We start from the raw sequence: 288358 nt of genomic DNA, 5'->3' as shown, positions 1-288358 counted from the left end.
GGAAGCATTCTCCTTGAAAGGGCATCCAGCTCACTGTGCGCCAGTAAGATTTTCATCGTAATCAAAGCATGTTTTATATAAAAGTTTCATTCACTTTAAATGAATAACCAATTGTTAGATATTGGGTTAAATTCGGAGGGAGTATTCAAAGCAGCTTAAAAAACACAATCTAGTTAGGGCACCAAAAATCTCTTTGTGAACCTCTGCTCAAATGTTGGTAGTTATGGCTCAAACAGAAGGCAAACACCTCAAAGAAATGTGGTCTACATTCAAGCAGTAACAGACAACACTACCATTCAAAACGTGATACAATAACATTCACAATCAATTTAGGAAAATAGAGAACATTTTAATAAGCAAAAAGGAAAATGGTTTAAAACTGTTATGAGGAACTGGAGATATGGTTCATTAAAATATTATGGCAAAAAGAGCCAACAAAGTACTGTGCACCGGAGTCAATATTCACAATTGACTCAAATTGACTGATTTAATCAGTGCAACAGCACAATGGTTGGATGTGAGGCGGCACCTAAACCTGACACGAAGATACCTGTTTCCCGGGGGTATCCTCCTAACGAGCGTCCGCCATGAGTAAACAGGGGGAACCGCCTACGACCCCGGTAACCCCACCCCCGTGTCATGTGTTCCCCCAGGAGCTAATCGCCAAGAGTGGGACAGTGGAAGTCGTCACGAGTGACCCCGGAACAGAAAACACCCGGGTAAAGAAAACACGGAGTGAAACCCAGGAAGACGTCGAGACGGCGGGAGAGGAGACGGAGGAAAGTGCACAGGTGAACAGGAGCGAGAGAGAAGCAGAGGAAGAAGGCGACCGAGAGGAGGACGCGGACAAGGCTGAAGCTGACGAAGAGTGGAGCGAGGATTGGTGGAGCCCACCGGAGGACGCTGGAGAGCGGCCGCTTCCCTGGAGGGTTGCGGCGGAGTGGGTGAGTCCAACTGTTCCGGGGACTGGGAAGGAACGGACCGCGGGTGGTGCTATTCTACCGGGAGTGGGGTAGGAAGGGAGATAGTCCTGTAACCCCCTCCCCACCCCTGACCATATATCTCTTGGGGATTTCCTTCTATTAGGAATCTCAGAACCACCTATTCTCCAGCACTTGACGATTGCTAGACCTGATACCCCTAAACCCTAATACCCCATTCTTTTTGTAGTGTTTTCATTTTTCCTTGACACATACCCTTTTCGTTTGTGCACCAAATAGGTGAGGTGGCTGGTAACAAGAAACGGTACAGAACATATCTGACGACTCCTCTTCTTCTCTCTTCTCTGCCTGAACCTCCGGAAAGCCCACCCACGGAGAAAAAGAGCGCTGTAAAGGAGAAGATTACCCTCGTGACGACCATCCCTGAAGAGGAAGAGCAAAGAGAGAAAGGAATAAAGAGAGGAGACTACTGTAGATAAAACAACCCTGACGCTGTTGACTTGAATAAACGCATAAGATTGCCCACTACATCCGGCCTCCGTGTCTGTCTATCCGGCCTGCCCTTCCCACACACTCACAGGTGGTGTCAGAAGTGGGATCCGCCGGAGACATGGAGGCTGTGATCAGGCAAATGGCGGACAGTCAGGAAAGCCTAGGAAAAGCCATGGAGAGGTTTCTCACGGTCATCGAAGAGGACCGGGACCGACTGCAACAGACGATAGCCGGCCAGGGACAGACTCAAGAAACGGCTCTCGGGAAACTCGCCGACGCCATCAGTCAACAGAGGGGCACCACTGCGCTTCCCTCCCTGGTTCTCCAGAAATACGTGAGTGGAGAAGACCCAGACTATTTCTTCAACAATTTTGAAAGGATGGCCCTGGCGGCAGCATGGCCCGCAGATAAGTGGGGACAATATCTCGGACCCCTCCTCTCAGGAGACCTACAAGCCGCCTATCAGGCCGCCAATATACAAGGCCTCACCCCGTATGCGGACATAAAACGCTGTATCCTGGAACGTTTAGGGGTAGATGAAGAAACATACCGCGTGAGACTGCGACAGACAAAAGAAGGCCCACAGGAAACCCCAAGGGCATTGTATTTCCGAGTGCGTGATTTAACCGACCATTGGCTCAAACCGGCCACCTCCACCAAAGAAGAAATTATGTTAAAAATATATCTCGAACAATATCTTGCTTCCTTACATCCCCCCATTCAGAGATGGGTACGCCAACATGCTCACCTCACGTTGGAGACCGCGGTTGAAATCGCCAGCGCCTTTAGTCGTGCGCACGAGCTACAAAAAGGGCGTGATGACAACATCAGGAAACCCGGAGTCAGCGGTACCCACCGTCCATCTCGTGGCCCAGCACCTGTATTCCGGAGAACAGAGCCTATCCCTATAGTGCCGGGACCTCCACCCTTTAGAGCCCCTGCACCAAGACCTCAATGTTACCACTGTGGAGGCCTTGGACTCATAGCCCGGTTCTGTCCTCAGAAAGAGGAGCCTATGGAAGTTGGCTTCACCCGAAACCTATACTGCGTCCAACAAGGAAGTCCACTACCTCCCTATCGGTGTAAGGTACAGGTTAATGGAGAAACTTTAACAGCCTTGGCCGATACTGGGTGTTTACAGAGTGTATTACGACCCCAAGACCTCAAACAAGCAGTCGGCAGCATTGACGGGTCTGTCGCTATCAAGTGCGTCCATGGGGATACCAAGCACTATCCAACTACACAAGTTCGTATCCAACAACCAACGGACTCGGGCTCTTCCCTGAAAGCAGGTCTCATACCCCGCCTACCCGAACAGCTCATTCTCGGGAATGATTATTCCTTGTTGGATACTTTGATTAACGAAACAACCCCTAAAACAAAGGACTGGTGGAGTGAAGCCCCCTTTTCCCAGGAGGAGAATCCCGGATGACCCCCTACCAAAGAGAAGAAGAGTCGTAAACAAAAGAGAAAAGGAAAAGGAGTCTTCCCGATACAGATAGAGGAACATCCCTGGGAGACAGACAGAGACTTCTATGCCACCCAAAGGGACGACCCTGTTTTACAAGAGGCCTGGAACAAAGCCCTATAAAGCGAAGACTCCCTCCAAGTAGGTCCCTTCTTCTTTAAGAAAAACGGCCTGTTGTATAGAAAAGGGGGTCCTTCTCAACCGGCACAATTATTGGTTCCCGGTCCCTTTCAAGAAAAGGTACTCTACCTCGCCCACAGCCACCTATTAGGTGGTCATTTCAGTGAGAAAAAAAACGAACAGGCTGTTCTAGAAAAGTTCTATTGGCCGGGCATATATCAACAGGTCCATACGTACTGTCAGAGTTGCCCCATATGTCAGAAGAACAGTAGATATAAACCTTCCCGTGTTCCCCTACGACCCCTTCCTATTATTGATGAAACGTTCCATAGAATAGGGATGGACATAATAGGGCCATTATTGCCGTCTAAAAGCGGGTGCCGCTATGTCCTTGTCTTAGTGGACTACGCCACCCGTTTTCCCGAGGCTATTCCCCTACGACAGCCAGACGCCCCTAACATAGCCAAAGCAATGATCAATGTGTTTGCCCGAGTGGGGTTCCCCAAAGAGGTCCTCACAGACCAAGTGACCCCTTTCGTATCAAAGCTCATGAAACAGGTGTGTAAGCAGTTGGGCATAAAACAAATATGTACTGCAGCGTACCATCCCCAGACAGACGGGCTAGTCGAGCGGTACAACGCAATCCTTAAAATGACATTGAAGAAGCTCCTCTCCCTAGAAACACGGAAGTGGGAGGACATGTTGCCCCTCGCCCTGTTCGCCATTAGGTGCAAGGTCCAACAGAGCACGGGGTATTCACCGTTTGAGCTCTTATATGGTCATCAGCCACGGTCCTTTCTAGATATGGCCAAAGAGGCCTGGGAAACCGAGACACATCATGCGAAACTCCTACTCGAATACGTAAACAAACTGAGAACCCACTTGGGTCAGATCCGGGCGATAGTCCGCCAAAATATGGACGATGCCCAGACAGCCCAGAAAAAACATTATGATAAAGGCACCAAAGAAAGGTCCTTCTTAGTCGGTGATTTAGTTCTTCTAATGATGCCCTCCTCAGACCATAAAATGTTGGGCCAATGGCAGGGCCCCTATCCCATACTCAAGAAAGTGACCCCGGTCACTTACAGACTAGAATTAGATCCAACCCGGGGTACCACACAAATATATCATGTAAATCTATTAAAGAAATGGATAGGGCCTCTCGCCATATTGAGCGGTCATGAGCATATGAATCCCTCCCTGATGAAACAGTGTATTGATCCAAATCTATCTGTCGAGTTGAAAGAGGACCTCCTAAATACTCTCTGGCCCCTCCGAGAGGTCTTCTCTCTGGTCCCGGGGAGGACCACGGTCGTAGAACATACCATGAACACCCCACCCGGAAAGAAAGTTCGACTACGACCATACCGAATACCTGAGGCATGCAGGGCCACAATCAGAGAGGAAGTTACTCAAATGTTGCAAATGATGATAATTGAGCCCTCCAAAAGTGACTGGAACTCCCCGATCGTCCTAGTACCCAAACCTGACGGCTCGGTCCGTTTTTGTATAGACTTTCGCGAAGTCAATAAAATCTCGGACTTCGATTCCTATCCCCTTCCAAGGGTTGACGAGATGATAGAGCGCATAGGGAAAGCCACATACATCAGCACCCTTGACCTATGTAAAGGGTACTGGCAAATCCCTTTAAAGGAACAAGACAAAGAAAAAACGTCTTTTTCCACTCCTGACGGGTTGTACCATTTCACAGTATTGCCCTTTGGGTTACATGGTGCCCCCGCGACTTTCCAGCGGGCATGAACCTGGTGTTACAACCTCATGAGAAGTATGCGGGGGCCTACCTAGATGATATCATCATTTACAGTGATACATGGGAACAACACCTCATACACCTCCAGAAAGTGATTCACGCCTTAGGGGCTCAGAATCTTAAGATCAATCCACTCAAAAGCCATCTGGGAGCCCAAACTGTGAAATATCTGGGATTCCTTTTGGGGGAGGGTGTCATAAGGCCACAGAGCAAGAAGATAGAAGCCATTACCCAGGTTCCATTTCCCCAAACAAAGAAAGACCTCCGTGCTTTTCTTGGCTTATTGGGTTACTATCGGAGGTTCATCCCTGATTTTTCCCAAGTCGCTGCTCCCCTCACAGACTTATTACAGAAAAACGTACACACCGAAGCCCGACTCAGACATCCCACCTCTAGCTTACTAACAGCCTTCGACACCCTGAAAACCACGTTAACAACCGACACGGTACTCACCAGTCCAGACTACTCTCTCCCCTTTCTACTACAAACAGATGCGTCAGACTACGGTCTAGGTGCTGTCCTCTCCCAGTGCACGCCTCAGGGTGAGGAGAAACCCATCCTATACATCAGTAGGAAACTGTATCCACGAGAGAAAAACTATGCAGTCATTGGAAAAGAGGCGCTCGCGATCAAATGGGCCATCGAGTCCCTCCGATATTATCTAGAGGGACGAGAATTTACCCTATTCACCGACCATGCCCCATTGGAATGGTTAGCACGCAACAAAGGCCACAATGAAAGGGTGCTACGGTGGTTCTTGTCTCTACAACCCTATAGGTTTAAGACAAAACACCGAAAGGGCACAGAACAAACAAATGTAGATTTCTTGTCTCGCTACCCTATGGACATCTCCCCTACAAGAAAGACAGCTAGGGAAAAGGGATCTGAGGCGGCACCTAAACCTGACACGAAGATACCTGTATCCCGGGGGTATCCTCCTAACGAGCGTCCGCACGCCATGAGTAAACAGGGGGAACCGCCTTCGACCCCGGTAACCCCACCCCCGTGTCATGTGTTCCCCCAGGAGCCAATCGCCAAGAGTGGGACAGTGGAAGTCGTCACGAGTGACCCCGGAACAGAAAACACCCGGGTAAAGAAAACACGGAGTGAAACCCAGGAATACGTCGAGACGGCGGGAGAGGAGACGGAGGAAAGTGCACAGGTGAACAGGAGCGAGAGAGAAGCAGAGGAAGAAGACGACCGAGAGGAGGACGCAGACAAGGCTGAAGCTGACGACGAGTGGAGCGAGGATTGGTGGAGCCCACCGGAGGACGCTGGAGAGCGGCCGCTTCCCTGGAGGGTTGCGGCGGAGCGGGTGAGTCCAACTGTCCCGGGGACTGGGAAGGAACGGACCGCTGGTGGTGCTATTCTATTGGGAGTGGGGTAGGAAGGGAGATAGTCCTGTAACCCCCTCCCCACCCCTGACCATATATCTCTTGGGGATTTCCTTCTATTAGGAATCCCAGAACCACCTATTCTCCAGCACTTGACGATTGCTAGACCTGATACCCCTAAACCCTAATACCCCATTCTTTTTGTAGTGTTTTCATTTTTCCTTGACACATACCCTTTTCGTTTGTGCACCAACTGGGTGAGGTGGCTGGTAACAAGAAACGGTACAGAACATATCTGACGACTCCTCTTCTTCTCTCTTCTCTGCCTGAACCTCTGGAAAGCCCACCCACGGAGAAAAAGAGCGCTGTAAAGGAGAAGATTACTCTCGTGACGACCATCCCTGAAGAGGAAGAGCAAAGAGAGAAAGGAAAGAAGAGAGGAGACTACTGTAGATAAAACAACCCTGACACTGTTGACTTGAATAAACGCAAAAGATTGCCCACTACATCCGGCCTCTGTGTCTGTCTATCCGGCCTGCCCTTCCCACACGCTCACATTGGACTTTTATTTTCTTCACCATTCTAGTAATGCTGGTTCCCCTGTTTTGTTTCCTTCTATTTATCATTGCTGTGCACGTATTTTATAGAAGAGTCCAGTCGCTTCAATAAATATTTGAAATGCCAATCTGTGTACATCTTGTATCTCCCTATGGTCATGCCTGAATTACTAACAAAAGGGTAAGATCGGTCTCCACGGTTTCCTTGGGGGAATGAATTCAGAACTACCACAATTGACTGGGGATCAGGTTAGCAAAGCTGGTCAGACCCGTTAAAGGCAGTGCTTAATTTGAGCCAGTGGTTGTCGGTGCTCGGCATCGGCACTGAATTGTCAGCACCAGCACTTATGACAGTCTGCCACATGGTGAGCTGTTTGTCTGATTTAGAGTGAGCACAACAACAGTTGTTTACTCAATGACTATTACCTGCAGCCCATGCTAATCTTATAGCTTTGGGGGCCTGGAACAGTCTGAATTGTCACACTTGTAGGAGTGTGATGGTTAATAGCTGGTTTGGGACTGTCATTGTTAGCGCTAGCAGGGGAAATGGGTGGTGTAGGCTGCAGTGGCTTCTTGATGAGAGTCCTGGCACTTTATTTTTCACAAATTAAACACTGGTTAAAAGTATTGCTTCTGGTCTTTTTTTACTTTTCTAGTTCTCAAAATCCTTCAGCGGGGAAAGGCAAGGTGTTTACTTTGATAACAGATCTCTTGAAGTTTTCTACATCATCAAGCCCTCACAAAAGCCTTTGGTTGTAGTGTCAAAAGCTCAGAGTGGGTCAAAGTTGGATTTTAGAGTCACCAAGGGCATTACACACCTTGGACACATTCCTTGCCTCAACCCTGTTCCAAGTCCCACGTTCAGACTTCGAACCTGATTACGATCTTGGCGGACAGGGTTACTCTGTCACAAACATGATGGATATCCCGTACTCCAAATTAAGATCCCATTATATCCTATGGAACTTGCAATATGGCGGGCAGGATATCCGTCACATTTGTGACGGAGTATCTCATCCATCATGATCGTAATCAGGCCCTTAGTTGCCTTGCTTTTCTTCAATAGGGTAATGCAGGAAACTGTTGCCAATGTAGGCTGTGTGGGCTTGGAAACACTTCTTTCAGTCTCATGGTAGCCTCAATCTTCAGGTGAATAACCTCCAAGCAGGACAAACGAGGAATCTGTAGCCATCTAGATTGTATCATGCTTAGGTAGCTTTGGATCCTTGGCCTCTGGAGTCAGAAAAATTAAAAAGTCCAAAAAGCGTCTTGAACCTGGAAAAGTCCCTCTTGGTCACTCCTACAGTCCAAATCTTCAGGACATGCCTCTTGGCTCCAGGTCTCTCTCCAGCTGGTACTCATTGAAGGTTCATTGCAGCTGGAAGGCTTGCCCTTATTTAGACTAAGGAGCCTTTCTGTTTTTTGCGTGCTTGTTAGCTGGTGGTCAGGGAGATGTCACATGGAAAGCAATTCCAGTACCTGTACACATAAGATCAGAAGGCCTTTGATATTCTTTTCCCAACAGTCAGGCAGAGTTTTCTTCTTTCCTGTGGTGTGCTTCAAGGTACAGGAATTTTCTAATGGTGGTGGTGTTGGTGGCCTATGCACTAGGCAATGACATTTACCCTACCCACTCCTGGAAAGTTTCCCACGGAAATCAAACCTCCTTTTCACCACTTCCTCTTTTTCTTTACCGTAAACCCAGAGTTTCATGATCATTCAAGATGCCCCTGGCCACCTTCTCCTTGTAGGACCCATGTATTGCCATTCAGGACTACACATATGGAAATGAGGGAGCAACCTTTTCCTTGTACCAGTTCCCCCTCCTCCCAACCAACTCCATATTCAGCAAAAGATGTAGTGCAAGGAACACTGTGATTCTTTCAGGGTGCTCTCTGCTTGAAGGCCTCCCTCACTGCAAGAAGTCCGTCTGAGCCTGAATGTGCAACATAGACAAATGTCAGAAGGGACTGTTGGACTGACGAGAATTATTTAGCCTGAATCCCCATTCGAGATTCTTACCTGAAAGAGGAGGCTGATGTGGCAGTTCTGTGAATGCCAGGAGAAGGCTGTGATGGCAATTCCGATTGTGCTATTTGCCTCTATACCGACCAGGTTGACCCATGCCTGTTACGTGGTAAGTGTATATGCCAACTCAGCCATCCTTCTAAGAGGCTACACAGTCTCAAAGGAGGCCAGCTGTTCAAGCCTAATTAGGATGGCAACTAGTTACTGGAGAGAAGACAGGCAGTCAAACTGGTTTTAAATTAAGTTTAATCTGGGGCAGCACAAAATAAAGTTAAGTTTCCACTGCACTTATCAAAACAACACTTTCAACATTGTATTACCTTTTTGGTGAAAAGAGAAAAAAACCATAGAATTATGTTTCTACCATTTTCTCAATAAAAGCTATAACAATAGCCTTATTTGTAACCACACCGGTTCAGGGGAAAATTAAACTTTGCATACAAGATAGGCACACAGCTTTTGGACATGTTTCACATTGGGGACATGCATTTATTTAATATTTAACATGTGTATGAAATTGGCTTATTGGTTGAGAGGAGTGTTAGCCACACTCCGGCACCAGCCACAATCCTGGTCAGGGTGAACCACAAAAGTAACTAAATTAACCTGTGTCTAACCATGCGGTAGATTGGCACAAGAAGTCACGCTTAACTTAGAGGTAATGTATAAAGTATTCATGCAGGGCTCCAATAATAATAAAGTGAAAACACTACACATGGAAAATCCTAGACCAATTAAAAAACAAATAGAGTACATTTTAATAAATAAAATGACACCAAAACTAACAAAGTCCATCAGTCCCACCAAAGTTATGACTTCTAAAGTGTTAAGTATAAGTCCTGCCAAAAAACACAGAGTCAACAGTGGTTATCTGGTCATGCCTGACCAGGACCAAGTCACAAATTCAGGCTGACCGTGATGGATCGCATGCCGGGTACAGGACCGAGTTCAGCCGATTGGAAGGTGTACCTGGTTGTATTTGTGGCTGAGATTAAAGTACTTGCGATGAGTTGTGTCACATTGCATCGTTTCTGATAAGGCTGCAGATCAAGAGCTGCGATGCGAGGTCCTGCGCCGAGTTGCGTCATACCTGTTCAGTGGAGGCCACTGATCAGAAGCTGCAAGGTGTGGTGATGCAGTGTCCTGTGGCAGGTTGTGTCATGCTGCATCGGTTCCGATGAGGCTGCCGATGTAGAGCTGCAAGGTGCAGGATGTGAGGTCCTACATCGAATTGCGTCATGCTACGTCGGTTCCGATAAGGGCGCCAATCAGGAGCTGTGAGGGGCTGCGATGCAAGGTACAGCGTTGAGTAACGTCGGTTTTGAGACATGGACACTCTGATGCCAGCCAGGGATTCAGGATATGGTGGGCACATCTTGGGAATCAGGACTCACTCCAGAAAAGGCCAGGTGCAGGGCACAGGCAGGTCCAGTTGGATCTGGTCAGCTGGACATTTGCAAGACTGGCCTCTGGCGCTTGCTGTGCCCCTGTAGCTCACACAAGAGGCCAGCCAGTCCTTGGAGTCACTATGTTGTTCCTGAGTTCAAGGAGCAAGTCCAGTCTTCCTTCCTCAGGCAGCAGGGCAGTCCTTCCAGAAACAAGGCAGCAAAGCAGTCTTTCTACTGACTCTTCCACTGTTCTAGAAATTATATGATGAGTGGCTCATGAGATTCAATATTTATACCTGGTGCCATTCTTTGAAGTGGGGGATTCTCTACATTACCTCCCCATCTGGTTCTGGAAAATTATTCACTTCCCCTGTCAAGGCTCCAAGATGTTTGGAGTGGGGGGAGCTAGAGAGCCCACGGCAAGATAGGCGCACCATAGTGCAGCTCGGCCAGCCGTGAGCAAACATCCGACGCAATCCTGACTCCAGCCAATGCAAAATAGCAGCAAACACAGATCATCTGGTGTGGAACGCAAGAGGAATTAAAGCGAGTTCAAATCGCCATGGTCCAGCTAAGTAAGCACTGAAAACTATAACTTCAGGCAAGGTCAGGCATAATGGCGGCGCCAGGCGTGCAAAAATAAACTACATCGGCCAGCGGACAGGGCCAGAGGCACGGAGAGCTGTGAAGAGCCGAGTGCTCGGAATGCGGTCCTAAAGTGCTGTAGATAGCCACCACAAACGCACGCTGGGACCAAAGACATACCTCGACCCCGTTGAACAGGCAACCCAGTGAGACCAAGCCACGCGGCGGGCCCACCTGGCTGCGCTGCCTGGGGGCCATGTGGTGTGCTGCGGCTGGGACTGCCGAGGCCTAGACGCCGGTCTCTCGGGCAGAGACGCTGGTGGGGCGATTGCTGCTGCGTCGGCTGCTGCATCGAGGGCGGGCGGCGAGCCTGCGCAACACGGTGCCGTGCCCATAAAAGAGGGACAGACAAGGTGGCAACGGCAGGCGAAGAACAGGGGGGGAGGCCGACGCACACCCCCGGAGGCCGTATTACTCACAGCGGTGGGTCCTGGTGTAACGGTTGAATGCGTCTGTGCATCAAAGGACGGTAAAAAGCCCAATTAAGCAAGTGTCCAAAGTAACAGCAGCAGCAAGGCGGCGATCCTCGTGCAGAATAGCAGGCAGTATGCAGAATAGGCCGCATGATAAGGCCTATCAGAACATAACGCTAAGAGTGGAGCAGAGAGGTATGGTGACATAGAGGCCCATACCATATAGGATTTCACACAAGTGGAATTCAGAGAGTGGCTGCTGGAGAGGCACCGGTTCTCCAAGGCCCGTGCAAGAGATCCCAGATAAGACGCTCACTAGAGAGTCAGTGGCAATATAAAATAGAACCCAGACAGCGTCCCAGAAGTGACTCTCAGACAAGTGTTAGACAGGCAATCGACCACGAAGCATATAAACGGGACACAGAGAGTGTCACTCCGTGAACAGGCCTCTTGAAAAGCAAACTGTAGCATTCACGGGATAAAAGAGCAAGGAGTGCCAAAGGCAGGGCCACAAACAGGGCAAGACCAACAGCAAGCCGCGGAGGTCGGTACAAGCAACAAAACCTAGCCTGCAAAAGCACCACCACAGGACATAAAAGTTGCATGCAAGAAGGTGCAGTGCGGAATACAAGGGGTGCATAAATCAAACAAAAAAGAGTCCACATGGCCTCCGTGGAACTCAGGTGGGGGAACAAAGATAAAGCTCAGCCTGAAATCACATATGAATCACGAAAAAGCACAAAAGCGACCAATGAAACAGCGGTCAGTATGGAGGAGCAGGGGAACTCGGCAGATAAACTAGCATCCACCTTGGCAGCAATGCAGAAGAGTCTGCAATCGATCGATGGCAAAATAGACCATCTAAACTCATGTATGGACCACTACCAAAATGAAGCAACAAACAAGTAGAATGAACGAAATGGAAAACAGAATATCAGCTGCCGAAGACACCACACAAGAACCAAGCACCAAAAGTCTGAATATGGAAAAAGTATTATCAGTCATCCAAGCGAAAAATGAAGACTTGGAAGCGCGATCACGGCACAATAATATAAGAATAGTCGGAGTGCCTGAATCTACTAAAACTGGACGCATGGAGCACTATGTCGAGAACCTATTAAAGGAAATATTTGGAGCAGAGGCGCTCTCTTCTATGCTCGTCGAGAGGGCACATCGCTCGCTGGCGCCTCAGCCACCGCCAGGTGCACAACCACGTCCAATTGTGGCCAGACTACTAAACTATAGGAATAGACACACGGTACTCAAACTGGCCAGAGACAAGAGAGATACTCACCATCAAGGGAGCACATTTCTATTTTTCCCATACTTAACAATGGCGGTACAGTCGGCTCGGAAAGAGTATCTACAGGTCAAAAAACGCCTGCAGAAAGCAGATATCTCTTACGCTATGTTCTATGCGGCACGACTAAAGATAACACACAAAGGGAATGAAAACGTTTTCCACACACCAAAAGCAGCAATGGAATACACAGATACACTGCTGGCAAGCAACAAGCAAAAAAGGCAACAAACAGAAGAGGATTGACAACGGTGAAAGTAGCTGCCATAATAGGGAGAAGCGACTACAGGTGGACAGACAGAATGCGACAGAACGACCAGCAAAGCCGGAAACAAAACAAGGCGGTGGGAAATCAACCAAGAAGTAAAAAAAAAGGGGAGGAGAAGTGACATAATAAAACTAAGAAGCTGCACAACGGCAGAACCACTGGACTACTAATTAGAACTTGATGGCTGATGACAAAACTCTAAGCTCATGGCCCGTCCCTTCCCAAGAGGGGGCGAGAGTTGGGACTCTGGCGCGCCACCACAGTGGGTTAGCCCCAAACGGTTGTATGTAAGTGTCACTGCTTGTTAAAAATCAGTGCTTTTAGACTACTCAGAGTGGTCTCAAGGTTAGTTATAACTCCTTTATTTAGTCGTATACAACTGTTTTATTTGTATTTTGAGTACACTCCTTGTTTAAGTCTTTCACTCGGCTTCTTCTCATCCAGGTCAACCGGAGGCCCTCTCCGCCAGCACCCTCGACAAAAACAAAGAAGCAGGTAAGTGTCTGCCCTTGTTTTATAGAGTTAGTGCTTATTTGGGTTATTTTGGGAGACGGTGCACATTCAATGTCTAAAGCAATGTGGGTTATCGTATAACAATATTGTCTAGGTAGCCCAAATAAGCGGTGCAATTCTGTATATCCCTTTCTTTTCCTTTTATAAGAGGAATATTACTGTCCTCTTCACTTTTCTTCCTTCCACGTTAGGCTCTTTATTACCCACCCTTCTCTGTTTCGGGTCTTCTCTTTTTAGCCCCTTCTTTACAAATTTCTCTTCTCCCCTTTTCTGTTTCTCTGTATGCCCTGTCCCCGCCTTCTTTTTCTTAGTTTGCCCCTTTTACTGGTGGTGCTCCTTCCCGCATTTCTTACTGGGGGTCTTCTTCTGCTTGGGTTTCTCCCTCCTCTCGGGTCTCAGTCTTCTGTTGTGTTGTCGCGGCGCAATCTCCCAGCTTTTTGAGGTTCCGGGTCTGGCGTGGTGACGTAGCTCCTCCCCGATGCCTGACTTCCGGGCCAAGCAAAGAAGAATGGGCTGACAGTGGCGTTGCCGTCGCTAGGCTGGCGACAGTAAGTAATGGGTAAATGTTCTTGTGTTTAAAAGGGAATTCTCCAGCATGTTTGATGCGGGAGTGGGGGGGATTGTTGTATCAGTTCAGCAAAAGTTAACCCACACAGAAAATACAGCATAGATATACACATTACGACATCACGACACATAACCACAACTATATCGTCCCTAAGTATATAAATGAATGACTAGAAGTGCAAAACAACGATTAAATGGATAATGGGGAACATGCGGGCCTAAATGACCCTAGGAAATAAGGCAAGTGCTGGCATATCTTGATAGACACCAAATAGAAATCGTAATGTTGCATAAAAAGCACCTCAATGCTCAGACGGATAAAGAGGTAAGTAGACGGAGGGCAGAATTAGCGGTAGCCTCCTCGTACTCATCCTCAAGAGGGGTGATAACCATACTAAAGAAAGTAGTAAAATTTAAGGAGGATAAGGTTATCAAGGATGACCAAGGTCGGTATGTAATATTGACTGGCGTACTATGGGGCACCAGGATAGGCATGATTAACACATATGGGTCAAACACCGAGGACCTGGGATTTTTTAGGTCAATATTGGATAAACTGCGTGAACTGCCACAGATGGAAATACTATGGGGAGGGGACCTTAACGTTGCCCTGGATGAGGCGGTCGACAGTTCGCCCGCAGCTGAAGAGCATCATAAACAAGCTGCACAAGTGATCTTAGACAGCTTGGAAGAATTCCAGATGGTAGATGCGTGGTGCCTTAGGAACCCTAGAAAGCAAGAGGGCACATACACATCCATTGTTCACTCGAGCTGGTCTAGGTTAGAATACTGGCTCACAACAGTGGGTGCCAGTAGCTGGGTGACAGACATATGCCACCTCCCAAGAACGCTCTCAGACCACAGGCCAGTCCAGTTGTCACTAGACATACCAACATATGCGCCACCACTATACATATGGTGGTTTAACGCAAAATCGCTGCTTGACCCAGTATACCACGCAGCAATATATAAGGCTATAGAGGAATATTTCCAGTTGAACGTAGGCTCAGTAGATGACCCGAGCATAATATGGGAGGCCTTTAAGGCTACTATCGGGGGGGGCCTGCAAAGGGACAAGTGCGGGCATCTTGAAAGATATACATACACAATTGCAGAAAACAGAAGTGTAAATGAAAGCGCTAGAAAAGGAGTATGATCATATATGCACTGCTGCAGTGCTAGGCTCTGTAAGAGAACAACTGTCAATATACGATGAATATGCAGAAGATAAAGTTAAATATAAGTTCAAGAGGCAAAGAGTGAAAGCATATAGAGGGGGCACGATCAGGCCACATACTCGCCCAAAACATACAAAGCAAAGGCATGCAACAGACGATCATCCAGATAACTGATGATAATGGCGTAACACACTACAATGTTAAAGGTATTTCTCACACCTTTGCAGAGACATACAGTAAAATGTACGCTACTGAAGACACTGCAGACGCAAGGGAAATAGTAGACTATCTGGAGGATATTGCACTAGCCTGGTGGTCAGATGGCCAACGAGAGTACCTAGCTCAGCCTATTACAGAAGCAGATGTTAAGGAGGTCATCAAGACGCTACCGAATGGCAAGGCACCCGGGCCCGATGGGCTAACGGGCGAGTTTTATTAAGAATTTACTGAGCTGCTCAGCCCGCACCTAGTGTGCATGTATGAAGATGCAGATGCTAGAAGTCTGTTGCCACCCACCATCAGAGAAGCCATGATAGTAGCGTTGATTAAGCCTGTCAAACCACAAGACAGCTGGGACTCCTACAGACGATTGTCGCTAATCAACACCGACGCTAAAATACTAGCTAAGATCATTGCTACTAGATTAACGCCATTAATGCAAAAAATAGCATTGCCAGATCAATCTGGGTTTATACCAGATTGATCAACATCACACAATATCCGCACTATATTTACGCTGCAGCATTAACTTAATCCAGAGTTGGAGGCAGAGGCTGTATTGCTGGATGCAGCCAAAGCCTTTGACTCTATAGAATGGGTCTATCTGTTTACTATCCTGCAGAGAATGGGTATGTCAGCGACATTAATACAATTGATACAGCTATTATATACGGATCCGGTGACATGCATTAGGGTAAAGGGGCAGGTATCAGATCTGATACACATTCCCGTGGCACGAGACAAGGGTGTCCGCTCTCTCCACTATTATTCACAATAGCACTCGAACCGCTGGCATGTAAAGTAAGAGAGACGTATGCACACACGGCGTTGAGGTTCCATCAGCGTCCAATAGGCATATCACTATATGCGAACGATATGGTACTTTACGTCTACGACCCCCAAAATAACCTGTCACCCCTGCTAAGACAGTATATCAAGTTTGGTAGGTAATCTGGAATCAGCATAAACTGGAGTATATCCACCATAATCCCACTCACCAAAGGCACTTACGCATGCCCACTGGACTTTCCTCTTGCATGGCAGAGCGACCCGATGAAATACTTAGGTATATGGACTCATAAGGATCCAACGGAAGTGATTCAGAAAAATTATGGGACTGCCATAAATCATTTAGACATGCAGGTGAAGAAATGGACCCAGCTCCGATTGACACTCGCGGACAGGATATCCATAGTTAAAATGGTTATACTGCCTACATTTTTATATTTATTCACCAACATCCCAATACTGCTACCCTCATCTGTTTTTAAAGCATTATAAACAAGAATAGTCAGACTAATATGGGCAGGGAAACAGCCAAGGTTGAACTGGAAGACACTGACCCTACCGTACGAACCAGAGGGATTCACGGCACCGGACATGTTCCTATATTACCTGTGCGTGCAAGCAAAATACGCACACTATTGGTACCATCTGGTACGGTACTTACCTCACAGCAGTAGAAGAGGGCGATGCGCATCCTATCCAACTATGCAATAGATTAACTCACGAACACATAGCACAGAAATACAGCGTAAAAAAATAAACACAGTACTGGCCACAGCAGAAGCATGGTGCAGAATGGGTCAGATGGCGCAGAAACTGCCGTTACAGGCGCAAGCACTATCGCTAGCAAATCACCCATCAATATCTGTAGCACAGGACAAAGGCAGTATAGATATGTTATGGCAGGTAGGGGTGAGCACTATGGGGACCTATATACGGACGAGAAATTTATAGAGATTGCTGATCTAAATTACATAAGCAACCATATGCTACTATTCCGATTCACATACCACCGGTTAAAAGCAGCAATTAAGGTACTGTATCCAAACTTTCCAACAGAGCCACGCATGCTGACACCATTACAGATGATAATCAGTGACGCCACAAATAAGCATATGGTTGCCAGGCTGTACTGAGCAATGCAAACAGAGATGGCGCAGGACACTATTAAAGCGCAAGAGCGATGGAACCAAGTGCTAGATACACCTTTAGAGGAGGCTGAATGGCAATTTTGCTGAACGCTCACAAAAATGCTAACTCCGAACGGAAATCTGCGTATAATACATTATAAAAACAACGGTCACGGGACTACGGGACCTCTACATGTGGGAAGCTAGTGCCCTTGGTATCTGTAAGCGTCACAAGCACATGAAAGTAGATATGCGCTTTGCCTCCTTAGTTCTCATCTTGGCCAAACGGTGCATAACTATGCACTGGAAGGCACCAGAAGGGCCCCCCTGGCGGTCTGGGTGGTGTCGTAAATAAAGTATTACGCACTCATAATTTCTATAGGTATCAATAGGATCATGCATAAAGCAAGAGGCTGAGTCCGTGGTATCAGGTTCAAAAGGGCTTTATTCCAATAACTCGAGTTATAGGGAGAATAGTTCCATCACCACAAGGGATCAGGAAGGGTCTTCTGCCACTTTATTCACAGAGTACAGTATATATACATTCAATATTATACGTAAGCAGGAGCGCTTCAGGCAGAGCAAGAGAGAATGAGATAAGAGCATGTGGGCGTGTAAGTAGGCGTGAAGGTGGGCGTCCATGTGGGCGTCCACTTGATGAGTCATAGGTGAGTGTCATAGGTGGGTGGGTACCTGGAGGGGGTTGCGTGATCAGCTGGAACTTTACTGGAACTTTGCCTTACTTGTGCTCAACTCGAGCATGACGTGTAACTGACGTGTAACTGGGGGAAGGCTGGTATGCAGTCGGGGAGTCTGGAAGAGAGGCCTTCAGTGTCAGGACGACCAGCACATCTTGTATTATCTGATATCTAAAGTCCGGAGCAGGAACTGATCTGTGACATGGGTTGCCCATCACCAAGAGCCGATGTGGCTTCTATTTCTTTATTCACTGCGTGGGCCTTACATGGGGGCTATGGGCTTTTTACTGACGTGAGCTTTGCAATCACACAAAAGGAGACAGAAAGGCTAGGCTCTATCCTTTGCAGACGGGTTTTGTTTATTCCTCCTTTTCCAGGCAGGAATGTGATTCAGTAGGAGTAAGCATATAACCATGCTCAATACTGTCTCGGCACCTCGGACTGGGCCCCTTTGGCTGAGGCCCAAGCGTGCGAGGCCAAGGATACGCAGCTGCAGCTCTCAGAGCGTCTGAGGCCTGAAACCTCTTTTCGGGCTCCGGCTGAGCCACAAAAATGGGCTTTCATGAAAATGACACGAGTGCAGGAAAACATGATGCAAAACGTGTAGGCCTCAGTGCAGATTTGTCGTTTCTCTCATGGGAGACTTGATGGCAGGCCACGTTATAGCATAGGCATCATGGTTGACAGGCCATGGAGGGAAAATGCATGGCGTACATGCATGAAACGTTGGGGAACACATAGGGGACACATAGGCCTTGTCATAATCTTTATTTTCTCATTCCCTCCTTGTCCCCTAGTGGACCCTTCATGTCACATCCATTCTCATGAGACAGTCGATCTGTTCTTGCAGCATTATTTTTCCATTTTCAATGCTTTGTATATGGGGACGTGGAACACATGCAGTAGCAAACAGGCCGCAAATGGCCGGGCCACACTGCAGACATAGACAACAACTGAATACCATTAGTAGTATTAACCCACAGACGGTCAACACTTTCCATCCCCATGCCGATATCACTCCCCAGAGCCAACTAGACCAAGTCCACGTGCCTGGGTCTTGATGTATGCTTTGGGCAATCTTGTGGAGCCTTGTTATTGCTTTGTATACAGATGGTGCGTTATTAGGAATAAAAACGCAACAGCTGGAGCCGATGATTCTACAAGCCCCGCCCCTATCCGCCAGGATGACGTCAAGAACAAGTGGGTTCTGAAGAACAACCATTCTCATAGCCGACTGTTCCTGGGTCAAGTTCCCCAGGGCTGATGCAGTCTCTTTTACAACTGTTTCTAGAATCCTTGTTAGCCTGCGGATAAGTTTACTATTCTGGACGGGACCTATGAAGAAAAAGAATCCTTTGTTGAAATCTGTATATTGCTCCCAAGCTGTCTCGGTCTGGTCAATGCCGGAGGCATCGAGCCCTCGTCTGTGTCTGATAAGTGCTAGTTGGGGATCTTGATGATAGTTCGATGGGGCCAAGAAAATGGGTGGTAAAAGAAATGATATGTAGCACGTCCCACCCCAGTCTAAGGACAGCTGTACATAGGCTGTCTGGCCACAAATAAAGTAGGTGTGTCGTGATGCTCTGAAATAGGACTTTCCTTTGTCTTTAAACTCTATTATAGTATTACACTCGCTGTGCCCCAAATGTACTGAGCCTTCTTTTCTGACACACAAGTCCCCTCTCACTGGCAGGACTGTGATTGAGGATGGACCTACATTGTGTATGGGCTTGACATTCAACATTATAAAGTCGAGGGTCGCATTTCCTTGCAGATACTCTTCATTTTCTAGATCTGTACCTTTTCTTTGGGGAAGACCTTCTTCGTCTGGGAAACATGCTTCATTCATGACTTTATTCAAGTTACCCCATACCCAGTCACCCCTACACTCCTTATCTTGACATTCTTTGGCATCACCGTTGATGGATGTCATTAAGGCAAACCATGCTCCGCAAGAACCATTATGGGAGAACGGAAAAGGGAAAAGAGGCAACACTCCCTTCACCTTCTGATACGGGGGAAGTCGGCCACAGACCCAGCAGTCTGTAGCATTGCTAGTCTGATGTGAATGGTGCAGCATCTGAATAAAGGTATTGTTGCGTAGGGCAAGTCGATAGGATAGCTCATAGGATGGCAGATCACTAAATGTGTGCTTTATGGTATTATTAGTGGAGGAGTGTAAGAGTGAGGCAATAGGAGGAAAAATAGCATGTAGTATTAAGCTGATACATATTATCGTGATGCACAGAAGAGATAGAAAAATCAAAGTCACTATACATCTACTACGTAATATTTTACAGTATTTGCTTTTCATCTTGCTCTTTTTATCATTATTATTGTTCGAGATCTTATGCAAGCCAGAATACATGTTCAACCGATTCACCACCTAGTGGACTTAATTGATCAAACGGGGTCTGACTTTCTAGATCTGAGTTTAACTTTGTACTCCTGCTGAGGAGTCTCTTCTAGTAAAGGGGGCTCAAAGTCTGAAAAGTTTGTTTCCTTTTTAAAAGAGTCGTTATTCCCAAAGTAGCGTTTGCAATGGTGTATGTGCAGCCATCCTTTCCGTCCTTCGACTTTAACGGCTGTCCTTGTGGTCAATAGCACTAACTTCGGCGCCTTCCACCTCGGCTCAAGAGGGCTCGTCCTGTCAAAGTTCCTTATTAAAATATAATCCCCAGGAGCGATGCAGTGTTCCTTGACCTGGGTGTTGTCAGGGAAGGCGGCGGCAACCTGCGAACGACAAGAGAGTAGTGCAGACATCAAGGAAGCCAGATAATCTGTCAGCATGTTACTATCAACATCAGTAATCTTTTTAGGCATCGGAGTGCCCCACATATTCGGTGGTCTACCGAAGACCACTTCGTAAGGAGATAAGCCTGTTCTAGAATGGGCTACCATTCGCATGTAAAAAAGGGCAACCGGCAGGGCTACCATCCAATCTACACCTTTTTCTGCACAAATCTTTGCTAGTTTTGTCTTTAAGGTCTGATTGTGCCTTTCTACAAGGCCTGCTGCTTCAGGATGTCGCACACAATGAAACTTCCAGGTATACCCTAACAGAAGGGACACCTGCTTCATGAGTTCAGAGGCGAAAGGCTGACCGTTGTCGGAATATACGACACGCGGTAATCCATACCGTGGGAAAAACTCTCGCACCAATTGTCTGGCGGTAGTTACAGCAGTATAATCAGGGACTGGGAAAGCTTCTGTCCATCTTGTGAGTGCACATACGACTACCAGGACATATTTGTAACCTCTACATCTGTTCATTTGGATATAATCCATTTGGAGGACTTCAAAAGGATGGTCAGGTGGATGGAATCCACCTTGTTCCATCGGAATGCCTTTACCTGGATTGAATTGGCAACAGATCATACATGTTCTGACTTTTTGTTTCGCTGCTGCACGCAGGTGTTTGTTGAACCAGATATTCTGTAAGCTGTCTATCATTGCTTTCTCTCCTAAGTGTGCAGGACTATGTGCGGTATTTATGATCACCTGTACCATCGAATCAGGAAGAAACCATGTTGCTTTGCCCTTAGTCATCCAACCCTGATCAGTCAGTACCCCTCCTTGTTCTGACCATTTCTTTAATTCATCTAGAGTAGCATGTGTCTGTATGTCTTGTACATCCCTGGAAGGATCCCTCACTGTCATGGCTTTGGTCATTGATGGTATCTGTGAGTTCGTCATGTCTAGTGGGGTCTGAGCTGTCTGTTTAGCAGTTTGGTCAGCCAGATCATTGCCTTGAGAAATGGTATCTGTGGCTTTAGTATGTGCTTTGCATTTCAGGATAGCTATGGCTGTCGGTAAATGTATCGCTTCCAGAAGGGCTTGTATAAGGGGGCCATGCTGTATCTTGGCCCCGTGAGAGGTCAAGAAACCTCTTTCTCTCCATAGTACTCCGAAATCGTGAACTACCCCAAATGCGTATTGTGAATCGGTGTAAATGTTTACTCTCAAGTGCTTAGCTCTTATGCATGCTTGTGTCAGAGCGATGAGCTCTGCTGCTTGTGCTGACAGTATGTCTATTCTTTTAGTCACTATGATTTCAGTAGCAGTGGTCACTGCATATGCTGCCACTAATTCTCCCGCCCCCGTCCTCATGCATGAGCCGTCAACATAGAGTGTTAGGTCAGGGTCTGGAAGTGCAACATCTGTCAAGTCTTGTCTTGGTTTAGTCACGGTATGTATCACTTCAACACAGTCATGTGGTGGAACGTTTTCTGTACTAGAGGGCAAAAGAGTAGCAGGATTCAGTATGTTGCATCGTCTGATCTCTATGTGTGGTTGAAATAACGTCAGCTCATAACCTGTCAGTCTCGCTACAGTCAGGTGTTGGGTTTGTGTCCGGTTCAACAGAATCTCCACTGCGTGCGGTACTTGTACTGTCAGGGGGTGGCCCAGCACTATCGAGTCACTTTGTCTTATGGCTAAGGCCGTTGCTGCAACAGATTTTAGGCACGCAGGCAAAGCCTGGGCTACTGGGTCCAATGTACTAGAAAAATAAGCACAGGGCTTGTGTTTTCCTGCATGATCTTGTGTGAGGACAGATAGTGCTGTTCCATCCTGCTCTGTCACAAAAAGCATAAAAGATTTGTTGTAATCAGGGGTCGCTAAAACTGGTGCTTGACATAAAGCTCTTTTTAATTCTTCAAATGCCACAGTGTGTTCTTGTGTCCAAGGGAGGACATTAGTAGAAGCTGCCTCCTGTGTCGTCAACTGTATTAGGGGCTTGGCTATGTAAGCATACTGGGGAATCCACTGCCTGCAATATGAAGTGAGGCCAATGAATGCACGTACCTCCTTTTGTGTCTTGGGCTGTGAAAGGCCAGAAATCAATTGAATACGTTCCGGTGTTAGTCGCCTTCCCTCCTTGGATAGCAAGTGCCCAAGGTACGCCACTTGCTGTTCACAGAATTGTAACTTCGAAGGGGACACTTTGTGCCCCTTGTCCGCCAGAAAGTGTAAAACCGTCAGTGATGCATCTTCGCAGTCAGTTTCTGATCTTGTAGTGATGAGAATGTCATCTACGTACTGTATCAGTGCTGTAGTGGTAGGCATATGAATACTGTCTAGTTGTCGTTTGAGTGCCTGACTGTAGATGCTAGGACTCTCTGTGAAGCCCTGTGGTGCTCTTGTGAATCTGAAGCTGCGGCCTTTTAAACTGAAGCCAAAAAGATATTGGCTGTCTGGATGTATTGGGATACTGAAAAATGCGTTCTTCAGATCGATAACTGTAAAGAACGTAGCCTCTGCGTCAATAGCAGTCAATAATGAAGAAATGTCCGGGACCACCGGGTACTGTGGGACTTCACATTTGTTCAATTCTCGCAGGTCCACAACTAATCTATAGACAGGTGGTGCTTTGGGATCAGTTCGCTTAAGAATAGGAAGAACAGGTGAGTTACATATGTTTGAATCAGTCTCCACCACCACCCCTTGTGTAATGAGTTCGTCGATTATTTTCAGTAACCCTACCTCAGCCTCAGGTGGGATCTTGTATTGTCGTATCCGTGGCAGCACTACTCCTGCTTTGAGGGTGACCTGGTGTGGTGTAATGTTCATGAAACCTACGTCAGTCGGACCTTGTGCCCATAGGTGCTGTGGTACATATTGGAGCCTGATGTCAAAATCTTTCATTACAAAATGTCCCTTGAAATCACGTAAATACAGTCGCACTCCTTCTGGCGAGCAACAGATAATTGCTCCCAGTTCCTTTAATGTCTTTATACCAAGTAAGTTTTCTGGACATGATTTAGTAAGCAGTAAGTCTGTTGTATGTATCAGTGGACCAACTCCTAAAGAGACTGGTTCCGAAACCTCATTAATAATTGGCTTTCCTGAAAAACCCAGGGATATGCTTTTTGAGCCCGAGAGGGGTGCCCCTGGAACCTCGGAATGACTGATGGTAGTTCTACTCTCCCCAGTGGCAATCAAAAACTTTTTATCCTGTCCCAGTAAACGTGCATGTACATAGGGACCCTCTTGGTCCACAGGAACTGGAATAAGGGGCAAGTCGAATTCCCTCTCTAGGCTGCTTCATGAATATGCTTGGTATTCAGGATAGTTAGTTTGAGCGTGCTGATACATTTGTGCTGTAGCGTGGGTGGGTGCAGGTGCATGGACAGGTGGTGGCGGCGGTGGAAACGTATCCGATGTCTGATGAGTGTTATTTTCCTTGGGCGGATATGGACGTGGCTTTGTTTTACCTATAGCTATATTGTGTTTCAGTACTGCACATTCATTTACGTAGTGGCCTGGCTTCTTGCAATAATTACAGTTCCCTTTAACTGGTGTCTTGCTACTTTTGTTCGTGTTTGTGTTTGTGTTTGCCGGTGTCGATTGGGCCACCAGCATCTTCATCTTTGTGTCTTTCATGCGTCTCTTTTCCTGGTCGTGTTCTTCTCTAATTCTGTTCTGGTGATATTGTAACATTTGTAACATTTGGGAAGGGCTGTTTGCTTGCCAAGTACTCTCAACCTTCAGTACCCTATACTTAATCTCGGGTAGGGAATTTTCTACTAGTTTGCTTACGAAAAGATGGGGATATGATTCGCTACCGGGCTTAAGGCCACTATTGATAGTGAAACATTTCTCAAACCTAGAGTAAAAATCGCTTGTGTCCTCGTCTGCTTTCTGCTTACAGGCTGAAATAGCATCCCAGTCTTCCTTTTTAGTAACTAATAATCTAGGCAAAACTTGTACAAGGAGTTCAGGTAATTCTTGAGCTCGGGGACCCAGACCAACCCCCGCGGCTCTGGCTGCATCCTCTCTTTCCAACACATCCCAGCTAATCTTTTTCTCTCCCACCTCCCAGTCCTTTTCTTTAAGCTTCTCGTAAATACCAGCAGGCAATAGTACTTTTAATAACTTTAGAATGTCAGCATATGTATACTCTCCTAAGCGGAGAATGTCTTTTAGTTCTCGGTGAAAACCCCCCGGGTCTTTATCATGGGAGGGCAACATCTTTTTCATTTCCAGTATCTCTAATTTTGACAAGGGGGTGTAGACATACACCCGTTGTAGCACATTGTTTGTATCCTTTACCGGATGAACCTCTCGTAGGGGGTTCAGCTTGTCGTATAACTGTCGCCTATCTTGGGGTGGAGCGGGAAGCAGGGACCTAGTCACGAATTCTATATATTTGTGTCGCTGATCTAGGATGACATTAATCAATTCAGTACCCATGTTCGTCCACCTGTCTAGTACTATGTCGTCCAGCAACTTATACAATGGACCGGGATCAGAATATTGACTCTCATACAACGTAATCAAATGTTGGACCATGTAAACACCAGCTATGCGCTGTTCGTTCGGTGGGAGGCTCAAGAACGTTTGGGCTACTATATCATTATTATATGTATCATATTGGGACACCCACAGGGTGGCTGACCGTGCTAATTCTTTTTCGGTCGGGGTGAGGGACTGGTCGTTACCTATCCATTTATTCAGGGCCTTTTCTGTAGTTTGGAATAAACTTTCAAGGGAATATCTTTCTTTTATAGCCGTTCCCTGTTTATGGTAATTGAGGCCCTTGGGCCTCTCGAACCGTCGGGCATGGCCCACGTATAGTACTTTGTCTTTGTCCCCGGCTTCGTCATCAGAGGATGACTCAGCCTTTCCGTCCGGTCCTGCTTTGTGTGAGGCTATTATTGCCTTTCGGATTTTGGTCAACATGCTGTCTGTCTGTCCTGATTTATCATGCTGACCGGCATCTATATGATCACTCCAACCTATATAACGAGGATGTACGTCCCCGTCACCTTCGTCTTTTTCCCTGATCAGACAGTTAATTAGGAAACGAAGGATATAGTTCTTAATAATTACTTTTCTGTTTTGTGTGGCCTCTGCTATGCACTCAGGACCCTCCCCTGTTCTTATGAATTTGTACATTTTCTTTAGGTCTTTATCCATATCTGGTAATTTTTCCAAATATGCGACTGCTCGTCTAAGTCTTAGTGAAATCACGAGCATATTGCCCTTTCCTGGATCTGGATCGTATATACATTCGGAGATGTCAACTTTTACAGTTGGCCCCCCTCCTGATGCTGTTCCGGATCCCTCCCCGCCGTCCTCGAGCTCCTGGAGCTGGGCCTGTGTTGGGGGTGCAGGGAAAGATCCGTCTAGGTATGCTGGTGGGGATTCCTCTAGGTAGGTGTTAATAAACGCTTCGGATGCTGTTGGTCTTATTTTTCGCGGTACTTGCGGTGGCACTCTAACGGGTCTTTCTACTGGGGCCACTCTTGCTAATTCCTCTGAAAGGACGGGATAAATACCAGCAACGTCAGTATTTCTTTCTCTTTCAGCCTGTTCTCTTTTGACCCGCTCCCCTTCCTCCTGTAACTTCTTTTCTTTGGCTTTTTCAGACTCCTGTCTACTTCTCTCTGCTTTGTGGAACTCTTTCTCTGTTCTTCTATGTGACTCCTTGCGCCAAAACTCAATGGCATCCTTCTGAGCAGGTCTACATTTTCTCTTCCATAGCTCTTCCTCTACCTTCATAATGCATTCCGCATCCCACGTTCCCGTGATAGGCCATCTATACTGTGTCTCTAAATCCTTCGTGTAATCCACCCATAGCTCTAAACACAACACGGCATCTAAACCATGTTTACAGTACATGAAATGTCCAGGTGTGTCTCTAGGCGGAATGTTAACTGTTTCCTCTAGTACACCTTTCCTGGTACATATTTTACGCAGTTTCGAAAACAACGGCATGTTGAAATGTAACCAAAAACAAAAATCACAATGAAACAATCTTACATACAAACCTGACACATTCAAACCTAACTGAACATGACTAAGACAACAACATTCATACAGTTGAATCGGTGCACCTGAATACTTGAATACTTGAATACTTAAATGACTTTATGCATGCACTTGAATACTTGAATACTTGAAAACTTTATGCACTGGAATACAGCACAACCATACCGGTCTCACAAGTGAGACACGTCTTTACCGTGTTCATTAAATGAACCCGTCTTTATGCAACCCCCATGAAACTCACCGGGAAGCAGAACTTGAAGGCCTCGGACACTCGACGCTGCGCGGGAATGGCGTATCTTTGGTGGATCTCTAGAAACCTCGGACACAGCTCTCTCGCAGGGTGGGCTCTGGGTCGGGACGATCCGCAATCCTCACCGCCTCGTATGGATGCCTGGTCGCAGTCCGTCTCCTTCGTTGGCCTGAGGGAGTTGGCGGGAAAACCCGCGACGTGTACACTTGAAGTCCGTCACGGCTGTAGAAGGGGGCAAAACTGGACCTTCATCTCCGGCGCGTGGGGAAGGGGATTCGTCCCTATTCGGGCGCCATTAAATGTCGTAAATAAAGTATTACGCACTCATAATTTCTATAGGTATCAATAGGATCATGCATAAAGCAAGAGGCTGAGTCCGTGGTATCAGGTTCAAAAGGGCTTTATTCCAATAACTCGAGTTATAGGGAGAATAGTTCCATCACTACAAGGGATCAGGAAGGGTCTTCTGCCACTTTATTCACAGAGTACAGTATATATACATTCAATATTATACGTAAGCAGGAGCGCTTCAGGCAGAGCAAGAGATAATGAGATAAGAGCATGTGGGCGTGTAAGTAGGCGTGAAGGTGGGCGTCCATGTGGGCGTCCACTTGATGAGTCATAGGTGAGTGTCATAGGTGGGTGGGTACCTGGAGGGGGTTGCGTGATCAGCTGGAACTTTACTGGAACTTTGCCTTACTTGTGCTCAACTCGAGCATGACGTGTAACTGACGTGTAACTGGGGGAAGGCTGCTGTGCAGTCGGGGAGTCTGGAAGAGAGGCCTTCAGTGTCAGGACGACCAGCACATCTTGTATTATCTGATATCTAAAGTCCGGAGCAGGAACTGATCTGTGACATGGGTTGCCCATCACCAAGAGCCGATGTGGCTTCTATTTCTTTATTCACTGCGTGGGCCTTACATGGGGGCTATGGGCTTTTTACTGACGTGAGCTTTGCAATCACACAAAAGGAGACAGAAAGGCTAGGCTCTATCCTTTGCAGACGGGTTTTGTTTATTCCTCCTTTTCCAGGCAGGAATGTGATTCAGTAGGAGTAAGCAGATAACCATGCTCAATACTGTCTCGGCACCTCGGACTGGGCCCCTTTGGCTGAGGCCCAAGCGTGCGAGGCCAAGGATACGCAGCTGCAGCTCTCAGAGCGTCTGAGGCCTGAAACCTCATTTCGGGCTCCGGCTGAGCCGCAAAAATGGGCTTTCATGAAAATGACACGAGTGCAGGAAAACATGATGCAAAACGTGTAGGCCTCAGTGCAGATTTGTCGTTTCTCTCATGGGAGACTTGATGGCAGGCCACGTTATAGCATAGGCATCATGGTTGACAGGCCATGGAGGGAAAATGCATGGCGTACATGCATGTACACGAAACGTTGGGGAACACATAGGGGACACATAGGCCTTGTCATAATCTTTATTTTCTCAGTGGGTGCAGTCAAGAAATGGGGCGCAGCGGAGGAGGGGATACTACGAGGGGAGGAAGTCCAGGGCATACGCAAACATCCAGTCTCCCTGCCGTGGGCCATGCTACTTCACTCCTTTACACAAGAATTGGCGACAGTGGCGGAAACACGGTGGGGGGCTCCCCCAGGGCCCTCATAGCCCCGGAGGACGCTCGGGAGGGTATACAGCAGGCCCAACCATCCAGCGGGCCAGACCTGCTGGCTGCCAACAACCCATCACCACACCCTCATGCAGACAGCTCTTAGCGTTATCCCTCCCCCATCCCCCCCATCCGCTTCGGCTCAACTACAATATGATGTCCACCACAGTGCAGTTCTCAGGCGTCCACATACAAGTAATCACAACACAAGACACAGTGCATCCCAGTTGCTTCTACCCCAAGTTTGTTCACGGTTCAAATATGGCTGATATTTAAAAGCCCCTGCGCGGGGAGACAAGGCACATCACACCCCCAGCGCGAGGCGGCGCATGACATGCGCGAAGGCTACCTGTCTAGGGACACAGACCCATGAGGGTCATCGCCAGTTAGCAGACAAAGCGTAGGGGCTCCAGAACCTCCACGCCCCATGCTCATATGTCACAGTATTAAGTCCTCATGCGGGATCACTTGTACGTCAACGCCATTGATACCATAAGATGTGATGTATGTAATCATTTAAAATGCCAATAAAAAAGTTTTACAAAAAAAATAATACATTTTAAAAACCTACACCAAGTATACCACATGCCTGGAAATTATATAGATTTGGCCTGAGGGTGGATGCTAACTGCCGTAGATGTGGTACAAGTGATGCTGATTTTGTGCATCTAGCACAGAGATTACTGGGAGCAAGTTGTGAAAATACTACGGAATATTATGAAATGTGATCTAGTATGCTCAGTTAATGTGTGTTAGGTTTAATAGACAAAATACCACCTACGAACAGAAAACTGGTGGCAATAGCTTTATTACTTGCTAAACGTAGAGTATCAATAACCTGGGACAGCAAACTAAAACCTACATGCCAGAAATGGATAAAAGACATGGTGTATTGTAAAGACACTCTGAAGGTATATGAAGAAGAGTTGCCTGCAAGATCACGGGCAAAAGATTTTTGGGAGCCACTAACTGCATTTCTGCTTGAAAACCCGAATGTTGCGAATCCAAATGAAGTGCAGCCAGTCGCAAGCCGCGAGAGAGATGATGTAATACAGATGTCAGAAGGGACTTAATTAAAGAAACTGTACACATGTGATGTACACTGGGGTGAAGAGATGTGATATGACTCTGTAATGTTACTATTTGTAATACTGAAAATCTAATAAAAATTAAAAAAAGATGTTTGGAGTGACAAAAGACTAGTGTCAGGTTCCTTTTGTCAGTGCTAGAGGCAGGTCCCTTTGAAGTGTAAGTAAGACATGGCAAAGTTCCGTCCCAGCCATCCTGGCAGGATGGCCCATCCTTCCCACATCTAGTCCCCATTTGTCTCACTGTCTGGGAGGAATACAGACTCCCCAACAGCAGAGCTGTTCACAGTCATGTGACCCAGGATACTGGCAGAAGGCACAAATCTTTCCCAACAGTGGAATCTGGGAGATTAAAAAATTGAGGTTACATCTGAAAACAAATACCTCTGTCTGCTAATTGACAGACAGGGCTCCTTTAAACAGCACGTGGAACAAATGTAGCCTTCCAACGCCATAAATGAATCAATTATTTAATATAGCATTTATGGAGTGCACTGTCACTCAAAAGAGAGCATCCTGTCGCTAATTAGGTCACCATCTAAACCTATACTTCGTACAACAAGGGAAAGCCCAAAGGACCCAGCAAAACGACGCAAACAAAAGGGAAGGTAGGGGATTCCACCCAACCAGATTAATGAATAACAAAGAGTATCTGCTCCAAAAAAAAGACAAGTCTTCAGACTCTTTTTATATCTGGCTTCATTATCTACAATCTGAAGCGGATCTGGTAGTTGATTCCATGCTTTAGCACCTAAAAGTAACAATTGCTACATAAAAATATTCACCCATGCTGAAGATTATACAGGCTAAACTAGTTCTTGCCATAGCCTATGGTAGCAGAGCGCTAAGAGGCAGAGACTCCACCAATCTGGGCAGGGTTATAGTCAGGCTTTCTAAGTCAGTCTTCCAACTTTCCTGTCACTAGCCCAGCTGAGACTGGAATTTGGCTGCACTAAACAACCCTGGTAAGTCAAGGGCATTTATTAAATGTTGTTCTAAACTAAAAAATGCTGCCCCTGGAACACTGAATTACCATCTCTGGAAAAAAATTGCCAGTAGGGACCATTGCCCATCTAGGAGTTACCTTCTCACAGCCTAAACATCTCTTGGCATAAATCTCACAGCCTCAATACCTCTTGGCATAAATCAACTATGGAACCTAGCTGGCAGCAAATCCCAAATACACCATTGTAAACGAGGCAATCAAGTGCTCCTCCCTACTGGCCGACAAAGAGGTATTTTCGAAACGATGGCACGCCTACCTTGAGCCCTAAGTTTTGACTTCCAGCTGCTAAGAGCTCCAGGTTAAATGAGCCACAAGCGAACTTCTTAGAGCCTACAACAGACCATGTAGTGTTCGACTACATCTTACAACTGCTACTTAGCACAAACTGTCTAGTAACATCTGCAGTGACTCCTAGATGCCAAAGTCTCATCGCCAGAGGTACTGTGAACACATTTTTAAGGGGACTGAAATTCATTACATTGTTGCAAATTATATTTTAGTGCTGTTTATTTCGCACACGCAGTTCGTCTCTTGAATGTTATCCTTTTAATGAAAGTATTAGGTTCACTGATTGTTGCAACAGTTTTAATTAACTATGCACATAATAAAATAAATAATTTTAACCATCCTGCCCATATCCAATTCCCATTTGTCTCACTGTCAAACGGCGACTAATGATCGAATGGTGTAATTTTAGCATGCTATGCAAGTTATATGTCATTCAATATCCTGTGTCATTATCAAAATCAATAAAATCTGTTTAAAAAAAAAAAGTAAGGTAGGTCTCGTTGGGTGCTGTGATGAGGTTGTGAGGATGCAGAGCTAAAGCTGAACTACTTTGCCTCAGATCAATCAATCAATCAATATGAACTTTATTCGGATAAAAACAGCATATCCATAAAAGTGCAGTTAAAATACAAGTAATTACATCACATCGGTCAATAAAATCAATCTGGTTACATAGTTTTGCGAATTCGTACAGCCATTTTTAAAAAGGATCCAACTCGGAAACATAATTCATCGTTGCTGATAGCTAGCACCATCCCGTAAGCTACCTTATAGTCAGTGACACATCTTGACTTAAAATACGGAATTAAATGTTTTTTCGTTGGGACTGAGTAATAAGAACAGAAAAAAAGAAAATGTAGCATTGATTGTTTTAGGGTACTGTTACATGGGCAGGGGTAGAGGTCAAGGTTGACCGTGTAGCCGGTAGGAAATGACAGCAGATATTTCATTGTGTCTGTCCTTAGCCTGAACAGTAGGCCCCTCTCCCAGTAACCCACAGGTTTTAAGAGATAATTAGGCAAAGCCGATGTTACATGCTTAATTTGCATATATCTGGCAACTGAAGTTTTATTACATTCAGTTGCTAGTCTTATTTCTTTGTAGAGAGCGTAAAGAGATTTTTCCACAATTTTAATACTGGTGGAGCTACAATCTAAAGGGTTTGAAAAAAGATGTCCTTGATTTAGGCTATTTAGACTTTTGCGGACTCCTGCCAGCCACGGTATATCCATCCCTCTGTCACATTTTAAACAGTCAAAAATTATCTCCCTGGTCAATTGTGCTGCCGGATTCTTCCAAACCCTTAGCCAAAACAAAGTAGGGCGTGCTTTAATAAAGTCTTCTACATAAGGTAGATGAAGCTCATTATGGCTAGCATATGTGGAGGAAAAGAATGGGGCTCCCAGGGTTTTGCGACAAAATCTATTCTCTTCGCATTGAATGGGTATGCTAGTAGTAATCCCCCATACCTCAGCCCCATATGTGGCGGTTGGTATGCATTGTAGTCTGTAAATTTTAATAATAGGAGGAACTACCTCTATATTTTTGGGCTTAGGTAGCTAAGAATTGTGTTAATAGAGTTAGTAAATTTCCTATTACAGTGAGCAATATGGTCATTCCATAGGCCACTAGATGCAAATACCAATCCGAGATACGGGAAAGTGCGAGTGCTTAGCAATTTATTGGAGTTTGAAACAATTGAAAGATTTGAATATTTCTTGGACCCACACGACATTAAAAACGATTTTTTAAAATTTGTACATAGGTCCAAAGTTGCCATGAATTCCACGAAGCCGTGTACCAGAGCGCGCAAGGCTTTAGGGGTGCGCCCCATTAACACAGCGTCATCAGCGTAAAGCAACGCAGGGATCTTATTTCCACTAATGTTTGGGACGTCTTCAGTTAAAATTAGGAGAGATTTGGTTAAATCGTTAATATATAGTATGAATAGAAGCGGGGCCAGAACGCAACCCTGTCTGACCCCCCTACCAATTTCAATAGCGTTTGAAATCTCACCATTCCTGCCTATACGCACCCTGGCTTTTAGGTCTCTGTGGAGATATGCCAAGAAGGAGACTAATTGGGCATCTAGGCCCAAGTTTAAAAGAGTTTGCCACAGCCGTGATCTGTTTACGAAATCAAATGCAGATGGTAAATCCATGAATGCCAGGTACACTGGTGTTTTCTTAGCTATAGTGTATTTGCTAATAATCAAGTGGAGATTAAGGCACTGTTCTACAGTGCCAACCTTATTCCTAAATCCCAGCTGAGATGGATGTAAAACCTGGCTTTCCTCTGCCCACGAGTTGATTCTGTTGAAAATTACCCTGCCCAGAATTTTCAAGGTGTTATCAATCAGTGAGATTGGCCTGTAGCAACTCGGGTTTGACCGATCCCCCTTCTTGAAAATTGGGACTATAGTGCTATATGACCATGTGTCGGGAATAGATGAATCAGTCAATTTATTAAAAACGTTGGTTAAAAGTGGTGCCCAAAAGTCGGGTTTGCTTTTGATAAGGTCGATCGGGAGGCCGTCTGGTCCGGGGGCTTTACCACCCAAGCTTTGAGTTATAGCTTCCTCAACCACATATAATTCGATCTGTATTCCAATTGTATAGACATCTTCTTTTTCCGATTCATTTGATGTTGGAGAAGCATAAATCTTACTGAAGTGAGTCTCCCAGGATTCACTGGAGATATTACAGCTAATCGGTGAGGAAATATTGCCCACAGATTTCATATCTTTAACGGCCTTCCAAAAATTCTTACCGTTTTTCAAAATGTTAGCCTGCATAAGATTCGACCAATGATCATTGATAAGCTCCTCCTTCCTACGTATAATGGCTTTCTTGTAGCTGCTCCTAAGTGATGATATAAGAGAACTTACTCTAGGTTTACTTGCAAGAGCTTTTCTTAGGTCGCTGTTTGCCGCAGAGCAATCCGCGTTAAACCACCCAGGATCATGTTTTGACGCCCGAGTCGGTTTAGATAATATTTTTTTAATCCCAGAGCACAATCCTGAAAAAGCTTCTACAACCTTTATATTGCATGCACTGGGTGCCAGACAGGTGTTAACCAAACTCAAATGAGATTTTATCATTGTTTCAAATAGGACGTTAATGTCAATGTTACGCCAAACAATTCTAAGTTTGTCGGTAAATGCCATTAAATCGCGTGCCCCAGGCGTGCAGTCATACGCCAGACGGCGTGAGAAGCTTAAGATGGTACTAACAGGATTGTGGTCCCGTTGTATTGTTGGGATTACCTCAGCCCTTAGCACATGACCTTCTAAGGGAGTAGTCACAAAAATATAGTCAATAGTGGAGGTGGAGCCTCGGCTTCTATAGGTTGGGACTTTGCCTCAGATGCTCCGGAGGTCGCCGCCATTTTGCGAAGTCTGGCTGAGTCTGGCTGGATAGTGTACCCGATCTTGAATTACCACCTTCCCGAGCTGGTTGAATTACAAAAGTCGATCACATAATGTTCCTCATGCTACCACGAGGAAAAGTCAGGTCTACGCTGCAATGCTATAGTCATTTATCTCCTGATTATCGCCAGCAATACTCCTCTGTTCTGCCGAACGACGGGTCTAGGCAGCCATAACCGCTGCCGTCCAAGCCACGCCCCCCATGGAAAACCCCTATTAGACGTATGTGGGACACTCTTGATCTCTATTTTAACTCACACAGACCACCATGAATTATAACAGACCAGATAACCTGAGCTCCCCACATCATTCGTGTTTCACACCGTTATCCGAGTCGTTCTAGTCCCTGAGATAAGATACCACTTGATGATGATTATGTAGTCACATTACGCGAAACTGTTACTCTACTTAGTAGCTGGTTAATACTAGCCAAGCATATCTGTGTAAAAAATGGTTATTCAGACACACCTACCTGATTACTTAATGCTTTTATGTTTTGCTTTATTACTTTGCTTAGTTTATCTTTTTTCGCTTGTCTAGCCCTTATGTCCTCTTATTTGATGTACTGTACATATTGCTTTCTTTTGAAACAACCAATAAAATATTTTGAAAGAATTTTTTTTTAAAAGTAAGGTTTTCACCTGGCAAAAGGTTAATTTTGCCAGTGCGAAATGGCGGTTTAAAACTGCACTTCAGGGCGCAATGGCAGGTAGAGACCTGTTTTACAAGGCTACTTTAGAGGGTGGTACAATGAGTGCTGCAGGCCCAGAAACAGCATTTAATTTACAAGCCCTGGGTACATGTAGTACCATTTACTAGGGACATACAAGTAAATTAAATGTGCAAATTAGGTGTAGGCCAATTGTACCATGTTTTAGGGTGAGAGCACGGGCACTTAAGCACTGCTTTGCAGAAGTAAAGTGCACAGAGTTCTAAAGCCAACAAAAACAATTCAGCAAACCAGGAGGGGTGAAGGACAAGCTTTTGGGGGATTACCATCTAAAGGTGTCCGGTTTAACATTATGCCCACCTTTACCAATGATATAAAAAACGAGGAAAACCCTTTATGCCCATGTGGACTAGGGCCAATACATATTACATAAACAATTGTCCCATTGTCGTGTAGTTACCACTAATCAGCAGGAACTGTACATTTGTGGACGACAAACTTAGGAAGGTACCAGACTGATTCCATGCACCCCAGCAAGCTATGTTGTCCCTTGGACGAGCTAGCTCACAGTGCCACTGTTAGCCCCCCCAAACCTAGACATGGAGCGAACAGTTCCGGCAACTACTGAAAATGACAACTCTGTTCCCTCAGGAACTGTGGTGACAGACCTAGAACCTTTCGCTCACACTTTAATGCTCTCTTTCGCTCAAAGAAATATACAAAGAATACACGAAGGACGTTTTCAATATATATTGAACCAAAGTTATTCTTGTCTAGAAAACTTGTGCTGAAATGATCAATAGAAACTGACAAAAGTTACTAGGGGGCTGAATCGGTTGGAACACTCAGACACCCACACCTGGGTACCTTCGTACCCAGGATGCCTCGCTTATTGGTCTGGGGGGAGGCGGGTTGGAGAGAGGGAGGAAGAGAGAGGGGGGGGAGCGGGAACTCACGCAAAGGGCAGGAGAGCAGGACTTTATACTTTCTTAATGATTATAGTCAACACATAGAGATCATTAAAAAAAAAAAAAAAAGGGGGAATTTTTTTTTTTTTTATCCGGGCGTCCCGAGAGATGGAAAAACTGTAATGGCTAGACTCAACATAGTATCAATGAATGTTTGCGGCCTGAACGATATAAAGAAAAGACAGAAAGTTTCAGAGGGTCTTAAAGCTATCGGGGCTGCAGTGGTATGCCTTCAAGAGACACACATCGAAGGGGCTCAGCAATATTTACTTAAAACTTTAGGATATCGAATTATCGCCGTCACAACACAGGGGACTCGTACCAAAGGGGTCACTATTTTAGCTAAGGGTGGGGGGATACAATTCCCGCGTGCTATAGCAGACACACTTGGACGATTTGTAATAGTTGAATGTCATTTTAACAATGGGGAAGGGAAACTAACTATATGTACAGTATATGGTAACACCAGTGACGATCCAGAGGTATTGATCCAGATTTCTAATGAATTAACGCATTGGCCTCTACCTATGATTATTTGTGGAGATCTAAACATCCATTTACCTAATGGTTGGCTTACGGATCAAAAGTTTATCTATCAGGGTAGGAAATGTAAAGTTTTTAATGCTTTAAAAGAAATGTGCATGCTTCACGGTTTAATTGATGGATGGTCTACAAAATATCCTGCAGATCCTGGCTATACTTTTTTTTCATACCCTCACTCTAAACAGGTAAGGCTCGATTATATGCTTATGTCCAACTCAATGAGATCAAATTATCAAATCGACAGACTACCTAGAGTACTGTCAGATCACAATCCTCTAAAGCTCAGTATAACGATTTTTTCAATGAGACCTAAAATTAATACATGGACATTTGAAAGAGCGTTACTCTATAATGATGCTTATTACCAACATATGAGTGCTTGGATCCCGGACTTTCTAGAAGATAATATTGGATCTACTACAATAGACATAGTATGGGATACATTGAAAGCTTGTATTAGGCGCGAAACTCTGAAATTTTCTTTTAAACACAATAAAATGGAAAAACAAAATATGGCATTGTTAGAACAAGATCTACGAAGAGCCGAAGAGAATTTAACTAAAGCAATACAGGAAGACAGGGCGATTGATAATGAGATGGGCAAAGTGGCAGTAGCTAAAAATCATATTTCCGAAATACTAGTTGGAAAAGCTGTTGTTCGGGCCCGCGCCAACAGGCAAAAAATATACGAGTTCAGTGAAACAGTGGGGCACCAACTAGCTGTTAGAACACGAGAAGAAATTTCATCTGCACTAATTAAAGAAATCAGAGATCCAGATCTGGGTCTAAGATCCGAACCTGTTGAAATAAGAACGGCTTTTCAGAAGTTTTATAGTAAACTATACCAGGAAGATGATAATGAAGATGAAAATGATAATAGAGATCCTCAAACATATTTAGATCTGTCGATCCCAGAATGTTTGAGATTAGATGATCAGGAACTTTTAGATAGTCCAATCTCCTGGGAGGAAATATTAATAGCAATTAAGGGTTTGTCCAATGGAAAAGCATCGGGTATGGATGGAATCCCTACTGAATTCTATGTAAAATTTGCCCCACAATTAGAGATTATTTTAACATTACTTTTTCAACATATCTTTCAGGGAGGTAATCCACCGAAATCTTGGTCATATGCTAAAATTATCGTGTTCCCGAAGAAAAACAAAGACGTTAAAGAAAGGGGCTCCTATCGTCCGATTACTTTGATTAATGGGGATTCAAAAATTTATTCTAAAATTTTAGCGGCTCGATTGGCACCAATTATTCATAAAGTTGTGTCGGAAGAACAACACGGTTTCATTCCCGGGAGATCCACAACTGATCATATACAAAGAGTTATCTCTCTTTTTGATTATACAAATGTGTCAGGAGACCCTATGTCGCTTATACTGTTAGATGCTGAAAAAGCTTTTGACAGGGTCTCCTGGAAATTCTTATGGGCTGCCATGGCAAATTGCGGGATAGGAGAAAAATATATACAGGCAATAAAACAACTCTACATAAATCCCACTGCCCGAGTCTTAATTAATGGGATCTTGTTAGATAGCTTCACCATCCATAGGGGTACAAGACAGGGATGCCCTTGTTCACCCCTTTTGTTTGCCATTTACATCGATGTATTTATACAAAGATTAAAACTTAAAACCTCAATCCCTCCCATTAAAATACGAGATCTAGAAACTAAATGCTTATGCTATGCAGACGATATTGCTATTGTTACAGGTGACCCCATTGAAGCAATAAAACATAAAGAGCAAGAAGCACTGGATTTTGGTCGAATTTCCGGGTACAAATTGAATTCTAGCAAAACTCAGATAGTCGTAAATAATAAAATTTTTATGAATGATATGAGGATTGTTGATAAAGCAATATATTTAGGGGTAAGTATTAGTGCAAAAATTGAAAACATCGTGGATAATAATATTCAGCCCCTGTTAACTCAGACTAAAAAAGAACTATCTCGGCTGCACAATCTGCATCTAACTATTGGTGGAAGATCCAATGCGGTGAAAATGTTATTCTTTCCTAAATTTTTATATTTTTTTAGAACTATTTGCCTTGAATTTTCCCCATTAATTTTCAAAAATACCGATTCTATGTTTTCACATTTTATCTGGGGATACAACAAATCACGTAGAGCACTTAGATGGATTACTTTACCTAGGGAACGTGGGGGATGGTCACTACCAAATTGTAAATTATATTATTGGGCCACAGTACTACAGTATAGCAATAGTCTCTTAATGGAGATTTCAATGGGTCACAATACACCCACCCCTCAAGAACTTATTCTGGGTGAGGACAGTATTGGTTGCCTATGGCGACATATGAACGATGATTATTTTAAAAAAGTAAAATTTAAAACTATTTCTAGTATTTTCAAAGTATGGAGTAGTATAAAAAAACTAGTCGGCTTAGGCCGATATTCATATTATACCCCTGTACTTCAGAATGTGGATCTCCCAGAAATATTTCATGATATTTATATACAGAGATGGGCTGGACTAGGCGTTAAACGACTTGGATGTTTTTTTTCTGGTAGTGGAATAAAATCATTTGATGAATTAAAAATAGAGTTTCATCTGACAAATCGGGATTTCTTTAAATTTCTTCAGGTGAGGGATTTCTTAACTAAGAAAACAGGTGGCCGCATTAAATTTCACCCTTGTGATATTATAGATAAAGTGAGATCAGCTAAAACCCCGAGAATCGGGGAGATATATGCAGGACTAAATGCTTTACTACCCGATGATATGAATAAACATGTGATGACATGGCAGACCAGGTTGGGTGTTACACCCCAAATCCCTTGTGACACATATGATATGTCATTAACTTATTTAATGTCTATGAAACTTCAAGCTCAATTTTTTAAAACATTTTTTTCACTTTACTACACTCCTGAAAAAATAGCTAAATGGGGGACGGGGAATGGAACGATGTGTCCTCGGTGTGCTCTTCCAGCAACAGATATAACACATATGTTTGCTTCATGCCCTGGCTTAACCAAAGTCCTTTCTGAAATATCCCACTTTTTAACAAGGATTTCACATTGTAAGGTTAGTATCACGAAGACAGAAGTATTGTTGGGTGTATCTGATAACATTCGATCTAGTGAATTACAGGGGTTGATTTTTGTTGGTATGGCCATTTTCAGGATGAGCATCGCTTCGGCATGGATAGATCCGATACCCCCTTCATTTTTTGAATGGAGAACTCGGTTATTGGCTACCTGCAGTCTGGAGGTTGCCATTTATAAGGATAAAGGGAGGAATAAGAGGAAGAGGGGTATGAAGATCTGGGCACCATTGATTGCTTGGACACAAGAAATGTAATTGTGACAATTGGATATTGACATGTATACGATAAACCTTTTATTTGCTTTTTTACGTTGTTTTTGTACAAATAAGCTCTCTATGGTAAAAAATAAATGTCAGATACCTGCTCTCCGGGAGAGGGAGGGGGGTGGGATGGGGGGGCAATGTGATGTATTAGAAAACTAATAAAAACATTTAAAAAAAAAAAAAGAAACTGACAAAAGTTATAAGTGTCAAGACAGTGAATAAAATGAAGAGTTCCACCATCTTGGTGAGACAACTTATATATACAGACATATACAATGTTATAACAATCTAGAGCACTCCTACTATGAAAACCATAACGTACTTGTCTAGGGTGTGAACGTATTTTCTGCCAAGAAACCCCCTTCTGGATGATCTAAACCGGTTACCTGGTGGGTAAGAGTGTAGGACCCCGTCTTAATCACAATCTGGACACCCCTCATGGAGATGTCAGTCAGCTGCTGGGCGAAGGCTTCAGCATGCGGAGACCCCTCGAAATCAACAGAAGTGTCTCCTCAATTTATACTTGGGAACCAAAGTTATATATAGAAAAAGGCATCCTTGCCTTGGGCCAAGATTGTGATCAGGCTGCCATTGTTTGTATTCAACAGAAAGCTGTGTCACCATATGGATGAAGTAACAAACACATTTGTATAACGCGTGTGAGAGCCTTGTACAAATGCCAAGACAGTGTGACAGTGTTCTCACAAAGTTCTCCATGTTAGCAAGGTCGGTGTTTCCATGAAGCGAACCCAAGTGTCAGAAATGCAAATGTGTGTCAAAAAGTCCATGTGACAAAGTGGAGGCACCTTTAGGAAAGAATCGTGTACATGAAAAAATGCCATTATTTCCTACCAGGCCTAGCTTGGTCACATTAGACCAACTCCTCGTACATTGTTGGCTAAGAAGCTATCCAAAGCAAACTAATTCTTTCTTTTAAAAATGCATCAGCATATATAAAGGAAAATACTAACATTTATACGATGGAAGGATGATAAAATCGCTTTACAATCAGGCACTTATGCAATTTGGAGGCCCAAAGCATAACGGAAGCTGATACCTGTTAAAAATATAAAAACTATCAAATGTAAGGCAATTTAAAACAAATTTGTAAGTTAAAAACCAGGTTGAATCAAAAGTTCCCACCACATGGAAAGCCAAATGTTTACATGTTCCGATTAGTACACGAAACATTCCTGTTCCCAGGGTCAACAGACAACGATCTCAGAGGCACACCTCGGAGTAAATTGATAGAGCAGGTATGTCCCCATACAACCCCCACAGCAGCTGCTGAGGGAGCAAAGTTTGCCACTCGATGTTCCGTTGAAACAGAGCCTAGATCAAAACCACCAGGTGTGGAGGCAACCCAGGGAAGCTCATAGAATGCGTCCAGGAGCAATGGAATCCGCAAGGGACAGCTGGGCAGCTGGGCCATCAGCGGGTCCATTAGTGCTTGTATGTCCAAAGGTTTAACCAATTGCGACCCCAAGCACAAGTCCAGGGCACAATTGTAAGTGCACAAGAGGCGGCGGAACACAGGCTGTACGCAATTAAGCTAAACAGGCCGAAATGGCAGGAACCAATGCTTATCCAGTTCTCAAAGCAAAGGAATGCCAAAGAAATGCACCATGCTTTCAAGGCACAACAGGAAATGAGTCAGTGCCAGCTCCATTTGATCTTGAACTGGGACATCCATTGTGGAGCACAAATATTATAAGCAATATCCCTGCAACTCGGAACAGCAGAAGACCTCCAAAGATGCTTCCAAGGACTGAGTGGATAAAGGATGGAATAACTCCAAACACCGTCTGAAAGGTGCTGACTAACCCGATACTCCTGAAAAACCCTACATTCCCAGTCGTATTAGACATGTTAAAAATATGATGGATCAGCTCCCCAAACTGTCATGGAAAGTTGGTATGGAGAAGCACCTGTACCTCCCAAGAGGAACGTGCCACCTGAAGATCAAATGTCTCTTTGGCCGAAGTTAAGGCCACATGTTTTTGAAACAATAAGGCTTTCAGTTTGCTCAGGGCGGAAGCAGGACTGGTGTACAGCATGTAACAATGGGAGATACAGTCACAAACTAGGCCACTCTCGGCTTCAACCCACAGCAGCCTTGACTGTTCAACATCAGGTAACTCCCATTTGAGAGTAATCTGAAAGTAAGATGTATCACGGCAGTCAAAGACCCTTTCAAGTAGCAAGACAGGTTTGATTCACTCGCACTGCATGTTCGGTGCAATGAAACGTCCTTGCATACTAGGGACCCACTTAAAATATTCTAGCAGTCCGAGCGGCTGAGAAAAATCCCAGTATTCTTATTCCGCCACCAGAACATGAAAGGGCGCTCCCGTTGTTTGTGCATAAACCCCTCACCTAACGCTTCATATCTGCCCACTTGATGGTGCAGCAGACAGTACTGAAAGTGAATATTTGAGATTGGCAGTGTAATATATCCATGGATTATCCAATCCGAGGATGCTATCTCAGCAGTGGTAAAAAGTAATTTCTCTAGCCTTTCAATGTTTAACATTGTGAATTTGCATCTTTTCGTGCCATGGCTACCTGTGGTTCTGAAAGATGGTACGGTGAAAACAGATTTTTGATGTTTATGTTTCGCCATGGCACGTGGCCAGAACGTAGTTTCTGTAGAGTCCAGCTTAACAATAGAATTGACCTAAGTTGGGACTGCCCATGTTGTAATGCAGTAAAATCTTGCTGAAGCACATCTATTGTGGATGAGACAATGTTACCTAGAGAATACTTTCTTGATGATAAAGTAGTCATAACATTGTCCACTACTGCAAGAGCCTGTTTTAAGTTGGCCTTATCAATCTGACGCAGCCTTTCAGCAGCTTCTTGGTGAGATATTTTCCATATCTCGTTACAGACCATGTACAGGAATCCTTTTTGATGTGGTTTTGAGGACCCAACAAGAAGTCTCATAATTTCAGGTCATCAGATAAAAAAGGCGAGGGGGCGTGGCTTGACTGGGGAAGATGGTGGACGCTTGAGTAGGAAACTCAGCATCAGCCAATCACTTCTCCTCTAAAATCGCACAGCGGGGGCCGCTTTGAGCATCCCTAATACCAGCTGGGTGCTTAGTTTGCTGAGGAGAGGGCTCGGACCGACTTTGGAAATTATCGGAGCCGTGCTTTGGGAGCTGCGACATCCGACAAGGCCTGAGGTACAGCAACTGCACAGACGGACGGCTGAGGCGGCCACGGCCGAAATCCACGCCGCGGCTGGAGCACTACGTGAAGGCCAGAGGATTGACTGACACCGTTCCCCGGGGCCTATTGGAGGTAGTGGCGATCAGGAACAATGAGGAAAAAGACTGACACTGCTCGAGATCTGTCGGCAGTACTGCGAGCATAGACGGCTTTGAATCGGAGGCTGGAAGGCAGAGAACTGAGCGGCCTGGCACCCCTACCACACATGCGTCACTGGTGTAGCGGAGACACCGCTGCAGAAGGTACCGGGATAGAGGTTTGATTGGGGGAAACTACTGTGGATCAGGGCCCCCTGGAACGGATACGTAGCGCCCGGTGTCCACGGAGCGGGGAGCGCTTCCTGGGCTTGATGGCAGAACTTGGGGAAAGTGCGTAGCGCAGCCTTGCGACGAGCAGAGTTCTAGCCGGTGTGGACTCAGGCCCTTGCGGGTCATTGCTGCGTCCGCCTGGGCTCCTGGAGGAGGTGGCACTTTGCAAGGGACGGCTCGGAGCCGCATGCCCGGGACCAGCTGAGGTCAGATAAGAGGCTGTTCACGACCAGACAGGGCATCAGGACTTGGGCCTAGTGCGTGATAGTGGAGTTTGCCCACGAGCAGAAAACAGGACGTGTCATCACAGTGAGACCAGGCGAGGCGGCATACTGAGCAGCCTGAGATTGAATCACAATTTGGGAGATTGCCCAGGTGGAGAGCGGTGATTAAACCGAAGAGTACATAATACCCATATCACGGGATAGAGTCCCCCTCCCCTATTGTGTGCATTCGCATTGTTGGCTGAGGGTATGTAAGAGGGGGTTGAGGGGACACCCTTCCCCGGAACGTAAGGACCAGGATACAGCAGTAAGGTAAGACTTTTATTAAACGGGGTTCCAGTTTAAGGAAAGAATCAGACCACCAATGCAACAGTCTAGGAGGAAGACGGAGTACTCGGGAATGTCTCAATAGTCCTGTCGGGTCGTTCTTGGTCACAGCTCGGTACTCTTCTGGCTTGAGGCTGACAAGGGCCCAGAGGTGTCTCTCGGATAGAAAGAAAACAAAACCCTGGGTTATATCCAATGCCGGGATTCCCGATGGTGAAAAGAGGGGGAGGGGAAGTGACGGGATCACCAGGGAACCTTTACCGTGCAACAATATGGTTGTGCAGGGGAGGTGTGCTCTTTTGACAAGGTGAAAAGCCCACCCAAGCGCCCTCTGACTACCGTCACCCACCCCTACCGGTTCCCCCCCTGTGAGAAAACGAGTCCCCTTAATCGGGCTCGTACCTTGTGGTGCCACACTTCTCCAGAAGTGTGGCGGGGCGGAGCGTGGTCTCGTTGGCCTCCTGGCTTTTTCGTCTCCTGGGACGCCAACGTCTCCGAATCGTCTCTCCTCGCCTGCTCCGACGGCTCTGCTCCGAATACCTTCGTCTCCTGGTTCACGAACACTCCTGCAACTGCTTCGTCCGGCTTCTCCTCTCGGGGCTGTGTCGCCTCGTGTTCGTCCTGACGTCGTTCTTTCAATGGCAACAGGACATATGATTGGTGGACGGCCGGTGAGGTCAGAGGCGGCGTCTCCTCCTCCGAGAATGGTCTGTCCTTCTTAAAGGGACCACGGCTGTCCTGCAAGCGGGGCGGAAACGAACAGGAATGAAAGTCCTCCCCCGGCTCGTGGCAGGCAGGGACCCCCTGACACATCCCTCCCCCGAGATTTCCCCGATCGGGGGAAAAGGGGAATCGAGACAAATAATCCGCATTCCCCTGCTCCAGTCCTTTCCGATGCCGAACCTCGATCTGAAAGGGTTGCAGAGCCAAGAACCATCGAAGAATGCGATCATTGTGACCCCGGTTCCTTTGTAGCCAGGTTAACGGGGCATGGTCCGTATACAAAATAAACGGTCGTCCCTCCAGGTAATACCTGAGTTTGTCCACTCCCCAGTGAACTGCCAAGCACTCTTTTTCGATAGTGGAGTAAGCCACTTCCCTGGGGAATAGTTTACGACTGATGAAGAGTATCGGCCTTTCCGATCCCTCTGAATCCTCCTGGGATAGGACCGCCCCAATACCCACCCCTGAGGCATCCGCCTGTAGGATAAAGGGTTTCGAGAAATCAGGGGAGATCAACACGGGTGCAGTGGTGAGGATGGTTTTTAATGCCTCAAATGCACGAGTCTCTCTGGGAGTAGGAGCAGGTAGTCTAGGTGACGACTGAGTTTTCTTTAAAAGGTCTGTAAGCCAAGTCAGCAAATTGAGCAATAAACCTCCTATAATAGCCCACTAGGCCCAGAAAAGCTCGGAGGTCTCTTTTGGTCTTGGGATAGGGAACTTCAAGGATAGCCTTGACTTTTTCGAGCTGTGGTTCTATCCTACCATTTCCCAAGACGTATCCTAGATACTTCACCTTTCTGAAGGCTACTCTAGTTTTTTTAGCATTTATGTGAAAGCCTGTTGTTCTTAAACTGCTGAGTATGTTTGTCAGATGTGTTATATGGTCCTTCCACGTTTTACTGTAGACAACAATATCGTCTAAGTACGCAGAAGAATAGGGAGTATGGGACGACAATACCGTATCCATGGCTCTTTGAAACGTTGCCGGAGCACCGTGCAGTCCAAACGGTAGGACTGTGAACTGATAATGGCCAGAGGGGGTAGAGAAAGCGGTTTTCTCTTGATCCGCAGGGTTAAGGGGAATCTGCCAATACCCCTTGGTGAGGTCTATAGTGGTGATATAACGAGCCTCCCCAAGGCGTTCTAGCAATTCGTCTACCCTAGGAAGGGGGTATGCATCTTGTTTGGACACCCTATTCACTGCTCTGAAGTCGATACAAAATCGAATACTGCCGTCCGGTTTGGGGACGAGGACAACTGGAGAACACCAGTTGCTGCGGGAGGGTACTATCACACCAGAGCGTAACATTTGATTCACCTCTTCTTGGAAGGCCTGCCTCCTAGCTTCGGGGACACGGTAGGGCTTTTGTTTGACCACCGTCCCCGGAGACGTAGGGATGGAGTGCATTGCTATGTTGGTTTTCCCTGGCTGATCAGAAAAGACGTCTGCATACTGGAGAAGAAGGGCTAGTATTTCTTCCCGTTGGTCTAGGGATAGGTCAGAGTCGATAGGGGTGTCGTACACGGTATGTTCGGCTAAGGTAAGAGAATTGACCGCTTGAGGAGGTGTTCCCAGCCATTTTTTCAACAAGTTTATATGGCACATTTGTGTTTTGTTACCTTGGACTTGTAAGATGTATGTGGTTTTACCGATTTTCCTAACAATTTTAAAAGGGCCCTTCCACTCTTTCCTCATTTTATGTGTTGACGAGGGCAGCAGAACCAAGGCCCACTCCCCAACATCCATCTCTCTCCACTTCTTGCCTCTGTCATAAAACGTTTTTTGTTTTGTCTGGGCTATGGCTAGGTGCTCATGTGCCATAGTCCTCAGTTTGTGTAACCGGGTTTGGAGCTGTCGGGTGTAATCTAGCAAGGCTTCTGCTTCTTGTACCCCTTTCTTTTCCCAGCTTTCTTTTGTTATTTCCAATAGGGTTCTTGGGGTTCTGCCAAACAACAACTCGAAAGGAGATGTGCCTAAGCTGGCTTGTTTTTGGCTCCTAAGGACAAAAAGAGCCAATGGTAACAGTTGGTCCCAATTTTTACCATCCCCAGAGAGGAGCTTCTTCAGGGTGAGTTTTAAGCTACCATTATACCTTTCGACCAAACCATCCGTCTGGGGATGGTAAACAGATGTTTTTATGTGAGTTATTTGGAGTTGTTTACAGACCTGTGTCATTAAGCGGGAGACAAAAGGCGTTCCTTGGTCAGTAATGATTTCGCGAGGAAAACCCATCCTAGCGAACACCTCAACGAGTTTTTGGGCGATGGCTGTTGATGTAGCCGCCCGGAGTGGAAAAGCCTCGGGGTAGCGAGTGGCATAGTCTACTAAGACCAGGGCATACTGGTGGCCCCTAGCCGACTTAGGTAAGGGACCGATAAGGTCCATGCCTATTCTATCAAACGGGTTGCCTACGATCAGTAACGGGTTCAAAGGTACCGGAGGTGGAACATAGGGGTTTCTACGTTGGCATATCTGACACTCTTGACAGTATCGTTGTATTTGTGCGTATATCCCTGGCCAAAAGAAGTGTTGCAAAATGGCCTGCCCGGTTTTTTCCACCCCTGAGTGTCCTGCCAGTAAGTGTGCATGTGCAAAGAATAAAATCTGGTCCCTAAAGGCAACCGGTACCAGGAGTTGGGGCACTGCATCTGACTTGGCCAGCCGATATAACAACCCATTTTTTTCAATGAAGGTGGGATACGTAAGTGTTACAGGATCCTGACCTGAACGGGCGATGTGCCAAGCATTAGTAAGGGAGGAGTCATTTAGTTGGGCTGTTCGAAAATGGGTATCCCTGGCCCATGGTTCAGAAGCAAGAAGAGTGGGGCGGGGAGTGTTTTGCAAAGCCTCAGACATGAGAGCGACGAAACCCGGATTGTCGGTACCTATGATCACAGGTTCTGGTAAAGTAGGCAAAACCCCAACGACTACTTCTGTTCTGGTGCCTGAGGCCGTGCAAACGATGATTTTGGCTATGGGATACTCCCTGACATCACCATGTACGCATTTTATGTGTACCCGTTTCCCTTGTATGAGGCATGAGGGGGGGACCAGTTCTTTTCTAACCACCGAGTGCCTGTATCCCGAGTCAAGTAAGGCGCGAACCACTTTCCCATACACAGTTACACTCACATAGAAGACCTGGCCTGTTTCCTGGGCGTACAGAAGTGAGTAGGGAGCATAGCTCACATCCATAGGTTCTTCTTCCTTTTCCTTTCGTTTTCGGCAATACCGGGAGATGTGTCCCCACTCCCCACAGTCATAACATTGTGGACCGGAGTTGGGTTGAAAGTCTGGTTATAGGGGTCGTGGTCGGTAAGGCTCTGCAGGGGGCTATGTAAGTTTTTTTTCGGGTTTGCCCGGGATGGCCTTATTGGTTTTCTCTATTTCTCTTATAGGGGGTCGTCCCTGGGCCCTCGCATAAGACGTAGCCATCTCAACAGCATGGTCAAGGGTTAAGCCTGCATGTTGTTTCAGCCACCGTTGTGTCCCATACGGTAATGCTTCCAAAAACTGTTCAAGATATATTTTCTCCATTACTTCTTCCATATTACCTTCCTGGGGTTTGAGCCAGAGGTCGGCGGCTGCCTTCAACTTGAAGAACAAAGTCTTTGGAAGGTCTCCTGGGGAGCCGCGTTCTTGGCGAAACTTGAGGCGATGGGTCTCTTCATCCACCCCTAGCCGGTCGAGTATATACTGTTTTACCAAAGCGTACCCGGAAGTACCATCCTTATTTACTATCTGATAAGCGGCTTGCGCCTCCCCTGTTAAAAGAGGGGCAAGATAAAAAGGCCACCTCTCACCGGGCCAAGCGCTGGCCCTAGCGGCCCTTTCGAAATTCAAAAATAAAGCCAAAGGATCGTCCCCTTGAGTGTACTTTTGTAACGGGACTACTGTTCCTGGGAGAGGGGCACTGGTTCTCCCTTGTCCTAGCGCTGCCACAAGTTGGTTTTGACCCTCTGCCAGCTTCAAAAGGCTAGCAACCTGTGTCTGTATGGCAGAAGTAAACGCTGTGCGGTCGGCTTCCGCTTGAGTGGCTGTTTGTCCGATTGCCCATTCGAGTTTTTCCTGTCCTTCCTTCATTTGTTGGATAATGGTTTCCATCTTGTATCAGAGGACGGTCTTAACCTCCTATCTGGCTCGCCACTTGTAAGAGGGGGTTGAGGGGACACCCTTCCCCGGAACGTAAGGACCAGGATACAGCAGTAAGGTAAGACTTTTATTAAACGGGGTTCCAGTTTAAGGAAAGAATCAGACCACCAATGCAACAGTCTAGGAGGAAGACGGAGTACTCGGGAATGTCTCAATAGTCCTGTTGGGTCGTTCTTGGTCACAGCTCGGTACTCTTCTGGCTTGAGGCTGACAAGGGCCCAGAGGTGTCTCTCGGATAGAAAGAAAACAAAACCCGGGGTTATATCCAATGCCGGGATTCCCGATGGTGAAAGGAGGGGGAGGGGAAGTGACGGGATCACCAGGGAACCTTTACCGTGCAACAATATGGTTGTGCAGGGGAGGTGTGCTCTTTTGACAAGGTGAAAAGCCCACCCAAGCGCCCTCTGACTACCGTCACCCACCCCTACCGGTTCCCCCCCTGTGAGAAAACGAGTCCCCTTAATCGGGCTCGTACCTTGTGGTGCCACACTTCTCCAGAAGTGTGGCGGGGCGGAGCGTGGTCTCGTTGGCCTCCTGGCTTTTTCGTCTCCTGGGACGCCAACGTCTCCGGATCGTCTCTCCTCGCCTGCTCCGACGGCTCTGCTCCGAATACCTTTGTCTCCTGGTTCACGAACACTCCTGCAACTGCTTCGTCCGGCTTCTCCTCTCGGGGCTGTGTCGCCTCGTGTTCGTCCTGACGTCGTTCTTTCAATGGCAACAGGACATCTGATTGTTGGACGGCCGGTGAGGTCAGAGGCGGCGTCTCCTCCTCCGAGAATGGTCTGTCCTTCTTAAAGGGACCACGGCTGTCCTGCAAGCGGGGCGGAAACGAACAGGAATGAAAGTCCTCCCCCGGCTCGTGGCAGGCAGGGACCCCCTGACAGGGTACTTCCGCAGGAGCCTATAAGCGGGGCCACTGGGTGTAGACTCACGTGAAAGGGGGGGCGCTGGTCTTGGTCGGTGGCAGGACGCCTACGCGCTGAGGGGGACTACCCAGCGGGCGCTGCACTGGGACTCGCAGAAAACGCGGCGTGACCAGAGCTTTCCTCGCTGCGCACTAGGGCGCCATTATAGGTAAACCCAGGAATAAGCCAACCGGGATTCCACCGGATCCAGAAGATAGTGCAAGTGAGCAGTCAGAGACAAAGTCAGAGGACCGGGTACAGCAGCAACTTAAACAAATACTTGACGCCATAGCTGACACGAAAGCCACCCTTCATCAGGATATCAGCACAGTGGCGGTTGGGCTGGGACTACTACGTGAGGAGCACAAGAAACTCTCGGAGAGGGTTAAGAACACGGAGACAAGTGTTGCAGGATTAATTTCGGCGCAAAAGGCCACGGAACAGCCGATGGGAGCCCTCGCGGACAGAGTGAGCATATTAGAGCAAAGGGCTGAAGTCGCGGAGGGGTGCAATCAGAGGAACAATGTCAGAGTAGTGGGACTGCCGAAGGGCACAGAAGGGAGCGACATGGTGTCCTTCCTAGAGAACTGGTTTAAGACTGTAGTGGCTCCGGAGGGTCTGTCCACCTTCTATACTGAGAAGTGTGCCCATAGGGTCCCTGCAAGACCGTTGGCTTCAGGGAGGCCCCCCGAGGCCGGTGGTGGCTCATCTGCTCCACTTTCGAGATAGGGACTTACTACTCCAGAGAGCAAGAGCTGAGGGCCCCTTCACTGTGGACAAAAGCAGAGTCACCCTGTTCCCGGTTTATACACTGGAGGTTCAGAGGCAGCGGGCCTCCTATGCGAAGGTCAAGAAGGCGCTGAGGGAAGAGGCCCTTTAATACTTCCGGATGTTTCCAGCCCGATTGCACATTGCTCTCGAGGAAACCGCTCACTACTTGGACTCTCCCACGGAGGGGTGGGACTGGTTGGAAGTTTACAAGGGCGGAACGCCGAGTGGTGTGTACCGGGAGAGGGCGAGGCTGAAGACCACGTTCCCTGGGACACGCATGTACCGCAGATCACGAAGGAAGACACCAAAGAAACCATCCTCCTCTCAAACAACGAAGGAACGAGCCAAGGCCGTACAGGCGGTGGTGGCACTGTCACAGAATAGGAGCCCTGCCCCAGCAGACGAAGAGGCTGAATCTACCAAAGAATCGGCTGATGATGACTCCGACACATCTCAAAGTAACAGTGTGACAGCTCAAAGTGTTGACGATATTGTTTGATCAGCTATGGTAAGCTAGAATTATTAACGTGATCTGAGAGACATTGAACTCAAAGTGACTAATAAAGACGCCGAGCTAGCTAACTTTGTTTAATTGTCGCTGATGCACTGTGACCTGGGCACAGCCTCAAGACAGCTGCACTCCCTTGTACCTCTGTACTTGTCAGAGGATTATCTATACTTTAACACAGTTTGGATGGGAGATCGTTTGATAGTAACTGTCCTGGGGAGGGGGGAGTTGGGGGTTTGGGGTTTTTAAAAGAGTTGTTGGGATAAGGCATTTCGCTAGGGCAGATCTATTCAGGGCAGTTAGAAAAGTGGCGATGGGTACAACTAATGACTTAAAATGTAGATCAAGAAATGTATGGGGAATGCAATCAATGTGGAGGTGGCACAAAATTCATGGATATTTGATTTGTAGGGGGGTTCAGAGTGCACTACTACAGGAGACCCATTTACAGGCAAAGGAGGGAGCAGCACTACAACGCCGTTGGCGTGGCCAAGTGTTTTATATTACCTTTTCAGCATTTGTCAGGGAGTGCTGATCTGGGTTAGAGCTGGTGTTTCAATGCATGAACACAATTATTGATCCAGAAGGTCGTTATGTTGTGATTACTGGGAAACTAGATGGTCAGGATGTGGTCTTGGGGAATGTTTATGCTCCAAATACGGAACAGCCTGCCTTCTTCTCACAACTGTCCAGGAAACTGGCGGCTTTCCTTACCGGGTCAGTGCTGATTGGGGGAGACTTCAATTGCATCTTTGTCGTGAATTTAGACCACTCACATCCTCTGCTCCCTGGTGCGCCCATTCATAAAATAGCAGAGTCAAGGCACAACTGGCAAGAAAGGTGGGGACTGATTGATACCTGGAGAGCCCAACACCTTGGGGACCGTGATTATTCCTATTTCTCTGCATTACATGCACTACATGTTTGACTAGATGCATTTTTATCCTCTTCGGATGTACATGTGGGGTTCAAAGTAGCGAGTATCTTGCAAGAACACTATCTGATCAGAACCCCATTTTAATCCGCTTACAATGGTCCCACACACGAGCCAAGATACCTACATGGCGCATGAGCCCTGAAACATTAGAGGACCAGGTATTTAGGGAAACACACCGCATCACAATACTCCAATATTTTCAAGACAATGCTGGAATGGCGGCGTCTACCTTAGTAGAGTGGGAAGCTTTTAAAGCCGTTATCAGGGGTCGCAGCATTGCGGAAGTAGTGGGGATACGCAAGGTGCTACTGAGAGAGGTGCAGGACGCAGAACATCGACTGCGGGAGGTGGAAAGATATTGCCCAGAGAGGCCGGACAAACAGGGGGAGCTTCTAGAAGCAAAGGAAAAGGTAGCGGAACTAGTGGAGCGCTTACTCGGTTTTGATTATAAAGCCTATATAGTGTGTGCTCATGCAGAGAGAAACAAAAGTGGGGCCCTGTTGGCATGGCTGGCTAACCCAAATCGAAGGGGTTCCTCGATTCTAGAGTTCAGAGACCGGCAGCGAGAAGCCTGCTGCACTCAACAGGGTATAAATTAGCTATTTCTCGAGTACTATACAGATCTATACGAAAGTAAATCAAACCTGACAGCGGATGCCTTGAACAAGTTCATGCAGGCAGCCAGGCTGCCGTGTTTAGAGAGAGAGCAGGCGGAAGCATTGGGGTGGGATATTGAACTTGGGGAAGTAAAAGGGGCTGTTAAGCACATGGCACAGAACAAGACGCCGGGGACGGATGGGCTCCCAATAGAATTTTATCGAACTTATATCGACCAGCTGGCGCCCAGATTGGTTACGCTCTATAACGAGGCGAAGCAGATAGGCCAACTACCCGTTACGATACGAGAAGCAGTCATTATACCACTCCTTAAACCTGGGAAACCCCCATGGGACAAATCTGCCTACCGCCCTCCATCCATGCTCAATACGGATTATAAGATATTGAGCCGTATCCTAGCCACTCGTCTCCTCCCTTATATCATGACTCTAGTGCATAGGGATCAATCGAGGTTTATCCAGATAAGGAACACGGCTGTGAATGTCCATCGCTTATTGCAGATCTTGGAGGCCGATTCATATTCAAAAGACGAGGCCACAATCTTTGCGGTTGACATTGAAAAAGCCTTTGATAGCCTTGAATGGCCTTACTTATTCTATGTCATGCATACCTTCGGACTGGGGGACAAGTTTGTACAATGGACAGCCCTCTTATATAAACATTCCACCGCATGGGTTAAAACGGGAGGGCGGATATCTGACACCTGTGAGGTCACTAGAAGTATGAGGCAAGGATGCCCGTTATCCCTTCTTTTATTTGCCCCGGCGGTGGAACCACTGACGGCTAAAGCCAGGACTGACAGTCATTATTGGGGCATACGCGTACATGGGAGGATCCATCATATTGCCCTGTATGCCGATAACATGCTAATGTTCCTGGTAAACTCGAGGGAAGCGCTTCAGGGAGTGAAGGCACTGCTGCGTGAACTTGGAACGGTTGCAGGACTTCGAGTAAACTGGGCAAAGTCCTATTTATTTCCAGCCAAGGGGGAGACAGTTGGCCCACTAGATACTGCAGGAGTGAAGTGGGAGTACAGATGTCTGACATACCTGGGCACGAGGATATATCATAAACAGGGGGATTTATTAGAGGGCAACATCGGTAGGTCAATAAGAGGACTGAACGGTAATTTTGAGTTTTGGGGGACGCTCCCGCTATCAGTCGCAGGGAGGGTGGCCTTACTTAAAATGGTGGCCCTCCCAAGACTTTTGTGATTATTTTGGGACCCTGTCGATCTGGATCCCGGCGCGTTACTTCAAACAACTCAAGACCATGATCACGGGGTTTCTGTGGGGGACCAGTAGACGGAGAGTAGCACTAGCAGTCCTGATGCAACCCCGATCAGAGGGGGGATGGGCAGTACCTGATTTCAAGACCTATTATCTAGCAGCCCAGTTACAATGGCTCACCCAAACCATAGCGGCAAGGTTAAGAGGGACGGAGGAACTGAGGGACGGAACACCGGAGCTGGGGGTGCTCTCTCGGGTTGCGTTAGACCTCCCAATTTGTATCAGAGAGCTTCCCGGGGACCTCAGAGCAGCAAGACAGTGTTGGAAAAGGAGCTTGAAGAGAACGAAGAGTGTTGGTCCATATGCACCGGATGTCCCACTGTCCAAGTGCAAGGTGCTACTTCATGGTGGCACTAGGGGAGGCCTGGAGCAGTGGAAAGAAAATGGCCTGGCCACAATAGGGGATTTGTATGAGGGCGGGGCTATGATTCCCTTTAATGATCTGCAGGAGAGGTATGATTTACTAGGGGGGAGACTTCCTTTTGCACGCTGCACTTACAGCGGCTATCCGTCAGCATTGGAAGGAGGGCCTTAGTGAACCTAAACGTCTCTAGGCTGTCAGTATCTGGTAACAGTGGCAGGAATCTTCAAAGCGGTTACATGCTTGAATAGACGACTGACGCAGGAGATGCTGGTACCGCTGCCTTTGCTGCGTTCAAGATGGGAGGATGATCTGGGTATGGAGATTCCAGTCAAAGCCTGGGCTGATATAGTGGAAAAGGCGAGGAAGGGCACTAGAAACGCCCGATTCCAATTAGTACACTTGTACATTTTACATACGGCCTGCCTCACCCCAGTGAAACTTAACAAATACTTTGATACAGGCTCGGACACTTGCCGCGGTGTCACAGAGAGAGAGCTTATTTTTGTCACATGTTTTGGGGATGCTAGCTCTTGGATGCTTAATAGCCCGAAGTGGTGGCTCTTCTTAATACAATTACGGACAGGGAATTGGAACCGGCCATGGGGCCATGTGCACTACATTGGTTCCCTCACACGGCCAAAAATAAAGTCACTAGCAAGTTTATAGACTTGGGTCTCCTATTGGCCAAAAAAAAAAAAGAGATCACTAAGAATTGGAAAACGCAAAAGGGCCCCGACATAGAGCGCTGGAAGAAAGAGTTCATTAAGTGGGCTGAATGTGAAGGTTTAGTCAGGGAGCCGTTCGTGAAGGAGTTTGTTGTCCATTGAGCTTACCTGCTCACACCCGCAACTGAAGCACGCCTTTGACCTGTGACTGCCCTGCTGTTTCCTGGTAGCGGGAGGACTTTGCGGACGGGACTGCGAGGACCAGCAGCCCCGTCATTCTCACCAGCTGTGTCCTCTTCCCGCCCCTTGCCGTCGGAGGCTACATTACTCCTCACGCCTTCCGCTTCGCGGGAGCCGTTCGTGAAGGAGTTTGTTGTCCATTGAGCTTACCTGCTCACACTCGCAACTGAAGCACGCCTTTGACCTGTGACTGCCCTGCTGTTTCCTGGTAGCGGGAGGACTTTGCGGACGGGACTGCGAGGACCAGCAGCCCCGTCATTCTCACCAGCTGTGTCCTCTTCCCGCCCCTTGTCGCTGGAGTCTGGTATGTAATCAATTGCTTTCTCCGCTGCGCGGTCGCGCGCCGGGAGAAGCCCGGGACAAGGGCGGGACCGTCTGTGGCCGTCAGGGGCCGGAGGAGGCCGGGCTGGGCCACCACTCTTGGTTCTCCCTTAAATTAGTAGTGCTAAACGCAGCATAAATTTGTTGTTACGATTGTATTGTACGCTTGTAGGTGGTGATAGAAAATATGGGTAAAAACACTCCCATGCATACTCGTTCATCCTCGAGACAGAAAAAAGATGTTACCACTCCACTCCCCAGCCTGACTGCAATCGATAGGATGTTGCAGAAGACTATAGGGGTAGTAGCTACTGCAATTGAGAATACTGAGAGACGTCTCTCACTCCCTCCAACTATGTGTTTTCCAACTCAACAGATAAATACATCTACAACAACGGCATATTCTTGTGATTCTATCCTTATGGATTCCTATGCAGACTTTCCAGGAAAAGATGGTAACTGTGCTGCCCGGTTAGAACAAAATCCATCTAATGATCTTTCATGTCGTGCGAGTAGACCTTCTATTACACCGATGATGCGGTCACCACAGCTAAGCCAGGAATCATCTCTCCTTATTAACGATTTAGAAATTGTAGAGGATAAGGATGCCTGTTCTATTGTTGATTCCAATCTAATAGACACGGCAAACAATGAGAGCCTCCCACAAATATCTAGAGGGCGGAAACATAAAGGTAAAGGAAAAAAATTAACTAGCAAGAAAGAACAGCCTGTAAATAAATCTAGGGGGAAAGCTAAAGGTGATTGCAAGAAAATAGTACACAATCCATCGGCAAAAAAAGGGGATAAAAGTGAAGCCCAGCCAGTCATTGTTGAAGGACAGATTAACGAAGAGAGATGTAGTGTCCAACCAGATATTTTACCACCAAACCCAGTGGGTTTTATGATCCATCTAGAGCAGCTAATAAAATCTTTAACTTTACCGCTGCTAGGAAGAATAAAGGACCTAGCAGAGAAAATAGGGAACCTAGAAAAGCTGGTTATAACAAATACAGATCTATTGAAACAACTTGAAACCTATGATAGACCCGCTGTTAAACCCAGTTCCGGTTCAGCTGTAAGTATAGCCAGGGATGCTCAAAAACAACCTCTTAATCTAGGTATACTAGAGAAAAAGAGTGATAATTGCCAGGCTCAACATATTTTATCTGTAGAGACTAATGCACAGGTTCATAAAAGTCCTGGGCGTAAGGGGGCTGAAAGGGAGACGGTAAAAGAGACGATAGGGAAGGAACGGACCAGGCATCTTAGTAAAAGAAACCCAGAAAAGAATAGCTGTGATTTTGAGCGGGCCAACTATCCCTGTATTGATCTTCCTCCACAGTCTACCCCTTATACTGTGGCGTTGACGGGGGTGCCAGAGTTAACAGTAGATAGAGGGGAATCTTATTCGGAACTAAAGAACAAGGTTTTATTTTTGTTAAATACCAACAGACCCTTACCAGGGCATGTGCAAGTGGAAATTGTACATGTCCGTAGAGTTAGTTGGATAGGATCTACAAAAAAAGATCTCCCTGGGGACTGTATAATTGTCAACTTCAGAGATAGTCATGCAGTAAGATTCATATGTGGTTGGAATAATCATTGCAGGAATAGTGGGATCCAAACTTTGAACTTGTCTAAATTTTATCCTCCCACGAATCTTATGATGACTAAATTTAACTTATATATCGCTAAGGATCCTACCTTTGAACTCCAAGGTCATCTTTTTGAGATACTTGACAAAAGCCATGCCCAGGGATTCCTGGGCCCAAAAGAATACAACTATCTTCGAAATAAACATCCAAGAACCCCAGTGTTCTATATTCTCCCGAAAGTTCACAAAAATGAGACCTCTCCTCCAGGGAGACCGATTGTCTCGGGCTGTGATTCACTTAATGAACCAATTTCAAAATATGATGACCATTTTTTAAAACCTTTTATGGTCAACGTTCAGTCTTATCTCCAAGACACCACAGACTTCATAAATAAACTACAGGATGTCAGCTTTATAGCAGATAAGGACCTCATGGTCACATTAGATGTTTGCTCGTTATACACTCAGATCCCACAGGACGATGCCCTAGCTGTCTTCTCACACTTCTTGGACGAAAGGCCCAGACCGTTCAGGGTACCAACGGATTTCATCGTGGAATTGGCAAGCTTTGCCCTCAAAAAGAATTTCTTTTCTTTTGGCAGTGAATTCTTTTTTCAGATAAAAGGCGTAGCTATGGGCTGTCCCTTTGCACCAGAATTGGCGGTTTTATACATGTCGATGTACGAACAAAAATTAATCTATAATGATAATCCATTTAAACATTGGATAACATCCTGGCTACGGTATATAGACGATGTCTTTATGACATGGTCTGGCAATTCTAACCAACTGATGCAAGTTTTTGAGTGGCTCAACCAGAGATCCCCGGACATCAAGTTCAGCATCAATTCTTCTAAACTGAAGATACCATTCCTGGATGTAGAAGTGTTTCCCACTGAGGGACACTTAGTGACCTCTTTGTACACCAAGCCAACGGATAGGAATAAGGCTCTGCTATTTTCAAGCAACCACCCTAGAAGCCTCAAAGAAAACCTTCCGTACGGGCAATTTCTCAGAATAAGAAGGAATTGTTTTTTTAAAGAAGATTACAATGTCCATGCCAATAATCTCTTCGAAAAACTCAGAGACCGGGGTTACCCAAAAAAACTGGTTAAGACTGCCATGAAGAGAGCATGGTGGACACCGAGGGAAACACTACTAATGAAGAAAGAGAAATTGCCAATGAAACGCCAAGTTTTCGTGACCACCTTTTGCCCAAATTCTAACCAACTAAAAAAAGCAATTTATCAAAATTGGCATCTCATTCAAAATCTAGATCCATCTCTAGAAATTTCTCCTTTGTTCGCTTTCAAAAGAGAAAGGAACGTAGCTAACCATATAGTCAGGGCATCTTTGAAAACCGCAATAAAACCAACCCTACGAGAAATGATGGGTTTGACACCCCTAAAAGGTCACCATAAATGTGGGACATGTTCATGCTGCAACCAAACGGTCGAGGGCTCATTGTTTTCCCACAAAGGAAGTTTTTGGAAACATGACACGTTCTCCAACTGTAAAACAAAATACGTGATTTATGGAATTATGTGCCCGTGTGCATTATTGTACATCGGAAAAACCAACCAAGAGATCAGACAAAGAATAATACAACATAAATCCCGGATCAGAAAAAATGTAGAAACCGCACCCCTGGTCAATCATTGGCGGAAAATGTTGCATGGAGAACAAGATCTCCGTTGGACAGTATTTTCCAAAGTGGAACATGACCCGAGAGGCGGAGACATGGAACTCAGGCTCGCTCAACGCGAAGCAATGTTAATTGTGAAGTTCAATACTGCAATTTCGGGCCTTAATGAATTATCAGAGATCTTCAGGCTATAAATACTTTTTACTTACGTTTCCTTTGTGAGACACCGGACCTGTTCCTAGCGCCAATGTTTCTATGTGCCTCTTGGCCTTTTCAGAAATTTAAAGACCTAGGCTTAGCATATGGACCACTTCCATGAATTTGACCCTCCACATTCGCCCCCAAGTCATCGCCTCAACCAGCGTACGTTTTTTACCGGTCATTCTCTCAAGTTCTTTGATTGTCGAGGCAACACGGGACTACAATTCCCAGAATTCCTGCAGCCTGCCAGAATGCGATTTAGCGCGGAACAGGAAGAGCGGTCAGTGAAGTTGTTTTCCGGGACAATTCTGAGGACGTCGGTTCACAGCCACGATTAAGGTAATTGTCCTCTCCCGACGGCATGACTAATACTCCTCCAGCATTGGTAGATCCAGCGGGTAGTTAAGTCACACGATTCATACCGAGTTTTATCCCCTTACAGTTTCGCCACCTGAGGCCCGCAACATTTATTGCTGCACGCCCACTCCGTCTACTTCACTTGGATGATTAGCCTACGTTAAAACAAGGTATGCCCAGTTCAGCAAAATGGACCGCATTAGGCGCCATCTAACTTTGTTTCCCTTTTTATTTTACTATTTCGCATTGAATCACTTCTTCTCCCTTCCAGTGCGGATTGTCCCGTCTTTACTGGATTTGATTACGACAGTTTGTACTCCCTTTGGGAGCCGGATTCCTTGGCTCTGCCCCTGTGTCTCAAGTACGTGCAAGGTAATGGCTGCCTTTATTTTCTCGTTGCCTTTCAGCCTCTATCAACTTACTGTTTTTTCATGCTCCTGCCTGCAGCATTAACGGTAGACCTTCTATCTTGCTTTACTTACAGTGTATCACACATTGAAAATCTCAAAGGGCACCTCTAAACCACTTCTTGTAGGTAAGTGTAGTCACACTGAGTTGGCGTCTTGCGTGGCTTGCACTCTCATACTCTCCAGATTTATATCCACTTTTTACTTTTATTCTCATTGCAGTGTCTTGGTCCTGAAGAGAACCCCAACATCTAAATCCAACGGGGTTCGAAACGCGTAGACCTTCTTTCTGTTCTCTCCATTCATTTGTATTTCTAGTCCGCTTGGGTGCTTTACTTTATGTAATTATAAAATGTTGACAAATTGAATACATCTTTTGTACACCCCCTCAGCGGTATTATCTCTAAAGTTTTTTTGTTTGGAGATCCCTTTGGTTTTCTCAGATTCTTATTAATCATAACCAAAGGCACATTGATTCTAGTTGTTTGTATGAATGTTTGGGTGAATGAGGAGTGGTGTATGATTGATTAATAGAATTGTTTCTCTGCCAAGTGGGCAGTAGAGCCTTAGTGTGTATTTTACTGTTGCGAATATATTAATTGTCATTTGTTTATACAATCTTCCCTTTTCTTTGTTTACTATTTTAATCTTTATTGTTTGTCCAGACCAGTATATTCTTAGAAAATTATTCATTTGTATGATAAAAAATAGATCAAGTCTGAATAAAACACTATTAATTAGTACAGACGTAGTTGTTTTATTTTTCTTCTACAGTCAATCAGTTTAAACAATTGTCAGCATTGGCATTTTTCTTTAGCTTTACATAAATTTAACTTATGGCATCAAGGGGAGTTCAGGGTTAGAAATAGAGATAACTATGATATACCAATATCAAATCGATATCACATTTTGCAGGGTTTAGAGGACATTGACTGACTCAATACAGATACCCGGTCCACTAATTTTATAAAGCCTATGATATTTTGTGGACATCGGACAGCCACTGATGAAAGAGGTATGGACATGATTAATGTAACGGATGATATAGGTACGGCGGGTAAGATGAGTAAAGAACAGATGTTTATGAATGATAATACCCCACTTGATAAGTCATACTTAGGGGTGATTCCGGAGCTTACTGGTAATACGGACGCTCTGGTTAGACAAACAAGCAAGGGAACATGGTCTTTTATGAGCTGGAATATTGCAGGGTTAAGGTCAAAACTGGATAATGAAAACTGGGTAAACTGGTTGAAGAATTATGATGTTGTCAGTCTTCAAGAAACCTGGACATTGGATCCAGATCATGTGAATGGTTTTAGAACTTATTTTTCCCCTGCAATCAGTTCGGCCCATGGTAGGGCCAAAGGAGGTTTATGCACCTATGTTTCTAACATGCTGTTCTGTACTAAAGTGGAAATGGTATTTAGCAATATGTTTTATCATGTTATTAGGATTACAATTAACAATACGTTTTGTTTAGTTTTGGTGAATTTTTATAATAATGTGCCGGGAGGGGACGTGGATAAAGTTTTTAAATTATTAGGGGGTAATATTAAATCCATGTTGGAAGGAAGACTAAGAGAGGTCTATGTTATATGGTTAGGAGATTTCAACTGCCCTATATGTATGAAAGGAGAAAGAGGAACATGTGGGGTAATGCTGGATAAAGATAACCGTTTTAGTCCCTTTGAACACACTAAAACTGGGGATTACCTAAATGAAATTATATTTGGCTGTGATATGAATTTTGTTAACCGAATGACTAGCACTGAGATTCCATTTCTCCCCACTTTTAATGGAAGGGGAGCGAATACAACAATTGATTTTGTAATTATGACTTCTAGACACGGGGGAATGATCCAGGAATTTACCATTCTTGATAACTCATTGAGCGACCATTTTCCCCTCAGTTTAGTTTTACAAAGTAGACTAAAGGTGATAAGTGGAAAGGATATGCCCAATATATTAGCAGATAAAATGTTTATGGCCAGGAAAAACGGTTATTCTTTAAAGTGGACAAAACTTGTCCCGGAAGACTTTTTGCAAAAATTAGTAAAAAGTACTGTGCCTCAATTTTATGCTTGCACAGATGCGAATACTGATGATCCTGACATTATTAAGAACTTCATAACGATTATTGCAGAAGTCAAAAAATTACTATGGGTCGAAACAAAAGGTGGTAATAAGGCCCAAAAGGGGTGGTTTGATACGGCCTGTACTAAGGCCTATTCAAAATTAAAATATGCTTTAAACGCCCCAGTGAGAGATACTATCTTAATTAGAGAGTGTAGAAACACCTATAAGCAAACCATAAAAAGGAGGCAGGTGATTTTAAAGAAAGAAGCTTGGGATGCCCTGTGTGCAGCGTCATTAAGTAAAGATACTGCATCATTTTGGAAAGTTGTTAATTCCCCTTTCCTGAATTATAACAACACTGCTACAATAGAAGTTGCAATACCTGAGAAAGAGTGGGTGAAACACTTTTCAGAATTGTATTCTGCAAAGACCCAGGAAGAGGATTGTACAATAGAGAAAGATCCAGTGCGCAATTGTTCTTATTTAAAGAATAAATTAGTCCCTGACATTACTGTAGCAGAAGTAAATGCATGTATCGATGCAAGTCTGGGGGGCAAGGCAACGGGCCCTGATGGGGTTCCGGTGGACCTATATAAAAATAATAGAGAACTTTGGGCCCCGATTCTCACACGACTTTTTAATGTCACATTTCAAAACGGCCTTCTTCCTTCTTGGTGTGAATCATTGATAGTTCCTATATTTAAAAAGGGTGATAGAGCGAGTTGTCAATGCTATCGCCCAATATCCCTTTTGGATTCAACCATTAAGGTTTTTGGTCGGGTAATTTTAAATAGACTTCATACCTGGGCAGAGGAGAATATGAAACTTAGTGACTTGCAGAATGGTTTCAGAAAAGGGCTTGGCACGACTGACCAATGTTTGAATTTGCACCTTCTAATAGAGAAATATACAAAAGCAAAGGAGGGTCGAATGTTTTTAACTTTTATAGACTTAACTTCTGCATTCGACTGTGTTTCGCATAGTAAACTTTGGCTGGTTATGGACAAAATGGGAGTAGATCCTACAATTATTAACTTCCTTCGGGAACTCTATTTGGGTGCATCAGCCAGAGTTAGATATGGGAGAAATGGCGAATGTACAGAATCCTTTGAAATTGCAAGGGGAGTACGTCAAGGCTGTGTCCTTGCCCCGTTTCTTTTCACACTATACATTAATGATGTAGAGAACATCTTATTGAACGAGTGCAGGGATATGCCAATGGTGGGGGAAAGATCAGTCCCAATCTTGCTGTACGCCGATGACGCTGTCCTGATAGCCAGAACCCCCCAGGCTATGCAAAGGTTAGTCACCTCCTTTGCAAATTTCATGGAAGGGCTAGATCCGAGTATTAACTTTTACTATAAATTGTGGTTTGGGTGCACATAAAAAGGGAAAGATAGTTTTGATTGGTTCATCCCCAGTTGATTCTACTTCAAGCTTTTCCTATTTAGGGGTTTTATTTGATCATACAGGTTTTTGGAATAACACAATTAATACTAGGAAATTACTGTATTGTAAATCAATTATGGCATTAAAAATTTTTAGCCATAAAGTAGGCAGGAAACCAATCGTGGAAATGTTAACTGTGTATAAAGCTACTTGTGTAGCAATTGCAACATATGGTGCGGGTTTGTGGGGCCATGCGAACGTGTCATCTTTACAGGTGGAGGAAAACCTCTTTATGAAATATCTTCTAGCCGTCCCAAAAAGTGTATCCACATATGTCTAGCATGTAGAACTTGGGGAACCATATCTGGAAGATATTATAAAGACTGCTCCAGTACTACTATGGCACAGAGTCTGGACGACTGATGAATGTGGATTAAATCGCTTGATTATGAATAATGTGATTGGGCGAGAAAAGAGTGGTAAAATAAGATGGTTGTGTTACGTGAGGAAATTCCTCACGGATCTGGGTATGGGGAATTATTTTTCTGAACCATCTTCTCTTTGTAATATTTCAAGAAAGTTTTTGAAGGAAAAGTGCATGACCTACCTACATGTTCGCAGAACATCAATTGAAATGAAGAAAACGACGGTGGCGGCCCATGAACAAATAGTGATTCTTAAAAAAATGCAGCCATATGTTAAATTACAAATGAGTGATCATGAGAAGTTTTTATTAACCCGATTTAGATTTAACTTATTGTATAGGTTATTCAGTTTTCCTGTTATGAATGATTGGTCTAAAAGTCTGATTAAGTGCCCCTGTGATGATATGTCAGATCAATCAGATATACATATACTATTTTTCTGTAAATTTTATACAATGCCGAGACGATGGTGGGTTGTTCCCTTACTGAAGACCATGGAAATCAATCGTTGTCGCCCTGCCTTTTTAGCTGTACAAAAGTTGGATAACATTTTACCTATTGTATATATTTCTTCATTCTTAAAAAATGTTTTTAAATTTCGTAAATCAATTGTATCCTGAACTATGATGATTTGATCTTGGTGTACTTGATGAAATTAATTGTGATATTTATATGTACTTTTATGGTTATTCTGTTTTAATAACCGAATAAAGAAAGAATTGATTGCTAGTTAGGATGCGGATGGCAAAGAAGGTGGAGAGCGAGATGGCACTGGATGCGGCATAGGTCTTGGAAACTCTGGTAGTACTCCTAAAGAGCCCGGATAGTGACAGTGACGCAGAGCCTGGGACACCTGCCTCTGAGGCGAGCGACCAAGTATAGTGTCTCTGAGGTCGACCAATGGAGGGGGACCCAAGGATGTTGCACACTATGAATCCATTTTGGTTAGGCAGTACCCTGATACAGTTGACATACAACAAAGGTACACCGTTGCTGCCACACACTGCAAGTTAAACAAAGGACCAGAAGTGACATGCCTGAGGGGGAGGGAAGGGAGGGGGGATAGGTTTGGAAAGTTAGTGTAGAGTTAATTTTTGTTAAAGGCTGGATCAAATGCACGGAGACTGATTTACAATGCAGAACTAAGGCTATAATCTATGCATGCTCTCGATCTGGAGGGTGAATTGTTAATGTACAAAGAATCTCCCGAATGATTGCAACTTACAGGTTGCCTCTGCATTCTCCTGCTCGAAAGTATCTTATTGTAGGAATTAACAGGACGTATGTTTGTACAAGCTTGTAAACCACAATAAAACTTGTTTAAAAAAAAAAATCAGATATAAAGGCAAGTGCTGTTTTACCTGGGACAGAGTTGAGGTTTTTAGCCAATCAAGGCACAGCTTCCCAGCACCTCGTTGCTACCACCCCGAATGTTCACTCTGCACATATCGCATGTCAGGCTTATTGGCTGTAAATCCCTTGCTGTTACCTACAAATCTATTCTGACATTTGTCAGTGTCTAGTGGCCAGCCTAACCAACCCTTCCAATTGGGATCTGATGAGTTATGTTTACTCTTATGCAGCATGTTATCAAGAGTGTTTTCATTGTATGATGCTAATTTCCTCCAGTTGTCAAATCGTGTAAGAGTTGGAACCCGTTGTATGTGCAAATCTTTAATCTTGGCTAAGCCGACACATTGTTTGTTGCACAGTTTTGTTCAGAAAAATGATCTGTTGTGGTATTAGGCAGGCCTTAAATAAAGCCTCAGTCCCCCGAACCTGCCAATCTTTAGTCCCCAAGATAGATTTTACATCTACTGTGTCCTTTCAAAAGTCAAAACCTTGCACAGAGAGCTAGGAAAGGAAAGAAGCAGAGTAAATCAGCTTGGTGTCAGTTAACAGTTTTCTTTGTAGGTGATGGTGCAAGCCTATAATAAAACGAGGCTGGGTCATATGTGTCATACCCAGAAAAATAGTCAAACTTCTTTGCAAATGCTTTTGAACTATCCCTTGGTGGTGTAGGGCAGTGTTTCCATTGTGTAAAGTTAAAAACCTCACAAGGTGTACTAGCCTTGAGTAGAAAATGATGACTGTAATGTTGAAAACAGAACATCTCATCAAAATGAACCGAACCATCATATAACTCATCAGAAGAAAACACAGTTGAAGGTGCTATATCTTCTAACATTTCATATATTACATCACTGTCCCAATCATCAGAAATGGTACTGGGGGCAATAATGTAATTCAAAGACATTTTAAACAAATATGGAATTTGTAAAAGTTCAGTGGCACCATACACATCAAATGACACCTTATGCCATACAATTGCATCTGGAACTGGAACAGCTGAAATGTTCACCAAGTACCAGTCTCTCCGTTCACGGTGTGATGATGCGTGTGGTTACAGAATCACATTTACTATGTGTACTGCAGGACATTCTGGGGCAAAAATGTCTGTTCAAGAAAAGGAAGAAAACAGTCACAAAACCAATCCAAAGGACTAGAAATAGTAATGCAATTGTAATCCAAAGGTGTAACCATGGAGAAACAAAGTATGCTCTTTTCAGCCAAAGATAGATGACACACACCTTCAGATCAAAGGTCAGGGGCGATGGGGGCGGTGGTGCTTCCGATGCTGTGGAAGAGTAGTTATCAAAGTAGATGAAGTATCCAGGAGCTGTCCAGTCTATCTTGGGCAGCTCAGCAAGCTGGTTTGAATTAGATGAAGACTCGATCTGCAATACATCAACTTAGACCTTGTTCTTTTCAGGATCCCAAATTAAAATCTGTTTCTTTACTTGCTGGCTGCACAATTGTCGTTATTTTCTAAACAGGTAGAAGAAATACTTCATTGTTGTTTATCGTTGTCTTTTGTTGAAGAGAGAAGTCTTCATTTGTAATTAAAGATTTCATCTGGACCTCATGTATGGCAACAAGAGAAGATTGGTAGCAGTCCAGGAGTCTATGTGGCTTACGGTTGAGAATCGGCCACATAGTGTGGTTTGATCAGATCAACAGAGACAAACCTTTTGTCTCAGCATCCGGCAAGGGGGTGGTAGCAGCACAGTTTGTGTACCTTCAAGAGAGGTGCTCTGTAAGAATACACAAATTCTTTCTTGTCCATAATCTTTTCTCGGACCAGATCCTAAATTTTCGGGATCCAGGCGGATCTTGCCGGAACTACTTTCACTTCTCCAGTTGCAGTGCGTTTTACTTGGACGTTGCTTTGTCGGTCTTGGAAATAATTCAATTCCTGTAAAACAGCTAAATGTGCATTGATGTCAAATGGTGTTTCCACCGCCACTGTGCTGGCATTTAAATGTCTGGGACCCACATCTTAACCACAAAAAGAAATTCAAAATTAGTCCGACCACCCAGGGATTTCCTTGGCATATTGTGCAAAGCCCTCTGGACCCCATATAGGTGATTGACCCAACTGTGTCCAGAGCCTAATAACCTTGCTGTTAAAGACTTCTTTAAGTCCGGGTTTTTCCTCTCCACAACCCTGTTTCCTTTGGGATGGGATGGAGACGAGTAACGCAGGGTCACAGTCAAACTTCCTATGGCCTCTTTGTAAGCTCGAGAGCTAAATACCGAACCCTGATCAGAATGTAGTGTGCTGACTGCTTATGTCCCGATAACGACTCGCAAATCCTTTATAATAAAGGCACCCTGTTTTCTGTTTTTACTGATTTTTACAGATAAATACAGACAGAAAAACATTTGTTTCCTTGTCTGTATTTATCTCTAAATGGGGATAAAAACGGAAATTGGGTTGCTTTTGGGTGATTCTAAATACTCTCTGCCACGACTGCCTGCCCAATAGCTCTGAGGATTGATAGGTAAAGCGTTAATAAAGAAAGGAATTTTAGTAAAGAGGTTTAAACAGCAGTAGACATGCACAAGGTTGATACCGAAATTTGCATATTTTCACACTGGCGCATTGATTTATCTTTGCTCGGATGTTCATATCTCTGAAACCTGGCAGGCATTCAAGCACGAGTTCATATTTATCGGTAAATAAATGTGGAAATATACCAGTTTCAGCCTCATTGTTTTCACAAAACCCAAAATAAATATGGATAAATACAGATAAAATGACCCCATAAATATATGGATAAATACAGATGGAAATGTCAAAAAAATACATACCATAAAACCGGGAGCCCTATTTATTATAGTTTGGGAGTCAGACAATCTCTGTGGCCATACCCACAGGAATCGAGAGCAGGAATCCAAATAAACATAAGCCAATGGCTTGTTGGAAATCCGGTGTCTGGAGTGGACGTGCCACAGTGGACCCCTTCATCTGCGGACAGATGTCACATCTCAGGACAAAGTCCTTGGTCTGTTTGTAAAGACCTGGCCACCAACAGCATTGATGCAATAGTGAAATTGTAGCTGCTGTAGAAGCCAGACCCTAATGTGCAGCCAGTGTTAATCCTAGTATGCGATCACGGTTTGGTATTATTGTCGCCTACTCTATGAATCTGTGCATACGGTGTGTTTTGTGCATCAAGCATGTAAGAGTACTTGAGCAGAAAACCTTTCGGCTGCAGTGTGTCATTTCATGCAGCACTGACGGCCACCATGAGGTCTCTGTCTATTCTCGTACTCAAATGAGTTATGGCAGCAACCCCGGCGGGAAGGAACCGTCACCTTTGCTGCTTCATTATCCATAGAATTCCCTGCAACGTGAACACCAACACATTAATGACACAATGTATGAATGACATGAGCCTGTGGCAAGCATTTATTCAGCTGTGGCCAAAGCAACTTTTGCTTCACTGTGCAGCCCTTTGAATCCCTGAATACACTTTGGCTTAAATAATAAAGGTAGTCATTATATTACTGCACACAATAATACGAATCACAAACTAGAAGTGTGGAGAATCCAGCATCCGTATTCTGTACTGTCAGTACTAGAGCCTTTAGTTCTGCCAGGTGTGCCGTGCAATCACTTTGTGACTGCATGAATGTTTTTTCAGGATGAAAGGTTCCATCATGAATACGGCCTTTTACGACTGCGCATGCGGCTAAGTATTGGTGTTTAGCCCCTATAGCAGGCTAAGCAGAACCGTGGGTGTAAATGATGTAGCCATAGCGATCTAGAAGTATAATTTCATTAGTCAGAGGATATTCTTACTGTACGGGAGAAATGCGTGCGTCTGTAATGTCTACATTTGTTGCAGTGAGAGTTTGCCCATTGTATCCTTCTCGGATGTAGAGCTTTAGCATTCAGAACGCTTCCTCTGTTAACCGCCTCCATACTCAGTACGGGGGTCACGGCAATAATTAGTTGCCCTTGAGCTAGGGCACGCTCTCTCACTCCAGCAGCCTGGACTGCTGTCAGTATGTTTCAGTGCGTGCAAAATACACTTCTGCATTGGTATAGAGATGCGATTTATATGCAACCAGTACTGTCACTTTCATTGAATGTGAACCTGATGTAACCGCAATTACACGGACCACCAGGTTTGTAGTATTTACACGTGTGTTTAAGTATTTGGAAGCTATCGTGTCAGCTTGAACAGAATGTAAGATGTCCGTTTGTTCCTGTGACTAATTTGTGCTTGAAAAATCTGGACGTATTAAGTCTTAGAATGGTTTTACCTGTAATCAGGACTGTATGTTCTGCCAAAATGTAGGAACCCTAATATGGATTGTTATCTTTTCAGTCGTTGAAGCAATGCACATTTTTTTTTTTTTAAATGGGTCAACAGGCTTTTGCCCTCACTTGACAACTTGTATTCCAAAAATAGGACACTGAGATGGGCGATCTTCGATTTTTTAAAATGTAGTCTGTAGCCCATGTGAGCAAAACCCGGAATTGTGCAGTCTACTCTAGTCAAGTGTTCCATCAGGTCATCATTTGCTAAATATATGTCACCGACATATGACAATGCCTGGTATTCAACATTTTCAAGTAATTCTATAACTCTGGCTGAGAACAGCCCGGGCTATTCTTATACCCTGTGGTAAACTGCAAAATTGATTTTGAAAACCTAGCATGGCGAAGGCAGTCAAATATCTGCTTTCAGGCGCTATATTTTGGCAGAAGAATATATTCAGGATATCTAGTGTTGTTTTGTATTTTTTTCACACAATGTTATTCATTAGTGCAGCTCTAGGTGTACTGGAAATGCGTGAGTAGCTGAGTTTAAGTCTCTGTAATCTAAAACTAGACAATATGATTGATCTGGTTTTATTACCAGAAACAAAGGATTGTTCATTGAAGAGATGCAACTCTCAATCACACCTTGGTATTCAAGTTGTTCTATGACTTCACTAACCTGCTGTGTTGCTTCATTTTTGATTGGGTACGGTCTTTGAAGTTGTGGGCTTGTCCTCAATGGTATGTCATGATAAGATGAACAGTCATCCCACCCCACAGGGTTGTGGTATAACACAGGAGCTAGCGCTAAAGCCCACTCCTTGGCATGAAGGTTTGATTGATTCTGGAACAAGGTCGGAAAAGGCCATAATTTCAACGTTTCCCCATTTGGTCAATCCATTACGAGTTCATCTCAAAAGAGAACATTAATAAACCTGGACACGCCCCCCTTCAACCATAGTTGGCCTTCGTATTAACGATGTGAAACGCTTATCCTGGTATCCGGTGTTTCCACCGTGATATACTCACTCAGCATAACTCCCATCAGACAATCCATCAGGTTCTGGGGAACTATTGTGACTTCTGCTGCTCTATCTAGCATTGTCAATGCCCACTCCCCATTCAGAAGCAGGGTCCTCAAAATCTGGAGCATGTCTGACCTTAAGTCCGGCTACCATCTTTTTCAATTGAAGTTTTGATGTTTTAGTCTGCTCTTCCTGTTTAATTATGTAGTCAGACGAGTGTTGTGAGTCCTTTCTTGGTTTCACGTGCTCTTCTGATCTCCACTCTGATCATCCTTCTCTCTCCGAATATTTATCGGATGAATCCTGGAAGGAACGAGAGGAATGTGTTTCAGTATCCTGATACTTATCAGGCGGTTTAACACTATCACGGTTACGCAAGTTGTAAAGTTTTTCGATAGATTCCTGTGTAGGAGTCCCACCCAGTGATTTTATTTTATCCTTATTTTTTGTTTTATTGTCCAGACTTTATTTTATCCTTGTTTTTTGTTTTATTGTCCCACTTCTTCTTCGTTGAAGAGTGTGGTGCATGCTTGAAGGTATCCTTTCCAGAATTACTCAATTGTGGTTTCTTGGTCTGGCTCCCAAATTATCTCTACCCAGCGTAGCATAGGTTTCTTAGATAATTTTAGGTAATTCACACTCCTGCTGTGCAGGAGGCAACTCCCTTAGGTGTTGGTGTATAGCTAACGCTGATGCTTCCCCTTTAATGTTACTCAACATTATGGTGGGTACTGCAGCTAAGTTGCCCATCAGTTTCACTCCTAAATCCAAGGCTGGTGCTGCCCCGTGCTCATTCTGTACCCGTTTTAATAACTCAGGTAGTACCGCCAAAGAAGGGGCACCATGTGTTCTGGTATATACTGCAGCAAAGACCGTACACCAAGTGGCACAATCCTCTACCGGGAGAGACATCCCCATTGGCAAGCAAATAGTTAGTATCATGTGCTTTACCTGTGAGCCCCGATGGGGAAATACTGCTTCAAGCCGGTTTGTTTTTTGTGTGGTCCAAAATGGAATTCTTGCCTTTTGGTGGGAACTTTTCCCATTACTGCATTTAATTTTGTGGGCTAATGCCTGGTGTATCTAGTTGTGGTGCTACTGCTTGAACAGTCCGCACAGGGTCTACTGTTAATGTTCATATCACAAATGGTGTAAGACTTCTGTATATTGTTACTAGATTACTATATAATCCCGCATCTGGCCTGTGTTCAAGTTTTTGATACCGGGATGCAGTGTGTAACCAGCTAGGACAGGCCATATTGCCTCTTCATTGCTGAGTAGGCCCAGTCTCACTTTTTGTATGCTATGGGAGAGGACACCTTTAAACCAATTAGCATGTTCTTGGTAGGTTAGAGGTACTTCTATCTCCTCATACGGAGTGGATTCCCCTGCTATTTCGCCCAACTTTATATTCATGAAATACCTTTGCAGCATCATCTGCAACAGGGAATTTAACACAGAAGTAAAATACTTCTCTCCTAAATGCTTTGTGTGCTTCTACCACAGAGGTAACATCTCCATCTAGCGTGAGGCCATGCTGTAGTAATTTTTGAATGACTGCATGTCTGCAATCTTCAGAAATGTTTTGTGCCATGATAAGAAAAAATGGATTACAGAATTTGGCTAACACAGTGGGAATTAGATCCTTCCAAGCTTGAATTTACCAACAGCCAATACATAGGATATACCTAATCAGATGTACCGAAGTGATTCTTGTATAGAAAACATGTGCTGCAATGGTCAATAGACAGAAGCAGGCAAAAGTTACAATAAGTGTCAAGACAGTGAATAAAACAAAGAGTTCCAACATCTAGCTGAGACTACTTATATATGCAGGCATGTACAATATTATAACAATTTAGCGTACTCCTACAGTGCAAACCCTAACCTACGTGTCTAAGGTGTGAATGTGTATTCTGCCAAGAAACCCCCTTCTGGATGATCTAACCCCATTACGTGGCGGGTAAGAGTGTAGGACCCCCGTCTTGGTCACAAACTGGACACCCCTCACGGAGATGTCAGTCAGCTGCTGGGCAATAGCTTCAGCATGCAGGGACCCCTCGGAATCAGGAGAAGTGTCTCTTCTGATTATACTTGGGAACCAAAAGCTTATATATCGAAAAAGGAATCCTTGCCTTAGGCCTAGATTGTGATCAGGCTGCCATCATTTTTTGTATTCCACAGATAGGTGTGTCACCATATGGACATAACAAACAAATTTGTACAACACACATGAGGCCTTGTACACAAAGAAGTTCTCAGTCTCAGCAAGGTTGATGTTTCTAAGAATCTAACCTAAGTGTCACAAATGCAAATGGGTGTCATCAGTCGATGTGACAAAGTGGGGGCAACTTTAGGAAAGAATCGTGTACATGTAAAAATGCCACTGTTTCCTACAGGTCTAGCTCGGGCACATGACACTATGGAACTCCTTCAAAATTCAGACACCTCTCAGGGATTTCGAGGGATAGACCATTTTATGCACCATTTAAATACACATCACTTGATGTATGTTGAAAACAAGAGACACTGGGTTGCTTGTGGCTTTTATTAAATAAATACATACACAGCCAATTTGTTTGCAATGGTGTGTGAAAAAGTGATTTTAGTGCAGACGACACAGCGCTCAAAAAGTGAATATATAGTTATAACACATAGAAGACACTACAATCCCAGTTTTTTATTTTTTTAACAATAATCATTCCCAATAGAGTAGTGTCAATTGGTCTACTATCTCTAGAAATATTACTTTATTTCATAAACCGAGAGAGAGGGGTTGTCGACGTTTCAGCATATCTTCACATTTGAACAAAGCATCAATTAGTCCCTTACATTACATCAAGATTTTGGGGCAAACTAAGCCCTATGCTTTACTACAACAACAACAACACGACTACCACCATCATCAAGCATCAGGCTGTAATGAGCTATTGCATGAAAACATAATTTCTGTCTGTCTGTTAGCATGTGTTGTAATATTAATTCAAGACCTATTTGCTACTGCTGGTTTTCATGTTGGTATCGTGAATGCCATGCTGCAGTGTTTGTGGCTGTAATGAAGCCTACGTGGAGAACAGCAAAGTGCGCATGAATGTTTGGCTGATTTGAGACGGCCGGCCAAGCATTCATGCACACTTGGAGAGGGCTAACCACTCCTCCCCTGCCCTGCTCTGAGAGCAGAGCAGCCCACCCGACAGTAGAGCTGCCACAGCAGAGAAACATAAAATGATAATAACAACCAGCTATTATCATTTTAGGGTTCCTTTATTTATACTGCTAAAAAGCAGTGGGGCGACGCCTCTATGCCTTAGTGAAGTAGCCGCTACTGGTTTTATGCTATACTCAAAGGAAGCATTAATCTCAGGATTATTGCAATGTGAAAAAATATGGGGAATAAAGCAAACATTGAAAAGGAGATTCTGCAAATGAATGAGTGGATATCTTCTGATGAGAATCCGCACGTTTGGCTCACAGTATTACTTACGAAGTAAAGTGGGGTCCATTTTGACAATCTCAGTTTAGCATATTACAAGATGGAGGGTGAGGATAGCTTAAGCTGATAGAGGGAAGTGTGTGGACTCCATTTCTGTGGCTGTAGGGTGGAGAGCCCAGGCACTGAGGTCAGAAGAATCGTTTCCAGGCTCCTTTTAGAAATTCAATTAAGGCTTTGATAGCAAGGGGCTGCGGATGAGACTTTGTGGTGCACGGCCTTTTGATAAATAGTAGTGTTGAGTGGTGAGACTTCAGATTCTGTTTGCAAGGTGAAGGGGGCCCTTTAGATGAGGCTCAGCCTTTTGTCTTCCTTCTTTACACTTTCATTCGGACTGTTGACAACCAAGCATAGAAACTTCTCACCCCTTTGTGCCTCTGTTGTGGGTACTCCAAGCCATAGACCAACCAATGAGGGGCATCACTAAAGAAAGGCAGTGCCTAGAGAGCAGCGTGCAAAAGACATTTGAAAAGAGAACAAATCTAAACCAGTTCTGCAGCAGAAGACAAAAGATGCACTTGCAAGAGAGTCCAGTAAGAATTCTGCTTTTTTAGGTCTCACTTAGACAGCGCTTGGGCAGTCTCTTCAAGACATGTTGTATTCAGAATATGGGATTGAAGCTCTGCCCATGCCCCACCGATCTTCTGCACATATTTTTAATTGACTCTTTCGACTGCCTTTTGGAAATGCTTTTTTTCCTTTGGTAAATTTTTTTAGTAGTCCCTCCTTAGTCCTTCACTTTCTACTGTTGTAACCTCCTGTGAGGACTGCCCGTTACATGTGACCTTACTTAGTACTTTTTCTTTGCGAATTCTGACCACTCTTTTGTTAGTTACTTTTTCATGGCAGGTGGCGTTGAAAACACAACAGCTACATGCTTCCTCCTTAGTGTGCTGCTCAATAAGAGTGCCTATGTGAAAACCTTCTATATTTATTTTTGCAGCACAGCACAGCACACCGTGCTTAATCTTTAACATGGCAGCCTCGCGTATTGTTTTTATATGTGCAGCTCGGCCAAATCAACTATTCTAACACTCTTTTTAAAAATTTTGGCAGCGTGCCATGCCTCGCTTTAACTTTAATAATGGCGGCCCCATGCCTTTCTTTGGTTCTTTACGGCTTGCGTCAGCACAAATGGAACGTGGAGCCAGCGCTCCCGCTGAGCACAAGCAGGAAATCCTATCCGCTTCCATGCAACAGTTGGTATCTGATGACAGCTGCACACTCCCCCCAGTGCTGCACACCAAGCTTCATCTGGTGGCATTTTTTGTTTTTTTTCTGCGTAGTTCGTCCAACTTAACTTTTCTAATATTCTTTTTTCAATTTTTGGCACGTGCCATGCTGCGCTTTCACTTTCATAATAACAGCCACACGCATTGCTTTTGTGCACACTGCGCGTCATCTTTAAAATGACGTCTGCACTTTTGTTCTCTTCTGCGCAGCTCACCCAACTCAAATTTTCTAACATTTTTGTAATTTTTAGCAGCTCACTATACCGCACATTCACTTTAAATAATAGCGGCCACGCGCCTTGCTTTTGTTGTGAAACGTGGAGCCAGCACTCCCGCTGAGCACCAGCTGGAAAGCCTATCCACTCCCACGCAACAGTCAGTACTAATTCCCATATTTTTACCTCTTCCGGTCCTCTAAGTTGTGTTTAACTGCTTTCACGACTAGAGCTGTGCACCCTTATGATTTGTCTAGCAGCTGGTTTATGAGGAGTATTTTAGCGATACAAATACTTGATTGCAATGTAACTAGATGTTACCATGCATGATATATGCCCTCCCCTTACAAAGCCACGGAGAAGCTTCTTCTTTCTTCAGGGGCCTCTCTAGGTTATTTTTTTTTTCTGGAGTTTTATATAGCGCGAACTTGACCCAAAGGCATCAGAGAGCTTTACATGAGCACCAGTTGCGTTACAGACGGACACATTCATTTTTTGTTAGGCACTGGGAGATTAAGTGATTTGCCCAGAATCACAGGATGTTGAGCGTCCCTGTTGAGACTTGAATCTGGTTTCCCAGCGTTGAGGTCGACCGCTCTAGCCGTAAGGCCACATCCTCTCCCCAGGTTACTCTCGGTTATCGGTTTTAAAATCTCTGAACTGTTAGTCCCATTACCTACCCGAACAAGTGATGCTCAGCTGATTTGTGACCTTTAGTTGTGGGTCTTATGACCCCTCCTGTTAAAATTCCCTCCAATTGCTGTCCCATTTTTAAAGTTGTGAGTAGAATAACCATTTGCCACCTCAGGTTAAGGGTACTTAAACAGTTTCAAGTTGTGTGGCCTGTTGGTAGTTTTTGACAGATCCAACAAATAATTCTGCTTCACAATTTACCCTGGAACAACGCATATAAAGCATGTATGCAGAGTAAACACACACATCAATCTCGACATTGTGCTGGCATTCGGAAAATGTAATACAGTAGTCTTTTCCTGTTTTGAATTCAAGAATAATGTTCTGCCTGAATAGGCAAAGGAGAAATTCTACTCCGCCATTGCAAACAAAAAATAAGTTTAAAAAAACACTATCATTTACAACGCCAATAGTTCTAACTTTAACAAATGTGAGACTGATTGCATTGCAAATGCTAGTATTTTTTATAAGCACCACATTCATTGTTCCTCCCTAAGTTTTGTGGTTTCACTTTAGGGTTTATAACCGATTTTACATTTTCGTTTCAAAGTTCTGAGGTGCCACCAAGGCGCTTTTGGTAGCATGAACGGTTCTAACTAACCATGCGAAGAGTGTGGCTAATATCTGTCGCACCAGGGGTAACAAATGAGTCGCCTCACAATCCCACAACCACTGCTTTCTGTTTCCAGAATGTGTGTACACTGCGGGTTCCGACGAGTTATAGAATAAACAGACACTAGTTTCAGACTCAAATATCAACAATGGCCAGGGGTGCACAGTACAGCTAATTCAGAGGCTGGGCAATCAAAAATCAGAGCTTAGGAAGCACACAGAGTGAAACACTGCTTTGCTTACACGATGATGAATTAAAGGGGCATACAAATAAATTCAAACATTGTCATTTTCAAAATAGACCAAGCTTGTGGGAATAAGGAATACAAATAATTAAGTTAATCTGTTTGAAATTATGGGTAGTACAGCCGCTTACAACATGCCAATGAAACACGCTGAATATTCAGAAACACAGTCAAAAGCTGAAGAGAGCTCTGAAGCTACCGAGTATAAGCAAAAGTTACCTGCGCATTCTACCAGCTGCGGAGGACGAAACCAGAATCCCCTGTCCAATTGGAAGCAGTTAATGTAGCCTCAATGGGCTGAAGAGATGAGCTGCGGGCAGGAATTATGATAAGATAAATATTGCCTATGAGATGTGCTGACAAACACCTTTAGTGCTGGCCCACACAGGAACACAATATCACAAAACAGAGGCTATGTAGACTGTGAACAGCCCCAGACTTTCCCCGGAAAAGCAGGGTACCTGTAGTATGCTGCTCAGCCAGGATGTGTGTGTGTGTAGAATGTTGAAGTTAGAATGTTGGAATGGTTTGAGTCAGTTGGTCTATGGGCTGAGCAGCATACAGGCTGCTCCTGGTGGGGCTCGCTATTTATATACTTTAATACCTGTAACTTCAATCTTCAATAAATACACTTGAAGTTACCAACAACGAAAGGACTATTTTCTGTTTATTACAATTGGCGACGATTGGAAAGAACCTGTGTTTCAACCCTCAAGAAACTTCAAGATAAAGAACTTCAAGATAAAGGAAATCCTCGAAAAGCAGCTTAAACTTACTTGCACCGAGAGCCCCACCAGAGACCTCCCACCGGTCGCCCACAACACCAGAGTGCAAGTCCCTGCTTGGTTTTCCTTTCTGCTGCCAGTTCCTACGACATCCTTCGCCATTATTTTGTGTTTCCTGCTCAGATTACAGAGCAGCTTTCACAGAGCCCAGATCGAGGGAGAGGTAATCTGAACCAGTGTTTTCAATGCCAGCTGGGGAGATCTGATACCAAGTAAGAAAAATATTTTACATGACTGAAGGCCATTTGACAAACCCAGGAGTCAGCTGCATTGTCAATTTCGCTTCGACAATTTAAGCTGCACTTTAATTTCCTTGGTTTTAAAAAAAAAAACGGAACTGTGTAGTTATCTGCTGCCATCTACTGGAGGTTACCGGGAATCTTATTTGCCTGCAATTTCGTTGTTGAAAGGAAATGTTCCGTTCTCTTTCACTTCGGTAATTAGTGTCATGCGACAATTGAACACGGCGCAGGTACTGTATTGGTGTACTTGTGTGAGACTGCCTAATTTCTTTTTAGTCAAGGCCACATTGTAATTTTCGGGCTGATTTAATACTTTAAGCTATCTTGCCATTTTACTTCGTTTTACTATTGGCAGTTTAAACGCTCATTCGTTTTGAAAACATTTTTTAAAAAAATCTGCCACGAGCACATACAGAGCGCGCAGCCTACCTCTCCTCAGCCTTACATCCTGCTGCCTCGTGAATCCATTCGTCACTCCACTGTGACGTCTTCAGTTTGTTCAGACATATTAAGCTGATTTGGTGCACGGAGATGCCGGGAGCCATCCGGCGTGGCGTCGCCGTGCGTGCCGCCATTTTAAATTTACCACAACATCCTACTATACAGTCTGCTTTTGCCAAGCATGTTTGCTTTCGCCAACCACGTCTGTTCGCTATGCGGGACGATAAAGTTATTACAAGTTCGTTTTCATGCTGCCTCAAGTCGTTTCTTCAACCCATTATTTCAGGGTCTCCAGAATGCCAGTTGTCAATTTTAATGTTTATTTCAACAACATGGATTTTGAGACAAGCCCTCTCCTTTGGGAAATTTCAAGCGTAATCGAAGTACTGTACTTTCACTTTTTAACCCCTTCCCCGCTCATGACGGAACCGTTCCGTCATGAGCCACGGTTGCCGTGTGCTCATGACGGAACCGTTCCGTCATGACACGACCGTTGGCGGCCGCTCCGCCTACGCGGCGCTGTTTCCCCGCCTGTGCGGGGGGACAACGCAAATGGGCGGAGTCATGACGGAACCGTTCCGTCATGAGCACAGCTCAACCGTGGCTCATGACGGAGCGGCTCCGTCATGAGCACAGGCCCACCGCGCTGCCCCCCTGCCCCCCCCAGCGCTGCAGCGGAATGTCCGCAGCAGCGAAGGGGTTAAACAGTGCCACCTAGCTGTTATCCTTTTATCACTGCACCTCAACAAGGAAAATATAAATCCATGCGATTTAGACACTGAAAATGCAGGTCTTCGAGAGTTCCTTCCGATCCATTAATTCAACTTCTCTTCGTGGAACTCACTCCGCCTGAAGTTTCTAGAAAGTGTTCTTTCCTTGCCTGCATCGGCATCAGTTTTCTACTTCGTAGTGTGCTGTGTACTTGTCATTCATGATACCTTTATGTAAATTTTTTTTTTTTTTTTTTTTACATAAGTACTTCACGATATATGTTGGCAGTCAAATTTAAAATAAGTACTTCATGATATCCTTACAGTTATGTTTAAAATAAGTACTGACAGTTTTATTTAAAGTAAGGATTTTGCGATATATTTTGCCTTGTTTCATGTGGTACTACCACATCTCGTAAACATTTTTACAAATTGCATTTACTTTGTTGCATGTGGTACTACCACATCTCGTGCACATTTTTACAATTTGCATTTACCTTGTTGCATGTGGTACTACCACATCTCGTGCACATTTTGACGAATTGCATTTACCTTGTTACATGTGGTACTACCACATCTAGTGCGCTTTTTCATAAACTGCTTTTGCCTTGTTTCATGTGGTACTACCGCATTTTGTGCACATTTTTAGAGATTGCAGTTACCTTACTTAACATGTTCTACTGTTTTATGTGGTGTGTCCCCACATCTATTTTATGTGGTGTGTCCCCATATCCATTTAATGTGGTTCATCCACATCTTATGCACATGTTCTACTGTTTTATGTGGTGCGTCCCCACATCTGTTTTGTGTGGTGTGTCCCCATATCTATTTAATGTGGTACATCCACATCTTATGCACATGTTCTACTGTTTTATGTGGTGCGTCCCCACATCTATTTTATGTGGTGTGTCCCCATATCTATTTAATGTGGTACATCCACATCTTATGCACACGTTCTACTGTTTTATGGGGTGCGTCCCCACATCTTGTGCGCAAATTATTGTATTGTGTCATGTGGCGTTCCCACATCTACTTTTTACTTACCTTGTTTAATGTGGTACATCCACATCTTATGCACACGTTCTACTGTGTTATGTGGTGTGTCCCCACATCTTTTTATTGTGGTCATCTCACATCTGTACTCGTAAATTGTTTTCTTTGCGTCACGTTGTGCGTTTTGCTCGCCTTGTTTTCTTCTTCACGCTCTTGATCGTACTCTTGTACTTCCTTCGTGTCGGCCCGGCCAGCTTTCATGATCTTTGTACCTGAGTCACTTATTGTTTTTGTTGTGGGGGTGTATCGTTTGTTTTCATGGGAGAAAGGGAGATGGGTGGTTGAGTCGTCTTTCGTGCCTCCTGTGATCCTTTTTGTTCCTTCCCACTCACTATTTTCTCATTGTTTTTGTTGTGGGTGTGTATCGGTTGTTTTCATGGGAGAAAGGGAGATGGGTGGTTGAGTCGTCTTTCGTGCCTCCTGTGATCCTTATTGTTCCTTCCCACTCACTATTTTCTCTTGGCGTTTTCTTTCAATTTTCATATCTTGCCATGTTTTCGCTTAATTCTTTTACCGTGACTTTTGTTATACCTTTTTAGAGTTTCTCCCTTCTCATTGTAAAGAAGGGAGATGTTGTAGTATGCTGCTCAGCCAGGATGTGTGTGTGTGTAGAATGTTGAAGTTAGAATGTTGGAATGGTTTGAGTCAGTTGGTCTATGGGCTGAGCAGCATACAGGCTGCTCCTGGTGGGGCTCGCTATTTATATACTTTAATACCTGTAACTTCAATCTTCAATAAATACACTTGAAGTTACCAACAACGAAAGGACTATTTTCTGTTTATTACAGTACCCTTTAAGAAAAAAAAAAATCACCCGACTGTCCGGTACCTCTGGAAGTGTGTTCAGCTGTTCGCATCTAGAGCTAAGGGGATAAGGAGCCGACTCAACAGTTGATGCCTCTGACACGCTGGTAGGGCGGCGGAAGATTACATAACATGTCAATCTAGGGAGGTGTTGCACTCACAGCGTCTCGGCTGCCTGGGTGTCCAAGAACCGCGGTACCTTACATGGCTCCACGGTTCCTGGGTTTCAGGAAATGCAGCATGAAACCCCGAGCGGCAGGCTGTGGGTTTCACTCACCTGGGGCTGCTTCCCTCGCGCTCTTCGGCTGCTGCTCCTCGAGCTGCCTGAGGGGCTGCAGCTGCCTTTTAACGTTACTTCGTACGTAGCCCGGTTCAGATTTTGGTTCCCTGATACTTCCGCGATTCCTTTCAGGGTGTCCTTATTCAAAGTTTCCTTTTGATGCGATTGTTGATGCAATTTCCTTTGCCAGTTATTTTACTATATAAATGCTTCAGTCTGGTTGAGCATACCTCATAACAAGTCTTCAGTTCCATTCCAGCCACTGCAGCTCTGTCCCAGCCTCGATTTCGGGGCCTCCAGAATGTATATGGACTGGAGTTGTGCTCAGGGACACCAAACTCCAGTCGGGAAGAAGTCTTCCCCCAGATCATGTACAAACTATCGATAGATCCAGTGTCGTGAGCTGTAGTGATCTTCATCACGATTCCTGTGTTAGAGTCGTTAGGCAATCATATATAGATGGTTGCCTTTGATCTAATAATGTCTCCGACTATGCTATTGTGTTTGAGATACCCTGGCTGAAACTACATAATGCCTACATCAATCGGGAGAACACGGTTTTCTTGATTTCCTCTCAGTTTTGTAGAGACAATTGTTATTCAGATAGGTGCTATTGGGATCTAGTGGTATGGTAACTTTCTGAAGATCAGTCCATTCCTATGACTTATCAAGACTTCTTGAGGTCTGTCAGAAGCCTAATTCTGTATCACTCCCTCCAAACAGGGATTTGGATTGTGCCATCTCAACCATACCCCCAAGCCATTATTTAATATGACAGAATAAACTCTGTGCTCCAGCATAAGAATGAGGGATCTTCAGAACGGCTAGATTGTCCAGTCGAAATCACCCACTAACGCTGCTCTCTTTCAAGTCCCAAGTGCCTAGGCCTTGCCCAGATTATCTTGCATTGAACAAAGTCACCATAAAGGACCGTTACCTGCTTCCACTCATCAAGAACACTCTTGATTCCATTTAGGGTGCCAAATATTTCACTAAGGTAGGCTTCCATGGAGCTTTCATCTGTTCCAGCTAAAGAAGGGTGATGATTGGAAGACAGCCTTTTGGACGTCTTTTGAGCACTATGAATATCGGATCATGCCCTTTGGGCTTACCAATGCACCAGCAGTTTCCCAGAGATTCATTAATAGCATCTCCTCTGACGTACTGACCAGTTTCTTGTGGTTTATCTGGACAACCTTTTCATCTCTCTGCTTCCCTTCCTAAACATCAAGTCCTTGTTTGTTCTGTTCTTCTACGTGTCAGGGAAAACCACTGATCTTGTAAAGAGAAGAATTGCAAGTTTGAAAGAATAGAAGTGGACTATTTAGAGTATCGCCTCTCAGAGTGGATTATCTACAAGGTTCTCTTAAAATCTATGCCACCTTGGTCTGGCTGACTTCTAAGTCCATCAAGGAAACCCAGAGTTTCTCAGGACTGGCTATCTTTAATAGGTAGTTCATAAAGAACTTTGCTGCCATGAGTTCTTGAAGCCCAGGTGACCTTTGTCAATCTCAAGAAGAGTCACCCCCAAGAATCTAATGCAGGCACTTAGACCCACCCAGGACATTTATTGTGGTTATTGGTATTCGGTTCTGGAACAGGAGCTCATGGCCCTCAAGCATGCTTGAATGGAATGATGGCACCCATTAATAGGTCGAAGATTTTGCCATTTGGATGGACCATCAAACCTCCAGTTTCTGCAAAGCATGCTATGAAAAAACAATGCAGACAAACACCTTGGGACTATTTCATTTCCCAATATGATTTATATTTTACTTATATCCCTGGCACACAGAACATTATTGCTGATGCTTTGTCTAGCCAGAACATTTTGGTTGAAGATTCAGAGTCTCCTATCATTTTGCTTCCTGACAAAGTTGGCTAGCAAGGTCCTTTTTTACAGCGTGAGAGATGCTCACACTGATATCTCTCTGGAAGAAATTAATGCTCTGCCGTCAAGTACCCTTGGCCTAGCACCAAAATCTATATTTTTCAGCAGGCATTGTGGATCCCTACTAAGGCCCTTCCAACTGAGGTTCTGAACTGTGTCACAACACTGCAGTAGCAAGTCATAACACAGGTAAGTCAACCTTAGAACTAACTCTACATTATTTTTGGTGGCCTACTGTTTGCAAGGATGTAGAGCTTTATCTCAAATCCATTTCCTATTTGTCACAATCCAAGGCAGCCCATGATGAGCATTTTAACTTTCTACAGCCTTTGCATGTCCCTCCTCATCTATGGCACACAATTTCTACCAACTTTATTGTGGACTTACTCACTTCGGCAAGAAAATTAGTGATCATGGTCAGTATAGACATCTTTTCTAAAATGGCTCTTTTCTTTTTTTCTGGGAGCTTCTATCTTCCTGCATGATGGCAAGGAAATATCTGACTGAAATATTCCAGCTGCATTTGATACCCGACAATGTAATGTCAAACAGAGGCTCTCTCAGTATATTTCTAGGTTCTTGTGTTCAATTTGCTCTACCATAGGCATCTATCAAGCCCTGTTCTCAGGTTCCCATTTGTAATCTATTGGACAGCCTGAGAGGGTCAACCAGAGTCTTGAAAGGCATCTGAGGTGTTTCTGCAATGCCAATCAAAACAACTGGGCAGAATTCTTACACTTAGCAGAGATCTTGTATAACAAATCTGCTACTTAGGTTTCTCTGTTCAATTGTATCCAAGGGCTCCATCATCTTTCCTTCCCATGTTCTCCATTGCCCGCTCTTCTTGGTCCTGCTGCAGCTGATTACCTAGAGAGACTTGACAGAACAAATAGTGATTGCCCGGAATTTACACAATTATGAACCTGCAAGAAGGCTAGCACCAATAGATTAAGAAAGCCGGTCCAAAACTTTAAATGGGAGAGGAGGGTTGGCTGTCTTTTAAGTTCTCGCCCACTCAAAAATTGCCAGTTTGGTTCTGTACTCTATTTCGCTTGGTCCCTTTGTCATAACCAAACAAATAAATCCTGTTACCTTTAGGCTCCATCTTCCCAAGCCTTCTTAAGTCTTGAAAGATTCTTTCTACTTTTCGTATCTTCGAGATTTTGTGGCCGATACTTTTTGTCAGAGGGCTTACTCCACTCCAGTTATTGTAGATGGAAAACCAGAGTACAAACTAAGTGAGATCTGTGATTCCTGGATTTTCAGAGGCTGCTTACATTTCTTCACTCACTATAAGGGCTACCTAGCTAGTGAGCGTTCTTTGGTTTATGCCTCTTCAGTCCATGTCTCTAGATTGGTTCGGCAGGTTTTTTTTCTGGCCTTTCCTGTCAAGTCTGTGGCCTCAGGAGTAGGGTATTCTGTTGCAACCACAGTGTCTATTGTGTGATGTTTGATGTAATTTCCTTTTACTATATAAAGGCTTCAGTCTAGTTTGAGAGATTGTCGCAACAAAGCTGTATTTCTTCGCTTCTTTTCTCGTGCCCAGCACTTGCTGATCCAGACTTCTCCTTCCTGAAGACTTCCACCATAGGATTCTGGATTCCCGTTTTCTTCAAAACTCTGAAGTCTTTGTCCAGTAAGGTGGTGTTCAACACCTTTGGCTGTTTCCAACTGAGAAGGTCACTATTCTCGAGGGTACTTGCCTACCATATATTACAGTGTGTGGTGACATCATAGTTTACGGAAACAATCACCCATGCATGGTAAGACCCAGACTGGAATACGTCTGGAACACACCTGAACACGGAAGTGCTGCACGCAGAAAAGATCCTCTGCAAGGTTTTAGAAAGCAAATGGAGACCTTTCTATCATTCAGAAAATAAGCTCTGTGGAGCAGCTACCAAACAATACCATAAGCAGATTTGTGATGCAGGTTGCTGCTATTTCATTTATAAAATAGTTTGAGTGGACATCTCTGGGCAGGAAATTTTTAACATTGCCAACACCTTTTTAAAACTCGCTGATGTTTCTCAGCCTAATATTCCTACACAAGTACTGTGCAACAATCTTTTCTCTTATCTTCAGTATAAAATTGATAACATTTGTAGTAACTTTCCTCTAATGCGAGGGTGCTGGCTCATCTGCCCCAGTGGTGTTTCTCTGCCTGCTTGTGTTTCTCTCTTAACAAGAGGGAGAAAATCTAATCTGTTACAATTTTATCTAGTTCTCTGCTAGAACCTTGTTTTTCCTAAGACAACCCAATAACTCACTTATTTGGTTGCTTTTTACTGGTTGACTGCAGTAGCCTTTCATTCTCTTCGTATGTTTGTCCCTCACCTGTAGCAGGAATGCATTATGCGTCCTACCGCTGCAAATTTATTTAGCCACTACTTTTTTCTGTGATTTTAAGCACACTACCATTATGTCTTTTCAGCTGTACTTTTCTCCCCTCTAGATTATTCCCACCTGCCGACCTCCACTGTCTGTTGTGTTGCCCCCACCACCTGCCATCCCTCTGTTGTCAATGTATGACCCTAACAGCCCCCCGTTCGTTGTCCATGTTGCCCATACATTGTTCGTGTTGCCCACACTAACTGTCCTCCATCTGTTGTCTATGTTGACCCTCACACCCACCCTTCCCACCTCTATTGCCTGCTTTGCCCCTGCCGTCACTCCCCTGTCAGTGCTGCCTCGCAACCTTCATAAAAAAATAAATACAAAATGGGTGACGCAGATAGTGCTCGTCTCATCAGTGTTTTTCTCCCCACACACTGCATTGTCCATGATGCTCCCCCATCTCCTCCCTCCCACCGCATTGCCTCCCACCCCGCTGTCCCACCTGCATTAAAAAAACAGCTATGACGCAGCCAGCAATAACTGCATCATATTGTTTCAAAAATAAAAACTTTCAACCTTGCTGCTGTGAGATATTGCTAAAAACATCAACAAAAAAAGCCAATACCTTGGGTAGGCACAACATATTGCCTTGTTTCTCTTGCTGCAAAGCCTATGAAGGCCCTGCTCACCCAGACAACTTTGTGCAATGCCTCCACTAAAGTTGGGTCTGTTCTGCTTATCTGGAACCACAAGCTAGAATTCTTCCTCTATTTAAAAAAAATCAGCAGACCTAAAGCTCATGGCCAGTTAATGTCCAATCCCATTACTCATGCTGCTTGCGAAACTACTGGAAAATGGCTTCAATATTTTATATAGGTCCATATATAAAATATATTTATGTATATCTAATTCTATGCTTAACATGTATATAGGTCACTGCATAACATTCATATAAGGTATTTGATTAGATGCTTATGGGTCTCCGTTTTACTTATGACAATATGTTAATATCAAAAATATGTTATCGACAAGTGCTTCTCCATTGAAATATTGAGTAAAATATAAAACTTTAACAAAACAAAAATAAAAATAAATAAATAAAAGTCATAAAAATACACAAATGCATTCAAGTACACCTACACTTGAAAGCCTGAGTATATACAACCTTAAATCTCGATATACTATCTTCCTTATACATGTATACACTTTTTATGTAGTTATGTATCTAGATATGTATTACTTTACTCCTACTGTAGAAGAAGAAAAAAACCTTTGACTCTCTAAATGCACTATTCTATGTCTCACCCTATGCCTCTCTCAATATATCCTCTCCCAGACTCATCCAAACCTCATTCTACTACTATGATCTCCAAAATAACACTTTCTAGACTTTTGCCTCCTCTATCCCTCCTTGACTCACCCCAATCCTCATTTTACTACTATAATCTCTCTAACAACCCTTTCTAAATTCTTCCTCGGTGTATCCCTCCTTAAACTGTTCCCAAACCTCATCTTACTACTATGATCTCCCAAATAACACTTTCTAGACTCTTACCTCTTCTATCCCTAAATTATCCTATTCAATCAAACTAACAGACTCGCATATCCACCACTCAAATTAACTCATATTTCCTTATACCAATCCACCACTAATCCATTTTGGGTTCCGGAGCAGCGTGTTGCTTGCCGAAAAAAATGTGTTGATGCTTTGCATGGGGTAGTAAGGACTATACAAATACAATGTCATCACCTGGCCAAGGGATGAGTAATTGACTTCCTAGTGATGCTACGGTTATTATTGTTAGTGATTTGAATATGGGACTGCTTAAAACATTCTCTTTCGGTTGGCAATAATCAAATTCTACACTTTCTACAAAACCTACTAATTATGCAACCCAAAGCAACATCCTTCTAATCCTTCCACACACCTCTGCACCAACTCAGCCCTTTCCCCCTCCATCACATATGCCTATTGCTTGACTCCCAAACAGAGTCTCTCACAAGCTCACTGCTCACCCCAATCCTCACCCACCAAGGGATGCAGCACCAGAGAGGAGCCTCACTGCATAAAGAACTAATGCAGCTGTGTGTAAGGAGTCCAAAGCATCCTGTAAAGAACAGCACCACCAGGCTAAAGGCAGCTGAGTTTAACTGGGTCAGAAAAGCACCAGATGGGATACACAGAGCAGGAAGTCCTGACAAGGACATGCTTCAGTTTAATTCTCTCCCTCACTGACATACTCCACTATTCTCATAATCGGGGACCACACCATCCAATCCCCACAAAGAAGACAAATACTATCAGGCAACTCTCTAAAAGAGAGCGGTCTAAGCCCAGAAGCGCCAAGCCTCCCTGATCAAAACACAGCTAAAAATCAAGCAATTAGAGAAATTGAGCAAGCCTACAAGGAAATATAGGTAAACAAGCACTGGCATAGCCAATAGGTCTCACCTTTGGGTCACGTTGACCAGGGCTGCTTGTGGGGTACAGAAGACTGACAGAATGGTCAGGAAAGTGTTTGTCATTGCAAAAGCCTGGGAGAAGGGACATTGTGACTAGAGTTGTGCTGTATAGTTAGAGAGGGGCAAATAGACCAAATGTGCTGTACGGGGGACTGGCCTGCTCGATACAAGAAGGAAGATTGGCCAGTGCCCTCTACAAGGGGCTGATGGTTGAGGGCTCTATTTATACAGAAGGCAACACAGTGAGCAGGGCTGTGCGTCAGAGGCAGAGAGATCTAAACAGTGCTATAAAGGAGAGACACAACGACCATGTCTGGGGCATGCGAGAATAGAAGATCCGACTCTGGCTGTGGTGTTAAGTGAGTGGCCATGGCTGTGCTGTACTGCAGGGGAATAGTGATCAGGGCAGTGCTGCTGAAAGGTGAGGCGTCCAGTGCAGTTCTGTACAGAAGGAAATTGGCCATGGGTGTACCTTACAGGAGGGATGTGTCCAGGGGTGTGCTGCAAGACACCAGCGCAAGTGACCAGATGTGTGTTGTACAAGAATGGCCAGCGACTGTTCTATACAGCAAGGGGTTAAGTGACAAAGGCTGTGCCCTACAAGGGGTGCAGTGGCCTGGAGTGTATAGAAGGAACAGAGTGACCAAGGGTTTGCTGTGCATAAGGAAGAGAGAGTGATGAGCCTGGTTGCACGGAAGAGGTCAGTGGGGACTCAGGTGACCAGGGCGGTGCTAATTAGAATGGCAGAGTTACCAGGGCAGTGAGAGTCAAGGGAGTCTGAGTGGAGCGTAAAGAACACTGTTTGAATTTAGTGTTAAGGCGGAGAGGCTTCCGTAGGCACACAATAACAAAGCAAACGAAACAGCCGGCACACAGTGAAGGGAGGGGGGAAAACAAAGCTGCATGCGGCGGCAGTGACTACAGCTCTTACCTCCTGGCCGCTGTGGGGGCTGCGACTGATGCTGGGCACGAGCACTTTGTCCTGCGCCGCTGACAGTCCGGCACTGGGCTGCCGGGATACTGGAGGAGCAAGGAACTGGCAAGGAAGCGGCTCTGACGTCTGAAGAAAGATGGCGGGAAGAGGGGGCTGAAGACGATGGTCCACTGTACACAAATCAGTAGTGCCGGCCTTGTCAGAGCTAGCACTGCACCAACAGGATGTCAGGAAGAGTTCATAGCACACAGTGGAATTGCACAATAAAGCTCCACACAGTGCTACCCCCCCGCCGGTCATTTCTACCAGGAGGATAGCTTTTTCATTTCAATAGTGTCTTGTGCAAGAGCAAGGGCTGTTTTCCTGAAACGCTGCCAAATCCTCCCCAATTCTTTTGTAAACTTGTTTTTGTTTTCCAGTCATTTTATGATGTACTGTCAGGGTGCAGTATACTTAATACAGTATACTTTAACTAAGTGCAAATCAGGCAAATCTGGGACGCAGTAAGGGTCCATATGGAATATGCTACTTACCAGTATGCATCTGTTCTTGGCATGTAGAGCTGCAGATCTACACACTTGTGCATAGATCGCCATCTGGTGTTGGGCCCGGATGTTTGCAGTTTTTCATCTTGGGAAGTCTTTGGAAGTCACGAGGTCGGTGACTCCTCCTTTGGATCGTATTGCGCATGGGCTTCGGCTCCATCCTCAGATTGTTTTTCGCCAGCAGGGAAAGATGGAGTGTAGTAATAACAGTGAAGATGCCCATGTGTGTTGTATCTAAATGAGATAAACTGGAACAGATAAAGGTAGCCGGGAAGGCGGGTGGGCGTGTGTAGATCTGCAGCTCTCCATGCCAAGAACAGATGCATATTGGTAAGTAGCATATTCCGTTCGAGGCATATGAGCTGCAGATTACACACATGTGCATAGATTATATAGCAGTACCCATCCTTAGCGGCGACCACCCGTATCTGTTGCAGTGGTTTGAAATAATGTTTTGAGTACAGCCTGGCCCACACTAGCCTGTTGCTTAGTTGGCACATCTACACAATAGTGTTTGGTGACAGTGTGCGGTGTTGACAATGTAGCTGCTCTGCAGATATCATCTAATGGGATGTTCCCTAAAAATGCCATTGAGGCCCCTATTTTACGTGTAGAGTGGGCTTTAGGAGGAACGGATAGCGTTCGTCTTGCTTTGTGGTAGCAAATCTGATTGCATTTGACAATCCACCAGGCTATCCCTGACTTGGAGATGGGGTTGCCTTTGTCTGGTGGTGAGAAAGAGACAAACAGTTGTTTGGTCTTACGGAAGGGTTGTGTTCTCTCTATGTAGTAGAGTAAGGCTCGTTTGCCATCTAATGTGTGAAAAGCTCTTTCTGCAACGGTCTGTGGTTGCGAGAAGAATACTGGTAGTTCTACAGATTGGTTTAGATGAAAGGGAGAAATGACTTTAGGGAGGAATTTTGGGTTGGTACGTAGAACAACCTTGTTATGGTGCATTTGTAGATAAGGTTCTTGAATGGTAAGTGCTTGAATCTCACTGACCTTTCTGAGGGAAGTGATGGCTACAAGAAAAGCGGTTTTCCATGTTAGGAATTGAAGTTCACACTTGTGTAGTGGTTCGAAGGGAGGCCCCATTAGTCTGGTGAGAACGATATTTAGGTTTCACACAGGTGAGGGTGGCACTCTGGGGGGAATTATTCTTTTAAGGCTTTCCAAGAAGGCTTTAATGGCAGGTACTCTAAAGAGTGATAGATGTTGCCTGTTTTGTAGATAAGCTGCTATGGCTGCAAGGTGCAGTCTAATGGACGTGTAGGCTAGATTGCATCTTTGTAGGTGCGGTAAATAGCCTATGATGTGTTGAATGGACACATCTAGGGGATTGATGGTATTGTTGTGACAATAGACAACAAAACGTTTCCACTAGGCGGCGTAGCACGCTCTAGTGGTGGGTCGCCTAGCTTCTTTGATGACGTTCATGCAGTCAGGGGGAAGATTTAGGTAACCGAATTCTAGGATTTCAGGAGCCAGATCGCAAGGTTATGCTGAGCTGGGTCCGGGTGCCTGATCTCTCCATGGTTCTGGGTTAAGAGGTGTGGAGAGAGGTATAACTTTTGGTGTGGTACTACAGAGAGTTCTAGCAGTGTGGTGTACCACGGTTGTCTGGCCCAAGTTGGAGCTACTAGGATTAGTGTGAGGGAGTGTTGTTGTAGTTTGCGCACCACTAATGTAATGAGTGGGAGAGGCGGAAAAGCATATGCAAATCTGCCTGACCAGTTCATCCATATCGCATTGCCTTTGGACAGTGGGTGTGGATATCTGGCGGCGAAGCTTGGGCATTTGGTGTTTTTATGGGTGGCAAAGAGGTCTATCTGTGGATGCCCCCACATTTGAAAGTACGGTTGAAGAACTTGTGGGTGGGGTTCCCACTCGTGGAGTTGTTGTGTCTGTCTGCTGAGCAGATCTGCCACAGTGTTCTGGACTCCTGGGACATGTTGGGCTAGAAGAAAGATTTTCTGGGGTATGGCCCATCTCCATATGCTCTGTGCTAGCTGAGAGAGCTGTGGAGAGTGTGTGCCGCCTTGTTTTTGTATATAGTACATGGCTGTCATGTTGTCTGTGCGGACTAGGACTGCCTTGCCTGAAATCTGTGTTTGAATAGATTTTAGGGCTAAGAAGATGGCTAGTAACTCCAGATGGTTGATTTGGAGTAACTTTTGTTGAGGTGTCCACCTGCCCTGCATGGTGTGATGTAATAGGTGAGCTCCCCAGCCGGAGAGCGATGCGTCCGTCGTCAGTACTATCTGAGGAACCAGGTCCAGGAGCGGTCGCCCTTTGGAAAGGTTTTTGGTGGTCCACCACAGCAGAGAGCGATGGGTACGACCGTCTACCAACACCAGATCTGTTAATTGACCCTGGGCCTTGTTCCATTGGCACGCTAAGCACTCTTGGAGAGGAGGCATCTGGAGTCTTGTGTGAGGTACTATGAATATGCAAGAGGCCATCATCCTGATTAGTTGCATAAACACTCGAGCTGGAAGGGAGTGTTGAGCCATACATTTTGCGCGTAGAGCCTGATGCTTGTGATCCTGGCCGGACTGGGGTAGGCTAGCGCTCTTGAGGTGTCTATGGTGGCACTGAGGTATTGTTTTACGTGGGACGGTTGCAGATGGGACTTCATGTGGATTATTGTGAAGCCCAGTTGGTGAAGGAGCTGGATAGTGGCGTGCGTGTGTTGTACACACTGGTTTTATGAGTTGGCTTTTATCAGCCAGTCGTCTAGGTATGGGAAGACATGGATGTGTTGTCTCCGCAGGTGTGCGGCCACTACTGCTAGGAACTTAATGAATACTTGTGGTGCTGTTGTGACTCCAAATTGGAGTACTTTGAATTGGTAGTGTTGGCCGTCCACTACAAATCTGAGGAACTTCCTGTGAGCGTTGTGTACAGGAATGAGGAAATAGGCGTCTTTTAGGTCTAAAGTGGTCCGGAAATCGTTGTGGGAAAGCAGTGGGAGTACCTGCTGAAGTGTTACCATGTGAAAATGGTCTGAATGTATGTATTTGTTTAGGGGCCTGAGGTCTAGGATGGGCCATAGAGTCTCGTCCCTTTTTGGTATGAGAAAATATAGGGAGTAGACCCCCATATTTTGTTGGTTGGTAGGAACCTGTTCTATCGCCCCTTGTTGTAGGAGGGAGATTACCTCCTGCTGTAGTAGTGTTAGATGTTCCTGTGACATTGGCCGTTGTCTGGGTGGAATGTTTGGGGGGGTAGATATTAGTTCTAGGCAGTAGCCTGACCGAATTATTTGTGTTACCTATTTGTCTGAGGTGATGGTAGTCCAGACAGAAAAGAAATTTTGGAGTCTGCCCCCGACTGGAGTGGGATGGTCTGGGGGGAGTGGAGGGGAGTCATTGGGCAGGTGCGGAGGCAGAGCGGGTGGTGTTTGTCTTGCCTCTGCCTTTATTATTGTTGCCTCTGTATCCGCCTCTTTGGTAACCCCTGGTAAAGGTGGATTGGGTTGGGGCCTTATATGCAGTGGAAGCAGTGTCAGAGGAGTAGCCGCTGGATGTGCTCCGAAAGGAAGAGCGGCAAAAGGAGCGCCTGGGAGGGTGTGATTGTAAGGCTCACATAGACTTCGCCGTATCGGTGTCTTTTTTCATCTTTTCTAGGGCCTCATCCACTTTTGGGCCGAACAGATGTTCCTGGTCAAAGGGGTGGTTCAGGATGGAAGCTTGTACTTCTGGTTTAAAACCTGAGATCCTTAGCCAGGCATGGCGACGGAGGAGGATGCTGGTATTAATGGCTCTGGAGGCGGTGTCAGCTGCATCTAGGGCACAACGGATGGAGGTATTGGTGATAGTTTTGCCCTCCTGAATTAACTTGTTTGCCCTATTCTTATATTTGTCAGGGAGGTGTTGCATTATGGCTTCTAGTTCGTCATAATGGGCCCTGTCGTATCTTGCTAGTGGCGCTTGTGTATTAGCGATACTCCATATGTTGGCAGCTTGTGATGCAGTGCGCTTGCCGGATGCATCTACTAGTTTTAACTCTTTGTCAGGTGGTGGTGCTTCGCCTGACGCTTGGGAGTTGGCTCTCTTACGTGCTGTAGACACTACCAGTTTATCTAGTGGTGCGGGCCCTCTGATGTAGGAGGGATCTGTAGGGGCGGCTTTATATTTTTTGTCAGTTCGCGGGTTAACGACCCTGGCTCTCACTGGGTCTTTAAAGATTTCTGGCGCGTGTTTAATAACTCCTTTGAGCATGGGCAGTATGGAGGTGGCCCTATGCGTAGTGTCAAATGTATCGAGAAGGAAGTCCTCCACCACGGGGTCGGTATGGAGATCCACTCCGTGATAGTGCGCAGCCCTCTGTAGTAAGTGGTTGAACCCTAAGGAGTCTTCTGGTGGGGATGGTCTCGAAGGGTAGAGATCATCTTGTGGGACGTTAGGAATGTCAGGGATGTTGTAGTCGTCCCATGGGTCTGGGGAGCCTGTGGGAGTGGGGTCCCCTGTAGGTAGGTCATGGGGCACGTCCCCTATGTCATCATAGACATTATCATTATCATCATCATCCGGAGAGGGTGTTGGGGAATTATGAGGCGGGGCGGAGAAGGAGAAGGTGGAGGAGGTGGTGAAGGCATTCTGAAAGGGGAGGTGGCAGAGTCCTTCCTCTTTGGAGGTGGTGCTGGGGCAGGTTTTTCCAGCTATCTCTTTTTGATGCTGAGCACTAAATTTCCGGTTTTGGGGTCCTTGATCAATGTCTTTTGCAATGGATCAGGTGTAAAGAGTTCTTCGGAGGGTGGTTTGTTCGTCGGCGCCGAAGGCATCGGGGCCGGTGGTTTGGTTTTAGAGTCTGCTAGTCCGCTGTTTGGGACTATGCGGTCTGGAAAGGGGCTGTCTGTTTATTCGGTGCGGAGATGGTTTTCGGCTTCGAGATATCGGTGTCGGTGGCCTTGTGTTTTTTGCTCGGTTCCGGGGATGGTGTCGGTACCGAGGAGGTGGAGCTGGTTTTCGGCGCCGAGTGTTTCGGTATGGAGCTCGGTGCCGAGGAGGAGGCCATTTTCTTTTTCGGCGTCGGTGCGGAGGAGTGTTTCTCGGCACCGACGGTGGGCTGGCTCGAGCCCGAGCCGCCGGAAGGCTTAATCAGCTTCTTTACCGGTCCCGAAGGTGCGGTGTGGGAAGCAATGTCTTTGGTCTTACCTAGGCCCGGAGGCGAAGGCATGACCAAAGCCTTTTTCGGTGCCGTTGAGGGTGTTGGGGGGTGGGGGGGTAGTTCGGTACTCACGATCCTCTGTGCCGGAGTGATGTCCTCCACATCTGAATCGTCGGCTTCGGAGGCGCTGACAAGGCCCTCGTCGGTGTGGTGTTCTTCTGGAGCATCGACGCCTTCCCCGAAGGTGTCATCTGGAATCGCCGTCGACAAATGTGTGCCATAGTTCTCCATGCCCTTCGGTCCCGAATGGTTTTCTTGGACCGGAAGGACTTGCACGCCCGACAGTCTCGAGCCTCGTGTTCAGGGGAGAGGCAAAGATTACATACTTCGTGGAGATCGGTGTGGGGGAATTTGGACCCACATCGAGGGCACTTCTTGAAGGGGGTTCTTTCCATTAGCCAGGACCGGAGATTGGCTCGTCGACGACTGGAATCGAAGGTTCTTGATCGATGAGAGCCGTGTCGAGTGTGGGGATCGCGATCGAAACAAAACCGCGAATTAGGGTGAGGATTGCGCGTCGATAGAATAACTGGAACTGTTCGGAACCGGAGCGCGAAGATCACATCCGAGCCCGATGGCGGAAAAAAACTATCTGAGGATGGAGCCGAAGCCCATGCGCAATATGATCCAAAGGAGGAGTCACCTCGTGACTTCCAAAGACTTTCCAAGAGGTAAAACAACTGCAATCATCCGGGCCCAACACCAGATGGCGATCTATGCACAAGTGTGTAATCTGCAGCTCATATGCCTCGAACATATTTATAAAAATGAGCAAGCACAAGCAGAAACATTTAAAGACACGGATAAACAAGCCCGCGAGTGGTGCGCATGCTCGCGCTGCAAGGAATGTAAGGAATGCAGCTGCCATCGTGCCTGCAGCTGCCCGCAAAAGTGAAAGCGACCGCGCTAATTGGAAACCTGATCCACAACAGATGGCACCCTGTGCACCGCTGCTCGATCCCACAAGCTGTAGGCCGTGGGAGTAAACATTTACTGAAAAAGGTAGGGCATGCACCCGCCTTTAGCCAATTGCGTGCTTTCATTTTTGAAAGCCACATGCAAAGGCCAATACAATGCGTGGAAAATCTAAAGCCACAAGCACAAGTTTTCTGAAAGTCTGGAGTGATTCCAAGAGGCCCTCTCCTAGCGCAGCGCGTGCGCGCTGCGCTAGGCTCGACCTAAAAAGGCAGGGTAAATCGCCTGTATACAAAAAGATTTTATGTTGATTTGATTGGAACCCTAGAGACATCTCAATACAAATAATGCACATTGTCGGTGGCCATCTTGTTCATGAAGGTCATGTATTACACACCTTGCTGCAACTCAATCTCTCTGGGGTAGCCAGATCTCTTTGGAACACCTTATCTTAATAGTTCTAGCGATACATGGACTATCTTAAGTTCTGTTAAAAATTTAAAATCCCACCTGTTTATGTTTTACCATGATCTAAGAAAACGCTCTTCTATTTCTTCCTTTGTCTTCCATTTCCATCTCGTCCTTTACTCTCTCTCAGTTGCATATCTCTTGTCTTTTCTGGTTACCTGATGCCGCTCATTCCCATGTGTCCGATTATCATCTTCTGTTACTCACCTTTGACCTTGCCTCTCCTGTTCATTGCCCCTTTGTTCTTTATACTCTTCTTCACTCATCTCTAACCTCTTCCTTTATTCTTCTACTATGATACTGCTCGATCATCCCTCCAGTGTTTTAATTGTAAAACACACTTCCACGCGGTGCGTGGTGAATTATGCCATATAAAAAATGTAAAATATACTAATAAAGACAAATGCTTACACATCAAGAATTATAGTATACACCATAGTTTAGTACAAACAACAAATATTGAAGTTTGGGTGCAATGCCTGAAGGCATCCGGTAGCAGCCAAAGTTAAACCCCTATAGTCGGATATTTCATAATATGTGTAGCTGCGCACCAAAACCATTAGCTCATTCTCACTAAGCCTAAAATTGGCTATTGTTATAGAAGTATGATAACAGGGATAAAAGGTTCTTGTTTTTGTTCTAATGTATTTCTTTTCTTGATTTCCAAGTGTGACCCTCTATGAACAAACAACTAACTTCCCTTCGGTAGCGCCATATCCGATAGACACTATCTATCCACAGATTTCTTAGCTGAAAATATTCCCCATGCGTGACTAAGCTAGGATCTTTTTTTTGTGAACAGTACACCTGCGCGCCGGTAGGTTGCATCATTTGATTCCACGTGGCTTTGTCTGCGCCAGAAATGATATTCGCTGTGCCTATATAGGACCACCCAGATGTGCTGTCAGTTACTTTATGCAAATTTCCATGCCAGAAGCGAAGAGTCACAAAGTACACGGACCATTGGTGTGGAAATCTACAGCCCTGAAAGGGTACTGCCCTGTCTCTAGAAACCTGTTCGCAGAGACTGCAAGATGGGTGGGTCAGTAAAGAATTTGCGATTATACAGAGCCTCTACCAGTTAAGGCGTTACCGAAGGTAAGTAACTTGTTCATCTGATAGAGACATCTAGCCGCTGACTCCTGAAATTAGAATTGATACCTAAACAATACCTCCCCAGAGGTGGGTCTGCAAACCAATTTTAAAAACGAGGAAGTCCAGCAGGACCGAACAGGCAAAATGCCCTTCTCTACGGATCTGATTGTTCAGACACTAATGTTTGGTGAACATGTGGAAGGAGGTCCACGTTGCTGCCTGGCAGATATCCAAGACTGGAACTCCGCGAGCTAAGGCAGTTACTGGAGCTTCAGCTTTGGTGGACTGAACATGCAAACCCTCAGGGGGTTGCTTCTTGGCCAGTGTATAGCAGATTTTGATGCAGAGCACCATCCATCCGAAGATGGTCAGCTTCTGCCCGGCACGTCCTTTCTATGCTCAGACGAAGAGTTGGTTGTCCACCCGGAACTCTCTTGTGCGGGCACGGTAGAACAACAACGCTCTTTTTGGGCCTAGATGGTGAAGTCGCTGCTCTTCCTTGGAGGGATGAGCATAAAGACACAGGCAGTGATGGTTTGGCCTACGCGAAATAGAGTGACCACTTTTGGAAGAAAGGGAGCTCTCGTACGAAGCAACAGTTTTTGTCTGGGTAGATGTTAAGATAAGGAGGCTTGGGTGGCAAGGACTGAAGCTCAGTGACCCCCCAGGCAGATGTTATCACCACGAGAAAGGCTGTCTTGATGGTAAGGAGTCTAAGTGGACAATTGTGTAGAGGCTCAAAGGGAGCACACATAAGGAAGGTGAGGACGAGATCCCACTGGGGCATAACAAAGGGTGGGAGAGGGAACATATGTTGCAAACCTTTCAAAAACCTATGTACAATAGAGGACTGGAAAAGGGAAGGTTGGTCAGACAACCGAAGAAAAGCATAAATAGTAGTTAGATATCCCTTAACAATGCCCAGAGCACTCCTGGGCAAAGGAAATAATTAACAGGAGAACCTGAGAAAGGGGGGCAGAAAGGAGCTCAATGTGTCTTTCTGAACACCGTGCCACAAATTTAGCCCAATGGCAGGCATAAACTGCATCGGCAGACGGACATCTGGCTGCCAAAACAACGTTACAGACTTCAGGCAGAAGGTTGAAAGCTGTCACTGTCGCCACTCAATCACCACGCAGGAAGGCAGAGCGTTGACCGGTCCGGGAGGAGAACCCTCCCCTACTGCTGTGACAGAAGATCCTCCCGAAGGGGCAGCCTAATCAGAGGATCAATGGACATGTTCAACAGCTCGGGATACCAGACTCTTCATGCCCAGTCCAGAGCCACAGGGATGACTTGGGCCTGGTAGTTCCTGATCTTCTTGAGAACTCCGGGTAGGAGTGGTATGGGCAGAAAGGCTTACAGAAGGCCTGAGCTCCGCCTAAGACAAATAGCACCTCTGAGCAAGAGCCACCTTGGTAACTCCAGCATGCAGAACTGCTGATATTGCCCATTGTCGTGGTGGTGAACAGATCAAACCAAGGCTGAAAGAGACCTTGCATCCCTTCCAGATGGAGACACCATCTGTGATCCGCTAGGCACGTTTGGCTGAGTTTGAGTGAAAACCAGCCAAATGTTGAACCACCAGGGATATGCCCTGCTGTCCAGAGACAAAAGGTCTACAACTGCTTGTTACAGTGCTATATAGTGGAGTTTTTCATGAATACCTTCCCTGGGTAGAGGGTAAAAAGGCTGTCAATGCCAATCGGATCGCTCAGAGCTCCAACAGGTTGATGTCGAATCCGGATTCTGCTGGAGGCCGCAGTTCTCTGATCTCCACCTCTCCCAGATGGCCACCCCATCCCAGGAGTGATGCATCTGTCACCACTGTGAGATCTGGTTGGGAGAGGGGTCTGTCGCTGACCCATTCGTGGTTTGGAGCCACCACTGCAGGTCTTTGCAGTTCCCTCTGAGATCTGGACCATGCCGGAGAGATTCTCCTGATGCTGCGACCACTGCAATGTCAGGTCCCACTGCAGAGCCTTCATGCCTACGGGCATGCTTCACAAGCAGGATGCAGGAGATCATGATGCCCAGCAGCCTCAGCAAAATCCAGGATAGAGGATGAAACACTGGTATCATAGCCTGAATATCCTGGACTCTCCGTTCAAAAGTATAGGCCCAAAACTCAGTGTCCAGAACTGCTCAGATAAAAGGGAGCGCCTGAAAGAGGGTCAGGTGTTACTTCAGCACGTTGATAGTGAATGCATGAGGTCCGTCGTAGTCTGAAGTTGGGAGACAACAGCCTGGGACAAGCTCACTTTCAACAGCCAGTCGGAGAGATAGGGGAAGACTGGCACCCCAGATCCACGGAGATGATCTGCAACCACCACCAACACCTTGGTGAACAACTGAGGGGCGCTGGTGAGGCCCAAAGGCAGCACAGCAAACTGGAAATGCTTGTGGCCCACAGTAAACCGCAGGTAGTGCCTCTGGGCAGGCAGGATGGGAATGTGACAATAGGTGTCCTGGAAGTACAACAATGGCATCCAGTCTCCAGGTTCCAGGGCAGACAGGACCTGAGCCAGAGTGAGCATCCTGAATTTCTCCTTCTTGAGGAAGAAATTGAGAGAGCGTAGGTCGAGGTTAGGAAAAGGCCTCCATCCTTCTTTGGCACCAGAAAGTAGCAGGAATAGCAATCATGAACTACTTCTGGTACCTTCACTCACTCCATGGCTCCTTTGGCCAAACTAGCAGTCACTTCCTAGCGGAGAAGAGATAGGTGGTCCTCTGTCAGCCTGTCGTAAGCAATGTTCCCTCTAATTTTTTTCCTCTGTGTGCGGCAGTGTAAGGTCTATGTGCGCTGCAACCAAGGCTGTGTGCGCCAGTAACCAGGTGTGCGTGTGGGTGCAGCGCTAAAAATCACTCCAAACTTTTGCTTAAAAAGTGAAAAGACGGTGCATTTCCTCACATACAGATCCACGTGAACGGTGTTAAGGCAGGTTTGAAACCATCCCGGATAGCAATTTGAAACCTTAGCAGCTATGTTGCTGCATTTCTTTTCTTAATAGAGCTGGGCTGCGGGGTGATTGTGTGCATTTGTTCAAGTTTTCATGTTGATTTCAGCTCATGATGGGCGCTGCGATTAACATGAAAACTTTAACAAATGCTCTCTTTGAGCAGGAAAAATACAATTATAATAACGTTATTATAATTGTAGTTTTTGCAGTTTCAGGGTTTCAGTTTCAGTTAGGGTAGGGCCGCATCAGGCTTTTGACTGACACATTTTAATGCCAGTGTCCGTATCACCGCATTAAAATGCATTAGTCACGTATTCTAGCGCCCCTCTGACAATACTGCAATTGAGGCACACTGCCAATGAGGCAGCACCAGCATGCTAAAATTGTCTAACATATGAGAGCATGCAATTGCGCCTTCAAATTTAAAATGCTATGCGTCAGAGATATAATATTCATGAACAGCGCTGAGCAGGCGGGCCAGAATTTACCAGATCAATTAGCTGTGCCCCAACCAGCCTTCCTGTGAGTCTACTTCTTTAATTTGATAGATTCCATTCCCCTGCTTTTTTATTTTAAACATGTGTCCCAGGATGGCAGAAATAGCCAAGGCCCACAGATAAGGCTCGGCGTTCGGGGCAGGGCGGGTAGAGAAGGAAAAGGACACTTGTCTCTTCCTTCTTGCCCAGAGAAGACCAGGACAGTGTCCACTTCTGCTCTGCCGCTGGCAAAAGCACTCACTGATATCTGAATGATTAATGTAAAAGCGTCAAGGTAACCATGTTGTTCCTGCTTGCATTTCACATGCTTTACTTAAACTTGCATTCCCTATGAGTATTTGCTTTCTCCATGATTTTGTAACTTTTTTTAGGCAGCATATTACTCTTGTCTAATGCGTAATTTGAATTGTGTCGCATCCAGGAGTTTATAGCGGGCCACAATTGGGTGGTAGCTGAAGCCAGTGCAAGTTTCTCTCAGTGGGGCAGTATGGTGTTCAGTGGAGGAGAGGATGTGGCACTATGGTCAGAGCTGCCGAGTTTGGAACTTGGGAACCAGGTTCAGCCTTCATGACCAGTCCACCGGACCACTCTCCTGAGGGAGCACATTCCCTTGCTATACCTTAGAAGACCTGGTGTCTTTGCACCATCATGCGTACCCTAACGGTGGCAACTGTGGGTTAACCGTAAAGGCCTGTCAACCACAATCCATACCGAAGTTCACCTCCAGTCTTGCAGGCAGGCCTATGAAGCAGCACACCCTAGCGCAACAGTCACTGAGGTCACAGGACCCTTGAGCAGGGTGGCTCTAGGGTGGTGCGATCGCACCGGGCGCTGACTTCGGGTGGGGTGACATGCTAGCAGAAAAGTTTCAGAGTATGGTGCAAAGTGGGAAACTTTGCACTTGCTGGCTATTCCCTTGTAGGATCCTCCTTGAGGAAAAGTCTTGGAACAACGTGAGAGTGTGTCCAGAAAAAAAAACTCATGAGAAAAAAGCTGAAGGCAGAAACACCGAAGTCCTATTTAGCATATTTATAAATACATAAAAAGGTTAAAAACACGCCGGAAACGTGAATAGCCGACATAGTGAACAAAGGCACAATGTGGACAGAATGTGGCCTCACGGTTATGGTGGTAGAGGTAGGAACTGGGGAACGGTGTTCGAGTCTCCGCAGGGTCGCTCAAGAATGTGTGTTTTTGGGCAAATCAGTCAATCTCCCTGTGCCTAACAAACATGATTGCATGTGTATTTAATGCAGCTGGTGCTTATGTAAAGCGGTTTGATACCTCCGGGTAGTGCATACACCCCCCCAACCCCCCTTCCCCCCCTTCCCATCGTGTGTGGCAGCCCGGGCTGAAACAGCTTCCCGGGCACCACACAGCAGCCCCCCCCCCCGCCCGAGTACTTCACAGGTCTTTAAAAGACCATTTGCTTGTTAATGAGGCTTTGTTGGGTTTTCACCCCATCTAGAGCCCCTGCATCGCCACTCTGACTATTGCTGGAAGAATTAGCACGTTACACAATACCAAGCCCTATCAGCTGAAACCCCGAGGAATCGGGTTTCTGGATGCTTGAATCGGGAGGCGGGAGACCAGCCTTGAAATCGGTTGTCTCCCGCCTGAATCGGGAGGTTTGGCATGTCTGGTTGTAAGTCACATACTATGCTGATAATTAGGAAGGCAAGAAACAAACATTTTATAAAAATCTGCCGCCTATTAAGAGCCCCGTCACCTCTTTAGTGACAAATTAAGCACTGGTGACCTACCTGGAAGCAAATGCCGCGTTTGTAAGCTTGCTGCATTTCTTCTCATAACAGAGCGCAGCTGCAGGGTGACTGTGTGCCTCTTAACGTTTTCATGTTAATGGCAGCGCCCTTCATGGGCTGCAATTAACATGAAAACTTTAAAAAAGGCACACTATCACCCCGCACTGTGGAGACTAGAAATTCTTCCTACAGAGAACGAAAACAATGAGGCATTAATACTTATCATAGACCGGCCTCCAAGGGAGAATTATTTGGTAAAACAATGTTTAAATGTGAGATGAAAGAGCGATCTGTGAGTGAGGAAGAAGTAGTGAAGGATTGTTTCGTGGGATTAAGAGAAATGATAGTTAACAACATAGGGTAAGAGGTTAGAGCAGAAGGTGATGGATGTAACAAAAAGAATATAGGACTGAACACCAGTCAAAGTTGAGTATGGTTTGGAGAAGTCGGTCTGATTGTAAATTGGTATGAAAAAGAATGAGAGTAAGAAATGTGAAAGGAGAGGAGGGGTCTTGTGAGATCTGGCAGTTGAAAATGACTAGCTACACAGTGGAGGAAAAGACTACAGTCGAGGATGGAGGGGAAAGGCAGAGAAAGAATAAAAGACAACATTACTATCACGGTAGACCTTATATAGGTGTTTTTTAAATTTTTACTGGAATTTAATTTAGTCTATATGTTAATGGAGGTCTTCGGGTAAGGAGTTTCAAAGTTTTAGGCTGACCCAGAAAAAACTGGGTTGCAAGGTGTGTTTTGAGTTTCTAGAATTCAAGCCTAAAAATCCTTTCTGCTCCTTAGGATTTCACGTCAGAAATGTAAAAAGAGGATCATAGCCGCAGCCCAGCTCTATTTAGAGAAGAAATACAGCAAGCTTACAAACGCAGCGTGTGCTGTTAAGTGATTCTAAAAGCACATGCTGTGTTTCTGCATTTCTTTTGTTTTCTAGAGTTTGGCTGCGGGCAGATTTGGGCTTTTGTTTACAGCCGCACTCTAAAAAACAAAAGACATTTAGCAAGAGGGAGCACTTGCTAAATGCAGCGGCGGCACGAACGCTCTCGGGGATGTGCGCACCACAGACACAGCAGTGCGCGCTCCGGGTCACGGAGGTGAGCGGCCGCGCGCGTTCGTGGGAACACTGGTCGTAAGTGGATGGCACGGAGGGAGGGGTAGTCTCGAAGGGGAGGGAGTAGCCCTTCGGACAATCTGCAAAACCCACCTGTCCAATGTTATGGACCACCAGTGGGGCAGGTGATCGTTAACCCTGCCACCGACTGGGTGCACATGATACGTGTGCAGACTAGGAGGGTTTAAAGGCAGCGGATGGAGGGGGGATGGTGGACTGACACGACCGCTGGCCACCCAACCCACAGGGCCAGTAGGAACAACATCCGCAGCCACGCAGAGGCTGTGGAGCTTAGGCGCCCAGCTGCCGGACCGGTAAAGACACCATTGTCCGCCCCTTCCGTGGCCACGAACGGAGCGAAAGGCGGATTGAGGAAGACAAGGGACCATAGAAATGCCCATGGACTTGTCGTAGCCCTGCTGCCCTTAAAGCTGTCTAGCACAGAATCCGCTTTGTCTCCAAAGACATGGGAGCCATCAAAGTGCATTCAGTGAGTGAGGACTGGCAATCCCCAGAAAAGCCAGTAGTCCTCAACCAGGTGGGGTGTCACAGGGTCAGTCGACGAAAGCGCTCTGCCTAATGAGTCGGTGGTGTCAAGTCCACAACGGATGGTGAGCTTCGCTGCATTTCTCCCATTGATAACAGCCAGCCTGAGCCTCCTCCGGGACTATTGGAAGCAACTGTGCAACAGTATCTCACAGTGCATACGAATAGTGGCCCAAAAGGCACGCAGTGTTCACAGACCGCAGTGCCAGGCTGGTGGAAGAAAACATCTTCTTTCCAAGATTGTCCAGCCTTTTGGATTCCCTATCCAGGAGTGCAGTAGAGAATGCGCCTGGATTTGAGTGGGATGTGGAGGCTTTGACCACCAAGCTCTCTGAGGTAGGGTGTTGGTGAGGAAATTTAGGTCCCCGTGGCAGTATGCAATTGTCCTGTTCACAGGAACCCGTGTTGGGCTTGGATCAAGTCCCAAGCAGAACATCAGTAAATGCCTCACTGAAAGGAGAAGCGGTTCTGAAGAGGACACTCCCTGCTGAAGCACTTCAGTCAAGACATTAGTCTTGACTGCCACTGAGGGCATGCTAAGGTCCAGGACTTCTGCCAACTTCCGCACCACCATTGCAAAAGAAGCTTCCTTCTCTGTAGCAATGGAGAGGGAGAAAGCATGGTAGTATCTGGAGAAGTAGCCACTCCACTGGCTTCACCCATATCCTCAGCCAAGTGCAGTTGTTCCTCATATGGCTGTATTCTTCAGGGTCCAGCAACCCCTCCCAATACTCCACGAGTCCTAGCCCATAAGAATAAGGTTCAGGTTCTGGTCAAACAACGCCCCTTTGGCTGCGTGTCGGAGATGAGAATTGTGATGGCACTGACAGAGGGCGCCTCGGAAGGTCGAGGTGGCACAACCGGCACCAATCCAGATCCATCCATGGATCGCTTGGGTCTAACTAGTCCCGGAGCCGGGCTTGAGGATGCAGTAAGAGCCCCTCCCAAACATGCAGGGCTCAAGTGCGCACCGGTGGGAATGTGCCACCCAAAGATGAGGTGCATAGCTTCTTAAAAACTTCAAGCAATTGGATAGTGGTTGTTCAGGTTTCAAGAGGTGATGCTCCCTCGTCTCATTGGCCGAAGAAGTCAAAGCACGCTTTGACTTTTTTCTTTGAGGGACTTTGACTTACCCGAATTACTCGACGATTTAGACTGCGTTGACGACCTTGGACTCTGCGACCGCTCCCTGGACCTTCCTATTGTTGCAGCGTCGATCTGCCATCACCTTGAGGGATCGCTCCCTCAAGGCCTTCGGATGCATGGAGCGGCAGTCCGAGCAGGCCTTTGGGTCGGGGCCCCGCTCAAGGCACCAAAGGCATACAAAGTGTGGGTCAGTCACAGACATCTGTCGATGACAGGCACTGCATGGCTTGAGGTCAGCCTTTCTCGATGACATCCTTGCACACCAGGAGGTAAACCTCAAAAAAGACTGACAAAACATTGGAAAAACTTGGTGACTAAGGGGTAGTTCTTCCCAGATCTATGCTGGCTGGCGCGGAAAGAAAAGAACTGACATCAGCGCACCTGGGTGGCACCTACATACACACTGCAAACGTCCTTTCCGGCACAGACGATGCCAAGTGAAGCTAAACAACACCACCTACCGGCGCACAGGAGTACTGCACACCAAAAATTTCTGTATCTAGTCTGACAACTGAGGAACATTCTAAGGTAAGGCATTTGTGGCTAGAAGTCTCTATCAGATACAGGGTTTTTGCCTTCACTCAGAAATCAGAAGATGAAACGGTCACATTACTTCAATCACCAGTTTATTTTAATGGAAAAAAAATTCCAAGCACCGAGAAAGTCCAGATGATGAAATAGGTCTTGGATGTTTATTTGTAAGTGTTAAGTTACTTGATCACAATTGGAATTCCCATGACCCGTGATTTATCAGTGGGAAAACCAAGTATGTTCCACTGCTACAATGTCAATTTCATCGAGATGACTGCCTGCTCTCTCTCCTTGCCTCATCTGCTTTCCTCCTCACCTTTCCATAGCCACTGAATTCCAAAATGGAGAAGTAGCCGTTCATCTATGGATCTGAGACTTCGCAAAGGACAAAAGTACGGGGTGTTGCTTTTTTTGTGCTGGCTTAAAATTTCGGAGAATTTCTTTCTTTGTGATGCATCGATCTGTGTTATGGTTGTTCGTTGTTACCTACTCATACCAAGAAAAAGTATATTTAAACATTTTGACACAGACTAGTAATTTCATCTTTTTATTGCGACTTTTTTCGAAATGGACAATAACCTTGTAGAAAAACAAACTGCTTTCCTTTGATGATCAGGACTAAAGCCACAAAGTATGGAAGCAGTCATTAGGAGTGGATTCGAGCTTAAAAACTCAATCCAAATAGCTGGATTACTCCTGTCCAAAACAAGAAGTCGTTTTTTTAATTTTAATAAAAAAAGAAATGTTTTGATGGTAGGATAAAGGGATGGCAAAATTAATGAATGAAAAAATAGCACCTGCTAAGACAATGTTAAAGGAAAGTTGGGATGCAACACTCTTTTGTTTCATCAACGCAGTTAAAGACTAAACCTAAAAAATGGCCATCTAAAACAAAGCATAATAGATTAGTGGTAGTCTACTGTAAGGGTGGAGGGAGCTGTGGTGTCCAGCAATCACTGTACTCATCTTTGATGCTTTTAGACAGGTTCCGTATCAAACTGATCCTGGAATTCGAATATATAAATCCAAGTTTCAATTTTATATACAAAAAGGTTTTCACAGTGCCAAATAATTATCAGTATCAATGTCTTGCAACATGGTTTGACCAGAAGATGAAAGAATCCGTTTCTATTAAGCAGTTTTCGGAGAAAAAGATGATCCCAGCACACATCACACATTAAGGAAACGTTTGAATTCAGGCATCTGGCAACTCGCAGCTGGAACAGTCAAGTCCATGGGGCATGCCTGGGTTGGGTCATCTACACCAATTCCAACCTCAAGAAAGGTAGAGGCTAAAATCCATACTTGGCTTGAGTCTGGCGCCTGCTAAGTTTGTTGTCCGACCAGGCATTTTTCAGTTCCAATTCTCGCTCCTTAGCCTAAAACAAGTCAAAAGAAAGGCCAAAATGTACATGTTTTTTAAAGGTCTGCAATCAATTGAAAATAGGTAATTAAAACACATACACCAACGAGTACTTGTTTTCAGTCAAAGTTAACAAGTTTCTAGTATAATGGGGAAGGAGCTCAAAAGTCATCAGGTTATAGAAGTAAATGCCTAGATTTCTTATGTATGGGTTATATACCTAATGTTTCAAAATACATAAATAACGTATAATGTGACAAAGGAAAGCAGCACCTACTTAAACAATACATTCATATTCTGTCAAAGACAAGCTAGCAACGGTGCAGAAAATACAGGGCAAGCAAGACAAATACATTAAAAAAAGATCGTTTTACAAACACTGACCTATTTGATGGTCTACTAAAGTGATTTGGTTGTAATCCTTCTGGCACACAATGTTTAGGCTGGCCTTCGACAACCTTGGGAAATTATTTAGTTTGTTTTCATTATAACTTCAGAAAACATGGACAAATCCACGTCCAAATGTAGTGGCCTGCATCGAAGGTATCAAAATGAAATTTTGGTCAGGAGTCGGTAAATCAGCAAGGCCTTGAAAGAGTGAGACCAAATTCTAGCAGCACCAGGTAACTGATAACTAGTAGTATGGCCAAAAAATAAAAAGCACTTGTAAAGCCAAGCAAAGAAGTAAGGCATCAAACTACCATTCCTTCCTCATAGACGACTATGCACTTGACTGCAAGGGAAAACAAATAAGTTTGTATCTTTTTGAACTTAGGGATTTAGGGCCTCATGCACATAATTTTGCGATTGCAAACACAGCAATGCACACAATCTCAGGGCTTGCAACCACGAAAATACTTTTTTTCAAAAAGCGAAACAATTTTTGTTAGAAAGAAAAACCTTTTTGATGTGCAAAAGGGGTTTGATGACTCATTACGAAATGGAGAGGGCATGAAATGTATCAATGCTTTGTGACTGTAAATGTGTTTGAAATCTCCTGATCCGTTACTGCATCTAAATTGAGGTGGGAAATGATCTACAATGGGAAAGCCCCCCACTTTCAGAATCATGCCATGTGACCTGAAAGAAAGCAGACAGCCCAGAGGAGCATGCTTCCACAGATGTTTTCCTTCCGTGCCACGAATTTGTTTTGAAGCAGCACTTGTTCCTTTAAGGAACATGGACAATTTTTTAATTTTTTTAAACATGCCCTGGCAAAGCCAATAGGTCTCGGCAATGGCTGAGCTATCGGAATTGTCAATGTGAATGTCTTTCAGATCGTTTCCTGTACTAGCCTGTAGGGTTTGCAAGTGAAGCTTTGATGGCGCAGGCAGCTGACAAAAGTGCGGATCGCTATTACTGAATATAGCGGCCATCTCGACTGGCAGGATACTCCATTCATCACAAGAACGAAGTAGTTACAACCAAAGATCCTAACCAGCATAAATTCAATCTTAAGGGAAAAAAAAGTTCGATAATCATCATATATCATAGCGGAGAGATATAACACTCCAATGAACAGCGTCTAGCAGTGGGGACGAGTGGGAGGAGGAAAGAAGCACCTGTTCCATACCGCATCCACTGCAGGGGGGCCTATTAAAGTGACCCACATCAGGGAAATGGGGAGACCGGATGCTGTCACGCAAAACCTCGAGTTAGAAATTGTTGTTTAACTGAAAACAATGCAAATTTTTCACTCAAAAGAACAGTGTTGTGGGCTATCCGCCAGGCCATGTAGGGACCAACTTTTCAACCTGGCAGGGAGAGAACCACACCAGTACTTGCAGCGGCCTTTTGCAAGCACACTGCAGCGTACATGCTTCATTAGAAGAAAAAAAAAAAATAGTAGGTGCCCACAATAAACCTGTAACTCATAGCTCTGTATTTTTAAAGTGTAATAAGATCACACAACTGGTTGAGAACTGGAAGTAGGGGGGGAGGGGCGACTGAAAGAAGTCCTATACAGTCTAAGGGTCTCAACGCTAAAAGAATCAATTAATGCCTAGAGACGCAGACACAACATGATCCACTCACAAAGGTCTTGCAGCAAGTAGCAATCCTTTCCCTGAAGCAATTGTGGGTCTAATTAAAAACAACTGAGCTGGGCACCTTAATTACAGTGACGATTGAAGAATTTATACGCCAGGAGTTGGAGTTGAAAAATGACAAATGCAAGCCAGAGACCGAGCAAATAAAATACTGGCCCCTCCATGCACTGCCAACAAAAGGCGTCTCTGAAACCAAAAATAGGACATTGTGTTTCCTGCCAATAAAGACTGAATATGGCAGAGAAATCCCCGCTCCAGTTGGCAATGCTGAAACCACATGATACTTGGTGCCAGAACTTCACCTGTTATAACTTATGCAGATGCTCCCTCCTACACGCACATTCATTCCCACTGGTTTTAAGCCACAACATTTTGTAAAGGCATCCCTGCATTTGTACATCGCACGCCCTCGGTGTGACACTCGTTTAACATCTAAAATGTGCCACTATCCCATGGATCTAGGTTAAATCTAAACAGCAAATGGGAAGCTTCTTAAGTGCATTGCAGACTGCAAAATATGATGTACACAAAGGCACCACACACGGTAAACAGTCTCCCACAAAAGATGCATAGCAATCTATTTTGCTACATGCCGCCCTTACAGGATAAACGATGGAAGACCATAATAAAAGAAGAGATACACTGAGAACTAGAAGTTATAACAGCGTGACCTTTTGGTTTCGTAAAACACGTCAAAAAACTAAAAAAAGAGCACTTATGCGCCGCAAAATGCGGCACATTGCTGTTCCCACCACAATGATTTCTAAACTGAATGAATAGCCATCAACAGACTGGAGAGGAGATGGCATAACGCCCACTGTTGTCGACTTTGGAGCTGAACCAGGTTCGAGTCTCTGCGTCGGCTCAACATCATGGGATTCTGGGCAAATCACTTTATCTCCCGGGGCTACCAAGCAATTAATGTATCCTTGTTTAATGTAACTGGTGATCATGTAAAACGCTTCAATCCCTTTGCATCGAGTTAGCACTATAAACAAACTGCAAAAAAAATAAAAAATGGATTTGCTTTTCCAGTGAACCTTAACTTTGATTCTGCCACAGCCTAATTTGGGGTCTAGAGGGTTAATGCCTGTGCATGGCCACCGAAAGCAGTCATGTGATAGAAGTAAAAACAGACTACCAATAGGTTCCATAGACAAACTAGTCAGAAGTCACTTCTGGATGCTCCAGCATTGCGTAGGGTAATCATAACACAGCATAGCGGATCGAACACGGCAATTAACAGCATCTAGCACTGGAGGCGAGTGGGAGGAGCAAAGAAGCACCATGAATGGAGGGCTAGAGGGAGCAGAGCAAGTGAAAACATGAGTACTACTGTGGAGTGCTTAAAGAAAAGACAATAGCTCCAAAAACCAGGAGCAGTGGAAGGAGACAAGGACTTGGTTCATGCTCTATGGGAGGGCCAAACACAAAAAGGGCATGACAAATGGTATAAAGCACATGAGAGCGATTCTGAAGCATCGAGACAGCGCATGGGCTGTCTAGCGGCGACCTAAAAAATGTTCACTCTTGAGGAATCAATGTAGGGACTGACGTCTCGTGTCTTCAACAGCCTTCCATAACTATGTCCAGTCATTCGCTTTGTCAGGTGGAGCTGAAGATGCAGATTCAGATGAATTAAACCTTTTACATGCAGGTGTCTATAAGCGAGTCTGGAGGTCTGTGTTAACTGGCAGTAGAGAATATATTTTCATGCTTCCTTTCTGTGGCTTAACCCAAGGGAGTATAGGAAATGTATCATGTGGACAGCAACATGCCCACTACAGTTCAATCCAGAAGCCTTGTCAGAGTTTTTGTTATTTTGTTTCAAAAAAGGTTGCATACTTCCTAAGTGCTGTGCTATTACTTCCATGCAGATCTATTAATGAGCATATTATGTCATCTTCAACTCGAAATAGACTATGGACGAAATCCAGTGAATGAGGAATATACAATCACAGTCTAAAGCTGTAATTCCATCTAATGTATGGTTACGTCTAGGAGACCTGGCATGGTCGCTGAGGAGAGTTATAGTGCTTTGAGTTAAGACATGTCTAGGCCTCTCTTGCAGCTACGGTGCCTCAACAAGGGGAAGGTGCCATCAACCTTAAAAGCACTGTGGTGGCATGTGACTCTGGTACCATTCGAAAACTTCCCAAAAAAGATTCTATAAATCTTCATGTTAGGGGCTTATTGCAAGCCCATGCGGTGCAGGAGGGCAGCCATACCTTCAGGGGGCCATTATTCAATACAAGGCCAATGAATATCTGAGAGATGTACGAGACTGAGGGGCCCCTTGTCAACTTTGCAGGTGGGTCATCATTTTGTGTTTTCTCACTGCCTTGTGTAGAAGACATGGGGTCAAAAGCAGTGTTCCACACATGGGAGGTTGCCACTTCCCAGATCTTCTGATCTAACCTAGACATGTCCTGGCTAAGAAGTGAACACAAATATTGCACGCTGCGTTTTAGAACAACAAATCCCTCAGTATCGGTGGCGCTCTCAATGAGGTGCCTTGAAATCGAGCAGGTCCACAATTGGTTGCCTGTATGATCAACTTGTCTTTGCTACTATCCATTAGCAGGACAGGGATTGTGCTGCTTCTTTTTGTTACATCTTTATGTGTCACAGTGGTAAGGGGGTCCCCACATTTTTAAGGTATACTTGCTTCATCCCTTTGGACTTTCACTTAGGTCGTACGCCTGCAATGTGGGTTCAAGACCTTGTCTCAGAAGGCTCGGCATAGCGTTCAGGCTTGCTCCTTTTTGCCCTGTCCTTCAGTCTTAGTATGGCATCTCTTAACAAACTCAGCAACCAGTGATAGTATGCAGCTCAGATGAAGCACAAACTAGGTTATTCTTTTGTGGAATTTCTATCACCAGATGAAAGGCACATGTCAAAGACTCAATACAGTGATATAACAGGGGCTAAGTGACGCTACGATATAGCTGAAAAACAGAACCCTACCTTCATGAAAAAGAGGTGGCACTCCAATAGTGACTTCATTCACAAAATCCCTCTAAACAGTCTTGTGATAAAAATTAGCCTTTAAGGCAGATATGATTTTTACATATTACTACTCTTACTAAATGAGTGTCAATGTGCTTTACTTGTGAGACACAAAACATGAGATAGAGTTCTGAAATACATTCAGGCATAGGAAAAAAATGGTTCAGGCTCCGTTTATAAAAGAGAAGTTAAAAGCGGGGAGAGAAGCATAAAGAAGTTAGAAAATCTACTGTAAAGACGCCGATTTGTCCTTCATCTGTTCGTGGGGAAGGTGGAAAGCAATACAATACTACAGTCAGAGATGAAAAACAGATATATATGTAGGCAAAAAGCACTTACATCTTCAAATCAGCGACCTGAAATTTAAGGTTTAGTGATGGAACTCGCAAGGCTATTTTTTTAAATTGATTTTCCTTAATAAACTTGCAATTATCAACATTCCAAGCTGTCATAGAACTGTCTCGACTTCATTATGAGAAAAGCTACAGATGGAGTTACTTTGCACTTACAGTATGTTGGTAATGGGGAGAAAAAAGAACAAAAAAGGGAATTGCAATGTCTTTTTGTGACACATAAATCCATTTGGCCTTTGGAAGGCGAGGAGAGCTGCTCAGGTTGATTTGCTTATGTGCTCCATGAGTGTTTTCATTTACAGATTTGATTTGATCCAAACACCAGGTAATCTGTCAATTTTTAGACTCTCAAGACAATCTGTAGTGAATTTAGTTGGTCTCTTGCAATGGGGAGCAATGCAGTCTTTTCTGGATTTAACAGCTAGAGACTATTTCTGAAAGTTTATTAGGCAAGTTTTGCAAGTGATAATACCTGTGACTGAAGAAGTTTTCATCAATTTTTTCTATCAGCAAACTGGTGGATGCACACAACAGATTTCTCCATAAATACTCAACATCTCCTTGTGTAAATGAAACAACATGGAGGTCAAACTAGAGCCCTGCAGAATTCCTCATCTGGCAGTCAGAGCAGTTATTTCCCATACCCACGGTTTGCATTTTCTGAGATGCTTAGAACTGTGCCCTTGAAACCAATGCAAGTCCCAGGCATGCACAGCCTGGTCATCAATTATGTCATTTTAGATGTTGCTGTCATGTTATCAATGATGTCATAGACCACGTCGAGTGATGCAATATGAGCAGTAGTTAGCAGTGTATGGCGAGCGCATGAGTTATAGTTACTTTAGGGTACAAACTGTAGTTAATAGAGATTAACTATAACTGGTGAATTTCAGTGTTTGAGTTTGAAAAGTTAAGCTGTCACTGAAACTTACACCTAGCTATAACGATACAGCCCTCCTCCCTGATCATCTACTGGCCCGGAGACAAATCCCCCGGAATGTGTTTTTTTCTGGAGATGCGGGGGGTGGGGACCTCCCCCACCCCTCCCCACACCATTATGGGGCCCTGGGGACCTCATCCCCGGGGCCGAATGTGGGTGCCCACACTCGGCACCCACAACAATGTTGGGAAGCCCAAGGGCCCCACCGGACTCCATGTGCAACAAGTCGCCATTGATCCCACCCTGTAGGAGCAGGTGTTTTTGCATGCTCATACCGGACTATTTGAATCCCTCTACCTGCAATGGCGTGGGCAGGAAAAGAAATGTCTGCTCCCGCCCAATGGGAGCATTTTTGCAGGTCCTGCCGGGTGGGTGCAGACAAGTTTTCCCTGCTCGCGCACTCATGGGCAGAGAAACAGTGTCCAGGAGGGGCTCCACAGTGAAGCCAGCCCCAGGGAAGGGGCCTTAAGAGCTCGGGGAAGGGTGGTTGTGCCCCCCCCAAAAAGACCCAGGGGGGGGGGGGGGGTAATTCGCAGTTTGTCATTCCATGGAAGAACCAGCTTCCAGGGGAGACGTGGTGTGTGCCACAAAAGAATGAAAGCTGGCCGAAAAGTCACTGGGTGACCAGATACCACAAGTGCGGCAGCCAACATGGACCAGAACTTACCTTTGATGAACAAGATTGCTGCCTAGGACCAGTGCAAATCAGTTAAATTATGAAGGTTAATTTCTGTCTTGGGAATCCTAGAGATATAGGATTAAAATAAGGAAACAAGTACACTAGAACTAAGCCCTGAGGAAGTCCCAAGAAGGGACGAAACGCGTTGGCTACTTTTGGATAAACAGTTTTGCATTAACAAGAATAAAGGATTTCACTATCAACAACGCTCCTCTATATGTTTGATTAAGATCTATATAATGTGAATTTGAATCTATTTGATATACAACTTGTTATTTATATATTTATTTTATTTATTTATTTGTTTGTATAGCGCCTGAATCGACCCCCGAAGGGGTATCTCTGCACTTAGGACGGGCGGTAGAATACAAGGCTGAATTGCAACATCACAGATGGAAAAGAGCGGTTTTAAGCAGCTTTCTAAATTGTAGGTGGTCAGAACATTGTCTAAGATGCAGAGAAAGTTTGTTCCAGTACAGGGGACCGAGATGGGATAGAGCCTTCCCACCCAATCTGGCTTTCTTGACTCGAGGGACCACAAGAAGAGATTTGGATCCAGAGCGGAGGGACCTAGAAGGCAGATAAGGTGTGAATTTCTCGGAAAGATAGGCGGGGCCAAGGTTAAATAAAGCCTTGTGGATGGTACAACAGACTTTGAACTTGACCCGCTCACGTATAGGAAGCCAGTGCAGCTGGCAAAGAAGAGGGCAGGAAGCAGTCTTGGGAGGGGCATTAAGGACCAAACGTGCTGCCGTGTTCTGGACTACCTGCAGTCTGCTAAGTGAGACTTCATTAGCAGAAATCAACAAGCCATTGCAGTAGTCCAGACGGCTTAATATAAGTGCCTGAGTCAAGGTCTTCCGCATTGAGTCAGGAAGCAAAGGAAAGACTCGGTGTAGTAGGCCCATTGTATGAAAACAGGAACCGGCTGTCTGAGCGGCATGCTCCTGTAAGGTAAGAGCCTGATCAAGGTGAATACCTCGGTCTTTGACCAGGGATTTAGGCTCAGGGGGAACCCCAAGGTCAGCCAGCCACCAATCCAGAGTCCATAGTAGGGGAGCCTCCCCAAAGAGCAGAATCTCCGTCTTCCCAACATTGCATTGGAGGAAGTTACTCTTCATCCAGTTAGAGATAGCTCTCATACCAGAGGAGAAGGTCGCCTGTACTGTTGGAGTGAATTTGTGAAATGGGAAAAGCAGTTGTGCGTCATCGGCGTAAGAGATGGGAATGAAACCGCACACCCAAAGGAGGTCGGCCAAGGGAGCAACATAGATATTAAACAAGGCGGGGATCACGCAGGAGCCCTGGGGCACTCCCTTGGTTAATTCCATAGGCGCCGAGCGGTGCGGGCCAAGGATGAGGGTCTGCGAGCGAGAAGATAGAAAACTCGTCATCCACTGCAGAGCCGACCCTCTAAGTCCAGCCACCTTCAGTCTCCTGAGCAATATCTGGTGTGAAACCGTGTCGAACGCGGCTGATGGGTCCAACAGCACCAGAATCATAGATTGGCCCCTATCTAGAGCCATCCTGATGTTATCAGTGACTGCAAGCAGAGCTGATTCTGTGCTGTATTTGGGCCTGAAGCCTGACTGGGAGGAGTCAAGGCAACCAGCCTGTTCGACATGGTTAGAGAGGTGTTTATTTATGTGCTTCTCCAAAAGCCTGCTCAGGAAGGGAAGGAGTGAAATGGGGTGGAGATTAGAGAGGTCTGTTAGTGGAGCCTTGTTGTTCTTGCGGATAGGCAAGACCTGTGCTGCTTTCCATTCTAACGGAACATGACCCTCTCTCAGAGATTGAGAAACTGACATCTGATATTTCAAACTGATATCCCGAAACTCTGCCTTAATCAGGTTATATGACTAGAGAGAATCAATAATAGTGGGTGCTGATCTTTTTTGTTTCTAAATGTGTGAATAGTCTCCACTTATGGGTGATATGTAGGCTTTTTTCCCCGATCACAGCATCACTTTTGATATTATTCCCGCAGTGGGATAGGTGCAATATTCAAGGTCTAGGCCTCCTTTGGAAATCGATGACTGAAAAGGAGACTGCTCAATTAAAAGCAAATCCATCCTCGGGGTAGAAAGTTAAAACATAAGCAAAATGCCTTTTCAATGGAAAGTGAGGCTGAACAAGAGGCTCCAGTGACATCGGAAAACATAAAGCCGAAGGTAGAGTGGTTTGTGTCTCTAGAACCCTACGATGGCAATATAGAACCATTTCACACACGGTACCCAGTTATGGATATTTTATAGTATATGCTTATAATTTGGGGTAGTTAGCTTGAAAAATGTGTTTTCTTCAAAGTGCCGGTAAACATGGATACTAATTGGAATCATTATTTTTGGGTTTGGTTTACACTTCACAAATACATTGCTAATATAAATTGGGCAATAGCAAGGTCAGTGGATTTAAGAGATTCTTTGGCTGCGTCGTTTACCACACAATTATGGATTTACTGGATTTGCCACATAATTGCAAAATTTGCAGATTTCACCCGAAATTTTTCTTCTAGCTCAAATAGATTAACATAATACTACCAGAGAAGGTGTTGCATGATTTTCATTTTTTGGCCACAATGTAGATAACCTAGCCGCATAATTTGGTCCTCCACATTGCATAATCCTGGAAGCCCTGATGAAGTTAAAGCTTTGCATAGAGGTTTAAGAGATGTCATTATGATGACAAAATCCATATTTTGCATGTGACTATGAAATACTTTCCATATTCCAAGGTTCCTGTGATATATGGCTTTTTCCAAGGCTGTTTGTTTGCAATAAAAACATCAAAACAAGTATGCTAATCTCATCATTGGGTGTTGGTAAAATGAAATTGTAGGTCAGGTAAGAATTTTAAAAAAATGATGGACAATGTGGTTCTATAGATGAGATTTATTGACAACCTATTCCTAGTATGGGAAGGATAAATTGCTTGAAACATTTATAATTACATTGAATTACAGCACTTGTAATATACAACTGACCAGCTGTATCATTCCTGAGAGAATTGATTTTCTTGATGGCACAATATAATTAAGAACGAAACCTACACAAAAAGGCAACAAGCCACAACAGTGTCCTACATGTTAACAGCGCTCATGCAAAAACTAAAATGAAGAGTTTGTTATGGAAAACTATTGCGAGCACGGAAGAATTGTTGAGGACGTTTGATCCAGGAAGCAATGTGTATGATTCAAACATTCTATGAGAAAGTAAGTGGAATAAATAAATGCAGGTACTTCATGGAGTCTGATATGGCTCATCGACAAATCAAAAGAATATTGTGAAAGAATTGGAGTCTGCTCTGGGTAGATTAACATCTAGATCCACATTCCTGTATCGCGTATAAATGTCTGGCATAATTGGAGGATATACTAACTAGGAGTCTTATACCAGAGAAAGGAATGACAGCGCAGCAATTGCAGAATGCAGAGAGAAATGGATTTTGGAAATGTGGGGATGCAAGTCATGTGCTCACTGCATAAAAAGACTGAATATGAAATGTTTAATGATAAAAATAAGAAAAATGAATGGATCATCTGAGACACAGGCTAAGTGATTTATGTAACAATGCCCTTGCAAGACAAACAAGCATTGGCATAGCCAATAGGTCTCGCCTTTGGGACCTTAGAAGTGTTTAGCCATGCAACAGTTGCATAACTAAATACTTATAAGGTCCCAAAAGCGAGACCTATTAGCTATGCCAAGCGGCCGTGAAAGTGATCGCGAGCAAACATCAAAGTGGCCGTGCGGCCGCAAAAGTGAAAATAATAGCGGTCAAGCGCGGCACGCACACCCGCGCACTTGCACTGTAGCTCTAGGCTGGCCTGGTAGCACTTTTTGGAGCCCTCTCAAAAAGTCTCGCCAGACCAGCGCATGCGCTGGGTCAGGCAAGACCTAAAAATGGACAACCATGTTACTGAAATTGAGAATATTACAACACCTTTGAGCAATAAGGAATAATGATCTCAATTTTTCTATGGCAAAGCACTCCTGGAACAAACATTATAGAGGCCTTAGGACTTGATATATTATGGCATAAAACATACAAAGAAATATTTAACAGGGGAAACATTGGGGATTACAACGGAAAAAGAGTGAATTAAAACTCAGATCAGAAATGCCAAGAGTGAGTCACAACCTTGACGTAGAGATGTGCGTTTGTAATACATAAAAATACAGAAATCACAAAGGAGAGTAGTGGGGGTCCGGCTCAATAATTATCTTTGATCCATTAAAATGAGAGCAATGCAGAGATGCAAACATTATTAGGGCAGAAGCCTCATGAGTGAAATTGGAAAATGAGTCTCACTACCTTAAAGCTAACCACTTGCCTGAAAGCAGAATCCCATTCTTGATAAGAACCAAAAGGTTGGATTGCACAAAGCTCTAAGAAATGTATCACCACATTGACCTCAAACAGTTAAGAATATGATGTGAAGAATGCGACCGGGGGTGATGCCAAGAGCTCCACAATTGAATAAAACTAGCAATATACATTTATATGTATTCACTAAATGCAACAGTGATAGAAGGTGGATAATAATTGCATGACCCACGCATCAGTATTAGTAATATATACAAACTGGTGTCATCTACAATCCCTACGCGTATCAAATGCCCACGGTGTCTCAGGCACTTGGATACAAGCTGGTTAAAAACATGACCTACTACAATATTCTGTATAATGGTATTAACAAATATTTGGAAAAATGGGAACACCAGTCGTTTAAATCTCACTACTCAATAAAAACCAAAAAACAAGCGGTTGTTATTGATGGCTCAAATGGCACATTTGGACTTAAAAGAGGGGGTGATATTATGAACATGCAAGTAAACTATGTATAATAAAGCTAACAGGTACAAGTGAAAGTATCAAATTCAGCAAATAACGATGTAAACAAATATAGCCAGAAATGAGCACGATCCAGAATATAAACCAGAAATCATCTTTTGTGTGCAATGTTAATTACAAGTTATGGCGCACAAACATGAATAAAGGTGAGTAAACTAGACAATATAGGAGTGACTGAGTGAAGTTGACACACAGAGAGAACACTGTGGGAATATAGTGCTATTAATATAAAAATTTAGCCAATGATAGAAACACATCGGGCTAATCCACCTACAGTGTAATCAATAAGATGATCTACTGTATGTACAGAATGAAACAATAGTAGTAGAACAGAATAATCAGTGAATGAAGAATGTACATTCCTTTATCTTTACCACCCAGCAACTGACAGAAAACTTGCCACATGAATATAATTTTTTTTTTTTTTAACTTCTGCCAAATGTTGTGCGGATTTGTCACACAGTACCAAAATTATTAGCAATTTAACACTTCTTTGCCCATCCACTAGATGGATCGGCATGAACGTAAAAAAATCAAAGAGGAGGCAAAGTTGTTAGGTCTCTGCCGAATCTCACCCAGATCTATCAAACAGTGCCAAAGTTATTGTTGACTCAATAATATTTTTGAATCCTTCTCCTTTAACTTTGCCCCCCTTTAACGGATTGGCATAATGCTTCACGTACCAATATAAAAACATATGACTCTCGGACTGTCACACTTGGTGCAGATTCAGCACACGGTTTGAATTTATTAGTAAAAAAACATTTTTGCACACTTTTTAAATGAACACTTCCTGACGCTAGTGCACGATCTTAAAGAATACTAAAAGTAATCTCAACATACTAAGTGACTGACCCGTCGCATACATATTCGTCAAATGGTGGCAAAGTTATGAGCAAATCAAAAAATGGTTTTCAGCGAGGCATTAGATGGACGCCGGAATTCGAAGACCGTGTCTCCCTTTACGCGGATGATATCCTTCTGTATCTCACGTCTCCCCGGCAGTCGCTAATTGTATTGGTGGACGTGCTGAATTCTTTTGGCCGCAACTCTGGCCTGGTCATCAACTGGGCCAAGTCGTGCGTCTACGTCCTCTCGGGGGATGCCCCCCTGCTGCCGCGGGGTTGCCCAGCTCAGATTGTTACCCTGGGGTTCAAATATTTGGGAATCTTTATCTCACTGGACCCCGCGGTTCGCTATGAGCGAAACCTTCTGCCTCCCCTCCAGCGGTTGAAGGCCGACGTAGCGAGATGGCGACGACTTCCGCTCTCGCCGCTCGGACGGGCGGCATTGTTTAAAATGATGTCGCTGCCTCGTTTCTTGTATGCCTTACAAAATACCCTTGATGTCGTGCCGGCCCGTTATTTCCGGGAGGTGGAGGGTCTTCAGCGCCAACTGTTTTGGGACGGGCGGCCGCGGATTGCTCTCGCTAAGTTGACGCTCCCTTGGTATGATGGGGGGGTCGCCCTCCCCGATATTAAACGATACTACTGGGCGTCTCATTTGGCGGCGGTGAACCACGGGATATATGGTCCTGCCTTAAACCCGGCCTTTGAGATGGATAAACTCCTGCTTCCGGGTGGAGACTATAATAGGGCGCTGTACTCGGTGACCCAGGACATGCGGTTGACGGGACCCACGCGGGTGGCGGTGCACGTGTGGCACGCGGCGAATGCTGCGATGGGGTGGAGGGATCGCTTGACTCGGGCGACGCCGTTGTATGCTTCTGGGCGGTTGGGCTGTTTGTGGAGATCGAAAGGCTTTGAGAAATGGGATATGATTGGTATATGTAAGGTGGGTGATCTGTGGGCGAAAGGAGCTTTCAAAACGTTCGAAATGCTTAAAATTGAATACAAATTAAACGATAGAGAGTACTTCCGGTATGCTCAAGTCTACCATGCACTTCGTTCGGTCTTTCCGGATGCTACTGCTATCCCCGAGTATTCCCCACTGGAGGATAGAGTGTTGGATGGCTATGTGCCCGACAGCACTATTTTCCTGATTTATAAGAAACTCATTAACGATCGTGCGGACTTGCTGCTCCGTTTGAGGGAGGCGTGGACGGGCGATGGCTTGGAATTGGATGATGAGGACTGGGTATCGGCGGTGGCCTCCCCGAAAGAGGTGGCGATCCCGGCCCGCCTACGGTTTGTACAGCTGAAGATCCTCCGTAGAGTGTATGTCACAGGGCCCGGTTTGCTGCGTATGGGTTATTCGATGGATGGATTGTGTAAGCGTGGATGTGGCCTGCCGGGCACGTTTCTTCATATCTTGTGGGAATGTTCGGAGGTTGTGCGATTCTGGAACGGTATCCACACAGTAATGGAGGGGGTCACGCATGTGGCCCTGTTGCCAGAGGCTAGGAGGTGTTTGTTGAATGTCTGGGAACCGAATGATTGTAATGCGGCACAGACGCAGTGGGTGACCTTGGGGTACATGGTGGCTAAGCATAACATTGCACAGCTATGGGGCTCCCCGAGGCCGCCCACGATTGACGTATGGAAGGAGAATATGGACTGGTGTATGTTTAGGGAAAAGACAGCGTATGTGGCGAGAGGTAAGCCAGGGAAGTGGACTAGGGTATGGGGTCCGTGGAATCTATATCGGGGACGTATCTGCACCCCGCCTCTGCCATTAGAGGTCGATATTGCTCTGACCCCCTAGCCACGCGTTCCGCGGGAGGTCTTGAGGTGTGCTTCATGCTTTGTTTTCCCATTGCCCCCCTCTACAGCTTCCGGACAGGAACTGCTTTGGACACTATATGTTATTCCCCGTCCCGGGAAGAGCACGCTGCTACTTCGGACTCTCATTGCCTTGAGTGTGTTTTATATTTAATACAAAATGAAACTGTTGTTTTCAATTGCTCCTGGCCTGCGGCCACGGCCTGTTATATGTGCTTACGAACTGCCGGGCGCCTTGCCTATGGTTCGACGGACTGTGTGGCGTTATATTGCGGGCCCTCGGGCTCTATAGCGGCCGGCCCTGGTGGTTGTAGGCCCTTGTTTGTATTTTATTGTGTGCCAACGGTTTCGAATAAAAATTTTAATAAAAAAAATAAAAATGGCTTTCAACTGTTAAGATAAACAAAATTGTTAACATACACAGCACCTTTTTCAAATGCTAATATCTCAAAAACTACTGAAAGGGTTGACACCAAACCATCAAAAGCATACTTTCAAAGTAAAGGTGTACATTCATGCGACGTCTGGTGCAAATCCACGCAGTGGTTTGGGATGTTGGTGCAAGCAAAATTTTCTATACAAGATGAATGGCAACACACATCCTTTTTACACCATCTACCTCTCTACCTTTCTCCCCCTGCACGGAACCGGATGGAAGGTGGCATGAGGACTATAGTTGACTACCTCTCTCGAGCAAGTGACATTTTTGGTGTACATGTGTTTATAGGAACCAAAGATCTAAGCAAATCAAAAAATGCCTTTTATATGGCAATTGCGGATGAACCATAACTAAGCAGTGACAAATGTGTTATATATAAAGTATAGCTTCACTCTGCGAAAAAGTTAAAGGTAGGGCATGTTGGAAAACAACACATGTAGATGCTACCTTTCTCTTCGTCCTTACTGAATATACAGTATTAACTTAATCCTTATCATCCATGTCCTCAGAGGTTGGTGGGGCAAGAGGTGTATTGATTCTTCTGTGAGATGGCGCCTTTGTAGATGGAAGAGATGGTGGAGGTGTCAATGGTAAGAGTGCAGATGGTGGAAGGATGGTACATCAGGTATTGCTGGCTCTGGCAGGTGACCCACAGAGTTCTGTGGTAGCAGCAGTTGAAAAGTGAACATCAACTGCTGTAATGTGGAAAGAAATCCGATAGGTACCGGCACAACTTCTGGCTCTCTATTGTTTCGAGGAGGTACATAGGATTGTTAGTGGTAAAATCTTGACATTCACATTCTTGGTAAGATTGTTCCTCTTTCATGATTGCCTCAAAATTCGGGACATATTGTACAACCAATCACATTGGACTGTATGCATTGTCTGAAGCAAAGTCCCTGATATTCTCTTCCAGCTCCGAGCCCAGAATTTTTTATGGTAAAGTTGCTGTCACCTAAAATAGTAATAAGGTAGGTACAGTAAGAACTGTCACTGTCGTAGACACTGCAGTCAATGTCGCAGTTAAAAGCGTTCATGTCACAGGGGCCATCACCAGCATTGGAGTATTCATCGACATTAAAATTTCAGGTTGGTTCGTCACCGACAGTAAAACTTCTTTCTTAGATGAAGGTTGCTCATCATAGGAATGTTTTTAAACAGACAGAATCTTCTATCCTGCAGTGTTTTCCTCAGTGAACCTCAGGTAATCTAGGAGGAGGTGACTGAAAGGGCTTTATGAAATAGATCGAATTCAGGAAAACAAACTTGTCTCCTTTTTTGGGGTGTCTTCAAGGAGATGCTTAATGGGGCGCACTTCACAGTATCTTCCCCATAGGAGGCATCCCCTTAGAAGCAGGGAATTTTTGTTTCCCCAGTAAATATACTGCCAAACTCCTCTCTCGGTCTGTTAGGGTTTTTGTTGGAAATGTCTTACATATATTACAGCGCGAAACCTTGTGTGTGGTGTAAATGCAGTAAATACACTGTGAGGATCATAGGTGTAAATCAACTTCTGTCCACAGGTTGGAACTGGATTTCAAGGGGGATTTTTACTGACAGTTGACAGAATAAAGGAATTAAGATCTCTATGACCCAGGAATTTGTATTTTCATCAAATCAACACACAGCACTGTGGTAGCTGAAGATATGACTGGTTCAGTCCCAGGGTACACCAAGAAAGCGTAGACCAAGAAAGCAACAGGTTTAAGGCCAGTCAAAGGCTAGAGCAGAGTTCCGCCTCGTGACTTCCTCACATATGTCAGAAATCTGAGCTATGGTGGCCTCTAAAGGTAATAGGAGATCTGGCACTTCCACCTCATTGGCTGAAGGTTGGGCTGATTTAATGTGTTCTGGCTTGGCGCTGAAAGCGGGCTTGCTCCTACCTTAAGAAGCCCGAAAGATGACAGGATGTACAATGCTAGGCAAGTAAACAAGAATAAGCTATTAATTTGGAAGGCGAAAAAAAGTTTTAAATGGAGTATGTCGTATTTATACTTAATGCCGGAACTGTGGGTGCCCAGGAGTCCAAGCCCCGCCTCTAATTTAATAGAAACTATGCTAGTTAAATAGATCAAGAGTGAGGCTTCAACTCAAAGAAGTTGTCAATTCTAGACACACAAGTGAGAGACAATAGCCTAGCAAAAAGCTTAGTAACTTGTGGAAAAGACAGGTACCTGCACACACTCCTGTGATTTTAGTAATTCCCCAATGAATTTGATGTTCTCACAATCAATCAGAGTTCATAAGGGAAATGCAGGTGGACACGTTATTCAGTGAAACACAGGAATAAAAACCTTTCTCAAAGACATATTCTCAGTTAAAGGCATTTCTATCACTTGCAACAAAAACATCTCTTTCAGTCAGGAAGAGAAGAAAAACACTTGACACTTAATGCAGGGTTAGCATGGACTAGAACCCTTTAATCCCCAAACATCTGGCAAGGCCAGAGGGAATGATGAAATTCCAGCCACCTGATGTGAAGCAAACTTGAATGACAACTCACCTGATGGATCAAGTACGTGATCTGGTGCTTCCTTCTCTGTTGCCCAGTGGGTTGATCTCCTTTTTTCTAAAGAAAAAAAGAACAAAACAAAATATTTATTTACAGGCATATCAGCTGGGCATTTATCTAAAGTAACATTTCTGGTTTTACAGGACAAACCTCATTCAAACCTGCTAGCCAGAGGGAGACAGTATTTAAAAAATATATATACTAAACAGTTTGTAGTCCAATGAACATAATGAAGTAACAGCAAAAGTTCACACATATTGCATTTTTTGGCAAGCTTAGTCAGCTACTGCGGGACTTTGTCTGGGGTAGTGCCCGGCACAGGCTGGCGCTCGCGAAGTTGTATTTACCAACAGACAGAGGTGGTCTAGCCGCCCCTTGCTTTGAGCACTACTACCTGGCTGCTCAACTACAATGGGTGGCCCGCTGGCTCGCTGATAAGGGCAGGGATGACACGGCCTCGGGGTTGGCACCCTACACACTGGAACAATTAACCAGCTCCTTCCATCCCCTTCACAGGGTCGCGCGCCCGCTGCCACTCCTCCTGGAAGTGGCGCACAGGTGTTTTCGGAGGGCCTTGTTCCTCACGCATGCTGTTATCCCGTATGCGCCGGCGATACCACTTGAGGGCTCCCCTGGTGGAGGAGGGGTGCTCACGGCCCACATGCTGGCAGACTGGTGGGGGGCCGATGTGCGCACGTTGGGAGACCTCTACCGGGAGGGTGAGCTTGTGCCGTACGAGACCCTGGTATCGGAGGACGGGCTCCCGCCCGGGGGGTTCCTGACACACCGCTCGCTGATGGCGAGCATGACTGCCCAGTGGGGAGATATGACCTCGGAACCCGCCCTGCATCTGACCATGCAATACTTGCATGTCATGGGGAGAGGAGGGCACTTGATACGCTGGTTCGCAGCCTCACTGAGGGAGCTGTCGTCCGTCAGCCTGGACCGCCTCCGCGCTAAGTGGGATCTGGACCTGGGTAGACCGCTAGAGAACAAGGAGTGGGAAAGGATACTCAAGGGCCCGGTGCGTATACCCCGAAACTTGCGATTCCGCCAAATCCAGTTATTTATTGTGCACAGAGCTTACCTCACGCCGGAGTTAATCAATCGGTACTTTCACCGCACAGATGCAGTGTGCCCTAGGTGTGGAGAGCCGGGGGCGGGTTTCCTGCACATGCTGTGGAGCTGCTCACGGTTGGGTGTCTACTGGAGATCGGTCAGTGGGCTGCTGCTAGAGAGTGTGGGTCGTAGCATCCCATTCGACTGGCCCGAACACATATTGCACCACTTTAAGCGACCGCGCAAAGATAAGGTGACGTTGCGGTTCATTGACCTGGGGCTGGTGGTGGCGGCACGACTCATCACGAAACGGTGGAAAGCGCATGACCCGCCGCGCGTGCAGGCTTGGATTGCCTCGTTTCAGGCATGGGCCGGGGCTGAGGGGATCGCCATCCAGAGGGAGGAAACACTGGGCCTGCGGAGGGAACCCATGGCGGACCACTGGAAGCAGCTGCTGGGGAAGCTCAGACACCTGGGTGCGGAGGGCGATGCGGAGTTGCAGGGGGCGGCAGACGGCGCCGGCGCGGGTGGATCGGGGGATGCTCCCCTGCAGTGCTGACATGCCCCGGCTACTTCCTGCCTCCCTTGGCGCCACGACACCCACACTTGCATAGCGCCGATCACGGCCGGGGCGCACACGCACACACACACGGGGGTTCCCGGGTGGGGGCGTGGAGGGGCGGGGGGACTAGACGACAACCGGGAGGGTATTGGGCCTGTCTGTACAGTTTATGCTGCCATTGTTAAGGTTTTGTTCTGTATAATCTTTGGGCCTGGCGGGTATTTTGCCTGTTCTTCACTATCTGAATGAGGCGGGTAGCGCCCACGCATAGTCACGGAACCCAGTTGAGGTACGGTTAATACTGTTACTCCTGTTGAGACCAATACGAGACTGTCAAAGAGACTGTGGTTGGCTCCGCTGAGGGCAGTGCTCGCACGCAAGACTGATTGCAAGTCCTGGCGCAGTGGTTGTGGGTTCTGTTGCGGGGTGCTCCCTTGCCTATGTTATCAACTCTCTGCTTACCTATTGTGTCACATGCCAAAGAATGTTTTTGTTTTCTTTAAAACAATAAAAAAAGATTTCAAAAAAAAAAAGTTCACACATATTGCATAAGGTTAAAGAAATCAATTAGGAAAATATTCTTCCCCAATACGGAGAGTGTGTATATATATATATAGGTAGTTATAGTTAGGACCCTGTTTCCATAGGAAAATCGCAACATTCTATTTTGAATAACTTTGGCGCCGGTCGACGAATCCTCGCGAAATTTTCAAAATAGGTGGGGCGCTACGCTCCGCTCCTACCCTGAAAGTCTCGGGGGGATTCGTCAAGCGGGGGCTGAGATAAAAGGGGGGTCCCAAAACGCGTTTTTCCCATGCATTTTTCCATAGGACCTTTAGACACAGCTACAGCCCGAACGGCTGAACAGAGTTCCTTGAAAGAGGTAGTCTACAGGTCAAGGAAGTGCCTTTTGTAGGTTTGGTGTAAATCTGTTCAGTAGATTCTGAGAAAATAGACTTTAAATCAATATATATATCTGAGCCAGCTTACGGTGCGCTTACGGTGCGCTTACCGTACGCGTACGGAGACGTGCGCGAGCGCGATTCTGATTGGCTGTTCGATCTAAGTAAACATTCGAATCGGTTGAAACCAGGAAGCGGCGGCCGCTATTTTCTCTCTCGCACTCTGAGGGGGGCAGCAAAAACAAAGACAAAAAACATCTAAAGGGGCAGTATATTCAGTTCTTAACCACCCAGCATTGATATAGGTGTCCCCAAACAACCCCCAAGGCCAAAAAAACAATTTTATTTTTTTTCGAAAAATCGCAGATTACGCTTACCGTACGCGTACGGTTAAAATTATTAAAAAAAAAAAAATTATCCACACTATCCCCACCCCGTGTGCAAATGGTGCCCGAAGGGCACCATTTGAGCATGGCATATCATTTAATGAAAACTACAAATGAATACCTTTCACAACGATGCGCATAGTATGTCCCCCATGTGCGCACGGTGCGCGAAGCGCATCGTGCGTACATGGCCCATCCCGCGTAACGTGGGCACGCGGTGCGCGCAGCGCACCGCGTGACCACCGTGCGTGCACGGCACTAACTGCGTAAAGTGGGCGCGCAGTGCGCGAAGCGCACCGCGTGCTCACTGTGCACTCACGGTGCGCGAAGCGCACCGTGCGCGCACGGAACGAACTGCGTTAACTGGGCGCGCACGCCACGAATGGCGTAAAGTAACTTAGCATTTAAAAAACCGTACAAATTCACTGAAAAAACCATAGGTTTCACACACGTTATAGTTAGGAATTAGCATTTAAAAAACCTTGCAAATTCACTGAAAAAACCATAGGTTTCACACAAGTTATAGTTAGCTGTACATTTCACTCGTAAAAAACCAATGAAATTCCCCCGTTATAGTTAGTGCAGGCAACTATAACTCACGCGACCGCAATCCTCTGCTGATGACATATGTGTCTTTATGAAAAAAAAATATTTGTAATATATGTATAGCTAAAATTTAATGGAAGAAGACATGGGCAAATAAGTGTCTAAATACAGTATTAGCATCAGCAGAGGATTGCGGTCGCGTGAGTTATAGTTGCCTGCACTAACTATAACGGGGGAATTTCATTGGTTTTTTACGAGTGAAATGTACAGCTAACTATAACTTGTGTGAAACCTATGGTTTTTTCAGTGAATATATATATATATATATTCACTTAAAAAACCATAGGTTTCACACATGTTATAGTTAGGTGGACATTTCACTCGTAAAAAAACAATGAAATTGCACCGTTAGAGTTAGTTCAGATAACTATAACTCACGCGCCCGCAATCCACTGCTGATGACATCACATATTATATCACTCATGACATGGTCAGTGGCATCACTCATGACATCACTGATGACATCATCCTTGTGATAGAGTGGGGGCCGCGCGAGTTATAGTTATCTGAACTAACTATAACAGGGGAATTTCATTGGGTTTTTACGAGTGAAATATCCACCTAACTATAACATGTGTGAAACCTATGGTTTTTTAAAATGAATTTGCAAGGTTTTTTAAATGCTAATTCCTAACTATAACGTGTGTGAAACCTATGGTTTTTTCAGTGAATTTGTACGATTTTTTAAATGCTAAGTTATGTATGTATTTTTATTTTTTTTATATATTTATTTTACAATAAACTACGTATTAAAAATTTTTATTCCAAATAGAATGTTGCGGATTTCCTATGGAAACACGGTCCTAACTATAACTATCTACTGGCGACCGCCAGTAGATAATATATATATATATATATATATATATATATATATATATATATATATATGCCATTACTTTTGCACTAACCGTATTGGACATGGGCAGCTACTAGTATATTTATCTAGAACTGAAGCAAAAATATTTGTATACACTTGGCATTTAAGCCACAAAATTTGGTATAAGTTATTAACATTGTAAATAGATGGTTCGTTTTTATTGACTTATTTATTTATTGTTTTAAATCTTCAAAACAGAGAAATTTGCACAACAATACGGGCTGATCCTATATTTTTCATTGATTAGATCATGTTTTGCACTTTGCACTTTACTACTTGAATAGAGGAGTGTTTTTTCTATGTTTACAACACCAGAGGTCATATGTCTATGATCTTGCACTTTGAACTCGATGTGCCTGCTATTTATTGGATCTGATTACAAGCTCACGTTGTCATGTGATCAAGGCTCTGCTGAGCCGAAACGTTATGACGGCAACCTAAACGAAATGAATATAGCACTTTAACGAAGGTCCGTGTCCGCTTGTGATTTTGGATATCGATGTTCATCGTCATCCTGGTGCACCAGTGGTATTTGGAGATATATATATATATATTCCACCGTTATATTTAGTTCAGATAACTATAACTCTAAGTTTTAAAATACTTTGTTGTCTTCCCACGGACTACCCCATTACATATCTGGTCTACACACCCATTCGAGGAAAGCATCCCATATCAAATTGACCTTGTCATCAAATCGAAAGGTCAAAGACATCTGAGGAACAAAACCTATCTATTTCTCAAAGCACCTAATTTCAAACCCCTTAAAGCACTGATATACTTTTCACTGACACATCAGCATCCTTCCGGTAGTCTCTCAGTTGCAGAACTACAACTGCATCCACCATCCAGGAAAGAACTGAAATGCATTTCTTCTGCCTACCTGTAAATGATCCAGTCCTTGCCTTGCTCAAGGCGTTCTTCACCCAACACAATGCCAGTTGAAGTTAACCTAACCATGTGGGGTCTAGTTCTGTACAATATAGGAAACCAGAGATATAGTTCTGCTGTCTGAAAGCTAACGTTTGTTGCCTTGAAGGTTGATAAACCAAAACCTTGTTACAAAAGTTTTATAATGTTTTAATGGCATAGAGGTAATTACAATTCAGGGTAAAGTAACCCCCAAATGTCCTCACTGAAGAACAATACCTGCTGGCATTTGTCTCTCTTTTCAACCTGAATCTTCCCTCTATTTCTACAAGGTTATCCCAATTCAGTTTAAAGTCAAACATGTGTATCCTCTTCTGTATTTTTGGGGAAATTACTTTCCTCTGGTATCTTTTGAGTAAATTTCAGTGTAGTGCATGAACCAGTCAGTTCAAACTCAGGTAACAAACGGGAAATGGCCTTTACAGCGAGCTTTGTGCCTTTACCACACATTTTTGCAACTTTTACCACATATACGCCTTTACAACACATACCTTTACCACACATTTACGGTAAGCTGGGGATTTGGGGGTGTCTCCTCCACAAGTAAATTATTTGAGATATATATATATATATATATATTCACTGAAAAAACCATAGGTTTCACACAAGTTATAGTTAGCTGTACATTTCACTCGTAAAAAACCAATGAAATTCCCCCGTTATAGTTAGTGCAGGCAACTATAACTCACGCGACCGCAATCTTCTGCTGATGCTAATACTGTATTTAGACACTTATTTGCCCATGTCTTCTTCCATTAAATTTTAGCTATACATATATTACAAATATTTTTTTTTCATAAAGACACATATGTCATCAGCAGAGGATTGCGGTCGCGTGAGTTATAGTTGCCTGCACTAACTATAACGGGGGAATTTCATTGGTTTTTTACGAGTGAAATGTACAGCTAACTATAACTTGTGTGAAACCTATGGTTTTTTCAGTGAATTTGCAAGGTTTTTTAAATGCTAATTCCTAACTATAACGTGTGTGAAACCTATGGTTTTTTCAGTGAATTTGTACGGTTTTTTAAATGCTAAGTTACTTTACGCCATTCGTGGCGTGCACGCCCAGTTAACGCAGTTCGTTCCGTGCGCGCACCGTGCGCGCACAGTGAGCACGCGGTGCGCTTTGCGCACCGCGTGCCCACTTTACGCAGTTAGTGCCGTGCACGCACGGTGGTCACGCGGTGCGCTGCGCGCACCGCGTGCCCACGTTACGCGGGATGGGCCATGTACGCACGATGCGCTTCGCGCACCGTGCGCACATGGGGGACATATTATGCGCTTCGTTGTGAATGGTATTCATTTATACTTTCAATGATTAAATATGCCATGCAAAAATGGTGCCCTTCGGGCACCATTTGCACGCGGGGTGGGGATAGTGTGGATAATTTCTTTTTTTTTAATAATTTTAACCGTATGCGTACGGTAAGCGTAATCGGCGATTTTTCGAAAAAAATATAAAAAAAATTTTGGGGCCTTGGGGGTTGTTTGGGGACACCTATATCGATGCTGGGTGGTTAAGAACTGAATATACTGCCCCTTTAGATGTTTTTTGTCTTTGTTTTTGCTGCCCCCCTCAGAGTGCGAGAGAGAAAATGGCGGCCGCCGCTTCCTGGTTTCGACGGATTCGAATGTTTACTTAGATCGAACAGCAAATCAGAATCGCGCTCGCGCACGTCACCGTACGCGTACGGTAAGCGTACGGTAAGCGCACCGTAAGCGCACCGTAAGCTGGCTCAGATATATATATATTGATTTAAAGGCTATTTTCTCAGAATCTACTGAACAGATTTACACCAAACCTACAAAAGGCACTTCCTTGACCTGTAGACTACCTCTCTGCCAAATTTCAAGGAACTCTGTTCAGCCGTTCGGGCTGTAGCTGTGTCTAAAGGTCCTATGGAAAAATGCATGGGAAAAACGCGTTTTGGGACCCCCCTTTTATCTCAGCCCCCGCTTGACGAATCCCCCCCGAGACTTTCAGGGTAGGAGCGGAGCGGAGCGCCCCACCTATTTTGAAAATTTGGCGAGGATTCGTCGACCGGCGCCAAAGTTATTCAAAATAGAATGTTGCGGTTTTCCTATGGAAACAGGGTCCTAACTATAACTACCTACTGGCGACCGCCAGTAGGTAATATATATATATATATATATATATATATATATATATATATATATATATATATATATATATATATATTTCAACAAATCCTTCTGGATCCTTGGAAGGAAAACGAAGCCGTGTGTGGTCCTTCAAAATCTTTATTCCGCCACTTCTGTCAAACGCGTTTCGAGTGCCACGCACTCTTGTTCACTGACAAATGCAATCAAAGCAAGCGGCCATTTTTACATCGTTACCCACGTGATTAAATTAAACTACACAAAAAGTGCATTAGAAGACAGACTTGTAGTTCTTTGGTGAAACTGTTACATGTAAGCAGCACGTGGTAGGTGACAAACACGCATTAATTTAAATTCATTCAATATTGAATAAAACAAGCGTGAAACAACTGCATAAAATATATACAAACTTTTCTTTTCGATACAGCTATATACACTGTGAATTAAATATTAAATATATATAAATATTAAATATTTTAAAAGCCTCTGTTGATTGTCAATGTAGCCCCAGTGGGCTTACGTCTCCAAGATTATACCTCTTATGCTGCTAGTTATTGTTGCCCCAGTGGGCCTTTAACCATCGTGAATGTAATCATTTTTAAATTACAAGTCATGAATTCATCTAAAAACCCATTATTAAAACCCAACTTTAAAACTGATAATGAAAAAAATATCACATTATTCAGACTAGATGAGTGTACAGATCTTCTTCTATATTCAGACCGTCTGGTTGTTTGGAATTGAGTTCAACAATATAACGTGACTCTAATTTTCTAAAATCCTTTCACGGTTCCCTCCTCTTACATTTTTTGGCACCGCATCGATTACAAAGTATGATAATCCTTTAACATCTTTTTTGTGGAATTTCTCAAAATGTCTGGCGACTGGATATGTCTGATCGCCATTCTTGATGGCCCTGAGGTGTTGTAAAATTCTCTTATGCACCTCCAAGATTGTGCTGCCTACGTACCTCAGGCCACAAGGGCACTGAAGCACGTAGACAGCAAAATCTGTTTTACAGGTGTACTTGCCTCTAATTTTCTTAGAGTGTTTACTAAAGCCTGGTTTATATCTTTCTGTATTAACGCCATGTGTGCAAGCTTTGCACTTAGGGCATTTTACAAATCCCTTGCGTCTTGTAAGCCATGTCGTTTTTTGTTGTGGTTTGCTCATAGTATTTTTCACCAGGGCTTGTGTAAAAGATTTCACTTTGCGGAATGTAATCTGGGGTCTCCTCGTGACAGATTTACCTAAAATGGGGTCATTCTTTATTAAGTGCCAATGTTTATTGCAGATGTTCCTTAGTTTTTCATGCTGAATGCTGTAGGAAGTCACAAATCTACACTCCTTGTTTATTTCTTTTTCATTTTTTTGTTTTGCTTTTTTATTATTAAACAAGATTTCTTCTCTTTTCTTTTCATTGGTTCTACGCATTGCATCATCAACCCAATTATCAGGATACCCTCTAGCTTTGAACCGTTTTTTTAAGATTTTCATTTCTTTTTCCAATTCCTGTTCACTACTACAATTCCGTTTAGTTCTTAAGCATTCCCCATAGGGGATGCTCCTTTTTAATTTTACCGGGTGGAAGCTTTTGGCATGTAGAATTGTATTGCTGGATGTGGGTTTCCTGTAAAGTTTGGTTTGTATTTTCCCATCCTCTATAAACACTGTTACATCTAGAAAGTTGACACTCGTCCGGCTAATTTCACTAGTAAAACTTAAATTGAGGTCATTTGTTTGGAGATTATTTATGAAAGATTTCGCTTGACTTTCAGTACCTTTCCACACTACAAATAGGTCGTCTATGTACCTGCTCCAATGCATGATGTTTTCTTCCCATTCTTTGCTGTATTGGGCCCTGACCACCTGCTCCTCCCACCAGCCCATATGCAAATTAGCATAGCTGGGGGCGAAGCAGGTGCCCATTGCCGTACCGCAGGTTTGTTGAAAATATTCCTCATTAAAGAGGAAATAGTTACTTGTCAGACATTTTTCGACCATGCTGAGGATCATTTGGGTGTGTGACCACAATGATAACGGTCGCATCCCCAAAAAGTGCTTGATAGCCATCAAGCCATCCTTGTGGCGAATGCTGGTATACAGCGTTGCCACATCGATGGTTACAAGTAAATAATCATTTTCCCAGGGTATGTCATAGATTCCTCTTAAAAAATCTCCAGTATCCTGAATGTAGGAAGGTAAAGATTGCACCAAAGGATTTTAAAAAGTATCAACGTATTTGGATGTATTCTCTAATGAACTCCCTATGGCTGAGATGATTGGACGCCCTGGGGGATCTGTGATATTTTTGTGGACTTTTGGGATTAGGTAGAAGACTGGTGTAATAGGATGATCAATTAAGAGAAATTTGTATTCATCATGGTTGAGTAAACCCTGTTCGAACCAAATTCTCAGCTTAGTATTATAACTATTGTTACTTTCTATTAGATCCTTTTCTACCACTTTTAAATAGCACTTTTTGTTGTTGAGTTGTTTGTAGGCTTCTATTAAGTATTTTTGTTTGTCCCAGAGGACTATATTGCCCCCCTTGTCTGCGTTTCTCACAATACAGTTGTCATTCTCTGACAATTTTTTAATTAGAGCCTCATAGTCTTTGTGCTTAACAGTGTTATATTTATTTATCCCTCCACTCATGCTCACTTGTGTGCTCAACTTTTTCAATTCATTGGTAACAATGTCACAAAACGCATCTATCCCATCTCCAGCCATCATAGGAATGAAGCGTGAAACTGGTCTAAATTTTGTAAGCGCTTCTTGTGTGATAGATATACATTCTTCTTGGGCAATTTTCTCAGCTCTCATATCGATTGCTTCTACATTATCCATGTCCATATCTTTGAGTTCCAACATCAAATCAAGATCTGCCACTTGCAATCCTTCTTTCTGGGGAATGTTTGTGTTGCTGCAGATTATTTTCTGCGTAGGATTGGATAAAAAATGTTTCCTCAATTTCAGTAGTCTAATAAATTTAAATAAGTCAATTCGGGTCTGAACATAGTCTAAATTGGTTTCTGGGCAGAATGATAATCCCAATTTCAATATATCTTCTTCTTGCTTGGTGAGAGTAACTTTTGCTAAATTAACTATTGTTACTTCTTTTTCTCCTGTCCCTGCTGCCCTCTTCCTGCGAGCTGCCCCCTTCCTCCTCTTCGCCCTCTGCCTCTTCCTCTTGGTGGTCTTGATATTTGTATTTGTGGCCTTGGTTGCAGATTGAACCTGCGTTCTTCGCGTAAAAAATCGAATTCATCGATTACGGTTGGTGTTTGGCCTTGTACTTGTTGTTCTTCATCCTGATCTGTATCCACCTCAGAGCTTTGTATGCTGCTTTGTTCTGAATGTGGCTCTTGTGTTGTACTGTTAGCTTTTCCCATCTTATTTCTCCTTATGCTGTCAAACTTCTTTGCAAAAGTATAGATTTGACCTCTGTCATAGTCTTGTTTATCTCTTGTAAATTTCTGAGCTTTTCTCTCCTTTATCGATGTTTCCAATTTCTTTATTCTCTCTCTCATTGCTGATTTAAATTCTTTTATCTGCTCTTGATCTTCCTCTTTGCTGAGAATTTCTGACAGTGTCTCTATTTCAGCAAGGATTTTTTTGCGATCTATATCCGCATACTTGATTAGGATAGCTAACATTCTTCTTGAGGCATCGTTATTATTAGCTGCCCACTCTCGTAACATATCCGGGTTGGGCTCCTCATACGTAGGTGTAACCATAATCCGTAGACCTCTGGGCACTCGCTGTACTTCAAGGTATCGTTGTAGGGATTTCGACTCCCACCATTTTGAAAGCTCAAGGCGGTGCAGTTTTTCCAAGCGTTTAAGATGCATTCTTAAATTACTGACTGTTCCGCTTTTCTGGACTGCCCCCAATTCTTTATCTGTTGTTGTGTACTCGTCATTGAATATTTGAGAAGCTGCCTCCTCGCGTTCTTTGATTTCAGTGACTGACATTAGAACTTATTGACAGGGATTCCCTGTGAACCACAACCGTTTGGTGCTCCGTGCCATTAATACACTGCACCTAAACTTTACTTCCTCCCGCTTCGCACAATCAAAACGAACCGAAACCCAGCCTTACCGCAAAGTTCCAGCGTTGTCTTCCCCTCTCTGGAGTTGGCTCCGCTATAAACTTCGGTGCTGGTATTGTTCACGATTTGAAAAGTTTTTAGTCTTTTGCGGCGGGGGGGAAGTAGCGTTGCAATTAGGAAGACGTCCTCTGTGTATAAACTGCCTCCTGTTACACCTTAGATCTTGCACCCGTTCCTGAGCCCCGTTTCGACAGTACACTACAAGACCCAGAAGGCTGTGGGAAGGGGGGAGGAGGTTGTGTGCTTTTGTAAACATCACCTGATCTGAGAGGCGTGTGCTCTTGTAAACATCACCTGATCTGAGAGGCGTATATCTACCATGCCTCTGCCTGCTATCAGTGCTTGACAATCCTTCATTCGGATGGACCACGCCTCCCTGCAGTTGCTTCGGTAAACGCCGTGACTGCCTTTGCTTCGTGTAGCTCGTTTGCTATTGGAATTGTTCTTGCCCCGTGTTTGTACCGCGATTTGGGAAGTTGCTTATACGCAGTACATAACCTCTGGACTTTGGTGCCTATATTTCCCGCGGCACCGGCGTACGTGTACTTCCTTCACCGCTCCCCTTGTGCCTTAACCCGTCAGACGCCCAGCGTTTTGAATTGCCGTCCCCGCCTCCTCTCCTCCAATTGAGTTCACTGTTCTGCCTTCTCCCTCGGCGTCTCCCCAGACGGCCGCTACTGCCTCCTGAACTTTTCCCTTTGAAGACAGTGTGCTGTGCGCACTCGGATGTGATACACGCACAGCCCCCAACTTTCTCCCGCCATCATTTCAGAGCCAGTTGTGCTTTTGGGACACTCCTTACTACGACCTTCAAAACTTGTGCTCGGTACCGCCTCGAGCGTGAGAGACTCGTGAGAGTCAGTTCTCTTACGTTCAATAAGGACTTTGTACCAGACACCGGAGCATACGCCAGTCTCTCTCGGTTGGGACTCTGTGACCCGCTCTTATCAGAACGCCATTGTATCTACGAGTCTGGACTGCTACCTGCACAGTTATCAGCCCTTCTTCCATGGTGAGTTTTCAAAAGCACACATCCAGGGAAAGAGTTTAAGGGCGAGTATAGGTTCTAGGGAGAGGGGGAAAGTATACACTTGAGTCACCTACGTATACACTTATTGACTGTTCCTCTCTCTTTTCTATAGGAACTCCTCGTTTCTGAGACCCTGCTTCCTATTCACCCCCTGCTGCTATTTGATGGTCCACACTGGCTCTTCTCTCCTAGTCGGGTAGTTTATCTGGTTTGGTTGCACATACGAACTAGGTGGTGCCCTAGAGGGAGAGTAGAGACCTGTCTTCGCTCCCGAGGTTGGAACCTCTTCCTGGAACTTCGAGTCCTGACACCTCCTCCACACCGGAAGTCGCTTCGTTACGGGAGGACCCCACAGAAGCGGGTCCTGTAAAATTTCAACAAATCCTTCTGGATCCTTGGAAGGAAAACGAAGCCGTGTGTGGTCCTTCAAAATCTTTATTCCGCCACTTCTGTCAAACGCGTTTCGAGTGCCACGCACTCTTGTTCACTGACAAATGCAATCAAAGCAAGCGGCCATTTTTACATCGTTACCCACGTGATTAAATTAAACTACACAAAAAGTGCATTAGAAGACAGACTTGTAGTTCTTTGGTGAAACTGTTACATGTAAGCAGCACGTGGTAGGTGACAAACACGCATTAATTTAAATTCATTCAATATTGAATAAAACAAGCGTGAAACAACTGCATAAAATATATACAAACTTTTCTTTTCGATACAGCTATATACACTGTGAATTAAATATTAAATATATATAAATATTAAATATTTTAAAAGCCTCTGTTGATTGTCAATGTAGCCCCAGTGGGCTTACGTCTCCAAGATTATACCTCTATATATATATATATATATATATATATATATATATATTCACTTAAAAAACCATAGGTTTCACACATGTTATAGTTAGGTGGATATTTCACTCGTAAAAAAACAATGAAATTCCCCCGTTATAGTTAGTTCAGATAACTAACTCGCGCGCCCGCAATCCACTGCTCATGACGTCACATATTACATCACTCATGACATGGTCAGTGGCATCACTCATGACATCACTGATGATATCATCCTTGTGATAGAGTGGCGGTCGCGCGAGTTATAGTTATCTGAACTAACTATAACGGGGGAATTTCATTGGTTTTTTACGAGTGAAATATCCACCTAACTATAACATGTGTGAAACCTATGGTTTTTTAAGTGAATTTGCAAGGTTTTTTAAATGCTAATTCCTAACTATAACGTGTGTGAAACCTATGGTTTTTTCAGTGAATTTGTACGTTTTTTTAATGCTAATTTATTTATGTACTATTATTTTTTATATATATTTATTTTACAATAAACTACGTATTAAAAATGTTTTTTTTGGGGGGGGGGGGGGGTTTCACCGTGCGCGCACCACCGCGATTTTTAAAAAAAACAAATTTTAAGAAATGTTCTGCCTTCGGGGTCCTTCAGGGACCCCCTGACAAAGGCTAGGGGGTAAGGAACTCTCTACCCTGCCCCCTTTTCACGTTCACCACCTTCCTTTTTCACTCTCGCACTGAAAACAAACAAAATGGCGGCCGACACTTCCTGATTTCGACCGATTCGAACGTTGACTAACATGTAACCACCAATCAGAATTACGCTTGTGCACGTTAGGGTGCTCGCACGGTGTGCGCTTATAGGTATTTATATGCTTTTAAATGCTATTTTCTCAGGAACTACTGAACAGATTGACACCAGACCTGCAAAAGGCACTTCCCTGACCTGAGGACTACCTCTCTGCCAAATTTCAAGTAATTCTGTTCAGCCGTTCGGGCTGTACCTTCGACTAACGGTCTTATGGAAAAATGCATGGGGAAAACACGTTTTGGGACCCCCCTTTTTTCTCGGCCCCCGCTTGACGAATCACCCCGAGACTTTCAGGGTAGGAGCTGAATGGAGCGCCCCATTAGTTTCGAAAATTTCGCGAGGATTCGTCAACCGGCGCCAAAGTTATTCAAAATAGAATTTTCAGATTTCCTATGGAAACTCGGTCCTAACTATAACTATCTACTGGCGACCGCCAGTAGATAATATATATATATATATTTCCCAAAGTTGTTCTGCAAGTGAAGACGCACTCACGGCAAATCCGATTCACAAGAATCCTTTATTCAGCGTCTTCACTTGCAGTCCTTGAAAATTACAGGACAATTGGTTTCCTGAGGCCCACCGGAGGGCTGTGAAATATATTAATAAACAGCAAGCAGTTTTGCAGGCAACCCACCGAAGGGTTTAAATTGGACAGGCTGCCATACTACAAATACCGTCATGCATCATTAAAGGTAGGTACTCACCTGCAAAACCCACCAGAGGGCGATGATTGGAGCATGGAATTATAAATAGACTTTGTAGTTTGCCTGCATGTTTGCTTTCACCCATGAAGAAGGAGCTGGGGGCTCTGAAACGCGTTGGTGTTACTAATCGGGAACACAACTGTACCGGACCCTCTGAATAAATGATTCTTGTGAATCGGATTTGCCGTGAGTGCGTCTTCACTTGCAGAACAACTTTGGGAAATGTTTACGCTGCATGTTCTGGCCGCGGAAGATTGCACCATCATGCATATTGTAATATGAGGCTAGGTGTCGGGGTCACAGCGGTTGCCGTTCCCCCGACATCCTGTAAACACACACAAGACTGCCGGGAGACTCACTTCCGGTTGGAAGACGAGCCCCGGTCTAGTTCTTGCAGACCACTGAAGCACTTCCGGGGGAAACGCTTTTAGCCCGCGCTTCCCGCCGGCTCTGTGCTTCAGATTTCGCCAGAGGCTCACGTCGAGTGGGAGTATTCCTGTTACCTACCGTTGTGTGAGCACCAGTCTACAGTTGCTGAACGCGTAGGAGCGTTACCTTGTGTTCCGGGTCACCGCGCTGTAGCGGTAACACCTGCGGTTTCCTGTACACCGCGCTGGAGCGCGTATCTTGTTATAGCTTTTTGAGTTTTAGTTCACCGCGCTGAATAGCGGATATTGTTTGTCTTCGCTACCGCGCTGGAGCGCGTATATCGTTTCATCTTCGCTACCGCACTGGAGCGCCAATCACCTTGTTTCGTCTCACCGCGCTGGAGCGCTGACCTTGTGTATTTTGGTTTCCGCACTGGAAGCACCAACAGGCTTGTTTTCTCTTTTCCCAACAGCGCAGAAGCGCCACCTCTTAAGTTATAGGGAGTCAGAACCTTGCGCAATCCTTCTTCTATAGTGACTAGCGCAGGAGCGAGTCATCCATCAGTTCCTCGAACCTTCACAAGGGGGTCCATGCTGGGGAACGCCCCTGGAGTATTCAAATCCGTCTTGAGCAAGTTGAAGGCCTGGAGCAGCAGACACACCGGTGAGTCCTGGCAGGATAACGCTTGTGTGTGTTTTAGGGAAGGCTTGATAAGGGGCGGAAACAGGGGATCTTACTTAATTTCATTCTTGTTCTGTTTTCCAGTTGCCCCGGGGATATCCTGCGCAGCACCTTCCACGCATTCCCACCTCATTCCCGTTTTCTGGCTCCTTTCCTTGCGCCCATCTCATCCCTGTTGGGTCCTGATCCCGGGAGAGGTCAGGTGGGGGCAGGGACGGGTGTTCCTGTCGTCTCTGCGGAATCACTTCGCAAGTAAAGTAAGTCTTGTGGGGTACCCGACAGAATCTGAAGCCCACGTTACATATTCCACCCAGACGACATGAACGACCAGGAGGTCACCTTGCACGACATAGCAGTCATGCTGACTGCCATGCAAACCGAAAACCTAAGCCTACGCCACGATATCACTGCCCTACAGAGTCAAGTGGCGTCCGGGGTCACCAGTCCTTGGGGAACCACTCCTAGTCCCAGAGTCATTCAAGAAGGGTTGTTGCGCCCACCAACCTTCACCTTTGGGGGGCCCTCCGCTGCCACCGAACCGAGCACGGCTATACAAGTCGTCACACCCCATTCTGTACAACTGGCACCACCTGAACGTTTCTACGGCGACAGTACCAAGTATGGGATCTTCATCCACCAATGCCACTTGCACTTTATGGCCAGACACACGGCTTTTCCCGATGACGCATCCAAGATCGCTTACATCTTATCATACATGGGAGGAGACGCAGCTCAGTGGTCTATTTCATTTGTGGAAAACGACGATCCCATGCTTCATCACTTACCAACATTCCAGGAAACCATGCGGCGTATGTTCGCCCGTCACACCTTTGTACAGGCTGCAGACAACGAGTTGCTAAGCCTAAAGCAAGGCAATCAAGACCTGCTACATTACGTTACCCAATTCAGCCGGCTTGTCATCGAGGCCCATTGGCCAGAGGATAAAAAGGTGTCAGTTTTCTACCGAGGCCTACGGGAAGATCTGAAGGATCTCATCTCCCAGTTGCCCAACCCGCCTGAGGAAATAGGTCCTTTCATAGACTTAGTGGTGAAGATGAATTTCCGACTACAGGAAAGAAGGACCGATAAAGGGAGAAACAGTGACCTTCGTTTCCTGTCCAGCGGAGATAAGGGCGCCGAAAAAGCCAAAGAAGAAGCAACAACTCCTAGTGACACCTCCGAACCTATGCAGATAGGGGGCATAAGAGGGCCGTTGACCAGTCAGGAGAGGGAAAGAAGGAGAAAACAAAACCAATGTCTCTATTGTGGGAAGAGTGGACATTTCGTCAGGGAATGTCCAGTGAAACCCTCCAAAACAAGAGGTAAAAGGCCGTTTGCGTTACCCATTACCAAAAGCGAGTTGATGGGAAACGAGACAACCCAGTAGACAAGGGGATCCGTCCTCTGGGTTCTTCGTATAACACCTCAGCGATCCCTGCAGTACTGGACGGCAGTCGTCACGTAGGAATAGACGTTACCTTACACAATCAGGCGGGCAGAACCTGGTCGGTTACTGCCATGCTGGATTCCGGTGCGACAGGCAGCTTTATCGACACCGTTTATCTACGCACCTTGGGCATAGCCATAGTAGCCAAGGAGCAACCTGAAACGGTCAAGGCTGTTGACGGAACGGATTTGACTTCCGGTCCTATCAGGCATCAAACAGAGAACCTGACCGTGTCCTTTGTCAACCAGCACGCTGAGGCTGTTTGTTTCGACGTCATCGACGCTCCTCAATTCAAGATCATCCTGGGGTTACCATGGCTAGTGAAGCACAATCCCCGGATCGATTGGGTGGCCAGAACCATACACCTGGATTCTGAATACTGCTGTACTACCTGTTACATGAAGGACAATCTGACAGGGACTCGCTCCATACAGGCGCGGTCCTTACCGATAGACGGCATGGGGACGGTTTCCCAAGCAAACATACCAGAGGAGTATCAGGACCTAGCGGAGGTGTTCGATAAGAAGGGGGCCAACACTCTGCCTCCTCACCGATCGTTCGACTGCCGCATTGACCTGATCCCTGGCTCCACGCTGCCTTGCAGCAGGATATATTCGCTCACAGAGAAGGAGAATACTCACCTTCGTTCGTACCTGGATGAGTTCTTGGACAATGGCTTTATTCGCCATTCCAGGTCTCCGGTTTCCTCTCCTCTTTTCTTCGTGTCGAAGAAGGAAGGCGATCTGAGGACCTGTATTGACTTTCGGGCGATGAACGCCATCACGGTGAAAAACCGATACCCTTTACCGTTGATCTCAAGCCTCCTGGAGCAAGTAAAAGACGCATCGGTCTATACGAAGCTCGACCTGCGGGGTGCCTACCACCTCGTCAGAGTTAGGAAAGGGGACGAATGGAAGACCGCCTTCCGGACGAAATTCGGTCTGTTCGAGTACCAAGTGATGCCTTTCGGACTCTGTAATGCCCCCGCAGCGTTCCAATTCTTCATAGACGAGGTGTTGAGGGACTTCATAGACGTCTTCTGCATTGTCTACATCGACGATATCCTGATATATTCCCGAACCATCAAGGACCACGTACAGCACGTGCGCGCAGTCCTCCAACGACTAGGGGAACATCGTTTATACGTCAAACTGGAGAAGAGCGTCTTTCACGTCACCTCGGTGGAGTTCCTGGGGCACATCATCACTCCGGCAGGCATCCAGATGGACAACAAGAAAGTCGAAGCCATCTTGACTTGGCCTTCTCCGGAATCCGTAAAAGGGGTCCAGCGGTTTATAGGTTTTGCCAACTACTACCGTAGGTTCATCACAGGATTTTCCGCGCTGGTAGCTCCTATCACGCGCTTATTACGGAAAGGAGTACCATTTGGGTGGGACCAGAACACTGACAGCGCATTTCAAGAACTCAAGAGACGATTCACCATCGCCCCCGTACTGGTGCATCCTGACACCGAGCAACCCTTCATAGTGGAAGCCGACGCCTCACAGGACGCGATGGGGGGCGTGTTATCCCAACGAAGCACCAGCACAGGACAACTGCATCCGGTGGCTTTTTACTCTAAAAAGCTACAACCAGCCGAACGCAACTACACGGTGTCTGACCGAGAGCTCTTAGCCATCAAAACGGCGTTTGAAGAATGGCGCCATTTTTTGAAAGACGCCAAACACACGGTGACCATCTACACCGACCACAGGAACCTTCAGTTTCTCCGTTCAGCCCGTGCCCTCACAGCCCGACAGTTGAGATGGACTCTATTCTTCAATGAATACAACTTCATAATCACATTCCGACCCGGAAAAGACAACGCCAAAGCGGATGCCCTTTCACGACTAGAGGAACGGGACGGTTATGCCGAAAACACCGAGCCAAGCCCTATACTGGCTGAGAAACACTTCCAGGGAGTGGTTGCATCCTCTGACTTCCTGTCTCTCGTGAAAAGGGAGATGACACGGTCAGATCCGGTGGTCCTGGCTGCGGAACACGATGGACTGAACCGTGCCGACGGACTGCTGTTTCATGACGAACGGTTGTATTTACCTGAAACACCCAGCCAACAAAGGGCGCTACACCTGTGCCATGATCAAGTCCTCTCTGGCCATCCGGGGTACCACAAGACACTGGACCTCGTACAAAGACAGTTTTGGTGGCCGTCGCTGGTAACCGACACCCGTACACATGTGGCGAATTGTACCGTTTGCCTTCTAGGGAAGAACAGGTCCGACCCTTCTGTGGGTCTACTACGGCCCATTCCAGTGCCGCCCTTTCCCTGGCACACCATCTCCATGGACTTCGTGGTTGATCTCCCCATCACCAAGACCGGGCATACCACGGTCCTCACCGTCGTTGACCACCTATCCAAAATGGCGCACTTTATACCCTTGTTAAAGGTGCCCACCGCATCGGAGCTGGCGTTGGTCTTCGTTCACAAGGTGGTCCGCCTCCATGGCATCCCTTCGGTGGTCATAACGGACCGGGGGTCTCAATTCGTGTCCCGGTTCTGGAAGGAGGTGTGCACCATTCTCGGGATGGACGTACGCTTATCCTCCGCCTATCATCCTCAGACCGACGGTCAGGCGGAGAGAACGAATCACACTATGGAACAGTACCTCCGTTGTTTGCTTCTGATGGTGGAGAAGGAATGGTCAGCGGTGTTATGGATGGCGGAATTTGCGTACAACAACAGCAAACATTCAGCCATAGGCGTGTCTCCTTTCTTTTGTCTTCACGGCCGTCACCCCCGCACCACTGCTTGGGAGGTGCCTCGAGACAGCCAGTTACCATCGGTGCGTGCTTATCATGAGACCCTGCGCGACCTCTGGCGGCAGGCGCGGTTTGAGTTGGCAAAAGCTAAAGACACCTACAAGGCGCATGCCGACGCACACAGACAGAAGGAGCCCGACTACCGTTTGGGCGACAAGGTGTGGTTGTCCATTCGGCACCTTAACGTACATGGTCCCAAGAAACTGTTGCCTCGTTTTGTGGGTCCCTTTGCCATCGAGAAGGTGATCAACCCTGTGGCCATGAAGCTCTCGCTGCCTCCACACATGCGGATCCACCCTGTTTTCCATGTCTCCCTGCTGCGGGCGGTCCGCTCTGGTGCACCGATTCCCTCTCCTCCGTCTCCGGTGGTGGTGGAGGGCCATGTTGAGTATGAGGTCAGGGCCATCTTGGGGTCTCGTCGTGTCCGAGGTAAACTCTTCTACTTGGTGGACTGGAGGGGTTACGGTCCGGATGAACGATCCTGGGAACCATTGTCCCATGTCCGTCATGCTCCCCTTCTGGTCCGTGCTTTCCATCTGAGTCACCCCCTGAGCCCTCACCCTGCTTGCCCTTTCTGAGGTCCGGGGTTCGGTGGGGGGGGGGCCTGTTTTTGGGGGGGGTTCTGTCGGGGTCACAGCGGTTGCCGTTCCCCCGACATCCTGTAAACACACACAAGACTGCCGGGAGACTCACTTCCGGTTGGAAGACGAGCCCCGGTCTAGTTCTTGCAGACCACTGAAGCACTTCCGGGGGAAACGCTTTTAGCCCGCGCTTCCCGCCGGCTCTGTGCTTCAGATTTCGCCAGAGGCTCACGTCGAGTGGGAGTATTCCTGTTACCTACCGTTGTGTGAGCACCAGTCTACAGTTGCTGAACGCGTAGGAGCGTTACCTTGTGTTCCGGGTCACCGCGCTGTAGCGGTAACACCTGCGGTTTCCTGTACACCGCGCTGGAGCGCGTATCTTGTTATAGCTTTTTGAGTTTTAGTTCACCGCGCTGAATAGCGGATATTGTTTGTCTTCGCTACCGCGCTGGAGCGCGTATATCGTTTCATCTTCGCTACCGCACTGGAGCGCCAATCACCTTGTTTCGTCTCACCGCGCTGGAGCGCTGACCTTGTGTATTTTGGTTTCCGCACTGGAAACACCAACAGGCTTGTTTTCTCTTTTCCCAACAGCGCAGAAGCGCCACCTCTTAAGTTATAGGGAGTCAGAACCTTGCGCAATCCTTCTTCTATAGTGACTAGCGCAGGAGCGAGTCATCCATCAGTTCCTCGAACCTTCACAAGGGGGTCCATGCTGGGGAACGCCCCTGGAGTATTCAAATCCGTCTTGAGCAAGTTGAAGGCCTGGAGCAGCAGACACACCGGTGAGTCCTGGCAGGATAACGCTTGTGTGTGTTTTAGGGAAGGCTTGATAAGGGGCGGAAACAGGGGATCTTACTTAATTTCATTCTTGTTCTGTTTTCCAGTTGCCCCGGGGATATCCTGCGCAGCACCTTCCACGCATTCCCACCTCATTCCCGTTTTCTGGCTCCTTTCCTTGCGCCCATCTCATCCCTGTTGGGTCCTGATCCCGGGAGAGGTCAGGTGGGGGCAGGGACGGGTGTTCCTGTCGTCACTGCGGAATCACTTCGCAAGTAAAGTAAGTCTTGTGGGGTACCCGACACTAGGAGTCGGGATTGTTCCAACTTCAAAAGGCATGGCATTTCCTTGAAAATTACCGGACAATTGGTTTCCTGAGGCCCACCGGAGGGCTGTGAAATATATTAATTAACAGCAAGCAGTTTTGCAGGCAACCCACCGAAGGGTTTAAATTGGACAGGCTACCATACTACAAATACCGTCATGCATCATTAAAGGTACTCACCTGCAAAACCCACCAGAGGGCGATGATTGGAGCATGGAATTATAAATAGACTTTGTAGTTTGCCTGCATGTTTGCTTTCACCCATGAAGAAGGAGCTGGGGGCTCTGAAACGCGTTGGTGTTACTAATCGGGAACACAACTGTACCGGACCCTCTGAATAAATGATTCTTGTGAATCGGATTTGCCGTGAGTGCGTCTTCACTTGCAGAACAACTTTGGGAAATGTTTACGTGGCATGTTCTGGCCGCGGAAGATTGCACCATCATGCAGATTGTAATATGAGGCTAGGAGTTGGGATTGTTCCAACTTCAAAAGGCATGGCATTTCCTTGAAAATTACCGGACAATTGGTTTCCTGCTGTAAGGCAGCGTTGTGATGGACTAGGGGATTCTTGGAAGCTGTGTGTTTCCTGCTGCAAGAGGACGGAGAAGAGGAGGCAGCCGGTGGCGACCAGGTAAGCGTTTTCATTATTTTTTCACCCACTCCACTCTCCCACTCCCTCCCCCCACGCCCTACCCCTCCAGTTCGGTAGCAGCCGCAACTGATGGAAAGTGCTGACTGGCATGGAAGTCCCAAAATATCTAGTTGATGTCTTCTGCAGGCTTCATCTGAATAATTAGGCACAAGTCAGATGTGGGCCTCTTGGGAAGCTGATAAATCCCATCTGAGTATCCAGGGATGTTAAGCGGGGGGGTGTCTTAGCACCAACTCTGTTCCTGGTATTTAGCCATGACCTGGTGGTGCACTTAGAGCAATGTATTCAAGATGCCCGGTTCTCTGGCCAAGAGGAAGGTCTGTGCATTGCTGTTTGTGGACGAAACGCTGCTGCTCTTGAAGTCCCCTATGGGCATCCAAAACTCTTTGGACCATTTTGCTGTCTTCTGCAGGTAGACACGGCTGGAGATCAATCTTAGCAAAATTAAGTACGTGGTCTAGAATCACTGCCATTCAACACGATCACCCCCAGCCCTCAACAGTGTTCCTTTGGAGAGGTTTCGAACATTTGATAATCTAGGGTTCACCCTTAATGAACACTTTGGTTGGTCACCCCTGATCCAGAAATGCAAACTTAGGCTGTAACACTATTCAGGTGGTATCCTGAGGGCCCACCAGAGTTCCAGCTTTCGTCCCATATCCCAAGCACTGCAAATATACAGCTTACAAGCTCTGGGGGTGGGTTCTTTATATGGAGTGGAACTCTGGGGGCATGAGAACGTTCGCAATCTGGAGCTGATGGAGAACCATGTTTTTTGCGAGTTCTCACCAATCTCCCTCCCAGCACGCCACAAGTCTCCCTCCGTTCAAACCTTGGTCTCAGATCGCACACTCACAGAGTTAGACTCAGACCCCTGTTGTAATGGAGGAGTATCTGGTCCTCTGAGGCATTGGTGTGCTTTCGTTTGGGAGTTGACTAAATCCTCAAAAGCACAGGGGCCAGTGGGATTCCATGGTTGTGCTATTTCAAATGCTGTTTAACAGAAATTGGATGTGTGAACCTTTGTGAACATACTGAGAATGAATGCAGTGTCTGCAAGCTCGCACTCAAGAGGATGTACTGGAACCCTTTGGATGGAGGGCTCCACAGATCTGGGAAGGTGGGTACCCTGACTGCAGCTTTTTTGGAATTCACAGATGCTTACTGCTTGGAAGCCTACATGGACCTCATTGAGCCCCTGCTTACCAGGTCTCTGTTTATTAAATTTCGGATCAGGACGTTGCCACTCCGCACCTTTACTGCGAAGTGGTGTCGCCCCTTTTCCGAAGCGGATATGAATTGCCCATTTTGCCCTGAGACCAGGGAATGTATTGATCATGTATTATTCTTCTGTCCGCAATACCATGGCTATAGGAGGCCATGGATCTTGCCCAAGTGCCGCAATCTGGATGTTAGGGACAGAATTGCTACAAGGATACTCCAGTCCAATCCCTCCCAATTGATTGCTTTCGCTTCCTCACACTTTTTTCTCTCAATGTGGAGATGTCGGCCGAAAAGTACTGTCCTTGGTCCTCCTACCCTCACAACCTAAGGGAATTGTTTTTACCTCTTGTCTGCCTCCTCCTGCCTTTATATAGTGCCTGATGTTTGTTTTATCTTCCCTTTTGTGGCCTTCTCTTATTCCTTTTAGATCAACTCTAGTGTGGATTTTAAAGGACTTACTGGATACATGTACTATATCGCATGTGCTTTTTTTGCCAATCACGGAAATCATGTTTTTTTGCTTTTGCTGCTTAACAAAAACATAGCACTTAGCATGTAGAATTTGGGATCAGATCTGTGGCTAGGAAAGAGCTAGTTATTTCTGGTTTTCTTTTACGTAATTTGCCCTGCTATTAAAGTCCTTTTTTTGTTAAAAAAAAACCCTGAACATTCAGTTGTTAGGGGTATTACAGAGTCATACTGTATGGAGTATAACCTACGCCGCCTCCCTGAATAAGATTTGGACCTCTCTACTTCGCTACCCCGTTTTATCCGGTTTGTCGTCCAATCCTACTGGGGACTCAGGACACCACTGTTAAATGCTTGTAATTGATACAATTGGAGCCCAGTAGTCTTTGATGGCTCTGAACGACAGGAAACAGGTTCTATCGGTCTCACAAGATGATTTCAGCAAAGAAAATGAACACTTGATTTAACGCTGTTAAGTTTTGATGCTGTACATTAAAATAAAGAATATTTTAGTAAGCAGGTTTTTTTCTATACAAGTGAAACTCAATAGTCTGAAACAAACTAATGTTGCTAGTGCGTGCCATTAGGACCATTCACATACCTTGCTGAAGGACTTCATGTTTTTCTCTTCAGTCAGAGATTTGGTGAGCCACTGCTGGTTTCCACTCAACTGGTCGTCTCCTTTAATCTCCAGAAAATTGATCTCTTCCCTGCCTCTGTTTCGCTTCCCCTGTAGCCGCTTAAACTGCAGAAAAAGAAGAGAATGACGTCAAAAAATTACAACTATAGTTTCATTTTCCCTAGAACTGTGGAGAAAAGGTTGTCTAGCTGGTACAATGTCAGAAATTAATGTACACAATATAGGTTGCAATTAGTTTATAATCTTTATTTAATTTAAATATTTTTTAAACGTACAAAGAAGGTGTAATGCTAATAATTGTATTGTTATTATAGTGCCGGCGCCAAATGGGTCGTGTCTTACTGCAACAGGCGTTTGCAACATAGTTAAGAGACAAAGTTACATTCAATTCCAAAATCGTCAGTCAATAGGTACAATTGCTAAGCAGAGCTTAATGGGAGTTAACGAGGTGGATCTGGTCTCCGGGTATGCGATGAATGGATTGAAGACCACGTGAGGAGAGAACAGGTGTTTTTGCGGTTTCTCAAAGAAAGAAAATTCGCTATGCTTCTGTTTTGTTGGGCACAGCGTGTATCCAAAATAAGTCGCGAGCCACATAGTATTAGGACTGCAAGAAGGCAAAGTTTTCTTGCCCGTTAACAACCATGTTTTACAGCTTGTTGCACTCTTCCATGCTAAGCACTGTCCTGCCATCTAGTGGTTTGTTTGGAATATGCAATTAGTTTTTCTTTTCCTAAGTCCCTAGTTTCGGCTACGTGTTACGCACGACCACATCTAGGGTGACCAACCGTCCGTAAATTTCACGGACAGTCCGTAATTTGGACCTCACGTCCGTTGTCCGTGAGGGTCCCTTTTACGGACGCCTTTTGTCCATAATTATGGCCATTGCAGGGAGCAGCACTGCTCCCTGCGAGAAGCCTCAGCCCCCTGATGGGGCCGCCTCGCACTCCTCCTCGAGTACACGAGCACCCCCATCGGCCCATTGTCATTCTGTCTGCGGCTGATTGCCACATACGGAATGACAATGGGCCAGTTTGAGCTGTTACACCCTGCTCTCTGTTTAGCTGTCCCTTTGCCCCCATTGGTCCGCCCTGGCATTCTTCTTGCGAGTGTCATGATTACGCATGCTGTGAAGATTACCCTGGAGCAATCGGTTTAATGCTCAGTGTTTCACACAAGGAGACTCGGGCTTGCCAGGGCGGCGGGGGCAGCGCTGATCAAATGATTTGACAATCCTTTCTCCCGCACATTTGGTGCCTGCTGCAGATTCACCCGATTACCCACCTCCAGATTTGCCTTCCAACACGTATCCTCGATCTCAAACCGGCAGTCCTTTCTTTTCAAGATTATGCGCTCATGTATTTAGCCATAATAACTTTATAATCAACTCAAACCGCCTTAAACCTGACGTGATCTGTGGCCTGACGGTTATATTCTAAGAGATATTCATACTTCCCTGCCCCTCCAAACTGTTATGCACTTTCGGTCTATGAACAGTTGACCCTGTGCTCACCTGTTTAATACACAGATGCTTTAGCATGATTCTATCACTGGCTCGTAGTTAATAAACGCTGATGAAAGTGTATTGGCATAAAGGCCAACCGGGAGATTTAGGGAGAAGTTGGCGCTTCTGCGGGACGCTGTGTTTGGTAAACTTCTTTGTTGGACTTGGCTGTCTCTTGCGCGTTAAATGATGCGTTAGTTTTAGGTCTGGCCCTAGTCATGCGGTCTCAAAAGTTTAAAAATAAACATGAATTTATACATAGTGAGTGAACCCACATTGGCTCTCTTCACAGCAAGTGACAAATTATATGTGCACAGCAGCCAAAAAAGGGGTGCCCTTCAGTGCCTGGGCTGCTGGGCAACACCTTTATTTGAATTTTTAATATGCTTGCTATTTTTTCCACATTGCTTATGCTTGTAGAAGAAATAAATAACATTAGGGCTGCTGGGCAACACCTTTATTTGAATTTTTAATATGCTTGCTATTTTTTCCACATTGCTTATGCTTGTAGAAGAAATAAATAACATTAGAACATTGGAATGTGGAGCATACACGAGTGAAAGGGAGGTTGGAGAGCTGGAAGAAGGATGGATGGATGGATGAGTGAAAAGTTGAATGGGTGGACGGATGAGCTACTGGGTGGATGGATGAGTAAGTGGAAGGATGGGTGAAAGGGCAAATGGTTGGATACATGAGCGAGTGAAAGGGAGGGAAGATTGACAAAAGTATGGATAGATGAGTGAAAGGATGGATGGATGAGAGAAAGGATGGATGAGTGATAGGGTCAATTGATTGATTTAGGAGTGGATGAGTGGGTGGATGAGGGGGTGGATGGAAGGATGACTGGCTAAGAGGAATGGAGAGAGAAAGGGAGGATGGATGGATGAGTTAAAGCATGGATGAATGATCGACATAATGGATGGGCGAATGGGTGAGTGAAAAGAAGAATGTAAAGATATGAGTGAAATAATGCATACATGAGTGAAAGGGAGGGTGGAGAGCTGGAAGAAAGGATGGATGGATGGGTGAAAGGGCAAATGGTTGAATGTATGGATGAGTGAGTGGATGGATGGAGGAGTGAAAGGATGGCTTGGGTGAAAGGGTAAATGGCTGTATGGATGAGTGGCTGTATGGATGAGTGAATGGATGGATGGGTGGAAAAGTGGATGGATATGTGAAAGGATGGATTGGGTGAAAGGGTGGATGGATGATGGATGGAGGGATGGATGGATGAGGGAAATGATGGATAGAAGGATAGATGATGGATAGGTTTGCAAATGGTTGAAAAGGTTTCGATATGGATTGGCACACAGATGGAAGGACAGAATGAATGGTGAAAGACTGAATGATGGATGAAAGAATTAATAGATGACAGAATGAACATTTGAAATGGTGGATATCAGGAGTTTTATGGAAGGATGGATGGCTAGATCCTTGGGACAAGAGAGCTCTTCTGGGGAGGCTTGTGATGAATTACTTTGCTTTCTTGGTGCCATAAGAGCTTTAGTTCAAAGTGGGAATTATTTACATTTTCTGGCTACTCCCTTGCCTATATGTTACTATTCTGTATTTGCTGTGTGCTTATGTGTGAGATCTATACATCATGCATATGACAGTTTGAGTGACACCCAACTGCTACTTGAATGTTACACTAATAATTGTAAATGTTTGCATGTTTTGTTTTAGATGTAAGGTTTTAGGGAAAGCCTCATAGTGCCATGAGATGTGCTTGAGACATATATTGTGTTTGTAGCAAAAGGCAAGGCGTAAAAAATAAATGATGTAATAGTGTATTGACAGTGCCTTCTTTAAGAAAGCGGCAGGGAAAAGCACCGTTGTGACTTCGTCAGCTACTGCAACTCACTGCGAAGCCCCCATAAGCAAAGTCAAATTCCATATTTTAATTTCCACTTGCTGTAACACCCATAATGCGTTCCTTGTAGTGGGTTCATCAGAGCAATTCTCCCTTTAGTTCGCCTATGCGTGCTGCTTTACATCTCACAATGGCACTAATATATGAGATGCTAGTACCAAAGACTCTCCGAGCGGATCTTCCTGACCACTTCTCTCACCAAACATGCCTGCTCAGGACCATGAGTTGTAAACAAAATATCGGACTGGACAACCCAGTGCAGTAACCATATAAATAGATTATAATCATATGAAATACAACAAAAAACCTGCACAGTTGCTCAAAGCTGCGCGCATACCGAAAAACCATGAAGTGCACGATTGTCTCAACCTAACATGAACTTATTTTGACTTATACTTAAGTGCTTGTCTATTTACTTACTTTTATACTATTGCGCAACTTCCTCTGATGTGTCTGTAAAACTTACCTTTTGTCCCGAAGTTTTGTCCTGAATTTTGACCTTATGTCCTGAAATTTTGTCCTGAATTTTTACACTTACCGTCCTGAATTTGCACCAATGCCAGTTGGTCACCCTAACCACATCTCCATCCTCAGAAACTACTAATGTGAGTAATAAACAACAGTTTAGATTATACGCTCATTCCCTTTCCGTTTCCAAATTCAGTGTTCAGATAACTAGACTCCATGTTACATGGTGCTATGTGAATCTTTAACACGCTGCAAATCATCTCGGGAAATACATTTTTCCGTATACAGCATGCATGTTGTAGATTCACATGCACACTACAGTGGTAACCGTTCTTATTCCACTAATCCCGTAACTGGCAGAAAATAGATAGGAAATGAGAACCTTTCTGTCCTCTTGTGCTTGCATAATCATAGAGTAATATCTAGGGCATGAACGGACGGATGCTTAGCACACTCCCACGTATCTCAGACACACCATTGTCACTCCCTTTTTGGAATTTAGGCAAGGGTGCAGTATACCCTGGAGTATACAAATGAATCGCACAAAACACATTTTAGTGCATTTGCCTGGCCACCTGGTCATTCCCAGTTTGCAACGTGTGAGGTTGTGACAGTGCAACAAATAGCTGTTTTCTCATTCTAGTAGGCTTGATGCTGCCTAGCCTTCCTCAGTGGCCACTTGACATTTAATACTAAACCCCTCATTTCTGCTCCACATCTCATGCGGGATGCATCAGACATAAAGGTGTCCTCTTGGAGAATGTCTACCAAAGGTTTGCCCTGTAAAAAGCGTAAAAGGCTTCAGACGATGGCGCAGCCTACCCTCTAGCTACATTAGACCACTCAGTGGCACTGATACCATGGGCCATCATACTCTTCTTGACAGGGTGACCTCTGTGGTTACGGCTGAATGGTTTTGGTCATTTCAAAAACAATGTTGAGAGTGCTGCCCTGGGCCAGTACTGACCATCAGTAGCCTTGCCCACCTGTTGTGTCTCAGAAGCCTTAGCTACTAAGGTTGTCTTTTCAAGTACGAAGTGGGTGCTTCTTTCTTGCTGGACATGGGTTTTGAATCATTTGTAATAAGGGCAGTGCTGATGTAACACACATATGGACGTTTAGGCTTTGTTAACGTTTTACATTTTTACTAAAATCGCATCAACCCTGGGCCAAAGAGATACTTGGATCAAATGCCATTTTGAGTAGGTGTTGATGGACTTCCGGTTTGAATCTAAAATTCAACGCCCTGGATCAGATCAACATTCATCTAACACAAAGTTGTTTCTGCCGCATCTAAAGCGCTGCTTTCCCTTCCCCAATTACCACAAGAGCTCTCCTCTGCTATTATGGTATCACCTGGAGCAGCTCCTATATCTCCTTACACTAGCAGCAATCAAAATAAGCTGTGTTTTAGCAATACACCAAGCCATGGCACCCATGAGGCTATCCTACTGCCTGAAACCTCCAGCCTTTCGATGTCTAGAGGCAAACCCTCCAACAATGCAGTAACAATACACTACCAAACACTCTGATACAGATAGGGTTTTGTGTGGTCTTGTTCTTCCTTTTGACTTGACAGTTTTGCTCTTCATTGGACCAGGTGGTGCTTAAGAAGTAGGCTGCTTTGTATGTGTCTCAATATAAATTAAGTAGCTGTCCTATGCACTGTAGACAGTTCTTCAGAATCCCTGCCTTCAAGTTGACTAGCGCCATCTTTCTTTGTCAACATGCATTACCAAGGGCAGCTCCTTTATAAGCACTCCTCACGACCTCCTGTATCTTCCTCAAATCCCTCCTAAATGACTTCTTGAAGCAACTTTGTGGGGTCAGTTGGGCCAATACAGACGGAACCAGTTGGTCCTAGTAATGTAATGTACCCGGCACCTTCATTTTCATAGTCCGTTTATCTTTTTGGCATTAAAATAATTTACAGGTCTTACATTCATCTATAAGTAATACAAAAAAGTGATTGTAGAATGCTTGAATTAATCTCAACCATTGATTATTACTCTGGGCTCCATCCCAGTTCCTTCGTTTTTTTTGCCCACTATGCCACCTCAGACAGGACCAAGTATTGTGCCCATCAGCCTCGGTACTTCTTCACTGGGAACAGTGGATTCCGAATTGCCAAGCCAGGTCCATTTTGAAACGGAACAAGCACCCCCAGGCCTGTTTTGACCTATCTGGGTTGCTTAGTAGGGCAGCTTTGCTCCAGTGGCACAGTGAGCATGGGACGCAATTCCTATTGCGCTTCGGCACTGCATTAAGGAATACAAAAATGTGATAGGTGGAATGCTTGAACTGACCTCAGTCACTGGTAATTACTCAGGACCCAGCCATATTCAAATCAACCTTGGTCCTGTTCCAACAGAAACAGGACAATACAAGCTTCTACGTCAGGTCCACTGTGAAACAGAACACATGCAACTCCAAACCGGTTCTGGCTTATTTGGGTTGCTTGTGTTCCAGTCCACTCTTCCAAAATGCCCCCCCCCACCAAGGTAACACTCATAAAACCTGGTAGTTCACTGGAAACGGCTCCCTGTTTAAAAGTACACTGGGTGTTGAAATTAAAATTCACTGCAAAACTCCACAAGTGCTGTAGAGATACAGGGAAGAACTTAGGTTACTGGACTGTTCTCATCATTTAACCTCTTACACTTGAAAGACTCCAGGAAACAACGACCCAGACAGAGTCCTACAACAGCACTTTTAGTTTAGCTGGGTGCCAGACAGAGGCATCCCCAAGCCCGTATCATTCATCTATTTTTTAAGGAGCTTCAGCTATTGCCTCCTGTTTCCCAGCCACACTAGAGTCATCAGTGTTTTTTACCATACCTTTATCCCCTCAAGACACAGAAGGGCTCAGCATGAAAAAAATCTTTCTTGTACCTATCCGGTTTGGACGTACGCTCTATGGGAAGCCTTGGGATTGAGAGATCAACAGTGCAACCCTCTACCAGTGTATAGGTAAACGAGAAACACAAACTTTTGCTGGAGTTCACCAAGTACTCAATTAAGTGTGCTCCTAGCAAGCACCTACACTGTAGCAGATCCATGCTCACAATGCTCAAGGGACATATTAGGGCGTGAAGACTGCCTTGTCCACAGCACGGATTCCTTGTAAGCTTATACATAGAGCTCTTCCTTGCCAAAATGATCCAGCAAACCCATTGGACCTAAGCTGTGGAGATGGCAGGGACACCACTCAGGAACCCAGCCACTTCACCATGGCAGACTCATCTCCTCCCCACCCTCTTCCTGAACCGGCTTTGCCATAAAACCATTTGGTATGCGGGCAAACTTCTTTTTTACTCTCATCCAGCATGATGATCGGTGCCCCCTATTCAAGAGGAGTGCACTGAAACCCGGGAAACCTGGTCACACCACCATTCAGCACCCAGAAAAGGGGGCCTTGCAAGAGCTGCGCATCAAAGCCAATCAAAGTGCCCAGCAAGCCCGACCACCTACATTTTCTATAACGGAGGAGGCACAAGAGGGATTCAGGGCTAAAATGAAGGCTCAAGGAATTTGGAGGGTTTGACTGCTACGAAAACCCTTATGAATTTTCCTTGTTAGAAAATGCCTGAGGCCATGTGATATAAAAGCAGGTGGGGAAAAAAGACTTGGCGAAAAGCGTTTTGGCAAAGACACAAAAAGTCATGAGAGGAGTACTAGCAAGAAGTCTAACCACGGGCAATTGCTCAGGGTAGCATTCCAAATGATCTTTGTTTTGCCCATCATGCCACCTCAGTTTGGACCCAGCCATTTGCAAATCGGTCTTGATCCTGCCACAGTAGGAACATTCAAGCCTGAGCTGCCAAGCCAGGACTTCCCTGAACCAGAACACAAGCAACCCAAGATGGGCTTCGCCCCGCTTGGGGCACTTGTCTATTCAAGGAAATAGACAAGTGCAGATAGCATCCCTCACTTTCATCTTTCATCTATAAATCTAACATGTATGCAGCAAAGGCTGAAGTGGCTGATAAAACCTAAAACGACCAGAAAGATGTCCCCATGCAAGGAGTGACTTAGTACACAGTGCAAAGGTAAGTAGAGCTATGTCTACCCGTCTAATGCATACAGGGAAGGTTTAAGTGTGAGTTGATTCTAGAACACCTTTTATCCATCAGTAGCCTCATAGTACATTTTACATAAAATTAGCATCTCATTAAAAACCTAAATCACAATGCTTTTGTTATTTCAGTAAGCGCAAGTTACTTCTACATTTCAGGGTGGTACCATTAGCACAGGGGCATTCCTATGGTAACTGTACCACCTTTAAAAAAGTGGACATCAGCAGCATCTCAAGTTGTTTCTTGGCTTGCAGGCTTTGAACCTCTGCTCCTCATCAGATCGGGGAGCTCCGTACACCTTTAGAAGGGTAATGTATAAGAGCACAATTGACTCAATACTACTTGATTTTCGGCTATGGAGAAATATGTATGACATGATGGTAGTAAACAGAAGTGATAGAGACCACAATGCTTTGTCCCTCTCTCTGAGGAACATCCCTCTAATTAACAGTTTGGAAGCAAATTACACGCTGGAGGCTCCAATATTTTATTCCAACAATAGATGATGTGCCAAGTGGCCCACCATCATGACAAATTTGACCACAATTGCTAACGTTTATTTCTTAGTCATTGATGTCCTTGATCCTTAAGAAGGTAGCCCCTGGAGGAGTTCCTAATTATAAACATCTTTAATTCCTTAATTGAAGCTCTTAGGAAGTTCCTCTATTAAACTATAAAGCTACAACCCATATATGCCAAAAGAAACACTCTGGTATGATAAAATATGTAGACAAGCCAAATGAAAACAGATTACAGCTAACAGGTATGGCAACAAAGAATTGATAACTGCAGGCAGGAAAGAGTATAAACTAACCCCGAGTGTAGCCAAAAGGAAATTGAAAGAAGCAAATTGGCGTGATCTGGTCGCCACTGCAAGAATGAAGGACAAGGCATTTTAGCATACTAGCACACAAGGCATTTCTAAATCAAGGGAAGAGAAGTTTTATTTTCAACCTGAGGTCTGGTAACAGCATTTTAAAAATCTTTATACTTTGCAGGGTAAGACAAGAGTATGCAGGTGAGGTGGAATCACAGTTCAGTGGCATGATAATTTCCCTGGAAATTCTCCCAGTCTCTTTCACTATAGAGGACACATTAGCGGCAACAGAGGCCTTGAAAGTTGGGAAAGCACTGGGACTGGACAGCATACCAAGCAATCTCATGCGGTCAGTGTATAGCGAATTCTTTTGAATGTGCTATCGAATGCTATTGGTAGGGGAGCGGAGATACCCAATTCATAGAGCGGTGCACAAATAATAAAGATCTATACGAAAGAAGACAAGGATAACCACACCAACTACAGGCCAGTAAGCCTGATTGATAATGCTTAAAAGATATTTAGCATGCAAGTATTGGCTTAAGTGCAAGAGCGGATGAAGAAAAAACGTGTTACCACACCTTCAGGCAATCTTTAGAACTCATACAAGTATTATTGCCCAGGTCTTTATATTTATTCTAATCTTATGGAAGGTAGTTATAATGACCATAGTCATCTCTGTATGTTGCATTTGTTGACATAAGGGCAGATTTTGACATGATACCTTGGGTGTACTCAGACTTGGGAATGCCACCTAATTTACTTGCCCTAGGTAATACGTCTTCATAGTGCTAATTATGCACAACTAAGACAAGGCAGAAAGGGGAAATTAACAGACCACATTAGCATCGTACGGGGGGGGTGGTCTGAGAAGAATCATATTGCACTACTTCATTACATTATATATAAATGGAGTGAATGACATGCTTTCCGGTTGTAACAACGATTCGCCCAAATGGGACTGGTCTGAAAATTCCTGCTCTACTCTGTGAACGACACACTAATAATATTGAAGTCTACCATTGGCCCATAAAATTTGATAGTTTCTCCATTACCTATTAACCGTATGGCCTATATATAAATGTCACAAAAACCAAATCTGTGGGGTGAAGCTGGGGATTACTGCTCTAGAACAAGTAAATGACTGATTATTTAGGGGTGCGATTAGAAAACTGCCAACACACCGGCTCAGAAATCATGATTGTCAGGAAGATTTTTCAAGTTCAAATTAACTTTGGTCATCAAGCAGTTCTTGAATTGTACAGCCAACACAAGCATGATCAATTTACGTATAATTCAGACATGGGATTCTACTAGTGAATAGGTTTTGCAATAAATAGCGAGCTCCTGCAGATTGTTGATGCCTTTGCCCCTACTGCAGATTATGGCATGAGACAGAAGCACATTTCCAGTGTTTTTATTTTATTTTATCATCATTTACAAAAGACGTGGCTAATTGCATGCTGCAGACGCTCTACAGCTTTTAAGATCAGATAATAGTGAGTGAATTGTTTCTCCTGTGTCAAAATATTTATTCCATGCTTGACAGGTAAGACAGAGAGCAAGTGAAGAACTCTACATTGTAAAGATTTTATGCATAAGAATTTACGTCATGTTTTTGATTTTAAATGTTATTCTTAAATGATGAAATGTTGCTGTAAATGCATTCTATGTATGTTTTATGTGGGTTTACCCCGAAATAAACATTATACACATTTTAGGTAGTAAGTCACACTTTACTTGTCGAAAAAAAAACTTTTGTGAAACTCCCTCAGAAGAGTCAAAGGGGCTGGACCGTTCTCCTTAAAGGCTCACTCTGCAGGTGCCTACTGCTCAGCCAAACCTGCAACTTTGCTGACCGGCAATTAAAAGGAATGGAGGAGCTCAGTTAAGGCCTACTGTGTCACCAAATGTTTTCAATAGCTGCCCCTGTGGTACCCCCTCTTCGGACCCAGTCTTCAGGGATTAACACATCTGAACCACGATTTGCCCTTCCTGGTCATAACCCTCACCGGGGTATGTCAGCCCTCTACCAGAATAGCTGACAAAATCTGGGGAAACTCCTTGCTATTTATTAACAGGTGACAATTTTGGCAACATTGGTGACAAAATACCCTAGACAGTCATGCTGCTCCCAAGGGTTTTCATAAAGACATTTTGAAGGGGTCTTGTTTAGCACTACTTACAATACAAGGTAGGTATCGACTCCTGGCACATAGTAAGTGTTTCATATAGCTTTTTATGGATACAGCTGCAGTAGAATTAACCATTCGCAATGTTAATGCTTGAAAAAAGCAGTGTGGCAAAATGGGAATTCGACCTATTGCACAAAATTGTATTGAAAACAAACAGCTAATGCATGTGTTATGCTAAGATAATTAGTGGTATCATCATTCGCCTTACCGCTTCATCGTCTATAAAAGATGATGGTTCAGCGACACGTTCAGTAGGTGATGATACGACTGGATCCGACTCACCATAATAACCTGAAGCATAGTAGTCCTATAAAAAAGTGATAAAAGTAACACATCAGTTAAAGAAACAAAGTTGAATGCAAACTTGAAGCAGACTTTTGCGCTCAAGATCTGAGCCAAATGAAAAAAAGTGATCACGGCACAAATAACATAACGGTAAAATAAAAAAAATACGTGCACGTCTTCTAAACTGCCCCACAATATTAGTATTACTCTCAAAATGATCGTGGTTGCTGAAACTTGCTAGCATGTGTAAAGTAAACAGCAGATAAACAACAATCAACATGCACGCCACTAAATGTTGAGCAACACCATTATTCCAAATTGTATTTTTCCTCTGCCTTCGTTTACTTTTCTCCATAAAATATGATCAGTATTTAGCTCTGTTCGGCCTTTTTGTTTACTTTTAAAAAAAGGTTTCAATGATTTTTAAATTTTGCACTACTACCTCACATTACAGATTTTTACAGAAGAAACAATGAATATTATATGCACAATGTTGCAACCAAATCCGTATGCATATTCAGTAAATGCGTCCTTTTGCGAAAGGTCTGGATAATTATGTCCCTCTTATCATCCCACAGCCGGCAGTTGCTCATCTTTCTCGGTCACCAAAGCATTTCACTTACTCGTGCGACTTACATGACATGTCCAAACTTATTTCCAGAAAATGTTACAAGTTTATCTGACACACTGTCGGATTGCCGGAGAGGCGTCATGAGAACATGAAATAAATGTTTTACGAAATACCTGCATAAAATCAGCAAAGCAACTGAATAACGTGAGAAATTCAAAGAAAAAATAGATAAAACAATCCGCGGGACAATCAACCAACCCTTGAGGGACCCTGAATTTATGTGAAGGTCTGCCTACATCATGTCTTTTTGTGCGCTCTCAGTGGTCAAAGTCTGTGCAGTGGACCATATAACGAATGCTATTTCGTTTATATCTTGCTAAGTCCTGATTCAAGAAAAACATACAGAAAATGACCAAGAAGGGGCATCTTTTAACGCCTCCATGATCTCCAACATCTACCAAGTGGGAGACTGGAGGCATATAGCGCTTTAGTCAGATTCTTCTCCTAGCAACATTCCAAGCACTATCTGGCCACTGACAGTAGTCAATGTAGCGTACCTATCAGACCTTTTGGTTACATTATTAAAGCCATAGTAACTGCGTTCCTTCCAACATCTGGCATGGCAAAGTCTGCTTCTACAGACAGGTGTCAGCCAACCATCCAGTGCAACTGCGCTTCAAAATATAGCTCAGCACAGGGCAACATGAGCTTCATGGGCGACACCCTATATCGTCTTGTCTTCCATTTTAGGTAAACCAGCAGTTTTGATAGCCCCCTGAAGGTCTTTAGCAACAACACTGGCAGATTGGTGAACAACTGTAGCGCCACTATTTTAATCAAGGAGATTCTACCTTGTACTGAAAGTGGGTGTGTAATCCAGAAGAAGAAGAAACCTTTTAGGGCCCTCATCACTCTCCATGCGTTGCAGTCAATTTCCCTTACAAGTCTGCGTAGATGTATTCCTAAGTATCAGAACATTCTAGGACACCCAAACAATTAATGATGGGAGCAAACAAGATTTTCACCAGTCAATCTGTAATCCAAAAATACCCCCAACCCTCCAATTCTTTTATTAAAGTGGTTAGGCTGTGTGTCACATCATTTACATATAGTTATATATATATATATATATATATATATATATATATATATATATATTTCAGCCATTCAGGGCGTTATTTCTGTGAAAAACTCGAGTAATAACAACCCAATTGGGGTACAAATTAGCAGGGGGCATAAATGAACACGTTTATGATCAGCAAACATTGTGTTTTCATAAATTCAAAAGCAACATGCATAGAATTCTGTTTACTCAATTGCGGATTGAAATGCACGAATACATTTATGATTTACAAATATTATGTCTTTATAATTTGAGAGTAATATGTAAAGAATTCTGGTTATATATTTAGGAATTATAACGTGGAACCCATAGACTTTATGTCTTAATCGAGTACTGAGAATTGTGGCATGACATAGTGTTAAGATGGCCGACAATTTTCCCACATTGAATATCTGTTTATATGAAGTCCGCTTTTCATTTCCATTTTGCTATGATCATGGCAACCAATCAAATGCTTAAATAGATAATGGAAACTGAGCACTATTGACATTGACGAAGGCCAGGAGGCTGAAACGCGTTTGTCAGCAGATCGTGTACAGATCGTGTTTTGCAACGAATTAAAATAAATTACTTAATTGCATTTGACCAGAGTGCGCAGCAATCTTTGAAACTGTGGCTGAAATTGATTCGCGAGTTCCGCCCTCGCGGCTGGAGCACCCGCTGTGCTGGGAGCAGGATAACTGACGGAGTACGTGGAATATATATATATATATATATATATATATATATATATATATATATATATATATATATATATATATATATATATATATATAGTCTACATATAATGAAATAAACATTGTGCCAGATATTGTAATGCTGCCATGTTTACGATCACACCTTATTACCTTATTACGTTTGTCAGGTGCTACATCACCAGAGCGAACACTGGCGATAGAGGGCATCCCTGTTGTGGTATCCCGCTTACGATACATTACCCTACAACTTTGCCTATGCAGACCGTCACAGACAGCGGGGTGTACAGTAGAGTGATCCACTTCATTATATTATCTTTAAAGCCCATGTGTCTCAATATACCAAACAAGAATTCTGATTTGTTGGAGCCAAATGATTTCTCTAGGTTTAGTATATATACAGCGCACTGATAGGTTGTAGTTTCAAGGACGTGAAACTGTCGTGTAATATTGGAGGATACGTTTGCCCCCAGGGCAAACCCACTTTGGGTCAGGATGAACTATTGAAGGCAAAATCCCATCAGGCGATTTGCTATTATTTTACTCAAAATTTTATAAATCAGTTTTCAGTAGTGATAGGGGCTCCTGGTATGTCCCGTCAAGTGGATACCTTCTAGAATTAACAATTGAATGGTCATAGTAAATGTCCATTTTCTATAGCTGTTACATATATGTTCCCTATCATGGGAGCCAGAAAGTTCATGTAAGTTGTATAAAATTCCACAGGGAGCCTATAAGCTCCCAGGGTTTTGGCCCTTTCCAGTTCCGAGAACACCTTCCTTGCTTTGTGGATAGCAACCAATGCCTCCAGTGTGTCTGCTTGTCAGAATATTTGCCGAAGCTATGTAGTCAGTTAGTGATATGCCAATTCTATGTCAGGATTAGAGGCGAGGATCATGCTTCATCTTCCTTCACTTTAATATAATTTCTCAAAACAGCACCCATTTTAACATTCCAGAAAAAACTCTTTTCCCAAGAACACCAGGAAAACATCAACAGTTTAAGAGTTCATCCTTGTCCATAACTCAGGGTCCCATGTAGCCCTTCCTCACTACCTGGGCTCCCTCTTTCTTCACTGCTCAGCAGCCAATCAAGTGCTCTTCCTGTTTCTCTGGGGGATTTATTCTCAGTTGTTTTTCAGGCTATGTTTAATCCTCTAATACTGTGCGAAGTGTACTTTTATGTATTCCACCTCCAGTCAGTACCGCTGTTACTGTTTAATTTCCTTTTCAGAGCTCGGATCTGGCAGCAGGACCGCTATTGCAATCCTCATGCGGCCAGGGAGCGTCTCGTTCCCCTCTTCACAGCAGGGGACCGTGTTATCAGACCCACAAGCCACAGAGCCTTGTTCCCCACTGCCAAGGGTTACAGCTAGTCAACCAGGTCTGTATCTTTCCCGCATCTGACTTCTACCACATCAGCAGGGGTCTGTAAGTGCAAGCACCGCTCGCATAGACGGCCATTAAGGCAGCATTGCAATGCGTATTTCCTCTCAGGTTTCAGACACGTCCTGGCAGGTGAGCCTGATTGAAAAAAAAGGGCAGGAGCATGTCTGAGGATCGGTGCATCCCAATCGTGTGCTCAGGCCCACCCACAGTCTGGGTCTCCCCAGCTCCAAATCCTGCACAAGTGCCTATGTTGCCTCAAATCAACACCTCATGTGTCTGCCCACTGACTTTCTCACTGTGAAGGGCCCCTGATCTGACACAAAGACATACGATAACACATATGAGAAGGAGGATTCACTTGATTATCTGCAATGGGACGAGGATTTTTATGAGGCAGTGGATAGCTCAATTTATAGGGTGTAAATGACCTAGTGGGGCCTATGGAACAGCGCTTCTCTGATAAGACTGCACAGGAGTCCGCCAAGCTCGCCAAGGTCCAGGCCCAGATACTGAGAACGCAAACCTCCCTCCCCCTGTGGACACCCCCAAGGGATGTTTCACGCCACCCTTAAAAACAGAAGTGTGAAGAGGGGGCAGACAGGGACACTTTTGTGCATCTCAAAAGGGCCTTTATAGCCAAATCTGTCCCACAGGAGTCCACACCCCCGGAGCCCCCCTCCTCTCCCTCCCGCGCCCCCTCGCCCTCACACACCCGGACACCAGGTTTACCATTCCCCTGTGGACTCTGAGAAGGAGGCTGGCTCTTTGAGACCCTGGTGTCCGACCTCGGCACCTTCCCCACAGCAGGCATGAGATTCGGATATGTTGGATCCAGGCAACATTATTCACCAGCAGTCTGTGGTGTGGGCCTCGGGCGACAACGTCGCTAAGTTCATCACCAGTCGCCTCCACAAGCCTTTAGAAAAGAAAGCCAGAAAGTGACTCAGGGAAGAGTGCCCTTGCCCTACTCTGAAGGCAAGCTGACCCTTACCCCAGACATCAATTCTAAAATGGCCACCATTCTATCGAAGTACATGAAGGACCCAAAAAAGGGCATAGACAGGTCATGGAGCTCATGCCAAGATAAGTTACTAGATGACATAGGTCCCATGACCAAAATCCTGGACATGGCAGAAGAGGCTAAAATTTAAAGAGCTCTAATCTTCCCAGTGATTGTCTCAGACTGGTGGCAGCATGCCATCATTTTTATGGGTAATCCCAACTGCACCCCTTCAACGGAGCGTCGGCGCTCGTTACTCATTAAGCTCGACCCCAAATTAGGAGACCTGGCCTCCTTGGAGGTGGGGGCTGAGGCACAAGGGGGTCTTTTCGTGGTCCCCTTCGTCAAGGAGCTTGGAAAGTTTGTGGCAACCTTCACCTTGCCGGATAAGGCGCAATCCAATATCAAAAGTATTTTCACTCCGTGGGTTTTCCAGGGGGCCCACCAAACTGCCCTTCATATTAAACCCCTCCCCAGGGACATGACTACGGGCGCGACCAATACCAAACTAATGCATGTTTCACCACCCCCACATTTTTTCCCCTCACGCACTCTCACTATTAGTGATCATAGGCGGCATCTACTATACTCCTATTGTGTATCACACGAGCATTGTCTCGCGCTCAATAAAGTTTTCCATACACAAAACTACACCCAAGATGGCCGCCCATCCAATTACAGGTCTAGTGTTATACATAAATACTGGCAACCCGGAAGTGACTGTTACGGGGTCCTTGAGCTAGGGTAGGAGGACGGCAAGTTGCTTCTCCACACCCGTGAGTATGTCATTACTGTGGTCTCCCGCTCTCACTACCGGTAAGCCTCATTATTGCCAACTAACTATTCTTGTATGCACCTATTATCCCTTGCAGACTACCAGAGCAACGTGGTGCTCTGGCCATCTCCATCAGCCTCTTGACGGTGTACTAGGGGTGAGTCCTGGTAGTTGCCAGCGAGTTTGTGTATGATTTACAGTATGCGTGTTTGTTCACTCCCCTCCATGCACGCACCTTAAGACCGGCGCTTGCATGCACACCACGTTCCACCATTCTGGCGACTTGGTTAATAATTGTTATTTCAGTGCCATTTATACGCTACCGAGGTCTGCCTTTACTGAGACCCTGTGGGTCACCTTACAAGCAGGGTATCCTTCGTCCTGTTCGGCAGATTTAATTGAGCACCCAACACTTCTCCCCCCCGCATCAGTCAGGAAATCAGTCAACACACTTATGACCTGCCACTCCCCTGCACGCGCGCACCTCCATTAAGAGTAACCAGCGCCAGAACGCACACCGTGGTTTGCTTTTTCTGCAACCTGGCAAATTGATGTCATTACGGTGCCTTCTGAAACGCCGCCGAGCACCTCAGTGGCCGAGACCTTACGGGAAACTCCATACTAGGGTCCCCCCGTTACGATCAGTTGACTCGACATGAGCACTAAGCACGCACCCATCAGGCCACTACCTATCTACGTCTCAGTCACTCTCAGTGCCTGGACCCCTCCGAAGCCTTTCTAGCGTTCCTGCCTGCGGATTACTATTACTATTTACCCGAGCACTTATGGTTGTTCCCTATCTCACTGAGCGAGCAGCTGTTCTTGCCTTGTAAGCGTTAGATCTCTCTCATCGCTAAAGTTCACTCTCACTTGAAGTGCCCTTAGTAGCACTTGACCACTATGCCTCAGCACTACTTTTCTCAACACTTACGGTATGCATTGTTTCTATATGCTACAAGCATATCTTTTTCATGCTTAAATGCTTCATGTGGTTGCTATAATGAGTAACCCATATTGCTTTATCCAACCCCCCGACCCCCCGTTTTTGTTCCCTTTCAAACAGGTCTACTAAATTCCCCAGTATACGTCAACTAGGACATTTCTACCGCCCCTGGTAATTTAGAATGATTATCTGAATACCAGGCGGTAGTGCACAAATCTCACTTTTTCTTTAAACGGTCCTGAAGAAGTGCCAATTGACCCGTTAGGGGCAAGACTAGGCACAAAACATGTTGACTTTCCACACATAAACCGCCCCTTAGGAACATTATCGTCCACACAGGGGCTCACTCTTGCTTTTAGTAAGTGTAGAGCTACCTTTCTATTAAAATTTGATTCTAGAGGACTGCTCTACACCTATTTTATCCTATTTCATCTCACTGTGCACTACCTACCCCCCACACCCGCACGCACCTTATGGCTTCTTCTTCAAAAGATCCCCGACAAAGAGCCCCGGTTTCGGAAGCCCGTCAGGCATTGCAGCGCCGGCCTGACGAGGGGCAAATGCCCTATGATGAAGGATGACACCTTTCGGGGTGCGTGAGGGCATCACGAAGAAAGACCTGTCTTCCCTCCACACTCACATAGGAACTGCACACCTTCTTTAAATTCTAGCCACATTTGGGAGCCTTTGTGAAGGACCTCATAACCCAGCTCTCAGTCCCCCCCCCTTTTGAAAATCACCAACTTTTATCCCACACAAGGCCAGCACTTATGAGGTCAAGGTGGATACAGAGGACAAGCAGGTGGTGCGCGTTCTTCCCTCTGCTCAGTTTTAGGTTGGGGGGGATGCACTTGCCGGATTTCCATGCGGTCTGTGCCTCCATCACCTCGGATAAGTAGGAATTGCAGACGGAGCAGGGCTTTCATATAGAATTCTACAATTGCCCTTTTCAGGATTCACACGCTCGTCCCATTTGTTCCTCCACTCATGACGCGGCGCTCCAGCGCTTCTGCACAATGGAGCCATCTGTCGCCCAGGCCTGCACCCCAATGTTTTCTTACGCAACATCTTTTTGGTTGACAAGTTCAATGGCGGCCGCCACCCGGTCAATCAACCTCCAAGACTTCAACAAGTGGCTGGTGTACCACCACTTCAAAATTGAGGGAATTCGCCTCCTTAGAGGTGTCCTGCTTCCATCGGATTGAAAGGTGTGCCTCGATTTGGACGTCCATTCCAACTTTCCCTCCCCATCGCAGATTCCTGCAATTCCGATGGCCCAAACAGATCTTCGAGTTCACCACGCTCCCTTTTGGCTGGTCGTCGGCGCCGCGGTGCTTTACCAAGGTCCTCAAGCCAGCAATATAGTTTCTCAGGGCACAGCGCATCCACCTAATTGTTTACCTGGATGACATGTTACTCATGGTCCAATGCCCCAGGAAATTAGTTGCCTGACTTCAAATCTCAGGAGATGTCCTGAAAAGCCTGGGTTTTGTGACTAACGAGAAAAAGTCACTCCTCTCTACCTCCCAGTGGGAAACTTTATTGGGGTCTGTTGTGGAATCCACGTCGGCATTGCTGAGCATTCCTTCTTGGAAGATCGCCCAAAATAAGTCACAAATTGTGTCAGACGCTGGTCAGACCCTACACGTCTCTCCGACAAATCGCTTGCCTGGTAGGCATCCTCTTCTCCTCCATCCAGGCAATTTTCCCAGGCCCGCTTCATTACCGGGCCTTGCAACGCCTAAAGGCACACCACCTCTAGATGGGCGTTACGTACACCCAATCGGTACACCTAACCGAAGAGGCCAGAGAGGAGATCGCATGGTGGTTAAATCATATGGAGGCATGGAATGGAATAGCGATATTCAGTTCCGTTCCCGATCTGGTCATCCAATCGGATGTCAGCAGGTCGGGCTGGAGTGCCCGCTGTGGGGAATTCTCCACAGGAGGAAGTTGGTCATTAGAAGAACAGAGTCTACACATAAAATGTCTAGAGCTCTTGGCAGGGTCGTTCGCAGTCCACTGTTGGACCAAGGACAGGATACAACCCTGGTCCTCCTAAAGATGGACAATGTCTCGGTGGTGAGATATATCAACCACCTAGGGGGTACTAGATCCTGGGTACTAGCAGACTTGGCGAAGGAGTTCTGGAACCTATGCCTGGAGCATCACTTCTTGGTCATGAGGAATATCTCCCGGGTCAAGCCAATCAGGTGGCAGATTGGCACTCAAGACACCTTCACGTTTCCAGCCCGAGTAAGCTGGATCCTCAGGTCTTCAAGGAGCACTTACCCTAGTGGTGCCCGCTTTTGATCGACCTGTTCGCGTCTCTTCTGGACCACCAGCGTCCCTGGTTCTTCAGTTGGAGACCGACCCACAGGCGGTGGACATGGATACGTTTCTCCAGGACTGGAGCCAGGAACGGGGCTATGCCTTTTCCCCATTCTCAATGATCACTCGGTCATCGGATCTGATCCACCAGCAGGCAGCAGACGTGGACAAGGTAACATCCTCGTGGAGGTTGCCAGTTTAGTTTCCGGTTCTTCTGGAAATTTCTTGGGATTCTCCAATCCGACTCTCCACCTTCCATATTCTGTTGAATCCGGACCAGGCCCTGAATCTCCTGATATCAGAGGGTTCCCTCCAGTTAATGGCTTGGCGGATTACAGGCAACACTGGTCAGTCCCGGGCCTTTCTGTTCAAGGCATGGGCGGACAGTACCAACAAACGTTACCACTCTGCCGTGGTCGCTGATATAGTGCAGGTATTACATTTCTTGTCCGACCTGGCATCGGATGGCTAGGCCTACCGCTCGATCAACACAATTAGATCTGCCATTTCAGCAGGGCATGCTCCAATAGATGGAACCATGGTCGGGGAACACCGTTTTGTTTGTCGGCTGTTTGCCAAAATCAGTCTTTCCCTACCGCCTTAACCATGCTATTCAATTCTGTGGGACGTAAATTTAGTCCTGAACATTTTCTGTCCCGGTAATCGAACAGGTACCTATCCCGAAAGGAACTTTCGGCCAAAATTGGCTATGCTGCTTTACTTGATTTCCTGTAGTCAGGTCTCAGGTCTGCGAGCCTTAGACGTTCCGCAAGTGTTTTCCCCAGAAGGGGTAGTCTTTACCGTATGTCGAAATATCAAGTCGAATACTCGTACAATTGCTTACCCTTCATTCCTGGACTCTACCAAAATATGCGTTGCACGTTGCCTGAGGGCGTATGAAGAAATGACTTAAGAGGTCCGCCCTACGGGCGAAAGACAGCTACTCATTGCATTATAAAAGGCGGTTTCCTCTCCCACTATAGCTCGGTGGGTCTATTGGGTCATGCAAGAAGCTGGCATGGACACTAAGAAGTTCAGGGAGCATTCCGTAAGGGGAGATATGGCCTCAAAAGCTTTCGGTCTGGGGACGTGTAAGGAGGACCGGATACGAGTGGCAGACTGGTCCTCTGATTGGACCTTCAAGAAATTCTATTTTAAGCCAGTGGTGGAGGTGGCTCAGATGGTGTTGAGTACGCTTTGAACTAACATAATCCTCGCCTCCAGTCCAGACACAGAGTGAAAATTTGCCTAACAACGTGAAGGTAAGTTTAAATTTTATTAAGGACACAGAGTCGAAGATCATCCCACCCAGCCTTCATCTTGATGCAGACCCTCCCCGTATCGGAGTAAGTAAGGCTGTTATCATTACAAAGATTACAATGGAATCTATTGCTGTCATGGTGTTCATGTTCTCTGCCTAACAAAATTGTACATTATTATGTGACGCGTTTGAATGAAATTCGATCGGAGCTTTTCTGACATGGTGTGTCTTTTCAGGAAACAATGGATCGAAACGGGACTCGTGATGCAAAACTGATGGCGTGATTCATGCGAAGAAAGAAGGAGCCCAGGCAGTGAGGAAAGACTATATGGGACTCATGAACAATGAAGAAGGACTCAATCTGTTGATCTTTTCCTGGTGTTCATGGGAAAATTGTTTTTTCTGGAATGTTAAAATGCCTGCTCTTTTAAGAAAGGATATCAAAGTGAAAGAAGATAAAGCATAATCCTCGTACCCGTGTACTTAATAGAATTGAAATTTACCTTCATGTTGTTAGGCAAATTTTCATTCCCCACACCTATCATTCTACCAATCAAACGTATGATATAGGAATACCTGAATTATTTTCTTTCAAGAATAAACGAACTCTTTTCTTGTTACAAAACCTCGCGATGGACAGTGTCAGTATCAGGTCTAATTAGCCAGACAAGCAATCTTACTACTAACAGAAAATGCTAGGAGACAGATGTGAGAAATTAGAACAAAGAATTTGAGCTGTAGGCGATGCTCATGCTCCCATAATAAAATGCTATTCTTCAATTACAGTAATTGAGGATTTCAACTAAATTCAAATTGGAAGACTTGAAAAACCAGTCCTGATCAAACTTGAGACTGGGGGGTGGGGGAGTCCCAGAAACGTATTTGAATAGGGTCTACATAATTGAAGAAATCACAAAACCCATTTACAGTACATTCTTCGAAGACTCACATACTGATCTTACCATTGCTATAGAGCACAAAGTGCCATCCACCCAGCCAAAGATAGAGACAAACCATGCACAAAAGTGTTCTATTAGCAAGACTACAGTATTGAAGAAAAGATTGTACATAAAGCAATTCAACTAAAATCCATTGATACAGGAGATTTTTCTTTCAAAATCTTCCCAGATGTCTTTTAGAGTCTTCGCAAAGACGCTGGAAATTCGAACAAGCCTCTGAAAAATTCAGAGTGCTGGCTTCTCATACGAAAATTCAACATCCTGTCAGATTAAGGGTTTTATGGTCGGGCTGTTTTCAAATACTAACAGAAGTATCAGCGGTAGAAACATTTCTGACCAGTGTATCTATATCTCTATATCTATGCAGGTTCCTGGCGCATTCATCCACTTCCAAGCAGGCGAGGAGGAAAGCAAACAGACACCGGTCGTGCTTCACAGAGATTTATTTAGACAACAGCGGCATAGCACGTCATTACGTGTTTCGGCCAGCAGGTGGCCTTGATCACATAGGTTAACAGCCAAACTGAATATCCTTATATACACAACACTAAGTGAACATGTGATACTAAGCAATGATCGACATAAAAGAAATATAGGTGGTGATAACCACTCTATAATGGGAAATTTCTTATGTTTAAATTGGAATGCATCTTTTAATTTGTCAAGATTGCAATATTCGTAAAAGATATACGAAATACATGAACATACAGTTTATATAAAGTGCAATTTTTTGTTGTGCAAAATACGCAAGTTGAAGTGCAAATAGCAGTAGTATAGATGTGCAAAATACGCAATTGGAGTGCAAAATACAGACAATTGCTAAAAGATATAAGGACACAAGGTAACCATTGGAAAGTGCAAAATACATTTGATAAAATCCTAAATATGGTTAGATAAAGGGCAATTAATGCTTCTCAATTATCCTTGTTCAAAATGCACAATAATGCCGAAGCTAATGTACAAGGCAACAATATTAAACTGATTTATAAATATTCATGAATGAAAATATAAAACATGTTACTGGTGTTTAGCTAAAAACACTGACAATCAAAGATGTCGATCATGTGAATATTGGTCCACCAAAGAAATCAAAGTGCAAAATGTGAACAAAATAAGAGGATAGAGAGGCAAGGAGAAGCGAAAGAAGAATAAGCTTAGAATTGGAAGTGGAGAATATTGAATGTAATAATGAACATTTATATAAATCCAAATCCAAAGGCTAGTTCAATAAACATATGCACAAAAATAAATGTGTCATTTGAGGGTCTTCAGTGGCGATAGTTCCAAAATACATGGTTGTTTGATGGTACCATAAAAACCAAATTATGTGGAACATCAAATAAAAGCGCCGAAGACATCCGCACCATAAGGGATAAGTAAAATAATCAGGATGCTGAAAAAAAAGGGAAAGAACATGAAAAGCACTGTGACAATACTGGTGAAAAAAGGAAAAACGAGAAGACGAGAGAGGGAAGAAAGAAGAAGGGAGAAATAAAAAACGGACAAAGAAGAGAAAAGAGAAAGACAGAAGGAAAGAAGGATATAAAAGCAAATTAATTCGTCAGACATGGATCAGTGTTGATCATACTCAAGTAATCATTGTCCTACTAGATTTTGTGCTGATAGATAAGAAGACTAAAATTGGGGAGCTAATGGTCAAAATAGAACAGATGTTAATAGATGTTTGTTATTATCATCTCAAGATCTGGAACGGGCGCTAATAAATGTCACCTAAAAATAGAATGTCAGTTAGAAGATACAATTATGAAGATCTTCAGTGTTGTGGAGTCCCGAGGGGGCCTTGCTATCGAACTCAAGGATATACCTTGTTTCGAGCTGTCTTAAAGACTTTTCTCTGTTGCCCCCTCTGCGAAGTGCAGGAACATGATCAATAACATAGTATTTAAGACAATTAAGATCATTGTTATGGCAACTTTTAAAATGTCGCGCTACAGGATAACTGGAATCGTTGTTGACAATAGCTCTTAAGTGCTGAAGGATTCTTACATGGGCTTGAAGTTTCGTACTGCCTATGTAATTTAATCCGCACGTGCAGTTGAGGACATACACCACATATTCTGATCTGCAAGTAAAATGACCCTTGATTTGTCTAATATTAGGGCTAAAGGGAACAAGGTAATCAGTAGTGTTTAGCCCAAACTTGCAAGCCCTACAACTGGTACATTTAAAAAATCCATTTTTGGGTTTGAGCCAAGTGCTTTTGGGGGTTGTGTCCTTGCTGGTTCTCATGAGATCAACCCCCATTGTTTTGGCCCTTCTGAAGGTGATGACAGGTTTTGGAGGTAATATAGGGGCCAATACACCGTCAGTGAGCAAGATGGGCCAATTTTTGGTAATAATGGCTCTGATTTTATGGTGTTGTTTGTTGTAGGTGGTGATCAGACGTGGTGCATCTGAAAGTGGATCATATGTCCCAAGATCAGATGCTTTGGGATGAGGGGTGCTGGATTTGTCAATCAATAGTGTATCTCTAGGTAGAGTTTGCACTTTTTTATAAGCCTCCCTCAGAATCCTCTCACTATATCCTCTTTCTTTCATTCTGAAAATAGCTTCCTCCGAGCATCTTATCCTTTCCTCCGATGTACTACAAATTCGTTTAATACGGAGGAGTTCCCCGTAGGGAATACTTTTTATAAGATGCTGGGGGTGAGCACTGCTGGCATGCAAGATGGAATTGCCAGCAGTGGGTTTTCTATAGAGGGTAGTTTAAATTTTGTTATTGATGATCGTCACTTTGGTATCAAGAAATTCTACCGAGCTATTGTCAATGTGCGACGTGAATTTAAGATTAAAAGTATTGTTGTTTAAAATCTCAATAAAATTCATCACACTCATAAAATCCCCGTTCCAGACCATAAAAACATCAATAAATCTGAGCCACGTGACAATGTGAGAGTTAAATACACTGGCATGAGTCCCCATGAGAACCCGCTCCTCCCACCAGCCAACATGAAGACAGGCGTAGCTGGGGGAAAAGCAGGCTCCCATGGCGACTCCTCTCTTTTGGGAATATAGATCATTGCCAAACATAAAGTGGTTGTTGCATAGAGCCCACTCGATTAATTCCAATAACATTACATTGTGGTTGTGGAATTTAATTGGTCTACAATCCAAATAATGTTTAGTGGCAGCCATGCCGGTAACATGTTCAATGCTCGTATATAGTGACTCGATATCAAGAGTCACCAGCAGAAACCCTTGTTGCCATTGTATGTTGCTTAATTTCCTGATGAAATCACCTGTATCTTTGATGTAGGTAGATAAGTTCTGGACTAATGGCTGTAAAAAATAATCCACATACCTACTGGTGTTCTCGCTGATACTGTCAACGGCCGAGATGATGGGTCTGCCTGGTACCGGCTTTACTCCTTTATGGATTTTCGGTATGAGACGAAGCGTGGGGATAGTTGGAAATTCTTTGTGAAGAAACATGAATTCGTTGTTTGAAATCAAACCCTGTCTTTTATAAGAGTATAACATTTTCTTCAAAGACTCCTTGGCAGTATTGTAGCTTTTTGCATTAATTCATTCGTAACAATTGCTGTCAGAAAGCTGCCTCCTTGCTCTGGCTTCATATTCTTTGTTGGGCCATATGACTACATTACCTCCTTTATCGGATGTGCAAACAGTCACACCCGATTTGTTGTTAAGTTTGGCCATTAGATTTTTGTATTGTGCCTCTTGTTGGTTTGTCTTGGCTTTTTAGTTACTGATCGTCCTATAGAGATTTTTCAGATCATTAGTAACCATCTCCTGGAAGATGTCCACGGCGTCTTTTGGCATCACGGGAGTGAAGTTGGATTTTCCTTTAAATGGGCTGAGACCAGCACAGGGGTCTATGTTGATAAGAGTAGACAGTCTGTCCTGTGGGGATCGAGTATCGTTCGGTTCATTTAAGGGGTTGGCATCAGCATTGTTCATATCGGCCATAGTGAGGAGCAGCTGGGAATCCGCTGCTTCCAGATTGTATTCCGTGGCATTGGGTATAGTCCCTGTAGGAGCATGTGATTTATTTCCGCCCTTGATGGTGAAAAATTTTTTTAGTTTGAGTTTCCTCGAAAAGCCGAACATGTCAATCCTGGTGTTGCAATAATTGAAATTATTGCTGGCACAGTATGAAAGACCCAAGGATAGAATATTTTCTTCAGCAACTGTAAGGGCGACATTCGAAAGATTGACTATGGTGTTATTGTCTCTTTGGTTCTTTAACGTCGTCGCCGCCATTGAGCTTTTTTGCCTCTTTGTGTTGCAGGCTTTTCTTCTGGCGCTGCGTTTCTTGTTGCGCCTGGCCCTGCAGATATTTGCGGATTCCGTGGTCTCAGGGTCTGACGACGGTCCTCGGCCAAAAAATTCAACTCCTCTCCAGGTTGCAGTATGTTTGTCATCGCGTTGGAGCTCATGCGATCCATTTCCTCGCCCTCGCTTCCGCTGGTCAAGGAAACGGAGTCTGATGTATCTGATCTTACCGTCGTCGAGTGCCCACTGGTAGTTGGAGCACTTGATGTAGTCGTAGTTAATATATCAGAGCGTTTTTTTCTGGCGTTGTCATACCGGCGCGCAAATGTGAAAATCTGCCCCAATTCATAGTCCTCTTTGTCTCTGGTAAATTTGCGTACCTTTCTTACTTTGATTCTTTCCTGTTGTTTTTTAATTCTTTCATCGATTTCCTTTCTTTGCTTCGAGATTTCCTCTATTTCAGGTCGTTGGCTGAGCTGATCGTTAATTCCTTCAATCTGTTTGAGGAGTGTATCCCGATCAATGCGAGCGTATTTGATTAAAATCCTGACTGCGTTCATCGAGGCACTAAGATTATTATTCGCCCATTCTACGAGCATTTCCGGGTGAATATTATCAAAATTAGGTGCTAGCATGATTCTTAGCCCTCGTGGGACCCGACCTGCTTCTTCATATTTAGTTAGCGAGATTTCTTCCCACCACTTCATCATTTCGCTCTTCTGGTATTTTTCGAGTGATTTTAACAAGGTTTTCAAATCAGGGTTGGGGTCTGTAGTTGTGTTCTTACCCCCATCCGTTCGTTTTGTTGTCGTATTGTCCAAGTTCCTGAATAGCTCTTCAGCCTCCGCCTCGCGTTCTCGTTGGGCGTTGCTGGACATGCTTGCGCAGTGTTGTCGATAGTTTTCTATTCTTGCTCATTTGCAATCCGGGCCATGCTGGGATTGTAAAGATAAAGAAGCACTGCCTCGGCACCCGTGTATGTCTGAAATTCAGCTTGCCTTGAACTGGTTGTCGGGAAATGCAAGGGGCAACATCCGGCAACACTCCATCAAGGGTTTTCTGGGATTAGTAGTTCACACGGGGGGCCGTCACAGAATTCCGTACATGGAAGAAAATACTGGAGAAGGCTGAAAGTGGCGGCCAACTTGCGTACTCTATATCTATATCTATATCTATATATATATATATATATATCGAATAGTTTCTTACCGGTCGGTGTAGTTTTGCAGCTTGAAGATCTTTCTGGATTCACTATGCTGTGCATTATTCCGCGATCTTGTGGTTGGGTCCGGATTCGTAGTCTTTTCTTTGTTTTTTTTTTTGTTTTTTTGTAGCCCAGGTGGGCGTCGACGACCACCATTTGGTGCACCTCCCGTGACGTCGTCGTGCTTCCTGCGGAAGTCCCACCTTTGGGGCGCCATCTTCGGGTTCTTTTTTCCCTTTTTTTTTTTTTTTTTTTTTAACCCTAGGCGATTGATTAATTCTTCTTGTCCATTTTCTGTAATTTTTCATTCCTTCTGATCTTTTCCATTTCACCCCCTCTTCCTCCAGCCTCATCTTCCTGGCGGAGGTGGGTGGGTTCGCTAGTGAATCCAGAAAGATCTTCAAGCTGCAAAACTACACCGACAGGTAAGAAACTATTCGTTTTGCAGCGTGAATCTTTCTGGATTCACTATGCTGTGCATAGACTTTGTAGCGGTTTTCCTAATTTTGTGGCGGCTGGGTGGTAGATGAGCGTTGGTCGTTGAAAATGTGTTGAAGCACCTTCTGTCCAACCTGTGCTTCCTTGTTCATCTGAATGTCCACGCAGTAGTGTTTCGTGAACGTGTGCACAGATGCCCAAGTTGCCGCGAGGCATATGTCCTGGATGGGCGTGTTCGCCAGGAAGGCCACGGTGGCCCCTTTCTTCCTTGTGGAGTGAGCCTGAGGCCCCTCCGCTAGCTCTTGTCCAGCCTGTTTGTGGCAGAATTGAATAGTGAGGGCAATCCACCTAGCGATGGTGCCCTTAGTTACTGGCCTACCCATGAAGCTAGTAGCAAAGGACACAAACAGCTGCTTCGACTTCCTGAGTTCCTTGGTTCTCTCAATGTAGTGCATCACCGCTCTTCTTGCGTCGAGGGTGTGCAGGGCCTTTTCTGCGTTTGAAGTCGGGTTTTGGAAGAAACTTGGTATCTGAATACTCTGATTCATGTGGAACGCCGACACCACCTTGGGCATGAAGTGTGGGTCTGTTCTCAGGACTATTCTGTCCTTGTGAATCTGAATGTAGGGTTCCTGTAGTGTTAGTGCTTGAAGCTCGCTCACCCTGCGTAGTGAGGTTATGGCCACCAGAAAGGCCGTTTTCATCGTCAACATCTGCAGTGTGGCCTTGTGAATGGGTTCAAACGGTGCCTTCATGAGCTCCATCAGCACCACGTTCAGGTTCCATGCCGGCGGCGGCAACCTTTTCGGGGGGGCCATCCTTTTGGCTCCTTCCATGAATCTCTTCACCACCTGCGAGGTGAAGAAACTTCCACCCTTTTCACCTCTGGTGTAGGCCACGATTGCCGCTAGGTGTACCCTTAGGGAGCTCGAGCAGAGGTTACTCTTTAGAAGGTGTGTGAGGTACCTCAGTACTGTTGAGTCTCTTGTCATTTTGTTTTGCAGGCCCTTTTTCCTGCACCACACAGTGAATCTCTTCCATTTTGCGCTGTAGCATTTTCGTGTAGTTTGTTTCCTTGCCTCCCGTAGCACTCGCATAGTGCTCGGAGGCAATCTTAGGTGTGCGAACTCTAGGTCTTCAGGAGCCATGCCGCCAGGTTGAGGGTCTCTGGCTCTGGGTGCAGGACCTCTCCGTTTTGCATTGAGAGCAGGTCCTTCCTCCTCTCGAACCTGTATGGATTGCCTTGTGCCATTTCTTGAATTAGTGAGAACCATGTCTGCCTCGCCCACTGCGGAGCCACTAGGATCAGAGTCATGTTGCTGGTTCTGCACTTGTCGAGCACTCTGTGCAACAGGGGTATCGGTGGAAAGGCGTAGGCAAATGTCCTCGACCAGCTTATCCATAGGGCATTTCCCTGGGATTGCTGATCTGGTTGTCTGGACGCGAAGCTTTGGCATTTTGCATTGTGGCGTGTTGCAAATAGGTCTATTGTGGGAGTTCCCCATCTCCGGAAGAGTTTTTCCGTTTCCTGGCCATTGAGCTCCCACTCGTGCGATGCCGAGGTCTGCCTGCTTAGCCAGTCTGCCTCCACATTGTCCTTCCCCGGTAGGTGAATTGCCAGTAGATCTATCCTGAGAGGTATGGCCCATCTCCAAATCTCCTGAGCTAGAGAGGAGAGAGGGAACGACTGTGTCCCCCTTGTTTGTTGATGTAGAACATTGCCGTGGTGTTGTCTGTTTGAACCAACACCCTCTGGTTGTACAGGTGCCTCTGGAATGCCTTCAGGGCTAGCAGGATTGTTTTCAACTCGAGGTAGTTGATATGGCGAACCGCATCTGCTGGAGCCCACAGACCCCTCACTCTGAGGTTGTCCATGTGCGCTCCCCATCCCTTTTGCGATGCGTCCGTGGTAATGGTCACTGTTGGGATTGGAGGTGTCAGGCTTCTCCCTGCTGTCATGTTGTTTCTGTTCCACCAAGTTATCTCCTCCTGCACTGCGTGCGTAACAACCACTAGATCCTCCCAACTTCCGTTTGCTTGTGACCATTGCTGTTGCAGCCATTCCTGGAATGGTCTCATGTGCAGGCGTACATTCGGCACCAGCTGGATACACGACGCCATCATCCCCATCATCTTGCTCACAGCCCTCACTGTCAGAGCTCGCCCCTTCTGGTAGAGCCGCGTCTCCCTCAGTAGTGCATCTGTCCTCCTGTCGCTGGGCACTACTGTACTGTTGAGGGAGTTGATTTTCGCCCCCAGGAAAATATTCACCTGTTCCGGTTCCAGCGATGACTTGCCCCAGTGGATCGAGAACCCCAGATTCGTGAGGGTGTCTGTTACGCGTTTTGCGTGCCTCTCGCACTTCTCGCGTGAGTTTGCCTTGACCAGCCAGTCGTCTAAGTAGGGGTAGACATGGATTCCCTGTCTTCGTAGGTGGGCCGCGACCGCCGACAGGCATTTTGTAAAAACCCTTGGTGCCGATTTTAATCCGAAGGCCAGGGTTGTGAACTGGTAGTGTTCCTGTTCGATGTTGAATCTTAGAAGGCCCTTGTGTCTTCTGTTTATTGGGATGTGAAGGTAGGCATCCTTGAGGTCCACGGTGACCATGAAGTCTCCGTCTCTTATTTGGGGCAGTACCTCCTGCAGCGAAGTCATTTTGAACTTCTGCGTTCTGATGAACTTGTTTAGGTAACGCAGGTCCAGGATGGGTCTGAGGTTTCCGTCTTCTTTCGGGACCACGAAGTAGTTTGAGTAGACCCCTTTGTTGCGTTCTCTGAACGGCACTGCCTCTATGGCTCTCTTTTCTAGAAGTTTCCGTGTTTCTTCTCCGAGTAGTGCCAGTTCTTGGGCCGATCTCTGTCTTCCCTTTGGTTTCCTGTTTGGAGGTCTTTTCTCCAACTCTACGCAGTATCCGTACTGCATGATGTTCCGTATCCACTTGTCTGTGGTTATACGCCGCCACTCCTGAAGGTAGAACCTCAGTCTTCCGCCTACTGGTGTTGTATGCTCGTAGGCTTTTGAATATTCTTTTCCCCCTTATGTTACTTTTTTGCGCCTCACCCTTGGGGGCATGACGAGGGTAGGCGTCCTCTTGCGTGCTGAGTCACTTTGATGAGGGCTGTTCGCCCCCTCTCCTCCTTTGGCCACGTCCGTTCCCTCTCCCGCGAAAGGACTGGCCCCGAGGTTGGTACTGCCAGTTTTGCTTCTGCTGACCTTGTCCGTGACTTTCACCCTGCTGGAACATCTGGTGCGACGGCCCCTGCTGGCTTCCTCCCCTACCGTAGGGTCTCCTCGAGGGATTGCCTCGCCTCATTCCCCTCAGCTGTAGGGCCCCCATAGACCTTGCCGTTTCGTTTTCCTTTTTCAGCTGGGTGAGCTTCTCGTCCACTGTTGCTCCGAACAGTGTCTCTCCGTTGAAGGGGGTGCCAAGGATGTCGTTCTGCACCTCCGGTTTGAATCCCGAGATTCTTAGCCATGCATGCCTTCTCTCGGTGACCCCTATGGCCATGAGTCTTGCTGAAGTCTCTGCCCCGTCCAACGCCGTCTTTATACACGAGTTGGCGATGTTCTTGCCTTCGTCTATCAGGTGTGAGGCTCTCTGGCGGTATTCTTCGGGGAGGTGCTTTACTAGCTCCCCCATCTCGTCCCAGTGCTGGTACTGGTGTCTATTGAGGAGTGCATTGGAATTCGCCATGCGCCAGTGCATTGCGGCGTTCCTCTCGACCTTTCTTCCTGTGAGGTCTATCCTCCTGCTCTCCTTATCAGGTGGTGGGCCCGAAGTTGCTGGTACGTTGGCCCTTCTCCTGGCCGTGGAAGCTATGATGGAGTCGGCGGTCACGCTACCCTTGATGTAAGGGGGGTCCAGGGAGGAGTACTTATATTTCTTCTCTGTCCTGGGCGTGATCGACCGGCAGGTCGCTGGTTCCTTGAAGGCTTCTCTCCCCTGATTCATCACACTTTGTAGCATGGGGAGGAACTGGCTCCTTGTCTGGATGGGGAGCAGGGTCTCGAGGAGAAAATCGGCTTTCGGCTTCTCCTCGTCGAGTTTGACGCCGAAGGCTGTTGCTGCGCTCCTGACCACCATATTGTACACCCCGATGTCGTCGGGTGGCGATGGCCTCGAAGGGTACGTGTCCACGGGCTCCTCCGGGTTTTCGGTGTCGAGATCCTGCCATTCGATGTCGTGGCTGGTAGATGGCGCCGAGTCGTAGAACGACTGTTGGTCTTCTTCCTCGGCTTCACCATCATAATAGGGCTCTTCTTCCTCTTCGAGATCCCTTGTTAGTCCTTCGGTGTCGAATTCGTCCTCGACCTCGACGACGTCCGCCGATGAAACCGTTGGAATCTTGAATTCCTTCATCTTGGCGTCGAACTCCTTCTTCCTTTGAAGGATGTTCTCCATTTCGGCCTCGAGCCGCCTCTTCTTTTTCTCCATCTCGGAGATGCTTTCGGCGTCGACCGCGGGTCTTTTCGATGAAACTTGCGTCGACGTCGACCGTTCTTTCTGCGTCGATCGGCCCGTTTCCTGGGTTGTCTTCGACGACCCTTGCTTTTCGGCGTCTTTCGGCACCAGGGAGTCCTTTTCTAAGGATCCGCTCGGCCTCTTGTCCATGGTTCCCTGGACTTACTCTGATTTTCTCGAGTCACCCTCGTGTTTTCGAGGTACTTTCTGTTTTGCGCTCGACGATTCTCTTACCTCGTCTTCTTTTTACTTGTCGGTCTCTACGACCGTGAAGTTTTCGGCTGTCTCGGCGACGTTGTCCTCGTCGTCCGTGGAGAGGCCCAGATCGTAGAGCGACGGGGCCTTACCCTTGCCATCCATGCTGGCGTTGGCTCTTCTCTGCCGATCTCTCACCCTGAGCGTCTTCGGCGCGAAGGCTGAGCAGGCGTTGCAGTCCTTACTCTGGTGTTCGACCGGTAGGCAGAGGTTGCAGACCGGATGCTGGTCCTTCTGCGCGAACTTGTGGTGGCAGTTTGGGCAGAACTTGAATGGCGTCTTGTCCATTGCGCTCAGGGCCTCTGAGTGCGCATTCTCCAAGGTCGTCGAAGAAAAAGGGCGCTGAACCTCCTTTCTTCGCGCTCCTGATGAAATCTCTTCCTTTCCTGTGATATCCTCTAGTATTTATCGTCGAAACTCGCTTTTCTTTCTTCTTCCTTCGAGTGTAATTCTGGAGCTTCCCGATGACGATCCAGACCCAACGGCGGAAAAAAGAATCTGAAGATGGCGCCCCAAAGGTGGGACTTCCGCAGGAAGCACGACGACGTCACGGGAGGTGCACCAAATGGTGGTCGTCGACGCCCACCTGGGCTACAAAAAAACAAAAAAAAAAACAAAGAAAAGACTACGAATCCGGACCCAACCACAAGATCGCGGAATAATGCACAGCATAGTGAATCCAGAAAGATTCACGCTGCAAAAATATATATATATATCAATTCGGTTTTTACAACAAAAAACCCACATTAAAGTCCACATAGATAAATACATTAAAACATCTAAAATAGAATAAAAAACATTTACAATATCAACACGAAGTGAAAATAGAAAAAAGCACATCATGCATTAAATGAAGTCTTTCACAAACGAACAGGGCCTAATAAAAAGTTAGCTTTATTAAAACAAGAAAACATATCTTGTTTAAAATTAAATAAAATAGAGAAGGTCGAACATGTGCAAAATGCATGTCAGCAAATAGGGTTACAATACAAGACTTGTGTAATCTTTTGGAAAAAGTGCAAAACCTGATAAAGCGCAACATGTCCTGTGCTGAAATGTTATTGTATATACATGGGGAAAGAGCAGAGCCAAATTAACTACCTCTAGGGACAGCTAACATTAATGTGTGATGTATCTAACAAAATCGATGGGAATCAGGCATGTAATAAGTAAGTTACAGTTCAATTTTAAAAAGTTGTCTGGAGCAGGGAAAAGGCTCTAACAGTTGTTTTATTCCTAGCAGATAGGGCTCCCATGTTTTATCTCCAAATCTTAAATGCCCTCTTTGTCCAGGTGATATCTTATACAACTAAAGTTTCTGGATAATGAAAAATCTCTGGTCAGCCCAACTTAAGAAAACTGTCCTTAATATTGCTTAGCCAGGGAATACTGGATGGTCAGTCAAGAGCCAGGCAGTCTTTTAATACTGAACATTTAAAATGTTTAGCAGGGCGTAACCAATCTAAGATCCAGAGAAGTAAGGGCCGTAGCAGCAATATATCCTATAGATAGTTTATGCCTAGCTCCTCTGAATAATTATAGAGGATTAGCTCTGAGGAATTGAAAGAAGTCTTCTAAGGAATGTATTCTCTACGAACTTAAGGGAAGAGACATTGGCAAACCCCCTAATGTCCATTCCATAGGCAGCAATGGAAACATATTTTGCTTTATATATCCCCAACATGGCCTTGATGGTTTTGTGACCAACCTAGTTGCAAAATCAAACACAAAAGCAATGCTCCTGGAGAACATAAGTCCTCTAACTATTATTAGGGGAGACCAAGATAAAGAGGAGTCAAAGAAGGCTCCAAAATAAAGGAATGCAGTGACACAGCTAAGGGAATTACCTTTAGTTCAATCTAATCTTAGTAGTATGGGGAACAATCACCATAACATGGTTTTGTAAAATTGGTGCTTAAGATAAGGCTATCTATAAATTCCACATATAAATTAAGCAAGTGATCTAGGCCCACGGCAGTATGCGCGATAAGTATAGCGTTGTCTGCATAAAGCAGCACAGGGATTGGACTATGACCAATTTTAGGAATGTCCTTGCCACCTTTGATAAGAGTTTTCTCTAAGCTGTTTATGTACAGCGTAAATAAAAACAGGGCCAAAATACAGCCATGATGACCCCCCATTTAGTCTAAAGTGCTCAGTGCTTTCTCCTGTCTCCAAATCTAACAGAGGCTGACAAATTAAAGTGGGGATCACACAAAAATGAAACCAGCTGAGGATCTGCACCCATTCCCCATCATTTTGGCACATGGATTCTCCCTTTTGACCCTCTCAAATGCAGTACTTAAATACAGAAATGCAAGTTGTAAGGCCCTTTGTTTAGGAATTGTATATTTACCTATAAACAGATACAGGTTAAGACCCTGGTGAACGGTTCTTAGACCAGGTCAGAAGCCATATTGATTATCAGATAAAACATTCTGATCCATGGCCCAGTCCACTAGCCTATTCAGTACAATGTGGTCTACGATCTTAGCTGTGGAGCTGATAAAATAAAAAACGGGCCAGTTACACTTAGTGTCTGACCGGTTAAATTTTTTGAAAACTGGAACAATCACATAGGTGGCCCAGGCAACAGAAACGGACAATTTTGCAACCGAATTTAAGTATAGGGTTAGTAGGGAGTGCCCAGAACTCTATGCTAGGCGTATACACATTGAGCGGGTCACCGCTGGGACCGAGGGCCTTGTTTGAGGGTAACACTTAAATAGCATTACAAACCTGTTCATATACGAAAATAAGAGAAGCTTTAGGGAAGTCAGATTGGCCACTAACAAGTGAGGGATTGAGCACGTTATAAATAGATTCAAAATGTTTGACCCATTCCTCAGGCGAGACAGTGGACAGTAGAGAAGGTTCTAAATCTGGTCTAAAGATCGGGCGATTGACAATTTCCTAGAATTTAGAACCGTTTCTCAGACAGCTGGCAGCCAATACCTGTTCCCAGGCATCCTCTCTCAACGACCTCTGCTGTTCCTCTAAAATGCTCTTATACAAGGCATGACATAAGGCAACCCCATCTACGATCTCTGGGGAAAGTCTTCACTGCCTCCAAGAGGACACAATGAGACCTGGAACATTTAGCATTAAATCATTTAAAGGGTCTTGATTTTTTGGTGTTGCTGTTACCTGTTAACATGGAATGTATGTTACGACTAGTAACTTCTAAATAATTTAAATTAACAGTATCAGAAGAGGTAGAATTTAAACACAAATCAATCTCAGTGAGGCATGACTTAATTGAGTCTCCTTGGAAAACTTCTGGTCTCCTTGGAAAACTTCTGGGATCAGGGGACACCATTTTAAATGGCAAGTTTGTGAGCTGAGACTCCCACAAAGCGAGGCAGAGTGCACCAGGCAATTATGGATAGGAGTCCAATGAAAGGAAGCGGATAAGGGATTGTGGTCACTCAATTTGCTCCAAGTGACTAAAATCTTTACTAGAAAATCAAAGGAGAGGAAATAAAATAAAATAAATCTTTAACACTATTTGCACCACAACCTGAAAAAGTGGAACTTTTTCCTTCGGGGGAAGTGGCAAAATCAGAATCAAGGGTAGAGACTAAATTATACTCAGCCATAAAAAAAGAATCTATAAAATGATTAGTCATGTCCCCAGGCTGGTAAAAACACCTATTCGTACGAGGAAGCAAATTAATTCTCCAGCTAGGATGGCAAAACTTTTCTCCAGACAAAAACTGGGCAGGGATCCAAAAAAAACTTTAAGCGTCTCTACTTGACTAGGGTTTCCGGACAAGGAAGAGGGATTACAGAAATTAACTACTAACAAACTGGGAGAGCTAGAAAATTTCAACAAAACAGCTGCCAAATTAAACGAACCGGTGTGAATCATGGATACTGTGCATACAAGTGTTAATGAAACTAAGACAGGAAGACCACCCCAAGCCCTCCCCATGAGTAGAGGGAGCAGCAGGGACAGAAAAAACAAGAAACCCATTAAGGAAAAAGTTTGAGACTGTAGCCCATGTCTCTTGCAGACAGACACACAATGCTGAAATTAGATACAAAATCGTGAAAGGCCCTAATATCCTTTTTGTTAGCAAGACCAGCAACATTCCAGATAAGAATCTAAATGATATCAGAATCCAACTGGTGGTCCTTAGAATCAACCAAACGAGGAGACAAGCCCCTGACAGCTGAATTGGACAGTCAATCATTATCACAAAGTGTACTTAATTGCGCAAATCGATTAAAAGTGGAAACAATAACCTCAAGCAAAGGCCTTGGGATGGAGACGAAGGACTTATAGGAAGAGCTGGAGAAACATTGGTCTCCTCAAGACGAGGAGAACGGGCTTATATTTTTTTTAAAAAACCTAAAGGAAACACAATAGTGCCTGCAGTAGACTCAGTACTAAATGATAACTGGGATAATAACTTTGATAACTTGCGCTTAGCTGGGTATTTAACTACTAAACAGTTACCATCTTAAATCTTAGGTTGAGAACCAACCCATGGAACTATCCTAACCAGGGTGATTTCCTTAAAAAAATGGTAAACTACAACCCAATCGTTTATGCAACCAATTAAACACTTTGTTTTTAAGCTGTCCATAATTTTCAACAGCGTTTGGCAGAAACAAAGGAACATTACCAAATATTAACATAAAGCGTGGCAGCTGGAGGGAGTTCCAAGTTGTAAGGCACAACTTTTGCTGATGGAGGGTGGGTAACTGGTAAAGAAATATGATTTACAGCAGTGGGGTTCCAACATTTGGGCTCTGTGAATTTAAATCTTTAGACGCTGCAATAGGACGCATACCTCTTACAGTGATCGGACCCTGAGTGGCCGAACGTGCAGGTACGCTGGTGCACACAAGTCATTTCTGACCACTATTCAAGACTCTAGAAAAAAAGAAAGTGAAATCCTAGAGGCAAAATAGAGATTGTGCTCTGGATAGTCATAAGTGCCAAGGAGCTCACCCACAAGAAGATCGTAAATCGATAGCATAGATCTGCTAAGTCAGAGGGGCATATGCGAAAAAGAAGACTAAGGAGAAAGTGTCTCAAGGGTGTAAGGAATAAACAAAAAGGAGAACAAGCAAAAATAACACGAACAATATACACAAAGCCACAGGTTCCAAATACAAGCGATATAACAATATAAATTAAGTGGTTTGCTGTAAGTGGCCCAGTAACAGTTACAAAAAACTGAATATAATGAGCACTGCCAATAAACAAAGATTTGAGATCAGCAGAGCTAACAAAAATAATAATCTCTGAACGTTAATCAGTTGAATAGTCCGATTAAAAGAAATGCAATAGAATCCTTAATTTGAATACATAACCCTGATGCTGTACTACTTCAGGAAACACATTTACTAGCTACTATTTAACGCTATTAACGCTGTTTAAAGAGTGTGGAATGTTTAAAAACTGGGTTCAACACCAAGTTTTTCTAGTTCAGTCACAGCAGCCCATTGAGGGGTGGCAGCATTTTTCTGTCTAAAACAAGGACTGCAAAGCCAATAGGTCTCGCCTACGCAAGAGCTATTGGCTTTGCCAATGTGTTTAGCCATGTTGTACACAAGCATGGCTGCTGTTCAGCATGGCTAAAAGTTAGTGATGCAGAGGAGATTGACCTGAAGTATATTTATTCACTCAATCAAAAATATGATCATTCACATCTTAAATACAGTGCATAATCAATAAAAACAATAAAATGAACACCAGTATAAAAGCCATTAAAAAGTTATACAATACAGTAAAACAAGCTTCTAAATCTTTAATAGTCATATACATGCATCTGAAGAATACCACTAAGCCTGTTTATAGTTACATTAACGATACTACGACACAAGAACAGGTTTGCCCGTTTTTAACCTTTTCCACCATGCAAACATTAAAAACCTCTAGACAGCAAATACTAACCAGCTTGTAGTATCTGATTTAAATATACGTATGGCTTCCAATAGACAATTAAAAGATAAAGTGCGACATACAGGGGCTAGCCAGATTTTCCTAAGTTCAGCGTAAAAGGGACAGCAGAAAACAAAGTGCTCAATAGTTTCAGGGAAGATATGGCATAGAGGACACAATGGATTGACAGACGAGTTTCCCCATGAGCTCTTCATTGCATTCAAAGGAAGGGTTCCATATCTGAATTGAACTTACAAAGATCGTGCCTGGGGCGGTTCAATATCATCCAGAAACCCTTCAAAAGCAAATACTACTTTAACATTTAGAAAGCCCGCAGTCAAAGTGCCATGTGCAAACCGGTCAACCCTTTCTGAGATCATTAATTCCCAAAACCATTTTTTAACTAGAGGGGCCGTGAGTTTAGTCATAGACCCTGGGTCCTCCCAGAGTTGCGCCATCCCAATTTTTGTAAACCAGACCTTGATCTTACTAAACCACTTGATGCGGCCTGTTTGATTGTGCAAGGCAATCAGCTCTACCATTGCCTCCCTCAGGGGCACCGGAGTTTTACTTATCCACACCCTGATCCAGAACAGAATTGACCTCAGAGTGGCATGATGATCTATAGGTTTTAGGCCAAGATCTAGTCTAAGTGGCAAGAGTGGTGTATTCACTGGGAAGTTCATAATGGCTCTGATAAATTTATTTACAGCACAAGTTAAGTCTGTCAGGTTTTCCAGCCCCCACCTGAAGTGTAATGGAGTGGCATAGATTTGGGAAGAGTGGCGTGGAGTGAAGTGGCATAGAGTGGAGTGGTGTGGACTAGAGTGAAGTAAAATGGTGCAGATAGGAGTAAAATGGAGTTGAGTGGAGCAGAATGGAGAAGAGTACAGTGGAGTAGTGTGTCAGAGTAGGGTGGCATGGAGTATCGTGAAGGGAATAGAGTGAAGTGGAGTAGAGCCGAAAGGCGTAGAGTGGAAGGATGTAGACTGGAGTAGGGTGTCGTGAAGTGGAGTGGCACAGAGTGGAGTAGCATAGAGGGGAGTAAAGTGGTGTGGAGTGTAATAGAGGCAATTGCGTACAGTGAAGTAGAGTTGTAGAGTACATTGTCATAGAGTGAATACATTGTCATAGAGTGAAGTGGAGTAGAGAAGAGTTTCGCAGAGTTGCAAAGAGTTTCGCAGAGTTGCAAAGAGTTTCGCAGAGTTGCAAAGAGTTTCGCAGAGTTGCAAAGAGTTTCGCAGAGTTGCAAAGAGTTTCGCGGAGTTGCAAAGAGTTTCGCGGAGTTGCAAAGAGTTTCGCGGAGTTGCAAAGAGTTTCGCGGAGTTGCAAAGAGTTTCGCGGAGTTGCAAAGAGTTTCGCGGAGTTGCAGAGAGTTTCGCGGAGTGGCAGAGAGTTTCGCGGGGTGGCAGAGAGTTTCGCGGGGTGGCAGAGAGTTTCGCGGGGTGGCAGAGAGTTTCGCGGGGTGGCAGAGAGTTTCGCGGGGTGGCAGAGAGTTTCGCGGGGTGGCAGAGAGTTTCGCGGGGTGGCAGAGAGTTTCGCGGGGTGGCAGAGAGTTTCGCGGGGTGGCAGAGAGTTTCGCGGGGTGGCAGAGAGTTTCGCGGGGTGGCAGAGAGTTTCGCGGGGTGGCAGAGAGTTTCGCGGGGTGGCAGAGAGTTTCGCGGGGTGGCAGAGAGTTTCGCGGGGTGGCGTAGATTGGTGTAAAGAGAGTAGAGGGTCGTAGAGTGGAGTATAGTGACGTGGAATGGAATGGTGTAGAGGGAGTTGTGTAGAGTGGATTAGTATCTTGTAGATTAGAGCAGTGTAGAATGGAGTAGATTGTCATGGAGTGGCAGAGTGGGGTATGGTGTCGTAGAGTGGAGTGGAATGTCCTAGTGTTGTGGAGTGGCATAGTGTGAAGAAGAGTGTTGTGGAGTAAAGTAGAGTGTCAGAGTGGAGTGTAGTAAAGTGGTGAAGAGTGGCCTTGAGAGAGTTAATAATATAAATAATAATACTTTATTTCGGCTTGTGCAACAATAAAAGTACATACATAAATAAGTTAAAACATTAAAACTTCTTGTCGCAGTAAAACCATACAACAAATAATTCTAGTAAACCTTTTTAAAAACCCAGATAGGTGTACACATATTAGAAATGTCACTAGCAGCAACAGTGTTATGGAAACAGTACACGATTCTACTAGAGCTTCTTGGTAGCCCACGTTAAGTGTGCATACATTTAATTTATTTTTTAATAAAAGGTATAACTATTGGGGATACAAATACAGCTTATAATGTAATCGCACGCATTAGGACTTGAGAGCCCTCCGGCTATGTTCGCACAGATAGCTTATTTGATCTGATTGTCCATGCCCACACTAGAAATCTAGAGACAGCAAACACAATGTAATCCTTTGTGTCACACCCAAGTAAAGTTAAGTAAGAAGTAGAGGCTTCCAAATAATGTTTGTGCCCATTAGCTTACAGACTGGAATAATCTATCTTTTTCAGGGCAGGCAATAACTTGAGCAGAAGAGGAGGAAATGGTTCACAGACTCTTTCGACTGCAGGCAGAAAGGACAATGGGAAGACACAGCAGCTTTTGTCCCATTTGCATGTAAAAGATTTTAGCGGCAGGGTGCCAATTCTAAATTTTATATACAAGCTTTTCTCTTTGGAGGGCCGGATCCTGTCCAAGTATGGCTTGAACCTGAAAAAGCATTTGTGGCTAAGAATTTCTTGTGTAACTCCGCGCTATTTTGGCCTTTCCTAGTATGTTCCAACATGAAATCCCAATAAGTTTGTTTCAATTTTATAGGGGTAACTTTTGTCATTGAAGCAGGGGGCATGTCATACTTCCGCCATTTAAACAAACTCACACAGTTCTTTTTTACTAAGCCATGGGATGAAAACTCCTTTGTCAATAGTGACTATCTTCACCAAAGCTTTTCTGCAGGGCTCCAATTCCTTTGTCATCCAGAGACCCACCCAGTATATCAAAAGTTTTAGTAGTATCACCTGATCAATTATCTTTAGGACTAGATCAAATTATATGGGTGTGAGAAGGGTGCCTGCGGGCAGATTGAAGAGTGTCCTGATAAATTGATTTTCAGTTTGGGTAAGCGAAGACACATCAGCACATCCCCAAAGTTCTGCACCATATGCAGCCCCTGACATAGCTATGGCCCTGTATACTTCAAGGAACGACGTTACTGCTCCGCTGGAGGTGGCATTATATTTCCTTCCTCTAGTCGTCGCCCTTTGGAGCAGGGTGGTTCTGCTTTTCCCCATATGTGGAACCCAAGACATGTTATCGGCCAGTCTTACACCCAGATAATCTAAACATTTGGCTTGCTCCAGAGGTGCTCCCTCTACCCTTAGCCTGCCTCTAAAGCAACGGTGGGGATTCAGTCCCATGAATTTCAACTTCTGCAGGGTTTATCTCAGGGGCCCTTGTAAGGCAGAACGATGCAAAGCAAGTCAACAGAGACTGGAGACCATGGGGGGTTCAGAATATTCAGAGCGTATTGTTGGGGGTGTTAATGCCCACAGATTTTGGGGCATCGTGGTTGCATTTTGCCAACCAATCTACTGCTCCATTAAGATAGCTAAAACGTGTGGGGGCAAGCACGCAGCCTTGCCTGACCCCACGGTTTTATGGTTATCCTGGATGTGAGATCCCCTTCAGAGTTCCACCTTACCTGTGCATATGTTTCAGAAAGTAGGGTTTTCCGGATCCTTAGGAGATCGCCTGGTATGCCATATGACTCCAACACCCTCCATGAGTTTATTCTCAGAACCAGGTCAAAAGCTGGGCTTAGATCTATGAAGGTAACATAAAAGTGGTCTCGCCTCAGCGCGATGTACTTCCAACAAATCGCCCTGAAGTGGAAAACACCTGATTGAGGGTACTGACCTTAGCCGTGAACCCCGTTTGGCTATCTAATAGAATGTGATGGTCTGTATCCACAATTGGAGATTAAATAATATCTGCCTGGCAAATACTTTTCTGGCTAATGACATTCAGGCTGATGGGTCTGTAACTGGATGGGTCATACCTCCTCCCCTTCTTATAAATAGGGACAATGGCAACTCCGTGCCAGAAAGGAGGTATATCCTCACCTCTTTCATAGTGTTTCCAGATTTCTAGTTGAAACACATAAATCACCTGGAATGCCATCAGGGCCGGGCACCTTCTCCCTCTTCAACAATCGAAGCGCAATGTGCTGTTTCGGTTATTCAAAATTCAGTAGAGGTCCCAGCCTCATGCCCATCTGTATGCTCTATATGGGCTACTATACAGTCCTCATTAAGTGGGACTTTATCTTTGGCCCACACCCTATGTAGTTCACTGTTCACCACAATGGGCTACCCATGGCTCAGGCTGACCCACAGTGCTGAGGTAGTTTTCTATGGTACGACACAGACACTATGAGTTTCCAGAAGACCGTAGCATTTCTGTTATAAAGGGATTGGTAAGTTCTTCCCACTGCTTTAAATTCTACACTTTTTTAGACTTAATTAGGAGTTCTTTATAGGCTCTTTTGGCTTCCCTACGGTCACCTCTTTCTGCAGCTTCAATTAATAATATTTTAGCATGTCTACAGTCATGTGATTACCACCCAGGAAGATTGATTAGCATCAGACCCCTCCTTGGTAAAGAGATGTTTCAGCTGCCCCATAAGTTCATAATGGTGGTTCACAAAGTTTATCATGCTCATGTCAATTGATTCAATGGGCCATTTCCTCAACAACAAGATTAAAAATTTGAAGGTGGACTGCGGAATTATCTGCTATTGCTGCCATTTCACATTCTTTATGTCATTGCAGGTTTCAAACAGGTGTATGGTGATTTTGCATGGTATGCTTAAATTTAAGAAGGGTGCAGCAGAAAAATGGTGTGCTCAGCGCTTCATGATCACTATCATTTCTGGAGACTACCTCCACATCAATTAAACATGGCCATAGTATTCTATCCAGAAGGATATAATCAATATTACTGGTATACAAGCCTCTTTTAAAGGTTGGACGAGGTGGAAAGTCAGACTGAGTAAAGCTATCGACAACCTTCAGGCCACTATCAAGTCAACAATTTGAGCTGTGACCCTAGAATGCTTAGCCAAAAGGTCAGCAACACTAGCAGACATTGCCCTGGACACATGTGTTGCTTCCATCTGGTCCATGGGAATGAGGCCAGCTGGCCTTTTTGCATTAGTCTCCTGTGAGGATTTTGAAGTGACTGTGGTAAAAGGGGTCAATCATGTCTTACAGCTGGACAAGAGCATCTAAATGAAGATTTGCTGGGACAGAACAAATGTAGACATTTCTGATGGCAATGTGCCTGGCCCCTGAAGCAATGCCCGTTGGAATAGCTATTCCCAATAGATCTCTACACTCTTACAGGATTCTCTTTATTTTAGGGAACAGGTCCATCTTGAGCCAGATCAGCAAACCACCTGAAGGACTCTCTGCATGTGATGGTGCTGCATTAGTAGCAAATGTAATGTAACCTGATCTAAACATCAGCTCTAACGCCTATGTTTCCTGCAGTAATGTAATGTGGTGTTGCTTTATAAAGCTACCCCAGTCAGGGTCTGTTAACTCAGCTCTAACCCCGCTGCATTCCAAAAGAATTTAAAGTGTAAATCTGACGCGGGATCACCCATACATGATGGTCTAGCAGATTAATGCTCTTACTCTCTTCTGTTACTACTAATTTAGAGGCATTAATAGATGTTCTCGTATATGGTTTAAATGAGGGCTCTATCATAGGAAGTCTATCTAATGGTATGTTTTCAGCTGAAAGGATCCAACAACTTCAGGCAGATTTTCTAGTAATCAGTCAATTTCAGACAGATTGCCCACATGGGTAGCTGGGAGGCAGTTGGTGACAAGTTGGTGGGTTTAAGGTGCGAACACTAACTGGGATGGTTAATGGGCATGGGGCGTTTACCTTGAAACTTAAGTGTGACTCTATAGGGGCCTACATCTGTGCTCCAGCACTATCAGCCCTGTGGCTTACTAGCTTCAATCCAATGTGATCCAGTGTTGAGTGTCCGCTACTGAACCTAGCGACGTTTAATTTGTCATCTCTGTTAAACAGATCTACAGCCACTGACATTTCAGAGCCAGTGACTGGATTTATTAATTAACAAATCATGTGATAAATTATCATCACATGATACTTGGAGGGATTTTTGAAACACTGAAGATAAATATGCCATGTTGCTCGGTGTTGGCTTCCAATGGTCTTGCTCTGTGTCTTTTGGGATTTGAGGTTAGTGAGGCCTTATATAGGCCTTCCTCATGCTTTGCTGACCAATTATGCTATTACTCCGGTGAGGCTCTGTGGGGCTCGAGTCACAGCTCTGGGGTGGGTTAGAATTACATCCTAGATTTGGGAAGGGCAAGGGTGTCCCCCAGTCACTCTAGTAATACCCCGGGCATTGGTTATGTGGGCCCAGCTTGAAAGACATGTTTGGGGCAATCTACTGGAGTACTTCCCAAATTAATGTCCTGACTAGGGTGAGCGGGGATAGCCTTCCCAATGGCTTGAAGTAGGTTGGAATTCAGTTTTGTTACAAAAGCCACCAAGTCATCCACCTTGTCATTAACGGCCTTAGACAACCTTCCCAAAATAGTCCCTCAGGCTAATTTTCTCTTCCTTTAATGAGATTAACTGCAAGTTTGAAGAATCCCTTACAGCAGGAGAAACATTACTATAAGTTGCTGGTGGCTGTCTATTGTCCGTGGTTGGTTCTTCCATAGTCCCCAATACTTCAAATCGATACCTACAGTAAATTGTTATTACAGATGCTAGGGTTATTCGGGTGGCTTTGTTGCCCAGTTGGAAGTGGTGGTAAAGTACTAGTGTTAGTATCTGCAGTGCTGTGAACCAATATGTCGGTGCGCCCTGTTTTTTTAAAGAATGATTTGAGGTCACCCTTTCCGCTCCTTCCCTGGTTGTTTCCCCTTAGCCTTAGTATCTAGGAGGCCTTCAACTTCTTCTTACAGTACTAACTTGGTAAAGACAATCCGTAATTACACTCCTGCGGAGACTAGTGCTAATTGATGACTAAGACAACAAGAAGGACACCAGAAATGTGCGAACTTGGGCAGCACGTCTTTGTGTCAATCAGTACAGCTCAACAAAATGTGAGGATCAGCTTACATTCCACTGGCGAGACCCCTGCCACGGATTAAGTTATCAATATATCCAGCAAGCCCTGGCCTTTATATGGAGATAAATCGGCTGGCCTAAAAAATGGCCTAGGACTCCAGACACCCAGCTTTACCAATTGGCTATGTGAAAGGGGAGAAGGCTACAGAGTGTTGATCATAGGGGCCCAGAGCAATGCACAAAAGAGCAAACTTTTACCACTCTACAACATCTTATAATGTGGCCTAGGGGGTTAGGCTCCAGGGAAAGCCAAATCACTTCCAGCAGAATGTCCGCCAAGTTCAGGGGCACATGCTGCCTTTTACGCAAGACACAGAGGGGAAACAAAAAAGAGGGAGAGTCACGTAAAAGGATTTGCGATAGAGGAATCTTTTCTGGCGTCAACAGAGGGCTTACCAGAGTGAAGGATAGTGTCCGATATAAAACTCAAGGAGGGTGGCCGTGCCCTGGCTCTTCCTGGCAAGAAAGGACCCGCCCTTGAGCTGGAGCGCCCTGTGATACGGGAGCTTTCTCTGCGCCATATAGCTCTGTCAGTGCAGGACAGGTGGTAGCAAAGCAAAGGGCTTCCTCCTCAGCCCCGTTGCAAGATGGACTCGTGATCCCTGACTCCGATAGCAGCGTTCATAGTCCCGCACTGCGGGAGCTTTGTCTGCCCTATATAGCGCTGTCAATGCAGGACAGGTGGTAGCAATGCAAAAGACCTCCTCCTCAACCCCGTTTCGATATTGAACTCGTGGTCCCTGACTCCGATGGCAGCGTTTGTGGTCCCATGCTGCAGGAACTTCCTCTGCGCTATATAGCACTGACAGTGCACGATAAAAGGTGGCAATGCAAAGGGCCCCCTTATCAGTCCCACTGCGATATGGGACTCGTGGTCCCCAACTCTGATGGCAGCGTTCGTGGTCTCATTGCCATTGAGGGAGTTGTGTAGAGTGTCGAAGAGTGGAGTAGAGTGTATTGTAGTGGCATAGAGTGTCGTGTTGTAGAGTGCAGTGTTGCAATGTTGTGTCGTAGAGTGTTGTGTCGTAGAGAGTAGTAGAGTGGAGTGAAGTGTCAAAGAGTGAAGAGGAGTTGAGTGGCGTAGTTTGAAGTGTAGTAAAGTGTCAACGTGCAGTGGCTTTAAGTAGAGTGTCGAAGAATGGAGTGGAATAGAGTGGAGGAGGAGTGTTGTAGAGTGGCGTAGAGTGTCGTGTATCATAGAGTGGCATAGGATGGAGGAGCGTAGAGTGAGGTGGCGGAGAATGGAGTGGCATAGATTGGCGTGACGTATAGCTGCATAGAGTGGAGTGGCATATAATAGAGTGGCGTGTCAGAGTTGACTGGAGTGTGGTAGAGTTGAGTAGAATGGAGTGGCTTGTCATAGAGCAGAGGGACATGATTTGTTTGATTTTGATTTTAATTTATAAAGTGCGGCGTATGCCCAAAGGTGTTTAGGCACTGCTTGCAAATAAAGGTAAAACTAGGTCTAGGAATTATAATGGAAGATTAAAGCCAGGTTTTAAAAAGCTTTCTAAAAGCCAAAAGATTACAGCAATTTCTCAAAAGGATAGGCATTGAATTCCAAAGACGAGATGTAAAAAGTGCAAAGCTTCTCCCTGCCCAATTAACTTTATTAAAGTGGTTAACTGACAAAGTCATGGAGTTCGTAGACTGCAAAGTTCTGTTGGGAGTATACCAGGTCAGTTTTTTTCTAAGACGTTTGGGGACCTGAGAATCCACCGCTTTATGTGCAATACATAAAGCTTTAAAAGCTATTCTTTTTTTAACGGGCAACCAATTAAATTCATTTCTAGCTTTGGTCACGGACTCAGATTTTTTTGATGTTAGTCAAAACTCTAAGTTACAATGCCCTGCTCTGCACCTACCAAAAGGGCATTGCAATAGTCCAATTGTGATAGAACTAAGGAGGAGATTACTGTTTTCTGTTGATCTATTGGTAAGAAAGGGAGAATTTTCTGCAGAATTTTAAGTGTGTAAAACCAGGATGATGTAAAATGATTGGCATGATCTCTAAACGACAATTTATTATAAAAAATCGTTCCGAGATTTTTAGATTTAGCCACTAGGCTAAGAACAGTGCCCAATTCCGCAGGCCACCAGGATTGATTCTAAAAAGAAGAATCTGATCCAAAGAGAAGAATCTCGGTCTTAGCTGCATTCAGTTTCAAACAATGGCTCCCCATCCATTGAACTACAGCTCTAATGATTTTTAAAAAAAACATAGCTACTTCCGAGATATTGTTAGTTACAGGAACAACAATCTGAGTGTCGTCCGCATACGAAAGTGTAAAAAATCCAAAAGGATCTGATTAAGCTCATCAGAGGGGCCACATAAATATTTAACAAGGGGAGGAACGTATAGAGGAACCTTGTGGAACTCCACAAGGCAGGCAGGACGATTCTGACCTGAAGTCTCCTAAACTGACAGACTGTGTTCTTTCCTCCACATAGAGTGGAGTAGGGGTTGTAGAGTGGAGCTGTGTAGAATGGAGTGGCATAGTGTGGAGAATGCATGGTGCAGTTACAGACAACACATTTTTAATTGCAATGACCATTACATTTGTACAGACATACAGTTTTAGTGATAAAAGTATACAGCGCACAAACGATGTGTGGAAATGTCATCAACTAGTGTATTGATTTATTTTGTTCATATTAAAATAGTTGTTCCCACCACACTTCAGAAGTACAAAAAAAATGTGCTTCATTTTTGCTTTCCCAATTCTGATATATTGTGAAATATTTCCAGTTCAATGACAGACATTTACGTTTAGTTGTGTGCTAGAAAACAAACCTTTGCATTCACAGTAAGATTGTCACATAAATCTTCTCACTTTGAAGTCAAAGTAAGGAAAGTATATATCTAGCTGCCTTAGAAGACAGAGCCTGACATATGACCTCTGTCTTTGAATGCACATCAAATGTGACAAGTTAAGAACAAGATTTCAAGGCCTGTTTACAGGAAACGAGCACTCGTAGAGGAAATACCGTATATAGGCTATGCTCCATGGGAGGGTTGAACTCAAGCTGGACAGCTTAGACCAAATAAAGCTAGAAAGCAAGCAAATTTGAGTTACAAACCCAATGGCAAGCAATGGGCGGAATACATTGCCAGGGAAGCTTTTAGAATGTCTCCAAGAAGTTGTTAGCAAACCAGACAGCTGTGCTATCTGGTAGGCTTTGACCTAAAAAGAGAAATAAATATACATAACATATGAGACAGATATTGATAACTATGGATAGACTGTATGAAATTGGTAATACGTATTTCGCCATTGTAGACAATCTTTTTTATGAGACTGTCTTACTTTCATTAGCGCCAGTAAATAACCCAATATTAGCAGGGGAGGTTTTCATTTTATTCAAATTTCAAAATTACGTAATCCAAATTGTAAACAGAACACAATTTACACAGCCAACGTATTTAGAATTTTTTTTTACCAGTTGTCGATTTGTATGATCCTTTGATAAAGAGTAACCCCGATAAAAAAAATTATTAAAAAAAATCAAAAGGGTATTTCTGTTTCCCCTCAAAATATAAAATAGCCGCAAGATTAGGTTTCATTCTTTTTTCGACACCTCTACAAAATAGTAATTTATTAAGTGCCCCAGATGTATTTCCGGGGCACCCGGCAACAGATGTTAAATTCAGGATATCATCCAAAACTAGACAAGTAAGAAAATGGGTGTTTAATAGGATACTATTAGAAGATAAGATATAAGATTATCACACTTTATAAAGGAATTCTTTGATAGAAACATAGGGACTACGGAATTAGCAACAGTTTAAGATGCATTCAAAGTGACATTAAGAGAGAGTATTAACAAAAAGGAAACAAAAGTGTTTGTTGAAAAACTTAAATCAAAACTGTACTATGCACAATAGTGAGTAACAGATAGTAATAAATCTGAGAATATACAAAAATGTGATCAAGTCAAAGAGGATTTGAAGAACTATTTCTATGAAGAAGCACAGCACCACAGTAATACAGACGTGCAGGCTAAATATGAAGAAAGTTGATTCACAGGAGAATACCTGGCATGGATGGCTGAGCAAAAAGTATAAAAGAATGAATTAACAGTACACTTGCCATCCAATAATAAAAATTAAAAAAAAACAAGGAAGGAAGGGAAATCCAAGAAATAAAGGTTTATCATTATAACAAAAGTAAGGTTACAAAACAAAATGTAGATTTAGGTCAGAGTCCTTTCTAGATAAGCTTAAATTAAGTTCATTAATCGCGATTTAGCTCATTAAAACCTTTACATGATATAAGAACACAATCAGTTAAAAGAATAATACTAAAACATAAGGTCACCAGTAAAAGTCTTGATTAATTCACGTTTACACTAGTTAGCGTGCTAATGCGGGAGCTCTTCGATAATTGACCTTAATGCTACATAAAAAGCTAATGCACAGTAGATAAAACTGAAGAAAAAAGGTTGCATTTTAACAGAGTAAAACAATGAAAGAGTGCAATTTGGTTGCTATTCGCTAAAGGACTCTTCATTAAGTCTCCTTACACAGTTAGGTGCTGGTGCATTGAAAGTACTGATGAAAAGGTGAAAAGCCTTAATACAGTGTTCCTCTATTTGATTGTGTGACCACTGTATTGTTGTTCCACAATGGTAGTAAATTTTACCAGGCATGATATTGCTTGCGGCCTCCGACTTTCCAAGAGGAACAGCAATGTTTGGCGGCACGTTTTTGCTCCGTTAGCATTAAAGAGATTGCGTAAAAGCTTTTTGCGCGCCGGTTGCAAAGTAGGGCATATGCATAATATGTGCAAGACGGATTTCAACGGACCCCTGACACAGCCTGCATGACGGTGAAGTTGGTTCTGGGACACATGGTGGTACTGCATCTTTTGGTGGTAACAGGTCATGCCTTAAACATAAAAATCTACATTTATAAAATCCTTTGATGGTTTAGAAGAGATAGCTCTGTGGCGTTGGAGATTTGTATGTATTTATAGCCACGAGGGTCTACGAAAGTGTTAGTGTTCCTTATCTTGCGCCCAGGATAATACTCGTTTGTTCACTGCAAGATTAAAATTGTAATGTTGTAAGCATGCTTCCCACACCTGTTCTGAGGCCAGCGCCTCTAAAGCCTCACGTCTCGCCTTGGTCCAGCAATTTGTTTGACTGTTATCCTGAATCTCCTTCCAGATTAATGCTTTTAGAGTATCCGGAGGGCCTATTCTAACGGATGACAAGTACTTGAGAAGGGCGCTTTGCTGTGTTAGACCTTGCTTGTTAAGCCCAAATTCTAACCGGATTTGTGAAGGGGACGTGTATTGTGGGAGACGTAATAACAGGCAGCATATTTTACTTTGGGCATTGTTCAGAAATAGAATTAGTTTGACACCCTGTGTTCTAGGGTCATAGGACCATCACATCCTTATAGCACTACATAGACATATTTGTATCTTCCCTCCCACTCTTCTAATTAAAGGATACTTTTAGAGTGGGGAGGAATTTTATCTTTAAAAAGTTACACCCCCTTACACCCTATCTTCATAAGTGCTCCCTGGAATATGGTCGAGCCCACCCTGACCATTAGAAGTTAGGTTGAACCCGATGATGAAGCATGCCACTATTAAAGTGGATGAGGGTTGCATAAAGAAAAGGGTCAATTTCTCTTCCCACCCATAACAGTGGGTGCACTGTCATTTGGTGTACCAGTGGTCCCCCACCTCTGACCTTCCAAAGGAGCCATGTTGGCTCCGGGTGGGATATCGGTTTGTTCAATAGCCCACCAAATGAACCTTGAGAAATTTGCAAGCCACCTCTCAAAATATATCACGGAATAATCGAATAGTATCTTAGGAGGGGGAAAGCATTCAGCATTCATTTGACACTGCAACAATAGTACGTTTTTTAAAACCAACCAAACACTCCGAAGCACCAAATTCTTATTGTTCAACTTCATTATTAAGTATGGATTACAAACTCGTAGCAAAAATGTTGACCAGTAGAATTGTTAAAATTAGCAAGAGCTACTACATCAAGACCAACAAGGCTTTACAACAAGACGAAAACTAAAAACAAATCTAATATACTTTCAGGAGGCTTTAGACTCTACAGCACAACATCAAAACCTGTTTTAGTAATGATTTTAGATGCAGAAAAAGCCTCTGACCTAGTGAGATGGAACAGTTTTTGTACATCTTGTAGGAAAATGGCCCTCTCTAGAGGGTCACCCTAAACGTTTTGCCTTCCTCCGCCTCCTCTTTTTGCTGAATTCTTTATGTTGGCTTTAAGATTCTGAGGGCTTTACCACTGCTAATCAGTGCTAAAGTGCATGTGCTTCTTCCCTAAACGTGATGACATTGGTGTATACCGGATTCGCATATTTGTTGTACTGGTAAGTCGCTTGTAAAGTGGTATACCATATACCCAGGGCTTTGAGTTCAACTGCTACTAGTGGGCTGCAGCACGGATTGTGCTACCTGCAGGAGCAGCCTTTCAAGCCTGCTTCAGGCCTACCACTGCAGTGCCTGTGTGTACGGTTTACTGCCACTTCGACTTGGCATTTAAAAGTGCTTGCCGAGCCTTAAACTCCCTTTTTATTACATATAAGTCACCCCTACAGTAGGCCCCAAGTAACCCGAAGGGAAGGGTGCTATCTAAGTATAGATTATGACATGTACCCTTCTGTTTGGCATGTCCTGGTAGTGACAAACAGCCAATTTCACTTTTCCCTATTGTGAGGCCTACTCCTCTCTTGGATAGCACTGGCAATTCCTTAATACAATTTTAAGCTATAATTCTGATCAGAGAGGAGTAGCCTTTTCATGTTTCATATGTTTGCAATGGTAATGATAAATCCAACTTCAGCAGTAATGGTATTTAACATTACTATTTTACAAATACCACTTTTAGAAAGTGGACATTTCCCTGCCCTTACCGGTCTGTGTGCCTCACAGCCTGTCTCCCGTACACGTCTCGGGTGGGTGACAGCTACACTTTGTGCATTACCGCTATACAGCCACAAACACAGGAAAGTGAGGCTCATCTGCATTCTGAGAGCTCACCTGCGTTCATTTGCACTCTGATGGATCTTCCTGAGCAGGGAGAAATGGGAGGGGATGACACTTCAATAGGTAGGGTCCTGTCCACACACAAAGCACCGATTTACCCCGCCACCCCACAGATAGCCTGGCAGACAGGACTGGGTTGAAAGGGATCCTTGTGCACTTCAGAGAGCTACTTTGAAGTCACCCCGTACATCAAAGGCACTTTTGGGTATAAGTACTGGGTCTCTGAGCCCCTCAAATCAGACACTTCTGGACCTTGAACTGAACCTCTGAAGGACTGCTGTGCTGCTTAAAGGACTCAACTGGACTGCTTTTCTGCTTATTGGCCTGCTGCTCCCTGACTCTGCTCAAGGAGAGCTGGACTCTGCCTTCCCTCAGAGTAATCTCCAAGGGCTTGCTGGCTTGCCTCCTGATTTCTGAAGTCTCAGGGATACAAAAGACTTCCTGCAATTCTGCTAGCGCTGCTGGACTCTGCCGGACGAACAAGTTACTTACCTTCGGTAACGCTTTTTCTGGTGGATACAGTATCTGCCTGTGGATTCCTCACCTTGTGAATATCCCCTGCGCCAGCATTCCACGGAACTTTTCTTCCCCAGCATTCCACGTCGACGTGGGCGACGTCACAATACATCGGCTCCGCACGCGACTCCGTGCGACGTCATCGGAGCCATAAGAAGCCCACGTCGGCGTGATGACGTCAGTTCCACCCATTTTTTCCGTGCCTTCGAGGCGAACAGGTGAACCAACGACCATCCCAAGTATACACAGTATATAGAAAAACCAATACATATACATAGCATACAAAACAAAGGAATGCTAATCAAACAAGCATTACCTACAAATGTACAAGAGAAAATATAAGCATTTCAAACAAGACCAATTTCATGGTATACAAAAGGTGGACAACGGGGAGGCGGGTGGGTTGGTGAGGAATCCACAGGCAGATACTGTATCCACCAGAAAAAGCGTTACCGAAGGTAAGTAACTTGTTCTTCTGATGGATACATCTGCCAGTGGATTCCTCACCTTGTGAATAGATTCCCACAGCAGTCCCAACTCCCGGAGGAGGGTGTCCACCTTCCTATACCAGAAAGTCTTGCAAGACAGAGCGCGCGAAGAGGCCCTCCCTCCTCATCTCAGAGTCCAAGCAATAATGCTTTGCGAAAGTATGGAGGGAGGCCCAAGTCGCGGCCTTACAAATATCTGCCACAGGAACACCCCGGGCCAGAGCAGATGTTGAAGACTTAGCTCTAGTAGAGTGAGCACGAATACCCTCAGGAGGAGTCTTACCAGCCAAGGCGTAGCAGATCTTGATGGTCAGTATAATCCACCTTGACAGCGTGCGCTTGTGCACCGCTCTACCTTTAGAACGACCAACGTAGCCAATAAAAAGCTGGTCATCAACACGAAAGTCCTTGGTCCTGTCCAAATAAAAACTCATAGCCCTCTTCGGGTCAAGGCGATGGAGTCTTTCTTCTTCTTTGGAAGGATGAGGGGGTGGATAAAAAACAGGGAGGGTAATAGACTGCCCCAAATGGAAAGGAGTAACAACTTTTGGCAGGAAAGCAGCCCTGGTCCTGAGAACCATCCTTTCAGCATGTAAGGTAAGAAAAGGAGGTTTGGAACTAAGAGCTTGAAGCTCACTTACCCTCCTTGCCGAGGTTATGGCTACAAGAAAGACCACCTTAAAGGACAACAGCCTCAAAGGACAATTATGAAGAGGCTCAAATGGGGACCCCATTAAAAAGGTTAAGACAAGATTAAGGTCCCACTGAGGCATTACAAATGGAGTGGGAGGAAACATGTTTGTAAGGCCCTTGATGAACCTCAGAACAACCGGAGATTTAAATAACGAAGGTTGATCTGGAAGGCACAGAAATGCCGATAAGGCCGAAAGGTAGCCCTTAACCGTGGCCACCGCACAGCCCTGCTGAGCCAAGGAAAGAGCAAACTGAAGCACATCAGAAAGATGAGCCTTTAAAGGGTCAATGGACCTCTCTCCACACCACTTTACAAACTTAGACCACCTGTAGGAGTATATGGACTTGGTGGAGTGTCGCCTGGCCGATAAAATAACGTCCACCACATCAGGTGGGAGAGAGAAGGAACTCAGGTTGCCCCGTTCAATCTCCAGGCATGAAGGTGTAAGCTCTGGAGGTGGGGGTGTAGAACCTGCCCCTCCGACTGCGAGAGGAGGTCTGCCCTCAGAGGGAGACGGAGCGGAGGGCACGAGGAGAGGTGGAGAAGATCTGTGTACCACACCCTCCTTGGCCAGTCCGGGGCGACCAATATGACTTGGGCCCGGTCTTGGCGAATCTTCCTCAGAACCCGAGGAATCAAGGGTATGGGAGGAAACGCGTAAAGGAGTCGTGAGCTCCAACTCAACTGAAACGCGTCCCCCAACGCCCCCTGCATCGGATACTGGAGACTGCAGAATGACGGGCAGTGCGCGTTCTCTCGGGTGGCAAACAGGTCCACCCAAGGAGTCCCCCACGTCCGAAAGACGTGACGAACCACCTCCGGATGGAGCCTCCACTCGTGGTCGGCGGAGAACTGCCGACTGAGACTGTCCGCACGCACGTTCAGCACCCCGGCCAGATGATTTGCCATCAGACAAATCCGATGGTCCTGAGCCCAGGACCACAGCCGCAGGGCCTCTCTGCAGAGACAAAGAGACCCTACCCCTCCCTGTTTGTTTATATACCACATCGCGGTCGTGTTGTCCGTCAGGACTTGAACTGACTGACCGCGAAGGGAAGGGAGAAAGGCCTTGAGTGCCAAACGAATCGCACGCAATTCCAGAAGGTTGATATGAAACAACCTCTCCTCTGGAGACCAAAGACCCTTGATCTCCAGATCCCCCAGATGAGCCCCCCACCCTAGGGTGGAGGCATCCGTTATCACTGTGGCCACCGATGGAGGTAGATGGAAAGGCTTTCCTTGGGACAGATTGCCCTCCACGCTCCACCAAGACAGATCCGCTGCAGCTTCTCCGGAGACCTTGATCGACTCCCCGAGATCCCCGTTGTGCTGATACCACTGCTTGCGGAGGCACCACTGGAGCGCCCTCATGTGCCAGCGTGCATGGTTGACCAACAGAATGCAGGAAGCGAATAGACCGAGCAGGCGAAGGACCTTCAGAACTGGAACAACCGCTCCACTGTGGAATAAAGGGACCATCTCCTGAATGTCGAGAATCCTTTGAGGAGGAGGGAATGCTCGACACACAGTAGTGTCCAGTACTGCCCCTATAAACAGGTTGCGTTGAGAGGGCACCAGGTGAGACTTGGGCACATTGATCGAAAAACCCAAGTCGAATAACAGCTGAGTTGTCACCTGCAGATGACGCTGCACCATCTCTGGGGACTCTGCCTTCAGAAGCCAGTCGTCCAGGTAGGGGAAAACCGGAATCCCCGACCTCCTGAGATGAGCAGCCACCACTGCCATCACCTTTGTGAAGACTCGAGGTGCAGTAGTAAGACCAAACGGGAGGACCGCAAACTGATAATGCTGCGACCCAACCGTAAAACGGAGATACTTCCTGTGCGACTTCAGGATTGGGACATGGAAGTACGCGTCCTGCAAGTCGAGCGACACCATCCAGTCTCCTTGCTGCAACGCTTGAAGAACCTGCGCAAGGGTCAGCATCTTGAACTTCTCCTGTTTCAGGTAAAAATTCAAGATTCTGAGGTCCAGAATCGGACGCAATCTGCCGTCCTTCTTGGGGATCAGGAAATACCGGGAGTAGCATCCCTGACCCCTTTCCTGCTCCGGAACCACCTCTATTGCGCCCTTCTGAAACAAAGCTTGAACTTCTTTCTGCAGGAGAAGCAGGTGGTCCTCCGAGCAATAACCTTGGCAAGGAGGGTAAGGAGGAGGAAACTCCCGAAAGGGAAGGGCGTACCCAGTCTCTACGAGGTTCAAAACCCAAAGGTCGGTTGTAACAGATTTCCAACCCCGCAGAAAGTAGGACACCCGACCCCCCACAGGTCTTACATGATCCGGGATGGGGGATCTAGGGCTGCTTCCCTGAAGCCTCATTTGGAGCAGAGGAGGAGGAGGAAGAAGAGGGGTTACGACCAGAACCTCTCCGACCCCTTTGCTTCCCTCTATAGGAACGGTAGAGGGGATTTTGCTGCTGTTGTTGCTGCTGTTGTTGAGGCTGTCGGAAGGAGCGAAAGGATGACCTTCCGAATCCCCTAGCCTTACGGAAAGTTGAACCTCTCACAGGAACCTGCAGACCCAAGGACTTCGCCGTTAACCTACTGTCCTTAAAACGTTGAAGAGCAGAATCTGCCTTCTCCCCAAACAACTTTTGTCCATCAAAGGGCAGATCCACCAGCGTGGCCTGGACATCTGCAGAAAACCCTGAGGAACGGAGCCAAGCTTGTCTCCTTGCGGCAATGGACGACCCCATAATCCTCGCCACAGAGTCCGCCGTATCCAGCCCAGACTGGATCACCTGCCTGGCAGCTGCCTGAGTGTCCGCCACAACCTCCATGAAGGACGACTTATCCCCCTCAGGTAACTTAGGGGCCAGAGTTTTTATAGAGTCCATCAGGGCATGAACATAACGCCCCAGCAAGCACGTAGCATTTGATGACTTCAACGCCATACTTCCTGAGGAGAAAGACTTTTTGGCCGCCTGATCAACTTTCTTTGACTCCCTATCAGCAGGAGATTGGGGGAAAGCACCCGAAGCATGTTTAGAACATGAAGCCTGCACCACTAGGCTCTCCGGAGAAGGATGCGCGGATAAAAAATCCGGGTCTCCTGGCGCAACCCTGTATCTCCTTGCCACCTGCCTGCAAACTGCTGGAGCTGATAGAGGCTTCTTCCACACCTCCAACACTGGTTCCAAGAGAGCCTCATTGAAAGGTAGCAAAGGCTCCGAAGCCGACGTCGGGGAGTGCAACACCTCTGTGAGCAGATTGGACTTGTACTCCACAGAGGGCAGCTGCAGATCTAACAACTCCGCGGCCTTCTTGATCACAACATGGTAGGGCGCCAATTCCTGCGGTGGAGAAGACCTTGAAGAAGCATGCTCCCACTCCGGGGTGGTATCCAAACCACTTGCTACCTCTATACCTCCAAACTCATCCGAAGAGGAGTCGACCTCACCTTCTTCCACCTCAGCACGAAATCTTTCCTCCTCCAAAACCCTTTGGGCCTCACGCCTCGATCGAATCCGGGGAGCCGGCGTCGTCGACGTCGTACGCGGCGTCGGTGGAGCCAAAGGCATCGGCGTCGGAGGCGCTACAGGTGGAGTCGACGGCGCCGGATGCGGCGTCGATGGAGCCGGCCTCGGCGTCAAAGAAGGCTCCGAAGATTGACCATCCATCCGAGGTCGAGCCGGATTCCCAACCGGCGCCGGAAACTGCCAAGAAGGCGCCATCGGCATAAAAGGCAGAAAAGGAGCCTGAGCGTATTGCTGCGGCACTCCCAGAGAAAACGCCATCGGACCCACGGGACCTGCTGGTGCTCCGGATGGGAAGGATGCTCTCTGAAAAATGCCATACATGGCATTCAGAAATCCCGAAGGATCCGTACCTGGAGCCGGGAATTGGGGATAAGGAACTGCCCCTGTATCCTCCTGTGGAGCCACCGGCGTCGGCTCCTCCGAATCCTCCACCGGAACAGCGGAGTCATCAGGCACCGGGACAGACTCTTCCTGCTCCTGCTCCACATCAGATTCCACCCGACCCGGAGTCGAAGCCTTGGACGGCGCCGGCGACGGCGTCGGGGAACGAGCCAGAGTCCGCTTCGGAGAGGGAGACTTCGAAGACTTATCCGGAGAAGGCGAAGGAGACAAGACCTTGCTCTGACGTCGACGAGGCGAAGCCGACCTCGACCTCTTAGACTTCGAGGACCGACGCCGAGAAGAATGCTTCCTCTTCTTATGGTGCTTCTTCGACTTCGACGACCTCGAAGTCGAAGACTCCCGCCTGGACTTCTCCTTTTTCCTCCCTCTCTTCTCCTCACCGATCTTCTTCATGAAGAGTTTGGTCTTCCTCTCCTTCAGTGCTTTAGGATTCATGCTCCTACAGCACCCGCACTCATCCACATCATGATCAGAGGAGAGACACCATAAACAATTCTGATGCGGATCCGTCATGGACATCAGGCCTCCGCACTCCCTACAGGGCTTAAAGCCCGACTTCCTCGTCGAAGACATACCGATTTTAACAAGAATACACCACTAGACTACAAAGTATCTAGAGAGCACTGGGAAAAAACCGTTGCGCGTCGACGGCGCGGAAAAAAGGGAACTGACGTCATCACGCCGACGTGGGCTTCTTATGGCTCCGATGACGTCGCACGGAGTCGCGTGCGGAGCCGATGTATTGTGACGTCGCCCACGTCGACGTGGAATGCTGGGGAAGAAAAGTTCCGTGGAATGCTGGCGCAGGGGATATTCACAAGGTGAGGAATCCACTGGCAGATGTATCCATCAGAATCTGTCTTCTGCGAGTCTCACCTTGCCTAAGGTGACCCCCTCCATGTTCTGGGCCTCAGAGTGGGTTCTGCAGCTGTTTTCTACATAAGAGGCATCATCACCACTGCGCTGGTCGGAGCTGATGCATCACTCTTCGATGCCAACACAGAGACTGTTTAACGACATCAGTTCCAAAGCCTGCGCAGCCCGATGACTACGCTCTGCGCTGCTTGATAACGACGCACTGCTTTCACTTCAGCGAAGCTTGATAACGACGCAGCAACCCAACTGCGTGGAAAAGATCGATGCACCGAGCCCTAAGCGTCGACACTTTGCTCCATTCAAGGTACTTTCTCAGCGGGCCCTGTGTGGGTCCTGTAGCCAGCCTCTCCTTCATCCCGGTCGACCTAAACTTTGGATTTGCACCGGTCCCTTGGGACCTCAAGTAACCTTTTGATCGCTAGTGACTTCTAAGCACTATTTTTGATTTAATCTTTAAAAATTATTATCTCGACATCTACTTATTGGACTTTTGTCACGTTGGTCTTATTTTGCTCAGATAAATTTCTTCATTTTTTAAAACTGTGTGGAGTCTTTTTGTCGTGTATTCATTGTGCTACTGTGTAAGTGTTAAACAAATTCTTTACACATTGCCTCTTTAGATAAGCCTGACTGCTCTGTGTCAAGCTACTAGAGGGTGAACAGAGGTTATATTTTAGTGTGTATCCAGCTTACCCTGACTAGAGTGGTGGTTCCTGCCTGGCCTGGGTGCAAACCTCAGCCAACCAGGAATCCCATTTATAACACATATTGAGAACATTTGGTTTTCCCTCCCAACTAACTAGGTCAATTTCTATTCTTTATTTAGGCTCAGAAGTGAGAATTCTTTTCAACTCTTTTCCAAGAGAAGAGCTTAAAGTTAGAAGAGCACCACGCATGGACGTCCTATATCCTGCACGTCTATACCTTTTTTATAGAGACATTAGCAATTGCATTCAGGAGCAGCGAAAGCATTAAACAATCATTGATTAATTCATGAATGAATGGATAAATGAATAAAGAGCCATTTATAAAGAGCACAGCTGCTCCATTAGGAAGCGTCCTGGCGCTCATACCAGCGGGCAAACTAATAAAAGATTATAAATAGGCATCCAGAAAGAGTTTTCAATCCACATTTAAAAGCCTGCTCAGGATAAAGTAGTCTCAGAGCTTTCAGCAGTAAGTTCCACAATTTATTCCTCTCCTTATGGGGTACCCCAGGGCTCAATCCTCAGCCTAATACTATACAATGTCTATATTAGACCTTTAGCGACCATTGCTGAGGAGGCCGGGTTGTCTCTCTTCTCTTATGCGGATGACACCCAAATCATCTTCCCCCTTTCTGCTGAGAAGAGGTTAGGATCATCAGTTCTTCAGGCCGGTTTGAGGAAAGTTGCATCTTGGATGCAAGCGAATTTACTTAAACTTAATGTCGAAAAGACTGAGGTCCTGATTTTGGGGAAAAATAAAGATCTTTGGGGCCCCCAGCACTAGCCCGATGAAATGGGTGCCATACCCCAGCCTACCCACCAAGTCCGCAATTTGGGATTCATTATTGATGACCAATTATCAATGAGACAGCAAGCAGTGAAGGTGGCAGCCACCTGTTTTACCATTTTGAAATGGCTGAAAAAAATCATCTGGATGCTACCCTGCTGCACCCAAAGGATCATAGTCCAAGCACTTGTGACATCTAGATTGGAATACGGTAACATCCTCTACTCAGGGGCCAACAAGGAAGTGATACGAAAATTACAGGTAGTGCAGAATTCTGCTGCCAGATAACTTTGTCAGATCCCCAAAACTGCTTCCATCTCCGGCTCCTTGCAAGAGCTTCATTGGCTAAAGGTCGCTAATCGCGTTACATTTAAAGCCTTGACCTACATGTTTAAAATCAAGTCTGGAACTGCCCCAAAATATCTGCAAGATTTGGTTCATCCTTATCAACCTCCACATCTGCTACGTTCTACTACTCAGGGGAAATTCCTTGTTCCCAGGGTTAAACTCTCACGGATGGGTGGTCGCTCATTTGCCTGTCTGGGCCCAACCCTTTGGAATTCTCTCCCCATATCACTCAGGAATGAAACAATATATGTGAACTTCCGTAAATGCCTAAAGACGTGGCTGTTCAATCAGTAATTTCTATTCCTCTGTTCCTTCAGGCTGGCACTGGGAAACCCTTTTGGGTAGCTGTCCGCATTTCAAAATCAATATAACATAACATAACATCGGTCAGAAAGGAGAAAATTCTGCCACCAGATCTTTCTTTACGAATGCAATCCTTGCTTTGATTTGAGGAGCGAAGGATGTACATCTTGAATCTTCTCTGCCAAAACAAAGGCCCATTATGAAAAGTACTCTAAACGAAATTAACATGGCATGACATATGATTTTTTGGTTTGTCTGAAGGCAGTGCAATTGCTTTAGGTTCTCTCTAGTGGATTGCCTCTTAGGGTAGTTCAGAATCAATCAGGCTGCAGAATGTTGTACTATCTGAAGCTTGTTCAAATGCCCAGCTGGAAGTTCTAAGGAAAGTACATTTGCGTAGTCCAACATAAAAGTAGCCAGGGCATGCACCAATACTTTCCAGCTGTGTCCAGGAAGTGAATTCAAAATTTTTTAACGATCCGAGCATCGCTAAACAGGTGTCTGTAATAGCCCTTATTTGAGGTTCAAAAGATAAATCTTTGTCATTTTTATGCACAGATTTCTCACTTCGGGTTGGGGGGGTGGGGGGACAGGGGGGGTTAAATGGTTCATCAAGATCTATTTGTTGTAATGACAGCATCAGCTGGGTGTCATTTGGGTAGGAAACCAAATTGAAACCCCATTGTTCAATGGCCTTCCCCGATGGGGGCCATATAAATATTAAACAATGTAGGACTCAACACGGATCCCTGAGGGACACTATTCGCAGCTATTTGAAGCTTGAGGTGAAAGATAGACAGCTTGCTCCCTCTCAGATAAAAAAAAAAAAAGACTTAAGCCAGTGATATCTACCCCAGCCTCCTCCAGACACACTAAGACGATTTCATGGGAGATCATATCGAAGGCCACCTAGAGATCAAGGAGCATATCACTGTTTTTTCACCCTGATATATTGCTTGGTTTTAACTAACTCTGTGACCTTTAGAAGAGCATACTCCGGACTGAAGTCTTGTCTGAAGCCATATGAAGTATAGTGCAAAATCCATAAATCAATTAGGATAGCAGTTTAACCGGCCTCTGCAACATTTTCCCCAGATCAGGGAGATGGGTCTATAGCTACTCAAACATCCAGGATCTGCATTGGGTTGTTTTTAGTAGAGGGAGCACTAAGGCTTTTTCCGATGCCTGTATTAAAAGAGCAATTAAATACATAATGTATCTGTTCAAATAGTACTGCACGTGAGAATTCTGGGCAGACAAGCGTCAAGAGGGAAGCCAGATCTGGCCAACAGAATGGTCACTTCTGAGATTGCAAGGGAGATCTCTTCACAATTTGAAAACTCATCACCTACTGCTTTTAGTGTATCACCAGTAAAAAGTCAGTGGGGCGGACACTTCAATATCCGGAACCAGTTTCGACTAAATACAGGAAACTGTGTCATGAAAATAATTAGAAAGGTTGTTGCATAGGGTTTGAGAAGCCGTTGTAGGTTGTTTAGTACAATCCGGGGAAACAAACGTTCTGAAATTTAATTTTAGTAGAATTACCTGCTTTTTCAATTTGTTTGGCAAAGGCCTCCGCTTGGTCTTTCCTAATCTTTTTCCAGAAAGGCCACTGGTAAATCAATTAAAAGGGGAGTGGAAAGTGATCGGACCAAGTTACGGAATAGGAATTATCTAGAACAAGAGAAGACAGGCTAGAAACAATAAGGTCAAATGTATTTCGCCTTACTCCAGGTAGGACTACAAATGTTTGTTGGAGATTCAAATCCGCCAATGCTCCGGACAACAGAGATGCCCCTTTACACTCCGAGCCATCCATATGAAAATGAAAGTCCCCCAGGATTGTAACATCAGCATACTGGATTTGTAGCGGGCCACCACTTTTGCAAGCAACTCCAGAAGAAGAGAAATTATTAGATAGCTTTAGATTGAAAAAGAGAGACTACACCTTACCCAGCCCATCTAGCATTTTTTAGTGTTCTTAGAGCAATAAATCACCACCACCACGCCAACATTTTGATTTTCGCGATCAAGATGAACAAAGAATAGCCATTAGCCATAGCTAAGGTGATACGAGGCCCCAATGAATTATTTATTCATGTCTCCATAACTAACAGCATGTACCAGAAATCCTCCTCCAACAAGCCCCAGATACCCATTTTATGCAGGCCTTCACAATGCAAGCCTTATAAGGCTCGCCCAGCTCAGACTTAGAAATTAAGTCCTTCACCCCTTCTGTGCCAGTAAGATATAGGTAAGGCATCCCGTTTATATGATGTTATGTTTAGCAGGCAACTTTGACAGGTAAGCCCATTCTGTTCTTCCCACAAATTAAAGGGAGTGCCTTTACATTTATCTCCCCGCAACGCGTCAAATTCTGCTCTGGTATAGCAAAGCCTCACCTTCGGAGGCAAATCATGTATAGTCATTGGTGCTGGCCATGATCCAGGCACAGGTTGGCTTGCCTTTGGTGCATCTCTAACATGCCTGCTGCGTCCGTCTGCAACTCTGCAACCATTAAATGGGTGTTAGAGTTGGGCGTGACTCTTTCAGGTAAACCAACAACTAGAGCGCTAAAGAAAAATGACTAAACACAAGGCTAATGGTACACAAACAGGCAGAAATCAAACAGCAATAACCTCAGCACCACTTAAGACTACACCCAGCTTTAGTCCCCCATTGACTTCTGCTGCAACCCGCTCTTCCATTGCTCCTTCACACTCCCCATCAGTGGTTGTGCTGGAGCCAGAACAATAACTGAACTTTAAACTGTGTTTCTTTTCAGTTACCATATTTGTATACACACACTTATGCCTCTGCAGTGAAAATAAATGTGGCTCAGTAACACATTTTTTAGAGCAACTATACTTATAAATGTACTTTCACACACTTACTACTAAAGTGCAAAGGGAAAATTCATTTTTTTTCCCCACAAAACAGTGAAACAGGCTAAAAAAACACTGTTACTGCCCAATGACTGCATGTTTTAATTACTTTACAAAGGGAAACAACTCTTCCACTAGTCACGAGGCTTCTTCAAACTGATCTTACAATACTGTGTAAAGTTCAATCCTTGCCTCCTGGCTTTGGTTAATTACCATATTTATACAAATAAACATACAACGGCATACCATAAATCCTATAGGTAGATGCATAGAGTACAATACGCTATTTATTACCATTTTGAGGGAGTGGGGGCTCATTATGAACGAATAAAGGCTTTCCTCTTCTGAACCATGTCCCCTCCCTACATTCAACATCACTAATAGCAGATTTTGATCTGCGAGGCTAATACTGATGTGAAGTGGATAATGAGAATAGCTGTTGACTGGTGTAAAATGGTCATTCCTGTGTGCCAAATTTTGGAAGTGCACAGGCTATAAGAAATCTGAAGATGCTTGACTAAGGAAATCCATCTTACTGTTGTGAGAAGGACATAAAATGGTAATAAAGTTCTTTTTCTGTTCATGTCTGGTATGACCGGACAGACATAACCTAAAACATTTTAGTTAATTTAATATAGATGAAGAACATTAAACCAGTTGCTTCTTGCAGCGAAATGAATTTGAATAGGTGTTCACCAATGTGTGTGTAACCTGTGTGAGTGAGTGCATCAACCAGTTAGTGCCCTCCTTCAGCACTTCTGATCAATTGAGAGAGATAATGAGAAGAGTGGTCACTTATCAGTTTGCAGATAAACTTAAGAACTCAGTGATCAATATGGGGTTTTAAACTTAGCTAGCCGAAGGTACCAGGCTACTACATGGCTTCAGGACATATGACCACTTAACTAATGTGTTTGGACATCCTACAGCTTTCCCGGTAACATTGCAGGCATATTCAGAAAGAATCTCTTACAATACTTTGAATGTGTGAAAAGTTACCTATAGATGGAGTATCCTGTTTTTAATCAAACAATGAGGGTAACATTTAGGAAATGAGGAAATAAAAATATCAGGTGAAATTTTAGACAGTGCATCAGCCTGAGATTAACACCCTACCAGCTCTGCAGAGACTACACCCAGATTACCCCTGCCATGGACAAGGGGCAGTTCAGGCAAGAAACAGGACTTCATCCAGGTGACCATTCAACTAGAGCCAATTATCTTTCAGCCAGCAGTATACGGAGCCAATACCACCGCTACATCATCGCCCAAATCCCCGATCTTGCAGTGTCTGGGTACTCTCAGCGCATTGCTATCATCGTGGACCATGCTTCTCATCCAGCTGAGCTGAATTGAGCATGTATGGCTAAAACAGAAATAAGGAAGTGAGTTGACAGCTGTGGGGCCCAGCACAACAAGAACTTAGAGGTAGTCTATAATTAACCTACTGCACTTGCTGGCTTTTGATGGAAAGAAAGGACATGGCCAATATCTGATACTAATGCCGAAGAAATGATCAAGTGAATCAAGATCAACAAAGAATCAAGGGCTATGAAGTGGTCCTTTGAATCAAATTCAGTTGACAGAGTTGTGAATCTTACTGTGTCCATCAGGTAAAACGCCCTTCCTGTCCCTAATAACATTAACACTGACTTTGCGTTGCTCTATCGTTGGAACTCAGATTGACAGGGATGTTCGATTTAAATAATCGTGCAGCTGAGCACTAGCTAAAGCTTCGATTACTTCCCCAAAACAGGAATGAGTAAATATTGGATAAAAATTATTTGGTTCACTGGGATCTCTATTTGGCTAGATTAATTGACAATCTGAAGAGACCAATGATCACTGTGGTTAGAGGTTCTGCTAAAATGTTTTCATTGCACATTAAACCAAGCAGCATGGATTATGCTCTTTAAAGTTAGAGGCTCTCATCCCCCTTACCCTTGTGATACTGCTCACCAATATGGAACACAAATTTTGTGAGCAGTGAGAAAACAGAAGTGAAATGAAGTAGGTAGATGAAAGTGTGAAAGAATGGAATGTAGAATAATGGGAAGGAAATAGGAGAGCAATGACAACGAGATAAAAGAAGGATGAAGAAATGCAGAAGAGAATACAATATATAGGGAAAGGCAAAAGGAAAAGGAAGCATAAAATGAGTAAGAAATTAGTGAGCAACAGGCTAAAAGAAGCATTTAAGGGTTTGAGAAACGCAGTTCCCACCAATGCATTGTAACTTTGCCGTACGGCTCCTTCAAACATGACGGAGACCTACGGCAAGGCTACAATTATTTATTTTCCAAAACAAAAACCCAAAGAGGGATTTTGTATTTGAAAATTTGAGAAATGCCCCTCTTGTCATGGGATTTATCTCCCATGGCCAGGAGGGCATTTTGCAGGGTTTACTGCCACTTACCACCAGGGTTTTCCTTGCGGAGACAGGCAGTGAAAACTGACCTCCAAGTCCACCCATCTTAATTTGGTGGGTAGACATAAAGGTTAGCCTCCGATAATCATTATTCATCGGAGGGGTGTAACCACTGTGAAGTTTCGCCGCCATTACACCAAAGGTCCGCCTGTACACATATGTCAAGCAGGGTCCTTATGATAGTGGATAGGGTACCCTTTCTGCCACCATATAAATCCGCTCCATGGTCAATAATCTAATTAAAGCCTCCTCGTTTTTACAGGACCAAGGTGTCCAAGTTAAAATATTTAGCCCAATCACAATCAACAAAAAGGTGGTAGGAAGCCTTCATCCTGAGTTGCTACCATGTTATCTTTTCCACGAACATTTTATTTTTATAAAAACTGATAGATTTTTCAGGATTTCTCCCACAGGAACATGTCCACAGGTGAACCTACATGCATTTTCAGCTAGATCTCTCAAGTGTGTGGATGCCACTCATAAATAGGTTTTCAAAAATGTTTGCGTAAACCACAGGCGATAACTCTGGTGCATCACAGGAAAGCAATTCAATAAGCAACTTTAACGGGGTTTTAAGGCCCGTATTTTTTATTCTGTGCACCCTACAAGATTCATTTGCTCTCTCAGATTGTGACATTAAAAAACTGCAGAAAATGTTATGTCTTTCTTTTTAACAATATTAATAAGAGTGTAAACTTTTTCTTACAACACTCCCATAAGAGAATGGTCATTTAAAAGAAGACCAAAATATACAATTTCGTGGGCCATCTGGGTGAAGGGATACAAAGCAAGACAGAAGTTCTTGCATATAAATGCAAAAAACAGCAAGTGAGAGGGGTCTTGCTGCAATGACTGGTTGACCAACATTGAACCAGATTGGTCACTTGGCTGCATAATTATTGCCTCATGCTGGAAATGGGAATAAGGCGTAGGAAGCCCTGATTGGCCAGTCATTCAGGGATAGGTACTTTCTGCAGTCACAGCAAACACAGCTTTGATAATCAAGCTTGCAAAAAATCAAAGATGAGGTTTCAGTACTGGGTGAAAGTCTATCACAGAGAAAAGTGCTAGGACAGACACATCAACAAAGATTTTTTTTTAAAACACGCTAGGACACAGGACAGGACTCTCTCCCTTTCACTGAGATAAGATGGTACTCGACTGAAAAACGAATTTTGTTTTGCTTTTGTTCTATCTCAATGGAGGAGTATGAGTAGAGGCAATTCTGAATTTTCCTCTACAACCAATGGAGTATGTTGAACTGTTGGTCTAGGTAATAATAGTGGAGGTCTTGACAATGAAAGTGTAAACATTGGAAGGCAAAGCAGACAGCACAGAAAAAGCAGATCCAAGTGCACACTCCCAGGGCCGTCCTGTTGCCCACTGAATCCACCAGATTCAGGCCACTGCGACAGAATTAGACCCCTTACCATATTATCAAGTATCATTAACAGAAGAAATAAGTGAACGATTATTTCTTTTTGAGGCAATATAAGAAATTGGTTTTGTGTGGTTATATTCCAGGAAAAGGGCTAATCATCACTTGCCTTAGAGCTTCTTTATACCCAATGATATGGTGCGCTCTTCTACCAGATTTTCAAGGTTTCTCTTAGAATTTTTCACATGCAGCTAAACATTTTCCTGATTGTTAGGCAAGCCAGAACAGTAGCATTTAAAAAAACATGCAGCCACTTCATTTATATGTATACATTAAGTGCACAAACCTGATAGTAAGGAGCTTCAGACGCAGCAGGAACTGCACCAGAACCACTGTACTCAGTGTACTGGTTATAAGGCTCTACTTGGAAGTCCACTCCTGGTTTGGCCTCCCAATTATCAGATGACCCAGGTGGTGGTGGCGGTGGTGGTGTTTCTGGACCCTCTTCTGACTTGAACTCCAAAGGGGCATTGGATGAACTATCTACCAAATGAACAGTTTCTGGCGATGAACTCTCGGTCACAATGGGGGCTGTGTACGTAAATGATTCAGTTCGGACAACAGGAGAGTCACTATTATCGGACAAAGAAAAGAAGTTGCCATGCTTCACCTCATCATCACTGTCCTCTTCCTCCTGAGTTATCTGTTTGGTAATCTGAAGGCTGGCACACTTAGCCGCAGCTTTGATTAGAGATGGTGAGAGAGTTGTATGTATTTCCAACTTGGACACAGGTTTTGGATTTGAATTTGATGAGGAAGCAGTCTTGATAGGGTTTTCGTTTTTGTCTGCAGCTTTTTTGGTGAATGAGTATGGTAGAAGCTGGCGCTGTGTCTCTTTTCCAGACAAGTTCTTGGGTTGTGGAAGCAAAGCTGACAATCCTGATCCATCTCTGCTAATCTGCTGTTCAAATAAGAAATACATTAGACAATCACAAAGTATTTACACCCATGTTGTCAAAACATATTGGTCACATTTGACTATCTGTTAAAATATATGCAAAAAGTCATTTGTCAATAAAGAGAATGTACAGTTCACTGTAAGACAGTTGACCAAATATGTAGCATTACTCCTCTTTCTTTGAGCAGCCAGGATGGTAGTTGCGTCCACAGGCATCCCAGAGCCATCTAAAATGGAGAATGCATTTTGTCCAGAAATGGGTTTTCATTACAAATAAAGATTACACCTGTCTTTCGCAGTACTTGGACATGCCATTACACAAGATGTCCCAAAACCTAATGTTAGTATAATTTAAACCCCAGTTATGTGGGCAAACTAAAGGCCCCAGATTACAATTCTTGTTTCTGGTTCATATGTATTCAACAATACACCCTCAACATTTTCAGTAGGACTATTGTGAGAAAAGGAGAAAAAAGTTTTTAATTTGAAAAGAATGTTATCTTTTTAGTTCTAAATTTATATTCAAGACTTTAGCTCTTGCCCCAAAAGAAGCAAATAATTTGTTCTTAAAATTTTTAGTATGCAAGTGGTTGAAACAAAACACCCTTCTGTGCAAGGTTTTACAATGCAGATGACAGCCATCCACTCCGTTTCCTAATACATCAACAGGAAATACTCAAATTATATCTAGAACATTCTCTACCCAATCTTTGTACAGTAGGCTACATACTTTGTAGCTAGTTGGCTGCTATTAATTCCCCATGAATGCCCTTCATATTGTATGTGGTGAACAATTACTTTCTTTTGGTATGGGTCAAAAACAAAGATTCAGAAATAATTAAAAGATTAATTTTATATAGATAAACTTAGATAAAAACATACTATAAAAGGACTTACTTGGTGAATGTTTTTCTTCTTTGCAGGCTCCTCTTCCTCTGAATCTGACTGAGAAAGAGAGAAATAATATCAGACCAGAGCAGGGAGCAATAATCAATGGAGGAGGATTTAAAGAATAGTCTGGTTGCTTATGCCTCTTAATTGATTTAAAAAACTTTCAAAAGCAACTGTAATAGGTATAAGAAAACAAAAATATAAACTACTCTGCATGTTGATTATATGAACCAAACTTTTAGAAAACCTGGTTTTCTTTTAAAGTAGAAATAAAAATTATCCTAGAAAACACTTTTATATATATATTGCCACAGGTATTTTAATTTTCAGCAGGTAATGGAGCAGTGCAACAGTCTGTCATTTTAAGATTTGTGTTCAAAATGATATGCTTCTCTCACAAAGCTCTATGCAAGCAATGGCCTCATTAGTTCATAAACTCTGTATAGTCCTGACACTACTGTCAGCATTGGCTCATCTATACATAACGTTAGGAAGATTTGCCAAGGGGGACGAGCTCTCTCCTGTCAGGCAGCCAAGATCTGAAATTTTCAGGGGGTCACAACTGGCCTGGTAACAGACAAGAAAGCTCCCCAGAAACAGATTCATGAACTAACCGTAACAACTAAGGCCCTAGCCCTAGAGGCCAGGCTGGAAGATCAGGAGGGCTGCTGCTGACACAATAACGTCCAAATAATCTGGGTGCCGTAAAAAGCATAGGGGCCAGCAGCGGACCTATTCGTGGAGGATATAATAACTAATATGCTCCTGCACCGAGGCCCGTCTAACTATTTCTCTGTTTCCTATTTCCGCACCCCATAATAGCGAGAATATTTATTTGTTGCGACCGGGATGTAATCCTACAAGCTGCCCGGAACGCCCTGCCGCTTAAATACAAAAATACTGATATTACCTTCTTCCCAGACTTTATCCTAAATGTACAACAGAAAAGACAGAGTTTCCTGGAGGTGAAAAAAGCTCTTCAGATAAAGGACATTATATACTCAATGCTTTTCCCTGCAACACTCAATTGCGGCGGATGGCAAGGTATGGTATATGAAGGCATAGAGAAGGAAATTACTAGGCTAGAAACCACAGTTAGGGAGTCAGGGTACAGGTTAGTGAACACATTCGGACCAAACAAAAGGAAATGAGGGATATAGCTGAGGAGAAAGCCAGGGCGACTCAGAGATGACTTTATGAGGTTGGAGATAAAGCCAACAAACAGATGGACTGGCTGGAAAAGAGACAAAGAGCGGAACTGGGTGCTAGAGGTCCGTACTACTCATGGAGAGACTTATAGAACAAGAGAGGAGATAGCAGCAGCATTCGCGAACCACTATGAGTACCTGTATACGTCAGCTTAGAGTAGAACAGAGACAGACTGTGCTAAACTCCTTCGAGATGCTTGCCTCCCCACGTTGTCACTAACAAATCATGAAGAGATTTACAAGGATGTTACCGTGGAGGACATAGGACGTGCTATTAGAGACCTGCAGTAAGGCAAAAAGGGGTTTACCCAGTATCCCTTGAACCTGGGCATAAATATAATAAACAAAACTTGGTTCTGCCGGGTGAATACAATCTCTTTGTGTCTAAAGGATATAAATCTCAAACAAGCACTATAACACAAATCAAGCTGTAAGATCATGCATGATCAAAAACAATTAACACTCTTATTGAGTTTTTTAAGTTTCAACATACAGTATTTTATTCAGTACAAAAAGACTTGATTAAATTAATTACCATAGGTAGAGGCTGTCGGGGAATTCAATCAATTTAACGATGCAAGTGACACTTATTGATAGTGATAATGTGAATAAAGTGCAAAAAGTGACAAGATCAGTGCATTATACAAAGAAGTGATAATCATACATGATGGACAAATATTTACATATACCAACATTTGACAAAGTCCAATTTAAAAAAATGGCCTGAGTATCTCCAGCTAAGGACTCAATTCACGATAATTTTGAGCTTGGGAGACTAACAGAAAAATGGACAGTAAAAACCGTCGACGTTTCGACCCTAACTGGAGCATTAGTAAGTGATGGTCAGTACGGGTCTTCTTCAGGACAAAAAGATGAACAGACAGCCGAATCTGTAAATTCGATCGGTGTCCAAGGGAGTTTGAGTCAATATCAAATAGCCCTGGATTGGGATGAATCCTAGCACAAATGAAGTGCAAACAACCACCAATAGTAACCTGCGGTCGGGAAAGGCGGCTGGACCGAACAGCCTGCCGGCTGAACTGTACAAGGGAGTTGGAACGGTGGTGGCACCATATATGCTCAATATGTTTTAGGAGATATTGGAACAGGAAGACTTTCCAGTTGACCAATGGCTGGCCACAATTCTAGTCATTCCAAAAAGGGCAAGCCCCCTGAACACTGTAATTCATATAGGCCAATCTCACTATTGAACGTGGAGGAGAAGGTGTTAGCCACGGTAATAGTGACCAGACTTAGTGGGGTGATAACATCTATAATACGCCCCGCTTAATCAGGATTTATGTCCCATAGAAGCACCAGGCTTAATCTGAGCAGAAGAAGATGCAGTGCAACTATTGTTGGATGCCCGTATAGCGTTTAACAGTATTGAATAGTCATACTTATTTGCGGTGCTAGACAGGTTTGGATTTGGCCCGAAGTTCTGCCCTGGGTTTGGCTCCTGTATACGAACCGGCTGGCCAGTCAATGGGGTGGTGTCAAGGCCCGTTGCTTTATACAAAGGTACGAGGCAGGGATGCCCACTCTCTCCCATGCTATGCACCCTGATGCTGGAGCCCCTAGCAGCATGGATTAGGGGAGACCCACTGATATGAGGAATAACGGGGGTGGCTGAGAAGAGCAGATATCATTATATGCCAACGATATTTTGTTATATGCCACAAACCCCCAGTTCTCGATTGGTCGCATACTTCATATATTCCAATTGATTGGCAGCTACTCCAGTTATCAGATAAATTGGGACAAGTCCCTACTATTTGTGTTGGCTGGGGCCACACCGACTCTGCCATCCAGTGGACAAGCCTTATTGATTAAACACATATGTAAGTACCTGAGCATAACAATCTCGAAGAAAGATAACGAGTTCCAGGCCGACAACTTATTTCCACGACTGAATGGACTGCGCTGGGATGTGAGTCATTTAAGACAATTGCCACTGTTATTCATAGGAAGAGCTGCCCTGTTTAAAATAATGGCATTGAGGTGTCTACTATATGTCCCCCAAAACACGCCCAGTGGGATACCACCAGATGTTTTAGAGAAACTTGACAACAAAATAAGACAGCTTCTATGGGATGGGGGGGAAGTTCTAAGATAGGTCTGCACAAGATACAGAGGGGACTGTTCAAGTGAACTCTGGCAATTCCCGATATCAGGAAATATTACTGGGCCGCGCAGCTGATCACATTTAATGCCTGGGCATTTGCAGGATGTAAGGAACCTGCCTACAGAGTCGACCACCATTCGATGGGATGGAGAAGGTATCCTGCGGCACTATACTGTAGAAAAACAGTTACCATCACATACACAAACAGTAGCACGCTTATGGAAGGAATCGACAAAATTCCTGAGCTGGGAAGGGAAGCTAAGAGAAAGGACATCTTTGTGGGACAGCGACCATCTACGGGAGGTTGGTGGACTGAAGGGCTTCCGTCAATGGGGACTTCTAGGGATTGACTACTTAGGAGACGTCTGGAGAGGACAAAAGATTGTAGAATTTACAGACTTAAAAGCAGAGTACCAGATGCAGACACGGAACAGTTCCAAAATTTGCAACAAATACGCATAGCGTGGCCATATCCTGGAGGTGAACAAATACCAGAGTACACACCACTTGAGAATAGGGTATTATTAGATCCAATGCCTGATAATGGCACTTCCCTGATATATAAAAAGATAATGAACAATACTCCACACCCCCTAAGAGCTCTCCGGATGCATATTAAAGGATGACGATTGGGCAGAGGCAATACAGTCCCAGGGAGGGAGTTGTAAGAGCATGGTTTTGCCTTATACAACTCCGAGTTTTGAACAGATCGTACACCTCTAGAGCACTGCTTCACCGCATGGGCCACAGTGATCCCGTTAATTGTACAAGGGGCAGTGGAAAAGTGGGCACTTTCTTACACACATTATGGGCATTGCCTTCGAATCCAGCAATGCTGGAATGAGATAGTGTGGGTCATTTCTGACGTGGTGGTTCAAGACATCAACATAAGCGGCTCAATGGCATATTCTGTGTGTGACAGAGGACGACCCATGGCCGAAATACTCAAGGATATGGCTTATGGTCTTAGATATAGTGGCAAAAAGAAATACTGCAAGGGTGTGGAGAGAGACACAGCCTCCGGGGGTCGCGGAGTGGAATGCGGATCTCGACTGATGCTGCGCAGCTGAAAAAGTGGTGTACCAAAGCCGTTAGAGCCCAAGGAAGTGGGGTAAAGTGTGGGGTAAAGTATGGGTCCAGTGGGTGGATAATAGAGGGTTCTGAAATGTTACAACTGTAGATGATGTTACAGGAGGGGAGGCGCTATGGGACTTCACAAATGCAATGGGATGTCATTGTAATGCAATGGAATGACAGTATTGAACATGTGCAACAAATCCAATACCCTCACTGTGACTATCCAGATAATCCTGTATATCTGAAGTGTGTTGCTGAGCATTTGTTCAATAAAAAGAATTACAGCAAAACAAAAAAAGAAAAACATCTGAAATTCTCTTTCATTACATCAGTTTGTCTGACAGACACTTTTTCTTCAGGAAGTTGTTAAAAACCAGGCTCCTTTGCTTATAGTCCTGTGGTGTTCCATCGTATTGTCTTGAATCCTAGATCCAAAACGCACTAATATGTATGTGAGCAAATTATACATTTTTTAAATAAATACCCAATAAGGCGTAAGGGTTATAATCTCCATTTTAGGACTTCCCACCGGATCCCCAATAAGGCTTATCATAGAGTAAATCGTGGTGTACTTTCCACACACCAAAAGAGTACTCATCGTGATTCAGTAAGGGTTATAATGCCAGCCCACTCAACCTTTCATTGCTTACTAGATCACTGGTTCGCCAATACCAAACCACCATGAATCCCTCAACACACCATGCAGTGGTCTTACAGTCATTCCACGAGACTCTTTTGCCCGTCGCCAGACTGTTGTCTCTCTGAAAATGGGTATGCTGCCACTTTCAGTTCCTGGATTGTCAAGCCTACTATTGTGCTATCTTGACTTGCTTTTTAGGTCGAGCCTAAGGGCAGCGTGCATGCGCTGCTCGCTCTGCGAGGCATGCTGTATTAGGGAATGCTCTTGAAGCATCTCCCACTCTCCGCCCATATTTGTCATTGGCTTATGTCATTGCCCTTCATAAATGCTGGCTTCTGCTTCGTAAGTAGGCTTGTTAGTCCCTCCTTGGAACCGCCTTGTCTCCGTTTGTTACCGCCCTTAAGGACTGGACCATTTACTTGGCTTGTCACACCGTCTGAGTTATCTAGTGGCTGAGCGCTATTTTCTTGAATGGTCTTAACCTATTCCACCCACACAACACCGCAGCCTGATTTTACATTTTGGTTATGTTTTTGTTTGTAATTTGCAGCGTGGGCCGCTTTAGCGGCCGCACTGCTTTATTTATTTAATTGGCAGCGCCAGCCTCCTTTTACATTGTTATGTAATTTTTGGTGATTTACAACGCGGTCTGCTTTCACTTTAGCAGCCACGCAGCTTTATTTATTTGATATACACCGTAGTTGGCTTTCGCTTAGGGGGCCGCGCTTCTTTATTTAATTAATTTACAGTATGGTAACAGCCTGCTATCTAAAAAGCAAATGCTTTTTTACGAATTTGGTGGTAAACCTTCCTGCTACAACCTTTTCAATTTCGTGTACTAGCACCCCCTACCCCTCACCCCTTCCGCCGTACTACTTCAATGGGCTTGTTGCTGAAGATCTCAGCTCTTCGCCTTGACATAAAGTCGGCACCGTTGAAGCATGCTATCTTTATCATATGCTGGTGAGGCTGCATCCGCGGCATACCTCCTAGCTCCTGTGGGCTATGCTTCTTTCTTCACCTGTCCCAGGCTCCAATCCCCTTCCTCAGCCTCGTTGGTTTCTGTTTTAGTTCAGTGTTTGCATAGTGTGCTTGTACTGCCTGTGAGGTTTCCGATTTCTGGTGTTTGGAGACTTCCTAACTCTTTTAGCTCCTCTAAGTGCTCAGTGCTGTTGTGGTGGTGCCACTTGTAATGTATGGAGAATGTGAAGTGCATTGAAATGTGCCACAGCTATCGGTTTACTTTATTTCAGGCTATGTTGGCTGTTAATAGATTAAAATACCTCCGCTTTGGAAGCGGCGTCCTTACTTCTATAAACGGAAAGCTTTAAAAGTCCTAATGTTAAAGTAGCGAAGGAGGGGACTCCCTGCAACAACATAGAATCTGGAGAAATCTAAACATAACAAAGGGAGGTGAGGAGGGGAACCCTGCATTGTTTCTTCTGCTCGTAGTACCAGCGACAGGCTACTCAGCGGACTGTTAACATTTCAGAGCAAGATACAGCTCATGCAGAACTTAAGGACAAGCATTTGCAATGCAATAGGTCTTGCATTTATGCGAGTTTGAGCTATTGGCATTGTGACAATGCCTTTTATTTATATTTTGGTTTTTAAAACATGTTATTGTTAGGCTCAGATTCTAAACGCACAAAACCATAGAAATTCAGCTTTTATAGTTATTTATTTCAAGTAACTATAACTTGTGCCGTATGGTAACTATATCTCGCACCCTCGCCATGCACTGCTAATTACCCCAATCAGCCAGCTACAGTTCCAGCACAGTTTTTTTTTTTTTGAAATCTTTATTCAGTGATTAAAAAACACCATAAAAGCACATATATATACATGGATAAAAAGTCATTAAACATTAATCAAGATCCTTATACAAAGTTAGTGCAAATAGAGATACCGACATACAGGATCATAAAAAAGGAAAATCCAAAGTCTTTCATTCCTCTCCCCTAGTCATCTTTAATCGGACCGCAACCTTAATAAAATTCATAATACAGCACAATGTTAGTGGATCAGAGGCTTTTTGCAAAAAGACTAATGCATCCCTGGCACGTTCCTGTTGGGCTTTTTTTAAAATATTTACAAGAAATCTGCGCCTGGGCATAGAGAAATAGGGACAGAGCAAAACAAAATGAAGGGAATCCTGCGGAGACCTGTTGTCGCAGCCGCAGGGTCCCTTCTGCTCAATTGACGTGGTGAAACCTGCTGGTGAGGCCAACATAAAAGGAAGTAAATTCAGTCTAAAACGGCACATAAGAAATCTATCCTGTGCATTATGCACAAGATACAGATAAGGCTCCATACCCTCCACACTCTTTACCAGATTATGAGCCCTCACAGTCTTTTTAACACCTTCAGCCTCAGCTCTACATTGGGTTTTCCGCTCTAGGAAAATTTCCCCTACTTGTTTCTTGTGCTGGGCTGAAATTGATGTGGGGTTCGTGAAGAGGTTTCCAAAGCCTAAATCTTCAAGGGTGTTTCTTACATATTTAAGCCAGGGGATGCGCATACAATGGGTCCTATCTAAGCAGTCCAATAAAATTTCTCTGCTTAGATGCGCATCTGGATTAACCCATATTTTTAGCCAGGCCACAATTGGCCTAAGTTTTAACAGGTCATCCAAGTATGGTCTCCCTAGCTCCCTATGAGCTATGATTCCAGCGGTACTTGGTGGTGCCCTCAGGATAGATTTCAGATATTTGTTTTCTTCCTGTTGAATTCTAGTGGTGTTCACAAAGCCCCATACTTCTGCCCCATAGATTACTTTGGAGCATGATACGGAGCCATACAAGTTCATCACCTGTTCCGGGCTCCATCTACCTAGCCTCCTGCCATATCCAGCTATAGCCCCATTAGAGGCAATCATTTTGCTACAACGTTCCACCACTAAAGAGTTAAACTGCAAAGCACCATCAAAGGTTACTCCAAGATAAGAGAACGTTTTGACCTCCTCTAAAGTATGGGTGCCTATTGTATAAGTAAATTTAGAGGAAGGTTTTTTGCCGGCCAGGAGTACATATGATTTGCCCAGGTTGACAGATAGATCCAGTGTACTCATGAACCTAACAAACCCGTCTATCAGGATTTGTAAGCTTCGAGGTGTGCGTGCAAGCAGAACCGCGTCATCTGCGTAAAGCAGAACAGGAATATGCCGCGCCCCGACCCTTGGGGAATCTGCCTTTAACCCCAAGAGAAACTGCTCCAGGTTATTAATATAAAGGGAGAACAAAAAAGGGGCAAGAATGCAACCTTGTCTGACTCCACTCTTACAGGGAAAAGAGTCAGACAATCCTCCCTCCCTATTAAATCGAACCTTGGCCGTGGTGTCGCTGTGTAATTCCCTTAATATGGTAATTAAACCACTCTCAATCCCCATGCTTAACATCATATCCCACAGCTTTCCTCTATTGACGTGATCGAATGCTGCTGCCAGATACATGAATCCCATATAAATGGGTTCATCACTGGCCAGAGTATATTTGGCAGTCAGCATGTAAAGGTTCAGGCATTGGTCACTGGTGGACCTCCCTGTCCTAAACCCGTATTGAGTGTCCGAGAAGATGTTATTCTCTTCGGACCACTCGGACAGTCTGTTGAGGATTGCCCTACCCAAAAGTTTAGCCGATACGTCAATCAGGGAAATGGGCCTGTAGCACTTGGGGTCATCCCTATTGCCCTTTTTGAAGATTGGCACGATGATCGCTTTAGACCAGGATGGTGGCAGGCCGCAAATGGTCGCAGTATTTATGACCCTGGTCATCAGCGGGGCCCATAGTTCTATATTACTAAGAAACAGGTCAGGGGGAATTCCATCCGGCCCCGGGGCTTTATTTTTAGTCAGACCCTCCATCCCTGCAGTAATCTCCTTAAGAGTGAATACTACTGAGGGAACCTGGCTTGTGGTTACGGGTGACTCTACATGGATACCGGGCTCATGGTTATATAGACCCCTAAAGTGTGTGACCCACTGCTCCGGGAGGATGTTAACCCCTATCTCTGGGGAATCATTTTCTTGAAAGGTCGGTTTATTAATGATTCTCCAAAATCCCGCTAGATCCCTTCTTTCGCCTGCCTCTCTTAAGTCTGCCCAAGCTTCTGCCTGCAGGGCAAGTTTCCTCCTTTTGGTCTCTTTTTTATATTTTTCTCTGCACCCCTTGATTTTTTGAGGGTCCCTTGGTTTTAGCTTAAGGGAGCATTTCAACTCCCTCAGTGCCTTAGAGCAGTCTTTATCAAACCACCGGTGATTTACCAGATTACATGTGGGCGCACTGGTCCTAAGTAGGCCATCGACCAGGTTAGCAATCTGGTCAAATGCTTCCAGTACCCTTGGTCCCTGGACTTCTAGGTCTAGACAGTCGTTAATGGCTAGTCGGCCCTTGTCGCCCAAAGTTTTATAAAACTTTACCCCATCTATTTTGGACCATTTCAGTCTCCTACCTTGATCTGTGACCCTCTCCTCAATTGAGCGGTGGACTCTAGTTCCAGCACCCACCCTATACGAGAGCATCAAAACAAGGGGACTGTGGTCACTAAAACTGCTCCAATCTATCCCTACACTGATTATTTTGTTTATCAGGGATCTCGAGGCCAAAATATAATCTATAATAGATGAGCAACCCCTGCCCTTGAAAGTTGGTGGGAGTGAACCATCCGACTGTGGGTCTATCATATTAATGGTATGCTCTAGGTCGTACTTAAGCCGAAGCAACCTAAGAGCCAACCCAGTAGGCGTATGAGAAAAATGCGGACCCTTCTCCATTGGACATTGTGACCAGTCTGTGTTTACCTTGACCAGTGCCGGACAGAGGTGGCAATTAAAGTCTCCCACTAAAAGCAGCCCGTGCGGCGGCCCCTTATTTTGGAATGTTGTTTCTTGTCCCAGCCTATGGTCTAGTTCAGCTAGTAGCGGGATATGGTTGTTTACTATCTCAGTGTTATAGATGTTAAGAACAGAAAATCTTAACCCCTTTCCGAGGAACCGAACTACCTGAATCCCATGTGAGTTCCAATCTGGGGAGGACCAGGAGCCTGGGAGGTCTAAATCTACGTAGATGGACAAACCGCCCATTGCTCTCCCTGATCTGGATTTTCCGGCGGGGACAAAAAAAACACTTGTACCCCTGTAGATGGTAATTATTCACCAAGGCCCATGTCTCCTGTACACATATAACTTGAAATTTTCTAATAAAATCAACCCATTCCTTGTTATTAAATTTGCCCGCTATGCCTGCTACGTTCCAGGAGATGAATCTCACTCCCTCTCCCCTCCGTCTTGAACCCCCCTGGGGCCTTGATGGTATCTCCTGTAATGACCCTTGCGTAGCCAGCCCATGTCCCCCTCCTATACCTTCTATGGCTGTAGCGTTAGGTTCAGCAAACATGGAAATCCCCACACCACTCGGTAGAGTTTGCTGAGCCTGAGAGTTTTGCTCCTCCGCCACCTCTACCAAAACGCCCTTATCCATGTGACCCTGGGGGACATTATCTGTTTGTCAATCCACCCCCTCTAGACCGTTCAGGCAAGTAAACCGGTTATAGGTGTGCAAGAGTGGTTCTGGTCGGCCAAATAATGGCCTAGGGTTGAAGGCCCAGTGTCTCCCCCTCCTGCCAACCCTCTCCCAGTTGTCATGAATTTGGGGCGGCTGCAATGGGACTGGAATAATGGGGAAAAAGAAAGATACACGAAGGGTTTGGATAGTGGATTCTCTGGATCTATTCTTCCCTTGGCATATGTAGGACACCGTTCCTGTGTCCCTAAAACTCACCAATATGCAGTCCCCTATAATAGATTTGTATGTTCTCCCCACCCATGGCACCCTTCTTACCATTATGATTTCGTTATTAAGGTGTGTCGGGAGGGGTCTATTTATGTTTAACCACTTAATTACCCTACTTTTCAGGGCACAAAAATCCTCAGTTTCACCTTCTTCGAGTGAGGGGACACCCGCCATGACTACAGTGAGATCATTAGTCTCTGGGGGTAGGTTAGGTCTGCGTGGTCTCAAGGGAAGCTTCATTAGGGGAGTCGGTGTGGTACTATCTACCGGCTGTGCCGGATGAACAGGGCCTGAAGGAGGAGTAGGCATGTTAGAGTTAAGGGGCTTAGTTGATGCAGGCTTGGGCCTTAGGGGTTTTTGCGGGGCCGCCGCATTTGCGGCTTGTAGAGGGACTAAGTTTGCTGCACTATTTACAGGCTGTTGAGGGGCTATTGTGGCGGGGGTAGATTCTAGATGCCTTCCCTGATGACCAGCCGGGATTTTCAGACTACCTAGTGTGGCCTCCAGAATAGTTAGTCTGATCTCAATCTTTTTTATACTCTCGCTAATCGGTAGTAATAGAGACCTTAGCAAGAATTCCAGGTTTCCAAGCGGGACAACAGAGAGGGGGACATTAGCGGTACTAGTTCCTATGTCTTTTATCAGGGCAGGAGCTAGATCCTCCCGGGCAATAGGTTTGGGGTGTGATTCAGCCGGTAATTTCGCTGCTAATACGGGGGGTTTTGAAGATTTCCCAAAGTCCGAGTGAGAGATCTTGGATTTACTCCTTCGCTGGGCTCCCTTCGATTTCCTCCTACGTTTATTAGGAGGGGGCCCCGGTGCTCCTTGTGTAGTAACTGGCTTGGGTTTAGCTTTCCTAGCCTTAGAGGCTGGGGGGGGTTGGGAGACTAAATCAATGGTCACCCTTGTAGGGCTTGGACTGGTAGCTGGGACTATACTCATGGCTGCCACTGGTGGAGTGTTTATACAATCCCTCAGCAGGAGTGGGACATCATCTATTAGGGACAACTCCTCCCTGGGCGTAGTGGGTTGTTCTCCAAGGGGGGTGTTTTTCAAGTTATCTATTGAGCGTCTCCGTTCTGCCCTTAACCGGGACAGGTTGCACTCTTTGTCCCCCTCCCCCACCGCCCGGGAGAAATAATTCTCTAGGGTCCTATTTTTAACTCCTCCCGGCTTCAATGGGGTACTCTCCCTTGCCGGCATAATGTGAGTGATGGATTATAATCGGCAAGGGGCTGTGACAGAAAATAGGACCAGGGGTCGAATGGACGATCCAAGAGAGTAGGCCCATCCCGGCCTACTCCGGCCTCTGACGGCCAGACGGCCACAGACGGTCCCGCCCTTGTCCCGGGACGCTCCCGCGTGCGCTCCCGCGCAGCGGGAATAACAGATTGAAAAAATAGAGACTCTCGTTAGTGGGGGCGGGGCAGGCAGGGAGATCGGCCCAGATGATTGTAATTAGGGCTGGCGGGGACTCCTGGGAGATGTAGTCCCGGTCCCGCAGCTCGCAGCCCTGCCCACGCGCACTCACACCCACTGCAGGCTCCGCTTTGGCAAGGAAACAACTCCAGGGGTCCAAAGGTCCAGGACAGCACACCCCTCGAAGCTCGACCCGCAAAGCGGGTTCCGCGAGGCGCTGCAAGGAAAGCAGCAGTCAGGGCAGCAGTTCTCCACACGCACCAACAGGTCAGCCAGGCGTCCCAAAGTATAACGGAGTCCCAAAGGTTTTAAATTCGTTGGTGGGGGCAGGGCAGGCAGGGAGAGCGGCCCAGATGATTGTAATTAGGGCTGGCGGGGACTCCTGGGAGATGTAGTCCCGGTCCCGCAGCTCGCAGCCCTGCCCACGCGCACTCACACCCACTGCAGGCTCCGCTTTGGCAAGGAAACAACTCCAGGGGTCCAAAGGTCCAGGACAGCACACCCCTCGAAGCGGGACCCGCGAAGCGGGTTCCGCGAGGCGCTGCAAGGAAAGCAGCAGTCAGGGCAGCAGTTCTCCACACGCACCAACAGGTCAGCCAGGCGTCCCAAAGTATAACGGAGTCCCAAAGGTTTTAAATTCGTTGGTGGGGGCGGGGCAGGCAGGGAGAGCGGCCCAGATGATTGAAATTAGGGCTGGCGGGGACTCCTGGGAGATGTAGTCCCGGTCCCGCAGCTCGCAGCCCTGCCCACGCGCACTCACACCCACTGCAGGCTCCGCTTTGGCAAGGAAACAACTCCAGGGGTCCAAAAGTCCAGGACAGCACACCCCTCGAAGCGGGACCCGCGAAGCGGGTTCCGCGAGGCGCTGCAAGGAAAGCAGCAGTCAGGGCAGCAGTTCTCCACACGCACCAACAGGTCAGCCAGGCGTCCCAAAGTATAACGGAGTCCCAAAGGTTTTAAATTCGTTGGTGGGGGCGGGGCAGGCAGGGAGAGCGGCCCAGATGATTGTAATTAGGGCTGGCGGGGACTCCTGGGAGATGTAGTCCCGGTCCCGCAGCTCGCAGCCCTGCCCACGCGCACTCACACCCACTGCAGGCTCCGCTTTGGCAAGGAAACAACTCCAGGGGTCCAAAGGTCCAGGACAGCACACCCCTCGAAGCGGGACCTGCGAAGCGGGTTCCGCGAGGCGCTGCAAGGAAAGCAGCAGTCAGGGCAGCAGTTCTCCACACGCACCAACAGGTCAGCCAGGCGTCCACAGTTAATTTAGTATAAAGACAACAAGCATTACCACGGCTTCAATGTCATCATCGAAACAAGCTAATTAATTGTCAATTGCGGAAAATTTTAATGTCCTTTGGGATGGTAACGTGTTTTATTTAGGCTTATCAGAACATTTCGCAATAACTAAAGGTGTGTGAATAATACGAAGTGTAAATGAAGTAAGGCATGAGTGGAAGAAGATGGAGATTCTGGAAGTATTTGTAGAGAAACTAAAGTGTTTTAAAGGCTATGTACAAAACATAAAGTTTAAAAAAAGAATGCTGTGACTGTAGCTACCAAAATTAAGAAGTATTAGCAACATAATATATATATACACACACACACACACACACACACACTTCCAATAAGTATTACTATACTATTAGACATGCAGCGCAGGGTACAATCTTTCTCTATTTTACAGAAACCTTAATGGTCTGGAATTTGAATTTTGTATTCTGCAGGTTTTATGGGAATGGTGTTGATACCAATTTGATAACAGAATGTGGAGGAAGAGATAGATTAGGGAACAGCATTAGAGCAAAATCAAATTAGATTCAATGGCTATCAATTGTATGCAATGGACAGTCTTTAAGCCCACTGCAAGATATTGGTAAGCTGACAATAGGTCTGTTTTTTAACCAGACAGTTTACGCTGTCTGGTAGGCTCCAACTAACAATGTACAGGTTTGCAACATATTCATTTTGTGTCTATATATAATGCTCCCAGAATGCTCTTGATCAAATGCACATAGATGCAGAAGAATGGAAACAAGATGGTCAATGTAATTTAAAAAGCAAACAGCGTAATCTGATATATTTCAATGTTTATAAAACAAAAAGCATGAAGAGGGTTAGGGGTTTTGCTCACCTATCAAACAAGTTTTTTATTCTCAAAATAAAAAAGGTCTTAAAGAAATATCTATACCTTGAATGAAACGCACAAAGGTTACAAAACACTATTGCAAAGCTATTGTGTAATGTTTAAGAACAACATTAAAAAACATTTCTGAATGAAATCTGCCATTTCCGTGTGGTCACATCGGATTTTTTGCATTCAGTTGGACCGAAACTTTGCTGGCTTACTGCTCTGTTCACTCTACACTGCTAATCAGCAGTAAAGTGCCTGGGCTTCCCCTTTAAATATGGCTGAATTTGCATACTCTTAATTGGTATATCTAACGTGTCTGCAAGTTCCTGGCATTTAGTAAAAAATGTTACCCAGGGCCTGGAACTTAAATGCCACTAGTGGACTGCAGCACCTATTTTATCTTACACTACATACACTACAAAAGCAATGCAAACATGGCATCAGGCCTACCCGTGTAGCCTGGCAATAACAATGTAAAAATTACTACAATCCAAAACCAATCCAATCCACCCTTGCAATCCAATTCACCCCACTCCGATCTAATATAATCAACCCACTCCAATTTAATACACCCCACTCCAATCCAACCCACCCCAACCCCACCAGTTTAGTCCACCCCACTCAATACAATCCGTGCAGCCCACCACACTCCAATCCACCCCACTCCAGTCCAGTCCACCCCAGTCCAGTCGAATCAAATCCTCCACTCCACTTTAATTTACCTCAATCTTAATCACCCTACTCTAAACCAATGCATCCCAATTTAATCCAACCCATCCCAAATCAATATAATCCACCCCAATCCAATACACCTCACTCCATTTCAATCCGCTCCACTCAAATTCGCCCCATCCAGTCCCCCCCACTCCACTCCAATCCACCCCACTCTACTCTACTCCATCCAGTCCACTCTACCTGAATCCAATCCACCCCAATCATCCTCCAATACAATCCACCCTAATCCAGTTCATCCCACCTCAATGCAATGCACCCCTCAATCCAATCCACCCACGCCAATCCACCCCACTGCAATAAATCTACCACAATCTACTCCCCTCCAATCCACCCACCCAAATTCACCCTATTCCATTCCATGCCACCCCACTTCAGTCCACCCACTCCGCTGCAGTCCAATCCGCCCAATCTACTCAAATTTACCCCAATCCAATACATCCCACCACAGTTCAGTCCGCCCCCTCAATCCAATCCATCCAGCCCACTAACCTCAAAGCCATCCCACTCCCAATTCACCCCACTCCAATCCAATTCACCCTCCCCACTACACTTTAATTCACCCTAATCTTAACCACACTACTCTAATCCAATCCACCCCAATCCAATCTACCCCATCCCAAACCAATCTAATCCACCCCACTGCAATTCACCTCATCCAGTCCACCCACTCCAATCCACCCAACTCCACTCCATCCAACCCACTCTACCCAATTCAATCCAACCCAATCCAATCCACACCACTACCTCAATCCAAAACAGCCCGCCCAACTCCAATCGGCTCCACTCCAATCCAAAACAATCTGACCCACTTCAATACAATCTGCCCCACTCTCATCAGCCCCACTTGAATCCAAAGCAATCTGTCCCACTCCAATCAAAAACAATCTGCCCCACTCCAATCCACATCACCACAACCCACCCAAATCCAATCTACCTCAATCCAGTTCACCCCAATCCAATCTACCTCAATCCAGTTCGCCCCAACCCAATCCACCTCAATCCAATCCATCTCAATCCAACCCATCCCAATCCAATCCACACTAATCCAATCCACACTAATCCAATCCACACTAATCCAATCCACACTAATCCAATCCACACTAATCCAATCCACACTAATCCAATCCACACTAATCCAATCCACACTAATCCAATCCACACTAATCCAATCCACACTAATCCAATCCACACTAATCCAATCCAAACTAATCCAATCCACACTAATCCAATCCACCCAATTCCAATCCACCCAATTCCAATCCACCCAATTCCAATCCATCTACTCCACTCCAATCCACCCCATTCTATTCTAATCCACACGACCCCATTTTAATCAACCCCACTCCAATCTAATCCTCCCCACCCAGTCCACCCAACTTCACTGCAGTCCAATCCACCCCACTCTACTCCAATCCACCACACCCTAATCCAATCCACCCACCACAGTTCAGCCCACCCCACCTCACTCAATCCGATCCATACAGCCCACCACACTCCAACCAACCGCGCTCCAATCCAATCCACCCTCTCCACTCCACTTTAATTCACCCCAATCTTAACCACCCTACTCTAATCCAACTCACCCCACCCCAATCCACCCCATCCAAAATCAATCTCATCCATCCCACTCCAATCCACCTCACCCCATTTCAATCCAGCCCACCCACTCCAATCCACCCCACTAACACAATCCACTCCACCCCAGTCCACTCTACGACACTTACTGCCACTGAACTCTACTCCCTTCTACTCATCTCTACGACACTCTACTCCTCCCACTCCAGTCTAGGATGCGCCATCCCACTAACTTTGAGCCATGGTTGAACAGCAGCCACACTGGTGTATAACACGGAAAAAATACCTGGGCCGAACAATCCCAAGTGAAATGGACGGTTTGCCCTCGCCTATCCATAGTTGGCATGCTTCATCATTGAGCTGGTCCTCATTTGTATTGTGTAATCATAGACTACACAGGTGGCTCACCCACCTTGTGGGACTTTCTTGACCTAAAACTGATAAGCAAGGTAATCTACTTCTATTCCAATTACTGCATGCCTAAAGGTATCTAACCAAAAATGTAAAACTATTAATCCTAGTAGGGCATCGGTAACTGACAGACACATGCACTCCCCCCCTCCCCAGTGTGTCCGTCGGCCATTGGCTAACACTGGGGAGGTATTTAAAGGAAAAGTCGGTCGTAGCACCGGAGGTTTCCTTTATTAAAAATCCTGGGTCCGGGAAAGTGGAATTGTTTCTGCTTCTGCCATCGCCCCTCCTCCTGCTCATCAGTGACATCAGCGCACTGCGATCTAGACAGATATCCCAATCCTCACCAGAGTGGAGAGAGGGAGGTGAGTGCTCTGCTCCAGCGTCCGGTGGGGTTTTCAACACCCATGCCTCCTCACGTTTGAGTTAGGCATCCTTGGAAAGGGGAGAGTCTCTTCTTTCCAGCGATGACTCCCTAAAATGATTTCCGGATTATTGATTGTGGATGTGCCGAAATGCACGAGCTGGAACCACACTATACACCCTGGATTATCTTTTTTTGGGCAACCTCCACTCTACATTACCGAGGGAATACTAAACAATGGTAGTGGCCATCATTTCCTTTGGGGGGGGAGGGTGCTATTTTTTGGAGTTTCGTGTTTTGGGGAGGGGGGGAAGCTCCCCCGGGAAATTGGTACAACGTAAAGCAATTGGAAAACAGGCCTGGCTGAAAATGGCACTGGCGACAGTAGCAAGAAGTCTCCTACCTCTTTCCTTGCTTAGAGCAGACACTGCAACAAAGATATGGTTGAGCCTTTCTTGCTATTTGCATGAATACGGTCGACAAGGTGCAGATCCTGCAGCATTGCCATGTACTCTATAGCAGATGAAGTGGCGGTTATTGCATCTTCAGCAATTACCCCAGATAGCTGGCACGAATTAGAGTTAGGGACCACTGGAGGGGCCCGCAGCAGCAGCAGTTGGGGGGGGCGGGATGGGAGGGGGGGGGAGTTCCTGCGGTGGGAGGGTAATGCTACACTGAGTTGGGTGAGGAATGTAGCTGGTGGGACAGAAAAGCAGAGGCTCCCATGGGGCATGCACCAGGCACCGCTGTGAGGCGATAGTTGTGTTCCATTGCTTAACTATCCATCTATGCCGCCCGGCCTCCGGGATGTGGGCTGAATGGCTGTGTGCGTTGCTAAACCGAGGAATATGACCGGAGATTGTAGGGGGTGCCGGTTGCCCCGATGGTTATGTTGCTGAAAATGTTGCAATAAAAAACATGTTAAAAAAAAAAAAAAAATGGCATCTTCAGCAATAAGACTTTCAATGACGGTCAACTAAAAGAATCAAAGAAAGCATTGGTCTTACTATGGTGGTCTGACGTAAACAATATATGCATTGCATGTTACCAAGTGGATCAGGTGGATAAACAGCTTCTTATATCATGTGCAAGTTTTACGATTTGCATTGCATGGCTGAAGTACATAGTCATTCTAATCCACTCTGCCCATGTACTTGTTGTAATCAAGAAGACAGGCAGGCTTGTACACTTCGGCCAACTGACCCAAATTGTGACAGGGGGAAGTGCTCTCATCATGGAGTGTAATGAATTTGATTTCGAGCAGTTCCTTAGCAAGCATCACAGTGCACTTGGATTTTTGGAACTTCTTATAAAGATGCTCCTGTTGGAATCCTTTGCGGCGACATTGAACTGTACCGCATGCCACAGTGCCATCTTTGTACAGCTCACTGAACAGCTCAACTATAATATAGAAGTTGTCCACATAAAGGTTATAACCTTTATGAAACAGTGGGTGGAGAAACTCCCATAAGATCTTTGCAGTGATTCATAGAGTGGAAGTGCAACCTACAGGATTTAGAGAGGATTCCTACCTTGTATACACTTTTAGGCTATATCTATAACCTGTAGAGCTCCACCAGAGAATGTACATCTTGATGCAATAAGTTATTTTACTCAGTATGCACTGACTGAACAGCAACTGCCCTTGGCAGAGGCTCAAGGACTCATCAACGGCTATATTTATTTCTAAGAGTATAAACCTCTGGCAACTTGGCAGACAAATGCCCCACACCAGGCCTAGTTTTAAACAACCTGTCGTGATCTGGATGATTCCGGGGCAATGCAGCAGAATTATCATTCAAATGTAGCATGCGCTGCAATCGCTAAAAGAGGTCTCTGATCATGACCGCTGCAGAGCACAGTGTAATCCAAACCCTGCAAGTATAGCAGTATGACTGTATACTTGGTTTGTGCACTATGCCCGTTTTGAGAGCGAGGCTCGAAAATTTCTTCAACTCCACAAGTGAAGTGGGAGGCGTAGATGCGGAATATGGGGCTGGGTTCAGCCGCCAACCATGCAAACCTACCAACCATAGACATTTTTTTAAAACAAGACACCCAGAGGATTCCGGGGTGGTGTGTCTTGGAGCCTACACTGTTTCCTTGCTCATAATGCTCTGCAAAACTCAACTTTTGCCTAAAATCATTCATTTTCCTTACATTTCTGTGATGGAAACTTTCCGACTCAGCAGGAATCCACAAAATACCTACCACAAGCATTATCCCACTTGTACTGATTAAAATGCAGCCCCACTTGTGTGGCTGGGCCTAGTGCCCACAACAGGAACAAAACAAACCAAGGTCAATGGGAGTCCTCACAAAGGGGTGTTTCACCCAACGTATCAGATTCTAAAACTTACGAACCCACAAATGTGCGGCAAATATGTATTTTTAACCAAAGTTTGAGGTTTGCAAGGGCTTCCCAAGAGAGAAAAAACCTGGTATGAGCCACACAAGTCATTCCCCCACTGGCATCTCGTTTTCAGAAAAATGCAGGTCTGGTGGATTTCCCAAGGTACCGTCTGAGCTAGGGCCGAAACTCCACAGCTAACCAATTGCAAAAGAAAAACAAGCATTTACAATGCAATACGTCTCGCATTGACGAGCGTTTGAGCTATCGGCATTGCAAATGACAATGCCATTTATTTTTGTTTTCTTTTTAAAAACATAAATAAAAGGCATTGTAATTTACAATGCCAATAGCTTTAACTCGCGTAACTGCGAGACCTATTGCATTGCAAATGCTTGTGTGCAGAGACTAATCCGATACAGGGTGAAAGGTCACCGGTCCGGAAGGCATGTAAAATCACGATCACTTAAACCCCGTATCGGGGTAGCAAGCTCAGCTCGAGGCGACTTGTGGGCAATGGTTACCCCCTAAACAATAGAAAGTTAATTGTGTAAACGGATAGTTCATTATTTAAAAGCGACGCATTTAAAAACTGCCAATGTCACAAAGGAAACAGAGATTAGTAAAGGGAACAATGCATCCCTTTGAAGTAATGAGTGTGAAAGGGCAGAAGGGTAAGGCATTCAGAGGAGCTGCTCCTGTGTCTCAGCGATAGAGCGCTTCATGCATGCCTTGTACTCAGTGAGTGAATACCGAAATGGAGCGCTACATGCTCACTTTGGGTCACTCAATTAATTCTTTGATGATCGGGTGCTTTCTGTATCTGGCACACTGAATGTATTCTGCATGGAGCGCTTTATACGTGCCTTGGGCCCACTGAATGTATTCTGCGATGGAGCGCTGTATGCGTGCCTTGGTGTCTCTGAATGAATTCTGCAATTTAGTGCTACATGCGCGCTTTGGGTTCACTTAATGAATTTTGCGATGGAGTGTCAGGTGCGCGTGGGGCTCGTTGAATGAATTCTGCAATGGAGCGCCTGAAGCGCACATTGGGATCCCGCAATTACTTCTGCGATGGACCACTGCAACTGAGCTCTTCATCACCCATTGGGCTCATTGAATGAATTCTGCGATGGAGTGCTTTCGTGCGGCTTTTGGCTTCACAACACTTCCTGCGCGCCTTGGCATTGCTGAATGAATTCTGCCACAGAGAGCTTCATGCGAGTGTTGTGTTCACTTTCTGAATTCTACGACAGAGCGCTTTATGCACACCTTGGGCTCACTGAATGAATTCTGTGAGGGAGCGCTTCAAGGAAGCATTGGGTTCACTGAACACAATATGAGATTAAGCTCTTTATGCGGGCATAGGGTTTACTGAATGAATTATTAGATGAAGCGCTTTATGCGTGTGTTGGACGCACTGAATTCATTTTGCGATCGATGGCTTCATACGCGCATTGGGCTCGCTGACTGAATTCTGAGAGATGGCACGGTCATGCTCACTGAATTAATTCGGAGATGTAGCACTTCGTGCTCGCTTTGGGCTTGCAAAATAAATTCTACCACGGAGCGCTTCGGTGCGCCTTGGGCTCACTAAAAGAATTCTGAGAAGGAGCGCTCCCTGTGCATGTTGGACTCGGTGAATGTATTCTGTGGAGGAGCGCTTTGAGCGCGCCTTGGGCTCAGTAAATGAGTTTTGCGACAGAGCGCTTTATGCACTTTTTGTTGGGCTCACAGCGCTTCATGAGCGCACTTGGCTCACTGAATGCATTCTGAGATGAAGCGCTTCATGCGCGCCTTGTACCTACAGCGCATCGACACGTGTGGGGCTCACTGAATGAATTCCCGCGTTGGGGGCCAGGAGCGAGGCCCGGCAGGGGTGACATTTCAGGAACAACGCACAGGCTGCCGGGTGTGAGCACAGAGCAGATGGCACGGTTCCGCCGAGCGTATGATTGGTATTCTGCAGGAGTCGCCTGGCGCCATGCACCAGTGAGTGCACACGGGCATGAGCGCAGCAGTCAAGAGAGGGGTGAGGGGGGCACAGCCATGCCACTCTCTCCAGCCTCCAGCACGCTGCCTCCTCCCACCACATCCACAGCATTTCTCAGCTCCTCTTCCCCAGAAAGTCAGATCTGTCCTTCGGCCTGTTGTCTCCTTCGCACATCACCACCTCGCATCTGTCTCCAGTGAAAGGACAAGCGCTCGCCATTCCCACGGTTTATTTTTGCAGCGCGCTTTCACTTTAAAGTGAAAGCAAGATGCAAAAATAAACCCGCGGCGCCACGTCTACTTTTTTGTCCGGCCCATTTGGACTGAATCAAAGGGCTTGTTTACATAACACGCCTCCTTGCGATAAGAAACTGCTTCACAACAGCCGTGAAGCAGGCGATCTAGTCCGGATGGGCCGGACAAAAAAAGCAAAAAGGAGGCACCCCAGAAAGCTTATTTCCAATGGCAGGCCACCGTTTAGCATAAACGGTGACGCCAGCCAATGGAAAAAAGGGGCAGGCCTTAAAGCCCTTTTGTCAAACTCCTCATTAGCAATAAATCTTGCCGAGCGAGCTGCGCATGTGCGCAGCAACACTAGGCGAGACCTAAAAAAGGAGGGGTGGCAGTTTTCAGTAGAAAAGGTTAGTGTGAGGCTATGACCACCAAACACGTGAGGTACAATTTTTATTGGGTTACTTAGAGGAACGCTGGGAAATCTGTAGCCTCCTGACGATTCCAGAACTTTCCATCAAAGAAATGTGGGAAAATAGTGCATTTTAGCCAAAGTTTGAAATTTGCTAGGGCTTCTGGGTAAAAATCAAACAAAAAAACACTGGTGAGAGCTATGCAAGTCACGCCACCTAGACCCCCCCCCCCTCCACCCAGTGTTTAGGTTTGAGAAATGTGCAGGTTTAGTAGCTTTCCTTCAGTGCCTGCTGTGCTAGGGCCCAAATTCCAGTCACCAACACGGACAAAAAAAAGGTTGTTTTTTAAGTGGAAAAACCCGATCCGTCCATGTTGCGTTTTGCGCCTTTTCCCATCTGGGCGCAATGGTTAATTTTATTGGGAAAACCTTAATGGGTCTACACTAATGACATTGTGCTTAATTCAGAATTTTGTCTACTTTTCAGAAATGTACAGCTTACTGGCAACACCCATGGGTTTCACACCTGTTTCTACCGCAAACTGAAAGTGGATTGAAACCACAAAAATTAGGAACAAGCATTGAAAATGCAATAGGTCTCGCCTTTGATTAAGTTAAAGCCATTTGCTTTGCTAATGGCATTGTATAGCAAAGCAAATGGCTTTAACTTAATGAAAGGCGAGACCTATTGCATTTTTAATGCTGGTTTACTTCTCCAAGCAAGAACGGCTAACAACCACCACCCTTCTAATACTCCCCACTGCAGGGCATGCCAATAAGAACCACACGCTTACTGCTCCCTACTGTGCGGGCCAACAACCACCACTGTTCTACAACACGATGTAACACGCGCCAAAAAAGTCCATACTTTTACCAGCCCTTACCAGAATCTCCACCATACTCTGCGGTTCTTGCTGGTAACAAGCAGCCTTTTACTGTTCCATGCTTCACATACAGTCATCGCCGTTCTTTCTCCTTTCTATCCTCTATGTAGCACCTGCCAATAACTACCCCTTTTTCTGTGTTCAATAGAGTGCCTGGTGATATTCACCACCATTCTGCCAGACGATGCATTCATTGCCTACCAATAATCACCACCCCTTTGCTGTACCGTACAGGATTGCCAAAACCACCACCTCTGTTCTACTGCATCACCCACTGCATGCCAATAAGTACCCCTCTTTTTCTGATTCATGCTCCCGGTGTAACAACTGCCACCCCTTTACTGCTTTGTGCAGCACCCAATGATAACGACTATGCGTCTTACCTATCAGTTTTCCTATACATTGCAGCACACGCGAATAACCACAAAACAATGTAGCACAAGCTAATAGCCACTACCCTAAACCCACCTTCCACTTTCGCACCCTGTCTCTTTCTCACTCATTCTCTATGCCCCAGCTCACTTAGATTTAAGCTGGTTCTCTTTTCCTTTCCCCTTGGTTCTCAGTTACTATGGTTACAGCCCCCTATGGAGGACCACTATCAAATTCTGTACTTTTCCATAAATGTGTTTGTGTAATCTGTAGGTCACAGATTATAACGCCTGTGCGAACTAGTTTGGGGGGCTTCCACGTCATACATGAGTAACTGGCTTCCAAATTTAGCAACTGAACCTTCAGCTAGTCATAAAGCTAATCCCTCCCACAACACTGTGAATCAGTAGTTTATTACACTCTGTGTATCTGCATATATGGTTTATGCCATGGAATTTTTGTACTTGGTTTAACGAAAGATATTTAACCAAAACCACAGGGTGCAAGAGTTTAAATTTGTACAATAATAAGGTCAATGTGACATTTGCACTGTAGTAATAACTATGTGGATGTATGCATGTTTATTAGAATTGTTGTACATTTTGGGCCATGTTTATTTTCACTGCTGTGGCATAAAATAAATGTGGCCCATTAACACTTTATTTAGAGTAACCTTATTAATAAACACGTATTAACACATTTGTTGCCACAGTGCAAAGGTGACATTTTTTTTGTTTTTTTACCACAGTACAGCAAACTTGGCATGATGAAAACACTGTTTAGTACCTTTCAGATCGCGTGTAACAAGGGAAAGAAATCTAATAGTCATGAGGAGTCTACTGTATGATTTTACCTTTACTGTATAACTTTAACTCCTTGCACACTGGTTTTGGTGAAATACCTTTTGTGAAAGCAAATTCACATGAAAAAAACTGAATGGCATAAGTCATATGCAAATTAACAGTGGCAATTATACCCTGATTACCAGGAGGGCCCCAAAGAGCTGCCAAAATAAAGCCATTTTGTGCTTCGAAAACCTGGCGTCTCCCGCCTGGATCGGGTATGTTGGCATGTATCGATTTTAGCCGCATGTGCATTATGAAAGAATCTCCAGAAGGAAGTGCCAACCAACTGAACTAGGAAAATTATTCGTAATTAGATCACGCTGGTAGCTGAACACAGCTGATAATGATATGTGCGACTAATTAAAGCCTTGCAGTGATGCGGGTTTTATTCAAAATTTGTTAGTATAACCTGTGGTGCCCGGTGCTTGACAGGGCTCGCCAGTACAGTGCCTCACACACAGAGGTCAGCAATAAAGACTGCAGCTCATCTTTCTAACGGTACGTCCATGCATAGCCCAAAGGATGCTCGTGCCTGCTTTGCTGCACAGGCGGTCAGTCCGCTTAATGCCACGCGCTGTACTCGCTCCATTACAGCTAACCGTGCATTTCTGTAGGATCATCGGGGCCCAGCTTAGGACCAGAAAAAAAGTGGGCGCGAAGGAACAAAAACAAAGTGGGCGCGGAGGTTAGCTGCACACGAGGCCCTGGCATAAGTCTGACGGGGAAGCCGTGCTTCACGCCTGTCCTGGCAACACACACTTACCTGGGCACACAAATTGGCCTGGAAGAGCAGGCTTTGTTTTTGGTGCTTCGGTACCCCACAAAGCCACAGGCCGAGGGGTGTGCACCTGATAGGTATGGCGCGCCTCGAGCCTGTCCTGATATCTCACACATCCCGGGGGCGAGCGGTGAGCCTTGAGGGTGGTGCCTTCGAGCCTGTCCGGATACCCCACACTCACCGGTGCCCAGAGATGCGCTCCTGAGGGTAGTGGCACGCTTCAAGCCTGTCCTGATAACCCACACTCCACGGGCTCATGGATGAGCGCCTGGGGTAGAGGGGTAGCAAGCTTCAAGGCTTTTTTTGTTGCAATATAGCGATAACTCGACCCGAAGGTATGGACGCTTTACATGAGCACCAATTGCGTTACACAACCACATTAATTTTTTGGTAGGCACAGGGAGATTAAGTGATTTGCCCAGAATCACAGAATATTGAGCGGACGCCGAGACTCGTACGTGCTTCCCCAGCTCCAAAGTCGGCTGCTCTGGCCGTTAAGCCACATCCGCTAGTCTACGCCTTTCCTAATAACCCACATACCCAAGATAAGTGCTTGAGTGAGTAGCGCGCTTCTAGCCTATCCAGATATCGCACATGCCCGGGCCGAGAGCCCGACAGCGGTGGCGCGCTTCGAGCCAAGACGAGCCCCCTCATGTTGCTCCAGTTCCCACGCACAGACCAGAGCTGAGCACCGACCGAGCCGCACTCTCAAGCCTGCCGCACACACTCTATAAACCCTCGGATATTCTATGTCACGTGGCTAAGCAGATATCTTCAGTAATCAGCCTCACGCCGTAATGGTTTTAGACCCGCCCCTCACTCGGAGAACCGTACAGTGCCATCATCTCGCTGAAACAAGGAGGCTTTAAGCCCAGCTACCGAAGCATGACTTGGCTTCTGGAAGCAAAAGGATTTTTTGTGATTTCTGTCGAGCATGATTTCATCACAGCTGACACTTTAAACCTCCACCTACTGAGAGCACCGCTCATGTGCGAAGGCTCACCCGAACAGATACAATAAATACACAGGAGGCAGGGTACAGCACCTTTCGCAAGCTAGGTTGCATGCTTCATTATGGCGAGGTGTGCTCCTACCCCAGCACCTGTTTGTGTCTTTCGTATGTGTAAAGGGTCGGGAGAATTAAAAACATGTATTAAGAAAGGGACAGACTCAAACCCAGGTAGCCTGATATTGCGCCCCTGTGCCTCTGCCCTGCCAGCAGCCTCCTAAGACAATGGCCATCGCGGCGATTTAAATTGCATCTAGGCTGAATTTAATTAGGGTCAAAATTACTTGCGGTGTGTTGACGTTTTTGAAGAGCACCAAAAAAAAAAAAATCGCAGTTGAACTCGAAGTTGAGAAACTTCGAGAGAATCAAAAACTGGGAGCTTCACCTGCATAATTAAAAGCTCAGAAGAGTTTAAGTGTACCAGGAAACCGGTACTTGTGTGAAAGTTTCTTATCACTTACTCTGCCCATGCTTAAAACAAGCGCTCGCCATTGTCTTGTCCTCCCCGTGCGCCTCTGAGCTCTGTGCCTGCTTCACAGCTGTCGTGAAGCCTTTCTTACATAAACAAGCAGATAAGAAAAGTCTTCAACACAGCCGTGAATCAGGTGAGCCAGTCTGGCAAAAAGCGAAAGGGAGGCAACGAAAAACCTTCCTTTTCAATGGGAAGCCAGCGTTTACCATAAACGCTGACGCTACCCAATGGAAATGAAGGGCGGGGCTTGAATCCCCTTCTCAAAAGTAACTTGTTTACTATTGCTCTCGAGGGCGAGGAGCGCATGCGCTCTAACGCCAGGCAAGACCTAAAAATGGGAAACATCTTTAAAAAATGCAATTACAGTGGTAAAAACAAGAAAATTGTCATTTTAGCATAGCAAACCGTATGTTGGGGCCATTCTTAGGGAAAAAATGTTTTATTTGTTTGCGGAGCATTCCCCCCCCCCCCCCCCTTAGCTATTATTTGTATGGGAATGTAATAGTGCAGAGAAATCTATCTATGTGAAGACCCTTAGCAATTAAGGTGTTCCGATAAGAAGAAAGAGAATATTCTTCCATTCGGATTGAGCACCCTCGCCTGGGTACAGGTTCAGAGATTGTGAGGTGGCTTTTTTTGTGCAATCAGTAATTCCAGCTCATGCAGCCTCCTACTCTGTAAGCACCTTCTTTCTCTTTCCCGTGTTATATCAAGATAGCATATTGCTAGAGTTAATAAGCACATCCTAAAATGAGGCGCACTTCATTGCCAGAGGTGGGGTGGGGGGGACATTACTTTACAATCAGTCGTTTTCTTTTTAGTCCTTATTTTTATTTTATTTATTGCTCCTATGTGGGAATCCGCCAACAAGGAAGGGTAAATTAACAAGTATGTGCAATGCAATAGGTCTCGCATTGACACTAGTTTGAGCTATTGACATTGTAAATGACAATGCCTTTCATTTTTGTTTTCATTCTTAAAACATAAATAAATGGCATAGTCATGCACAATGACAATAGCTTAAATTGTCGTAAATGCGAGACATATTGCATTGCATTTACGTGACTTTGAGCTATTGGCATTGTAAATGATAATGCCTTTTATTAATGGTTTTTGTTTTCGTTTGAAAAACAAATAAAAAGCATTGTCATTTACAATGCCAATAGTCCATTGTAAATGACAATGTCTTTTCTTTTTGTTTTAAAATCCAAAAACAAAATAAAAGCCGTAGCCATTTACAATGTCAATAGCTCAAACTTGCGTAACTGCGAGACCTATTGCATTGCAAATGCTTGTTATATTAATCAAGGAGAATCTCCTGTAAAAAGACATTGTACCAAAAAAGGTCGAAACTTCCAAACAATCTAGCTTTAATTGACCATTTTACAACAGTCTGTATTGAGTTACAGGAGGCCACAAGCTGTAAAAGCTTAAGAATAAATGGTGAAATGTATCTCCAGGAACAATGTTTCCTTTTTGCTAATCGAGGCCTCTGTCTCTGTGCTAGACACTCACATCATAAATGTGTACGTGTTGATTTTCACCACAGCAAAGCTTAATTTCCATTCTATCTAAAGTCAAGACAAGAGCAGTTGAAATGAACAGAGTGCGCGTGCCAAAATATAAAACGGGGCATTATCCTGCCACATTGCAAGATCGCTAAGGAAACAGGCATGCAAAGCCCCAGACCTTAGAAGGGGGCAGAACACGCTTCTCGGGCACCCGCCGTGTAAAGAGTTAATGATTGCCCTTCACCCCCAGCATGCCCGCAATTAAAATTCCTGCTTGGGGGAAAGGCTAAGAATAACAACAGCATTTTGAATTATTAACGTAAATGCTGAATGTAAGACTAAGCACTCCACCAACCTCTCCACAGATACTTGCGCCGCGCGCGCTAGCGGGAGGCGGGAAAATTAAACAACTACTCCTCGACATGGCAGGGAAATGCTTTGAAGACCGCGCTTCGAAGAAAATGTCAGTAAATGTCCGTGGTGAACGGAATGCAATCTCCAGACCATGGCTATCTCCAGAATAAAAAAATAAAAAACAGACCATAACCACAGCAACCTGCCATTCACCCTCGCCCACCACAAAAGAAAGCTTTAAACAAAACCTCAGCATCCTGACAAAATGCCCATACATCTTCCACCTCCCCACGCCGGACCCCCTAAACCCACTGAGCTTTCTGCGCCAAAACAGTAAGTTCTTAAATCATTAAGCCATCGCACCGCGCATACTATGTCAGATGACTTCACATAAGCACACGCCTGCATGGAGCGGGCGGGCTCCCTGAAGCTTGCTGCGTGCTGTTGCCAGGGCCTTGTGACCCACAGCACTTTGTTGAGCCAGATGTTAAATTACTGCTAAATATTTATGACTACGCTCCTGGTAGCGCCCTCCTTCGCGCCCCTCTATTTCCTGTGTTCACCCTGTGAGATATGCCACAGGGCTCATGCCACGCCTATGGCAGACTTCAAACCCGGTTGCTGCACGGGAAGGTCTGTACGCCCCCGACATCGTTACTGACATCTTTGGGTTACCCCTCCCGACACCATCTCTCGTTTTCTGCTTCTGTTGCCACCCAATTCTCTCCTCGCATGTTGCCCCTTAAACCCTCGCTCTGGGAGACATTCCTTCTACTTTTGTATTTCTTTTTTTATTATTATTATTATTTTTTTTACAAAAGAGCCTGTCCCCGAAGGGACTTGAACCCGCAACCCTCCGATTAACATACGGGCTCGAAAGTCGTACGCATTAACCATCCGGAAACCCAGCACTCGATTTCAGATTCTCGGGCCGCCCTACCTGGCTTCCCCGCCTATGTAAGCGGCCCACTACTCCGGTAAGGCAAACCAGCCTCAACACAAGCAGTTCTTAAAACCCTAAGGCATAATTATATTTCACCATTTACATGAGAGACATTATGAAGCCTTAGCTCTCCATTGTGGTGCGCCGTATGACGGCTGCCTAAAGTCGCTTTAAAGTAACAACGGCGCAATCTGTAAACGTCTGACCATGGGGTAAGCGGCCCTGAACGGCAGCCCTGCTCGGCCTCTCTCTGTGCTGACCTCTCAGCCCCAACATCCAGGACACGCTTTTTAGCATCAGAGTAAGGACTTTTTCATAAGCATATCCCTCTCAGCGCAGCCCGCATCTGCGTACCATCTCTTGCACCAGCCTTGATTATTATCGTAATTGCAGTATCATTAACTCTTCCACTGAGGAACCTTGGGTTCCAACTTGATTAACAACGGCACCGGGAAATCTGTAGCCCTTGGGACAGCGAGTCTATAGCGTGTCTTGCTCACGCTGCCTGCACGCACCAGTAGGCTCTCTGATTGGTTGACAAGGTGCACCAATCACAATGCTGATTTGCTAGTCGCCAACCAATAAGAGAGCCGTCTGGCGCGTGCAGGCAGCGTGAGCAAGACACGCCGTAGACTCGCTGTCCCAAGGGCGTGTCAAAAAAAGCCACAGGGCGGTAACAAAAACCGCTGCACACCAATGACAAGGCAGAGTTTTTGACGCTGCCCAATAGAAAGCATGGGCGGGAACAAAAGTCCTTCTCCTAAAATCCCTCTGCCCCAATAAATTTCTCGCTGCGCGAGCTGCACTGAGCACTGCAACGCTAGGCGCGAGACCTAAAAAAAAGGAGAACATAACTAACAAAATGATAGCTGCATCACAATGCATGTGCACATCATGGCATGTGAGTGCACACAAGTCATAATGCCTAGCTGACATCTTGCACTGGGTTGGCCTTAACAGATCCTTCAGGATTTTGCGATTTCACAATTTGCAAAAAAACTGAAATGCCACGATTTTTACAAAACCCCTGCAAAATCTTAATTAAACCATTTCTTTAAACCTGCTTTCATTGGCCCTGCGATGGGCCAGTAAAAGGAGGCTTGGCAGTAGAGAGAGATGTTTTCCTACTCCCTCTGCCTCTATAACAAAGCACAACAAAAGAAGGCAGGAGACCGGGACTTAACGAGTATGTTAATGTATCAGCCTTCATTGGCAGTCTTTAGCCCCCACACAACCCATTGTGGCACCTATCTGTGTTCACTCCCATCCCTTGATAGCTACTCCCCTCAACCCTACCCCAGAGCACCCATCACACACAATAAGTGTGAAAGACATGGTGCAGGAGGGGAGCTGTTACTTTAGCCCTGTCCGCCCTCCTCACACCTTAAATTAAGGTGGGAGGTGGGAGGTGAGCACCGGGAACTAAAGTAATAGCCTACCTCCAGCACCATGTATTTGATGCTGGAAAGCAAGATGGTAGAGTTGTGACAGACAGAGTGCAACTTTAAAATGTAAATCTTCGCTCAGTCTGGCACCAAACATTTGTCTTAACTGGTCTGTACAGTGCTGTTTGCTGGCCTCACATCTGGGGCATGGTATCTGTGCGACAGACATGTTTAGCTCCCGATTCGAAAATACAGCAATTTTTGCTTTTTTGGGCCGTTACTTTTTTATTTTTAGGCCGCAAAATTGGGCAAAAAACTTCACAAAAATCGTGGAGGGGGGTCTGCCTTAACAGGAAACCCATTCCAAGATTGCAAGGCATGTGCCTTGACACATAGCAATCTAAATAGGCACTGGGAGAGCCAACAGCTCAGTTATTTAAATCGGAGACAGATTGGCATTGCAATTCCCGGTTTTTATTTTTGTGGCTTATGCTTGCAATGAAACAAATACCACAACACCATGTTACCATGGGCAAATATACAGGCTACGTCATGATTGTTTTTAATGTATCCAGGTCACACACGGGTAGACGGTGTCTACCCACTCTTGTCACAGGGTGGACGCCGTCTACCCTGCCAAGAAGTCGGGACTCAGAGAAATATGCTAAACTTGTCCTGGTGTCATTTCCAGACACTGGGACAAAATCAGTGGCACCTGCTTGTTGTCTGCTTTCGTTCAGAGCAGCAAAGTGCAAGCAGAGAAGGGGATTCTTGGATTCCAGCAAGGCCCATAACAAAGGCTGAAGGTAATGGGCCACCAGGCCTCCTTTTGTTGGAGTAACCTGGATGGGAGCCTCACACCTAAATGTAATGGAGGGAAAACAAAGGCACACAGCTCATCACCTCACAGGTATTTGAGAGGGACATGTTTCTGATTTTGTTCAGTCCCTGTATATAAGAGATATGCATGCACTGTAAGAATGTCAGATGTGTTGGTCTATCCCAGTATTTATACAAATACATTTAAATACCACTATTTTGTTTTATTTCTTTTATAGCACTATAGTGCTGCTCATCCCATTGCATGGTGTCAGGGCACTTTACATCACACATACACATTGACAATAAATTATATATGTATAAATCAATGTGCAGGATGTATTATTACATGACAGTGAGGTTTTCAAGGTGTAGGAGCTACATGTCCTTGATAGCTCACTGTGCTATATTAGAAGGATTACAATTTATGAACTTCAAGTAACAAAACGATCTCTGTGTTAAAAGCAGTAACCCACTTACATCAAATGAAATTCTATCATGTGTGGGATACCTAATGTGCTTTGCAGGAGACATGCTGACCCTCTATGCTACTTTGATTGACAGATCTCTCCAGCAAATATGTTAACCTCCAAAGTTATCTTACCACTATTATTTTGTGATTAAGTTGGAACACAAAGATCTCTGTAGAAAAAGCTTAACCCTATAAGATTTTTTTAAATACGGACTTTGCAAAATATTAAGCAGAACAGATTTACTGCCACGTTTCTCCTTGAAGCCAATTTCTGTGTGGCAGGGCTTAATACTGTAATGCTCTCAAATGTACTCATAATTGACCTGCTACACATGTGTGAGATCTTAAGATATGACGTCACTTCTTGTGAGGTCAATGGGTTGTGATGTCACATGCAATGTCACGTGCCATGGTGTCATGCACTGGGATGTCACGCGACATGATATCACTTGCATACAGCTTAACTTGGCTAGTCCCCCCCACTTCTATTTTAGACTTTTGCCCTAAATGTATCACAAATAATTCACACTTCAGTATCCCTGTAATGTGTATGGCTTGACATACAATGTTGGTCGCAGTATAATGGTGATACAGCTCATCACTCGCACAACACCCCATCACGTGCCGGTTAATTATGCCAAGGGCGCAGCTATCACCCCCATATTAGCGTTACTCACATCATTTCCATGCAGCTGGGGGGCGCTGATCCTCACAGGCTCCGCCCTCTTCTTGGCACCGGGGACGGTAGAAGTATCGCCGGTGGGGGCGGGCAGGTTCAGACCGCTTCCCTTGGGAGCGGGCAGCCCTAACCTGGATTCAGTAGGGAGTGCATTCGTCGGGGGCGCAGTCCGATGAGTGGCAGGAAGGTCTGCCTCTGCGGCGTCCACCAAAGTGAAGCGAGGGAGCACGGTGTTGCGGGGAGGTGGCAGACTCGAGAACAGCCCACCACCCCGCTGCTTCTCCGTCCCGGGCGGTTCAGGTTCAGAGTCACTATCCTCGCTACTGGCATAGGCTACCAGAGACATATCGAAGGGACCTCAGTGCATGCAAGGCCCGGTATGATAGCCCGGGCGTTGGGCCAGCACAGGTCTCAACGATTTACGCCTCCACTTGTTATGAACGTCGTAGGTTTTCCCAGGCTCTTCAAGCCCCAGTGTCAGTAAAGTACATACCTCATTCAGTCCCCTAGAGAGCAATGTTAGTTTCCCGAGAATGGTCGTCTTCAAAAAGATGGCAGTGTGAACTACAACTCCCAGTTACGTCCACGGTGACTTGTCTCTCCGCCCCGATTAAGCATACGCGCGTGCGCAACGGGACCTTCGCGTCTTTAATCTTGCATTCAGAAAATGAGACCGCCACTTTTGATGATTTGTCTCCAGCGTCGGTTTGACTGACCTTAATATGGCGTACGTTCTGTTGTTGGCTTTGTCCTGTGACGTCAGGAAGGCCTGGTAATGAGAACCGATTGCCACCCACATAAGTATGGTTGTCGCGAAAATATATTGATGACTTATAACAAGCAAATTACTCGAAATTGTTATCTGTCGTGTTCATTCATTCATTTATCTTTATTTCGGTCACTCGGACCATAAAAGCGTACAAGAAAAGTACAATAAAATCATGGCAATGTAAAATACAGACATATTTCAGTTAACATTGAGCAAAGCACAAATTGAACTAAAATCGTCACGATAATTCATTCGACTGGAGTAACTTGAGACAATGCATGCGAGTAATCCACATTGATGTTAGAAATTTAGCAACAGCAAATACAGTTGGAGCAGAAAGATCTGTTTTCAATATTCTGAAAGCTGGGGAATGCTGTCTAAAGCCCAGATTTCTGAGGAGGGGGCGGAGCCAGTAGTTCCTTGCTCTTTGGTACGCTGGGCAGAAAAATATGACATGCAGATCTGTCTCGTGCGAATACGCGCAAGCAGGGCATAAAGCTGTGTGATCTAAATGTGCCCAGAGAACCGTATGTGCCCTAAGAGGAAGGGTGCTGTAGCGCCATTGCATGTAAAGCTTCCTTGTTAATGTCGGGCCCATATCATTAAAGATTGGCTCTAGGTGGTATGAGTCTTTAAAGCCCAGGAAGTAGCCAATTTGAGACCCCTCCCGTACACTCATGATGGCAACTCGTAAGTTATGCTCATAGTACGCCTTCGAAATAAGTTTACATGAGACCCTGGGGCAAACAGTCTCTGGGTCCAGCCACAATTCTGGTCTACCCAATGACTCACAAGTGTGCTTTATATAACTTAGCCATGGGATTTTTCTGTTATTATGGAGGCGCAAGATCTCTGACAGCTCCACTCTGTATTTGGAAAGTTCCGGCGAGGACCATATTTTGCACCAAAAGGTTAGGGGTTTAAGACCCAGCTCCTCTGAGATCGGTCTTAGACCCAGATCAAGTCTGAGTGGCAAAAGGGGGGTACTTACTGGCAGAGCTGCCAACTGCCTGAGGAAGTTGTTCTCTGTTACCTGCAGCTTCTGCTTGGGCGTATGCCCCCAAATTACAGCTCCGTAAGTCACAGCCCCTCTGGCCTGGACTTTATAAATTTGTATGCGGGGGCCAAATGGCCTATAAGTCAATCCTTTAGTCATCCTGGCTATTCCACCAACCAGCTGGGTCAGTTTCATGTTTGCCTTGGTTTTATGGGAGTCCCAAGTCATAGACTGATTAATTACTACCCCCAGATATTCAAAGGTGTAGACCCTTTCTAATCTAGAGGAGCCTATGGAGGGGCACGCGCGCGTCGTGGGGGGCGGATTGAAGATCATATACTTAGTTTTTGCAGCATTGATCTCCAATCCGTGATCCGCACAGAAACCCGCGAACCCATCCAGCACCCGTTGTAAGCCCATGGGGGATTTGGAAAGCAGCAGGGTATCATCTGCAAACATAATTGCAGGTACCCTGCTGCCATCCAACTTAGGGGCGTCAATGTTACTCAGGACGTTAAGATGGTTTATGACCCCGTTGACAAAGAGGCAGAAAAGGGTCGGTGCAAGGACGCAACCCTGTCTGACCTCCCTGTCAACGGGGAAAGCGTCCGAGAGAAGGCCTCCTCTTCCGCATCTTACCCTGGCAAAATTACCCTGGTGCAATCTTCTCAGAATTGAAAGGATATCAGCAGGAACCTCGAGGTCCATTAGTACAGCCCATAATTTGTCCCTGGGCACCAAATCGAAGGCGGCACGCAAGTCCACGAAAACCGTGTATAGGCTGCCGCCCTCGATCAGCACAGTCTTCCGGTGTAGAAGATTCAAACGGAAGATTTGGTCGGTGGTGGAAATGCCGCTTGGTATGGGCTCATGATCGCGCGCTCCTCAATCCAATCTTGGAGGCGATTTAACATGAGTCTGCCAAAGATCTTCTGTGGCACATCAATAAGGCTAATAGGTCTGTAGTTGGCTGGGAGCAGAGGCGAGCCCTTTTTAAAAATTGGGACAATCTCTGCGCCCAGCCAAGTACCTGGCATAGCCATGCCTCCCAGGATGGCATTGAAGAGAATCGCAAGATAAGGCGCCCAGACATCCGGTTCCTGCTTGAACAGGTCACCCGGCATCCCATCCAACCCTGGTGCCTTTCCTGATGCCAACCCAGCCACAGCTGCTCGTACCACCTTTATTGTGAACAGCTCACCAATCCCAGCGGGACAGTGCAATTGGCTGGAGTTTGCCCTGTCACCCTCAGGTGATTTATAGAGGGACTGAAAATGGTCCTGCCATGCCTTGGCTGAAATATTAGGTTCTATGGCGGATGTCAAATCCTCCGAACCTGTATTGACACAGCGCCAAAATTTGCGCGAGTCCGCACAGGCCAGGGAATTAGTGAGTTTGATCCATTTTCATGCTCCCATTCACTTTTAGCATTGGAAATCAAAAATTTGTAAACTGATCTCCTTGCCCTAATTTCCACATTGCCCTTTCCCTCTTTAATTGAAGTCATAAGATCGGTTTTTGCCTTGCGGCAAGCACCGTTGTACCAGAGGGGGCCAACGATTTTTCCATTCGACTTGGTGGGTTTTTTGGTTAGGGATTCGGAGAGGGATTTAACAAGGGCAGCATGTATCTGCCCTAGTTGCATATATATATCCTGTGTAGTGTCATTCAGTTTGAATGCCGCGACCTTTTCAAATAGGGGGACTACCTGTGCATATAGCTTGGGTATCTTCCCAGGGTGGGAAGCTATTAGCCCCCACTTCACTCTGCGCCTATTGTTCTCGAGGACCAGACTCTCCACGGTTGCCTCCCTTTGTTTCCCCCTGGCCAAGGGCCCGGGATGGTCGTATGCTAGTTCTAAGGCATTATGATCACTATCATCCCTAGTTGTGACCCAAAAGTCTCTGATGTGCGACCAAGAGGTCAGGGGAACCAAAACGTAATCCAGTCGTGACTCGCTGCCCACTCTATTGAAGGTGCATCTTGCAGGGATGTCAGATTTAAACCTTCCATTACAGGCCCAAAGGCCATGTTTCAGGGTTAGGGAGGTGATTTGTAGGGCCAGGGGGGACCATGATCTTGGGGCCGGAGACTGTGAGGGCGATATGAACCACAAGAGGTCCTCCTCCAAGGCCAGGCCTTTCAGAGTACCTGAGAGGGGCTCATAGTGGCAATTGAAGTCGCCTCCTATTAAATGGGGGATGCCCTCCGGAATTTCATTAAGGGCAAGGGCAAGCTCCGCAATGGTAGGCGACTCCTGTGTAATGTTGGTTGGCCTGGAATAGACATTTATCAGCAGAAGGCTTTGGGCGTTTGGCCATTCCAACAGTACAGCTAGAATATCTGCCGTATTCGTTGGGAGGACAGCAGCCCTGCATCCCAGATCAGTAGCCACCCCTATTGCAAGGCCGCCCGAGGGACGCCCTCTTCCCCCCCAAGTTGCGTGTATTGAAAATGTTGCAAAACCCGTGTGGGTGATGTCTTCTCTTGCCCAAGTCTCTTGGAGCAGGCAAATGTCCTTGTCCTCGATAAAGGAACTCCAGGACGGGTTGTTCAATTTATTAGCTAAACCTGCCACGTTCCAGGATAGAATCTTAAGGGAAGAAGAATTGTTTAATGCGAGGAGTGGGTTCGGGTGTGCAGCCTCACCCAAATTCGTCCCCCGCTGAGGACTTAAGCCGGAGTTATTTTCTTGAGTAATCTGCTCAAATGGCAAATTGGGTGTGGAACTAGTAATCCCTAGGGATCCCTCTCCATTAGCTTGAATATACACAGGATACACCTTCTCCTTAGGAAGTTCTGATTGGTTATTAAATGTTTTGATCTTGCTTTGGATCGTGACACCCCCACCCCCCAGCACATTCGGTCAATCCACCATATCTAAAGTACTAAACCTGTTGTGAGTTGGAAGAAAATCGAATCGGGAGGGACCTATGGTCGAGTACCCCCTGCTTGCCCCTAGGCCCCTTCTGCCCCCTCTCCTATCTACTAGGTCCCATCCATCCTCAACCTGTTCGATGATTATAGGCGGATAGAAGAATGATAGGGGGAGGGATTGGATGGAAGATCCCGGTGTATTATGAGGCCAGCTACATATGTGTGATACTGTGCGGGGGTCCCTAAAGTTAATCAATACACAGTCTCCCTGAAAAGATTTTTTGGTGTTTCAAAGCCACGGAACTCTCCTCACCATGAGGACCTCGCTGTTAATGCCTGTAGGGAGAGGCCTATTTTTAGAGGGCCAGTGGATAACCTTGTTTTTTAAAGCCTCCACAGGTTCTCTGTTAGGTGGTTTTAGTTCAGGGATGCCGACTAAAATGACTGTGTACGGAACTGCCTCCGGAGGTAGGTTAACTGGCCTGTGTCTAATACCTTGACCCTGTGTCCGTAATGTAGGTGCTATTATCATATCGTGGGGGCTGAGAGTTGATATGCATGGTGGGATCAAGGGCCTAGATGTTTGAGGAATGGATAGTCTGGGATGCTGTGTCTGTGCAAGCTTTAGTGGGGAGCAACCTTCCTTGGCTAGGGGTGCATGCATGGTATTCGTATCTCGGCTAGCTGAATTAGATACATCCACTAGTTGATCGATTCCCTTTTGGAGGTTCGCTAAACGTGTTTCCAGGTTAGCGAAGCGTTCTACTAGGGGGATAAGCATTTCCTTCATAAGAGATTTTATGTCCGAAAGAGAAAAACCATTCACACGTGGTGTATCATTAAGACTAGATGGTACGTGGCCCTGGGTGAGAGGTAAATCTGGCCCCATACGAGCTGCACCAAGTTGGTTGACTTCACCCCTCAGGTTATGCTTTGGGATCTTAGGCTTGTGCCCTCCTGCAATTTGGGCCCTTCTTTTTCTTTTGGGAATTGCTCCCTCCCAGTCCCCCTGCGATGCCTGTGTAGTTAAATTAATGCTATCGCTAATCGGAGCCTTATTAACAATACTTGCTTTGCGAACGGTTTGGGCAGGGAGGGGCCTGGGTGATGGAAAAGATAGTATGCTGGGATCCACAGGGGCAGAAATATCCCAGTCTGCGGTAGATATAATCGAAATGTTAGACTCGAGTGCCGCAGTAATGCCAGGTTCCCCCCCCCACATCAGTAATAGTGCATTCTGGCAAATGTACTGGGGAGGTGGCCTGTGCAAGAGGACCCAGTGACGATCTTCTGACCCAATCAATTTCCAACGAACTACGCCTTTCTAAGGTAGATATTTCATCTATCAACAAGGAACCAGCCTTAGCAAAGTACATATCCAGAGTACCTATGGGCTTTCCTGCGATCTGCGCAGTTTTACTCCGGGTTTCTCTAGCAGACATTGTCCAGGTTTCAATCCTCAATCCAGTCCCTTGCGATCTCTGGCGAACATAAGAGGAGTTGGCCTTGTCCCTGCCTCTCCCGTACTTGAACGGCCTCAAACGGCCCGCTCTTTGCCCGGTCTTCGCCCCGTGCGTCACCCCGCGCGCGTCCCACTGGCGCGTGATCACAGGTCGTATTAAATAGGGGGAAAATGCGGAGGAGGTGTGGACGGGAAGAGGACCCAGCTGCAGCGATGATTACCTCGCTATGCACGCTGGTCCTCGCAGTCCCGCCGTCACAAGGGCCTCGCAGCACAAGCTCCCAGAGGGCAAACAAAGTCCGTGGTGGCACAGTTAGTTATCCCAGGAGTCTCCAAGCAGCACAGTCCTCGGTTTCTCAGCAGCGAGCGGCTCCCGCGAAGCGGGGGCCGGGAGTCTTAAATAGTGCCGGAGGGAGGCGTGGACGGGAAGAGGACCCAGCTGCAGCGATGATTACCTCGCTATGCACGCTGGTCCTCGCAGTCCCGCCGTCACAAGGGCCTCGCAGCACAAGCTCCCAGAGTGCAAACAAAGTCCGTGGTGGCACAGTTAGTTATCCCAGGAGTCTCCAAGCAGCACAGTCCTCGGTTTCTCAGCAGCGAGCGGCTCCCGCGAAGCGGGGGCCGCGAGTCTTAAATAGTGCCGAAGGGAGGCGTGGACGGGAAGAGGACCCAGCTGCAGCGATGATTACCTCGCTATGCACGCTGGTCCTCGCAGTCCCACCGTCACAAGGGCCTCACAGCACAAGCTCCCAGAGTGCAAACAAAGTCCGTGGTGGCACAGTTAGTTATCCCAGGAGTCTCCAAGCAGCACAGTCCTCGGTTTCTCAGCAGCGAGCGGCTCCCGCGAAGCGGGGGCCGGGAGTCTTAAATAGTGCCGAAGGGAGGCGTGGACGGGAAGAGGACCCAGCTGCAGCGATGATTACCTTGCTATGCACGCTGGTCCTCGCAGTCCCGCCGTCACAAGGGCCTCGCAGCACAAGCTCCCAGAGTGCAAACAAAGTCAGTGGTGGCACAGTTAGTTATCCCAGGAGTCTCCAAGCAGCACAGTCCTCGGTTTCTCAGCAGCGAGCGGTTTGACTGACCTTAATATGGCGCACGTTCTGTTGTTGGCTTTGTCCTGTGACGTCAGGAAGGCCTGGTAATGAGAACCGATTGCCACCCACATAAGTATGGTCGTCGCGAAAATATATTGATGACTTATAACAAGCAAATTACTCGAAATTGTTATCTGTCGTGTGAACCTGTGCTGCAGCTCATCTTTCTACTCAACATTGTGATCAGCCTTTAGCATTGTGATGGAATGTAGTTTTTAATTTTACAGCAATATCCGAAGCCTGAACAAAGAATGCGTCAAGATGTTTTTAGCCAGCACTGGAATTCTACTCGAGCCTACTGATCTAAAGGACATAATATCCCAGTAAGCATCTGAATCTTCAAACTCTTAAGTGCCCCATAACAAAGAGGGTCTAGAAAGACAGCATTTTGGAATATGTCCCGAAGGCCTATAATTTTGGCTGGGTGATGTAAAGAAATCCAGAAACTTTTATTTATTTTATGCGTTTTTTTATATAGCGCAGACTTTATTTTATTTTTTTGAAATTTGTTTTTATTAATTTTCAGTACAAAAGGGGGTGGTGATGGATGGAGCATCAGAAACAATCAAACACTCACACCCAGTCAACAGATCTGGGTTTGATCCATCACCGTTCTTTAGCCCACTCTGCCACCCCAGTTCAGACATGGCCATATGCAAATCAGTCTGACCCTGTGCCTCATGGGAACAGTCCAGCCCGAACTGCCAAGCCATGCCTTCCCTGGACTGGAAACAAGCTTCCTAGGACCGGTTTCTGGCATTTCAGCCGTCTTCAGCCAGGCTTGCTTGAATCCAGTGGCAAAGTGAGCAAGGGACTCACGTCTGAGCATACCCTGCCAACTTATGGCGAACAAAGCGGTACAAAAGGGGGTGGGGATGGATGGAGCATCAGAAACAATCAAACACTCACACCCAGTCAACAGATCTGGGTTTGATCCATCACCGTTCTTTAGCCCACTCTGCCACCCCAGTTCAGCATGGCCATATGCAAATCAGTCTGACCCTGTGCCTCATGGGAACAGTCCAGCCCGAACTGCCAAGCCATGCCTTCCCTGGACCGGAAACAAGCTTCCTAGGACCGGTTTCTGGCATTTCAGCCGTCTTCAGCCAGGCTTGCTTGAATCCAGTGGCAAAGTGAGCAAGGGACTCACGTCTGAGCATACCCTGCCAACTTATGGCGAACAAAGCGGTACAAAAGGGGGTGGGGATGGATGGAGCATCAGAAACAATCAAACACTCACACCCAGTCAACAGATCTGGGTTTGATCCATCACCGTTCTTTAGCCCACTCTGCCACCCCAGTTCAGACATGGCCATATGCAAATCAGTCTGACCCTGTGCCTCATGGGAACAGTCCAGCCCGAACTGCCAAGCCATGCCTTCCCTGGACCGGAAACAAGCTTCCTAGGACCGGTTTCTGGCATTTCAGCCGTCTTCAGCCAGGCTTGCTTGAATCCAGTGGCAAAGTGAGCAAGGGACTCACGTCTGAGCATACCCTGCCAACTTATGGCGAACAAAGCGGTACAAAAGGGGGTGGATGGATTTAGGCCCAGATCTCTGTACTGGGGTGAATGTATGACATTGTTCTGCATTCTGTCCATCAATTGTTGTTTTTGCATTTGTCACCCCGAGTGGGACGGGTATGCTCAGACGTGAGTCCCGTGCTCTCCATGCCACTGGAATCAAGCTATCTTGGCTGAAGAGGGGTGAAACCCCGAAACCGGTCCTAAGATGCTTGTTTCCAGTCCAGGGAGGACCTGGCTTGGCAGTTCGGGCTGGGCTGTTCCCATGAGGCACAGGGTCAAGACTGATTTGCATACGGCTGGGTTCAAACTGGAATGGCATGGTGAGCAAAAAAACGATGGATTTAGGCCCAGATCTCTGTACTGGGGTGAATGTATGACATTGTTCTGCATTCTGTCCATCAATTGTTGTTTTTGCATTTATTAATTTTCAACCAGCAGTAACATATGCAGCATCAGTACCAAAACATCGTGTCAGATACATTATAATTAGAGCTCCCGGTTTTATGGTATTTATTTTTGGGGCATTTCCGTCTGTATTTATCCATATTTATTTTTTGTCAACTTTATCTGTATTTATCCATATTTATTATGGGTTTTGTGAAAAAAATAAAGTTTAAACTGGTATATTTTCACATTTATTTAACCAATACATATGGAGTCATGCTTGAATGTCTACCAGGTTTCAGTAATATGAACACCCGCTAAAGATAAATCAAAGCACTTATATGAAAATATGCATATTTACTGCTGTTTAAGCCTCTTTACTAAAATTCCTTTCTGTTTTTTAACCATGTTACCTATCAATCCACACAGTTATTGGTCTGGCAGTCACAGCAAAGTGTATTTAGAATCACTCACAAACCACACAATTTCTGTTTGTAACCGCATTTAAAAATAAATACAGACAAGAAAATACATGGTTTTCTGTCTGTAGTTATCTGTAAAAATCAGTAAAAACGGAAAACAGGGAGCCTTAATTATAATTCACGATGCCTCCCCCAAAACCCTCCTCCCTCCCCCCTTTCCCTACCACCAGTGCGCCTACGAGGTAATTACAGTGTGATCAATTACATGCTTCCAAAATCTGTACAGTAACGTCATTAAGCAGTGTCAGTACAGTACTGGGGGCATTGAGGCCATATAAAATAACTTCTACCATTTGCCTTTGGTTAGTTGGTCAACCTACTCAAATGTGGTAGCTGGGGTCCCCTGTCCCTCTTCGATTGAACCCTCCTCCGAGTCTGTGTCTGAAGTCTGGAGTGCTGCAACTAGGGCCTCCCATGCCCTCGCTGCATCGTGCGCTTTTTCGTTATTCATGCGTAAGGCTTGCTGCAATCTAAGTATGCCCTCACTCCGCGCCCATTTAAGTAATTCCGTCCGCCATCTCCCCACCCTAGGTCCCCTTCGTGACTTCCAATGCATAGTGAGCTCCCGTTTGACCAATACAAGGCCCAAGTCTAGGAATTTGCTAGTCACTTTCGTTTTCGTAGTATATGGGAACCAATGTAGTAGACAAGTACCCGGCTCTAATTCTAATGTCCGATCAGTAATATTGCTCAAGAGGTCCAACACTTCCTCCCAATATGTTCCCAAGCTCGTGCACCCCCACATCATATGCAGGAAGTCCGCTCCTTCTAGAGCACACCGCGGGCACTGAGCAGCCGCCGCCTCGAAATACTGGTTAAGCTTCGCAGGTGTTAGGTACGCTCTATGCAGAACATAGAAATGTATCAATTGAAACCGAGCATTCCTCGTGCTCTTCCAAGTCCTCCTAATCAGCTGAGCCCACGTCTTTTTAGGGATTTCCCTGCCAAGATCCACTTCCCACTTCCCTTGCAATGCTCTCAATGGATCTAAGTTCTCCGTCAGCATTCGCCGGTACAGGCACGTTATAGCCTGAAAAGTCTCCACAGCCATTAATACATACTGGCATGCCATTGAGGTTCGTGGTTCCGACAATCCCATCTTCCAATAGCGTTGGATTGCGGCAATAAGCGCTGAGTGCAGCAAATAATCACCTCGCGGGAGGTCATACCTATGCCGCAGGTCCTGGAAAGACACAAAGGTCTCGTTTTCGTAGAGGTCCCCCAACACTTGTATCCCCAGGGCTTCCCAATTTGCCAGTGCTGTCCAGTCCCCTCCATGTGGGAAGGCCGTACACATACCCAGCGGTATCTCCTGGGCATATGGGCGAGCGAATCCAACCCGGAGCTGGCTCCGGTTCCAACACATCCTCATCGTCCGTTCCTCAACCGTGAGCGGCTCAAGCCGCAACCTCTGTTGTAGCACTATGAAGGATAAGATATAACGCGGGACCCAGCGAACCTCCGGGCCATCCGGACCTCGGAACTCCCTCGCCACGGCTTGTGTGAGCCACTGTAACTGGGCTGCCAAATAATACCACTCAAAATCTGGTACTGCTATGCCCCCTTCCGCTCTTGGTCGTATCATTGTGGCCATTGCTACCCGTCTCCTGCCTGTCCCCCAAAGAAACCCACTAGTCATATAGCAGAGCTGCCAGAAGATGGAGCCCGGGACCCAAAGCGGCAAGGTCCGAAAGTAGTATAATAAGCACGGTAGCGCTACCATCTTCAGGAGTGCCACCTGCCCGGCTACCGATAGCGGCAACGTACTCCAGAACGCCATATTGCCCCTTAGGCCACGTATGGCCCGGCCCAAGTTACCTTCCAGTAGATCTTCGGGGCGTGGTAAATATTAGTGCCTAAATAAGACAGACACCGAGGCTCCCAGCGAACCTCCATCGGCTGGGGAGGGTTCCTCGCAGTCGGCACCACCGGAAATAAGCTTGTCTTTGCCCAGTTCACCCTCAACCCCGAGTATTGTCCAAACATATGGAGCAAGTGTCTCGTGCCATCTAAATCCGCCGACGTGTTGCCTAGAAACATTAATAAATCATCCGCGTATAGGGAGATAAACTGTAGGTCTCATCGCAGATATAAACCAGTGTAATATCTCCCCAGCCGGGCATGGGAGGCCAGAGGCTCAATGGCCAGGACAAACAATAATGGAGAGAGCGGGCATCCCTGTCGTGTGCCCCGCCCAATCTGGCAAGCCAAAGAGATCGTCGCACCTGTCCGCACTCGCGCCGTCGCCGATCTATATAGAAGCTCTGTCCACCCTACAAAAGATTCTCCAAGTCCAAATGCATGCAGGACTCTGGACAAATACGGCCATTCTAAGCTGTCAAACGCCTTCTCGAAATCTACTGAGAGAACCGCTGCATCCGGTGTATCGGTATGGTTCTCTCCTAAAATCCGCAAAAGTCGCCGCACGTTGGTCGCAGTGGTTTTCTTCTGAATAAAGCCCGCTTGGTCACTATGGACCAAGCGCGTCATATAGGGAAGAAGCCGGGTCGCAAGAATCCTACTTAAAATCTTGTAACCGGTCATCAACATTGACAACGGGCGATATGCCGACCTAGACAGTGAGTTTCTCCCCGGTTTCAGCAGCGGAATAATGATAGCCTCTCGGGCAGAGACCGGCAATCTCCCTAATTCCTTGGCTTCGCGGTATACCGCCCGGAGCTTGGGGGCCAATGTATCAACATATGCAGAGTAAAATTCTATCGGCAGTCCCTCTACCCCCGGGTTTTTTTTGCGCGCCATAAGTTTTATTGCACTGCGTATTTCTCCCTCTGTAATCTCCTGCCCCAACAGCTCCCCCTGGTCCTCCTCGAGGCGTGGTAGTCGTACTCCAGTTAGAAACTCACTCAATCCGTCAGTGGTGTCCTGCAGCTTACTTTCACATAGTTCCGCTTAATATGCTAGGAACATCTCATTAATCCCTCGCTGGGTATACTCTGGTATCCCTGTCGAGGTAGTCAAAGCTAGGATAGGTGTGGCCCGCGGAGCCGGATTCGCCAGCCATGCCAGAAGAGAGCCCACCTTATCTCTCTCCGCGTGCGCCCACACTAGATACTCCTTATAATAAAAGCAGCGTAATCGCTCCACCTGCGTCGCCACTTTCTCTCTTGCAGCCACAACCTCATCCTGCATTCTTGGGTTCCCCGGGTAGGCCTTCTCCGCACGACGCAACCGTTGCTCCCCCCTTTCTATATCCTGCAACAGCGTTTTCCACATGCCTGTCATTTTAGCGATGCATAAGCCCCTTATTACTACTTTAAATGCATCCCATTCCAGACCCAGGGTCGTTGCCGTCCGCTCGTTCTCAAGGAAATAATGCTCTATTCCCTCCCGGACCTCAGCTCGAAACACCAAGTCCTCTAAGGCTTCCGGACGTAAACGCCAGGTGGGGACAGCAGGCCGTTCACGGGACCATCGCAGCGCCAGTAGCAGCGGGTTATGGTCCGATATTGTCCTTGCCAGATACTCACTACAGCGCACCAAGGCATGAACATCCGGAGAGCACAGCACCGCATCCAGCCGCACATGTAAATCATGCAGGGAAGAATAATAAGAGTAGTCGCGCTCTCCTATATGCTGCGCACGCCATGTGTCTATCAGTCCCCACTCGGCCTGCCAGTCCTTTCTAAGTTTCGAGAGCTTGTGGACAGGCGCCTGAGGCAATGGTGGGTGTGACCTATCCAGCTCAGTATCCACAACAGAGTTAAAATCACCCCCCAATAACACTGATCCTGTCAGAAAAGACGCCAGTTTCCCTGATAATTTAGCAAAATAGGATTTCTGTTCTACATTGGGGGCATACACACTGCACAACGTCACATCCCTCCCATCCAGTCTTCCCATGACAGCTACATACCTCCCTTCGGGATCAACTAGGTGCTGGGTCGGTTGAAAAGGAACCCCCGCTCTCACCCAAATCAGGGCACCCCTGGCAAAAGCAGAATACATTGTATAAAAAAGCTGCCCTCTCCAACGGCGCTGTAATGCCTGGCCTTCGCCTCAGCCCATATGGGTTTCTTGCACAAAAGCTATCTGCACCCCTCTACGCACTAGGTAAGCATGAATCCTATGGCGTCTCACTATCGTATACATCCCCCGCACATTCCACGTAATACATTTCAGCTCAGGTACTGATCCCATTATGCAACTTGTTCTCGCATCTCAGCTGCCCTCTCCGTACTGGCGCACCGGTGGTATTAAATACCCCAAAAGAAACCCCAACAACACCCCAAACCCCTCCAACACCCCTCCCCAGAACAGGCTCTAAACAGCTAGTACCCATCCAAACAGTCCACTTAAAGTCCCTCTGGTAACTACCAGAAAGTCGCCCTAAGAGCGAAACTAAGAGGGGAAGTCCAACGCCAAGAAGATCTGGTCAGCTGCTTCACCGCACCCCGTCGCCGAACCCCACTATAAAGGAACCTCCACCCCCCCAGAAAGGGCCCCTCCGGCAAGTGAAGACCCACACATCCTGAACAATCTTCCATCAAGCCCAGCAACTCAGTCAGTGCCCCCCCCCATGTCTCCCCGCGAGGGCAACACCACTAGGATCACCCGGCCCCTCTTACTAGTTATGACACCAGATCAAGCATCCACAATCTCATCCGCCGTCCCCGGAGTGATGTGTGGCATAACAACACTCCCCGCATCTATTCCATTAGAATCGGTCCCTGCTGAACCCTTTTCAGAGTCCGTCAGTCTCAACAGCGCCGTGTCGCTCGCCTGGGACATCTCGCAGCTTGCAGCACCGCCGATCGTTCTCTCGCCGTCTGAGTAGTGGTAGGTCTCTGTGCCTCATTGCGTCGTCTCCTGGAGCGCCGCACACGGCACGGTTGAGGAACGTCTACACTCTGTCCCCCGGTGCGTCCCGCTGCAGTCGCTCCCGTCATTATGAAAGATCGTTTTGCCATCCAATGATATTCGCAGCCGTGCCGGGAACATCAGGGAGTATTGGATGCCTTCGTCCCGGAGGGCCTTCTTGACCGCCAGGAACAAGGCTCGGTGGCGCTGCACCTCAAAAGTGTAATCCGGAAATAGTGATACGTTGCTATTGTCCACTTTATATGGGCCAGCCGTACGTGCTTTATGCAGCAGGCGGTCTCTATCCTTATAGTGGAGCAGTCGGGCCACCACAGGCCTGGGCGGTCTCCCAGGAGCCAGTGGGCGGGCAGGGACCCTATGTGCTCGCTCCAAAGTGTAAAACGGCGTCAAACCCTCCGGGGCAACCTCGGTGCGCAACCACCTCTCCAGATAGTCTATCATACTGTCCCCTTCGACTCCTTCCGTTAGGCCCACCACTCGTACGTTATTCCGCCTATTGCGCCCTTCGGCGTCTTCGGCCCTCTTCTCCAGTGCTTGGAGCCTGCGAGTGACATCATTCATTTGAACATCCAGTGCTTTCCGCGATGGCTCCAGGACCTCCAATGTAGTCTCAGCTTGCTTCACCCGGTCTACACGCTTTGCATGGTCAGCTCGCAGGAGCCCCAGCCCCAACAACACCTGAGCAATGTCCTGTTGAAGCACCTCTTTCGTGTCTGTGATCGCTCGGAGGATCTGATCCACCTGCTGCTGCATCATCCCCTCAGGGGGCGAATCAGCCACTCCCTGCATTCTCTGCTCCACTGATTCGTTGTCTGGCTCTGGGTGTGCCCCTCCCTGGTGGCCACGTGGTTTCCCCATGGCTGTATGTCTGTCGAGTCCCCAGTTCCAATCACCTCAGCCCGCACCTCCTGTGTTGCAAAAACGCAGGTGTCTTCAGGTGTCCAAACTGCAGACACAACAAATCTTTAGTCCCTGTTGGCCACTGCACTCCCGGAAGCACCGTCCATGCTCGCAGCGCCCTCAGTGACCTCCACGAGGAAGACTGTTGTCCGGTGAGTCAATCAGCTCCCCGGCTCAAATGCACCAGTCCCTCTAACGCCCCTACAGGCCGGTGCGCAGTATTCAAGCCCCGGACAGTCCAATGGAGCACTCCATGCTACCATCTGCGAAAATCAGCATGCACACAACCGGCTCCAGCCCCCATCAGTCAACAGCCACACCAAGCCCAATTCCAGAACACAGCAATGGCCCCACCTCACTCCGCAGGTCGCGCAGCCGCTCACGTCCCCAGGTCTAGGGTCTCCACATCAGCTGCTGGACAGCCGCGATGCCCCCGGTATGCACCACCGGTGTGAACAGATATCCTCGGGGCTCAAAGCGGCTGTACCGCCACATAGTCTCTCAGTTGGGGCACTTGGCTTTACCCCACTGTAGGTCAGCAGCTACACCTCCGCTGGACCGCTCTGCTCCCCACCGTCCCACTGCCAAAGCGTCACGGTGCCTCACTGGGTCTCCCCGTCTTCTCCTGGGTGCAACTCAATGCATAGTCATTCTGCAGGCAGTGTTCACTCACCAATCAGCGGCGCCTCCAGCCCCCTGCTGCCAGTGGGGAGTCGATCTCACACCCGGTGGCAATGCAGCATCTCCGCGCCTCTATGTTATATGGCCACCTCCATTAACAGTCACCTCAGCCAAGCCTCTCTACAGGCGTTCGGAGATCACCGCATGTGGCAATGATAGCACGCTTCTCTTTATGTCGCATGTGTGCATCTCCCCAGTGCGGCGTCCAACAGCAGCACTGCACATCCTCGGGCTCTTTCCCCTCCGGTTATGGTGCTATATGACATGCGCTTACTTCGGCAGCAGACTCAGCATCGTCTCGTTGGCCAGGTCCGTATCCGGGACTTTCGCTCGGAGCTGGCATTTGTTGCTCATCATCACCATCTTCCTTTCTTGCCCCCGCTGTCACTTTGGAGTAACTTTCCGCTGAGTCCAGCAGTCCCTCTCGATCCAGCGTCAGGATCGCACGGCCGTTTCCGGGTCGCTTCTGCCGCAGCACCTCTCGCCACCGCTGCCGGGTGCCTCTAGGAGCGTCTGTGGGCTGCGTTCGAGCACTCTGCCACAGTTTTCGGCAGTGGAGGTGGGTAAACACCGAAGCTCACCCCAGGAGTCCGGTCCGCTGCAGTCTCTGGTCGCCCCTTTCAGATCGACGTAGTAAGCTGGCCGCGTTTTTGACAGCCCTCTGATCAAGCTTCCTCCGTCTCGGAGTACGAATATCACATCAAAGGGCAACGGGACCTCCGATGGCACTCGGCGTAGGCCCCCACCGCCAGGAGGGCCCCCCCCCCAGAGTCACCGGTACGACAAACCGGCGCTTAGTTCAGGATAAACAGCAGGGTCGGCGTGGAGCTCTCAGCTCACACGACCGTCCTCATCGGCGTCCAAGCCATGCCCCCTATATAGCGCAGACTTTATCCGAAGGTGTCAGAGCGCTTCACAATAGGAACAGTAATGATACATGAGGAGAAAATTACAAGTGAGCATGTTACAAAAGCAAACGTTGCGTTACATGAGGCAATAGTGACAGTTGTGCATGTATCAAGAGCAAACAAAATACAAGAGGTAGCAAACGATACGTTACAAGAGGAAAAAGTGACGTGTGCATGTTACAAAAAGAGTATAAAGTACAAGTAGAGGTATAATACTGCAATAAATGGCAGACACTCAAAACACAAGAACAAACGTTACATTACATGAGGCAATAGTGGCAATTGTGCAAACAAAATACAAGAGGTAGCAAACGATACGTTATAAGAGAAAAAGTGACGTGTGCATGTTACAAAAGAGTACAAAATACAAGTAGAAGTATAATACTGCAATAAATGGCAGACACTCAAACCACAAGAACACACTGGGAAGGCACTTCTTTAGTCATGGAGAACAGAAATCCCATAATGGAAGGACTTCCTTCAGATAATAGAGATGGCGTGAATTAAATTTGGAAGTGTCTTTGAAGGAGGAGAACTTTGAGGTCAGTTTTGAAGGCCTAGGAAGAGGTGGTGGTCCGGAGCTGAGGCGGAAGTGAGTTCCAGATTCTCACCGCGTTGCCTGAAAAAGATTTGGCCATCGATTTTTCCTTCTTGAAAGTGGGAGGTTCAAGCAATACATTTTCTGCATTACGTGATGGTCTAGAGCCTCCAGAAAGTTTCCGTTTATTCGCCAGGTAGCGAGGAGAGGAGGAGTGCAAGGCTTTGTGGGTGATACAGGCAGTCTTGTAGATAGATCTTGCCTCGATGGGAAGCCAACGGAGGGTGGATAAAATGGGTGTGATGTGGTCGCTTCTTTTGGCCCCATATATGAAGCGAGCTGCTGAATGGAGAACAGATTTAAGGGGGGGCAGGTGGGATTTGGGGAGGCCAGTAAGAAGAGAATTGCAGTAGTCCAGTCTGGAGAGAACCAGCGATTGGACCAGGGTTTTAAGGTCTTGCTCCGGGAAGAAGCGACTAATCCCCCAAAGAAGGCGCAGTTGGTATCGAACAGACTTTGCAATGGAATTGATGTGGGAGAGTAGATTGAGTTTTTTGTCGAGTATTATGCGCTGTCGACAATGATGGGTTTATTGTTAAGTAGATTAATCTGATCCATCCATGATTGAACCGGGGGAGGAGAAAGTAAGGAGGAGAGGAGGAGGAATTCAGTTCTGGAGGGATTCAGAATCAGTTGATGAGTTAACATCCAGTTTTGAATGGAGTCGAGAGTAGAGCTTAGGATGGAGAGATCGTGAGTGGAGGCCACCTTAAGGTAGATTTGGGTGTCGTCCGCATAGAGATGATAGTGGATCCCGGATTTACTTAGATTTCCCAATGGTTCTAAATAGAGATTGAACAATGTAGGTGCAAGTATAGAGCCTTGAGGAACACCTAGACCTACCGCCAAAGGAGATGAAAGACTGTTCGCTATTTTGATCATTTGGGATCTATCGGAGAGGAAGGAAGCAAACCATTTAATAACAGTGCCCTCCATGCCCATTCTCTGTTGAAGAGTGTTAAGGAGGGTGTTGTGATTGACAGTGTCAAAGGCTGCAGAAAGGTCAAGGAGAATTAGAAGACAAGACTCCCCCAAATCAAGTATCCGCAACGCGTCATCAATCACTTGCAGCAGGGCTGTTTCAGTGCTGCAGTTTCGAATGAAGCCCGACTGGAAATTGTCAAGAAGATCATTGTCCTTGATATGACAAGAGAGTTGTTTCGCTACACATCTTTCTGTGATTTTCGACAGGAAAACGTAGGTTAGTGATGGGGCGGAAGTTGTTGAGGTCGTTCGCATCAGCGGTGGGTTTTTTAAGCAGAGGGGTGACCTGCCCAGTTTTGAATTAAACAGGAAGGGAGCCTTGACAGAGGGAGAAGTTAACCAGAGTGGTACAATAGGAAAGAGAGTGGGTATAAAAGTCAATGGCACTAGGGATGGGGTCAAGAGAATGGTTGGAGGGCTTTGTTTCGAGGATGCATTTGAGGAGAGCATCTTCAGAGATGGGGTCAAAGTTCTGCCAAATGGCTAAAGATTTGCGCTCCTCTGGAGGGGTAAGATGAATGACCTGATCCACAAGTGATTTCACTTTTTCGTCAAAGAATATAGCAAATTCCGCTGCTGTCTTTGTAGAATCCTACAACTTGGAGGTTGGGGGAGAGCAGTTTGGATTCTTGATGAGATCAAATAGTTTTTTGGGTTTATTTTTGGCTGAGTCGAGGAGGGTTCTGAAGTGCGACGCTTTTCCAAGGAAGATGTGCTAGTGGTACTTGGATCTTGCTGAACGAAGCGTGGCCAAATTATCGGTGGAGGGCGCTTGTCTCCATTGTGTCTCCAGGCATCTTAGGTACTTCCTGTCTTCATAGAGGGATTTGTTGAACCAAGGTGCTGAGGGAGTAGGCCTTTACTTTTTGCTTTGGAGAGGAGCGACATTATTGATTTCGACTGCAAGGACTGTGAGGCATTGGGAGGTGAGTTCGTTAACATCTAGGTTCAGGTCTAGCCTTGGAAGTGATAGCAAAGCTGATTCACAGAGGGTACCGAGGTCAATATTTTTAGTGTCACGGAACCAGGAGGTAGCCCTCTTAGGTTGGCCGAGAGTTATAGAGTGTGATAGGTAAAGAGAGAATGGGATGAGGAGGTGGTCAGACCAGTCTACATGAATAGGGGTAGCGATAGTAAGCAAGCCTGCTTTAGAAATAACAAGGTCCAGGATTGAGCCCTTAGAGTGTGTTGTTTCTGTGCAGTGTTGGATAAGATCGTTTGCAGAGAGGAAGGTGGCCAGCAAATTCACAGAAGAGTCTTGAGGCGAGCCCCATTGGAGATTGAAGTCACCCACGAAGATCTGATTGCCACTTTGCGAGTATTGGTCACTGATGAAGTCAGTGAGTTCCTCCATAAACGAAGAGCCGCTACCAGGCGGGAGGTAAATGGCATGGAATCTGAGGGGTGAGCGGTGGTGCATTTGAAGCTCAAGAGATAGGCAAAAGTGCGGAAGGAGCTATTAGGAAAAGCCTTAAGTTAAAGGGAGTTTCTAAAGATGACTGCAACAACTCCCCCAACGTTGTCAATTCTGTCTTTTCTAAATATAGAATAACCTGTGGGTAATAGGAGATCAAACATAGAGTGAGAGGTATCGTCGAACCAGGTCTCTGTGAGGAAGAGCATGTCAATATTGTGAAGGATGATGGTATCGGAGATTTTAAGTTTGTGTTTTATTGCAGATCTGTAGTTGTGGAGCAGACAGCGCAGCTCTCTCAAGACAGTTTTGGTGACAAGGGCACTTGGGCTGTGAGGGGTGATAGGGATATTGTACTTATATGAGGGTGCTCGGTAGGGTTTAGGTGGATGAGTGGTTCTGACACAGGAGATGGTCGGAATAGTGTAGATAGTAGGGTTACTTGGAGATGAAAGTGGAAGAAGGGTGGCGTTCAAGGGCTTGTGTGAGTTTGCGATGTTTGCAGACAACAGGTTATGCTTGGCTATTATGGGGTGTGCGGGCGAGGTGCATCTCGTGGGAAGGTGAGTGTTTTCCAAAGGAATTGAGGTGTATGGAAAAGTGGAAATCTTGGAGCTTAAAAGTGAAATGGTAGCTTCAAGTTGGGAGATGGAGGTGATAAGAGAGCCTAGCTTATTTTCCAGAGAGAGTAGGGCAGAGCACGGCATGTTGGGTGGCTCGATGGAAATAGGAGGGGGTGCAATTGGCGGTGGAAGGCAGGGAGAGGTGGGGGAATGGGAGGGGAGTTGGGGTACAGGGTTCAGAGGTGGGGAAAGGTGGTGTTTGAGAGCTGGCGTTGGTGCATCAGAGGTGAAAGGAGAGTTGTCTTTGTTGGCGTTGCAAGAAGGATAGGAATTAAGGACATAGTTAGGGGGAGATAGGTGGGGAGCGAGGCGGTGGGGCAGAAGGAGAGGGGAGGAGTGTGTGGAGTCATAGGAATGAAGGAGGTTTGGGAGGAAAAGAGGGGAGGGGGTTAGAGAGGTCATGTCAGCTAGGTGAGGTGGCTGTGAGGGAACGGGCATCTGGCAGAGTGAGGGGGGTTGGGAGATAGGGAAGTTAAAGAAAGGAAGTGGTTCTGCTAGGCCCGAGGGACGGAAAGGGAAAGGGTTTCCAAGGGGGGGAAAGGGGGTAGCACAGCATTGCTGGAGGAGTGGTGTGAAGGAGAGAGATGCAATGGGTTTGTGGAGAAATCGGGGTACATAGCGAGGGGAGGAGGGGGTAGAGAAGAGGAGGGAATAAGGGGAACGTAAGGAAAGTTAACTAGGGGAGAAGGTTGGAGGAGAGGTGGACTAAAAAGGCGGGTGGCAGGTAGGGATAGGCGGGAGGAGATGAGATTGGAGTACCGGGACGGTGCAGATTGGACGAGGAGCGTATTAGCTAGAGGTAAGGCTGAAGTGATGAAGGGGGGGCATACTGTGAGGGGGGAAGAATGGGAGAGGAGGGCACTGGGGAGGGGGAGGGTAGAGGGTCGACCTGTGCCTCTCGAGGGTGCAGCCTATTGGAGTATAGAGGGGTCAGGGGAGGAGAAAGGGAGTAATGGGTGGAACTAGATGAAGAGTCAAGGGAAAGCCCAGTCGCAGGGGAGGGGAGTAGGGAAGGGAAGAGGTGGTCAAAGAGAGAGAGACAGGTGTCTTTGGCTTGGATCATGACAGTACCGTTGTTATAGAGTGAGATAGTGAGGGAGCCGTTGAAACACGCAGAGGGGAAAATTTTAGCTGTTTCCTACGAGGGATAGAGGAGGAGGAGGTGACGTTAAGGGAATTATATAAGCTGGTGGAACAAGAGGGGATGTCGTGAGTGAAAAAAATGAAATCGTTTTTGAGCCTCCCATAACGATCATTGTAAAATTGATCAACAAAAAGGGAATCAGGGAAACATTTAATGGTGTTATGCTTGAATCGTTTTGCTGAAGCTTTAGTCAGGTTAGGAGGATAAATTATTTTGTAGCAATTAATTCCAGACTTAACTCGAGTGGTGGCCATGTTGGGAAAATGAGGAGGAGGAGGGTGGTGGGTATATGAGAAGGGTATTACTAGGAAAGCGGTGGTGAGGAGAAGTATAAGGACAAAAAGGGGGCACATATTCCAGACGTCAAATGGAGATATCTGAACTAATGTGCAGTCCGGGAAGAGAGGCGATTAGGAACAGGTTGTTACTTCAAAGTAGGAGAAGATGGGGGCACAGATTCCAGTAGTCGAGAAAGCTTTACTGCTTGGGAGTCTCTATGATTCCGCTGGTATTTGATGGGCCCTTCACCTAGGTAATTACATAATATACATGGTGCCACCTGGCAGTAGATCATATTTACAAGGGAATTGTTTACACATGACAGGGCCAACTGGACCACTGTCAGAACCATCACAAAGCAAACTTAGTAAAAGTAAAACAGATCATAAACGTACAACCAGTAACCACTGGTAATCACTGTACTTAGCAACAGCCTGTAACATAAACCACATTATGCACAGCATCACATTAGGCGCCAAGCGCATTGTACGCCCATAATCTCAACAGTCTAATATTAGACCCTAACCGCCTAAGTATCACTAACATTAGGGGCATAAAGCACAGGGTGGAACATAATCTCACTAGCATAAACCATAATATGCAAGAAAACCTCATAATCATAAAAAACACATTTATAGGAAAACAGAACAGGGTGCGAAAATCATACTACATGAAGTACATTTCCTAGCACCACATAATCACATTCGGGCCTGGCGCCCAACAAACCTCCCAGTCCCCCTGGTCAACTGGTCATCTCAAAGGGGCTCAAATGCCCTGTGTCTAGAATGTCAGGGCTGCTGTTAATGCAGCAAAAGTCCAGGGTGCGCACTTGCGCAAACCTAAACGTTGCAGCTGGTACTAAATGTTGCGCAGCTGTGAAGGGATGGGGCAAAGGAGTGCATCTCACTCCTAACTCAAACAGAACTGCCCCCAAGGATTAAATGGCCTAAACGGTGCAGCTGGCACTACTTGCTGCGCAGCTGTAAATTAGAGAAAGGCCCGGGCACTCAATGTGCCCTTTGAATAGATAGGTAGAAACGTTGCAGCTGCCCGCGTTGGTGCGGCGCTGCTAGGAATAGAACAAATGGGCCCTGGCACAACTGTGCCCTCTGGGCCTTGCTGGGGCTCTTAAAACAATAAAACTGCCCCTGTTGGAGCCACACGGGGCTCTAAAATAATTATGCACAAGCGCTGGAGCCACCTAGGCTCTAAAAACAAAGCTGGGGACAACACGGGCCCCTCTGGGCCCTTCAACAAGAATGTGCCGCCTCGTGTGATCCATACGGGGCTCTGAAAACAAAACATGCCCCCTCAAGAATGGGCCAGCTGACTTCATGGCCAAAAATGCCCCCTAACAATCAGGGAGCCTAGTGGGGGTGGCCTGCTGCAAGACGGGGCCGCTCAAAAATGTAGAAATGCCGCTGTGCCTTGAAGGACACCAACAACCTGGAGGCCCCACTCACCGGGACTCCGTAGCTGGACTCCGGTCTCCTTTTCACCTCCTTTTCCTGGGGGCTGGGTCTTCTCACAGGCGGCGGGCGGAGCTCTCTCACTCATGAGAGCCTCGCTGGGGTCTGTAACTCTGTCGCTACCGCGATCGTTGCGGCTCCTCAGACCTTCAGCTCCGCCGTTTTCAAGTTTCACTGTTGCTCCGCAGCCTCTAAGCTCTCGCGGCTACCAGGTGCCGTCCCTTCACCAGCCATGCGTGCTGTGTGCTGCGTTGGCCCCAGTCGCCACCGCCAGTGCTGCCAAGAGCGGGCACCCACACTAACAACCCGCAGCTCGTTGAGCCGGCTGCTGCCCCGGGCTGCAATCGTTCCAACTTTAGAGGCAAAATCCCCCTGGGGCCGATCCACGTCCCGGAGTCCGCAGTCGAAGCGGTCACGCGTGTGTAGAGTCAGCGGAGGCTCCAGCCTGTACTGCTGAGGTCGCCGAGCACAGTTGTTTGAGTAATACTGGCAAATTTCCAATTTTTAGTACAAAAACGTAGGTGTCCAGCACTTGTAAAATGGTTTCTTTTGAATCAACCGTGTAACCCAGAAGCATATCCCACTTGAGCTGAAGTTCATTCTTTCAGGGATCCCTAACGACGTGGACCTTCCACAGGTCAAACTATTATTCTGTGGCCTAGACTTGTGTAAAGCGGGAGAAGCTGAAATAATTCGAAGCAAAATTTGTATATTTCCTTTTTTTGAAGCTTTATTCTAAATACTTGGCAGTGCCCACGGGAGTGCGTCTTAGCACGTAAAGATCCGACGGCTATTGCCCAGACTGGCCGAGAGTTGCGTTCAGATCTCCAGCGGACTGGCACATCAGCACGGGCATTCAATCAAAAGAAAACATGTTTATTTATCTTTCTTTGATGGCATGTGCACATACGCCATCATAGAAGGTGAATACCTAATACAATGAACATAAAAGAAATACATTGTACACTACATCTTCTCCCTATCTACAGCAAGAAAACGAATACACATAAAAACCTTGAGCTTTGGGATTGTTTGAATTTGGTACCCGTGAAGTGACCTTATTATTCATAGTGGTATCGCTCTCAACAACAGCAAGAAAATCACAAAACATGTGAGTAGTGTTATCTGTATCTTGCCTGTAACAAGATTTACCGGATAAAATATTATGTGCCTAATCATTAGTCAACTTAACTATTTACTCTTTTACTCCACCACTCCTTATCTAAAAAAGAGGGAACCTTTTGCTACCTTCAAAACTTGTAAAGGAGGTGAGTATTTTGATTCACCCTTTTTAACTTTGATGGTTTTTTTTAAACATGACCCAATCACCAACAACAAAATCTTTCATACCAGTTTTATGTTTTGACTCAAAACATTTCTTCTGGATATCCTGGTGCTCTAAAACAGTGTCCTTCATTCTTGGTTTATGAGTACAAGCACTTTAAATCTTTCAACCAATCTGAACACAGATTACCCCTTGGTTCCCTTTTCCACTATAGGCGAAAAGGGGAAATCCCTGTGGTGGAATGTGGTGTGGTTAGATAAGACCAGATTTTTGCATAAAAACAAATCTCATGGTTAATTGCAAGCTAAAGCAGATTGTATCCCCTCCCTGACAAATATATTCATTCTTTCGACAAGACCATTGGAAGAAGGGGAGTACAAGGCAACCTTAAGATGATTAATTTGATATGAATCCAGAAAATCCCTAATTTTAGCTGAGACAAAATGTGTGGCTTTGTCTCCGACTAACTTTTTAGGACTACCTTCTGAGTAAAAAATTCTAGTAAAAAATGTTATTACAGACATGACCTTCGTCTTGGTTAAGTGCTCTTGAGGAAAAAACATTGGTATGTTCCTTACCATCTATCCATTGAGATAATACAGGACCTAAGCCACTTTGGCTGGCATCCACTGTCAGAAAACATTTCTGCCAAGATGTGAAGGAGGAGAGTACGGGGGCATTGACAATTACATTTGTAATCTCCTTGAATGCTTGGTTTCCATCATTATGCACACTGAAGAATGAGCTCTTCTTGAGAAATGAACGCAAAGGTGGCACTATTATTGCATATCCTGGGACAAATCTTGAGTAATATTTGGCCATACCAAAAAAATGATTTAAGGTGTCCTTGTCCTTAGGTGTAGGTACCTCGGAAATTGCTTGTGACGGGGATAGTTCCGGCTTAATACCCGAGGCAGAGAAAGTGTGACCTAAATACTCAAGATTGTCTCTGAGAAATTTGCATTTAAACCCAAAGTGACTAGCACTCTTAAAAATACACAACACTCTTTCCAATAAGGATAAATGTTCAGCTTTATATGTGGAAAATATAAGCACGTCATCTTGACATGCCTGTACTCCAGTGATTCCAGCAAGTAGGTGATCCATAAACTTCTGAAATACACTGGCTGCAGAGGCTAAGCCGAAAGGCAACCTCAAAAATGTATACGCTCCAAATGGAGTGACAATAGTTGTGAGGTCTGTGGATTCATGAGCCACAGGAATTTGGTGACACGCAGATCGAAAATCTAATAGACTAAAGAACTGAGCACCACAAATATCTGCCAACAAATCTTGAATTTTTGGTAGTGGATGACAATCCACTAATATATTTTTATTTAAAGTGCACAACTCTGCACACAAACTAATTTCCCCAGTCCTTTTGCATACCATAACAATGAGACTGCCCTATTCTGAAGAATCAGTTGTTTCGATAACAAGTTCAGAGACCACTTTATCAAGCAACTTCTTAAAATCATCCCTTACACTTAGAGGTATAGGTCTGAGCTTATGAACAACAGGAACAGCATTGGCTTTCAATTTAATCAAATATTGAAAATTGGTTATTTTACCAATATTGTTATTAAATACCTCTGGGAATGTTGATACAATGTTTTGCAAGTCATTTTCATCTATCGCATCTGTTACACAAGCCACACTCATCTTTTAATTGTGTCGGATTTTCAGAACCAGGTACCAGTTTGAGGTCCATTTTGGCTAGGTCTCATAGCCAACAATGATTTTGCCTTTGATAGCAATGTATATCTTTGTGTATATCTTCTTACTCAAACAAGGATCATTCTCATAAAAATTACCCAACATCTCAATGTCTTTGGCACCATAGGCTTTGGGAATTATGTCTATTTTTTCTAGGGTAACTCTTGAAGACCAGTGTTTCATGAAGAGAGTGTTTGATATAACTCTCTTATATAACTGATATCCCTTATCTCCGTGCCCCTGAGCACTCCATCCGTACCTGTTCGGCTGGACATGGGCTGTAAAAACATTAAAGACCAGGCCCAGCTTCGCCCCCTTTTGTTATGGACACGAATCTGGAGGGGTGAAGATCTAAAATCTTATGCTGATGCCCTGGGGGAAATAATGAGCTTGGGGGGTTGGGCTAAGATAAAGTGGCTAAGAGATACTAAAAAGCTTTTGGAGAATATCGGTCTAGGAAGCTGTTGGTCATCACGTTCAGCCCCTCCAAAAGAAGTTGTCAAGGCGCTTTATTGGAACTGGTGTGCGGAGCGTTTAATTACTAACTCTAATCATTGCAAGTCGACTGTCGCCTTTTTGCAAATTAAAGACACTGTGGCTTTTGAACCCTACCTGGACTTGATAACTCTCCCTTTTGATCGAGCCCTTTACTTCAAATTTAGAGTTGGATGCCTCCCCCTAGGCGCACTGGTATCAAGTTGGTCATCTGTGGCCCGTATTTCTCCCAACTGTGCGTGTTGCCGAAGCAAGGCCGAGACCATTGTACATGTCTTGTTTGTTTGCCCTGATTATGCAAGGCCTAGGAGTGTCTGGTTGAAACCCCTTTGTCGCAATATGGGCACACGCAGCTACCTTGAAGCCCTACGTATCCTAACTACGGACACTTCCCCCCCCCTTAGTGTGTGGAATTGCAAAATGTTTAAAGTGGTCTTGGCTTATTCGTTGTAAGAGATTGTCAGTAGCTGTTTAATTCTCTTTTTAGCTAATTTATTAACGGGCAATTTATGTCCTTTTATCTTTTTATGAATTTCCTACTGGCTTCTTGTAGCTTGTGTTTTTATGTGCTTATTGTAATAATTGTATTTCTTATGTGCTTACAAGATATCTTGCATATCGAATAAAAGCTTATGACTGACTGATAACTGATATAACTATATATGTATATATATATACTCTATATACTATATATATAATATATATACTTTATATATATAATATATATACTATATACTCTATATATCTATCTATCTATATATATATAGATAAAAGGCCAAGATCATACAGTACATCTATATTGTTGTTCTTAAACCAGGCTGTTTGGGTGCTATCGGAGGAGATTACTGACACTAAAATCGAGCTTGTGGCGAACCACTGCGTTACAACACAAGACATAGATGTTCAGACTGGGGGAGGGGCCGACTCTATTAATATCATTGCCACAGTATCTCCTACACTCCCTTCTACCCCCAAAGACCCTTCGGCTGGTCCTTCTAGCACCCTGGTCATATAGCCCACACTCAGGGACACTACATTGAAATGTCCTATTAAACCTCAAAAAATAGGTAATATGGGTGCCCAATGCAAAACACCAATCCTGGGCCAGTCTTTCCCTGCTAAACCAACGAAGAAGGCTATGCCCTGTCCTAGGAAGGCTTCAGTTATATCGGTTCAGTTCATAGTCTTTATTTCGATCACACAGATCATAAAAGACATTTAGAATGTTATATTAAAAGATCACGAAAACGTTTTGATAAAAGTAGGACATTCACTTTAGCCTCAACACTTGTCATTATACAAATAGCGTAAAAAGTGGAGATAATATGGCATCATAAAAAGTTTAACAATTATCAATAAAATGAAAACACATAAAACCACTAAAAGAAGTTGAAGAAGTAAAAGAAACTGATACACTGACCAATAGGACTCGGGGAAGGGTTATATCTACACTCGGCAACCATACAGCTCGTGGGCAGGATTCAACAGAGGATTCCCTTGTGGTGTCTTTTAAAAATCTGGAAATCAAGATCCTCACAGCTTTAAATGTCTTTGATACCCAGATAACTGCTCTTGAGCAAACAGTGGGGTCGTTACAAGGGTCCGTGAACAATTTACATTCAAGTATCAGCAGTTGGCTCAATGATTTTCATAAAACTATGTCGAATACAGGTACTAGAACTTTCCCTAGCAGTGTCACTGACAACTTATTTTTTTTTTTTTTATTATTTCTTTATTTCCACAGTAATTCTGGCGGGGTTACAATTTATATACATACATGACGTGCCTGGATATTATACAAAATATTATAATCAGCCTCTAGCAGTTTAGATTTGAGACATATTAATACATTAGTAAGAAATCCATACAATGTTTCATGATGAAAGGTAATCTGACAAAACACCCCAAGTTAATAATCCAATACGTTTTTTTCTGACCCCCTTCAATGCATACAGACTCCTTTCTAACTCATAAATGCTATACAATTTATTTCTCCAAAGTTCAAATTTCGGAGTATCAGGGGAAAGCCAATCAGTTGCGATACATAAACGGACCACAGTCATAGCTAAAAAAATAAAATATTTATGCTCACTTGAACCAGGAAAACCATTTAAATTTGGTTCCACTCCCAATAGCAGCAGCACCGAAGATATCCTAAACGGATAATTTAGTACCACTGACATAAATTTTTCAATATTAGTCAAGAAAGGTGATAATTTATTGCATTGAAAAAATATATGCAACATATCAGCATCAGAATCCCCGCATCTAAAACATTTCCCATCATATTTACTACCCCAACTTGCCATCCTTTTAGGGGTATAATATAATCGAAAAACTGTTTTATACACTTGAGTTTTCAAGTTTGCAGCTAAACATATCTCTTTAGAAATGGATAAAGTATCCTGAATATCCACTTCCGGGACTTCAAGCAAGTTTTGCCAATAGGTATTATATTTTTTCATATCATCCTCTCTGGCCTGCATAAAAATCAAATAAAGTGAGCCAATCCTTGATCTCCTCCGAATTCCCTCCACTAAATTATTAGACAAGGGCACAAATTGTTTTTTTTTTTTTTAAACAAAAATTTCTAACTTGGAGATATTTAAAAAAGGAATGTTGAGGTAATTGATATTTAGCTACTAATTCTATAAATGTGGCAAATATACCGCTTCCATTATATAAATCTCCAATTCTAAATAAACCCTTTCTTATCCAACTCTTAGCAACATTATCCCAAAATACGGAAGGGAGAATTTTATCCTCAGTGAAGGGAGTATAAAAGGTGATTTTGCCAAAATGTATTAAATGCCTAACACTTCTCCAAACTTGAAAAGCTGAAATCAAAACCTTAAATCGAGTATGCTTGTAATAATTACCCTCCAGTTCTTTTAATAAGCATCCTTTTGCTTGCTCACCCAATAACAGAAAGAATATCGAAGGAGCTTCCGCTTCATCCTCCGTGGATTCACCTGTCAACATATATCTCATTCTTTGTAAAAAACATACATAATAATAAAGTAAAAAATCCGGTAGCCCACGTCCACCCCTTTCTTCAGGTAACGTCAGCCATTTCATAGCTCGACGTACTTTTCCTGGAGCCCAGAAAAATTCTCCACAAACAATCTGAAGTTGCGATATATTTTTGGAAGAAAACTGCAGTGGAATACTCCGAAATAGATACAATATTTTGGCAAGAACCTTCATCTTAATAATATTTCCTTTACCAATTATTGATATTTGGAGTCGTCTCCATCTAGCCAGCGATTGCTTAATTTGTGACATTGTCTCTTGCCAATTAATATCTACTATCTCTTGCATATGGGGTGTAATTTTTATACCTAAATATGTAACTACATTAATAACTCGTGGATCCTTAAACTGAATATTTTGTGTACATAATATTTGAGTTTTTTCCGAATTTAATTTATACCCAGACTTTCCACCAAAATCTCTGGCTAAATGTTCAATCTCGGTAATAGCCTCTCCTGGGTGAGTTGTTACTACTGCGATATCATCCGCATACGCAAAAACTGAATAAGCTAGCTCCTTAACTATAAATGGTTTAATATGGGACGATTTCTGAAGACTAATGATGAAGGGATTTATAAACAGCGCAAAAAGCAGAGGAGAACACGGACATCCTTGCCGTGTCCCTCTTGTAATAATAATCTTTTCAGATTTTAGACCCATTGCAGTTATCCTAGCATTTGGTGTTTTGTATAGAGCTTGAATTGAAGTTAAAATAACTTTTCCAAAACCCATTCTTGACATAATTAGCCATAAGTATGACCACTCAACTCGGTCAAACGCTTTCTCAGCGTCAAGTAATACTAGCGCTAAGTCCCTGTTCTCCCCCTCTGCAATATCAAATAAAGTGATGACCCTATTTATATGAGTAGCTGTACCTCTTTTCGGAATAAAACCATGTTGGTTTATTGATACAAGCGGGGTTATAATCTTAGATATACGATTTGCAATCATCTTCGAGTAGATCTTGCTGTCACAATTGAGTAACGATATTGGGCGGTACGACCCGGGTAGCTCTGGTGGTTTTCCTTTCTTACTAAATACCACAATTAAGGCATCATTCCATGTATTTGGAGCTGTTCCTTTTTGCGCCATTCTAAAGATATCTAACATAGCTGTCTTTAATGAATTAAAAAAACATTTGTACACTTCTCCTGGAATAAAATCAGGGCCTGCCGCTTTTCCAGAAGGTATACATTTGACAGCTTCCTCTAATTCTTCCATAGAGAATGGGGTATCCAAAAATTGCGAGTCAGTATTACTTAACTTGTTAAACATCCCCTCTTCCCAATCATGATTTTCAACCAAATTAGGTTGATGAGTATATAAATCAGTATAAAATTGTTGAAATATATTTAATATTTCCCCCGGTTCTTCATGAATCACCCCTTTCTGATCTTGTAATTTAGGGATTGAACGCGAGGTAGAATTCATTTTTAGGCGTAAAGCCAAAGACCGGCCTATGGTTTCTCCATATTCATAGATATGACGTTTATGAACTAAATATTTTTTTGCAATCTCTTGGGTCCAAATTTTGGTTATACTCATGCGACACCGTGCAATTTTGGCCTCTGCCTCAAGTATACTAGGTAGATTATTCTCCTTCCCTATTTCATTAATTAGCTCCACCTCCGCGATCCTTAACTTATTATATTGTTCTATCATGTCAGATCGTATTTTATTTTGATTATATAACCCATAGCTTATCGTCTCCCCTCTGAAGCAGGCCTTGAAAGTATCCCATACACTTAGAATATTAGCAGACCCAATATTGATATTAAAGAAGTCTAATATCCACTTATTCATATACGTTTTATATTGTTCATCCAGACACAGTTTTCTGTCATATGAAAAATTTCTTACTCTATATATCTCTTTCGAGATTGAGACCTCAATTAATATAGGGGAGTGATCAGAAGTGACTCTTGGAAATATCTGAATCTTGGTCCCGCTATGAATAGATGTAGACATAAAAAAGTAGTCCAAGCGGACAAATTTCTTATGTGGAGCAGAATAGTGGGTATACCCTGGAGACATCGGGTGTTTTTTGCTCCATATATCCAGCAATCCATGATCGGTAACCAAGTCGTATAAAGCTTTAAAAACTCGTGGCTTACGACCTCTATAATTTTCTAAACCAGCAGTAAGTTCCACATTACTTAAATGAATATTAAGGTCGCCACAAATAATTAAGGGAGATCGCCATTTCGCAAGTTCTATATTCAATTTTTCCAAAACCTCAGCTTCATCAGTATTAGATCCATAAACTGAGCATAAAGTGAAAAATCCATTTCCCACTTTTAATTCTGAGATCGCCCATCTACCCCATTTATCCGTCAAACTATGAATTGCCTCACAATAGCCTGGTTTTGATAGAATCATTACACCTCTGGTATTATTGGTCTGTTGTGTTGCCGAAATTAAAACATATCCTAAGTCAGCTACAAGTTTCCTATTATTCCATGCTAGATGGGTTTCTTGCAAACACAAAATGTCAGGTTGAATGAAACGAATTTCGGCTGCAATTCTCCTTCTTTTATTAAATTGATTAAGCCCAGATACATTAAATGAACATATTTTAGTATTTCGCGCCATGCGGGGTAACTTGCAAAATGCTCAAATCATAACCACTCATAATAAGTAAAGAATTTGTTATGCTACATAAACTAATGTTCCAGCCACTATATGTTTCCTCTTGACAGTCGCCATCATAATTTACCATGGTTTTTCCCCTTTTAACCCTTACTACCCCTAGTGCCCACCACCTTCTCCTTCCCTCCCCAATCCCCCCCTCTACCCCTCCCTCAATTGACAACCCCAGCCTACCCCCCCTGAATGAGGCTTCAGGACTGATGGTCCTATCGATGGTTCCGAGCTGATTACCCACCCTACCTTCACCAAAGGAAAAAACAAGGATTATCCAAATTACATATCAGGATGCATAACTCAAAAGGTTATAAATCAGTAATACCTTAAGTTAGTGCTACTAACTCTAGTGACTCCAAAAGAGAATACACACAGAAATTTCCTGATTTCATAAATCTAAGAGAGAAAAAAATTAAGAATCCTTCAAAGAGTGTAAATATTCTTTGGCTGTCTCAACATTTGTAAAGAAGCGAGTTTTTTCCTTATAAACCACCTTGAGTTTTGCTGGGTTCATAATGTAGGCTTGAGCGCCTTTTGTTTGATATAAATGGACCAGCTGTCGCAATTGCCAACGATTATCCATTGTATATTTGGAGTAATCAGGTGTGGCAAAAAAAGAAAATCCCTCCGCCATAGATTTCCTATTAGGTTGAGTGCTCATGTATACATCTTCTCTAGCGCGAAAGCTGTTAAAAGCTACAATGAAAGGTCTTGGTTTCGTCTTAGTAGGATTCTGATCAGGTCGAAGATGAAAAGGGAACCTATGAGCTCGATCAATTTCATGCTCCCAATTCCATTTATTCAGAGTCGGAAAAGCCAGTTGAAAAAGTTCCACTATATATTTGCGCGGATCTTGGCCTTCTTTCCCTTCAGGAATCTGCATTAATCGTAAATTGTTGCGACGAGCACGGTTTTCAAAATCAGCCATTTTCCATAATAAATCCTCCTTGTTGGCACTTAAAGTTTCTGTTATCGCTTTTTGCTTAACCAGCTCGTCCTCAATATTGGAAATTCTAGTTTCCACCTCTGTAAATCTCTCCCCGAAGTCTGCCTGTGCCTTAGCTAACTTCCGAATTGAGCCCTGTAATTTCCGGCATGAATCTTGAATTTTATGGCTCTCTAATGCAGTTTTATCCATATGACTGAGGATCGTCTGATATATCGTAGTTAGCGTAATCTTATCTGACACATCTTCCGCGCCGTTTGGTACATGCACATCACTCAAACTCCTGACGGTTACAGGACTCTCTTCCTCCATAAAATCAGCTGGCTCATTCTCATCATACTCGCTCTCTGCCTCCTCTAAACTGAGGTGTTTAGAATATTGTGTGACTAAATCCTCACACGAAGAGGCTGAATTTTCTGAGACTGAGAAGAAATCCACAGATTCAGCCTCTGCAGCCGCTACAGACATTGTGCTACCAGGCACCAAGGGGGAAGATTTCTCCGTTATGTTAACGCCAGCCAAATTCAACGTGGAGCCTTCTTTCTCTACAGTATTACACTGTGCTGCTGGATTCACATCGTCACTATGAGTCCTTGGTATTAATGTGTCAGAATCTTTAACATTCTGCTGCGGCTCTACCATTAAATCTTCCCTGTGAGATTCTTGCCGAGCTTTTAAATCCTTCGAAGCCTGACCCTTTTGTTTTTGCTCTGAGGCCGTAAATAAAGCAGTAATCGTCTGTTTCGCTTTAGCCGGAGTCCCCTTTACATTCTTCTTAGTACCGTTTATAGCTCTCTCACCTTGATCAATATGGGTAGTTGGCGCCTCACAGTCTGTAACAGCCTCCTGTCCTCGTTGCTTACGGGTAGTTTTAGGAGCCATCGCGCGTCTCAGCAAGTTCTCCAACCGGACGCAGTCGATATTCTGCTGCTGCTTGCTTCGTAACAAACCAGCTACACCTGTGTGAGTAGCCGCCCACCAGGCTCTACGGAGTTTCAGCAGCGCTCTAACTGCCTCCAACATGCAGGTATTTTTTCTTTTCTCTTCACCGTAATTACTGTGTTTTCGGCTTTCCAGAGCAGGCTTTCACAAAGAGTCTCACTCCTTATTAACTCGAGAAGAAGCTCCGAACTGCAAAAAACAGCCAGCTGCTAAGCGGAATCATCCGCTAGTTCAAATCCTTTGATGTCAGCGAGGGAGGTTTCAGCTCACACGTCCAGCACAGCCGGCGGCCCGTTCGCCATCTTGCCCCGTTCGCCATCCTGCCCCTGACAACTTAAGGGCAGGTGCATCTTCCCAGGTCCAGGCTCAGGCTCAGGCTCCACCTATAGTCTCATTACAACCGCCCTCGATTGCTGGTTTTTATCATCATGCCACACCACTTTGCATAGTTGAGGCCAATCCTGGGCGGCAAGCCTCTGCCAATGTGCAGCTGATTACCCAGGGAAGATGTTCTAACTCAGTTTCGGCTTCCCCTAGTATACCTCAAATTGCCCCTCTAGTGCACCGCCCCTTTAATGTTACCATTCAACTGCCTCTGGCGGTCACCCCTTATATTGTTGTGTTGGTGGATGTACCCCCCTTGGGGAAGAATATACAGGGAAATTATGTCCCACTCAAGAATAAAGTAGTCCATTGGTTGGCAACCAGGGTGAATGTTCACCAGCCTCTCACTCAGATATTTGCAGAAGAAATCATTATGGTCCGTAGGGTGGGCCGGATAAGCCAGTCCCACAAAACATCTCTGTATGATTGCATAATAGTGAACGTTAACAATCCTGTTAGAGCTGGCTCGATTCTTCATGCCCTGGGGGCAAATGGTGCATCAATGGACCGTTCTCCCTTTGAGCTTCTTCTATCTGCCTGCAAATTCTGACGCCCTGGTGAGAAGGGACTGGGATCTGATTCTGAAAAAGCCACGCCGTGAGCCAACCAATCCTCCGGTCTTAATTGATACTACTACTTTACAACTACGTAACCGCTTTTCACCCATGAGTGAGCTGAAAGACCATGACTGACTGGGCTCTACCCCCACTAATGATACTTTCAACTCTTTTACTCTGAACCAGGAACCAAATACTAGGAGTCAAGACAATATTGCGGTTCTTAGTTGGAATATTGCCTGGGTAAAGAGCAAGCTAACAGACGCTGGTTGGCTGTGCATGTTGAAGAACTTTGACTTTATTTGTTTACAGGAAATGTGGGATACTGGGGGTTGTTTACATCTGAATGATTTTTCCTCACACTCAATTCCAGCTACGTGTGCCTCTTGTGGGCGAGCTAGTGATGGCCATACAACCCTAGTTAAACTAGAGCACAAATGTACTGTAGAGGTTCTAAAGTCTAATTTCAAAACTAGCCTGGGTACCCTTTTAACATTCCCCAATAATTGTAGACTGCTTCTTATCAATTTTTATAATGCAGTTACATTGAGAAATGACCCAGATGCTGTTATCAGTCTTAATGAATTTATTGATGATTTTTACCACCCTGAACCCCCTTTTACCATAATTATGGTTGCCGGGGATTTTAATTAGCACCCAGGTCATTCTTGCACAACTTACAGGGATTCTGATTCCGAGGGCCTATTTGAAAACTAGGCGCACTTTAAACACACTCGTCAAGGTGATGCTGTGTATAACTT

At 45.3% G+C, this 288358-nt stretch overlaps 1 protein-coding gene across 2 annotated transcripts; it reads right to left on the bottom strand.

Moving 5' to 3' along the window:
- Window positions 1–105839: 105839 nt before the first annotated feature.
- PRCC (proline rich mitotic checkpoint control factor) lies at window positions 105840–252863 on the bottom strand. Of its 2 annotated transcripts, none has more exons than XM_085637337.1 (7): window positions 252166–252863; window positions 219192–219239; window positions 217683–218297; window positions 160187–160285; window positions 149007–149150; window positions 124175–124240; window positions 105840–106684 (listed from the first exon to the last, which is right to left on the bottom strand). In XM_085637337.1, exons 1-7 carry the CDS (start codon window positions 252511–252513, stop codon window positions 106598–106600), a joined length of 1407 nt encoding a protein of 468 aa, XP_085493463.1. In that variant the 5' UTR covers window positions 252514–252863; the 3' UTR covers window positions 105840–106597. The 2 variants fall into 2 exon arrangements, with proteins under 2 accessions (XP_085493463.1, XP_085493464.1); XM_085637338.1 differs by having other exon boundaries at window positions 217683–218294; window positions 252166–252735.
- Window positions 252864–288358: the final 35495 nt, after the last annotated feature.

The sequence above is a fragment of the Triturus cristatus genome, chromosome 12, assembly GCF_964204655.1.
Source record: "Triturus cristatus chromosome 12, aTriCri1.1, whole genome shotgun sequence".
Taxonomy (NCBI): Eukaryota; Metazoa; Chordata; class Amphibia; order Caudata; family Salamandridae; genus Triturus; species Triturus cristatus.
This window is presented reverse-complemented; position numbering and strand designations above follow the sequence as displayed.

Bases quoted from the DNA above. Each gene is read 5' to 3' on its own strand.
- PRCC (XM_085637337.1), bottom strand. From the start codon at position 252,513: ATGTCTCTGGTAGCCTATGCCAGTAGCGAGGATAGTGACTCTGAACCT. The intron at 218,298-219,191 runs GTAAGTCCTTTT...TTATTTGAACAG, and splicing joins AGAAGAAAAACATTCACCAA to CAGATTAGCAGAGATGGATC. The intron at 149,151-160,186 runs GTAAGGCGAATG...CTTTTTCTGCAG, and splicing joins CTTTTATAGACGATGAAGCG to TTTAAGCGGCTACAGGGGAA.